Here is a 288,358-nt window from a genome sequence, read left to right as displayed (position 1 = left end):
CTCTTAAATTTACAAAATTACAATTTGATTTTAATGAATAATTTAAGGTTGTGTTTCACAAAAAAGATTCCGATTGTGGGCAAACCGATTATTATTTGAAACTAGAATATTTAAGTGATTTTAATAAAATTTAAATGTCGTCATAGTCGTAGAATACTGACGGATCTATATATGTAATCTTTGTCAGATCCGTCAGTATTCTACGACTATGACGATGTGATCAATTATAAAGTATATCCTTTCAGATAATAAGAGAATTTCTAAATCGGTTTCTTGCTGACAGAACTATGAGGTAATAAACAAACAAATACAATTGCGAATCTTCTCTTTTTCTGAAGTCATGCAAAGGTGGGGTAATGTATTAAATTATTAGAACACCAAGGTCGTCTTAATATAATACATATAAATCTCCACAATTCCATAGTCTAATACGTAATATCGCAACTAAAATAGTTATTGAATATAATTGATTAAGAAAATATATCTCAATTACTTCTTATTGCCTGAATAATATTTTTGTATTTTCATACGTAATCAACTTTTTTCCTCATCATTTGATGTCTACAAATAAGATTATTAACGATCACAACGATCAATCGTATGCTAGAACCGAAGATTGCCGAAGTCGTTTCGGTTACTTTTTCACTTCTATTGTAAAAGATAAATGTAATCACATCTCTAAAGGGATAGCTTGAGGTATTTTTTTTTATGCAACTTAGAATGGCAAACAAGCTGACGGCCCACTTGATGGAAAGTGGTAACCGTCGCCTATAGACATGAGCAGTACCATGGACATAACAGACTGTTTCGCTCATGATACCGCCCATACGTTGCCAATCCTGAGGACTCAGGTGTTATTCCTCTGTACCCAGTAAATTTACGCCATATCCCACTCTTCAAACCGAAACACAGCCATGCAAACACAGCTGCTTCACGGTTGAAACACGAGTGGGACAGAGGTACCCAAGCAATCGACTTTTGTACAAAGTATCCCTCTGGTAAAGGTATTTGTCTACTTATTATAGTGAACGTGACACTCTATGTACCCACATTTTGATGATCATATTCATGATTCAAGATAAATTCAAGACATGTGAGTCGCTTGCCAAGCTATAAGTATTCCAAGCGTCCATAAGCTACAGTGACCGTTTACGATCAGACAGGCTGTATATTTGTTTACCACCTTGGTGGTTTAAAAATATTAGTTCCCTGAAAATATAAAAAGATATTGTGAAAGACCTCGTATGCGACGGAGAGATGATCTTAGTCAGTTCCATAAGAAATGATACGGCTTAATCAGCGATCATGCGATATGGAAGTAGGATGAGGCTTAGGCGCTGTAAAGGGACACTATAGGCTACGATTTTGTACAGATTTGACTTAACAGAGATTGAGTCTACTATTTACTTGATTTAGTTTGTAAACAGTGTCCATCACCAGTCATCAGTATCAACATTTAAACACATATAAATATTTTTAATATCTGCTAGATTCGAGCTTATGGCTATTGCTGTCTATAAAACGAGGTTACTATCACAACTAAGATGGTCTCCCATATTGTAAATTTCAAATAAATTCTATTACTTGTTTCGATACAAATCAAAGAAAAGATAACCATGTTTTGTTGTTATTATGACAAAAACGCTCTCTAAATGAAATTGGTAAAAAAATATAAATATTAAATTAATAGATTTTTTATTTATATCAGATACTATTGGACATAAGCCGATTTTCTTATGTTCGGATTAATTATATTATTTGTTCTTTTTTTTATTTTCATCAAATTCGATTAAAACAGACTATAGCCCTCATTACCCTGAGTTCCCCTTTTAACCAGCTATTGCGTACATTTTATTCTCGGATATTCGGATTATTCTAAAGACATATTTTCAAGAGATGCCAAGCTACAATTCAACACTATTCTGGTTTCCGACGATACGGCAATATAGTGTCATTGTATACCACCTACTTCCTTTTCACGTCTTCTTGGCAATATAAAGCAGTGTACAGTCCAATAAAGTAACTTTTAAAGAATGTGCAAGTTGAAAAATGGATAGAAAATTGTATATTATATTTATATATTTGAAATTATATGGTCGATAAAAAGCCATGGACGATTAATTAACACCATGCACTTTTGTCATTAAAGTAATCGTTTTATAGTTTTAAAAGGAAGATCCAAAATATTCTTTGGTATGCTAACATTTAATGCCCATTCCCATAAAAGATCTATTAACTTTTTCTAAACGATACTTGGGAACAGCAAGTTTGTATTTGTATCTAGTGTTAAGATTGTTGAGATCGCTGTTTTTAAGAAACAATTGAAGGTTCCTACGTATGCATAAAATGTTTGCGCATATGTAGGTACTGTGAAGTTACGGCGAGAATATTAGCTTCTTTACAATTTTCTCTTAATTATTCACGACTTCCCGTAGAATAAATTGCGTGAACAGTACGTTTTTGTAATACAAATATGCTTTGGATGTTGGCTGCTCTACCCCATAATAACTAGACGGTATACTATAAAAGTAACTAACTAAATAAACTAAACTAGCAGTTTCAATATTAGTATACTATTTAACCCTGCATACAGCAGGGGAAAGGGATTGTTAGTAATGGAGACTGAGAATCCCATTGCTAGCAATATACCCAACCAGGTCGACCTAATCGCGGTTACCCCTGGAAACTACCATGGTTAATTCCTGATGAATTCATCATGATGGGCTAACTGGCCTGTTTTCATTCCTATCTGTCACCCTTCACTGGCTCCGCCGGCGTATCCCGTTGGCGTAAGCGGGGTTGCCATTCCATTTTCACCCATAAAAAAAAAACTCTGCGTACAGTATACGCTGCAAAACTTAGTTTAGCTGCAAAGTTTCGAATGTGAGGATCCCACTGAGTTTTATTATCAAGAGTGATTCCAAGAAAGGCAGTGGAATCCATAAAATCAAGAGGCTCGTAATTTAATTGTTGAGCAGCAGCGTCCCTATTAAAACATCTCTAAAGCTTAACTGGGATTGCCAATCCGTCTGCCAAACGTGGCAACTCATGACAATACTCAGTGAATGCTAAACAAACTGACGGCCCACCTGATGGAAAGTGTTAACCGTCGGCTATAGACCTGAGCAGTATCATGGATATAACAGAGTATACTGTTTCACCCATGATACTCCCCATACGTTGCCATTCATGACTAAGGTGTTATGCCTCTGTATTCTGTAAATTCACACTGAGACACAGCTATGCAAACATACTGTTTCACGGTAGAAACACGAATGAGACAGAGGTACCCAAGCAAACGACTTTTATACAAAGCTTCCCTATGGTAATTCCATTTTTCACCAGCATAAAATATGTTTCTTGCAATGTACAAAAGTGATAATTATAAATCGTCTTAAACATTGTTTTCATAAAATTTTATGATCTCAGAGAGTCAACAAATTTTGTGATAAAAAAAAAAAACCTGTCAACATTTCATGCGCTCGCGAAATATATTGCAATTTATTATCATTTCAAACATTGCTTTTACGATCTAGTCGTAAGGCTTCCTGCAGTCGATGGTGTTGATGCTTAAAATTGAATTTTTATCTCTGTTTCTGTGTGTAAAGATTGAAAATTGTATGATGGCCCTCCTTGAAAATGATCCAAGGAAATTTAGATTCAATTCGCATATGTTATAGGGTGCATATTTCGATGCAGTTTACGTGAGGATTTTGTCACACGTATGGTCAGTAAATTTCGATCGGACACTTCCGTAGAACATGTTCACTATTTCAATGATATACGGATGTGACGATATTGATAACAGGATTTGGGAACTAATAATAATATTGCAACTTATTTATGTATATTTACCAGTCATTTATGAAGTAGGCGTGAAGAATAGAGAACACACAAGATGCCCTCACATACGAGTACATCTTCTGTTTCAACTATTTTTAAACAACTTCTTAAGCCACGAGGATTTAAATTGGTAATTTTTTTTATTATTTACTATGATAAACCTGTATGAGTTTATGGGATCCAACAGTCGGGTTCTGCTAGTAATCCCAATATAGAGATTTTGCAGAGATTTCAGAACATTTATTTGTATACAAGTACTTATGTAGGTGTTTATATGCATGCGTGTAAGTATATGTACACACTACTACTATTATATATATATATATATATATATATATATATATATATATATATATATATATATCTCCATATTTAGAAATAACAGGATCTTCATCGTGTCTCTAATCAAACTGTTTATATGGTAATTACTCCTCTCCATCCAAAGGTTGTCTGGAAGAGATCGCTTTTAGCGATAAGTTCGCCCATTGTTTTCTCATTGTGATTATTTCTTGTAATTGTTTATATCTATAATAAGTTTACTATTGTAATCTTTTGGAGGAAACAATAAAGAGTATCTATCTATCTATAAATCCCCATGGTTTGTTAGAAATGAGAAGGTGCATAACTATATGCAAATCAATACTGTTAAAGAACAAATAAGGGTGAACAGCATAACATATAAACAGCGCCTTATACAAATGACTTGGACCAAGAACTATTCACAGCACGACAATCTACAAGGTTGAGACGATGGCTTGTATCGAACCTTGACACTAGAGCCTGAAGAGCTTTACAAAATCATTCTAAGAGAGCTGTCAGTGGGCTGCTCCTCAAACGCTAATTTTCACACAAGACACTGATCCGATTATGGCTGTTATGGAAGAGCCGATTGCAGATAACAAGAGAGAAAACAAAAAAAATAATTTACTATGATACGCGATTATATTTTAACTATAATATTAATTGGTTTGACTTATATGTATTTATATATGTATGAATATACTACTATACAGGGTGGTAGAAACAGGTTGACCAAAATGAAAACAGCTGATTCAGATGAATGGTCTGAATCTGGGGGTCTACCATGAAACGAAATTCCTAAGTTTCGGACTCAATTTCGTGTTTTTGTTCACACCTAAATCAGGCCAGTAAATGGAGCTTAACATTTCGTTCGTCATAAATCCTACTACAAAAGTCCCAAGGAATAATATTTTCATATTTTTAATATTTTTAAACGGTAAGTTTTATGTAATTTTAACATTAAATTTATGTTTCGTTCGGCTTCGAAATTTCGGAAAACATTTCATGGTAGGCTCTCAGATGGCAGATTATTTTACACGTCGGTTACGAAGTTTCGTGAGTTTTTAGTCAGACAATTCGTAATCTATTTGAACGTGATAAATCAGTCTAGGTCTCCCCTTTACATGTATCCATTTACTTTCATTTTATAAATCCCATCCTTTTATCCGACATTATTTCCGCATGCCCGAACCGATGTAGCATTCCTTTTTCCATTTCTCACATATATAACATTGAAAAATCTTACATTGCGAGTGGATTTGAATTGAACCCATGTACAGGTTAAGTGTACCTCCATCTACAAATAGAAATAATTTGAGATTGTATTCCAGAAAAAAATAACCCTTTTGAATAGTAGCAAAAGCGTTTATTTCGATTTAAAAGTTTAACTATTGGACCGATTTTGATAAAACTTCTACAAGACAAATCGGAAAGTGTATTCTTTTAAATAAAAAAAAGAAAATTCGTTTGTAACTGATCGAGTTATGAGGTAATAAACACAAAAAAAGTACAACCAAATTGAGAAGTTTCTCCTTTTTAGAAGTCGGATAAAGACTACTGGATAAAACATAATGGTTTTTTAGATACTTAGTTGGTTTTTTAAATACATTCTTTCTTTATGTTATAATGACAAACAAACTGACTGCCAATAAACACAAAGTACTCGTAGTAACTCTCATGGTGACATGAAAATTGAGACATGAAAAGCACCATAAACCTCACTGAATACACTGCGATGCACGTGATACCTCTCATTAGTTGCCATTCTTAAGGACTATGGTGTTTTGCTTCCGTACTTTGTAATTCCGCTGCTATATCCCACTCTTCGAATCAATGCAAGCACAGCTAGTTTACAGACCAGTATACAGAACAATAAAAGAAACGAGTCAGCTAATTTGACACTTAGCTGATTCGTTTCTTTTATGAATATTTTATATACTTTTTTATGCAACTTAGAATGGCAAACAAGCTGACGGTCCACCTGATGGAAAGTGGTAACCGTCGCCTATAGACATGAGCAGTATCATGGACATAACAGAGCATCGAACCTTAAAAACGGGTCAACTTTTTGTCAGCTAATTGTCAAATTAGCTGACGCGATTCTTTTATTAATGTTTTATACACTTTTTTATGCAACTTAGAATGGCAAACAAGCTGACGGCCCACCTGATGGAAAGTGGTAACCGTCGCCTATAAACATGAGCAGTATCATGGACATAACAGAGTATACTGTTTCGCCCATGATACCCCATGTATTGCCATTCCTAAGGACTCAAGTGTTATTCCTCTGTGCCCTGTAAATTCACCACTATATCCTACCCTTCAAACCGAAACACAGCCATGCAAACAAAACTGCTTCACGGTAAAAACACGAATGGGACAGAGGTATCCGAGCAAATTACTTTTGTACAAAGTCTCCCTTTGTGTATCTGTTCTGTCGATCTGTAAATATAGACTTTTAAATAAAAAAAGAATTTTCCAAATTGCTTTACAGTTTATAGGGTTTTGAGGTAACAGAAAAGAAAAATGTAACCAAATTAAAAACTTTTTGAAGTGAGCTAAAAATAGTTTTTAAAATAAAAATCACACACTTTTTGGTCAGCTGAAAACATTTATTATGAGGCCCTAAAATATAGAATATATTTTTTATAATATTTCAAAACTAATACTAAATGTATTTTAAATATATCAATCAGGGGAGGGATCCCCTGGTTTATTTACTTACGCACACGATGTATCTTGACGTATCTATATTTAATTATTTAATAAATAATATGATTTTTTGCGCATTAAAAAGATGCAGAATTTATGACAAAATAAATATAGAAGTTATACAGGAATCAATCATAACTTTTTATAACGTAAAATGGTATAAAAATTTAATCCGCTTTTCTCGAAGCATTTGTATGGAGACACTCTCTCTATATGATCTAAGTATACAGACTACCTCTGGCTTGTATAATATCTGATTGAATTGAAATATCAATTATTACTCAAGGATTAAGAAATTACCACTATCATCAGTGACTATGTATTTTATTATTATATCAGCTGTTTATCGTCCACTGCTGGACTTAGCCTCCCTTATAGTCATCATGCTTAGCAGGCGGGATTTTTTTATAGGTGATAATGAAATAGTGACCCCACCCGCGCTATCGGTATACACCGGCGGGGCACCAGTGAAGTAGGAATAGGTGAGGATGAAGCAGGTCAGTTAGCCCATCGTGACGAATTTAACAAGAATTACTCACGATGGTTTCCAGGGGGAACCACGTGGAGGTCGACCTGATAGGGCATATTGCTAGCAATGGAGCTGTCAAACTCCATTGCTAACAATCCCTTTTCCCCCTAGCAGGCGGGTTAGTAACTTAGTTATGCTTAGCTGTTAGGCTATGGTGATATTAAAAGAGGGACAGTACTGCCCACATCTCTCAGCCGATAAATTCCCTTAGTCGCCTCTTACGACACCCACGGATCGTTACTATATATATTTACTTGAATATTTTGCGGCTCTTCAAATATACAAAATGTCCTATTAATAGACAAAAGGCGTAATACTAAATGACAATGCCCGTAGGTAATAGCTGAAGCGAAATCGCTAGCGACCACACGTAATGGCATGTAATCCATCACTCGTTCCAACTATCCACATTATCACTAATTCGCGAACGATGTAGAAACATACGATTCGTCGCCGGCAGATAGCGGCAAATTTGTCTCTCTAATAGCCGCATTAGTTTCATGGTACAGAGGCGGAATAGTGTTGCTAGGTCTCAATTCGCGTGGGACGTCCCGATTTTAACGAAAAGAAGGGTGGAATATCTTAATGTTATGACATGACGGGGCTATTTTTACATGACGCATATTGGAGTAACGCTTTTATTAGTGTAAATATATATAGATATCAATAAAGGTATGGTATAACAAGATTTTCTTGCGAAAACTGGTAATACAGTACCGTCCACTTTGGTAGTATTCTCGTTTTGCAGCAGAGTAGTTAAGTTACTTTGTAATGTTATGTTTCTACGTTGAGACAGACTGAAGTTTCTCGAAGGAAGTTTCTTAGTTTAAAAAATGAAATTCAACTTAACGACATTGAAATAGGTGTTAAATTTTTACAGCAATAAAATTTTCTAGACCTCTAAAATCTTGTACCCTAAAATTCTACTATAAAATAGTAGAATTTTAGTGTAAAAGTTTAGATGTTTGTTACTAAATCAGTTATAAACGGCTGAACGAATATGAACGGAATTTGGTACGTAGATATGTTATATCTAACTTAATACATATATAGGATAGTATACATACTGATTCACGCGGTTACTGCCGCGGAATATAGCTATAATACATATAAATGCTTTTGTTGTTTGAAGCGTCACAATTTTAACTTGTATGGCCTATATCTATATAATGGGTTCCTCGGAACTTTGATAACAGAAAAAAGGAGTTGCCCTATCGGTATCGCTTATACTATTTAGACATTTATATTCATTTTGATCGGTTTCTTCATTTCGATATTAAATATTGAATAACCGATATTTATTTCGTTCGTTATTGGGCTAATGTATAGATATTTTAACAGCCATATATATTTGCATATATTATCCATCCCATATGAGTATTACCCATATTATGATATGAAAAAGAGTATGCTTATGTTGTATTATTTGAATTTTTATCCTAAAATTTACTTTGTACATGGCAACACTAGCCAACTGATGACTGGAATCAATTCTCCCGCCCATTGTCTCAATGTTTATTGGTCTGGTTATGTTTTATACGCTGGCTACACAGTTCGGATAAAGGATTCCTCTCTTTTTAGTAAATGAAGATTCGAGATCTGGCTCATTAATCATTAAAGTGATTTGCGGTTTTTAACTATTGCGGGGGTATTTGTAATGCGATTCCTTCGGTCCTTTGTTATGGCAACGTAATGGTTTCGCTATTGTTTTGTTTTCTTGGAAAAAAGTCCTCCATTTCTCAAAGTCTATATTGTACGTTGTTTTTGTAACAAACCGTTGTGTTTCAGCACGAAGTGAAATTATCTTATTTACAATATATCATTACTGTCATCGTGACATTTACAGTTGTCATTGTTTGGCACAGTCATCGTTTGCGTTTTACTCTTAGATTATACGGATAGAATGTCTTTATACAAATGCTTCATTGAAAGTAGGTCAACATTTTTATCCATGTGTGCGTGAATAGTGTTACCATAATGTATATTTATTATTCAGTGTATGGGAGAAATTAAATTGCAATGTTAAATCGAAAAATTAAAACGATACAAAATTTATGTGTTTATTTAATTGTTATTCGTCGTATTAGTCGTCTACTGTCCACTGCTAAACATAGACCTAATTTAAAAAGTTTTTTAGTAGTTACCACGTTTGCCAGGTGGATTATTAACCGCAGTTAGGCTTTGGTGATATTTTAAGAGGGACGCTGCTATCTATAAAAAAAAACCTATTTTTAAAATAACAAGGAAATGATTCATTGATTTATATTATATAGATAGAATATCTCTATACAAATACTTCGTCAAAAATAGGTCAACTTTTATCTACATGCGAGAAATTATATCATAAAGTTGTTAAAGATAATGAAACAATATTCTTACAAATATAATTAAAAGAAAAAGGTGAACAGTGCATAATTATATATTTATTTTGCAAAATTAATGAAAATGGCAGCCATTTTTATTGATAAATGGACGTCAATTTGTAACCAATATGTATATTTAAAGACGAGAATTATCAGAAGAAATAGTTCTCAATTGAAACATAAAACATCGATGTATTCTCTGAAATTTTTAATTAAATTGCTGGCAACACTGAAAAAAAGGAGCATTTTGTTTTGATATAAAAAAATAGTTTGAAATTTAGTTTTAGTTTAATTTAACTGATGTTGTCCTGTTTTTGGCTCAGGCAGTGCCGACAGAAGTGGAATCTTGAACAATTACATGGGTACTTTTTGAATCGTCAGAAATGTCGGTTACGGTATGGGTAACAGTGTCGCGAGTTCAATAGTTTTTTCTCATCTCAAAAAATTCCAACATGCATGTGTATCTATGTAAGTACATACACAATATATGTAGATACTTACATATATACACAGATGTCGGTATCTCAACTATGTACCTAAAGAAGTTTTCACTTCAAAAACACAATCGAATTAAGATTATTCTGTTTGAAGTCGATTAAAAAACAAACTGTTAATACAATCGAATTAAGAACCCTCTTCTGTTTGAAGTCTGTTTAAAAAATTGTAGCGGAAAATATTCTTAAATATATAATAATAATATATTATACCGCTCCGTCTATGAACATTGCGGCAGCACTCTAAATGAAGTTGCATGAAGATAGCGGCCGACTGCGGCCGCAGCGCTCTGGCAGCGCGGCTAACTTCGTGGTGACATCTCATGCGATTATCACGTACGCACCGTACTTACTCATTGAAAAATCTCATTTGTATATTTTGGTTTATATTATCTCATATTAAATAATAGTGTTTGTACCTGTAAACATCGTGAATAAATTAATCTTCCATTACGAAACATCATCCATTCCAAGAACATCGCATTTACTCATTTTTCTACCGAAACCTACCCTCAGTGAATAGGGGGAAAGGGATTGTTAGTAATGGAGACTGAGAATTCCATTGCTAGCAATATACCCAACCAGGTCGACCTCCTCGCGCTTCCCCCTGGAAACTATCATGGTTAATTCCTAATGAATTCATCATGATGAGCTAACTGGCCTGTTTTCATTCTCATCTATCACCCTTCACTGGTGCTCCGCCAGCGTATCCCGTTAGCGCAGGCGGGGTTACCATACCATTTTCACCCATAAAAAAAACCCTCAGTATAAGTGTGTGCCTTTGATAAATACTGTGTTGGTGAGGGCCTAGGAGTCATCAAAGGACCCTACACCACATATTTTTTTTTTTTTTATTTGAAAATGCGACAAAGACTGTAACAATGATATGTCACTCCACATTCGAATGTCGAGGAACATAACGTTATTCGTTCCGCGCCACCTTATAATAGTTTGTGTAACTTTATACCATCCTCTTATATCTTGTTACGGGGACACAATAAAATTTCGCACCATATCGCCTGACCGTATATCCAGAAAAGGGATCTGAAATAAAGCAGTATCCTATTTTCTACGATGATATTAGGGTCCTAGCGCACCGTCGACATGCGTGCGGAATTTCTATTAGGCATCTAACATCGCGTTTTGCTTTATGTTTCTAACTGTGTGTACACACGGGCGGAGAGTTCATAAGACGAGATAATATTATATTGGCATTTAATTTTTATTTTTTTTTATTTTTAGTAAGAAATATGTGTTCGACTTTTAAAATTCTTATTAATATTATAACTGTATAAAATTGTATTATTATACTATATTCTATAATTCATTATAGATTATGTTCCACAAAAAAAAAATGACTTCAAAAACATTTATTTTAATTTGAAAACTAAACTACTGAACCGGTTTTGATAAAATTTCTATGGTAATTATATTGGCTTGGTAATAAATGACAAAGACTTATTTAATACTTATTGGTTTAATTATAGAGAGCGACGTTAGTACAATGATGACGACATATTTATTGAGAGAGGACGCGACAATACCGATGTGCCGTTCCATTAGTGATGTGACTTTATCTACTTAAATCGATATTCATAACAGTAATCTGTACGTTTTCTTTTAGATAAATAAAATCCAAATATGAAAGTTGTGAACTGACGGAGTTATGAAGAAACAATAATGGAAGTATTGTTTAGAATTTGAAACACTGTTTTCCATAAATGAGGTCCTAGCATCGATTCCCAGTCGGGCAAATTTAGGAAACGAAATTTTCTTAATTGACGTGGGTATGGGTGTTTTAAGTTATAGATATTCATATATGCTTATTGCCTAGTTCTTCATCATACAGGGATTCCTAGCTCGAAGACCAATTAATTGGTATAACTGTCTGAAATTTATTTTTAGAATGAAGAAATATACTTTACAAGATATATCCCGCGGTTTTGTCAGTGTTTATAAAGTATCTTCTGTGTTAAGGGGTTTATCTACCTTAGTACTACTAGTGTATCAAATTTCATTTAAATCGGTTTAGTAGATTTTGCATAAAATACTCACAAAAATCCTTCTACCGTTTCAAAATGTCACATTAACTATATTAATAGCATTAACGTGGAACATGTTCAATGTTATATCACCACGTGTATTTACATTGGGGCTCTCATCCTAGATCATAGCGCGGTTCCGTCGACGCAATATGAGATGATGTGGATTGTTCGACGCGACGAGGGTAACACAAATAACAGGTCTCCATTACGTATTTATAGAAAAAATATTATTGGACATTTATTTACTTGGTGCCTTTTTCGGGAAGTACGCCGCGCCCAATTAGTTGGTCCGTTGTTGTTTTAGGTCAAACGGTAGATTGTCTTTTTTTTAGACAAGTAATACAAGTGTTTGGTAGTCGACTTCAAAATGTACTATATTTTCAATCGACTTCGACTTTACTACTTTGGTAGAAAATAAATGTCATCACCGTATTAGCTATTACCTGTCCACTGATGAACATAAATCTCCAATATAAGGGGGGTACAGAGGAATAACATCTGAGTCCTCAAGAATGGCAACGCATGGGGGGTATCATGGGCGTAACAGTATACTCTGTTATGTCCATCATACTGCTCATGTCTATAGGCGACGATTACCACTTTTTATCAGGTGGGCCGTCAGCTTGTTTGCCATTCTAAGTTGTATAAAAAAAAATTATGTTTGGCAGGCGGGTTGGCAACCATACTTAGGATTTGCTGATAAAATAAGAGGGACGCTGTTGCCCATCCCTAGACCATTAAGTTCCCTTAGTCGCTTCTTACAACACTAACGGGAAAGGAAGGAGTGGCCTATTCTATATCGGGACCTACACAGCTTAAATAAAACTATGTAATATAAAAAAATAATATAAAAAAAAAACTTTGTACAAGTGGCGAACTTAATGACATACGGCATTATATACCAGCTAACCAATAAGTAAAAAACAGAAAGCGTATGAAGGGTAGATGTGGTGAAAAATATATGATTATATTTATAGTAACATACTGAAATAATTATACATAAGACATAAGAAATACACATTTAATTTAAAATAACATCATATATATATATATATATATATATATATATATATATATATATATATATATATATATATATATATACGATAAGCATTATCAGATATAGTAACTACATATACATTGTATTCTATCTGTATTGTATTCTACACTGTATTCTATTTATATTGCAGATCAACTGGAAGATATTCGTTTGAACAAAAGAAAGAGAATTTAAATAGCGCACAGCTATATTTTATTGAGCGATACAAACTTATCGTGATGAAGTTTCACCATCTCAATTCAGTTTCCAGCTAAGAGCAACACAATTTCTTGTTATAATGGTTTGATTGAATTTCGCGTCGAAGTGGTCTTTGTAATAGCTACCTACTTGTGGGACATACGGAATTTCATTCAATTAGTTAGGATACGTAGGGCTTTGTTGGGAAATTAAATTATCACTTTACATTATGTGCCCCTCGCCACTTTGTTTACCTGGTGAATGTTGCGTGAGGTGGTGAATTCTCGGTATCACATTAGTTTACGTGTTTCTTCGTTTTTATTGGCTAGCAGTATTCTATCGCTTTGCTCCTCATGAGATAATTATCTGTGTCTTGGTTTAGGATAATATAGGTTACAAATATGTTTTTAGTTTTACCAGAGGGAGACTTTGTACAAAAGTCGATTGCTTGGGTACCTCTGCCCCGTTCGTGTTTTAACCGTAAAGCAGTTGTGTTTGCATGACTGTGTTTCAGTTTGAAGGATGGGATATAGCGTGAATTTACCAAGTGACCAGCTTAGTTTTTAATCCAAAATGACTGGTTTTGTCATAATTGAAGTTCGTTTTCTATGACGTAATCCTTAATTATTAAATTACTTACTAACACGAATTGTTCCTTTGTTTAATTAAATAGCTAACAAGTAGATCTTCTAAAATTCAGAGAATACAAATGGGATACAATATAGAATACATACTAGATATTAACAAATAAGACTTGTGTTTGTTTAGTCTTTTTATTATTATTTTCGGATAATACCGACATTTTTTTTTAAGCAAAAAATATTTTCCACTGCAGAACTAATTCCTTTTAATGTATCTGAAAAGGACTTCTCAGAATTTTTTATGAAAATTTCATAACCTCTCCGACAAGATGGCTTCTCGTTCTATTGGGTATCTGCTCCGTATAAATTGTTTCAAATTAACTTATAAAAATGTATGAGATTTCTTTATTGTCATAGGATATTGGTGACAAGGAATCTCTTTTAAGGCCTCTCAGATTCAGTACATGCTCAGAATCAAAATTAGATGATTTTAACCTTTACAACACCCGCTGTTGTTATTTTTTTTTAGGAGACGAAAATAGAATGCCAAACAGTAAGGGATGGTAGGTGAGGATGAAGTACGATCAATTGGTCCAACGTGATAAAGACAACAGGAGTTAACTACCAAGGTTTTTAGTGGATACATGTTTGAGTATTGATTTAATAGGATATATTGGAAAGAATTTAACAGCAAGAGGACTGCTATGTTCTGTTACTAAGACATTTTGTTTAATACAATATCAGCTGTTCTAAGCATCATAAAAAGTATCGGTGGTTATTCAGACAAATCCAGTTTCAGTTAGTGGATTGCCAGATGAAGACGCTGCTCCCTTCAGTTCTGTTGTGACGACGATGTGGTGCAATCCACGTCGAGTTATTGGCAATAAAAACCAGATGTGTAGATACTATTTTTTATCACGTTAAGTCCAGATAGTGTATTTAAAATAAATCCATATTTTTTGTGGTCTCCAATTTCCTTCGGTTTTCAATTCAATTCAATTTATTCATAACAATATTACATTGTGTCGAATATGATAGGAGTTTTACATATAAACAATGTCAGATACAAGTAATGAATTGCTAATAATAACAATTTCAGTAAAAAAAAAAAACACACAAGTAACATACAACTCACAATTAATATATCTCTAAAATTCATTTATTTTATAAATACATTTTTCCAACAGAAAGGCATGGAGTTTGATTTTTAATATTCTCCAATTTTGGATAGTTTTCAGATCAATTGGTAATTTGTTCTCTCCTCTGTGCATTATATCTAAATAAAAAGAGTAATCAAAAGACATTAAATTAAAGGATAAGATAAAAATTTTAATAAACATATTACCTTGGATGGAAAATATTTTGATTTAGAAAATGCAGTCGTGTGTTTACAAGTACATTTTTCTTTCTCAGAGGTTTTCTCTGTAGAAAGACAGCGGCTTCAGTTATAACTAAATTAATATGGAAGCAAAATAAGAGCTGACTCTATCGATTACAAAAGGAAATATTAAAATCGACTCATAAAAAAAATTACTAATATTACAAATGTGAAAGTTAATTTGTTTGTTATTTGTTAGCGCTTTAATGGCTTAATTAATCACTATGAAGTTTGATCATCGTCATCATCATCGTTTCAGCCGCTGTCTGCTGCTGAACACACACTTCCCCCGTAGATTATAACTAATGGTCCCGATCGATCTGCATCCACTGATTCCCTGCAATGAATTTGAGATCGTCACTCTGTCTAGTGGGTAACGCGAAGTAGTAATGACCCATCCTACTTTGCGTTTGCCCATATGGTGTCGCCACTCACGAACTTTTCTTCCACATTGGTTATCGATTCTTCGTGCTATGTGACCAGCTTACTGTCACTGTAGCTTGCTTACTTTTCGGGTTAAGTTGGTCACTATGGTTCTTCTGCGGAAATCCACATTTTGGATTCAATCACGCAAAGAACTTTTTAGCGTAGCCTCTTTTTAGCTAACTGAGTAATTTGAAGCGTTTGCATAGATACTACCAACCGTGTAGGAAATTTAGTATACGCGTATATGGGATGTAGAAGAGCATATCGTCATAGTCGTAGAATACCGACGGATCTGACAAATATTACATATAAAGATCCGTCAGTATTCTACGACTATAACGATATGTTACTTTTTATTTCAATCAATGAACAGAACCTCGGTCACAAGGACGAAGTCGTGTACAAAAACTTTGCCTCTCTCTTTTTATTTAAGAGATTCCCCTTGTTACACCGTAACTAATTCATGTATTTTCTTCCAGCTAGCTCTATTCTAGGTCATATCTTTAACCTCCTTATACGACATGACACCTAGTGTTTCCCATATCTGTCTCATGCAGTTATTCGCCTTCCTCTTTTGCCCTCTATTTTTCCTTCTACTATACTTTTTTTAAAATCATCATGTCGTATAAGGTAGGCCAGTATTTTGTTATTGTTTTTATTAATGTTCTTATCCATTCATCCTTTTCAATACTTCCTCATTCTTTACTTTTTTTATTCCTTTCCATTCTCTTCCAAATCCACATTTTGAATGCCTCAAGCATCTTTCTTTCCTTTTGCGTCATTGTCCATGTTTCACGTTCGTATAATGCTATGCTCCAAATGTAAGCTTTTATAATGTTTTTATTGATTATTTTTTATATTTTTGATGTAAATATATTTTTATTACGATTGTTATAAAAAGCAAAAATAAATAAAATAAAGTATAAACAATAGGACAAAGGCCAGTATAAACTACCTTTCTTAGGCAGTCACTTAAAAAATATAAAAATATTATTCCATTGCAGATAGGTATCTACATTGTAACATTAGATTAAACTTTTTCGAATATTCTTGAATAAACATAAAGAATTGGATGTGTGACAAGTCCGAATATAAGTTGTATGGGTTAAAAAAGGTTCGATTGGAGGTTACACGGGGTATTGACTTAGGTCCGGAATAAATATTATGTTGGCACGTGAAAATGATATGCGGTGCTTGGGAGCGCACTCAGCGAAACCTTATTTTCGGAAAGGATTGTGTGTATTCAATACATTTGGTAAATCTTAGAAAATTTGACATTACTTATATAATAACTATTCCTGTTTCTGTCTAGAAGTAGTTTTGTTGATCATGATTTGAAGAGTGGGAGATGGCATTGAAATTACAGGGTACAGAGCCTAGATACTTTAGTCCTTAGGAATAGAAACATATGAAGGGTATCATGGACGAAACAGTATACTATGTTATGTCCATGTCTATAGGCGACAATTATTACTTTCCATCAGGTTTCCCTTAATTTGTTTGTCAGTTACAAAAAAAAAAAATATTAAAGGTTTTGAAATCCATAATATTCAAATTTATATGTGATATAATAAAATGCATATTAACAGTGATAATAATCTCCAGGATCCAGAAAAAGTGACAGTTAATTTTAACGGGGCTTTATCTGCAACATTATCTGCGTACCCGAGATATATTCATTAAATGGAAAAAAAGTAACTTATGCCCTTTTTGAAGCTATATACTACGTGTATCAAAAATTTCATAGTGATTGGTTAAGCTGTTGAAATGGCATGAAGCAACAAACAAAAAATTCACTTTCACATTTATAATATAAATAAGGATATTTCAAACTTGATTTTGATCAATTCTTAGGTTCAATTCAGGACTCGATGTGGGATCACAAGAGCTTAGACTCTAGAAACTTTACAATTATAAAAAAAATCTGTAGTGGAATCAAAAAGCTGATTTTAACTTCCAGCAGCAGTATTTCTAAACCGATACGACATTATAACCTTACGATTACTCATAACTATACGAAATCATAACCTTAAGAAAAGAGCATATTTCTTTTTAAAAGGCCGGCTGCACACCTGCAACGCCGTTGGTGTTGTGGGTGATCATGGGCGGCGGTAGTCACTTAGCATCCGGTGAGCTGCGTGCTCGTTTACCCCCAGTGTTGTAAAAAAAAAGCTGCAATTAGTGTAGAAAATATAATAATGGAACCAATAAAAATACGAAAAGGGGTACCACAAGGCTGCATATTATAGCCACTGCTTTTTCATATCTATTCAGAAGAGATTTTTCAGAATGTATCAGTTTGTAACACTGGGACTATTGTAAAATACCTTTATTAATATTAGGTGTACCGATAATTCGATTTCTGACGATTTAGAATTTCTAAAGGAACTAGTTTAAGTCTGAACCTTGATGGCCTTAAGAGGCCAGGCTCCTATTCTAAGCTCTTCATAGGGACATAATTAGTAGAACAGGTTATAGGTTGAGTTCAAGTATTTGGAAAGTTGGATTTTTTTTATACAACTAAGAGACCTTGCTGAAGAAATCAAAGTTCGCATTGAAATAACACGCTTGATTTTTTCAAAAATAAGTAAAGTTCTAAATATTAATGTAACTATACATACTCGTATCTTATACTGCTATATATTTTCTGCAGAGACAGGGTTTACCACATTAAACCCTGTCGAATGATAACAATTTTATCAAAGTATTTTAATCCCTGATGGGGTAGTCAGAGAAATTGGTCAAAGTCGTTTCCAAATTGGTTGCGTAATTAATTAACACACACAATTTTCAGATAAATCGAGAATATTTTTTTGAAGGAAAGATCTAAAACAATATTATAAGGTATAAAGATTTTTTTTTATTGTAGGTAGATAGTTAATTTATTTGTATTCTTACGGCATTCAAATAACAACAAACATATGCACAAAAATAGAAAAAAATAAAATTTTTGTAATGGATAAACTCAAAAAATGGGGGGAAGGGATTGTTAGTAATAGGGTCTAATAGCCCAATTGCTAATATACCTTATCAGGTTGACCTCCACCCGTTTACCCCTGGAAACCATCCTGGTTAATTCTTGTGGATTCGTCACGGTGGGCTAACAGATCTGCTTTCTTCCTCACCTATCGTCTATCACTATCTCCCCGCCGGTGTATACCGATAGCGCAGGCGAGGTCACTATTTCACTATTGTATTGTCACAAAAAAAAAAAAAAAAAAAAAACTCAAAAAATATATACCGCTTCCAATAATTCTTTCACTTATAAATAGTTACGGTCGGTATTTTATTTTAGAAAATCGTGCAAACCCGGGACGGGTCACTAGTCACAAACATGTTTCCCGTAACACAGACAAGACTGTATTAATATTCAGTTAGATATAATAATTGAATTATATAGGTCAGGTAACGTAAATGATGAATAATCCCAAAACCATATACCGCATTGCGCGAGGCCGCCTTACTTACTTACACAAGATAAATATTGAACAAATTTCAAATAGGAAAGGTGTCGAGAATGCAAATTGTGTTTACACGGGAACGCCGTAAAGCGACTGTCAACATCAGCAAGGAATTTGTAGACGAACCTCCGATTATATACCGAGACGAAGAAATCAATAACTGGCACATTATTTAATCATATTATATTGTCCTGGCTGAGAAGTGAATAAGCGAATATTTTCCTAACTTACGTAACCCGCCACGTGAATCATGGATTCTTGTGTTATTCCTCAAATTATATAGATACAGTGTCTCCATATAAATTCTTCACAAAAGTAGGTCAACTTTATTTTTCTATGTGTGCATGAATAGGTTTACCATAATGTGCATTACTACTCAGTGTATGTGAGAAACGATAATGCAATGTTAAATTTCAAAATTAAAACGTTACAAAATATTTAAAAGATTTTTCTGCATTTTTTATCAAAAAAATAATAAAAATGCATATTTTTAATAATTACTTTAAATAGCCAAGAATGGGACAGAGGGAGACTTACAAAAATTTACAACCTTTGTACAATTGACTTTTGTACAGTCTCCCTCTGGTAAACCCCTTTCTTGGCTACAAATTAATTATTAAAAAAATTACATCACGTGAGAAACGATAATGCAATGTTAAATTTCAAAATTAAAACGTTACATAATATTTAAAAGATCACTCTGCACTTTTTATCAAAAAATATAATAATAACAATGCATTTTTTTAATAATTAATTTGTAGCCAAGAAAGGGGTTGGTAGAGAAATGAGGCAGCATCCCTCTTAAAACATCATCAACAAACTGCGTTGTAAACCCACCTAAAAAGCGTGGCAACTACTGACAAACCCCTCCATATCGTCGTTGTGCAGCTAAAAATCACTAACATTTTTGGCAAAACCAACTTTTTTTGCCCCGTTTGGTTTGAAATACAATAATCTACCCTATTTTAAACATTATAAGCATTTTTTTATATTTTTGAAATAACATTTCTGAGTCCTCAGGAATGGCAACGACATGGGGGGTACAATGGGCGAAACAGTAAACTCTGTTATGTACTGCTCATGTCTATAGGCGACGGTTACCACTCCATCTTGTCCATCAGGTGGGCTGTCAGCTTGTTTGCCATTCTAAGTCGTTTAAAAAAAAAGGGGAGACCGCTGCACAACGACGATATGGAGTCTTATTAATCTCCGACCACCATTACATCCACGCACATTTTGTGACACGTGATTAGCCTCTAAATGAAGCATCTTTATGCAAATTAATAGGTCAGTGCTGGGAGCAGTTCACTCTTGCAGTTTGGGTTTAGAACAATTAAAGAGTTGGATGGTAGCGAAATAAAACATTATAATTTATTTTTTTAGATTCTTTATTTGCATTAAACATGGTTATATTCGATATTCAGTTATGTACACTTCGAGCTACATATTTCACCAAAATATAGGTATGCGAAATTTATTAAAATACTATTAACTTAAATAAGTTAGTCATTTTAATCAGTTAACTCTAATAAACTAACCAGTAATATCCATTCCATTCATAAATTATTTGTATATTACATTCTCTAAGCAAAAGAAACACATCTATCATATCAATTAGGTGCAGTCTCCATTCGCTATAACCTTATTTCCTGTTTCAGCAACAGTGTTCGCTGAAATAAAAGATTCCCTTACAAGAGAGTAATCCAAGAGCATGTGCCTCGAATGGCCAGTGAGATAAGGCCGTTAATTTATAGCGTTTCAATACCATCTCGCAAGAAACAAAAACGGTAGAAGCGGCTATCTACGAAGGCATTACGGGTTAAAGGGAATTAGTAACATATGAACATACATTGTTAGTTATAGTTGCTTATATACGGAAGATATTGTTGTATTATAAAGTATTATGTATTTTATTATAGACGTAAGAAATATATTTTTCTCAAACATGCTTGGAAATATAAGCATTATTTTGACAATCTTCTTCGAGATAAATCAAAATTGCCGTACTAGTCAGATACATGCGGGCAGCGGCCGGCAAAAGTTCTATGAAAATCCATATCTGTCGTGTTTTGCGGCCAGATACATTACTATGTAAACTCATATCTGTCCTGTAATTTAAAAATGGACTGACCTTTTACTTCGAAACATGGCTACAAAGGTTTTATTTAAATTTCGAACTGGCTTGCAAATAGAAAGTTGTTTATTGAAAAAAAACAAAGGAACATTATGGTGTGTGAAAAATTATTATTGTTCGTTATTCGTCATTGAACTTAAAAAGTAAAATTGTGTTTTTGATTTCCGCGCATTGTTTGAGAATAGTACTCACGTACTCATATGTGTGCCTCCGCGACGCCTCGGCCCACATTTGCACGTTCGTCCATCAATGCCTCAGTTGCCGGCCGCTGCAGTAATGTACTATATACCTACATATAATCTGTTATAATAGAAACAAAGGAATAATTTTATAATAATAATGTAATTCTTATGTGTCCATGGCATAGACATCCATCATAAGAGGCGACTAAGGGTACTTAATGGTCGAGGGGTGGGCAGTAGTGTCTCTCTTAAAACATCACCAAGATTTGACTGCGGTTGCCAATTCACCTGCCAAGCATGAGCAATGCCACATTTTGCCAGTATGTACTGGCAAAATGTGGCATTTAATTGAATCATTTCATTATATTATAATAGACTTTCGTATATTGTTAATTTTAAAACGTTTAATATTTTTTTTATTTAATTTTTTTAATTAACTGGCAAATAAGCAAAGGCCCACCTGATGGAAATTGGTGACTGTTGGTTGCCAACCCGTTTGCCAAACATGGCAACTATTGGCAAACAAATTATGACAATTAACGGCTGATATGTATGACTGAATGAATTAATGCCGACTTTACTCGCGTTTTAAATTACAATACAGTATAACTCACCATAGTTATTATTCTTTTCAAACGAATCATTGTTTCGACCTTTCGACCAAAGACAGTATGCTAATGCGCAGTAAATACGAGTAGTAATTATTACAAAATAAATAAATAAAACTATTTTTTTTTTACAACTTAGAATAGCAAACAAGCTGACGGCCCACCTGATGGAAAGTGGTTACCGTCGCCTATAGACATGAGCAGTACCATAGACATAACAGAGTATACTGTTTCGCCCATGATACCCCCCATGCGTTGCCATTCCTGAGGACTTAGGTGTTATTCCTCTGTACCCAGTAAATTCACGCTATATCCCACCCTTTAAAATGAAACACAGCCATGCAAACACAACTGCTTCACGGTTGAAACACGAATGGGACAGAGGTACTCAAGCAGATAGGTAACATCGTATTGTCGCGCTTTGGTAGGCAATCTTTGTATGATATCTGAATCATTTTAAAAGTAGATACGCGTAATGCTTCAATACAATTAAATGAAAAGGTTCATTGAAAGACCATGCCAAAGGCCCAGCTAAAAGGGTATAAATGTGGCAACATGGTTGAAAATTTGTCATGGACTCGCATCGCAGCCAAGTGGTAGCAGTCTTTTGAATAAGCCGCCCGGACTTCAAGCATTCGTCGCATTTACGTGGTGGGCCGTCAGCTTGTTTGCCATTCTAAGATGTATCAAAAAAAAAGTTGACTAACAATCAGCTTCAAGCGCTCAATTTTAAGCATCAGCGATCTTTAGTCTCATCTAGTTTTTATACCTCAGTAGCTTCTGAGCTTTGCTCTAGTCCAGCAGATGTTGAGAATTTAGTTTCGCTCACGTGTTATTCTTTCAGAAGTTATTTGTTTTTTGAACTGGACACACGGAAATTGATATTTTATGTCTACACCCATTTTGTATCTGTATCGAATTGAAACTGATATTACAGATAAAATATCTAGATTGGATCGGTTTTAATTACATCCTTTGTATTGGCAGAAGACTTTGTATAGAAATTGTTGATTATTTCTATTCCATTCGTATCTCGGCCGTCATACGATTGTATTTAGATTGTACAGTGGGATATGCCAGTGATCGTATGATTTACTAGGATATGATAGTGATTACAGGATCCCAAGGTATTAAATTGCCTTGTGGTCTCGGTATAGAATGGGCCAACCCTTCCTTTCCCGTGGGTATCGTAAGAGGCGACTAAAGGAGAGTGTGGGATGAGCAGCAGTGTTTCTCTAAAAACATCTTGAAAGTCTGTCAACTTGCCTGCCAAGCATGACAACTGCTAGCAAGACCCCTCTTGTAGAGGAGGCCTATGTTCAACACTGAACCGTTAATAGCTGATGATGACGATGATAATGTTTTTTAAATATACAGGGTACAGAGGAATAACACCTGAGTCCTCAGAAATGACAACGCATGGGGGGTATCATGGGCGAAACAGTATACTCTGTTATGCCCATGATACTGCTCATGTCTATAGGCGACTGTTACCTCTTTTCATCAGGTGGACTGTCTGTTTGTTTGCCATTCTAAGTTGTATAAAAAAACAAGAAAACATATATGTAATATGTTAATTGGTGTTTTCTATATTTTGCTTTATGTTTTTTATTTTGTTAGTTTTTTTTTGTTTACATTCTTTTATCTCTTTTTACTGTATTATGTGTATGTATTGTTATTTGTGTGCTGTAAATAATACAAATAAATGATCTATCTATTTATATACATAGATCTTACACGTACCTAGAGCAGTACAAACAGACTTACATTTCCTTCATAAGAGTATTACATACTCATCCATAGAAAGGCAAACCACAATATAACGACAAACCCATATTCTCATTACGCGTTACCCATATTAATAAATACACTTTATCTATATATAACAGAGGACCGTCTACGTATTAATCCTGAAAGGATATTGCAAACTACATTACACCTCCACTATCGTAGTTGGTTAATTAACTTACTATCCTCAGATATCCATTCTCGTTTCTCACCGTTGAAATTGTGACTTTATTACCTAAAGCAAAAGGTCGAGAATGAATGATTTTTTTGCACTGTTACACTAGAATACTACCAATTATAGAAGCTTTGATATGGCGAATTCTCGCTAAAGCGCAGCCACCTTAGTAGACATTTTAGTAATGGTTGTTGGATCATTGTAAATTGTGCTTAGTCAAGATTTGGATTACCTCGAAATTGTGCGGATCTGAGTAAAGAATGACATAACATGAATTTATTTATTTAACATAATATATTTAATGTTTAAGTATTCATTAATTGTTTGATTGTTGCTTTGGTATACAATAACATTTATCTGTAAGAGCTGTATACGCCTCTAATTGATATGCTCATCTAGCTCTAAGCTTAGAAAGAAGAAAGAAATATTAAAATATAAATAATTCGAGTAAACTTAGATTTAAGCAATTTTAAATAGCCATTTTTTCATAACTTACTTTATCATAACATTGTACATAGTCTGTTTAATTATTGTGAACACATTGTTGGTATATCTTTTATAAATAAGTAAATTTTATTTCATTCTTTATAGTACAGTATTCCAAAAGGTCTTAATAGTAGTAATGTGGTCCCGGTATAGAATAGACCACTCCTTTCTATTTCGTGGGTGTCGTAAAACTTGACTAAGGAAGGGCAAGGCATGGGCAGCAGCGTCCCTCTAAAGCCTGACTGTGGTTGTCAATCCGCCTGCCAAGCGTGGCCGCTATTGGCAATACTCCCTAAGGGGGAGGCTTGCGTTCAGCAGTGAACACTTAAAGGCTGATATGGTGATCATTCAGCCTGTATACAGTCATGCAAATTTATACATTTTAACTGTCAAATTGAATGCAGTTATTAATAAAATTGTCTTAAATAAAACTTGATAATGTTTTATAGATATTAAGTGATAATTAAAAAAAAAACTAAATAAAAGAAAATACATGTCATTATATGTATAATTCAACTATATAACATGTTTATATTACTTTTTAAATTTAATGTATTCTTTTACACTGTAGAAACAGTACTTTAAGAATCTTGTCATCAAATGCGATTTGAAAGAGTTTAAATGGAATTTAAAACTTTACACAGAACTGGAAAAAGAGAAGTGAGGGGTATTAAAGGCAACTAGAGCAAATCTCGTGAATAAGTCTTACCAGTCTTAATCTCACGAAGGTATTATATATACAAGAAAATATATTTAATATGTGTGTCTTTATAATAGCTTTTTTTTTTGCAACTTAGAATACAAACAAGCTGACGGCCCACCTGTTGGAAAGTGGTAACCGTCGCCTATAGACATGACTAGTACCATGGACATAACAATACACACACATACTGTTTCGCCCATGATACTCCCCATGCATTGCCATTCCTGAGAACACAGGTGTTATTCCTCTGCACCCTGTAAATTCAATACTATATCCCACTCTTTAAACAGAAACACACTCATGCAAGCACAACTGCTTCACGGTAGAAACACGAATGGTACAAAGGTTCATTACAATAAATTATTTAAACTCGTGTTCGCATCTCTACATGTATAATTTTGAAAATTCTTCGAAAACCTTTAATTGTAAAAAAAGAAATATAAAAATCAGCTTAGAATTCGAGGCAACGTCATCACGTAATATAGTCATAGTAAAAAAAAAGGCTAGATGGGAACTTATTTCTTTAGGGAGTTGCTTAAAAGCAAACATTTATCAACTAACTTCGAAGAAAGGAGTAGGTTACCAGAGGGAGACTTTGTACAAAAGTCGATTGCTTGGGTACGTCTGTCCCATTCGTGTTTCTACCGTGAAGTTTCGGTTTGAAGGGTGGGATATGGTGTGAATTTACAGGGTACAGAGAAATAACACCTGAGTCCTCAGGAATGGCAACGCATTGGGGGTATCATGGGCGAAACACTACACTCTGTTATGTCCATGGTACTGTTCATGTCTATAGGCGACGGTTATCATTTTTCATCAGGTGGGCCATCAGCTTGTTTGCCACTCTAAGTTTTACAAATAAAAGGTTCTCAATTATGTAATATTTTTTTAAGTTCGTTACTTAACAACACCGTCATTTATATACCTATTTGGAAAATTCTTCTTTTATAGTATACACTTTCAGATTGGTCTCATAGCCATTTCATCAAAATCGGTTTAGTAATTTAGTTTCTAAATCTAAATAACACGATTGAAGTCGGTGATCAAAATCTTAAAAGACAATCTCCTATGTAAACATTCTATGCACTCCATATAAATTTAATATGAGGGTATTCTGGCAATAATAGACTAATATGGCAAAAGACATGTTTTATCAAGTCGCAAACTTATTTGTTGACAAGCATTATTCAGACCATAATCCGAAGCTTCCATTAAGCCTAGCGCAGAAGCGGATCCAGCTGCTATAAATTACCAGCTAATCCTAGACAGTAACGTTTAGGTAATAAAGATTACCCCTCAACTGTTTTGCGGTATGATGAATGGGGTAGGATACAATAAATATCTCAGTATTCGAGCAGTGATTTTATTTAAACACGTTAATTTTTTAGCCTAGATTTAATAATAATAATAAAATTATTTCATCGTCATTATTATATCAGCTGTTACCTGTCCACTGCTGAACTAAGGCCTCCCCCAAAAGGATGGATTTTACGACTAGTTGCTACGCTTGCAGGTGTTTTAGCAACCGCAGTTAGTCTTTGGGGATGTTTTAAGAGGGACGCTGCTGACCATTCCTCGACTATAAGTTCTCTTAGTTTCCTCTTACGACACCCACGGGAATGGAAGGGGTGGGCCATTCTATACCGGGACCGACACGGCGGTTTGTAATAATAGTAAACGTAAATTTTATTTTCTAATATCTAGATAACTCTATCGTTTTGTGGGAATACTGATGCAATTTGTCCGAAATGATGCTCACAGCCACGTTTTATCAGCGCCCTGCTCGCCGTCGAAACGGAATTTATCCTCACACGCTTGAACCTAAATGATCACGTATATTGCGGTTTCAAAGGAATTTTCTCCCGCGAACGCTCAGGCTGTGGAATGAGCACTGTACCGAGATTTCTTCTAGAGACTACAGTATGGGACTCTTGTCTGATACCCCTAGTGTTGCAGGCATCTACAGGGTACAGTAATTATTTTCTGGCTGTATGCTTATTTGCCACCTTCGTGATATAAAAAAGAATGTCAATAACAAGTTTTTATTTGAAGTCGATTAAAAATTGATTCGGAATCCAACTTAAATTCACAGGTTTATCTTTCGATGTTTTACAACTCTGTACAGTTAAGGAGTAGACTTTCAATATTTCAGACAAGATTCCTAAATCTTCATTACTGTTAATAATCCTCTGTGCTGCCTAACAGTTATTATCTGGAGGAAAAGGGATTGTCAGCAATAGAGTTTGATTGCTAGTAATATGCCTTATTAGGTCGACCTCCACGTGCTTCCCTTTGAAACCATCGGGCCAACTGACCTGCTTCATCCTCACCTATCATCCTTCACTAGTGCTCCGCCGGTGTATACCGATAGCGCGGATGGTGTTACCATTCCATTATCACCCATTAAAAGAATAGTTATTATCTAAACTAACATGATAATTTGCTACCAATACCATGAACCTCACATGATTGTTGATCAAAGAGCCCGAAATTCAAGTGTGCTGAAGCTGGAGCTGTATCCGAGTCAACTTGACTTACGTGCGCCTTGTAATTAATGGCTATTGAGGTAATTGACTTGCCTCCAACAAAGGGACTGCGTTGGTTTATTAGGAAAATGCTAATTGGGCAGGTATGTCAACCATTGAACTGATCTCGATACAGGCAATGCTTACATAATGTCCCATAAAACAACTCGGCTTCAATTGTGACAAAACTGTTTTTTTTTTATTTTAAAGTAAACTACCAAAGTGATCTTGATAAAATTTCTATTGGATCAATCTTACATCCTTTCTGTTAGAAAAATAATTTTCCATATTGATTTATAACTGACGCAGCTATGAGGTAACAAATGTAAAAGAAATCGAAATCAGATTCAAATGGGGACTACCCAGAAAAGCTGAAGTCCCCAGTGGGGACATGAAGATAAAAGGATAATTAATTAGTTTACAGGAGTCGGAAATTTGGTGAACATCACCCCTATTTGTATATACGCAGGTGGCTCAGGACCGTTCTTTATAGACAGTCTATGGGGACCTATGTTCACCAGTGGACGGTTAATGGCTGAAATGAATGGCGTAGAGCAATAATACCTTAGTCCTCAGAAATGGCAACGCATGGGAGGCATCATGTATCAGTATACTTTATTATGTCCATGGTGCTGCTCATATCTATAGGCGACGGTTACCACTTTACATCAGGTGGGCCGTCAGCTTGTTTGCCATTGTAAGTTGTATTAAAAAAAATACTAGAAAGGCTAATATCTGTCTAGACCGTTCTTTAAAATTGACGACATTAGCGGTTGAAATATTCGACTGAGAAAATTTATCGTTCTTCGAAGTAATAACTCACCCGACTGACTTTCCATTTCTGCTATGTGAAGAGTAATAAAAAAATATCTATTTAACATTGAACTTAACGATTTCCGTACCGAAGTGGTGGCCTATTCTATGCCAGGAACGTAAGGGAAATGGGGAATGCCGTTGCCTGTCTTGAAATAAACAATTACTAGCTATTTCTATCGAATTCAAGACCTCTTTTCGTTGGAAATTGCTTTCATATAATTTTTTTGTACATTGATACTGATGTTCTTCAGGCCAATGCCTGTTCGACATCTATTAGCCAATTACTCATTCAGTTAAATTTAATTCTGGACCACAACTTTGAATTGGAAAGACAAACAGAAGGATATACAGGCGAAGCAAGTTAAATAAATAAAAGCTTTTAATAATGAATAAATATAGACAGAATGCCCGAAGAATAAGCAAGTTGAAGTAGCAATGGACTGGTCATATAATTCACACGAAATAATGCAGAAAATTACTGCAAAATCAGTTATTATAATAATATTATCTATTATCAAATAATAATAGCGTTAGTGTGTTAAAGTTAACCGTCAACCGACGGGGAACGAAGGTTCTTTAGTGGTGACCCTGTACGGGTAAATGCAGTGATGAGTGATGATCCACTAGATAGGGTGATTATTTCAAATGCATTGCACGTGGCTTAGGATTGTTTCTTATAGCTATCGGGGAGGCCTATGTTCAGTGGACAGATAATGGCTGAAATTATAACGATGATGTTCCATAGATTGAAATGAGAACGAGAATAAGTGTTTAAAAGTCTCCGAAATCGATGTTTATTCATGAGACAAGAGTCATATTTTATGCAACCTAAAATAATAAACAAACTGACAGCCTATCTGATGGAAAGTGGTAACATGACATGAACAGTACCATGGACATAATAGATTACATCGTGTAGCGCATGATACCCCTCATGCGTTGTCATTATTAAGGACTGCTTTTGCATCTGTATCCTGTAATTTCACAGCCACATCTCAGTCTTCAAACTGAAACAAAGTCATGTATATACAACTGCTTCGCAGCAGAAACACGAATAAATAAATAAATAAATTTTTATGCAGCAAACATTCTTTCTTACACTCATAAAAAAAATTCATACAGAGTAAAATAACATGTATATGAAGGGGTTACGAAATGTTTGCCGAAATGGTCCTCGCTCAGTGATAAGCTGCAGCCGAGTAGCTAAAGCGCTCAAAATCAGCGGCGAATAGGTAACAGGTACCCAAGCAAACGTATACATGAAATAAGAGGTGTATGTGATACAGATAATTTGATAAGCAACTTTTTTTTTATACCACTTAGAATGGCAAACAAGCTAACGGCCCACCTGATGGAAAGTAGTAACCGTCGCCAATAGCCTGAGAACTCAGGTGTTATTCCTCTGTACCTTGTAAATTCACTGCCATATCCCACCTTTCAACCCGAAACACAGCCATGCAAATATAACTGCTTTACGGTTGAAACACGAATGGGACAAAGGTATTATATTAGTATTAGACTAAGCAAACGACTTTTGTACAAAGTCTCCCTTTGGTGAGATATCTATTTCTTTCACCATTCAGGCTATCAAGCACTAAAATGCTTTACCCTTTGACATTAGATCTGTCTCAAACAAAATGGCATTCAAGCATTAATTACGGTCTTTTAAAATTTAAAATCCTTAAAATCGTAATATGTTTTAGACGTTTTTCTTTGTCTGATGCTTGTATTTTCATTGTCTGAGTGGTTTTTTGTCTAATATTATTTATTATATATATATATATATATATATATATATATATATATATATATATATATATATATATATATATATATATATATATATATATATATATATATATATATGAGTATTATACGTACGTTTATTATTTAATTACTGTTTTAAGTTTTTTTTTATTTATTTGCTAATAACGTTAATACTAGTACATAATAATTATATTTTCTCTGATTTCTGACTGCCATTTTGTTCACGCTGGTTTTGCGACACATATTTAAAATGGCAGATGAAGATTGATAACTAATATGGAAAGAAGCTAAAATGAATGTAGAATTTTTGGTAGCAATAGTGGTGGTCATACTTCAAGTGTTGCCAGTCACACACACACTAATGTTAGCGGAATTAAACAAAATAATTCTTATCAAATAACCAGTGGAAATAAGGACATCCGCGATATAACACTTAGTTCAGTTAAATATTCAGATTACTCCGTCAATTTCGTTTGAATCAGCAATTATATTCTCTAAGGTATCACGGATATCGATGACGAGGTAGCTTCGAAATACCATTTTCAAATAACTCCGCTAATTAAGTGCCGAGCGATATTGGGAGACGTCACAGTGTAACTATTCGTTCATTAGTTGAGACGTTGAGTAGCTTAACATTCAAGATACTTACTCTAGCAAATAATTCGATATAACTATCCACTTTCGTGTAACTTGTTATCAATTACTCGTAAATAAGCTTTATATTTGAGAGTCGTTTCGTATGTAAGCCTCTTAAAGATGCGATGTTTTACATAAACATATACGTGTACATAAATAAATCCTTATTAGTAAATGTGAACGTGTGTTTGCTACCTTTGCTTTTGCTCTTTTGAGGGCGAAGCAATAAACTGAGTTGTGACCATTTTGTATTGTTATGGCACACGCACAAAAGGAAAACAAAATGTACTTGGCTTTATTATAATTTTTTTTAATAATTTATGTTATCTCGCTTTTTATGTATATCTATATATGTTGTAATTTGTGTGCTGTAAGTAATGCAAATAAACTATCTATCTATCTACCTTTTAGCGCCTTAACTGGTGAAACAATTATTATCAAATTTGATATATACGTAGTACATAGGACGGTGAAGACTGTCATCATTATCCTATGAGTTGTTAACAGTCCACTGCTAAAGATAGGCCCCCTTAGATTCTAAATCTCCTCAAGGGGGGAGCTTGGGGAGATTTAGAATAGAATAGAATGGAATGGAACGGAATGGAACGGAATGGAACGGAACGGAATGGAACGGAATGGAACGGAATGGAACGGAATGGAAAGGAATGGAACGGAATGGAACTGAATAGAATGGAAATTGAATAGAAAATATTTATTGCCAGAAAAACAATTACAAAAGAAAATACAGTAAATACATATATAAGAAGTGTTTCATATTAGGCAAAAGGAACTGGTTCCACTGACGCTGTGAGTGTCCCAGTGCAATCTGTACAGCTGCACAGCGCTGGTTTTCAGCCACTTCCAGATTTGCCATTAGCTAATTGTAAACAGTTCCTAATTGTAAACAGTTTGTCCGAAGGCACGAAACTTTGTTACTTTTTTTTTTTTATTCCTATAGAAATATAATACGTACAATAATGTGAATATATAAATTTACATTTTAACTTACTGATACATACTTAAATAAATCTATCATCATCAACATCCCAGCCATTATTTGTCCACTGCTGAACATAGGTATCTCACATAGACTACCATAAAGAACGATCCTGAGCCACCTGCATCCACTGACTCGCTGCAATGCATTTGAGGTCGTCACTCCATCTAGTGGGGGATCGCCTACACTACGTTAATTAATTCATTAAAAAATTTATATGTATACATAAATATATAAATAGGTTTACATACAAATTCATATGCATACATATGAAGTTATAAAAATAAAATAATGTTATATATCTACATACATATATTAGATGTTTTTTATCACGATTTTGTGACTAACGATCGCTTGTAAGCATCAACAAAAAGTGTAAAGTAAAAACAACCATAAAATGTAGGGAGATAAATGTAAAATTGCAACAAAAAGCATATTTTTATAAATATTTCGATGACGCAAGCAAATTTATAGAGCTATAACATTGTAAGTACCTTGAAGCCTCCCATATAATCTCTTAGGAAGTTACCTAACACTCCAATACAGAAGGAATCGATAATGCAAATTTTATGTAAAGAGACCGCGAGGGGGCAAATTTTGGGAGGAAGTTCCCAGCCGATCCAATCAGTGGATCTTAATAATGTGTATCGAATGTTTAGTTTGCACAGGTTTAATTTTCCCCTACCATTGTATTGTGAATGGAATCAATAATTTCTCATTACCAAATCAAAGCAGGCAAGTCACTTTAGATAAACTATGGTAAATCGGTATATGAAGGAGGGGCGGGGAAGGGGGAGGGGGAAGAATTATCAGTAATATGGACTACCAATTTTTATTAGTTTAGTTTTTAAATCAAAGCTAGTTTTTCTGCGATTGAAGTTGGTTTTTTTTTGTGAAACAAATTCTACTCGTAAACTAGCAATCAAGGTAATGGTTATAGTATAAATAAAGCCTTTTAATATTATAAATACGAAACATTTTAAGGAAGGTCGGATGAATGTTACTCTTTTACGCAAAAACTTTTGAACAGATTTGAATGGAATTTGGTATTTATTTATTTATACTTGTGCACACATTCAAATATGTCTACAGGGCGGACTTTTTTTTTAATGGGTGATAATGGAATGGTAACCCCGCCTGCGCTAATGGGATACGCTGGCAGAGCACCAGTGAAGGGTGATCGATGAGAATGAAAACAGGCCGGCTAGCCCATCATGATGAATTCATCAGGAATTAGCCATGATAGTTTCTAGGGAGAACCGCGAGGAGGTCGACCTGGTTAAGTATATTGCTAGCAATGGGTTCATTAGACCTCATTACTAACAATTCCTTCCCCCCACAGGGCGGACTTAATGCCTGATGCCATTCTCTACCAGTCAACCGTTACGATAAACAGAGAGAGTAAATGTCGGTGCATAGAATTAAAAAGAAAATATAAATTAAATAAATATTTCGAGAAAAAACAGCTATTTATAATAAATAAACATACAAACATATAAAACAATATAATTACAAAAATATACGTACATAAATCACATACAATATATATATATATATATATATATATATATATATATATATATATAAATAACTATACATATTATATATTAAATTAATAAATATATAAATCATAACTGTGTAACTATGTATGACGTATGAGTATGTATAGGTTATTTCCTAATTTAACACAGTATTAATTCATGTGGGAAAAGCCGCAATAAAAAGCTATTAAATAATATATTAATTTACCTTTTATTGGCATAAAGTAATTTCTAATTAAATATTTAATATTAAAACCGTTAATTTAAGTTCAAATTTAGCTGTGTTTAAAATACCACATCGTAAACCACGTCATTATGCTTACTTTATTATGGTTAAAATTAATTATTTTTATTGGCACTCACAAAACTAATTATGGCTCTAGTCGGAATTTGTTTTCGCAATGGCGGTTTATTTTGTTTCAAAACAATTTTCACTATATTATATAGTGAGCTAGTCACTATTTTTTTTATGGGTGAAAATGGAATGTTAACCCCGCCTGCGCTAATGGGATACGCTGGCGGAGCACCAGTGAAGGGTGATCGATGAGAATGAAAATAGGCCAGTTAGCCCATCATGATGAATTCATCAGGAATTAACCATGATAGTTTCCAGGGAGAACCGCGAGGAGGTCGACCTGGTTGGGTATATTGCTAGCAATGGGATTCTCAGTCTCTATTACTAACAATCAAAGAAATTATAAAAAATAATATTTATAATATTAATATATTATAAACATATAATTAGACTAATATAACAATACATATAATATGTTAAATAAATAAATATTACTTTAACAAACAATTAACTGTATTAGAAGAGCAAATGAAACAATCTATGACTCAAACAGAGTAACTAGCAAATTAAAGTTTAAAGGGAAAGGTGACAAAAAATAAAATAAAAAGGAATGAAGTTTATAAATTGGCCTTTTTTAAAAAAAATATATTTAAAAGCTAGTTTGCTTAGATGTCTAATTTTATTTAAATTTAAATTTAACTTTATTTATATCCATATGGATATAAATATAGTATATTATAAAAATTATGGCTCCATCGTGTTCTCATGGTATAAACAATTTTAATATGTGAAAACTTTGTCCTAATGTTAAGTACTTATATTTGGAACTGTTTGTTAAAAAAGTATTTCTATAGAACCTTGTCTGTTTAGAAATATATATATATATATATATATATATATATATATATATATATATATATATATATATATATATATATATATATATATATATATATATATATATTTAAAGTTTCCTTATTTATCGAATACTAGCTATGTATATATATGTTTACTGACCGGGATAAAAAGTTGCCTATATCTTCTCCAATCCATATAGTACGTGTGTACTAAATTTTATAGTGATTGGTTAAGCCGTTCAGGTGCTATAAGGTAACAAACAAACAATCTCACTTTCACGTTTATAATATTAGTAAGGATATTGAATAAATAAGAGACAATTAGAACAATAATCAGAATTTATATAAAATTAAAAAGTCTATGGTTTCGTGAACTCCATCTCAGAGAGTCTACCAAAAAATGTTTTCCGAAATTTTGAGGTTGATCAAAACACGAAATTGATTCCAAAAATTCGAAATTTCATTTCATGGTAGACCCGTGATTAGGTCGTCATTTCCCGTCAGGTGAAATATTGGCGAATCGCATAACTCTTCAATAGTGAAAAAACATCTATTAAGTTTAACTACTTATCAATCAAATTCAAAACGAAGAAGATTCTCAATTGGTTTGTATTTTTTTAGGTTTGTTATCTCACAAACCCGTCAATTATAAATCAATTGCGTTTTATTTTATCTGAAAGGTCACAGATTAGTCCAGTAGATTTTTTAACAAAATCAATTTAGTTGTTTAGTTGTTAAATTAAAAAACTGGTTTTGCTATAGTTTTTTTGTGGAATACATTTATATATTATACTACTAAGATAGAATACTTATTCAGAATGTTTATTGAAATAAAGGGTAACTTTGATTATTGCAAAATTATAATAAAAGACGGTATGAAAGTAAACCCTGTATATTGTAAAAATAATAAATAACAATCTTTTTATTGAACTACATACAATAAAATTACATATAGTCCTGATTCCCAAACTAGCGTTAACCGTATGTTTGGAGCCAGTGCCTTCCAAAGTTACAATTTAGTTATAGTTCTATATACATATACAAATTTACATCACTGATTGTGAAAATAGATATAGAAACGTCGAAGCAATCGCGTTACACAATCGCAAAACAAAAATAAAAACATTTATCTTTTGGATGTCGCTCCAAAAGTCTATGTCCAAACAAATAAACTCTGAAACATAGTTGCTAACAAAAAAATACTTCGACCGACTGCTCTCATGTAAATAGAATTTTATTACCGCTCTCCGCACAAAGTCTGGCGAACTGTCTGTTACAAATATAGCTGAAACTTATTGCATTAGGACGTGTCAAATTGAGTCACAACTCGCCAACTCGACTGTGGTACTGGCGGCCAACTGAATTTGTAAGAACTAGCCCCCTCGACGCCAAGTTGTGAATATGACTTGATTGTGCATAACTTGATAGTGATGGCCGCCGGTTCCGAGATACTATTTGTGTTTCTCTACAGTTTGCCTCAATAGAAGTTAATGGAAACGTAAACAAACGAAAAATTTAGCCAACTAGAAGATAGTTTGCCGATATCCAATAGAAAGTTGATGGACTGAATGTATGTTCCGATTTGTTGCTGATTTCATTCAATGAGTGTTTCTGTGACAATTACAATAAAACTTTGGTTAATCTTTCATTATCTCTATTTCATTATCATTTTGAAATAACGTAACTTTGGCACATGAGTCATTTGCTTTTTTTTTCTTTATTTTAATTTTTTTTTCCTGGATAATCAGGTTCCTTTCCTTGTTACAGGTTTAAACTGTCAGAGTTTATTTTTAATTTTTCCTGTATATTTGCATTTTGTTGTAGGCAATGGTTTATTATTTTTGAATAAAAAGGTTCATTTTTATACAAAAACGTTGTTTTAATAAAGCTAAATTATGATATTTAAAAAAAAAACTATCAAAATCCAATTTAAAATTTAAAAAGGTGCCAAAGAAGACTTATAGAGCAGTCTACTTTTGCATTTTAAGCGAAAAGCATATCCTGCCAAAGTTACCCCAAACGTTTTCATACTTTGGTAGCCACTAAACAGTTTTTTTCTAAGTTACTTCTCAATATTTTTCGTTAAAATTTGCAGTATTTACAGCCTTATTGGTGTTCGTTACAATGAGATTTTTTCTTGTGGATTATTGGCGAAGGTTTTAGATTTATTGTCAAAAATGTCCCAAAATCTGCCAAAGTAACCCCGTTTTACCATAGACTATGGAACCGAAACATGGTAGGATCATGTTTCGGTTTGCCCATATGCAAAAGCTTCAAATTACTTATGTATTCTAAATATGGATAGTTGTAGCACTTCAGCTGCCCGCTAACAATATGTTTTCTAACTGTATTGGGTTGACTGGAAGAGATCTCTGTCAGAGATAAGTCCACCCTTGCTCACAACATTTATAAATACATTATTTTACATGTAACTTACAAGTGCAATAAAGAATATATATTACTTAGTGGGCTTAGGGACGGCTAAGTTCGGAGTCTCTTTGCGTGATAGAATCCGAAACCAGGATATTTGCAAAAGAACCAAAGTAACCGACATAGCCCGAATGATAAGCAAATTGAAGTAGCAACAGACTGGTCGGTAGCTCGAAGAACCGACAACCGATGGGGAAAAAAGGTTCTTGAGTACCGACCGTACGAGCAAATGCAGTATAGGACGACCTCCCACTAGATGGAGTGACGACCCGAAATGTGTTTTTTTTTGATAGGTGAAAATAGTACGGTAACCCCGCCTGCGCTAACGGGATACGATGACGGAGCACCAGTGAAGGGTGATCGATGAGAATGAAAACAGGCCAGTTAGCCCATCATGATGAATTCATCAGGAATTAACCATGATAGTTTCCAGGGAGAACCGCGAGGAGGTCGACCTGGTTGGGTATATTGCTAGAAATGGGATTCTCAGTCTCCATTACTAACAATCCCTTTCACTCGACCCGAAATGAGTTGTAGGGAGTCAGTGAATGCCGGTGGCTCAGGACCGTTCTTTATGGCAGTCTATGGGGGAGGCTTATGTCCAGTAGTGGACAGTAAACGACCGATATGATGATGTTGATGAAACATTTCAGCAAAACATTTAATTATTGTTACGATTGATATAGTTCGAAGAAAGCGAGAAGGGGTCTGTATGAATCGAATGATTTGGTATTTTAATGCTTCTGCTTACCCCAATGGTAGATAGACGTGACAGATATGTATGTATGTGTTTATGACATGGCTGTTTTTTGCCTGGAAAAATAATAATTGTAAATGTCATAAAATTTTAAAACTTTAACCCTTTACCTTTCAAAAACTTCTGTAGGTTAATATTAATTCGGGGTTTTTTCACCTAAATGAGATTCTAAGTTGATTTAGGTAACTTTTTACTGTTTGATTAAAGTTTATTCAATCATCTTTTTTTAGAATTTTCAATATTCGTTGAGATTTAATAAAATATTAGCTCTTACTTACGACATAGTATGCATACACTTTAGGGGTTGAAAACCCAATGAAATATATTAATTTTAGATGTCCTATCGAAATAAAACATGTACCGTTTTAAATGTTACCTTTGGAAGGCAAAAATGATAATTCTAAAAATGATATTTTTAGAATTCTTTTGACCTTATTATAAGACGCTTCATGTGATTTTTTATTGAGTTTTATCTGTGTAGGGAAGTCATATTATTAACTATTTTATTACATGTATTTATACGAGTATAAATTTTACTGAAAATTTAATTGCTTAAATGCCTTAAGACCTATTTTAATTTATGGGTTTTTAGAACTGGAGATAAGGCATGTTCAATTTGTATTCTTATTTTACTAACAGAGGTAATGCTTTGAAGAAAGAAAGGATGGAATGTATGAAAGATGATATGCATAAAAGAGGTATGGGCCCAGGTATAACGACTGATAGAGATCAATGGAAGAGGAAGACATACGGCGCCGGCCCCACGTAATGGGATGAAGGTTGGGAAATGATGATGAATTCACGACTAAGTTTGCAGGGATGTGATTTATTGAAATACCTACATACCCACCTATTTCATACTATTCAATGTATCTAGGTATAATGTTAGTATAGTAAAAACAAGTATTTTTCACGTTTTTTTTTTATATGTATTCTTTTTTTGAGTGTGTACCAATATCTGTCGTTAATTGTGTGCTGCTGCAAGTGATGTAAATAAATTATATACCAATATCTATCTATTTAAACCCCGCATATTTGTCCTCGTGATACAGGATAAGTCAATCGACGATAAGTGTCTATATATATATATAAAATTATATTAATTAACTAATTCATTTATATCATATATCAACGCACAATTAAAATAGTAAAAACTAGAATTTTAAATTTTGCAAATAGTTTTTTTTTATTTAGCAAAGGTGAACATTATAAAAAAAGATTTTGAAAACTCAACCCCTAAAGGGGTAAAATAAGGGTTGACATTTTGTACGAAATTGTCAGTTTAGAAGTTACGACACGTGAAGTTTTATAGAACAAGAATTCGAATACCACACGCACAAATATTTAGCATAGCTAAAGAATCAGTAGCAAGCTTTTTAATTACTTTTATACATTAGCAAATTAGATAGCTTTCCGCACCTTCCAATGTTTTTAATTTAATTATTTTATTACCTTAATATGTTTATTTTAATGTTACAACTGAATAAATTAATGTTGTTTTCCACGATACGAATGGCGTAACGCGGGGCGCTCGGTGACAAATTATACTGAATATACATAATTGGACATTTTACACAAACCGCACGTTAACTTAGACAATTTAATATGATAACATTTTTTTTTATATTTTGACCCATTTCTTTGGGGACAATTATATCAGATTTTGTTTTTTTTTTAAATCTTCCATATTTAAAGAAAGAATGGAAAGTAAGGAAATACAAATATGATAAAGCAGAAAAGTTCATTTGTCTGAACCCAGCAATCTCTGAAATTGCCGGATTAGTTAATTTAAAAAAAAGATGATTTTAAATTCACTGCCATATACCTTTCAAACCGAAACACAACCAAGCAAACACAACTGCTTCACGGTAGAAACACGAATAGGACACGATAGAGGTGCCCATGCAAACGATTATTGTACAGTCTCCCTCTTTCTTGAGGAGTTCATGAATATTATGGCATGATCTCGAGCTGTGGAATACAGTTAGTAAATTATATAATAACATACATATGTTGTCTGCAAAGTTTATTAATTTAACTTCATATATATGTATATATTGTATATATATTATAATAACTTCGATCATTCAGCTGTATATCTATTTATTAAGTTCCTAGTAATTTCATAATACAAGTGTGAAAGTATCTAAAGATGTTTATTATTTACTCATGCTTAAATGGCTGAACCGATTTTGCTGTACGAAAAAACCATGTTATAAATCAATAGGTTTTTTTAATGCAACTTAGAATGGCAAACAAGCTGACGGCCCACCTGATGGAAAGTAACCGTCGCCTATAGACATGAGCAGTACCATGGACATAACAGAGTATACTGTTTCGCTCATAATACCTCCCATGCGCTATTCCTGAGGACTAACTAACTGTACCCTGTAAATTCACTACCATAAACCCACCATCGAAACACAGTCATGCAAACACAACTGCTTCACGGTAGAAACACGAATGGGACAGCGGTGCCCAGGCAAATGACTTTTGTACAAAGTCTCCTACTAGTACATAGATATATACTCTTTTTAGTTTCCTCTAAAATATCACAGCAGTAATCTTATTATAAATACAAACAATTACGAAAAATTTTCACACTGAGAAAACAATGGGCGGCTTTATTGTTAGAAGCGATCTCTTCTAGGCAATCTCTATATGGAGAGAAATAGTAGTACATAGTGTATTGCTTATCTCAATCTTCGTAAATACATATTATAATATAATATAGAATCACACAAAAATGTTTAAATTTTACTCTACTTGAAAAAAAAATATATTTTTTTTTCTATAGGATATTTGTCAATAAAACTTACTGTAATCAAATAACAATTAGTTGATAATAAAAAGTTGAATGGACTGCTACTTGCCTCTATTCAAAAGTTCGTGGCGATAATGAGTTCAAATACAGCCGACACCAAAACTTTGCGCATCTATTTACTAAAGAAGTTGCAGTGGTCTTGTCCCTTGCAAGATAAAATGTACTAGATAGATAGATAGATAATTTATTTACATTACTTACAGCACACTAATTACAATACAAACATACACATAATACACAGTAAAAGAGAGATAAAAGAATAAAAAACAAAAAAAAAAAACAAATAATAAAATATATAAAACAAGAATTTCCTTTATTTTTTCATGCATGTGCCATAGTAACACAAAATGGTCACAACATAGTTTATTGCTTTGCTCTAAAAAGAGCAAAACACTAAGTTAGTAAACGTTAAATAAGTAGGCAAACTCTTTGTCGGATCTTAAATGTCAAACACTTTATTCACCATAGGATTAACACATTTCACCACTTGTAGTCCAAGTGGTGAAATACCCCTGATTATCCCACCTGGGATGTGGCGAGCATATTTTTTATTCAAACCCGTATTCATTTATCCATTCGTCCTCCGGATTTGCATACATTATCTGTCTATTCTTATGTAAATCGTAAGAATCTTATGTCTTTTCAAGGGTCTGTGAATCGTTTCATGATATACTATCTATGTTTTATCGAACACAAACGGAGTCTGATTCTGTACCGAGGAAAGTTCTCGATTTAATTTGTAAACTTGTTTGGTTTTACTCTTATCGGCCGGGGACCAAGTTCCTAAGAGTCATACGAAATTATCAACGCCATTGTAAGCCACTGAGATAAGTGGTGCTGGAAATGTTTCATTTTTTTATTATTCTTTATACTACTTAGAATGGCAAACAAGCTGACGGCCCACCTAATGGAAATTGGTAACCGTTGCCTATACACATGAGCAGTACCATGGACATAACAGAGTATACTGTTTCGCCCATGATACCTCCCATGCGTTGCCATTCCTGAGGACTCAGGTGTTATTCCTTTGTACCCAGTAAATATACGTTATATCCTACCCTTCAAACCGAAACACAGCCATGCGAACACAACTGCTTCACGGTTGAAACACGTATGGGACAGAGGTACCCAAGCAATCGACTTTTGTACAAATTCTCCATCTAGATACACATATATATATATATATATATATATATATATATATATATATATATAGATGTATTCATTTATGTATATACTTATTTATGCATGTACATATTTATTGATTTATTATATTATAAATTTTTATATTAGTCTATTTATATGTTTATAATATATGAATATATTAAATATTCCTTTTAACATTTCCTCAATTCAATAACGCACCGCCTACTTATTTCTCAGTTTGCCCAATGATTGACTGGTAGAGAACGCTGTTAAGTACATAGGTTCACTGTGTATTAAAGTTTAAATAAATAAATAAATATACAGCTGACAAGTACTTTCCAATATCACCCTTCACTGGTGCTCCGCCAGCGTATCCCGTTAGCGCGGGCTGAGTTACCATACCATTTTCACCCATCAAAAAAAAAGTCATGTAATGTACGCATATATAGTAACATTTGCTTGTCAAATATTCTTTAGCTTTTTTCTTAAAGACATTTAAATTCTCTGTTTCCTTAAATGTCTTTAAAAATTTATTATATATTTTAGAAACCAAACCAAAAAAAAAAAAAACTTTTATCAAACAATGCCACAGCATCAGGTCACAACCTGAGGCTGAACCAAGTCAAAACTATATTTAAATAAGCATTAGTACTTACGTATACAGCATTTAGATGCCTTTTCTACCCTTTATTTCTACACTCATGGCACGCGTCCACATATAAAAGTTTCCTCGACTCGAATGATCAACTTCTGTATGCCTTTGCGTTGTGGATTTGTGAATATTTTCAACATTTCCTACAGTATTTGGTAACAATAAACTGGAATCTTCGTAAGTTTGCTTCTATTTTATAGGGTGTGATATATATTTATTGATAGACTTGTTGTTTTCCTTGGCATATACTTGGATTGAAAATCGCCAATGCAAAATAAGTACTATAAACTGGTGAAGGTACATAGTTCTCTTGTTTTTACTGTGCACGTAACATTTGAATTGCCCTTATTTCACGGAGCATAATTGGAACTAATGTGGCAGGGGATGACCTTGTCGACCTATCCTTTGTTTGCCGCTTATCGTCTGGAGAATCATAAGTTTCATTACCACCTTGAATATACTTATAAGGAACTTAAGCACATTTCTTCTTCTTAATGTTTATTTATATTAGAATAAATGAGAACTCTTTATTGTTTCATTGAAAGAGTAATTTGGATTATAAGGATTATAAATTTATACTGGCGTTGTATGTAAAATTGGCGTGAATTTACTGGGTACAGAGGAATAACACCTGAGTCCTCAGGAATGGCAACGCATGGGGGGTATCATGGGCGAAACAGTATACGAGTACTCTATTATGTCCACGGTACTGCTCATGTCTATAGGCGACGGTTACCACTTTCCATCAGGTGGGCCGTCAGCTTGTTTGCCATTCTAAGTTGTATAAAAAAAAATTATACAAAATAAAATGAATAATTAATTGCATAAATACAAGATAAATAGGCAACAATAGGCGATTTTATCACTAAACAGTGATCTTTTCCAGGGAACCTTAGGAGAGAGAGAAATAATTAAAATTGTGTCTGGTCAAGGTGTAACAGGTTTAATAATAAAAAGAGGGAGAAAAAAGGGGCTTAAGATAAAATTAAATAATATATTTACTTTAAATATTTATATTTCACAGTTGATAAATTGTGAAATATAAATACTGATAAGTAAAATAAATATTTCACAGTTAAATTAAAAATTTACATGCAAAATATAAAGCAAGAATATCGAAATAAAGCCAACCATGTAAACATGAAAACTTATTTGTTGTAAATACATGGTTGAAAGCGTAATTAATATATTTCCTTTATATTTGCAAAATCGAATAACTAATCGATGGCCACTGTCCAAAATTATTCGGACAGTCCGAAACTGTAAATGCAGAACTATTCATTAAATAGTTTCTAGAACTTTCCTTTGGTCAAACTCAAAACGCCTCTGTTTAACATCAAAGTGAAAATCCGAAATCCCTTAAGCCGAGTTAGAATTTACAACCTAATTTCTATCAATCGAAAAGGCAGAATCTCGTTCGTATATCGCACACCTTAAGAGTTACACAAAATACAAGCCGGCCCGTCGTAAATGTGAGAGAATCCAACAGGCAACTTTATTTTGAAAGCGACAATTGCTAACTATGTTCTGGCAACTAATTGTACAGATTAAAGTTTGGGTCGCTTACTAACTTCACGTTTAGATATTCGAATTTAATCTGGTTTAGGCTTTCTCAAATTGCATGGTTGGAAATTAGCGGTAAGCCAGATAAGTGTTTAAGATTATTAAGGCGTAACTATTGTTCAATTAATATATTTAATTGATTTAAAAAAAAAAATAGAATGTTATAGTAAACCTATAACATTTTCTATGAAATATTAAAGACTGGATATTATTAGAGATAATTATAAATATAGGTATGTATACATATACATCTGGCTATTATCTCTGCAAGTATTATGGATACCTTTGGTATTTTATATATTTCGGGTACAGATCGATTATTATTTTGACTAATTGTTGTAATTGTTAATTTAATATATATATATCAATAAAATCAGTATGGATATTGTTTATAAATATCATCATTAGCCACCTGCATCTACCGACTCCCTGCAAAGCAATTGGGGTCGTTACTCCTTCTAGTGACGGGTCGTTCTATACTGCGTATTCCCATACGGGTTTGCCACTCAAGAACTTTTCTTCTCCATATAAAAATATGTACGACGGGAAACCTTATGAACTTTAAATTTTGTATAAGAAATTGCAAATATAATAAATTTATAAAGTCGTTACCAAAAGAATATAAATTTTTAAAATTAATATGGATTCGTTGTTTAATTGGAACACATAAAATATTCCAGAAAATTATTGAGTAAATACTGCATAATTAGTATTTTAATTTATATTTAATTTTAATGTGATGTGAAAATTTAATAATTGAATTATTAATTTTTCAATTTATATTTGGAAACATAAACATTTCAATTCAAATTCAAGTCCCAATTGTTGGTGAATGAAAAAAAATGAAGTAGAAAACCATTGAAATGTTAATCCACTGATGGGTCGTCAGCTTATGACTGTACTAGACTGTTTATACTGTTAGTAACGAATATTTGGAGAGTATTTAGAAAACAATTTCAATTTAACTTTTTGTTATTAATTGAGGATAAAGTACGAGCTTCGGACTTTATAAATAACCAAATATTGTTAGTTTTGTTATTTATATATATTTATTCGTTTATATATGTAATTTTAGTATGTATGTATATCGATAATTAGTAGTACCGCATTCGAGTATTCTGACACTTCCCTATGATTGACTGGGAGAGAATGCTTTTAGCATTAACTCCGCCATGTACACATATATATACTAATTAATAAATAAATAAAAAAAATATTATTGTTTAAAACCAAAATTTGCAAAGATTAATATTTTTTAACTGTGTTTATATTGATGAGAAGAAATTTAGATCACATAATTAAAGGAAACAAATTTGTTGATTTAAAGCTTTATTTCAGAAACAATAGCGTCTATAATTCTGTCAATGCAATATTTATGTATTGACAAGAACCCCCACTGGATACTGCAAAGTAAATAAGCACTTGGTAAAACTGCTGGAAGCCCTTGCAGATTCTGTCGTGATGAGGAAGTAATGACACAACATATCATTTGCCTTTTTTATCCCAGGTGTACATGGGTGACGGTAGTCGCTTTCTATCAGGTGACCCGTCTGTACGTTTGCCTATCTAACAATAAAAAAATACATGCATAAACTCCTTCAAAATATACCTTATGTTCTGAGAGGATAAATAATATTATTGTTAAGGACATGATCAAATTTCTGTCACTGATAATAATTAACAGCAAATTATAAGAAAGGTCAGAGGTCTTAGTGGTCTTAATGTTACGACATTATTCGCCTTACAAGACCCACTCTTCAATAATAATAATGAATAATGATACCGAAATGTAGGGAGTTACATCCGACAAGTCTTATACCAACCAATCTGGAACAACACCTCAGACGGTTAGGATTCTGAGATGGCTCAAACCCGGGTAAGATGCAGAAAGATGTACTCTTAGATATTGCTTGCATAGTACGCTAGTTTCTCTCCCTGGGGATCTGAAACCCGGCCGAATGTGGTTTTTTAATGGACGATAATGGAATGGTAACCCCGCCTGCGCTGTGGGTATACGCTGTCGGGGCATCAGTCTCTCACTGATAGGAGAGAATGAAAAGGTCGGTCAGTTAGCCCATCGTGATGAATACACCTAGAATTCAGCACGATGGTTTGCAAGAAAGACTACGTGGAGGTCAATACGACATAGTATGTAGGCATGGTAGTTCGCATTACTAACAATCCTTCCTCTCCACTCCGCTGGGAGTAAGTCTTCCATCTCCACTCCTTAAGAGGGAAGATGTGAATTTTGTTTTAAAAATAATAATAATCCTGTAAGGTTTTGCTATCAGTAGTAGGACCGTTGGTAGCAAACTGGTAACTGTAGAAATAGTTATAGAAATATATTTTAAAATTAGCAAGGATATTATGAGAAAACATAAGCATCAGATACTCAAAAGAATTTAAGTTTTTTTTTTATACAACTTAGAATGGCAAACAAGCTGACGATGGAAAGTGGTAACCGTCGCCTATAGACATAGATATAGAGTAAACTGTTTCGCCCATGGTACCCCCCATGCGTTGCCATTCCTGAGGATTCAGGTGTTATTTCTTTGTACCCAGTAAATTCACGCCATATCCCACCCTTCAAACCGAAACACAGCCATGCAAACACAACTGCTTCACGATTGAAACACGAATGGGACGGAGGTATCCAAGCAATCGATTTTTGTACAAAGTCTCCCTCTGGTAAATCGATCTTGTAGATCGTATTTAACATAAAAAAAAGAGTTCGATTGTGACAAAACTAGTTATTTGATAGAATTGATAGGGAATTAACACAAAAATAAACCCCCATAACCAGTAAAACATTTACTACAATAGGTATAATATAATACAGAGACCATCTCGTATAACGTACAAAAAAATAACATTGGTGAATTGATAAACTTGTTTTTGCAGTCACTTACAAAACAGTGCGAGATTAAAATAAAACATTTAAACCAACTGAGTGTAATCATTTTATTCAATTGCTTTTTACTAAAACGAACGTTTTTCATGCAGGTGTTATCTAAATCATGTGAAGTGAAGTTTAAAACGCGGTATATCAGAAAAAAAGGAATGGTTGAGTGCAATATTTTTTATTAAAGCATAGTAAACACATATATAGCATTCGTGCGACGTGGGCGCCAGACATTAATAATCTTGATAGTGTAAAACAAATTAAAATGCATCCTTACTGCAGTAATAAATAATGTTACGGGCCATTGGACTATGTAGTAAACGTGTTATATGCGAACTCGTATGTGTAAATTTAAATGTTCCATTATGATTGAACGCCATTTTTTATGTAGCGCATTGGTATAATACTTTTTTGATTTTTTGTTTTTGATACAACTTAGAATGGCAAGTGGTAACCGTCGCCTATAGACATGAGCAGTACCATGAACATAATAGAGTATACTGTTTCGCCCATGATACACCCCATGCGTTACCATTCCTGAGGACTCAGGTGTTATTCCTCCGTACCCAGTAAACTCACGCCATATCCCACCCTTCAAACCGAAACACAACCATGCAAACTAAACTGCTTCACGATTTATATACCATAATGATCTTACTACAAAAAGAATTTTAAACATCTATTTAAACGAAATTTAATAAAACTCTATCTTAGTTTTTTTTAATGGATAATAATGGATTGGTAACTCCGCCTGCGCTAGGGTATATGCTGGTGGAGCACCAGTGAGAGATGATAGGTGAGATGAAAAGGCAGGTCAGTTAGTCCATCGTGATGAATACGCCAGGAATTCACTATAATGGTTTGCAAGGTGGACTACGTAGGGTCGACCTGACAGATATACTACTAGCAATGGGACTAGTTATTACTAATATTTTACTAATAATCCCTTCCCCCTCTATCTAAGTTTAGTCGGTGTAATATTTACCTAATTCTAATTTTATGTGTTGAAATCTATAACTGTTATAATAAAATTTATTAGTAGTTGGTTTGCGCGGATTCTGGCTCACACGGCGGCGGCCTCCCAAAAAAAGCTCATTCGACAAGATTCGTTCCAATTGAAGACGGATTGAGTATATAGTGTCCGAGTGTCCGAGTGTCCGAGTGTCCGAGTGTCCGAGTGTTCGAGTGTCTAGTGTCTAGTGTCCGAGTGTCCGAGTGTCCGAGTGTCCGAGTGTCCGAGTGTCCGAGTGTCCGAGTGTCCGAGTGTCCGAGTGTCCGAGTGTCCGAGTGTCCGAGTGTCCGAGTGTCCGAGTGTCCGAGTGTCCGAGTGTCCGAGTGTCCGAGTGTCCGAGTGTCCGAGTGTCTGAGAGTCCGAGTGTCCGAGTGTCCGAGTGTCCGAGTGCCCGAGTGTCCGAGTGTCTAGTGTCTAGTGTCTAGTGACTAGACACTAGACACTAGACACTAGACACTAGACACTAGACACTAGACACTAGACACTAGACACTAGACACTAGACACTAGACACTAGACACTAGACACTAGACACTAGACACTAGACACTAGACACTAGACACTAGACACTAGACACTAGACACTAGACACTAGACACTAGACACTAGACACTAGACACTAGACACTAGACACTAGACACTAGACACTAGACACTAGACACTAGACACTAGACACTAGACTCCTACACTAGACACTAGACACTAGACACTAGACACTAGACACTAGACACTAGACACTAGACACTAGACACTAGACACTAGACACTAGACACTAGACACTAGACACTAGACACTAGACACTAGACACTAGACACTAGACACTAGACACTAGACACTAGACACTAGACACTAGACACTAGACACTAGACACTAGACACTAGACACTAGACACTAGACACTAGACACTAGACACTAGACACTAGACACTAGACACTAGACACTAGACACTAGACACTAGACACTAGACACTAGACACTAGACACTAGACACTAGACACTAGACACTAGCAACTAGACACTAGACACTAGACACTAGACACTAGACACTAGACACTAGACACTAGATACTCAGACACTTGACACTAGACACTAGACACTAGGCACTCGGACACTAGACACTCGGACACTCGGACACTCGTACACTAGAGACTAGACACTAGATACTAGACACTAGACACTAGACACTCGGACACTAGAAGATCCGCTATCTTGTATCTGGCAGACATTTTTAAACACGTAATTTATTTTAAGAACCATATTAATAGGGTTAATAAAATACACATAATACGTTATCTCTTGTCGGCGGCCATTTTGAAAATATCATTTTACAATGTTAAATATAATATAAGCATATTGTAAGAAATGTCAACATAACTAAAGATTAAGGAAAAATTACAGCAAAATCGGTTGAGATGAATAGGTCTTAATTTAAATTGCAGGATTTTATCTAAAAAAATAATTAATATGTATGTAAATTAAATGAATAAATAATAATAAAAAAAAACGGCGTCGACACTCCACGATATCATAGACGTCCACGGTGAAGTATAAAAGCGTTCATTTGCATGATATATCGTGGAACTGCACGATAATAATGTGGAAGTTCATGATAAATCGTGCACGGTAAAGAAAATATTTATTTCCACGATATATCGTAAAACTCCACGATAATAACGTGGAAGTTTACGTTAAATCGTGAACGGGAAGAAATAAAAGCGCCCAATTATTATCTCTCATGTTTATATTTTCAAAATAAGAATTTCATATCGTCCGTGTTATAATTGCAGATTATCTATTTTTTTTTTTTTTTGTTTAAAGCAGCTTTGACGTTGTTGTTTACTTGAACAGTTTTGTTTTGATGTAAAAGGTAAACAGGAAATTTACAGGAAGATTTATAAATGACTAGCGACCCACCCTGGCTTTGCACGAGTGTGTATTACGTTACATCACATTAGAAACCTCTAAAATTATCAGTGTTTCTCTACTATATTATGCATATATTATGCATATATTATACATATAAACCTTTCTCTTAAATCACTTTATTTATTAAAAAAAACTGTATCAAAATCCGTTGCGTAATTTTAAAAATCTAAGCATACATACTACTATATGGACATATACTATATGCATACTATATGGACAGACAGACAGGAAGCGAATTTGTCTTATTCTATGTAGTGATATGTATAATCTACCCATACACTAAATTCCATTAATATCCGTTTAATAGTTTTTACGTGAAAGAGTAACATACATCCATCCAACCTCGGCGTGACCGGGATATGTTCTCTGACTGCGATAAAAAGTAATCTATCCTTTTCCATCGTATATAGTACTCGGATAATAAATTTTACAATGATTTCTTGACACGTTGAGGTGCCAAGAGGTAATAAATAAACACAATTTCAAATTTGAAATATTAGTACGATTACGTATCGTATATATCGATAATCTATGCGTATAAAACCACGAAAATAATATACTATTAATTAAAGTGCAATGCCAAAATTCAGAAGCGGTATAAAGTAGCGTCCACAGAGGAGCCTTTAAAGAGCTTACATTAGCCACGCGAGCGGATATCATCCTGTACTCAGCATAAAGCGCTCGAGATAGCATCAACACTTTCACGACATGCAGCTCTATCTACAACAGGGATGTATAAACTGGGATGGGTAATAATGTCGATATCCTCGCTAATATAATTTATTTTATTTTAGCCGTTAACTGTCCATTGCTGAACATTAGCTTTCCTCATAAGAAGAGTTTTGCCAGTTATTACCGCGCTTGGCAGGCGAGTTGCCAACCGCAGTTAAACTTTTACATATGTTTTAAGAGGGACGCTGCTGCCCGTTCCTGTACCATATGCTCCCTTAATCGCTTCTTACGACACCCACAGGAAAGGAAGGGGTGGTCCATTCTATGCCGGGACCTACACGGCGGCCTTACTAATATAATAAAAGTGAAAGGGAATTTATTTATTCGGTATTTAGGTACAGTGCAAGACGAAGAAGGACATAAGTGTGCAATATATGCACAGTATGCGCTTCAAGGTTTGCTGGAAGTAAACTCTTACAGTATTAAGCTCGCCTGTTGTACATCCTTATTTTATTTTAATTATAACAATGTAATTTTTGTGTACAATAAAGTATAAAATAAATAAATATAATATTGTACATAACTCTATCCGCTGACATTGATGCTCCTTTTTATTTTGGGTTTGTTAGAAGAGAACAATTTTAGAGGTAAGCTCACCTTTGTACAATTTCTTACCTCTGTCATATTTTTTATGTATTATTAGTTTATACAAAAAGTATATAAATAAATAAATAAAAATAGGTCACTTTTTATCCCATTAAATGAAGATATACTGACCGGCGCGGATGAAGTCTCAGCTAAATGCGTATTGCAAGTATACACATAAAAATGTTTTTTTTTCAGTGGTATATATATATATATATATATATATACTATATATGATCATTAAGATTTGTCTTAGAATATAAAAGCTTATTATTTAAAAATGAATATTTAATGTCTTTCTTATTCAATGTCTATATTACAGTAAGAATGGAATAAAGGATTATAAATTTTATATATTTAATACTATTATGTAGTCTGTGAATGACTAATCACATGTATGATCACACGAATGGCTATGACTAACTGGCCGATTCGGGGGGAAAGGGGTTGTTAGAAATGGAATTTGACAGTCCTATTGCTAGCAATATGCCCTATCAGGTCGACCTCCACGTGGTTCCTCCTGGAAACCATCGTACACAATTCTTGTTGAATTCGTCACGATGGGCTAACTGACCTGCTTCATCCTCACCTATCATCCTTCACTGGTGCCCTGCCAGCGTGTCCCATTGCGCAGGCGGGGTTACCATTACATTTTCACCTATCAAAAAAAAAAAAAACTGGCTGATTCATCAAAAAATTTTATGTCCATAGTTTTCCTTAAATATATGAGTGTAGGAACTGAGATATTATAATATTACATCCCTTATACAGTGATACATCACTGTATAAGGGATGTAAAACTCTAAATAAAACCCTATACCAATTTGCTTCAATAGGGGCATATGAATAATTTTTTCATGACAATGATGTTAAATATTTTGACAATTTTGGTAGTATAGAGGTTTAATAATCTGTTTTACTTTCCGATAGCTGCAAATTCATTTTCTGCACAATTCATATCAGTATGTCTTTTTGTATTGATCTGATTCTTTTTGTATTTCAATCTTTAACTTTGTCTAGTACGCACCTATAAAAATAAGTATAAGAAATCTCTCATTAGAGATAAGCTCGCATTTGTAGATTAAGTTTAAAATTAAATATTTTTATCACTATGTTCGTGTAGATTAAAAAATCTCTGTTCTACAATTTGGGACTAGATGGCACTGTTTCGTAAATGTTCAGTAGTCTTAATTATCGTAAGATATTTAAACATCGATAATACGCTTCGCATCACTAGCAAAACGAGCGAACAGAAGGTAAGTGGCGACGGCTATCGCGCGATGCATCACTCGCTAAGCTGTTCCGAGAACAACATTCACCGTCCTTAGAGCCGATCTGATTACAATAAGGGAAAACTAACGCTTGAAGGTTTTGTGAACGCTTCACTTAATCTGCTTGAATTATTTAAAGTGTAAAAAGAAAAAAAATGCTGTATAATGGAACATAGTTCTTATATTAAAAAAATTACTGTCTCTGTGTTTTGGTTGCGAATATATTCCGTGTGGTCCCGGCATAGAATAGACCATTCTTTCCTTTCCCGTAAGTGTCGTAAGAGACGACTAAGGGAGAACGAGGGATTGGCAGCAATCTCTCTTAAAACATCTCTAAAACCCAACTGCGGTCGCCAATCCTCCTGTCAAACGTGACAACTACTGGCAAAATCGCCCAAGGACAAGGGGAAGCAGTGGACCGTTAAAGGCTGATATGATGATGACGATATATATAAATATATATATGCGATATATGCGAAGATTTTACATGACTATACATTGTTACAATTGTTTTGTAAGTTACTAATTGAAACTCCCACACTTTTTAATTAGTATACTAAAGACTACAGTATGGAGTTTTTCAATAAAGGTATACTAAGATTTCTTCAGAGTCAACAACGCGAACGTGACACCCCTAGTGTAGCAGGTGTCCATTTACCATCAGATGGGCTCTATACTTGTTTACCTTCGTAGCATAAAAAAATGGAGTTTGTTTTCAATTTACTTATATTCCATATATTTAAAATTGTCTGTTGTACATCATAAAAAGAGGTACGTAGATGGATTTATTCCAAATGGAGTGTTCCAATCATCTTTGCGGGCATTTGAACGTTTAAGTTGTATATAAACGTCGATAAAGAGAAATAGTGTTTTGGTAAATTTTTTATATACAAGTTTGCTACGTTTCACAGCGTTGCTTTTCTATCTATTTCAGGTCGCACGTAGTATAAATATGTGATTTGTTCTAAATTAATTACCAATTAATAATTGAGAAAAAAAAATGACTTTAATTGAGACATAATTAATATGGAATTATTAGGAAAATGATCTCTATTGACTGAAACAAAAAAACTAAAATCAGTTCAAAATTTGCAGTGACATCGCGTCTATGTTATATAAAAAATCTTCAATAATATATATATATATATATATTTTGATGGGTGAAAATGAAATGGTAACCCCGCCTGCGCTAACGGGATACGCTGGCAGAGCACCAGTGAATGGTGATAGATGAAAATGAAAACAGGCCAGTTAGCCCATCATGATGAATTCATCAGGAATTAACCATGATAGTTTCCAGGGGGAACCGCGAGGAGGTCGACCTCGTTGGGTATATTGCTAGCAATGAGATTCTCAGTCTCCATTACTAACAATCCCTTTTCCCCCCTGTTTGTATATATTAGTATCTATATAATAGTGCGCCACCTACCCTTTGTCTTTTTTCTCAATGCCCTCTACCCAAAGATTATCTGGAAGAGATTGCTAAGCGATGAGACTGCCTTTAGTATCACTTCTCATTAAAATTAACTGTATTTATTATTTTTATAAATAGTTCAATAAAGTGTAAATAAATAAATAAATAAATAAAGATCGCTCATTAAAAATCTTTTAATGTTTTTTTATTGACACAATAGCAATTTTTATTTTTAATTTTTATATCAAATCCAATATCCACTTAACGTCTAGTAACTTGACACTAAAGCAAATAATATACGGGATCAGACTAAAATGCAAATAAAACAAGCATTGAACCGCCATTTTTGGTTTGTTAACCTCTCGTTGCCGGTTTATTTATGATAATAGCCGTAATTTCTAAGGGAGAATTGTTAAATCAAAATAATATATTAAAAGAGCCATAGAGTTAACAAGTTTGCAGGTTCACCGAGGATTATTTGATCTTTAACTGACTTCTAAAATAAGGAGGTAATTGAGAATCTCGGTTGTAACTTTTTTTTGAAGTGAAAATTTCATTAGGCTGGAATTTTTTGAGATTTAAAAAAAAACATTGAACTCTCGACACTGGTGCCATTACTGTAACCGATACCTCAAAAATCAAATTCTCTCCATCACATTAGTTAAGAAAAACAGAAAGAAAGAAAGGAGACTTTACTAGAGGGAGGCTTTGTACAAAAGTCGATTGCTTGGGTACCTCTGTTCCATTCGTGTTTCTACCGTGAAGCAGTTGTGTTTGCATGGCTGTGTTTCGCTTTGAAGGGTGGGATATGGCGTGAATTTACAGGGTACAAAGGAATAACATCTGAGTCGTCAGGAATGGCAACGCATGGGGGGTATCATGGGCGAAACGGTATACTCTGTTATGTCCATGGTACTGCTCATGTCTATAGGCAACGGTTACCACTTTCCATCAGGTGGGCCTTCAGCTTGTTTGCCATTCTAAGTCGTATAAAAAAAGGAGGGAGGAAAGAAGTATAAAAAGAAATTTTTGTATTATAAACTGTAAGTATTTTTAAATAGTGTTTTTTTTCTGACTGTATAGTGGCTAACTCTGAATTCAATTTCAGCCAAGAAGAATGGGCAAGAAACTCAGCTGCTCCTCTTTTCAGAAATTTCAATTATATAAATTATTAATTTTTATGAATACAAACTATTACACAGTATAAGATCATAAAATTTAAGATAAAATTAGAACAAATTAATAAAATAAATCAGTTGTAGTAACCAGAGGAGACCCGTCCCTACACACGTTCACGAGTATGACGAATGAGCATCATCTGTGGTTGAGTGCATCATTGCACTCACCCACAGATCTTTAGAGATTACAATAATCCGGCCCACCGCACTGCCCCCTATCTGGGTTATTTAGCAAGCATACCAGTAAATCAACCATGGTACCCAATTTTATTAAGCAAGACTTACTCAAGGCAAAGAAAGTATATTATTTCCTTTATGTACTTTTTTTTTTGCATAAATGTCCTTTCACCTTTTTTTTGTGTATATCTTTGTTATTTGTGTGCTGTAAGTAATGAAAACATTATACATCTATCTATAAAACTACCCAATCACGTCATAACTAAATTGAAATAGTTTCAAACTACATAACAGTCACCGTGTCGGGCCCGGCATAGAATGGACCACCCCTTCCTTGCTCACGGGTGTCGTAAAAGGCGACTAAGACAGCTTATGGTGGAGGAATGGGCAGCAGCGTCCTTCTTAAAACATTTGTAAGAGCCTAACTGCGGTTGCCAATCCGCCTGCTAAGCGTGGCAACTACTGGCAAAACTCCCTTTTATGAGGAAGGCTTATGTTCAACAGTGGACAGTTATGGGCTGAAATAATAATCTATACTTATAATAAATCTATAGAGAGGTCAATTCTATACATGAAATATATTACCAAAATAACTATCAGGGGGTGATTAGTGATCGATACTGATGCCAAAAATGCAATCAGTAAAATTTTTGTCTGTCTGCCTGTATGTTCGTTATAGAAACAAAAACTACTCGACAGATTTTAACGAAACTTGGTACAATTATTCTTCATACTCCTGGGCAGGTTATAGTATACTTTTCATCACGCTACTATCAATAGGAGCAGAGCAGTGAAGGGAAATGTTGGGAAAACGGGAGAAGTTACACCATTTTTAAGCTTGCGTCGCGTGTGCGACCTTAATGGCCACTTTTTAAAATGTTAAAAATGTCCAACCGTGCGACGCCGGGACGGACCACTAGTAATAAATGTAACAGTCATAGTATTCATACATTAACAGCAAAGAGACATGCAGTTTTTTTTACTAATACTGTAATTGTAAAAATGAGTTCCTGCCTTTGTCACCTCATAGTGTCTTAACTGCTTAATCAATTACTATGAAATTTGGTATACAGGTAATAAGCCAGATGGAGAAAGGTACAGACTGTTTATTTCGGTCAGTGAACATATCCTGTTTACGCGGTCGAAATCGCAGGTAAAAACTAGTTACGTAACGTAAATAAAACTGGTACGTAATAGTAATTTGACAGAAGTAATTAGTTGTCGCTGTGCTTTATAATTTCTAGTTAGAGGCAATAATGACAGGATAATCCAAAGGCTTTGCAAAGGACCCGTTGTCACGTGCTCCCGTGGGTTTGCCCAAAAACATTTCGTGCCGAATTGCTACTTACACAAGGAAGCTTTGTCCAAAATATCAACTCCCCATGCACAACGGTTTACTCTCTATATTGATTTGTCAGTAAGTTTGTTCATCCTTTGTAAATGTCATTACTTCGAATGTGACATCAAGCAGGTATGAGTGTATGGCTGTGTTACTGTTTCAAAAGGCGGAATATGTAATATTATTAGGTACAGAGGTAGAATTACTCTGTCGAAATAGCAATGCATTTTTTTATAATGGGTGAAAATGGAATGGTAACCCCACCTGCGCTATGGGTATACGCTGGCGAGGCACCAGTGATGGATGATAAGTGAAGATAAAGGCAGGTTAGTTAGCCCATCGTGAAGAATTTAATAGGAATTAACCACGATGGTTTCCAGGAGGAACCGTATGGTGGTCGACCCGATATTGCTAGCAATGGAGCTGTAAGATTCCCATACTAACAATCCCTTTCCCCCCAATAGTAATAGCTATAATAAAAAAGAGTTACTGAAAAATTAAAACATTTCATTTAAACAGTGACTAACAATCCTGGCGAGAGAAAACAAAGGGGTCTACCAGAGGGAGACTTTGTACAAAAGTCGATTGCTTGGGTACCTCTGTCCCATTCGTGTTTCAACCGTGAAGCAGCTGTGTTTGCATGGCTGTGTTTCGATTTGAAGGGTGGGATATGGCGTGAATTTATTGGGTACAGAGGAATAACACCTGAGTCCTCAGGAATGGCAACGCATGGGGGGTATCATGGGCGAAATAGTATACTCTGTTATGTCCTTGATAGTGCACATGTTTATAAGCGACGGTTACCACTTTCCATCAGGTGGGCCGTCAGCTTGTTTGCCATTTTAAGTTGTTTAAAAAAAAAAAACTAATAGACAGATAAACGGACAACATAGTGATCCTATAAGGATTCCGTGTTACCTTTTATAGTACAGTACACAAAAAAAAAATTCACAAACAGTCCTTAATGTCCAAGACAAAGCAAAGGAATTCTTCGCGTAAATAATAAAATTAGGCTTAGATACTACTAATAAAACGATAAAACTTTAGGCTTAGATAGGGGAAAAGCTAGATTGAAATATATAATAGTATTAGACTAAGTTAGTAGACAGTTACTTTTGGGGCCGTCTCGATTGCAGTAGTCATAAAATAGATTCTTCTTTTATGTGCTTATACTAACAAAATTCAAAGTTTCAGTACATGTAAGGTTAAAAGAGGATAGATTTGTTATATTTGCTTTTGTTACGAGCCTGTTTTATAGGGGAATGTGGCTTTTGGTGCAATAATGTGGGTCGGATTTAGATTTTAGGTTATACCCCAATACTTACGTCTTTTACATTTATGTAAACATTAGTGGCTGTTAATTTATTGTTTAAATTTGCATTTTTTATATGTATTGTTGCAGCTGTCTTTTTGCTTTAAATGAATAAAATAAAAAAATAAAATAGACGATTCAGCATGACTTAAAATTGTTAAGCGTAGATTTTTTGTTATAACATAAAAAATATTTTTATTAAAAAAAAATAACTAAATGTAAGTATATTGTATATATTATAAGTATGAGGTACCAACTTAATAACAATAACAATTAATTATTTAATGGAACAAAACCCATTTTTTTTGTTACACAAAAAAATAGACTTTTTTTTATATATATATTATATATATATATATATATATATATTTTATAATACTTTAAAAGGGAAACATACAATACCTGAGATGTATAAAGTAGTATACACAACCATAACATAAATCAGTAAAGTTTCCACAATAAACCAAACCAAATAATCGAGAGCAGATGATTATAATAGCAGAATCAGTTGTTTTAATTTAAAAACAATACTACTTAACGGATTTTGTTAAAATTTCTATGTGAATTGTCTGTAAATATATATATTTTTATAAATAAAGAATACTCCAAATCATTTACAATTGATCGAAAGGAGTGCCTCCTTCTTTTTAAAATCGATTGATGAAGAGGAAAGATTTGATTTTTTATATCTTTGTTTGTATAACTCAAAAACTCCTCAACCGATTTTGAAAATTCTTTCATCTGTAGAAAACTACATTATCAGGGAGTATTGTCATTATTTACAAAAAAAAATTAGGGATCCCTACGAAAATTACAGTAATGTAATTCAAAATATCAAAATTTTGCCTGCTAAAGCTACATGAACTACTAGTTTATTTTTTTGTCTACTTACTCGTGCGAAGTCAGGGCGAATCGCTTGTATAAAATACAGAGAAAATGAGAATTTATCCCTCATTGAATTTTAGAATTGTATTTATTTATAGATAACAATTATCTATGTAGTTAGTAACAAATAGCCTAATATTAATAGAAATAACTGCAAGTTTATTAAGTTCCTTGAAAATAAAATAGAAAAATAATAGTACAAAAAATATGCTAAAAGCACCCCTTACTCTAATCTTTCACTATTCCGAACTAGAAAAAAAAATATTATAAAGACATAAATACGTCCACCTTTCACTAAAATAGAAATGGTCACAAAATACTCAAGATAACAGCCCACCAATCCTATTCGTTATACAGCGAGATTAATGGGAGCGAAAATAATCAAAGAGATATGTCAGAATCATATCAAGCGGAGACCCCGGCGGAAATGTACAAAATAACTTTTGTTATTAGTGGACTTGCAGACTTCTTTGGAAACGCTGCGGTGCAGCTGCGATTTTTCTTTTTTTCTTTTCTGGTATGAGTATTATTGTAAAGCTCTCATTGCACACATGACACCATTAAAGGGTTCAGAGGCGTAACATTTTAATCCTCAGAAATGGCAGAGCATGAAGGGTATTGGCGACACATCTATGTTACGCCCATGACAGTGTTAATGTCTATAGGCGATGGATGCTACTTTCCATCAGGCTATCAGCTTGTGTTTAATTCTGAATTGCATAAAAAATGTCAACTAGCAACCTACGGACATGAACAGTTCTGTGACTGCGACGTTCCCAGCTTCTGTGATGCTGTTCCTGATGACAATGGTGTTATGATATTTTATACTCGCATATTATTTATTTACATAGTCACCGCAAAAAAGACGTCGTTTATCATATCTCTTTATTTTCAGGACACTTCCTTGATAATAAGTCGGGTCTAGGGGTCCTTGGTGTTGATATATTCAGCGACGTCCAGTTTTTCGGTTATCTGGAGGAAAAGGCTAAGATGGCCTTTAAAAAGTTAGGAGTGCTCAATAGAATGATACGGTGTTTCATGCCGGAACATCGCTTGAAATTTTATAAAGCTCAAGTTAGGCCACATACGGGAATACTGTTCTCACCTATGGGCAGGAGCGCTGTATCAGCTTCTCCCGTTAGACCGCATTCAAAGTCGGGCGGCTCGAATTATTGATGATCAGTGCCTTACTGTCCAGTTAGACACACTGAAACTGCGTAGAGATGTTGTATCTCTGTGCATTTTCTACCAAAATTATCATGGGGAGTGTTCTAAAGAATTGTTCGGACCTGCAATGCCGTTGGTGTTGTAAGTGATCATGGGCGGCGGTAGTCTCTTACCATTAGGTGAACCGCATGTTTGTTTGCCTCCTGTGTTATAAAAACAAAATTCCATACACAAACGCAAGTGCGACAGAGATTCTCAGAGGAATTTTCTAAAAAGTCTTTTCAAACTATTTCCTGTGGCATTACTGACGTAAATCAGTGCATAAAGTATTCAATGTACTCGTATTTAGGATGTAACTCATCAGTGCACGAAATTTCATTCAAATCACTTTGGTAGTTTTCGCGTGATAGAATGACAAACATTCATCCATTCTTCCATCTTATCTATCCATCCATCTTTAAAAACTTTTCCGTTTATAATATCCCGTTTATTGTATTACCACGAGTATGTTTTAAAATATTACGTAAACAAATAAGATTTGAAATATGTTTAATTTCAAATGCAGAGTTTTACTTAGCAATAATCAGTTATAATTGTCATAAATCAATATGGGAGTAAACTACACTGACTGCAAAAAAAAAAAAAAAACAAATCGGTTCAGAATTTCTGAAGACATCGCATAACATACTCATGTATGCACACTTACATGTACGCACGCACGCATACATATACACTCACACAAATACAGACAAATTGATAACCATTTTTATCGCTTAAAAAAATCAACGCAGCGATTTCACATCTTATGTGAAATCACTTAATACCAAAGCCCACTACATGTCCGCCCTCTTGAAAGCTTTGTAATAAGGTATTAGCCAGCAAACGTGTACAAAAAGGCGTTTAGGTTGTAACGCCATCTAAAAAGGGCGATATTTAATTTTGTGCAGTGGTCCTGTGGACCCGGGGGCTTTATGTAGCATTTCCTTTCGCACGACACCACGGAATGTGAATCAGAGTGTGAGTGGAATAGAAACAGGCTACTGTGACATGGATTTAGGAAGGTAGGACTTTATTTTTAAAACTTAAGATGTATTTTTTTTATATTTTACAGCTTGCATCAGCGATTTAGTCTGCAGACCGGTACAAGTTCATTAATCGTTATAAAAAAGTAGTCTATGCCCTTCTATATCCCATATAGTTCCTTATAGTCAAAGGTTAATCTGGTAAGACGCAACAAACAAGCCATTAAATTATAAGGTAGTGTATTGTTAAATTTGTCATTACACTCATCTGACTTATGACTGTCCTAAAGTCATAAATATTTTTTTTATCATAAATTAACTCCTTAACAATATTTTTTACTGTTTGGATATATCTTTCAGCAAGATCATTCCCCTGATGATGTTTTGGGCTTTTTAATAATACCTGACGCTTTTCTATAAATTTCGAATTTTTCTTCCATATTATAAAATCTTCAGCTTCAAGTCTTGTAAGAGGTTCTGGTGGTTTTAGCCCATGACACATTCCTCCATACTGAATTATTTTGGTTACTTACTTGTTGCTTTATAAACAACAATCCGTACAAGACGTACGGATTCACAGCACTAAACAAATTATTTTTCTTTGTCTTCACGCAGCGCCATGTTATATTTTTATAGTCTTTTAATAATAGACGGTTTATTTAATTATTGCAAATCCTTTATTCATTACTCAGATCCTTTATTAATTACAGGAATCGAGTCGAATCATATCCATGTACTTGCAATTGATTGCAATTTAAAGAAACACCAATCCTTGATTAAAATTTGCAATTTTCATTATTACAAAATTTACTAAACAAATTTGTTATTGTCAGATTTTTTAAGATACTTAGAATGTTAGACATATCATGGTCTACCTGATAGAATGTGGTAACCGTCACTTTTAGACATGAACCGCACTGTGGACATAGCTAAATAAATATTTATAAGTCATATTCAAAATTCGTACATCCCTGTCGGACAATTTGGCTGAAATATGTTTCATAAGCGCAGCTTCCTGCCTTGTGGTGAGAGAAACAAAACTGATAGTCCGCAAAGTTTTTATTGCTGCCCGTGACTCGAATGTTACTTACTGAATATGCATAACATAAATGTTTTCAAATGTTCTCAACGTTTACACTCTATGATTTATTTGATAGTTTTAGTTGATTATAAATTTATAATTAATCCTGTTGATCTTGATGATGTACTGGCATCTACAAATTGTACATCTTTTTTTCTATTACAATTAAATGTATTAGATTTCATTAGAATTATTTTATTTTATGAAATAAAAGAAAAAACTAAATTTATTCGTAAAAAAATATAAATGATCTTTTATGTTTATTTAAGCTTTACACTGTCAATGTAATAAATCTATCCTTCACTGGTTTCACGATTTTTGTGTAGTTAGCTCTAACACCACTAATAATCGGTTTGAATTTCAAATGAATTTGTCTCATACTTGAAATTGGAATTTTGTTTGTTGTTGGCGTATTATCTTCAGATTTTCGTGAATTTAAATCATTCTCTTCTGCTAGTTTTCTTAGTAAAACTTCAAAATTGGATAATTTCATACTCTGCTTCTTCAATGGAATGTTGTATTTCTTGGACTTGTTCTTTTTTATTATTCTATTCATGATGTTCCTCTTTTTATTAGGTTTCTGTACATCAACCTTGACTTTGTAAATAATTGTTAAATTATCTTGAGTAGCTAACTCTTCTATATCGTTAATATATTTCTTAAATATCTCTGCAGCATTATCACTTTTAACTTCAAACCTTTTGGGTATTTCCTTGAGGTGTCCTATGGCGTGATGGAAATGTGATGTTTGTCGTTCTATAAGAAAAATATTAATTTTAACAAGTGCTGTACTGTTTATCAAGCGACTTCAAAAATAATGTGGTCATATTTTTTTTATATTTGTTACCTCATAACTCCATCAGTTATAAATTAATTTTTGAGTTTTTATTATCTGAACGGTTATACTCACAAATTGGTCCTATAGAATTGTTATCGAAATCAGTTTAGTAATTTAGTTGTTAATCAAAATAACTATCTCCGTTTATTTTGATTTATCGATTCCGTCAATTAGAATATTTTCTTATTACATGTATTTGATTTAATGCTTTTATAATTAAAATAATAATTTATTATTAATTTAATGCTTAGTTCAGAAGTTCCTGAGACTGACCGTGATAAAATGTAGCCTTCGGGGTCCTTCCTATAGAGTACTTTTATATTAAATTTCATACCATACCATTAGTTTGTAAGTCGTTAAGGTTCCTAGAGGAAAACAAAAAAATCTATATAAAAAGCGACTTTATACAAAAGTCGTCTGCTTGGTTAACACTATCCCATTCGTGTTTCTGCCGTAAAGTAGTTATATTTGCATGGTTGTGTTTCAGTTTGAAAGGTAGGATATGGCAATAAAATCACAATACAAAGGTATAATACATTAGTCCTCAGGAATGGCAAAGCATGAAGGGTATCATTGACGATACAGTATTATTCTGTTATGTGCATGATACAGTTCATATCTTTAGCCGACGGTTATCACTTTCCATCAGGTTAACCGTCAGTTTGTTTGACTAAGTTGCATGAAAAAAAAACAAAAAAAAACACATCTCATTTATAACATAAGTAAAAATTACTGTAAAATAGGACAAACTAACCTCCAATTTTCTGCGTCGAAACAATCCCCAAAATGAGCATCAAAGAACTGAATTTGAACATGTTGCAAAAGACAATGTCACTCTGTATTAAGTTCGCATTTGTAAGACCATTCAGTACAGGTGCTATATATCGTGGAATTGAGAAACGAAAAAGTAAAAGTCGCAAACAATAGTCACCATTTGTTTCATTGAACTAATATGATTAAGACTGCAGCTGCGGATGGTGACATAAAACAACCCAGTTCTTGTTTTGCACTGAATAACGTCAGCTAACTATCAAAGACATTTTGCTGTATTGACTCGAATGTAGCCTTCTATTGTATAGATAAAAAGCTTAGATTCTATACATAGAGTGTCTCCATACAAATTCTTCGAGAAAAACGTGTAAAATTTTTAATACGATTTTGCGTGATAAATAGTTATGAGTGATTCCTTTATAATGTCTATATTTATTTACCAGAGGGAGACTTTGTACAAAAGTCGATTGCTTGGGTACCTCTGTCCTATTCGTGTTTCAACCGTGAAGGAGTTGTGTTTGCATGGCTGTGTTTCGGTTTGAAGGGTGGGATATGGCGTGAATTTACAGGGTACAGAGGAATAACACCTGAGTCCTCAGGAATGGCAACGCATGGGGGGTATCATGGGCGAAACAGTATACTATGTTATGTCCATGGTACTGTTCATGTCTATAGGCGACGGTTACCACTTTCCATCAGGTGGGCCGTCAGCTTGTTTGCCATTCTAAGTTGTATAAAAAAAATATTTTGTCTTATAATTTCTGCATCTTTTCAATGCGCGAAAACTTATTTTATTTATTAAATAATATATCAAGATACAATGTACACGTATGCGTAAGTAAGTAAGTTTAACACTGGTAAAAAAAAGAGTCAGCTTATTTGACAATTAGCTGACAAAAAGTTGACCTATTTTTGAGACTCGATGCTCTATTTATACAATCTAAGATAAAGAGACACGATGTATTATTTTCTACAAAATATTTAATAAGATTAACAAATAATTGATTGTGTTCTGAGGAACTATTAGGTATGGTGCCTATAGCCATCTTTCACCATCGCACCACTCGCCATCGGTAGAGAATCTATCGTCACACTATAGAACCAGAATGGTCACGTACAGTGCGGTTTCAAAGAAGCTTCCTCCAGCGAGCTCTCAGTTTGTGAAATGATCTTCCTTCTGAGGCTTTCCCTAGAGACTACAGCATGGGACTCTTCAGTAAGGGCGTATTAAGATTTCTTATTATTTGGTCAGGAACGCGCACGTGTTGTCTCTGGTGTTATAGGCATACAGAAGCTACGGTATCCCCGTTTTACATCAGACTGGCCGTATGCTTGTTTGCTACAATAGTAATATAAAAAGATTAATAAGTACATTGCATTGATGCTCCTCATTGAACTTATACTAGTTGTACGTATATATATATATATATATATATATAGCATACTGTTATTATTATTTAAATATAAAATGTGTAATGCATATAAAACATATTTTATCTATCTCTCTCTTTACATTTTGCTATGTAAAAAAAAAATGTCTTCAATGAGATAAAAATACATAGATAAACGAAATGTTTCATAAATACACAATATTATTAATGTTTAAAATTAGAACGTAAAGTTGCGTAATTACAAGTACTAAATAGATTTTGCTGCGTAACATGCAGTTTTTTATTCCGCAAAGAAATACAGCTATTTCAATCGACACAAGCATTAATATACGGGCTTAATACGAAAATAAATTCTTGCAAAAAGAACTGTGAAATTCTTTTTGGAATTCATGACATAATCGGCGTAAAATAGTAGCAAAAAATTTAGATGAATCGAGAACCGAATTGAATCGAATGAGAATTGTAGACAGAGTTGATTTTATTCCTCTTTTATCTTTTGTATGCTGCTTAAAAACTATATTAACTATTTTACTGAACTAGGCGTTATTTTGTTCTCTTTTGAGTTGCTTTTTTACTAACCATTTCTTCTATAGACTAATTTTTATTCATACTCGACTTAAGTCATTTTTCAGAAGAGCCTCTTTGAAAATATTTTTAAATTATATACAAATATGTACTTTTTTATTATATACCTAGTATTTTGCTTTAGATCATCATCATCATCATTTCAGCCATTATCCGTCCACTGCTGGACATAAGCCTCCCTCATAGACTGCCATAAAGAACGGTCCTGAGCTACCTGCATCCACTGACTCACTGCAATGCATTTCAGATCGTCACTCCATCTAGTGGGGAGTCGTCCTACACTGCGTTTACCCGTACGTGGTCGCCACTCATGAATCTTTCTACCCCATCGGTTGTCGGTTCTTCGAGCTATGTGACCAGCCCATTGCCACTTCAGCTTGTTTATCCTTAATCTGCTTTAGATAGATATTTAATATTATTATTACTATAACCTATATTGTTTTTATATATATATAACGGAAATTTTATGAACATACTACATTTTTTATTGTTTTGTTGGTGTCAGTTTTTGTTAATATGTAATCGATGACTTAAGAAAATGTTGTGTACATCTATAATCGGTGTAAATGCAAGATGCAAGCCCTGTAGGTATATCAATTAAAATGAATGTCTGTATTTACACTGTTGACGTACCTTTTAAAAATAAATAAATAAATAAATACTATGTTTGTCGTTTTTGACAATTGATTCAGTGACTACATCATTAACGACAAACACATTAACATGGAGAGTGCTTTGAAGAATTGTTCGGATTGATACCTGCTGCTGATTTCCACCACCGTACGACTCGCCACAAACTAAAGTTTCATCCCAACCGTCTGGAAGAGTGGCGGTCTTCCACCGTGCGTTTTTCAAGGCACTTTCTTTCACGTATATCCACTCTTTGGGACCAACTACCAGCAGCAGTATCTGGAAATTGATACGACGTCATAACCTTCAATAAAAGAGCATATTCCTTTTTAAAAGGTCGGCAGCACACTTGCAATGCTTCTGGTGTTGTGAGTGATCATTGGCAGTGGTAGTCACTTGCCATCATGCTTGTCCCCTGCGTTATATATTCTTTTAAAATTTGCACGTCCTATAAAATGAGCATGAGTTTTACAAAATAGTATATAATCTATATTACTGCATTTATTCTTATAAAATTTCTTTTTAACTACGACCACATTTTTTCACAACCAATTTTTGTTTTATATTCTGACCGATTTATCTGTCAGATTGCAAAACAAAAAAAATTAGAAGCTTTTATTACGGCAGCTGATCAATATAAAACGAACTGTAATTCGTTCGTTTAAACTCAGACCCCTTTACTGCGTTAAAATTATGTATAAATTCAAAAACGTATCATGAAAAGCAGTTTAACTCCGTGCTGAAGCAGTGTGAGTACATTTGAAAATAGAATCATTACAGAACAAGAATAATACAGCTATGAGCGACATGGCTAAAATATTTTAAACGAATTCGAAATTAAGCAATGTAATTCTAAGAACAAGGAATTACATAGAAGGAATGATAAAATAAAAATTGTAAATCATATGGTTGCCTCCTTTCTTCTTATGCAAATATAATTAGTAAAAGGAGGACGAAAGATACACTATAAGTTGCTACTTTCTCAATTCATAAGTAGCTAGTATACACTACATTTTCTATACGTTCCCTGGCTCTGCATTATTTTAATTAAACATTGTTTATCTTTTTATCGTCCATATTTGAGTTTATTCACGAACCACAAATATAATACTAGCCAGTTCGGAATGCAATTTCATTTGAGAACAGCGGGTAAAAAACTGAGTTCTTACTGTAGCAACTATGTGTATAATATGTATGTATATATGTAGAAATACACATGAGGATTTATATATATATATATATATGTATATTGCTATTTAATTTTAAATTAATAACTTTTTTTAAATTATCTTTCAAAGAGCATATTTATCGCCAACAATCTATCATGCAGAGAGGCTGCTCGATCCCGACCCATCCCTCGAACATTTAGTTTCCTTAGTCGCCTCTTGCAATATTCACGGGAGAGAAAGAGGTGATCCATTCTATGCCGGGACCACAGATGTTTATGTAATAGTATTTAATGTTATAAAACGAAGCGTTTTAAAATATATAGATACAATATCGAAATATGTAAAACATTACCATACAAAATAGGGTTTCATGTAAGAATCTGTAATAGAATAAAATACCGAGCCGTCTGGCCGACATGGTTTTCCTTTTTGATAGGGATTGTTAGTAATATGGTCTAATAGCCCCATTAGGTCCAATATGCCTTATCAAGTCCACCTCCACAAGGTTCCCCCTGGTCCATCGTGTTTAACTGTTAAGCAGTTCGTTACAATGGGTCAACTGAACTGAGGGTCTACCATGGAATAAAATTCCAAATTTTCGTACTCAATTTCGTATTTTCGTTCATACTGAAAACGATCCTGTAAATGGAACTTAACATTTCGTTCATCATGAATCCTACCATAAAAGTCCAAAAGGACGATATTTTAACATTTTTAATATTTTTAAACAGCGTGCTGTAATTTTTACATAAAATTTGTGTTTTGTTTCGTTCGAGCCCGAAATTTGGAAAAACATTTCATAGTACGCCCTCTGCTTTCGTTTTCATGTATCATCTCTTACTAGAGCCCCGTCAATGTATACCGATAGCGCAGGCGGATTCACCATTCTGATTTCACCTATAAAAGAAAAAATCTTCTTGATAAAAGACAAATACTTATCAAGTAGTGAGTGTAGGCGATAGTTATGATTTTCAGTGAAAACCGCACCGCTTTGCCATTACGTAGGTGAACTGAATGGCCTACAGCTACAATACGATTGGATTATTTATTAAATTTGACATTTCCAGTTGTTTCTTGGAAAATCAATCATAACGTATTAATCTATACTGACTCTGTATTACAACATCTGTTTACCAGTTTGTCATGATTATTTTTCTCGGAACTCTATAATATAACAAAGTTTATTTATGTTTAAGCATTTAGAATTATAATTCTTTCTTTTTACTCATAAAAATTTCATGTTCCGAAATACCTGAAGCACGTGTACTCTTAATTATGAAAGTAGCAAAAAAAGAAAATGCAGCAAGTCTCCTAGGTACCCTACCAGTTAGGAGAACCTCAATGAAAATTTTTATCTTAATGTAATGTACTTAGATGTAAAAGTGTGTATATTATATATGTATAAAAATGAGCTTGGAATAATTTATATAAATATTATATTGAAATATTTTAAAACATAATAAATTAATTCATAAGCATAAAGAATCATAATTCTTTTTTTACTCATAAGAAATTAATGTATTCAGATATATCTGAAGCACATGTATTCTTAATTATGACAGTGATTTAAAACATAGGTATTTATAATCATAAAATCTATTAATTTATTATTTTTTAAATATACCGACTACGTCTAGATTTGATGATACTATTGTTCTGGTGAAGTATTTAGTGGAAGGCGACATGTTGTTACATGCTTCAGGTTTATTATTTGATTGAAATTATATCCGGATTTTTTATTTCAATTTTAGGTTCATAATACTTTAATTTACAAAGTACGGGCCACGGATAGATCTAAAAAATTTCAAAATTCTGCGGGTTCGGCTGTGCGTTGATACATGGGTCAATCAGTCAATAAGTATGCAATACGTAATATCCAGTACGTATAAAATATATATATACATACACATATATATACATACATATACATTTATATATAATTTTGTTTAGTTCCACTACCATTGGTATGCACATACTATCTAATTAAACAAAATAATTCAAATCAACTAACAAATTATTAAATTTAAACTAAATCCCTATAATGTATAATTAATAATTTTGGGTGTTTTGTACAGAAAATCTCTGTTGAATGTCAACAACGTGAAGATAGCCCGGATCTCGGGAGCGACCTTCGAAAGTTATCGAGTACTCGATAAGTATCGGCGGAACGTCCCAAATTCAGAAGCAATAGGCACTTATTACACCACTCTCGCTCGATCGCCTCCAAACTTCACCACCTTAGGGTTGTCGATTGACAAAAATAAATTATTTGAAAACTAACTGTATACTGAGGTTCTGCTGGCGTAATTCAATACATAAAAAATACTATGTGCTAAGTTAGAATATTACTTAATTATGTATTAAATTTAATTCGATCTGTTTAGTAGTTTTTGCGTAAAAGAGCAACAAACATCCATTTATCCACAGTGATAAACTTTCACATTTATTATATTCGTAGGATATTTTAGATACGTAATCCTGCATTTAGAAATCCTAAACTATTAACAGGTTGTAAAATTACAACAATGATATATATATATATATATATATATATATATATATATATATATATATATATATATAAAGAAACGATGAATATTTATATATATATATATATATATATATATATATATATATATATATATATATATATATATATATAAATATTCATCGTTTCAATCCTCCCCCATCAAATGAATTCTAATAATTTTGATCTAACCTCGCAATTTATGTCTATCTTTGTCTTAACCTTAATTACTAACTTTGACTTAGTCTAGTCTTTAGTCAATTTATTTATTTGCTACCAGATTCTCCTTTCCAAATCACTTTAACAAAACTGTGAAATCGTAGCAAATAGAGTCAATTTCCTATAAATACCTTTGATACAGGTTAGCAATTTATGTAAAGTGGCAACCCTAGAGCTGCGTATAGAATTCGCTCGCCTATCGAAACGTTTTCAAACAAGAGAATGCTTCTGTAGTACCTACTGTACAATCGACTGAGTTTAATCTGTTTAATCTATCTCAAGGTACTTCATGTCACCTAGCTTAAACGCACGTGTCACTATAGGTAATATGAATATAGAATCTAAATTGGGGGGAAAGGGATTGTTAGTAACGGGGTTTTATAACTCCATTGCAAACAATTTATTATTTTATTTTATTTAACTCTTTATTATTATTATTTTTTATACAATTTAGAATGGCAAACAAGCTGACGGCCCTCCTGATGGAAAGTGGTAACCGTCGCCTATAGACAGGAGCAGTACCATGGACATAACAGAGTATACTGTTTCGCCCATGATACTCCCCATGCGTTGCCATTCCTGAGGACTCAAGTGTTATTCCTCTGTACCCAGTAAATTCACGCCATATCCCACCCTTCAAACCGAATCACATCCATGCAAACACAACTGTTTCACGGTTGAAACACGAATGGGATAGAGATACACAAGCAAAGGGAGAGAACATACTCAGAGAAGCATCAGTACATGTGTATAATTAAATGCATAATAACATTTAAATCACATAACAATGATATTAAGATATAAATATATTAAATCTCAAAACACAGACACTTTGTGGTCATCAGACAAAACTCCAGCAATTTGGAGGCAAACACGTCCCATTGTTGACACCGGCTGAAAACATCATTAAGCTGTTTCAATGCAAGAGACAAGGCTTGCTTAGCCAACTTTGTTCTTCTTAATGGAACATCAAATAAATTATATGTACTCTTTCTTCCTCATAGGTGTCGTAAGAGGTGACTAAGGAACTTAATAGTTGAGTGACGGCCAGCAGCGTCTCTCTAAATCATTACCAAAGCCTAACTGCTTGCTAATCCATCTGCCAAACGTAGCAACTACTGTAACTGTATGGAGAAGGTTAATTTTTAGCAGTGGTCAGTTAATGGCTGATAGAAAATAGTTTATATTAAATTAGCAATTTTTATGACGAGAATAAATGATGAATGAGAGTGAGAGAGATGAGAGAATGAGAATAATGTATGTATTTATATGTGTATGTTTATGTATTTTGTATGTATGTTATATATATATATATATATATACAAAATATACATAATATATATATATATATATATATATATATATATATATATATATATATATATATATATATATTGTTATAGTAAGTAGTTTAATAAATTATACATATTTTTGTATTTTATGCACGAAAAATTATTAATTCACTCTTGCGCCACCTGCCTTTTTCTATCTATTCTCCTTTAACCAAAGGTTGTCTGTAAGAGATTGCCCTAGCGATAAGACCGCCTTTTGTACCTTTATGTGTATATTTCAATCTGTATTTATGTTACTGTATTACACTTAAATTATTCACTTGTCATTGTATATTTTTATTTATGGTGCAATAAAGAGTTAAATAAATAAATAATGTATGTCTTATAAAACAAAAATTTACTAACTTTATTAAACACGTTTATACGACTGGTTTAAACAACTCTATAAAAGAGCATGTTACGATTTTAGGTAAATATTGAATTTTCGTTTGCACTGCGATCGTCGAATTTTGAATTAATTGAATATGAAAACATAACTCGAGAGTGTAGATGAGTGGCCTAGAAGTTAACTGATGCGTAAGATTCAAATTTTGAATTTGTTTCTATATTTTCCTTACAATGGTGGCAAATTTTGACACCCCTAGAACTGAGGACCGGTAGACGACAGAGGTCGCCAGTTCGGAGGCCGCCTACATACTGATTTGTTGCAGTATCCGGTCGTTCATTTACCTCCTACTTATGCTCCTCAAATATTGCGTCTAAATTATTAGTGAATCCACCTTTACCCTCTTGAATAGGCATTCCGTCACCCGTATCCAATAGCGAGGACAGAATGCCTTAAATACTGTACCGCAAACTATAAAAAAAAGACTCCTAGTGTCGCAGTTGTCCATTGACTACAGTGAGCGTTTAACATCAGACGAGCTGTATGATTGTTTGTCACTAGAGGGAGACTTTGTACAAAAGTCGATTGCTTGGATACCTCTGTTCCATTCGTGTTTCAACCGTAAAGCAGTTGTGTTTGCATGGCTGTGTTTCGGTTTGAAGGATGGGATATGGCGTGAATTTACTGGGTACAGAGGAACACCTGAGCCCTTAGGAATGGCAACGCATTGGGGGTATCATGGGTGAAACAGTATACTCTGTTACGTCCACGGTACTGCTCATGTCTATAGGCGACGGTTACCACTTTCTATCAGGTGGGCCGTCAGCTTGTTTGCTATTCTAAGTTGTATAAAAAAAAAAACCTTCGTTGGTTAAAAAAATCGTGCTGTTTGTCTGATCTTAATGGTGACAGAGAATGATGGTAAACGGTAACGGTAGGTCATACATATCTGCAATATTAACATAACTAGCGAGACTATTTAGAATCATCTGCTTGAGCACTTCTGTTCTACTTGTCTTTCTATTACAATATAGCTTGTACATGGTTGTGTTTCAATTTCAAGGATAAGATATCGTAATATCTTAGTTCCTGAGAATAGCAATGTATAGGAAATATCATGGGAATTATAGAAAGGTTCTCGAGTGCCGATTCCTTATGGACAAACCCAGTGAAGAGTGACCCTATAGTGCTGCCAAGAGATGATGCCAATAGCTCAGGAGCCCCTATGGTCTACAATAATAGACTGTGTATAGCTGAATCAAGGAAATAGATTTTTTTATGGTCAAAAAATACTTGTCAACTTTGATACCAAGGAGATTCCCTGCTCAAAGTCTAAAGAAATATGGTTCTGAAATGAAATGAAATGAAATGAAATTTATTTGTTATAAAAGTAGTACATAATAGATGGTATGGTTATTTATGTTATATAGATCTCACTTTTAGTCTTTACAGACATGCAAATACATATTTGAATTAATCTATTATTATTCTTTATATAATTCAATTAAAGTTACATATTATACATTTATTATTATTATAAAAGTATGAAATTATTGTTATAAAACTGTCAATATATTCATGACGAATGTTAAAATTATATCAAGTATGTATTGTCAAAATATTATGTTTTCTAATAATTATAGTTCAACATCGTTTATATAATCACTTATTGAATAGTAGCATTTGTCAATTAATAAATTAAATAATTGTATTTTAAATTGTGTCGATGGCAATTCCTTTAAAGAGGTCGGAAGTTTGTTGTATATCCGGATAGCCATTGGATAACAACTTCTTTTATATAGGTCCGTTAACATTATAGGCAATATTAGCTTATTTGGATATCTTCCACGATAATTGTCGACATTATTACAATACTTTTCAAATAAATAAGTATGTGTTTTAACAAAGTTACATGTTTCATAAATATATAAACAAGGTAAAGTTAGCAGTTTCAGCTTTTTAAAATATGGTACACAGCTAGTTCTGGGTGTGAGTTTGTTTATAGCACGAATACATTGCTTCTGTGCTATAAATGCTCTTTCCAATTCTGTTGAATTTCCCCATACCAAAATGCCGTATCTAAGATTGGAAGCAACATATCCATGATACGCCAATAAAGCAGTTCTTTCATCAGCTATATTTACAAGACGCCACAAGACATAGGAAAAACTATTAATTTTACTGTTTAGGTTTTTTATGTGTGGTTTCCATGTACAGTGATTATCCAACATGATTCCTAGAAACTTCACAATGTCACATTCATTAATTAATTGATCTTTGTGTTTAATCATTAAGTCAAATGTTTTGTTAGTTCGTTGATTATGAAATTGAATATATTTAGTTTTGTCTATATTAACTTTTAGATTATTTTCTTCTAGCCAATTAATAACATCAGATACGGTTTTATTAATTTCTTTATTATATACATTCTCAGAGTCATAAGTATTTGGTATCGCAATGGCTATATCGTCCGCAAATAGAGTGCAAAAATGTCTAGTTATAGTCGGTAGGTCATTTATGAATAAAATAAATAATAAAGGACCCAAAATACTTCCTTGTGGCATCCCAATGTCTTTTACTTTATCGTCAGATTTATACAATACTTCGTTTAACTGTGCATCAAGATTTGCTACTTCAACTCGTTGAATTCTATGACTTAAGTAAGTTCTTAACCAGTTATAAGCATTACCCCTAAGTCCATATCTATCACATTTAGACAGTAATAGCTCATGTGGAACGAAATCAAACGCCTTACTCATATCAAAGAATACAGCTGTAACTTCAATAGATTTATCAACATTACTCAAAATGGTACTGACGAGTCTAAAAGCTGCTAGAGAAGTAGATTTTCCCTTTTGGAAACCGTTTTGATTTTCATTTAATATATTATGTTTATTTATAAATTTTGTCATTCTATTATGCATTGCTCTTTCAAAGATTTTAGATAATACTGATAGGAGTGCAATTGGTCTATAGTTATCGACGTGCTCAGTATTATGCTTCTTATGTATAGGTTTTACAATTGTAATTTTTAATCTGTCTGGGAATATACCGTGAAGAAATGACAGATTTATTAAGTAACTTAAAACGGGTGCTATAATAGTTTTGGTAGCTTTAAGTATACTTATAGGTAGTTCATCATTTCCTACTGATTTTGTGTTTTTTTGATTTTGTATTATACTACATATCTCATTTTGATCTGTTGGATATAAAAATATGCTGTCATTTATATGTTGAACATTTCGTACATTATTATTTTTTAAACAATTATTCTTTGCTACATTTATGAAGTGCTCATTAAAAACATTAGCTATATCTTCTGGCTTGTCAATTACTTTGCAATTGTGTACTATCTGTTTTATGTATTGTTTTTTTATGTTATTATTAGTCTTTATGAGCTTCCAAGATGTTTTACATATATTACTAGATTTACTGATGATTTTTTTATTCTGAAGTTTTTGCGCTATATGTATACACTTTTTTAATACAGCTGAATAGTTCTTGTACTTTATCTTATTTCTTAAATTTTGTTTTTTATAATATTTAAATCTAAGGTAACGTTTTGTTTTACATGCCAAACGTATACCTTTTGTAATCCAAGAATTACTTTTCTGCTTTGAAACTATTTTTATTCTTTTGATTGGGATGCATAAATTATAAAACAATATTATCAAGTCTAAGAATATGTTAAAAGCTTCATTTACATCCTTTTTATTATAAACTTCAGTCCAAGATAGACTATTTAAACAGTTAATCAATCTTGTAATATTTTCGCTACAAAAATCTCTTTTTGTAATAAAATAATGTTTTAATTTGTTAACAGTCTTGTTTATTGGAACCTCTAGAGATTGTGCCGTATTATGATCTGATAAACCTAAGTGGTGTATCTTACTCATAGCGTCCGGAACATTGCTAATTATGAGGTCAATGCATGAATTTTGTCTCGTAGGTTCAGTTATATGAGATTTGAAACCATAGTTTTGAAGTAATCTGACAAAGTCCTTACATACATTATTTTCTTTCAACATATTAATATTAAAATCTCCCGTTATTATAATTTTCTTATTTATTTTTGATTTAGTTTTATGTAATAATTCTTCCAGTTTCTGTATAAATGTAAAGAGATTAGATTTATTGCAATCAGGAATTCTATATAAGCAGATTACTAAACAATTAAGTTTGGGTATTTCTATTCCACAACATTCGAAATATTTCTCACAAGCCATATCTTTTAAATATTGTATTTTTTGGTAATCCAAGTTATCCCTACATAGAATACATACTCCACCCCGTTTTTGATTTCTAGAATACGAATCAGCAAGCTCAAAGTTATTCAAGTAAAGATTTCGTTCATTACCAGATTTTATAAATGTTTCCGATAAGCAAATGACATCTATATCTCTATAGTCTTTTGATAATTCATCTAGAGTTATTGAAAATAACTCTTGTTTACTGAGAATGCCTGCAATATTTTGGTGTAATATTACTAAACTATTCGTATTGTTTGAGGTCTCGAAATAAATGAAACTTTTCTATGTCATCCAGAGAAGTATGTTTTCTTTCGACCGATTTACTATTATCTTGTCGTAAAATCTTCGATGCCTCGTGAAACTTGGTCTCTAGGTCGAATAGCTGCTATGTTATCAGGTAGAAGTGAAACTATAAGAACAGCGGAAGTAACTGCTTTATGAAGTCCGACGAAGATCGCCAAGTTATCAGCAGACTGTCAGTGGAGCGTGATGTCTTCGTCACAGCAGTGTGGAATATTGCTGTGTCCAACCGACTTTTTAAGGGGGGAAGGGATTGTTAGTAAAGTGGACTACCAGTCCCATTACTAGTAATATACCTTGCCAGGTCGACCTCCAAGTGGTTTTCCTTGGAAATCATCATGCTGAATTCCAGATGTATTCATTAGGTGGGGCTACCACTCCGTTATCATCTGTTAAAAAAACTGACCTTTTATTATATATGTATTTAATTTTATATTATTATTATTATTTCAGCCGTTAACTGTCCACTGCTGGATATAAGCCTTTCATCATAAAGGCAGTTTTGCCAGTAGTTGCCACGCTTAGCAGGCAGGTTTACCAGAGGGAGACTTTGTACAAAAGTCGATTGCTTGGGTACCTCTGTCCCATTCGTGTTTCAACCGTGAAACAGTTGTGTTTGCATGGCTGTGTTTCGGTTTGAAGGGTGGGATATGGCGTGAATTTACTGGGTACAGAGGAATAACACCTGAGTCCTCAGGAATGGCAACGCATGGGGGGTATCATGGCCGAAACAGTATACTCTGTTATGTCCATGGTACTGCTCATGTCTATAGGCGACGGTTACCACTTTCCATCAGGTGGGCCGTCAGCTTGTTTGCCATTCTAAGTTTTATAAAAAAAAAAAAAAAAAAAAAAAGGTTGACAATCGCAGTTAGGCTATTAGAAATGTTTTAAGAGGAACAGTGCTGCCCATTCATCGCCCTTACTTAGTCGCCTCTTACTACACCCATGGGAAAGAAAGGAAAGGCCCATTCTATGCTAGTGTACATACAACGATTATTTTTATATATTTTTGTCTATATTCTATGGCTAGTTCAATGTTTACAGAAGCTCTGACTTGAGCAAACAACTTCTACAGCTGATTCCTTAGAGGAAAGTATTGCACGAGATAGGAACTTTTCAATACGTATCGATTGAGTACTATAAGTCAGGGAAACTTTAACGGACGCTAACACTAAGAATTGCTGAACTAGTAATTCTTTTGTTTTTGTTGTCGCACTCTCATGAGCGACCATAGAAAATCTGCAAAAATTCATCAGTCCAGCCGTTTGTTTGTTTTGTAACTCTTAGCGCCTTAACAGCTGGACCAGTCGTGATGAAATTTGTCGTAAGTATATGTTGTATTTGTGATAACCAAGGCTATATATAGGAGGAGAGAGAATATTCCCAAATTACTTTAAAAAATAAACTTAAAAAAGTCTTATTGGAGAAACAAATTCAAAACAACTGACGCTTCACGTTTCTTTTTTTTTTATTTTATTTTTTTATGACGCTGTCATTGTAAAGTGTGATAATTTATTCAGAGTTTGTTCTTTTCAGTTTTAGTTGTAAGGTTTTATGTATTTGTTGTTAAGCGTGTTGGGTCTCCCATCCGAGAAATAGGTATTGGCGACCCGCACGCGTACTAAAGGTAAAGGAGTTAAGGGGCCGCCTGAAAATCAGCGCTATATAAGTACTTCTCGCTGGAGCTGTACATATATAGCAACAGCTGAGGCGGCTCCTATTACCAGTCAAATTGTTTTTTTTTTCTTTTTAATGTTTTAATTTCTTAATACTGGTAATAAAGGTTTTTTTTTGATGGGTGAAAATGGTATGGTAACCCCGCCTGCGCTAACGGGATACGCTGGCGGAGCACCAGTGAAGGGTGATAGATGAGAATGAAAACAGGCCAGTTAGCCCATCATGATGAATTCATCAGGAATTAACCATGATAGTTTCCAGGGGGAACCGCGAGGAGGTCGACCTGGTTGGGTATATTGCTAGCAATGGGATTCTCAGTCTCTATTACTAACAATCCCTTTCCCCCCGGTAATAAAGTTTATCTATCTATCTATATATCTAACTAGTAATACTTCGAATACGAATAACAGTTAACACTAATTAATACATATACAAATAAACAATTAAATTTAATATATATATCAATATTTCATCATCATCACCATCATCATACCTACCCGTGCGAAGTCGGGGCGGATCGCTAGTATTTAATATTATCACGTGTACGCAGAAATAGATACTTCCTTATTACGTATTTACTTTAGAACTTACTTTTATTTTTATAACAAGATTTTTCTCTATCTCACTAAGTGTTTGTGTACACGGTAATAAAACTAGACAGATCTATGAGCTTTCTTGTCGCTTCTATGGCAGAACAATAGTTATTTTTGTTTTTTATTATTTTACTTGTGTCGTGTGGTACCTATTTTGTACCGGAAATACAAGACGTCTAGTTTTTTTTTAAATTATACCATAAAGGTAGCACACAAGCATACAGCTCGTTTCATGATAATGAAATAATATGATGTCCGTTTTTTCATGGTGTCTGAGAGGGTTTTGCCCGTAATTGCAACGTTTGGCAGGTGAGTTGGCAACCGCAATTAGGCTTTTAAAGATGTTTTAAGAGGGACGCTGCTGCCCTCCTTAGTCGACTCATACGACACCCATGGGAAAGGAAGGGGTGGCCTATTCTATGCCCCTAATCATATTCCAATCTAAATAATCACTTCCATCGACCTGATAGTGACAGACATTACTAACAATACCATCCGGGGGGAAGGGAGGGGAGTAATGGGGATCTAATAGGATCAATACTGTCTGTATACTAATACTCGTAGAATACACTCTTACTTCTACTATTCCGTAATCAATACTTTTAGATTACCACTTCTCATATATTTGCAGAGAATTTATTTAATCACATTAACCAACTATCTACCAGGGGGCGCGTCACACTATCAATCGTCGTCAGTGGTTGCTACAGCCATCGTATTAATCAGAATGACCTATTTTAGTTAAGTAAGTTATTTTACTTAATGAATCAAAACTAAAAACAAAACATAATACACAGTCAGTTTGAAATAATAAAACCTTGAGTAAATAATTATTTCCTTAAAATTATTTTATTTCTTTAATAGACATGTTTTTTATACCATTGAGGTGGCAAACAAGTATACGGTTCGCCTATTGCTAAGCCCCTCCATAGCCTATGGACGCCTACCACACCAGGGTAACTACTAGCAAACCCTCCTTATGGGGAAAGCTAAAATTTATTGGAATTTACAGGGTACAGAGGAATAACACCTGAGTTCTCAGGAATGGCAACGCATGGGGGTATTATGGGCGAAACAGTATACTCTGTTATGTCCATGGTACTGCTCATGTGTATAGGCGACGGTTACCACTTTCCATCAGGTGGGCCGTCAGCTTGTTTGCCATTCTAAGTTGTATAAAAAAAGCTTATGTTCAGCAGTGGACAGTTAACAGCTGAGATGATAATAATAATAATTAAGAGCAAATTTATACATATATACAAACATACCTATACAAAATAAATAAGTAAATACCTATATATTTACGTACACATCATCTTTCTATATTGATATCTAAATTATAACTTTTGTACTTAGATTACATAGATAGAGTACCTCCATAGGAATGCTTCGAGAGAAACGGGTCAACTTTTTCATACAATTTTTCGTGATAAATACGTATGAGTGGTTCTTTTATAACTTCTATATTTATTTTGTCTTGTAATTTCTGCATCTATTTTAATGCGTAAACATTCATCTCATTTATTAAATAATATATTAAGATACATTTTATGAGTATATATAGAATAGTGATAAAAGAAATGAGTCAGCTAATTTGACAATTAGCAGACAAAAAGTTGACACGTTTTGAAGGCTCGATGCTCTATTTATATAATCTAAGCTTCTAAATAATTAAAGAATGCCGTGATTAATTGTTAAGCTAACGCTATATGCCTGAAGTATTTGTATGAGATAAAAATTGTGATCATAGTGGCTGCACTGATAAATAAATAAATAAATAGACGAATAAGATGGTAACGGGGTCACAGACGAAGTCGGTGGAGCCAACTAATGCTACACCACAAACAAAGTCGTTTGCATAGAAAATACACTAAATGAAGGCGAAAAAAAAAAAAAACTAATCCTCTAAAACGATATAGGTAAGCGTAGAAAATCGTAAATGTTAAACCAAACGTAACGTAAATAAGCGGCGCAAACGACACTAAATCACTTGCGGGAGAAATTTGTCTCGTCAATTTATACGCGAAGAATAAATCTAAAGGGATAGCTCGGGGTGTCTTTATAGTCACAGGTTAGATTTTAACGGTAGTACAAATATTATTTTATTAGGTGATTTCTCAGAGATTTTTTTATTTTTAATACTCTAGAATTATTTTTGTAACTATGTTTTTAGTACTTATTTGCATCTATTTATGTAAGTATTTTATTATTATTATTATTATTATGCAAATATTATCATTACTTTTAGCCCCATTTTATTACTTTTGTTGCCTATTTATATACTTTTTAATTTTTTTTTTCTGTATATATTATTAACTTATGTAATCTATATCATTCTTTGAGGGGAATAATGGAGTTTTTTATTTATTCAATTACGTAATTAAGTCGCCAATTCTGAACTTATATTTATATTAAATTTACTCTCGAATTAGTTATTTATATATATATTAGATTTTAAAACGTAAAAAGCGGGAAAACAATTGAAATTTCTGTAAATAATTTCCACTATTTTTCAGTTTAAAATAATGGCCTAAATTCATTGTTTAGATTTTTATCAACCAGTATCTTATACCCTATTGTGTGTGTGTCCTATCAAGTTGGATTCTAATATGCTCGGCGAAATATGAGCATGTCTAGGATTTACAGCATCTTGTGGCATCATTATATCAGCCTTCAACTGTTCACGGCTGAACGTAAGCTTCCTCTTTGGGGGGGTTTTACCAGTAGTTTCCACGTTTGGCAAGCAGATTGGCAACTGTAGTTAGGCTGTAAAAACTATTTAACCCTACAGTGCATTCTGTACCATATCTGGTCAAATAAAATAATTAAGTCTACTGTTCGTTTAAAGACACCTAGCATCATTTGTCGACCGACGGAATAATCTTTATACATTTAGCAACGGTTTAGTAATGGCAATTGTCACCAGTACGTGTTAGCTATCGATTGATATTGTATTTCGTACACAATTTCAAAGATCGACGCGAACTCGTGGTTTACGTAAATAGAAAATTCTTAAAAAAATAGCTTTTTGAATATTTGGAAGCGGAAAAAATATATTTACATTGGAAATAGTGTATATTAAATGAAGGTAAGTTATTTTTGGAAATATTACTATTTTATGTTCTAACATATCAACTTATTTAAGAGTACCAGATATGGCACATCATGCATTAGTTCACTTCTAACATTTTGTTTCGATTGGATTTTATTACAGATTATGGTGAAGAAGGTATTATCTAACGAGTTGATTGAGCAGTATTTGGGTATATCGTCAGGGAATGAAGACGGTCAAGGCTTTTTGGATGCGGAAAATGATGATAACATGGCGAGAATCAGAGAAGACTTGCAACAAATGAATAAAGATAGTGACTCTTAAAATTATATTGAGCCTACCAGGTATGCATCATTTTCTTCTACTAATTGTGGTGCTACCCTCGCTGAAAATGAGAATAAAAAATCAACAAATTCTCAAGCCAGCATTTCAGGGCCAAGCACGTCATGACACCAAAGTAGAAGTTTTTTCACTATGCCAGTTTTGGAGTTCTTTCTTGGAAAGTAAAAAATAAAAATGCATACTATAAGATGGTATCTGCGTTTATTTTAACATTTTCTAGACATTGTCACTATAAATTGCTGGCTACTGCACAAAAGGGTAGGAGAATAGAAGAATGAGCTAACTCAGATTAAATTAAAAAAATTTAAACTGGAAATCGCTAAAAGAATTTGTATGAGTGGTCCATCATTACAAAGAAAAAGAGTAAGATCGCCTTCTACCACAGATGACATGATCGAGAAAAAGAAAGAAAGAGTAATCCTTCCCCCTCGAGATGTAAGATTTGATAAATTTGATCATCTTCCTATATGGAATGAGAAGAGACAATGCTATAAGTATCCACAATGTAAAGGAAATACATATATATTTTGCGAAAAGTGCTGTGTTGAGTTGTGTTTGAACAAAGTCAATAATTATTTTATGAACACACAATTATTATGGGAGACTTCAATACTTGTCTCCTTAAAAATGACTATCGATCAAATTGCCTCATGAAAGTAGTTGACGCCTGCAATCTCGATATTTTACCGCTTCAAGCTACCCATTTTTTCCCTAATTGCTTACCTTCTTTACTTGATCTTATCATAGTTTCCTCTCCTCTTCTCGTCGCAAAGCATGGCCAATGTACTGCTGATGCATTCTCTTGTCACGATCTCATTTTTCTTTCTTTCAAAACCCGTCCCCCAAAACATAAACACAAAATCCTTATGCAGCGTAACTTCGGAGCCATAGATATTGATCTTCTGCGAAGGGAAGTACTGGATCTGGACTGGGCATTAGTTCATAGTGCCAATACTGTTGATGATCAGATCGTAATATTTAATAATCTCATCACTGAGGTTTACGACCGTCATGCGCCTGTCCGTCCAGTGCGTGTTAGACATCTACCTGCACCTTGGTTGACAGATGAAATTAAAACCATTCAGGCGAAAAAGAACAGAGCCAAGTCTAAATTTAAATCTGATCCCACAAAATATCGTGAACAGTATATACGTGTTAGAAATCACTGTAATAAGGTGTGTAGAGAAGCTCAACGACGCCACTTTCATAAATCTGTCGAAAATGGCAACCCAACCAAAGTTTGGAAATTTCTGAAGTCGGTGGGGATTGGTAAGAACCAAAGTTATGGCTCCCAAAATATTGATATTAACAGCCTTAATAGGCATTTCTGCTCTTCCGCTGTTATTGATAACACCACTAAAACAAACACGATTAATTACCTTTTTTCTATTCCAATCCCTGACTATTCGCCTTTTTTCTTTACTCCAGTTGCGGACTGTGATGTTGAGAAGAGCCTGCTAGCTATTACTTCTAATGCTGTGGGGTCAGATGACATAAGTCGTACTATGATCCTTCCCATTCTTGACATTGTCCTTCCCATTATTACATTGGTTTTCAATAATTCCTTGTCCTCGGGAGTTTTCCCTTCTGTCTGGAAAAACGCACATATACTTCCTCTCCCTAAAAAACCCAATCCAACATCTTTTTCAGACTTCCGTCCAATTTCCATTCTTCCATTTCTTTCTAAAGCTCTCGAGCGACTTGTCCATCAACAACTAAATGAATTCCTATCCAAGAATGATCTTTTTAATCCCTTCCAATCAGGTTTCCGTGCCGGTCATAGTACGACTACTGCTCTTGTCAAAATCACCGACGATATCCGTCATGGTATGGAAAACTCACAGCTTACGGTTTTAACATTGTTAGACCTAAGTAATGCTTTTAATACTGTCGATTTTGATATATTATTAGGAAGATTGCGTTCTCTCAACATATCTCCAGCCGTAATTGAGTGGTTTCAAAGTTACCTGAATGGGCGCCAGCAACGCATTCATACTGAAGATAGCTCTTCATCATGGTGTCGCACGCTAGCTGGTGTACCTCAGGGTGGCGTCTTATCTCCTTTACTTTTTTCGTTATTTATTAACACCATCACTATTCAACTTCGCTCTTCCTACCACCTTTATGCAGATGATCTTCAAATTTACTCACACGCTCCATTTCATGAGTTAGACTCTGCAATATATTCAATAAACAAAGATCTGGCACACATTTCGAGCTGGTGTAAGTCATTTGGATTAACTGTAAACCCTAATAAAACGCAGGCTATTATTATCGGGAGCCCCAACTATATTTCAAGAATTTGCTGGGAAAATCTGCCTAATATAATGTTCGACGGGATATCTGTGGACTATAAAGATTTTGTAAAGGATCTCGGAATATATCTTGACAGAACGCTATCCTGGAGCATCCAAATAACAGAGATTAGTAGGAGGGTCTTTGCGATTGTGGGCTCACTCAGAAGATTACGTAATTTTTTACCTATGGCCACTAGAGTTGCGCTTGCTCACTCCCTTGTCCTTCCTGTCCTTGACTATGCTGATACCTGCTACATTGATCTCACCGAAGACCAACTTAATAAACTTGAGCGTCTCCAAAACCTGTGTATTAGATTTATATTTGGACTTCGTAAATACGAGTACATCTCTAATTTTCGCACTCAGCTCAAGTGGCTCCCAATACGTCGACGCCGAGATTGGCATATATTATCTCTTCTTTATTCCATTCTATTCAATCCTCTTACACCTCACTATCTTAAAGAGCGATTTATATTTCTCGGTGAAGTTCAGAGTCACGCTTCGCGTACCTCAAATAGTCTCCGTTTAAAAACCCCAGCACATACCTCCGTGTACTACACCAAATCCTTTTCCGTTCAGGCAGTGCGCCTATGGAACTCACTGCCACCGTCTATACAGAGTGCGCAATCCTTGGCTTCGTTTAAAGGACAAGTCAAATCACATTTTCTTTCACTGTAGTTACTCTTTTCCACTCCTTTGTAATTTTTGGACTAGATTTGTCATATTTCCTTGTGTGTGCTATGTATGTATTTATATGTGTATGTTTATGTATTTTGTATGTATGTTATATGTGTATATGTATGTATATATATATATGTATGTGTATGTGTATGTATGTATGTATATATATTGTTATAGTAAGTAGTTTAATAAATTATATGTATTTGATATTTTTGTGCATTACATGTTTTTGTATTTTATGCACGAAAATTGTTGATTCACTCTTGCGCCACCTGCCCTTTTCTATCTGTTCTCCCTTAACTAAAGGTTGTCTGTAAGAGATTGCCCTAGCGATAAGACCGCCTTTTGTACCTTTATGTGTATATTTCAATCTGTATTTATGTTACTGTATTTCATTTGAATTATTCACTTGTCATTGTATATTTTTATTTATGGTGCAATAAAGAGTTAAATAAATAAATAAATAAATAAATATTTTAATAAATTTCATTTATAAATAAAGCTATTCTTAATGTAAAACGAAATATATGATTATGTTCATTGTTCCTAATTAAAAGCCAAATATTTGTGTTAATGCATACTGTACCACATATGGAACAGAATTGAAAAAATAAATATCTACAAAATCAATTAATTTTAATTGTTATTATTATCATTTATTATGTCTAGACACTATATAGAACCACATATATTTTTTTGACACGATTTAAAAAAATCATGCATTGTAGGGTTAAGAGGAACTGCTATCCATCCTTCGCCCTCCCTTAGTCGCCTTTTACGACACCCACGGGACAAGAAGGCGTGGCCCATTCTATGCCGGGACCACACGGATATACTTAATATCAGTAGTTAATTTATATACTGTGGCCCTAGGTGTGGCAGGATTTTATCGTTTCATTAGAAAAGCGAGAAAATCTTTCGCGGGAATGGTTCGTGTGAATTTGGATTTGATTTTGCGGTTGGTTATGTCTAGTAGCGTATATAAATAAATTCTATTGATGTAATACATAAAGAAATACAGTCTATTTTCAAGTATATCAAAATTTCACGTTCTTTTAATTGATTTTCTTTTAATTTTTATTTATAAGTAATATCTTTCAGGTAGTAATAGACTTCAAAAAGAAAGGGATTCTCAATTCGATTGTATTTTCTTTTATGTTTGTTACCTCATAACTGCGTCAGTTATAAACCAATTTGGAAAATTATTTTTTTTATCTAAAAATATATATTTATAGATTTATTTATGTATTTTATTTTATGCTATTTAACATTCTAAGTTAGAATGGCAAACAAGCCAATCGTAACCGTAACAGAGGGAGACTTTGTACAAAAGTCGATTGCTTAGGTACCTCTGTCCTATTCGTGTTTCTGCCGTGAAGCAGTTGTGTTTGCATGGCTGTGTTTCGGTTTGAAGGGTGGGATATGGCGTGAATTTCCTGGGTACAGAGGAATAACACCTGAGTCCTCAGGAATGGCAACGCATGGGGGGTATCACGGGCGGAACAGTAGTTCTTCGTTTCTATTTAGTTATCATTTTAACTTGTTAAGTATATTGACCGTGATTCTGAGTCGTTTATAAACGGGTTGGTATTCGCCATTGCGTCTGGAGATACGTCGTGATGTTTTGGTAGGTAAAACTCCCGCATACGTCTTCTACTTTTTCTTCAACAATTGAGATGGTCTTTCGGAAGATTTCCTTACTTTAATAATAGAAAAAGGTATATTGACCGTAACTCTAATATTACTAATGCGAATGTTGCATAGTGATGTTTGCTTCATTCCTAATCAATCATCAATGATTGATCATGTCCTAGATTTATTTTTATCCTAATTTATGTGAATGAAACCACGGTAAAGCAGCCAGTATATTTCATACGGTGGTTTATGTCAACAAAGAGCTACCTATTTCTTAATTAATAATTACCATAAATTGGAGAGCAAACATCTTTAGTCTCAAGCCACGTAATTTAATTTACGAACCAACGAAAGAAACCGTTCGTTACAGACGAACATAGAAAAACAACTCGAACAGAAACTGGCGAAATCACTTGAGCGGTAAGTTTCGAAACAACGATGTTTTCAAAGAAGTCCCCTGAAGTAATAAATGGCGTATCTATGAATACGGGACACTAAACACAGTTTTATTTTGTGGCAACTTTTCGACTATACGGAACGGCAATAGATTATGTGTTGACGTATGTCTTGATTGTATGATACCTGATTAGGTAATAATCATTTAGGTAATGAAATTCCTTAGGGAGAGTCCTACAAATATTTTATTGAATCAAGGCAAAGCAATAAACTGAGTTGTGACCATTTTGTGTTAATATGACACACGCGTGAAAGAAGGAAATTGTTGTTTTATATATTCTGCTTTTTTGTTGCTTTTTTTGTTTTTCATTCTGTATAAGTATAGCATAGGGAGTAGCAACAGTATCCTGAACATGTTTGTTAATAAATTGGATAGTCCTCTCATGAAAATGCTCTCCGAGAGGACTAGATCATTATTAGTAATTAAGTATTAACATAGTTTTTAAGTACACTTACTAACAAGAATGGATCCCAGTTATCTAAAAATAAATAAATAAATAAAAAATAAGCAATGAAAATTCGTAACATTAACAAATCAAGGCACGAAGCCTCAGCTGCGGCCCATACGATATTTATATTTTGACCTATTCATAAAACTATAGGATATCCTATTGATCAAAATATCTGTAAATAATAATAAAACTGGAAGAGAATTCAGAACTTTTGCACGAATAGAACCCAATATTTTCCCTTCAAGTGGAGTTTTACAAAATAATTTTTCTTAGTAAACCAAATATCACTAAACACTGACAACTTAGAAGGGTGGACACAATTTTTAATCGTCTTTAACTAGAAGTAGGTTCTCAATTCGTTTGAAATTTTATCACTATTTCATCTGATTACATTGCTAACGTTGAACCGATTCCCATTATTCTTTTTACGATTCATAGGATTTATATTCGTGTTAGTCTCATATTAATTTTATGACGATTGAAGATTATATTTGTTTATAGTGTAAAAAATGTTGTGAAGCAAATTGTACCTATAGACACAGGATCTAATGTCTCAAATTCGAATATCTTTTGACGTTTATCTGTAGGTATGTACACAAATAAGTCGATTTTTTACAGGGCCAAGTCTATTTGTTTTATAAGAATTCAAGTAGCACATTATACATTTTCGTGGGCATTGACACATTACTCTGCTCGTCTTCATCATATCGACACATCAGCCTCTAACTATCTACTTCTGAACATAAGCCGTTTGAGGGTGTTTGCTAGTAGTTGCCACGCTTGGCAGGCGAATTGGCAACCGGAGTCAGATTTTAGAGATTTAAGAGGAACGCTACTGCCTATCCCTCGCCCTTTCTTAGTCGCCTCATATGACACCCACGAGAAAGGAAGCAGTGGCCCATTCTATACCGGGTCATACACGACTCGTCGAATTACTATTTATAAAAAAATCGACTATAAGTTTAAACAACAAAAAAAGCATGATATATACTTGAGTACTTTACTTGAGAACACTTAAGTACATTATATGTATAGTAAATTACATATATTTCTATGTAGTAGCGCCCTCATAATTTCGACCAGCGGCCCATTGTAATAATTTCCGAGAAAATTGCCATACCACGAGATACCGAAGCAGCGATGCGTGCTTCACATAACCTGGTGGGAATTATGCTATTCTTAGCACATTTTAATTATAGTGATGAATATATTTCACTTATACTTTTACTAATTATTATAATACAGTCTGTTTCATATGGCTTTGTCTCCGTGAGTCAATATTTACATTATTCTATGATACACACACACGCACACAGGCACGCACGAACGCACGCATGCATGCACGCACGCACGCACGCACGCACGCACGCACGCACATATAAATGATACAGTTTAGTTATCTATACTAATACGATACACCTAAAATTATTTAACCGACTTTGAAGACTATATTATCAGCGACTGACACAGGCTATATATTGTTTTCAAAAATTCTATCTACGCATGCAAAGCCGGGCTGAATTACTAGTTACAGTATACAACATGTAAGTGCATGATATAAAACGCCCTATAAGCGTACTGTAATTTCCAAAAATAGAACCACCCACTTTTATAACGGTTTTAATAATATTTTACAATTTTTCCTTATTTGTTTGTAAACATAATAAACTGTAACTCCACTTTTCTAAAAATAAATAGCCAATTTAAAATAAATAATATCAAAAAGTGGTCAAAGGCCAGAAATATACTATAAATCAGTTGTAACTATCCCAACTTTCCTATCTCGACCATTGCGTACGTACATAAGATGAACTTAATTGGCCAAACTTGAGCAATAACTGAGCATCAATCGAGTGCTAATAATAATCTACATTTATTTGTTTGCCATCGGTTAATGGACTTGGGACTACCGAATATCACAATTGCGTAGCTTTGAATGGAAACAAATCGATATTAGGTATGCGTATAATATATTAACTGAGTGGAAGCGATACTCTGTTTTACTCATAATGAAACTTATTGAAAAGCAAGCCAAGTTGTGTGTTTTTTTTTATACAACTTAGAATGGCAAACAAGCTGACGGCCCACCTGATGGAAAGTGGTGACCGTCGCCTATAGACATGAGTAGTACCATGGACATGACAGAGTATACTGTTTCGCCCATGATACACCCCATTCGTTGCTATTCCTGAGGACTCAGGTGTTATTCCTCTGTACCCAGTAAATTCACGCCATATCCCACTCTTCAAACCGAAACACAGCCATGCAAACACAACTGCTTCACGGTTGAAACACGAATGGGACAGAGGTACCCAAGCAATCGACTTTTGTACAAAGTCTTCCTCTGGTATGTGTTGAAACAATCACAAAAATCACTCTCCAAATCAAATTAGTAACGAATTTAAATATTTTTTTTTTATTTATTTAAACTTCACACAGCACAGTGAAAATATGTACATATGGCGTACTTAATACACATTTAATTATTTTTTTATGCAACTCAGAATGGCAAACAAGCTGACGGACCACCTGATGTAAAATGGTAACCGTCGCCTATAGACATGAGCAGCACCAGGGACATAACAGAGTATACTGTTTCGCTCATAATCCCCCCATGCGTTGTCATTTTTGAGGACTTAGGTGTTAGCCTCTGTACCCTGTAAATTCACATGGCAAATATCCATCTGTACATTTAATTTCACAAACTTTTGTATTTTTTTTTATATTACGAAGGTGGCAAACAAGCATACAGCCCGTCTGATGGTAAACAGTCACTGTAGCCTATGGACGCCTGCAACACTAGAGGTGTCACGTGCACATTACTGACCCTGAAGAAACGTATGCATGCGTATGTGTAACTGCATGTATTTAGTAGGTAGAGTATGAGAATGAATTCCCAGTAACTTACAATAGTATTATTATATATTTAGAACTAACAAAATTTTTCATCGTGCCTCCCACCAAATTGTTTATAATTACTCCTCTCTATCCAAAGGTTGCCTGGAAGAGATCGCTCTTAGCGATAAGGTCGCCCATTGTTTTCTCATTGTGATTATTTCTTGTAATTATTCATATTAATAATAAGTTTACTATTGTAATCTTTTGTAGGAAACAATAAAGAGTATCTACCTATCTAGTATTAGGTTTTATGGGAGTCTGTTCTACCTAGATATTATTATGGTATACGTATAGGTTATACATTATTTGGGTTGTCGAGGGACTTCAAGAATGTAACTTTGGCTAAGATACACTTGATTTGTTGTTAAGTGGCTTTCGTTTTGTATTAAGTGCCTTCCAAGAAGGAGGTACTCATTTTTTTCTATAATTTTTTTTATACAACTTAGAATGGCAAACAAGCTGACGGCCCACCTGATGGAAAGTCGTGACCGTCGCCTATAGACATGAGCAGTACCATGGACATAACAGAGTATACTATTTCGCCCATGATACCCCCTATGCGTTGCCATTCCTGAGGACTCAGGTGTTATTCCTCTGTACCCAATAAATTCACACCATATCCCACTCTTCAAACCGAAACATAGCCATGCAAACACAACTGCTTTACAGTGGAAACACGAATGGGACAGAGGTACCCAAGCAAACGACTTTTGTACAGTCTCCCTCTGCTGCAGGTGCTTTGGTAACCGCAGTTAGGCTTTGGAAATGTTTTAAGAGAGACGCTGCTATCCATCCCTTGCCTTCTCTTAGTCGCTTTTTATGACACCCACGGGAAAAGAAAGAGTGGCATATTCTATGCCAGGACTACAAGAGTTTAATATATGTATATTGGGGGGAAAGGGATTGTTAGTAATGGAGACTAAGAATCCCATTGCTAGCAATATATCCAACCAGATCGACCTCCTGACGGTTCCCCCTGGAAACTATCATGGGTAATTCCTGATGAATTTATCATGATTGGCTAACTGGCCTGTTTTCATTCTCGTCTATCACCCTTCACTGGTGCCTCGCCAGCGTATCCCGTTAGCGCAGGCGGGGTTACCATACCATTTTGACCCATCAAATATATTTTTCACAGATTTTTTAAATAAAGAGTTATCATATCCACTTGTTTTTGTTGTAAAACTACATTTGATATCTATATCTTAACCTGCAGGTGTACTCCTGAAACTAATATCGATATAAAGCCAATTTGATGTCGTTGACATTTTGTACTGCATTCATGAAATAATTATTAAGGATTAAGTGAAAATTGGGATCAGTTTGCAATAGTTTGCATTGGCAAGTTGCAGTAATATGCAATTATCAAAACAGTCGTCATCTTCCTACCCTTATTCCAATTACTATTTGGGGTCAGCATAATATTTTTTATCCATATTATAAAAAGATTTGGCTTATAGTTTTACGACCGGCCGCTTGCCTGACATCAACCCTCTTTGGGAACAAAAATAAAATCTATCAAAACAGTATGGAATCATTATTTCGCCAGTATTGCAATTCGAAAGTGCTAAACGTTTCAATTCCAATATCGATCTATTGAAATTTATTTCAAGAGTAACTCCACTGAATTTAGTTTATTATCAGAAGATCCATTTGGGTGTTAATAAAAAATCAAATCCCAGTAAACCCTGTTCTGCTTCGAGTAAGCTGTTAGCGAATTATTTTAGGCTACTTCAAATATCTCTAGTTCGTAATTCTCGATTATTTGTAAACCTCTTTAGAAGACATTAGAAAATCTATCCGATCGTTTGATGTCGTTGCCCTCCGCGAAATTCTCATCACCATTATAAAAGTGAAACTAAAATGTTTAACAAACGGGTCACGTTATTGGAATGTGACGTTCGCCGACTTCCCCGGATTCCGTGCGATTTCATTCCATTAGAAAAATGGAAATTTATCCGCTCCCAGCTCCAGAAAGTAATTTTCGATAAAACAATTTGTCGCCGGGACCGTTCCACACATCTGTGCCGTAATCGAGACTTCGATTTTTCTATTCGTTACATTTGTGTGTGTTCTCATTTGTGTTGTTGTTGCCGCTTTCGTGGTTGGTGATTTCTTTTTATTTACGAAAAACGGCCGAAGTTTAATTTCACATTGGTTGTAACTTCACCGCAGTACAGGAAAACGAGATGAAACAGTTTTTTTTTGTTTATCACTGAAAAGGAATGGAAATAAATGTTGATATAGGTATGAATACCATGATGCCAGAGAATATACTCTGAAATTGGTAGCTTTGTGTATTGCTACATAGAAATAAGTTGTTGTAACTCAAGAGTTATACAAGGTATCAGAGAATATTTCGATTATCATTGAAATCAAAATATACAACATGTTTATTATTGCTTCACAGTAGAAATAGTTAAAGTTCTCAGGCATAAATATCGTAGAAAACTCGACTCTATTGCTATTTAAAAAAAATGTATAATTAATATATCTATTTTTCATAATAAAACTGACTTCAATTTTAATAATAATAATATTAATTTATTCCGACAACATAAGCTGCATTATACCTATTGGTTTGTACTTTACTTAACCTATGTTAGTAAATGAGTTGTCAAGACACTGTTATATTAAAACCTGTCCCACCCAATATTTTAATTATAAAAAACTAAAAATAAAATTAAAATGTATTTTAAATAATAAAGACTGTTCCACAAAAAACCGACTTCAATAGTAACAAAAATTACAAAACCAATTTTGATAAAATTCCTATGGGTCTAATCTATAGATTATCTTCTAATTTATAGATTACTTATCCTTACAGATAAAAAACAATTTCCCAAATCGGATCACAATTGACGAAGTTTGATGTAAAAAAATAAAAAAAAAATAACCAAATTTAGAATCTCCTTCTTTTAGAATTCGACTGAAAATATATTATGGTAGCAGAGCGTGGTTTTTATTCACAGAACTCCGAGTAGAAGCATATTGGACCCAGAAATACTTCCGCTGTTCAATCAGAAGCCTAATTCTCCAGTAACTTTTGTATAATTATGTTTCGTAGCAGCAATACTTACACAAAAGAAATACGAGTAAAAGAAAAACTCAAACAGAACATTTATAAAGTCAAACAAGCATTTTGGATCTAGCGCATCGATCTCGTCGAAAACAAAAGAGAAAGTGAAAAAAAAAGGAGCCAAGTTAATCGGCAAACTTAAACGAGTACTTGTCAACGACTCGGGCTGCTTGAGTGATTTAGCAAAGTTCGGTTCGGTTCAGTTAAATTCAGTTTGTGACTGTGCGATTAATGACACGAGTCGAAAGTCATAAAGTTGACGAGATCCGAGGGGCTTTTAATAGGCTGGAGAAAAGAGCGGCAGCCGAAATTTTTCTATATTCAGTACTTATAATCTTCTGGCCCTTCAGCGGTGGATGACGACTTTATTCGACGCTTCCTGGAACTTTTAGGGAGTGTTCGATAATTTTCAGAAATAAATTTACTTTATAGAAATGTGTTATATATGATTTTAGGATACGTATTACGTATGTGTAAGTAACATTTGTGTAATGTATTGATGTTATATGTGTCGTAGTTCCCCATTGTAGTTTGTGAGTTAATATTTGTATATACATCATATATTCGCCGTGTGGTCCCGGCATAGAATGAGCCACCCCTTCCTTTCCCGTGGGTGTCGTGAGAAGCGACTAAGGGAACTTAATTGTGGAAAGATGGAGCGGAACGTCACTCTTAAAACATCTTTAAAAAGTTAGACGACAACAAATCCACCTTTAAAGCATGGGAACTACTGGAAAAACCTCCCAATAGGAGAGGTCTATGCTCAGCAGTAGACAATTAATCGTTTCATGTAGTGGGGGAGGGGGTTATCCTACACTATATTTGGCCGTACAGGGTCGCCATACAGGAACCTTTTTTGCCCATCGGTTTTTGGCTCTTTGAGCTATGTGATCAGCCCATTGCTAGTTCAGCAATATTTATGTAAAATTATTCGTAATTCTTCGTTAAAAATATCAGAAGGTATAAAAAATAATGCGGAAATATTCGTAACTAGCGGACGGGCGCCAAGAGAGGTATCGTTTAAAAATTCAGGCGGTTCATCAAAACTGCATCGCGATTTCACTCCCAATTAAGCGCGTTATTTATGCATTCGGTTAAATTTCCCGACCCCGTATCCTTATTCTGTATCGTTAGCTATTTACATGATGCGGCCGCCAAAGTGTAATGTATTTTTGATGTATTGCATACTAAATTTTACCCTCAACTTTGTCTACGTTACCGTGATAATAAAAGTCTATGTATTTTACCATTCTAAGCAGTATAGGAAATAAGCAAGACAATTTACAAACACAACAATACAATTCAAAATCTTTCAAGACAACCTTAAGGTAATGGACTAATTGTTGTACAAGTAGGTATAATAGTACTGTATAATTAAGAAAGTATCTTTTGCAAATATATATATATATATATATATATATATATATATATATATATATATATATATATATATATATATATATATATATATATATATATATATATATATATATATTAAATACATAAATGAATAATGCCAATATTTGAAATGAAATAGGCCTCCTTCATAGACTACTATAAGGAATGGTCCTGAGTCACCTGCATCCACTAACTTCCTGCAATGTTAGCATGCTTATCCTTATTATACAGACTAATAGACAGACAAAAGTACTATAAAATAATGTTTTGGCTTTTATTGCTCTAATTAAGACTTCTTGTTAGTTTTTTTTTTTTTTATTGTTAGGGAGGCAAACGAGCAGATGGTCCAGCTGAAGCAGTTGTGTTTGCATGGCTGTGTTTCAGTTTGAAGGGTGGGATATGGCGTGAATTTACGGGGTACAGAGGAATAACACCTGAGTCCTCAGGAATGGCAACGCATGGGGGTATCATGGGCGAAACAGTATACTCTGTTATGTCCATGGTTACAGTTCATGTCTATAGGCGACGGTTACCATTTTCCATCAGGTGGGCCGTCAGCTTGTTTGCCATTCTAAGTTGTAGAAAAAAAAAAAAAAAGCTGATGGAAAGTGACTACCGTCACCCATGAACATCTGCAATACAAGAGGAGTAGATTGTGTAATGCTGACTTTTTAAAATTTTCAATTATTCCCTATTTACACGTTTTTGTATTCAAAATATTATAATACCATATAAAATTTCATACAGAATATGGTCTCTGAAATTCGGCGTAGGAAACATGAGTATTTGGCAAGCTTGGCAAGTGCCTTGCATCATTTTAAATGGGTCGGTTAATCGGGACGATGTTGGGTTTTAATGTCTTTTTGTGGGTTTTGATTAACATGGTACGAGTTTTATGTTACTAATCTGTGATAAATTTCTGCAAAAAGAAATTTAGGAGTTGATTTAATATTTTAATTGTTATTGGATGTGATGGTATAAAAAGATTGGATTTAATTTGATTTGGGTATATAAATTTGTTTATTACTAGTTTTTACCTCTAAAGTAATTTGTAAAAATTTAATTTTCATAATTTGTCATCTATGCTATTTGTCACATACATAGTTTGTCATAATTTCAGTTCATCATATACATAATCTGTCATCTACGCTGTTTGTCATATACGTAGATTGTCATAATTTTAATTCATCATATACATAATCTGTCATATACGCTATTTGTGACTTACATAATTTGTCATAAAAGAAGTTTATTATTAGGCAATTTTGTCGTATAGTACATAGTTCAACATAATTGCAATAAATCAGCAAATCCTAAGATTTACTTATAATTAATAAAGTGAAAATATTTACCAATTTAATAAGATTGAATAAAAAAAATTCGACTTTGATTGTAATAAAATCAGTAATTTTTATTTAAAAACCACTAAATTGGTTTTGATAGATTATCTACAAGACCTATCAATAAGTATAATATAAAAAAAATCCAAATCGGTTTATATATAAGAAATAAAACCGAATTAAATTGAATTGCCTTCTTTTTCTTGAAGTTGGTCGAAAATGTGCGTCATTAGACCTTTTCAACACATAAGAAGTATTTACATGGTCTACTTATCAGAACTCTACTGAGATCGCTTCGTTGATATCGACCTTTCATTTTAGGTTTTCTTAGGGTCAGCTCGGTTTTTCTTCAGCGACAAAGGGTTCGAGAGACGAAGTAAATGAACACATATAATTTATTGATGACGCCCAATTAATCACGACAAATATCAGAGGTTAAGGCGGATTCTGATGTCAGCAAAATGTGGGCATATCGAATGATATTATTCACCACAGCGGTAACAATCGACAAATGCCTTCAACTACCCCAATCTGAATTATAATCTATTTATAAAGGTACTAAATTTATAAAGGAATATATATAATTCATACATGATTGGAGCTTACAAAAGAACGTTTGTTATTATTATTTACTATTTATATATTTTTTTCCCTTATTTTATAGGCAAGTAAAGTGTAGGATGACCCTCCACTACCTGGAGTTACGACCTGAAATGTATTGTAGGAATGCATGCTTTCTCCCACGCACAACCACTGTTTGGAATCAACTTCTAGCAGCAGTATTTCCGAACCGATACGACAACATAATCTTCAAGAAAAGAGCATATTCCTTTTTAAAAGGCCGAGAGCACACCTTCAATGCCGTAGGTGTTGTGGGTGACCATGAGCGGCGGTAGTCACTTACCATCAGGTGAGCCGCATGCTCGTTTGCCCCTTGTGTTATAAAAAAAAGGAAGTCAGTGGATGCAGGTGGTTCAAGACCTTTCTTTATGGCAGTCTATGGGGAGGCTTATATCCAACACTGGACGGATAATGGCTGAAATGATGATAGCGGTTCCAATCCGCCTGCCAAGCATCTTAACTACTGGCAAAACCCTCGAGAGGGAGGCTTATGTCCAGCAGTGGACAGTTAAAGGCTAATATGATGATGATACGTTTGAGGATCTTAAAAGATCCATTCCGGCTCTCTTTAAAAATATACTTCTGATTTTAACGGTGTTAGAATATGCAAGTATTATCACAACGACGCGATTACATGTAAACAGTACCTACATACCTACATATATCCCTTCTGGATTGCTAGTAATGGATAGGTTAGACCACATTGCTATCAATATACCCTATCAGGTCGACCTCCACACGGTTCCCCCTGGAGACCATCGTGACTAATTTATCGTTGAATTTGTCACGAAGAGCTAACTGATACATATTATTATCGTCACAGTGTATACTGATAGCGCAGGCATATAGATATCATTCCGTTATCGTTCATTAAAAAAGTACCTACATACCTGATTCATATTGCCGACGTTTCGACGTGGATTGCACCACGTCGTGATCACGACAGGACTAAAGTTAGCGGCTTTTTCTTCTGGCAGTCCGCGCAGTTTCTTCTGCTACCCTCACATTGTTATTATTGCGTATTACAATTGCATTTATCTCCGATTGTGTCACGTAAAGCCGGGATATTGTATTAAAAATTTGTGTCAACAACGCAAAAGTTGCAAAAAGCAAATTTGTTTGCACCGTTCAATTCTATTTTCTGTTATTATTCTTTTCTACGGTCGACTGATAAGTAACGCACTCTAGTGTAATTTTTTTTCTTTTACAATGTACACTTTATAGGTGTATAAATGTTTAATAAATAAATAAATTTATTTATATTTATTTTTTACTTTCAGCGTATGTTTACATTTGGCTCCCTTAGTATTAGCAGATAAATGAGTATCTAATATAAACCTATATATAATATATGTAGTAATAATAAAATTATGTGTTTGTCATATTCTTGTAATTCTATTACCATAGTAACATTTACACAATCTATATTGATATTAATAAATTATTGATTTGTTTTAAAATAAATAATGCTCATTTACACTGACAGGGCGAAATGAAATCACTGGAATTAAATCTGTTAAAACCATATATGAAATATGTATAATTGCAAGTATTTAAAAAAGTATAATACAAATATTATGTAATAGAATCAATGAAGTTTTATTAGTTATTTGTGGGAAAAAGAATTTCATATGCATTGCAGTGCTCGTAATATAAAGTTTCGATAAGTCTCCATTGAAAACTCACGCTCTAGCACTGCTGTGAATGTGACTGCGAAGTAACACTACAGCACTATGTCTCAAGAAGATCTTAAGATTGTCAGGCCATTAACAACTTAACAGGACTTTACTAACGGCTTCATTTGCTTCAAGAGATTATGACTTCTATCATAAATAAAAAAAAATATTCGTTTGTTAGTTTGTACGCGCTTGACGTTCTAGTTATTTAACTAATCATAAAATTTGGTACAGAGAAAATATATGAGATAGAAAAAAATATAAGCTACTTTTGTCTTAGTCCGTGAGCATATTCCGATCACGTAGACGAAGTCGGTGGTAAAAGCTATATTTTTTTTATACCACTGAGGTGGCAAACAAGCATACGGTCCACCTGATAGTAAGCGGTTACCGCATACATTTGTATACAAAAAACATTATTTTGTAATACGAGTACTACATAATAGTATTTTGCAATTTTTCAACATTTTTTTTTTTTGTGTTTCGACTTTATGTAACGGTAATAAATACGTGAAGATAATATGAAAATAATATTGGTTTCGCGTTGTATTCGCGCCATTCTTTCAGTGTAATACATCTTATTGGATGTTGAATGAATACCAATTGATTCGTTTTATCATTTTTTCGACTAATAATCTCATTTATATTCAGAACAGATTATATTTCATTAGTTAGCAAATAAAATCCTTCAATATTAACCAAAAAATATATTCAAATATTCAAGGTTCTAGATGGAAAATCAATATTTTCTTACCGGCACGTATTCAATATTATTGAATAGATTAAAAAGCATTTTAAATCGAATAAAGCTAGAAAAAAGAACACTCTATTGAATAAAGTGGAGTCAGTAATAAAATTTTTTTCGTTTCTCACAAATCAACATTTATTAAAGTCGTTTTTACACGTGTAAAGTTTATTGTTAGGTGAAGAGAACTCAATTATACTATTATTGGGCGTACTTATACACTTGAGATATATGAGGTGATGTATTCATCGTCACCATCTCGACTATTATCTGTCTACTGGTATCTGTTGTATCCCTCATCTAATAGTATCTGTTGTTTATTTAGTTAGAATATAATATCAAATGGAGGCGAATGTAATGGACACATACAATGCATTTTATTTATATTTCTTTTTATTGTTATTTTTAATGAGGAGTTTCGCCAATGACTCTTGGCCACAGCAGAATATCAGTGTTTTGCTCTTTTAAGGGCAAAGCAATAAACTGAGTTGTGACCATTTTATGTTACTATGGCACACGCATGAAGGAAGGGAAAGAAAGGAGATTGTTAGTTTATATATTTTGTTTTTTTTTTGTTTTGTGCTTTTTTATTTTCATTCTTTTATCTCTTTTACTGTGTATTATGTGTATGTTTTTTTTTTATTGTAATTTGTGTACTGTAACTTATGTAAATAAATTATCTATCTATCTACTGCTGATCATAGATCTCCCCCATAGACTGTTTTTAAGGAACGGTCCTGAGCCTCCTGCTTCCACTATCTCCCTGCAATGCATTTCAGTTCGTCACTCCATCTAGTGAGGGCGTCGTCCTATACGGCATTTGCTCTTACGGCGTCGCGACTAAGGAACCTTTTTTCCTCATCGGTAGTTGATTCTTCAAGCTATGTGACCAGTCTATTGCCACTTCAGCTTTTTTTTTATACAACTTAGAATGGCAAACAAGCTGACGGCCCACCTGATGGAAAGTGGTAACCGTCGCCTATAGACATGAGCAGTTTTTATGCACATAACAGAGTATACTGTTTCGCCCATGATACCCCCATGCGTTACCATTCCTGAGGACTTAGGTGTTATTCCTCTGTACCCAGTAAATTCGCGCCATATCCCACCCTACAAACCGAAACACAACCATGCAAACACAACTGCTTCACGGTTGAAACACGAATGGGACAGAGGTACCCAAGCAATCGACTTTTGTACAAAGTCTCACTCTGGTAGACCTCTATTTGTCCTATTATATGCGTCATGTATATTTTTCCTAAATATCTCCCATGTACAGACATTACCTAATTACAATTTTATTATATTAGTAGATATGTTAAGTCTAATATATCTACAAAGTATATATAGTTGTTTATTGATATGTGGGTATATGTGTGTATGTCCAATAGAATAGAATAGAAATATTTTTTTTTGTTTTTAATTTTGAGTTGTTTACAAGCTCATTTAAATTTTCATTTTTTATGTATCAATTATTAGGTCCGGAATGTTGTTACCTACTGAGAACATTTCTCAAAAATCTCAACCATTACCATTTTTTAAATTATTGTGTTCATGAGTAAAATTGATTTTTTTTTTTGGAGCGACATGTAATTAACTTGGCATTTTCTTTTTTTTCGACAATATCTTCACTAGTTGGTATTAATTAGAGCGTAGATTCGACGCGCTGAATAGTGTTGGCTATTGCAAACTGGGTTCGGGTTGTACTGAGCATACATAACAGTATTTTTTATTATGAAATTTGAGTTTGTATTTACGTCATTCGAACCATTAATATCAGCCATTATCTGTCCACTGCTGAACACATTGTGAATCAACTTCCAGCAGCAGTATTTCTGAACCGATACGACATAATAACCTTCAAGAAAAAAGCATATTCCTTTTTAAAAGACCGGCAGCACACCTGCAATGTCATTGGTGTTGTGGGTGATCATGGACAGTGCTAGTGCCAGAGGGAGACTTTGTACAAAATTCGATTGTTTGGGTACCTCTACCCCATTCGTGTTTCAACCGTGAAGCAGTATATATATATATATATCGAATTCGATGGAACCGGTTCTATTTCTTTCCTTACATGTTATTCGAATTTTTGTTGACGCTTAAAAATATATATATATATATAAGAAGGATGCGAATATAGAAAGTACATATTTTCTCTAAATTGTCGTATAAAGGTGACCATTAAGAAATTCGTTCCGCTCGGTGTGCAACAAGATTCTCTGCTGTTGGGTTGCACAGCTCGGATAGTACTTCTGACTCATTTGAACGATTCCTGAATAGGAATCCAACGATTTTTACACTGGGCACCTATTCGTAACTGCGCCGAGAAGGGAAAGGTTAATGTGGATATTTTTCGCCTTATCCTGACGATTTAATGTTTTATATTTCCATTTTACCATGAACGTATGCAAGTACTAATTATAACTTATACAAACTGAGAATGAACTTAATAGAATAAACAAATTTACTTAAGAAGATTGTTTATTATATTTGTGCTAATATATTATTTATACTAATTAAGTTAAAGAAACGCTTTTATACTTTCATAAACATAGCTCTCCTTCTCTACTATTAATAAAATTATAAGATTTTTAAAATAATCTACCAGATAAATAATTCCTTTTTAAAAAATTTCCTTAAAAAGTAAAATATTATGTAACATTTTTCGCAACTTAGAATGTCAAACAAGCTGACAGCTCAACTGATGGTACTATTTTAACAAATACATAAAATATGGTCCATTATATTTCAGATTTCATAGTTTCAATAGAAAATATAAAAATTATACATTCTTTGTAATTTATTTTTCACCATTGTAATATAAATAACGTAATGCATTTTAACATAAGAATAAGACAACTTACGCCATCTCTTATCGAAGAGCCTTAAGCAGCTCTTGGCAGTCTTTGGAAGTACAGACTGCCAAAGATGGATCCAACCTACGCGTATCCACCATGCACATCATTATAACTTAATAATTAACTTATTTTTGTTATGTATATAATTTAATTTATTACTCTCGTAAATTTATGTAAATTTCCTGTAATATATTCCTAATATTATAAATGCAAAAGTTTGTAAAAATATTTGTATGTTTCTTACTCAATTATTTTTAAACGAATGAATGAATTTAAATGGAAATTTTAAGGTTGTTTCGTAACTTAACACACAGGATATTTTATATAGTGATTTACATGGATAGTGGCGCGGGACTATTGGTCTTTTCAATTGTAAAGACGTTTTATTTATTTATTTTAACTATAACATTTAAGTCGATTGGTACACATGTATGACTGTAACTGCTAATGAACTGTCAGTTTTCTCATATTGGATTTGCTGGAAGAAATCTCTATTGGAGATAAGCTCGCCTCTGTGCACTATTATGTTTGTTTTTACAAGTCAATAACGTTTTGTGTACAATAAAGAATAAATATCTAATCATTCATAATTGCCTTGATTTTTCCCTTTTATTTGGAGTCGGCGTACTATATCTTCTTCTTCCACAAATCTCTGTCAACTGTCATTTCCCGTCTCACTCCTCTTTTATACATATCGTATTTCACACAGTTCATCGACCTTTTCTTCGGTCGTCCCTTTCCTTTACATCCATTCACTTTTTTAAAACATGAAACATCTAGTCGTTAAATAAATAAAATAATATTTTGATGTCCATACAATTCTTTCATTCATAGACAATGCACGAGAGACAAGTGGATCGTTAACGTTGAAAATCATCGATATTATTGTCTGAACAGTGAATGCAGATCTGTCTACGACGCCATTATAACGCGACAGGGCGGGAACGAGGCTATTTTTGTAAAATCTTTTTTTTTAATTTTTTTTTATTTATACTTTTTCTGTAGGGTAACTAGAGGAAATGGTAAACAAACTAACATCTTACTTTATAATTCTTCATCATATCAGCCGTTATCTGTCCACTGGTGAACATAGGACCCTGCTATTGGGGGGGGGGGGGTTCCAGTAGTTGCCACGCTTGGTAGACGGGTTGGCAATCGCAGTTAGGCTTTGGTGATGTTTTAAAAGGGACGCTGCTACCTATCTCTCAATCATTAAGTTCCCTTAATTGTCTCTTACAACACCTACGGGAAAGAATGGGGTGGTTCATTCTATGCCGTGACCACATGGCAACCAAATATATTCTTGATATTAATATAATAAATGCGAAATATTATAACGAAAAGATACTATTTCACGCAAAGCTATTGTATTGACTCGAATAAAGGGCACAAAAGTAGATTATACTCCACTGAAACACACGGACAAACCCACGAGATATTGTTAATCACTACATAGTATAAAACAAATCTATAATTTAAAACTACATAACGGATTTTGAAGCTGGATTTTTTTAATAGATAGAGTGATTCAAGGGGAAGGTCTGTATGTTAATACATGAATAATATTGTAGAGGAACACTAAAAAATATAGAGGTTTTTAATGTGATGTCTTAAACACACTTTTTTGCGCTTACAATGCAAACGCTGGCTGAACCCACGAGATAAATCAAAATAATGTACTACAGTATTGTATACCTTAAAAAGGTCAACAAAAAAGTCCGCGATGGTATATGTCTATCTCTTAAGGATAACCTACAATAACCATTTTTTATCCATTACATTTTACGGGAAAAAATGGATTATTTATGAAGTGATTTTAAGCAATACACCATTAATGTTTATCCAATTGTGCACCTTAAATACATTGTCCATTTAATATAAATCAATATGACTCTTTACAGCATGTAATTTTAATATATATTTTAATAGATATTACAGGGGGAAAGGGATTGTGTAATTTGTGGAATGTCATTGCGGTTATAACCATTTGTTAACTGTTTCCGAAAAGTAACTTGAGAGTGTTTAGCGAGTGTGACGTAAACGTTTTTTTTTTTCACCCATAAAAAAAAATAGATATTACAGAAAAATACACGAAAATTATAAAGGCGCGATGGAAAATTTAGATGCAAGGCTATATTCGCTGGGTGCATATAAAGTATTTATTTATAATAATGAATATACAAAATTCATATATAATATATGACTAGACCACTATATTATGCGCGGTGATTTTACAATTTCCACACGGCGCCCTCGCTAAGTGACTTTCGATAGAACATATTGTGGCTCGACCTTCCAGAAAGGTTCTGAGGGTGGTATTTACATTTTTTCTCACAAATTCAGTTTGCCAACCGTAACACGAGGGTAGTGTGAATTTGTGGAATGTCTGCGGTTATAACCATTTGTTAACTGTTTCCGAAAAGTAACTTGAGAGTGTTTAGCGAGTGTGACGTAGACGTTTTTTTTTTTCTTTTGAAACAAAATCACGAAAAATATAAAAAGTAGATTGAATTGAAAAAGAATATATTTACATATAAATTATTTATTTATTGAACTTTGTATTAATTATGTATATATATAAATGGCAGGAATAACACGTAAATGCGTTCTCTACAAGTTAACTATGGAGTAAACTGAGATGGTTAAAGGGAAACTATATAAAAAAAAACATGTACTATATAAAATAATATTATGCTAGTGCAGGTGTATATATATAGTGTATATATATATATATTCAAATAAATAAAGCAAATGATAAAAAATATTAATGGTTTAAAAGTGGAGGAATGTGCAGCAGCGTCTCTCTTAAAACATCTCTAAAGCCTCACTGCGGTTGCCAATCCGCCTGTTAAGCGTCGCTACTACTGGCAAAACCCCCCCACGTAAATGCTTATGTTTGGCAATAGACAGTTAAGGGCTGATATGATGAATTAAATCTTTTCAGTTCCAAAATGACTTCAAAATTTGATGGGATATCGCATGAAATGTGATCTTGTCTGATACGGTTACTGGAAAATCCCATGGAAGAATAGCAATGAATGACATCTATAAATTTAGTTAGCATTTATTCAAGGAAGGATTGACACTGATAACACTGTGGCATACCAACATATTTTATTCTCGTAATACCCACATAATATACGCTTATACATTACAAAATAAGAACAAAAATCGAATTATTACTATACTTTTTCGAAATGTAAAATAGTCAATCAAGGAAAATAAAAAAAAACCGTTAAAAAAATTTTTACATTCATTTCTGTAATGATCACGACACGAATCGTTAAAGTCACCCAATTTAACGATTAAATAGATAATCATAAAAGAGAAAAATAACGGTTTGGGAGCAATAAAAATTTAACTGTCTCAACAGACGGTTGCTACCTTGATTGCATTCGAAAAGTATAATTTTTATTGATAGGTAGATTCCATTTTACGGCCGAGCAATTTGTTCGGTTATGGATTTACGTCCAAAACTTCTGTAATCTAATTTGAGGCCGAGGGGGATGGAGGGATTCGTTTCTCTTTTCGCCGTATCGATACCTTCGATAGGTACTTTTTTTTTTAATGGATGATAATGGTATGGTAACTCCGCCTGCGCTATCGGCATACACTGGCGGGACACAAGTGATAGATGACTGATGAGGATGAAAGCAGGTCAGTTAGCCCATCTTGACGAATTCAACTAGAATTGGCCACGATAGTTTCCAGGAGGAACCACGTGGAGGTAGACCTGACAGCGTATATTGCTTACTATAATGTCAACGTTAGGCCTATTATGCCCGAAGTCATCATGATTAACTACGACGGTTCTCAGAGGGAACCGCGTGAAGGTCGACCTGAAAGGTTATATTACTTACAACGGAGCTGCTAGTTTCCATTACTAACAATCCCTTCTCCCCCTTCCCCGGGTTAAAGCTAGTACTCATACACTGGAGGGGGGATTGTAACAATGGAGTTTAACAGTTCCATTGCTAGCAATATGCCCTATTAGGTCAACCTCCACGTGGTTCCCCCTGGAAACCATCGTGAACAATTCTCGTTGAATTCGTCACGATGGGCTAACTGACCCGCTTCATCCTCACCTGTCATCCTTCACTGGTGCCCCGCCGGTGTACACCGATAGCGCGGGTGGGGTTACTATTTCATTATCACCTATAAAAAAAATACTTATACACTAAACTCAAAAAATATACCTCTATTGTTTTTAATACTTCTTTTTTCAAATGCCACATTGAGCAACATTCTCTTTATTTTTTTAATTGAATTATAAAACCTACTATAATAAATACTATTTCATACGTATTTAGGGTATAATTGGGGTCTAAATATTAACTGAGAGTTATATAAAAGAAATTAACCCATTGTCGTACAGTCAGCATTAAAAGTCAATTAAGTCCAGACATTAAAAATCCTTTTAATGACACTGTCGCATAATATAGAGCTAATTGAAAAGGTATTTTTTTTTATTTTGTTCATTTGATGAAGAAAATAAAAAACAAAGTACTAAAGATTTGAATTCTGAACCAAATCTTATTGAGCGACTTATTTATGTAATTTTGTACAGGCGTTAAAAAAATTATAAATGTTTAGGTATCTCTATCAGAAGTCTAGAACACATAGTACAAGGTCTCCTTAATTCGAGTCCAGATGGCGTTATAATATTATATATATACCTATTTAGGCTTGGTGTGATATATTTCTTTTATCATCCAATTGTCTCTATTTATAGCCATTGGACTGTTTACTCTCTTCTTAGTACTTTTTGATGGGTGAAAATGGTATGGTAACCCCGCCTGCGCTGACGGGATATGCTGGCGGAGCACCAATGAATAATAATAATAATAACTCTCGAGGGTGTTTTTAGTGGATGTCACCATACCGTATGACGAGAACCACGTGAAAGCCGAAACCGAGAAAAAGAGAAAATATCTCGACCTGGCTCAAGAGGTGACCGAAATGTGAGGGGTGACATCCACCGAAATCGTTCCAATCGTTATGTCGGTGAACGGTTTTATCCCAACCAGTCTGGAACAACATCTCAGACGGTTGGGATTCCGAGACGGATCACTCGCGGGAAAGATGCAGAAAGCGGTGCTCTTAGATTCTGCCCGCATTATACGTCGGTTTCTCTCTCTGGGGCCCTGAACCCGGGCCGACTGTGCTTCTGCCGGGGGTTTGTTGCCATTTCCTCTCCTTAAGAGGGAAGATGTAAATTTTGTAAAAATTTAACAAATAGTAATATTTCTTTATTTATAGATAACAAAGATCCATTTTTGTTAGTAACAATTGACTTAAACTATGTTAGTAGAAAAAAAAGTACAAAAATCATATTATGGCCCATATAATAATTTTGACCCACAATGAGAGGATCGGGCTATCGTATTTATAACACAATACCCACAGAATGCTGTTACTGCTGCCACGCAGTCGGTATAAAAGAGATGCGATCCGTTTACGTCTGATGGCATAGAAGTCATCTGTCCATGCCGCTGCAAACATTGCGCATGCACTACAAAAACGTGGCAACCGTAACTGCTGACTGTACTATAAAAATATATATTTTTAGGCCATAAATTCGAGGTATATTTTTTATAGTACACACCTTTATGAGCAACGTTTAATTACTACCCCGTACTTAGCTAGAGTTAGCTTACATACTCGTATATTAAGAGGGGCTCGTATATTTACTATGAATGCATCGTAAACAACGAATTTACGGGTATGTGAAAAGATTTAGTGTTTTTGCAGGCAGGTTTATTATGCTCGTTGCGATGTGAGTTTACTGAAGGCCTTAATGGTGGCGAATATACACTTAAAGTGATTTAGCTTGAAGTTTACTTATCAAGATGCCGAGTTAAGTTGACGGCAAATGGCGTATAAACTGTATAAAGTTCATATTATTCAATTAAAAGAGTTAACTGCATATTGTTATAACATAGTTGTGTTATATGGTAGAGTGGTTTATGTTTTTTCTTTAATGGATGAAAATGGAATGGCAACCCCGCCCGCGCTAATTGTCTACGCTAGCGGGGCACTCGTGAAGGATGATAGATGAGAAAGAAAAGACAGGTTAGTTAGCCCATCGTCATGAATACACCTGAAATTCAGCACGATGGTTGCCAGGAGCGACCATGAGGAGGTCGATCTGACAGGATATATTGCTAGCAATGAGAATGGCAGTCCGCATTACTAATAATCCCTTTCCCCTGAAAAGGTAAGTCAGTTATCTTTTTGATGGGTGAAAATGGTATGGTAACCCGCCTGCACTAACGGGATACGCTGGCAGGAGCACCAGTGAAGGGTGATAGATGAGAATGAAAACAGGCCAGTTAGCCCATCATGATGAATTCATCAGGAATTAATCATGATAGTTTCCAGGGAGAACCGCGAGGAGGTCGACCTGGTTGAGTATATTGCTAGCAATGGGAATCTCAGTCTTTTTTATTTTCATACAACTTAGAATGGCAAACAAGCTGACGGCCCACCTGATGGAAAGTGGTAACCGTCGCCTATAAACATGAGCAGTATCATGGACATAACAGAGTATATTGTTTCGCCCATGATACCTCCCATGCGTTGCCATTTCATGCCAGTCTCCATTACTAACAATCCCTTTCCCCCCAGGTTAGTCAGTTAACCCATCGTAATGAGTACACTTGGAATTTAGCACGATAGTTTCCGGGGGTGACCACGAGGAGGCCGACTTAACAGGGTATATTGCTAGCAATGGGACTGATAGTCTGCATAACTAACAAACCTATTCCCACCTACCAAAGTCGTCATTATCATAATCCATCCATTTTTTAAAGTAGGCTAATAAAATAAACATTACGCATCACAAACCTAAGCTCAGGATTAGAGAGAGCATCACTCCAACATAATTACGAGTTTCCTTAAATATAACTCTAGCAGACTTAATTTATAACTGTGTACCCACATCAAATCCAGCAAGCATGTGACACAGAGTGCTGACGTTGCAAAGAGCTAAAGCTTTTTAGTTAATGAGTTATACTAACGAATGTGTATCCTATTAAATTCTGCTCCCCAGTGGTATGATTACGGTTTTCATGTCCTACAAGTACTGTATAAAAATATGGAGTACTCGAGGTTCGAGAGAGAGAAAATATATTTTATTAACACGGTACTTAAGTGTGATATTTTTGATATTGACAAAAATGTAAATTAATTTGATAAAAACATTTATATTAAAAAGGAAAAAATAACTTTCACTAGCTTCAAAATCTCTGTTAAATCCTATTTCCTACTACAACTCTTTACTTTTTTTACCTCTTTACTAATAATATTCTTTTAATAACATAACACTGTCAGTTTTAAACCTATTTGGAGAGGGGGAAAGGGATTGTTAGCAATGGAGTTTGACTGCCTCATTGCTAGCAACGTGTGGTTCCTCCTGGAAGCCATCGTGAACAATTCTTGTTGAATTCGTCACGATGGACTAACTGGCCTGCTTCATCCTTACCTATTATCATCTTTCACTGGTGGCCCATCGGTGTATACCAATAGCGCGAGTGGGGTTGCCATTCCATTATCACCCATAAAAAAACCTATTTGGATTTTTTTTTTATCTGAAAGGATATAAACATCGTTCCCATAGAAATTTTATCGAAATCGGTTTAACACGTTGACTGCCAACTACGAAATAACTTGTAGATTGCGTCCTTATCTAGAACGTCAGTTACGAGTTGTTTCGTCTTATGTTTACATGCCATTTTTGTGTAGCTACAATTATATTTAGAATTTATCAGTGGCTTGAATAAATCAACGCTGGCTTGCATGAACAGAAGATTGATTAAAAATAAAAAAAAATATATAAATTAATAATAATAAAAATGATTAAAGAAATAATATAATAAAAGAAATAATAATAATAATTCAAGAAATATAATATAATATAATAAATTATTTCTTTCTTTCTTTCTTTCTTTCTTTCGTTCTTTCTTTGTTTCAGAAATAAAGTAATATTGTAATGTTTGTTTGCTTTTTTATGCTTTTCGACGATAACTATTGCACTGCAATTAGAGTTTTTAATAATATAATGTGATTAAATCAAATTGTTAAATTTAGGGCAGATTTCTAAAAATTGCCGTGACATTCAACGTGTTAATAGTTTAGTTTTTAGATCAAAAATAACTACTTTTCTCGTAATTGAAGTCAGTTTTTTTGTGAGACACAATCTTTAGTTATATTTTACCAAGTAACAATATAACTGCTTCAGAATGTACTCGTTTACTGATTAACATAACACTTTTTATAAGACCACAGTCGTGCTCACGCGCTGGAACCGTTACGCTTACTTGAATTCAAACTATTGTATTGCAGGTGACGTTCTGAAACGCGCTATCGAAATTTTTTAACACTTAAGTATATATAGACGTAGACAGATAAGCAAGTGGGGAGTCCGTTGCTGCTGAGAAGACCGGCATTAGCGAGGGCCGGACTCAAGTCTCGCTAACTAATTCTAAGATTGGTTGTGTGAACTGTTTCTTGACAGAGCGTATGCAAAGTTGGGTAACTTGGGGTTCTTGAGACCTCCTCTTCAGCAAGTAGCAAGTTTGACTTCCTTTTATATCTTGCAATACCACTGTGTCTCTAAAATTTTTTTTATTATTTATATATTAGATTTACTGTGTGTAACTTAGAATAGGCCATCCCTTCCTTATCTGTGGGTGTCGTAAGAGGCAACTAAGGAAATTTAACCGTTGAGGTATGGTCAACAGTGTCCCTCTTAAATTTCAAATTTTAGAACAATTGCTCCAACAGTATTCTGAAAGTAATAGGTGAGATGTACAACTCGCCTATAATTAAGCATTTCTCATTCATATGCTGATTTAGTTGGTTGAGTCACATCTAAGTGAATTGAATTCTTTAGTTGTATGCTCACTTTTTACTTATATAGTTTGTAAAGAATTTGGTATTAACAAAATTGTAGTCTAAAATAATTATTAAAATATTACCAAATCCTTACTGCCGTTGCCACCCGGCCTGCTAAGCACGGCAAACCCTCCTTATAGGGGGGGAAGGGATCGTTAGTAATGCGGGCTACCAGTCTCATTGCTAGCAATATACCCTGTCAGGTCGACCTCCACGCGGTTCCCCCTGGAAACCATCGTGCTGAGTTCCAGGTGTATTCATCACGATTGGCTGACTGACCTGCCTTTTTTCGTTATTCACCTATCACCCCTCACTGGTGCCCCACCAGCGTATACTGTTAGCGCAGGCGGGGTTACCATTCCATTAATCATGTATTAAAAAAACCCTCCTTATAGAAGAGGCTTATATGCGGCAGTGAACAATTAACGACTGATATGTTAATATAAGTATTACATTACATTTTATTTCCATTCTTTTTAACTAGAGAGATATTTTACTTTAAAGTAGCCCTTTTTCTGTCTGCGTATATGCTACTAGCAATTTCTCAGTACCTTTGTAATTTATTTAAATATATTAAGTAGTGACCAAATACAGTGACTGTATCTTTAACGCAGATCATTCCCTGTAAGTCATACGAAGTATAAAACGTCAAATATTTTGCTGGTCCTTCAAGCCGGATATGAATCAGCGACCTATGGTTACAATATTGCAACAGAAATAACTATTAATAAATAAGGTAAATAATATTTTTAGAAATATCGAGATTTGATGAAACTAGCATTTTGTTATAGGAAACAATACACCGGCTGTAGTAAACTGAACAAGTTCACAGACGAGTATTCGCCTAAACAAACGCGACATGCCGTGCCGTGGCACTAGTAAAAGTTATACGAATTAGTCACAAAACTTTTATAGAAAACTGTTCTTTATGACATAGTATGAAACACTACATTTCTATAATGTAACTGAAACTATAAATAATGATATATCATTTAATTACCATATTAGCCGTTTTTTTTAATGGGTGATGATGGAATTTGCGCTAACGGTATACAGTGGCGGGGTACCAGTGAGTGATGATAGGTGAGGATGAAAAGGCAGGTCAGTTAGCTCATCGTAATGAATACACTTGGAATTCAGCACGATGGTTTTCAGGAGGTCAACCTGGTTGTGTATATTGTTAGCAATGGGGCCCTTAGTTTCCATCATTAAGAATCCCTCCCCCAATATTAGTCATTATCTGTCCACTGCTGAACATAGGCCTCCCCCATAGACCGCCATAAGAAACGGTCTTGAGCTATCTGCATTCACTAACTCCCTGCAATGTATTTGAGGTCGTCGCTGCATTCAGTAAGGGGTTATCCCACACTGTGTGTGCCTATATGGGGTCGCCACACAAGAAGCTTTCTTCTCCGTCGGTTGTCGTTTCTTCAACTATTTCTATTTAGTTCTATGAGGTGTATTAATTATTCTCTTCGCTCGTTCTAATTTGCCAGCAGTATTCCTTCTAAATATCACTAAAAGCCTAACTGCGGTTGCCAACCCGCCTGCTAAGCGTGGCAATACACCAACAAGTAGGGGGAGGCCTATGTTCATCAGTGGACGGTTAACGGCTGATATGATGATGATGATGATGATGAAATATTTAATTAATGAATATTGTAAACAAATAATACATTTTATTCATTAATAATAAGTCGTTTCAAAATGTTCCATGAATTACTTTGAATATAAACAATATATAAGACCTAGTTGTAAAAAATAGACAGGTTCTTTTTAGACAGTGCAATTGCTCGCTAGAAATTTCTAGAATGTTTTACTATACACCGTAGAGTATTGTTATCTATTTTTAAATATATGAGGTATTGTTAAGTGAAGATTCGAATAAAATAATAATAATAAATAAAACGAATCACAAAGTAATAATGAGTTATAGAGATGTTTTTTTTAATGGCTAAATTGGAATGACTCCGCCTGTGATATCAATATATATATATACTGGCGTGTCATCAGTTCTGATTGTGATTATTTCTTGTAATCGTTTATATTTATAATAAGTTTACTATTGTAATCTTTTGGAAGAAACGATAAAGAGTATTTATCTATCTATCTATCTATCTGTCAAATTCATAAACATTTTTTCTCTCATTACACTGGGTTGGTTAGAAAAGATCTCTTACAGAGATAAGCCCACCCTTGCTAAAAAGTTGTTAAACTAATCACTGTATCTTTTTTTTACAAGTGCAATAAAGAATGTATATATGTATATATACATTTATGCTATGCATTAAAATTTAAGTAAATACTGCTAATTAAAATGAAAAGTAGATGTCAGACTAAGCTGTACAGCTTCGTTCCTTTAGCCTATAATTAAAAAAAAAATAGGAAAAGAACAGAATTCAACGAACTAATGACTGGATTTAAGAAGAATGAATAAATTTTAATTTATTTATTAATGAACATGTTTTTTTTTATTACAAATGTATTATATTATCTTTTTTTTGTCCCTTCTTTTTTACTTTAATTTTTCTTATGTGATGCACATTTATTAGCTGTTTGCTTTTTTTGTTTGTCTTAATTATTGTTAGTAGTTAAAGTGCGTCAGTTAAATTCTGAATGTTGTGGTCGCCGTTTATAGGTACTTGTATCAGATCTAATTATGTATATGTGTTTTTATGAATGTATTATACATGTACTGTTAGTGTAGCTTAATAAATGAATAAATAAAATTATAAATACAGCTCGGTGTAAATGTCGTTTAGTTATCTCAACGTTGGAGACGTGGAACTTAAACAAACCAAGTTTTACTTCAGTGAACTATTGCTTTAAAACTCATACCAGTAAATGTTTATTTAAAAACATCATACTTTTGTTCTTGTTTCTGTATTCAAAATATGAAACTTTATTATTATTTTAATTAACATTACAAAACTTCAATGCGAAAATTTTTAGAGTAGGCGTAATAATTAGAAATGTTAATTTAATAATTTACCAGAGGGAGATTTTTTACAAAAGTTGTTTGCTTGGGCACCTCTGTCCCATTCGTGTTTCAACCGTAAAGCAGTTGTGTTTGCGTGGCTGTGTTTCGGTTCAAACCGAAACACGGCCATGCAAACACAACTGCGGGTGAGATATGGCAGTGAATTTACAGGATACAGAAGAATAACACCTGAGTCCTCAGGAATGGCAACGCATGGGGAGTAACATGGGCGAAACAGTATACGCTGTTATGTCCATGATACTGCCCATGTCTATAGGCGATACTTACCACTTTCCATCAGGTGCACAGTCAACTTGTTTGTCATTCTAAGTTGCATAAAAAAAAGAAATGTGATTTACTTTGAGTTTACATTTAAATAGGTTTACAGTGTTCATTAAATAAAAAAATATATGTTTTTTCAAAAAAATATGCTACGTTTAATAAACTACTACTATTTACCTTCAATTCAAGTCTTGCAGATGTCCTTAGATCACAACAGTTTACCATCACCATTAAACGCCAAACATCAAAATCCAAGATGTCAAATATGTCCATCTAAAAAGGATAAAAAAAATCCTATGTTTGTAATGCGTGTTGAATACACATCATGTCCTCAATATAACCTATCAGGTCGACCTCCATGCGGTTTCCCTTGGAAACTATCGTGACTAATTTATCGTTAAATTAGTTACGATGGGCTAACTGACCTGTCTTTTCATCCTCACCAATCATCCCTCACTGGTGCCTCGCCAGTGTACACCGATGGCGTAGGCAGGGTTACTATTTCATTATCATCCATTAAAAAAAATACACATGTCCAGAAGATTTGATTCCATACTGCATTAACTGAAGTAGGTAGTTCCATCTCTCTCTCTCTCTCTTTGCGAAATTGACCGTGTGATCCCGGCATAGAACAGGCCACTTCTTCCTTTCTTGTGAGTGTTATAAGAGGCAACTAAAAGAGGGCGAGGGATGGGTAGCAGCATCCCTCTTAAAACATCTTTAAAGCCTAACTACAGTCGCCAATCCGCTTATCAAGCGTGACAACTATTGGCAAAAACCTTCAAGGGGAAAACTTATGTTCAGTAATGGATGATTGAGACAGCTAATAAAAGCTTAATTTGTAGTATTTTCTTTATTTTATCATATAACCAAAGAACCTTTATTAATAAATATTTACTAAAAAAACATAACTACTTTAGTTTTATTTAAAATTTGTCAATAAAATCCGCGTGATCATGACTCGGTGTCATTGTTCGCGAAATTGTTTCCACGTAGTTTTCACCGGGTTATTAGTAGCTAAAATATATACGAAGTGTTAAAAAATACCCTTTAATTGTATAATTTATATAATAGTTTGCATACACACGCAAATCAACCGTCTGTCAGCTAATAACAATAACGCTGTCACAGACCAAGGGACGTTTCTGGGGATTTACGACCCTCGTTTATTTTAGCGCAGGTGGCTCCAATAGGATTACTTGCGGTCAAGCCTTGCGCCCAAACAAAGGACCCCGTGTTCAGAGTAATAAGTGAAATTGAGAAGGTAGTTTTTGCTAAGGAAAATGTTTCATTTTTTAAGTGTTGACATAACGTATTATTTTGTCACCACGCGGAATGATTACAGCTCAGTCGAACTGCATTTGACGCGGATTTGCATGAACTATGCTACAGTTAAGCCAATATTACTTTAAATGTTATGATGTCAACGATTCCTTACCTCTTTGATGTGTTTATGTCTATATCTCTTTTAACACTTGTTAACTACATAATCTACAGAATTTAATTTAGAAAAATATGTTATTGGCTATGTTATAGGCTATTCTATTATAAAATGTTTTTTTGTTAGTTTTATTTGTTAAGCGCTGTTGATTTTTTTTTTAAATAAATAAAATGTTATCATTCGTTTGTTGCCATATACATACTTGTTGATCCCGATCAATATCTCGATCATTTAAACCAAGTCGCGGATCAAAACAAGTTAATTGTATATCCTGGATTAAGGTGTATCATTTAAATATGGATATACATTTATTACATCGTATCAGTCATCAATTATCCAGCTGAACATAGGTCTTCCCCATAAGGGTGGGTTTGCCAATAGTTGCCATGCTTGGCCTGCATTGACAAGTTGACAACCGCAGTTATATAATATATATATGTATTACTAGCTGACTCGGCAAACATTGTTTTGCCATATACATTATTTCTAAAAAAATAAACAGGAGTTGATCGTAAAAGCGTGAAAATTTGAATTTGTATGTATTTTTCAATGCTAAATCATAATAAAATAAAAATACAAAAAAATTGTCAAAAAAATAAATAAATTACGTGTAATATAATGCATTTATAAATGTTGTGAGCAAGGGTGGACTTATCTCTGACAGAGATCTCTTCCAGTCAACCCAGTACAGTGAGAAAGCATGTTGTTAGCGGGCAGCTGAAGTGCTACAACTATTAATATTTAGTTAGGCATTGCGGAAATTTTAAAAGTGACGCTGCTTGCCCATCCTTCGAGCATTCAGTTCCCTTAATCGCCTCTTACGACATCCACGGAAAAGGTAGGGGTAGTCCATTCTATGCCGGAGCCACATGGTAACACAGAAATAAATAAAATTAAATACCTTCTCCGAATATTTCTGCTTTAATCAAGTATTATAAGTACCTGTGAACCGTCATACAAAACCATTGTTAGGCGATACCTACTTACTAACAATAGAAGGAAAATACCCAGAACAATATGAAATAAACAGTGGCAGGTCGTAATGTAATTGAGGTCGTAAACCCATTATTAAGCACAGGATATTTGCAGTTGACGGTGTAGTTTCAGGGCGTAAGTGGAAATAATTAAACACCTTATAATATGGCTGAACGCAACGACGGCTGGCTTAACCGTCATACTCGTGAACGAGTGCTGCTTGTTGTGAAAGATCTCTTATCTATTCTGGAATACTGCCATTGGTCGTAAAGTCTTCCATAACATGTTGTTTCTGATGTTTCAAATTCATTGATTAAAATATCCCGTCCCAACCATCTCGACGAGTGGTGGTCCTCCACCGTGCATTTTTTAAGGCACTTTCTCACACGCACAACGACTCTTTGGAATCAACTTCCAGCAGCATAGATATAGGCAGTATTTCCGAACCGATATGACAACATAACCTTCAAGAAAAGAAGCATATTTCTTTTTAAAAGGCGGGCAGCACACCTGCAATGTCGTTTTTGTTGTAGGTGATCATGGGCGGCGGTAGTCACTTACCATCAGGTGAGCCGCATGCTCGTTTGCCCCCTGTGTTGTAAAAAAAATGTTGCATCCAATTTGATGACCTCAGCGTAGGAATGGCCATGTACTTTGGTCCTGGGTTCAATTTCTGATCAGGTCAATGTAGGAAACGAACATTTCTAAGTTGTATCTGGATGTTCTAAGTTCATTCTGAGTCTCAAACAATATTATGTTTATTTTTGGAGGGTAGATAATTGGCAAAAAAGAATTCTATGGAAATACTTATTTGAAACGTCACATCACTTAGGGAGACTTTGTACAAAAGTCGATTGCTTGGGTACCCCTATCCCATTCATGTTTCTACCGTAAGCAGTTGTATTTGCATGCCTGTGTTTCGGTTTGAAGGGTGGGATATGTGTGTTGCCATTCCTGAGCACTCAGGTGTTATTCCTCTGTACCCTGTAAATTCACGCCATATCCCACCCTTCAAATCGAAACACAGCCATGCAAACACAACTGCTTCACGGTAGAAACATGAATGGGATGTATAATATTAATGTATGATATTGCAAAAAAAATAAGAAAAAACGTTTAAAACAAGTTCTTATTTTAAAATAACGTCAATTTGACAAAACTTTGAAAAAGGAATCACGCTCAATTTCACCGTGACGTAAATTATTAAGCACTATAAAGTACAGATGGTAAAAAAGTTTATGGGCCCTAAAATAAATCGGTTTACGGCGGCCGATTGATAGACCCGGCCGATAGGACAGAGGGAATAAAATTGAGTAGCCCTTGATTCTGATCATCAAAATTTATTTCTACAAATCTACTACAAATTGATTTTGTTGCACGAACAGTACATATTTATAGCTTAAGATCTCGCTGCTGAGTTCTGCATGTATTTTATAAAACATTTGAATGAAGATTGGTTTAAAAAAATTGGCGAAAATACAATAAAATGCACCTAGTTTGCCTACTGTCAATCAGCTGCAAGAAGGTTACCAGGTGGTAATTTTCAACCGACTTCAAAAACAAGGAGGTTTTCAATTCTGTTGTATTTTTTTATGTTAATTTCCTTATAACTCTATTATTTGTAAACCGATTTGGAAATTTTTTCTTTCAAGTAAAAGGATACACTTACAGATTAGTCTCATAGAAATTTGATCAGAATTGGTCTAGTAAATGAATATAAAAACTGGTTTTATCACAATTGAAATAGGTTTTTTTTATGGAGCAGTTTTTAAATATTTTCTAATCCTATGTTATCGTATAGATAAAAGAATAAACTTCTATTTTATATACGTTTTATAAAAAAAAAAACTTCCTGTAACAACAGCAATAGCGTCTAGAACAAAACTTTAGTTGCTGGCAACTCTTGAACCCGTTGGGGGGAAATCCCATTGCTAGCAATATACTCAACCAGGTCAACCTCCTCGCAGTTCCCCCTGGAAACTATCATGGTTAATTCCTGATTAATTCATCATGATGAGCTAATTGACCTGTTTTCATTCTCATATATAACCTTCACTGGTGATCTACCAGCGTATCCCGTTTACCATACCATTTATCAAAAAGTATGAGGAATTTATCAAAATTATTAAAGAAAGAAAGAAAGAAAAAAACCATAAAAAAAAAAAAAATCCATATATTAAGTTAAAGAACAACACAAAAAAATATTTATAAAAAAAAAAAGAACCAATTATAACAATTTCATCAAAAATGAGTGTGTGTGTGCGTGCGTCGCAAAAAAATGAGGCGCGTGCTCAGATTGTGCTGTAGTGTCAGGGACACTGCAGCGCTGATTTTCAGCACGAGCTTCGCCAACGCACGGGGTCCTAATAATAACAATAATGTTTGAAAACGACCAACACAGTGGTGTGCTTAATGTATTGTGTAAAAAATAAAAATAAAATAAATATAATAAATTTGTATTGGGTATATATTGAATGATAAATTGTGACGTTGTCAATGTTGAATAATAATAATCACACGAAAAACATAAAATAGGTATAGAACAAGTATTTTCCTTTTACGTAGTAATACTACAGACGCTAAAGAAACTAAATTACCTTTTTATATTTTGCAATTTTAGGTTACGGCCAACTAAGAACAGATAATCCGTATGCATTTTATTATATTTTCATTCATCTTTCATTTAAAACAAGTTTCATTTTCAAAGTTTTATATATGCAGAAATCAGCATTGGGTTCTTAGGCTATTAGGAACATTTTATATCAGTGGAAACGCACAAAAGAAAGATAATTTTGTTCCATAAAAAATAGTTAGTACAGCAATTCTTAATTAAAATTTACAAATTATGAAATTAATTTTTGTTCATTCATTTCAATTTTTAATTATTTATTTACTTTATTGTTAATGTTATATAAACCTATTTTTAGCCGACATCAAAAAAGGAGGTTCTTAATTAGTCAAATTTTTATAAGTTTATAATTATAGTTTACAGGCAGGAAGGGATTGTTAGTAATGGGGAAGTTAGTCCCCATTGCTATTAATATACCCTATCAAGTCGATTTCCGCACGGTTTTCCCTGAAAACCATCGTGACTAATTTCTCGTTGAATTCATCACGGCTTGCGAGGTGATGGACAAGTGAAGACTTGCTTTATCATTCTCACTTATCATCCCTCACTGGTGCCCAGTCAGTGTATACCATTTACGCAGGTGGGGTTACCATTTCATTATTATCCATAAAAAAAATACTGTAGTAAATTCGCCAATTATAACTAAGTGACTTTATTAAGAAATCTATTATTATTTATCTGAAGGGGTTATACTTTCAAATTAGTGTCATCAACTTTTTTTCAAAATCGATACAATTTATTTTTTAAATAAAAATTACTAGTTATAGTGGAACAATAACGCTTATCTATATAGATAGATAGACAGCCCTATTAGTAGCATTATTAGATAACAATGCTACTTACAGGGCTGTTATCCTATTGCTCTCAGGTCAACCTCCAAGCCGTTTCTCCTGGAAACTGTTTTAATATTGATATCTAGAACGCGCCCCATACAATGTGTCGTACGATGGTGGCGCCACTGTCGCTTTTGTACACACACATTGATACATATATTCATAATTGGCTCAATGAAACAGGAGTTTTAAAATAAAATTTTATGATACCTGCTTTATAGAATTTTAATGTTCGTGCCATATTCAAGTTATTAGGAGGTGAGTTTCGGAGACGTTTTATTAATATTTTGAACGTCAATATTTTTAACCGACTTGAAAAACAGAAGGTTCTCAATTAGACTCTTAATTTTTTATTTCTAACTTTGATTTTTATTTTTTATTTATTTATTCATTAGTATAAATATGTGTACATGGCGCACTTAATGCTGAAACCATTCTCTCCCAGTCAACCATAGGAAAGTGTCCGAATACTCGAATGCGGTACTACTAATTATTGATATACATACATACTAAAATTACATATATAAACGAATAAATATATATGAATAACAAATATATTTACACATATATGATATATACTATATTATACACGAAATTGAGAATAATATAAAGCACTTTAATATTGTCAACTGTGAAGTGGCTTGAAAAGAATTAACCTTTATAATAAAAAAATATTTGCTTTTATTTGTGCAATGTTTATGTACACATTCGACTTTATCATCATATCAATCATTGACTCTCCACTGCTGAACATAGGCCTCCACCTTGGGAAGTTTTGGCAGCAGTTGTCATGTTTGACGAGCGGATTGGCAAAAATAGTAAGACTTTGGTGACGTTTTATGAGGGATGCTACTGCCCATGCCTCGACCATTAAATTCGCTTAGTCGCCTCTTACGCCACCCACGGGAAAGGAAGGAATGGATCATTATTTGCCGAGATCACACAGTTTTGTCGATGTCCCGAATAAGGTGACATACAAAATTTAGTCAAAAATTAAGTCAGTTATTGCAGAAGGAAAAAATATTTACGAATCCATTCCATTTCTTTTACGAGTGCAATCAATTTGTTTACAGAAAACGATCCAAAAAGAGAAATCTCGCACGAACTGTCAACGCCTGGCCTTGTTTCATCGTTGGAACTGAATTAAAATGTATCCCCCGTTTTTTATTCGGCGGCAATTTTGACCTAGCGATAATATAAGTATCTCCCGGTGTATTTTAATATTCAACTCACGACTTTGGTCTATCCTTCAAAGAACAAAATGCTTGTTCAGAAACGTGGGTTTTCGATGAGGTTACACACTGTGATATTGGTTTTGTAAAATATGTATGTATATCGCAACATTTCTCCAAGGCTTTGAGTATCGTTGCGACGTAAGGATTTGAAAAGATGATTTACATAAAGGAGGTCTTGATTCCAATACTCAGTCGGACTAGATTTGGATTTTTTATTTGGCTCATGTCTTTATTCTGGGTTACATCGTTGTTGAAGTCCATCATAGAATGGAGATTGGAAACTAACGTATCCAATACACTGGAAAAGATAAATATATACTATTGAACTCTGATGAAACTGAGTTTATACACTCTAATTCTTCCACGGTTTCTTCTAGAAACCATTTTTGTTAATTCTTGTTAATGATTCAAGTGGTCTGCATTAATCTTCATCTATCATAATTCTCTGATACCTAATTAGTATATACCGATAGCCGCCAGAGTTACCATTCCATTATCAACGATAATCATCGTTATTCATATTACTAAAAGTTTTGGCTTATGGTTTAATGATCAACCGCCTATCTGACGTTGACCTTCTTTGGGAATATATTTGTTGATGGTTTCCTTCACTTACAGTACGGAGGAAAGGATTGGAGAAAAAGAAAATAACATTCCATTATCACTCATTAAAAAACTCCTTTCCTGCAAAGAATTATTCTCAATTCTTTTTTATCCGTACATCAAATGGTACACTAGACTACATGGATTTAGTTACTGTTATGGCAGTGTTTAATGGTTCTTGAATGGCTATCCCATATGAGTAAACGCAGTGTAGGACGATTTCCCTCCACCCGATGGAGTGACTTCCATAAATGTATATATATATATATATATTACGCGTACACAAAAAAGTACAGATAAACTAAAAACCTCCTTTCCGCTTAAAAACTAACTGTAATTAAAACTTCACTTTAATAATATAACCTGTTAACCTATATTAATGGTACTGAATATCGACATTTTCCATTATGAACAGCCTCAGCCCAATTATTTTGGTCAAATTTCAAAGTAATAAATTGTTTATTGAAGTCAAAGGGATAAGCAGATTGCTTTTACCTTTAATGGAACATTCACTGCGTCGGTTGATAACAGAGTAATAATCTTCAGAGGAATTTAATATTGTCTTCGGTAATGAATGGAAACCATTTCTCTGGTCATTTACGAGTCTGTTGTATAAAATTGTAACAGATCGGTATCTGTTCGTAGGAAATATTTAAACAAAATTATGCGAGAGCTTAATTATAATTCTTACTTAGTATTAGCTGAACATAGGCATCCCCCATAGACTGCCATAAGGAACGGCACTGCAATGAAGCCACCTGCATTAATATGTAATATAAAAAAAATCACGTAATATATTTATCAACCTTTATCGATTTCGAGAATTCTTTTGTAACTGACTGATAGGGATTAAGTATTACTCCTTTATTGGTCGCAAACGTAACAAATCTGCCTGTGATGTTTGTGGGTACATCATTAATGTGTGACAATTGTAAATGTGTACCTACCTCTCAACCAGGATTTGCCAGTCTGTTGCCGGCATTAACACGTATAGCTTATTAACTGTGTATATATTTGAAACTATATCCCTAAACACTATACTGCCACTATTACTATTACTGGTAAAATCCCCTAATGATAAACTGCTATAAAGAACAACCCTGTTCCTGTTGTCAGTCTATGGGAGAGGACTATGTTTAATAGTAGGCAGTTAACGGCTGATACAATGATGATGATGATGATGAGCAATTTTTGTCACGATTGAAGGTAGTGCGAAGCAAAATCTACTTATGCAGAATAATTTTCATTAGGAGCAAAACTTTAAAAACATTATAGGGCGTTTTAATAATAAAAAAAAAATAGTACATATAATATTCGTATAGCATTTTGTTAATTATTAAATAGATATATATTCTTTATTGCACTAGTAAGTTACATATAAAATAATGTATTTATAAATGTTGTGAGCAAGGGTGGACTTATCTCTGATAGAGATCTCTTCCAGTCAACCCAGTACAGTAAGAAAGCATTTCGTTAGCGGGAAGCTGAAGTGCTACAACTATTAATACATTAACAAATATACAGTTATATAAAATATTAAAATATATAATAAAATATTACATAAATACATGCACTATAAATACATATAATACCTACCTACTTATATAATAAATGTTAAGGTGGGCCGTCAGCTTGTTAGCCATTCTAAGTTGTATAAAAAAAAAATTACATTACAAGATACTCTATTTATAAATACCTAAAAACTATTTATAAATAGAGTAAGCATATTTAATGATGAAAAGTTGGTTTTCTACCACAAGGGATTTGATCTGAAGATAAACATTTAATCTAACTACCTATTCTAAACTGTCAATAATTACAATCTGGGAAGCAATTTGGATATGTTTTATGGATGTGTGAGAGAATTCCCAAAAGGTTAAAACCTTGTACACAGAAATAATTAGATACAACGCAACGCAACTTTCCTGTACCGCTACCAGTGTTGCTAGATTAGATATTTTATTAGAATTTAAAAAAAAGTTTATGTTGGCAACCCCAACATTTTATTAAAAAAACAATTTCTTTTATATTTTCCTTCTGTTTGTGGCAGCATTGTGCCACGATCTTTTTTTACTGTCTTGTTATAAGCAGTAAACAACAAATATACTCTTTTTGACATTATTTGATATTTTTATTATTATACAGCGCCGAATATATAATCCACTGTCTGCAACATTTTCTACATTACTAAAATTTTAAAGAAACTTGAGTATTTTTTAATAGTTTTGTTATTTGTATGGCTTGCATAGCTTATAAGTATATAGAACTGTATATAAGTCCATAAATGCAAATGCAATTGAGAGAAGCATAGTGTATCGCAGTCTACAGCATAGAGAATATATTTTCGTCTTTCGAGTAATGGTTACATGGTAAGTCGAAGTTAAAATTGACACATATTTAGTAACTGCTATTATTTTTTCAAAATTATACAAAAATTAAGGAAAATGTATCAGTTTTAATAAAAATATTCGAAATGTGGGTAGATTTAAAATATCGCATCTGGCAACACTGGTCGTGACAAACAATTCTATAAATAAACAACACCGTTATGGAACTCATTCAAATTCAAATCGGAATATTAAGTTTGCCTTACAAAAGGATCATGGTATTAAGCACCAATAAAGGTTTAATAATAAAAGTTTTATTCCGTCCCAATATTTACGTAAGATTCAAGCTCCCTGAAGGCCAAAGCAAAGTTAACTACCGACAGGTTTAATTAGGGAACGGAGCTAATTCCCAAGTTTTGATGAATGCGATTTCACGGATACAACGTTCTCAACTCTCCGCAGCATAATTTGAAATTTTGATTTAAATCCCTGTTTGTATAATTACCATTGATACAATCTATAAACAGAGCTCAGCCGTTGATTGAGACAGAAGTCGGTCAAGTGTGGACGAGTAAAAAGTTGTTAATGGCTTAATTTTCACATTAAGCCAATGAAAGTTAGTTGGAATAACCAAAATTATTACAGATTACTGTGTGATCCGGGCATAAAACAGGCCACCCGTTCTTTTTCCGTGGCTGTCGTAAGAGGGGATTAAGGGAGGGCGAAGGATGGGCAGTAGCGTCCCTCTTAAAACATCTTTAAAGCCTAACTGCGGCTGCCAATCTGCCTGCCAAGCGTGGCAGATACTGGCAAAATCCCCCTAGTGGGAGGCTTATATTCATCAGTGGACAGTTAAAGGCTGATTTTATGATAATGATTATAGATTATCCATTTTATTGATTATCACGCTAATATTATAAATGCAAAAGTTTGTGCCGGTTGACGAATGTTTGTTACTCTTTCACGCAAAAACTACTGAACGGATTTGAATGAAATCTCATACAAAATATTTTATGTACTAATTCACGTAAAAGAAAATAATATTGTTGTATTTTTAATGAGATAATTTTTAAACAGAGTTCAGCCGTTGATTGGACAGGAGTCCGTCAAGTGTAGTTGAATAAAAAGTTGTTAATGAGTTAATTTTGATATTAAAACAATGAAAGTTATTTGAAATATCCAAAATTAGTATAGAATAAATATATTAAATAACCATTAATACCAACAATAAACATAGTTCAGGTGTTGACTGAAATGGAAACTTCCATTTTAGTCAACTCTATAACTATACAGTCAAGTGCAGTCGAGTAAAAAGTTGTTAATGGGTTCGTTTCATAATTTTACGTTAAGTCAATAAAATTTTTGAAATTATGAAGCTGTTTATGAATAACCCACCTTGCTATTTAGATGAATATGTATTGCTAAATCCTTGCTTATATTATAATTATTGTCATTAGGCAAAATTTCTAAAGAAAGTTTAGACCTTAAAATAGAATTTGGCCAAGCAAGTGTGTACAAAAAGTCGTTAAAGTGTTAATAACTTAATAAAAGTTAATCTCAGTTAAAATAACTAAAATGATTATATATTATATAATTTAAATAGCTTTGGCCATTTGGAAAGAATGGATGAAAGAAGAATTACGAAAAAGATTTATCGAGCAAGAATGAATGGAGATGTCGGTAGGGGCCGCCCTAGACGGACGTATGTTGACCAAATAGGCGACGTGCTGAAGAAGGGCCAAATTAAAAGTACCCGTAACCGGCGAGCATGTATTAAAAGATTGATGAATATGGAAGAAGCGAAAGAGGTTTGTTTGAATCGAAGCATTTGGCGTTCCATTGTTTCTGTCTACCCTAATGGGAGACAGGCGTGACAGATATGTATGTATGTATGTAAATAGGCATCTTAGTTTAATTTTTAGATTACTGTTGTCTATATTAAAAATCTCACGTAATTTATATATTCATATATAACATAGTATATATTCATGTACTCGTATGCAATGGAAATTTTAAAAGTGGTATAAGAAATCAGCTTCAAAATCATTTAATTTATTAGTAAAGAAATATTTGTATTTTCCAAAATACTATAAAATATATTCTTAAAAATCTATAAAATAAATTTAATTTTTATTTACTATTTCATCCTATTATTGTAAAAGAAAGCTGAGGCCGTGACCGAAATAGGCGTTGATAAAGTTTAGTATTGCAAAAAGTTATTTTTAACGAGTTAAATTCGCATGGAGTTAACGTCAGAAGGTATTTATAATACTGAAGCTCTTGTCTGTAACTTTGTTATTATGAAAATAACTTCCTTTCGCTCTCACAGGAATTTTCAAAAAATCCTTCTTTTCAGAAGACAGAGTTCACAATTCAAAGAAAACCACCGCATATCAAAGATGTTTCCACGGATTTGGTAATTTTCAACATTTCTTAATGGTAATAATTATCTGTGCCGTATGGTCCTGGAATAGAATAGGCCACCCCCTCCTTTCCCGTGCTTATTATAAAGCCAACTAAGGAAACTTAACTCGTCAAGTTGATCGTGTCTGGATACCTTTTTAATGTCCATTGCAGAAAAAAAAAACATAGCTGTCAAATATATTTTTTAACCATTTCTCCTTTAATTTTGAACATGAATTATATCACCTTCATTTATTTCACCAATAAAAAAAATCATGCAAAGTAGGGGTAATTATAGAGGGATAGGCAGTAGCATTCCTTTTAAAACCTACCTACTAATCACTAAAAGCCTAACTGCGGTTGCCAACCCGCCTGCCAAGCAAAGTAACTGGCAAAACTCCCCTGCTGAGGATGGCTTATATTCAGCAGCTAAAAGGCTGATATGATGGTAATGAAAAAATATCAAAATTTCAGAAAATGTACTAATCGTTACCTATGGACATAAATAGCATCATGAAGTTCAAAGAATATATTATGATGTCCACGATATCTGTCCTGTGTTGCTATTTCTAAGATCTATTGATAATACCATAGTTCTTAGGCTCCATACTATGTAATTTCACTGGCAACTCCCATCATTTAAATCGAAACACAGTTGTATTCATCGCGACAGAAACACGACTGTGACAGATTTGCCTAAGTAGATGACTTATAAAAAGCTATCTAGAGGGTATAAGTAATATTATTCATTGAAGCTTTTCCATGTGATCCCGGCATAGAATAGGCTTCCTTTTTTTCCTATAGGTGTTGCAAGATGCTACTAAGGGAACTTAAAAGTCGAGGAGTGGTTAGCAGCGTTCCTTTTAAAATATCACCAGAAGGCTAACTGCGGTTGCCAAGCGTGTCGACTACTGGCAAACTTCCCCAAGGGAGAGGCCTATGTTTAACAGTGGATATTTAACGGTTTAGGTAAAGTATGATATTGTTAACAATAATAATAATATAATAATTATTATATTAACTATTATTAATTAATTTTTTTGTAAAAAAATATGAAATAATTGAATCTCTATTCAATGCTCTACAAAGTATTGATTTACGATATACGAATTAGATAAAAACGTTAAAATCAATAGTATACTATCAATTACGGATATGAATTCAAATTGATGACGCATACCAGATAAGAGGAATCATGCCTGTCAGAATAAAGTGATAAATTCAACATAGTTTTATTATTTTGTTTGTTCACGCTCCCATTGCAGTCGCTTGATATTTTTTGTGATGAAATAAAAAATGTTTTCGCATCATCTGAAAATTTTATTTTATTTGGACCAGTGTTAAAAATATTTTATTGTTTACACATACAAATAATTTTTAATGTTAACAATTGAAATCGTGTTTTTTTAAGATTTCATTTCAATCATGACGATCTGAATAAGAATGAATAAAAAAAATTAACAAAGAAAGAAAAAAATTATCACGAATAAATTTATACATTAAGAAAAAAAGAAGACAGAAGCGATGGCTCCTAAGAATATGGGATCTGAAAAAATAAGAGGGAAATAAATACAATAAAATAATAATAAAGATATGACTGAAGATAATTTTTATATACGACTTAGAATGGCAAACAAGCTGACGGCCCACCTAATGGAAAGTGGTAACCGTCGCTTATAGGCATAGGTAGTACCATGGACATTACAGAGTATACTGTTTCGCCCATGATACCCCCCATGAGTTGCCATTCCTGAGGACTCAGGTGTTATTCCTCTGTACCCTGTAAATTCACGCCATATCCCACCCTTCAAACCGAAACACAGCCATGTAAACACAACTGCTTCACAGTAGAAACACGAATGGGGCAGAGGTACCCAAGCAATCGACTTTTGTACAAAGTCTCCCTCTGGTGACTTACTTTTGTACAATGTAAAATAAATGGTAAATATAATTAGATATTAATATAATTAGAGCCATCTCTCGACAAGATAGACTAGTAACATATTTTAATGATTTCAAAGTGATAGTAAATAAATAGAATAATTTATATAAGATACATTTAGTGACAAGTATAACAAGTTCAAGTAGTTACCATAAACAAAAGAGGCGTAAGAAAACAAAGCAAAAACCGAATGAGTTACCACTAAATCGTGTATCAGCGATCCGGAGGCCCCCATCAAGCTGTTGGGTAAATCCGAATGTAATGAACGGTACCCTAATTACAGCGGCATTACTCCAAATGAGATCAAGGCACGCGAGGTTCGCACGCGAGCTTTTTACAAGATCTCGTGAGACGAGCGAAATTACTGTTATCACTAAGAAAATGCATTTGTTATTGTTGCTAGCAACAAATTGTATTTTTAAAAATATATATTTTATTCTAAGAATAAGGAATTACATAGAAGGCGTGATAAAATTATCAGTTCATAGCAGGTTAGTGTATAAATATAATAAAAAAGGGAAACTTCGTGTTTCAACCGTGAAGCGTGTAGCTATAACGTGTTGCCATGTAAATTCATGGATTGTTATATTCAACAAGGTATTGTCTAAGGAGACTTTGTACAAAACTCGATTGCTTGGGTACCTCTGTCCCATTCGTGTTTCAACCGTGAAGCAGTTGTGTTTGCATGGCTGTGTTTTGGTTTGAAGGGTGGGATATGGCATGAATTTACAGGGTACAGATGAATAACACCTGAGTCCTCAGGAATGGCAACGCATGGGGACTATCATGGGCGAAACAGTATATTCTGTTATGTTCATGGTACTGCTCATGTCTATAGGCGACGGTTACTACTTTCCATCAGGTGGACCGTCAGCTTGTTTGCCATTCTAAGTTGCATAAAAAAAAATATATTTTTAATCTATATTAAATCCCCCTTGATAATGTATTGCCATTATTTTGATTATAAAATAATTATTGCAGTTTTTGTGTCAAGATTACCTGTCTTTTTTTTTTTATAAAATAGAAAACTTAGACCTGTCTTCAAAGTTTTATTAAATTCAGCTGCGATTCTCTAGGAAGAATAAAACAAAATTTTGTGTTGTTTTTTTTACATGTATTTTGGTATATCAATTAAGGAAAATAAAAAATGACAGCATTTTATCATTTAATGCAATTACCCAATTAGTTCTTAACTCTCAACTTCTTATTTGTAACAATCTATTAATCTTACTGCTTCAGTTATTTCTTACCAAAGCCTTAAATTAGTTGTCAATAACAAACAGTGCATAGAAAAAGATGTAAAACAATATTTAGACATCACGCTACCTTGTCAAGATGTAATACTTATTCCCACACGGCTGGGGCAAGCTCCGAACGAAAATGCGAGCAAAATTTGTTAAAAGTAAAACACATCAAAGAAACGTTTGGAAAGGTAGTAGCCATCTTGAAGTATGAAAATGAAAATTTAAAATTTCTCAAGCACATTTGGCCACGGCTCACTGATCAAATACATCGGAAATTTCTCTTCTGATGTCGAAAGTGCTTTTATCTTATCTTTTATGTACCAGGGCATCGTTAGAAGGAACTATTAAGGGGAAATCATCAGTCAGTAATGGGCGATTTAAATGAGAGTCTGAAAAGTTTATTAGATAAGATATTTTTATTAATCCCAGAGACAGTTTTACAAGTTGGAGTTCATGAATTAGGTGATATACAATCTAATAGAAATATTATCTAATTTTACGACAACCAAATATGAGTATATTTTTATAATATTTAGAATTAAATTGTACTGCAAAAAAAAAACTTTATACATTCATAAATATAATCTAATTTCCTTTGATAGAATTAAAAATACCTTATAATGTGATTGAAATATAAATTTATATTCTAAGCTTTATTAAAAAAAAAAAAAAAAAAAAATTAAAAAAAAAAAAAAAAACTTCGATATAGACTGAGTTTGAATCCTAAAATATCTAGCTATTATATTAATATTTTGCAAGAAGCTAGAGGAGCAAGAAGCTTCTGCAGCTGACTATGATGTAAGGATTTCATTTGATATTATTTAACCAATAACTCCAATGGATGAATAGTCGATAGATATAAATGAAAAAAAGTAATGCCTAATAAAAAAAAATCCCTTTAAAAATCTCCATAATAAAATAAACTTCAATAAAGCGTGAAAGAAGAAAAATGGGACGCACGCACAAAAGAAAACCACTTCCGCATATTGAGAAATGGATGAATCTGTGTAAGATTCTCGATGTGTTAATAAGACCCCAGAGGCATTCAGTTTCCACGCGTTTTTCTGCTCCGAGGTACATTGTTATGCAAAAGCAAACCAGCATCTATTTTTTTTTTCGCAAAATAAAAGTTTGTATTTATTTTATGATATTTAAAATAGCAAATAAGTTAATGACCCAACTGATAGAAAGTGACAACTGTTACTTGAATAAATTGTTGCTTATGGTATCGATCATGTGTTGTCATCTCAGAGGATTACGGCATTATGCCCTCGACCCTGTAAATTTATTGTCATATACCACCATTCAATTAGTGCAGAAACACGAATGTGATAGAGGTACTTATGCAAACCAATTTTATATAGTCTTCTTCTAGTAAAATAATACCTGTTTTATAAGAGACGGGACAAAAGTCGATTGCTTGGGTACCTCTGTCCCATTCGTGTTTCAACCGTGAAGCAGTTGTGTTTGCATGGCTGTGTTTCGGTTTGAAGGGTGGGATATGGCGTGAATTTACTGGGTACAGAGGGATAACACCTGAGTCCTCAGGAGTGGCAACGCATGGGGGGTATCATGGGCGAAACAGTATACTCTGTTATGTCCATGGTACTGCTCATGTCTATAGGCGACGGTTACCACTTTCTATCAGATGGGCTGTCAGTTTGTTTGCCATTCTAAGTTGTACAAAAAAAAAACATTTAGGTAAAATATAGTAATTATTTACCTGAATAATCTCGACGTTTCGACTAGATTACGCCGACTGAAGTCACGAGTAGATTGATATAGCGCTGTCATGTTTCTGCTTTCGTGGCAAAAGTATTTTCTTCTACCCACTTATTGTCCCACATTACACTTAGCACATCACAGATGTCTTGTCCACTCTTGTTGTAATGTTATACATAACACTCGGCATATCCACATTCTGCTCATTATATTAGAATCAAACGTGGCAGTGGGTGAGTCTATCGCTGTTCTTCCGATTTTTTTAGTTTGTTATCGGAGTTCTCTATCATTAGAGAATTTATTGAGATAAATATGCTGATACTTAAAGTTTGATGTTAGCCATATTTAAATTTTCAACCTCTGTAGTCCATCATCAGAATCATCATATCAGCCTTTAACTGTCCACTGCTGAACATAAGCCTCCCCTTGGGAGAATTGTGCTAGTGGTTGACTTTGGAGAAGCTTTAAGGGGGACGCTGCTACCCATCTCTTGAAGGAAAGGCCTCAGTCGCCTATTACGACTGGAAAAGATCGCTATTTAATGATAAGGCTGCAAATTTTTGTCTCTTTATTTTGATTTTATATAATGAAGTTTATGTAATTAATTATTTTGTTTGTGTACAAATTATAATGTACTTTATAAACTGTATCATTTTTTGAAAGAAATAATAAACAGTTTTTATTAATTCATTCATTTATACTAAAAATATTTCGTTGGCTCACTTCTGCATATACACATCCCACACTGAGTTATTACTGGCTGAGGTTTTCGCATTTTTATAATGAATCACACATGCTCAAGTTAAAGGAGCAACCGTGAAAGGATTTTTCATGTCGTGACAATACGGGAGATGTTATTAGGTTTATAACGTAAAAGGAAAATTTATTTCTCCTTTAAAAGGCACTGAATCCTCAGCCATGTGTATTAATAATATTAATGCTGTTGAAAAATCTTTCTTTCACAATTCTTTTTTTTTTTTATTGAGTATATCTTTCATTTTGATATTGTATTGTGGAATTGTTACAGTGGATTATTGAATTAATTAGAATTATTTTACGTAATTGACGTGGAGAATTTGATATATTAAGAATTTGCATGTGTTTGTAATCATTTTGCGTTACTATGGCACACGTATAAAGGGAATTCTTGTTATTTCTTTTATGCATTTTGGTTTTTTTTTTGTACATATAATCTTTTGTCTCTTTTTATTGTGTAGGTCTGTTAATGTCTGTTGTTGTTTGTGTGCTGTATGTAATGCAAATAAATGATCTATCTTCCTGATGTAGTATTTAGTACAATCAAGTAGCGTCCAGACTATGTTATTTAATAAGCCTGTTTTTTACTTGTTTGCCAAAAAAACTATGTATTGTATAATTATAGTAATAGTCACTTTTGGTCTGGGCATAAAATGATGTACCCCTTCCTTTCCCGTAGTTGTCGTAAAAAGAGACGTAAGTGGCGACTAAGGGAATTTAATAGTCTAAGAACAGCCAGCAGCAGAATTCCTGTTAAAATTGCAGATACGAGATTAGCTTCTAAATAACAGAAAGACGAGCGGGACAGCAGTGCCCATGCGGATCACTTTATATAACAATATGTAACAGTCAGCAATAATGGAGTCAGTTTTAGAAATAATTAGTATTTTCTTCAGTTCTTAGCGTAAATTTTGGAAGTAGCTTTATCATCATCATCTTTATCATATCAGCCGTTAACTGTCCACTGCTGAATATAAGTGGGGATTTGCCAATAGTTGCCACGCTTGGCAGGCAGATTGGCATTAATAGTCAGGCGTTCAGAGTGGTTGTTTGTGGAAGGAAGTGCCTCCTAACGCCAACAGTTTCAACAGACATCGATTTTTTTGGAAATTTTTTGAAAAAAAATATTTTGTTTTAAAAAATAAACTATATAACCGATTTTAGAAAAGAAATCTATGGGATCAGTCTATAAGTATATTTTTCTGCTTTCATATAAAAAAAACCGAAATTTTCCAAATTGGTTTATAACTGATGGAGTTATGAGGTAACAAACAATAAAAGACATATAACAGAACTAAAAAACTTTACTTAAGATAAAACTTGCATCAGATTTCATGTTTGCTCTTCAAGAACATAACTATGAAAATCAATTTACTGCAGTTCTTGTATTAAGACAAACTTTGTAGTTTGTCATGCAACAAGCAACAAAGTTTATCATTGATTTTTTTTATGTTATTTATAGCAAATAAGCTGACAGCCCACCTGGTGGAAAATAGTAACCGTCGCCTGTCGACGTCAGCAGTACCGTGGACATAACAGAGTATACTATTTTGTAGCCATCACTGAGGACTCAGATGTTATTCCTCTGTAATCTATAAATTCACTGCCATATCCTATTTTTCAAACCGACACACAGCCATGAAAACACAACTGTTTCATGATAGAAACGTGAATGGGACAGAGGTGCTCAAGCAAATTACTTTTGTACAAAGTCTCCCTCTCGTGAGGCTTTTGATTTTTAAGGCTCGATGCTCTTTCTATATAATCCAAGGATTGAATATAATGTAATTAGTTATGTTTAAATTTAAATACGTCATATTATTTTGTTTGAAATTTTTCACCATTGTACACCGCTCTACTCGCTGACATTGATGCGCATTTCCACTTTGGGTTTGCTGGATGAGAACTCTATTAGAGTTAAGCTCGCCTTTGTACATTTGATTACTCATCTGTCATATTTAATAAATAAATAAGTAAATAAATCTACGTCCGAACATCGGTCTTGTTCAAATTTCATTATATGTGTATTTTTAGATTAAGTCCATTTTCCCACTTTGAAGAAGAAATACGAAAAAAAGTTCTATTGTCTGTTCCAAATGATTGGAAAATCTGTCGAAGTTGTTGAGCTGTCTGTCAAACTGGCAGCTTACTTAAAGCTCCACTTGATTGAAATTGTGGCCAAAGAGAAGATTTTTCATTATAATATCTAATTCGAAAAGTTTAACTTTATGTTAGCGAAATGATTGTGAAGAAATCATTTTGTATTTGTAAATGAGCAAATGCTATTCTGTTTGCAGTAGGGGTAGGTAATACAATGCAATAGCTATATATTTTATTACAATATCTGGTCCAATAACGAATATGTTAGAAGTCTGTTATCCAAACAAATAATATTGGATAACACATTTTTAAGATATTCGAAAATAGATATCCGACCGATATGGGCGCCATCAAAATAGGTACCAGGGGGAGACTTTGTACAAAAGTCGATTGCTTGGGCACCTCTGTCCCATTCGTGTTTCTGCCGTGATGCAGTTGTGTTTGCATGCCTGTGTTTCGGTTTGAAGGGTGGGATATGGCGTAAATTTACAGGGTATATATGCCAAAAAATGCAATCCGTAAAATTTTTGTCTGACTGTCTATATATTTCTATAACAAAAACTACTTGACAGATTTTAACGAAACTTGATGCAATTATTCTTCATACTCATGGGCAGGTTATAGTATACTTTTCATCACGCTACGGTCAATAGGAACAGAGCAGTGAAGGGGAATGTTAGGAAAACGGGAGAAGTTACTCAATTTTTAAGCTTCCGTCGCGTGTGCAGCCTTAATGGCCACTTTTTAAAATGTAAAAATGTCCACCCGTGCGACGCCGGGACGGGCCGCTAGTTAAGAATAAAGTCAGTGAACCTAAATTGAAGTGTTTTGTTTGTTTCTTTTGCAATAATTTCTTAAATTAAATTTAAATTTCTGGCAATGTTGTATTAGCAGTTAGCTGTCCACTGCTGAACATATTCTCCTTCATAAGGGGGGTTTTGCCAGTAGTTGCTACGCTTGACAGGCGGGTTGGCAACAGCAGTTTGTCCTTTATTGATATTTTAAGAAGGACATTGCTGCCTATCCTATCACCATAAGCTTTTTTTATACTAAGAATGGCAAAGAAGCTTGCGACCCACCTGAAGGAAAGTGGTAACCGTCGCCTATAACGTCGGACATAACAGAGTATATAATAGACTGTTTCGCCCATGATACTCCTCATGCGTTGCCATTCCTGAGGACTCAGGTGTTATTCCTCTGTACCCTGTAAATTCACGCCATATCCCACCCTTCAAACCGAAACACAGCCATGCAAACACAACTGCTTCACGGTAGAAACACGAATGGGACAGAGGTACCCAAGCAATCGACTTTTGTATAAAGTCTACCTCTGGTAAAAGCTCTATTAGTCGCCTCTTACGACACCCACGTGAAAGGAAGGGATGGCCCATTCTATATCAGGACCTGCATAGCTATATTTGTGGCGTGTAATTTGTCTCTCCTGCGTAACTTTATTTGATTTATATAATTAAAATAGGTTTATAGAAAGTTTACATTATTATGTTTATATCACACGAATTCATAACGTAGTTAAATCTTTTTTCACCTTTATCTATGTCACGCTCGCGTGATGTTTAATTTCGGCGGAAAATTTAATTGAAACACGCTCGGCATACGCCGCTTGCATTCGTAATGTTATAAATGGTCAAACACAACTTCAGGCGTATAATAAAATGGTTGTAATGTAAAAAGTTCACCGGAATATTGTTTTGAATAATACTTTTTGTGGAAAAAAAACTTTGCGACGAGACGCGTTTATGTGGAAAGCCACAAACATAAGAGCTCTCGGTTTTATGATATCTTGATGGTGTTCGAAACTTTGAATCGATTTAAAAAAGAAAGACCTTTTTTGATACTGTTTATTTTGAACAAATCAAATTAAAAGGAATTTTTAATTAATGACGGTTAAGGAAAAGAGACAAAATATAAAAACTATTGAGTACAGAAGGGAAAAAAATGTTGGGACACTTGATACGACACGACAAACTTATGAACATTATAATAGAAGTTAAAATAGAAGGAAGGAGGGAAAGAGGGAGACCGAGATATAGTTACATCAAGCAGATCAAGAAAGGAGTTGGTGTCGTGTCGTATCAAGAGGTGAAGAGACTCGTTGAAAATCGTAGTGAGTGGCAAGAACTTCACCGACAAGAGCGCAGCTCTCAAATAGGATAGATAGATAGACGGTTTTTATTTCGAAATTTAACAATAATTAAAGAGATCACACTAGGGTTGTTAATGTTAAATTTAACAAAAATTTATAAGTGAGTTTTGTTGTCTGTTTAATCTCATCCAATTGGAATTATTTTTAATCTTGAATTTATCGAAGATATTAAAAAAAGAGTTGGTATTATCATCAGTCAGTTCTAATTTTGTTCGTTTCGTAGCAGCTTTTTGTCATAAATATAAAGAGATACAGTAGATTACGTTTTAAGGATTCCGTACCACCAAAAGAAAAAACGAAACTCTTATAGGATTACTTTGTTGTCCGTCCATCCGTCCGTCCGTCACTCAAGACCCTTTGAGGAACGCGTGGAGGTATCAAGTTGAAATTAATATCATATACTCAGGTGTGCAATCTCTTAAAGCCGTTAAAAAAATATGGCTGTTTATGTTCCATTTATATCGCATATTTTGACATTCATAAGGACCTTTCGCCCAGAATTGTAGTTTTTTTTTTATACAACTTGGAATAGCAAACAAGCTGATGGCCCACCTGATGGAAAGTGGTAGTCGTCGCCTATAGACATGAGCAGTACTATGGACATAAAAGACTATACTGTTTCGCCTCAGGAATGGCAACGCATGGGGGGGATCCCCCATGCGTTGCCACTCCTGAGGACTCAGATGTTATTCCTCTGTACCCAGTAAATTCACGCCTTATCCCACCCTTTAAACCGAAACACAGTCATGCAAACACAACTGCTTCACGGTTGAAACACGAATGGGACAGAGGTACCCAAGCAATCGACTTTTGTACAAAGTCTCCCTCTGGTAGTTCCTTTTGATTTAAAATTTAACCAATATTAGTGTTTTTTATACTTTAGAGTACATTTCTATTGTCTCTATTATCGTTCATCACCGATATAACCACAGCACTAAAGCTATCTAGATGCAGTAAATCCTTCAAGTTAAATTAAAAACTTTAGGTCCTGTTTCGCCGGACCAGCCATTCAAAGTGCGGAACTTCCGAGTCCGTATCGGAAAGCCGTCAAACATCGGCGAAGCTGTTTTTCTTGTTCTTACCTACGTACCGCCCGGGAAGTTCAGAAACCCACTCTCAGATGGCGTACGTGAGTTAATAAAGGATCGATGGATACTCCAACCGGATTTTGAAGTCTGGCGTCTTGAAAAATAACTTCTTTTCTCGAATTGTAACGTAAAGGGAGAAGGGAGAATTGTCTTTTAGATGACATTGTTTTAAATCGACGTTGTTTCTTAATGATAAGCAATAGATTAAGAATGAATTAAAAAAATAAAATAAAGTTTGATTGTGTTGATTTAGAAGCTTTTTTTCACTAATTAAAGAAATTTCAGACCTGAGTATGTGATATTAATTTGAAATTGATATCTCCATGCGTTCCTGAAAGAAAGGTGGACGGATGGACAACGAAATGTTCCTATAAGGATTCCGTTTTTTTTTCGCAGGTACGGGACCCTAATAAAGACAAAATTGTCACCGAGCTACACAGAGTTTCAATTTATTAATGTAACAAAATAAATATTTACATATTCCGTTATTAAACTATGTACATTAACTTTTTATGCCGGCGTATATTTTCTGATGAAAGTGAAATATGATTTAATTCTATCCACAGAGGCCGGTCGCTTATTTGCATAATTAAAGTTATAACAGTATTCTGTAAAAAAAAAGTGCGATTAGGTCTCACGTACTTGAACCTTGAACTCGGAAAAAATAAGTTTACGAACAGACTTCTAATTATTATTAATTTGCCGACTTTGCTGGGATAACTTAATGACTCGGGGACTTAATGTACCGTCTTATTATTCATTAAATGCAGGTTCGATTCTCGTATGTTCGTATGTCTGCCTGTACTGATCCTAAGGTTTACTATATATTATATGTTATTATTATTAATTATTAATATATCAGTCGTTTACTGTCCACTGCTGCATATCGGCCTCCCTTATGAGGAGACTTTTACCAATAGTTGCCACATTTGGCAGGCAGTTAGGTTTTGTGAGCTTCGCTCGCGCTCCTTAGTCGCCTCTTACGATATCCACGAAAAATAAAGAAATAGTAATATATATATATATAATTTTACACGCACCATAATGTACCTTTTTTTTTTTTTCAATAAACAGCTTTCTATTTGCAAGCTAGTTCGAAATTTAAATAAAACTTTTTATTAGTTACCTCCTTGGTAGCCATGTCTCGAAGTAAAAGGTCATTCCATTTTTAAATTACAGGACAGATATGAGTTTACATAGTGATTTATCTGGCCGCTAAACACGACAGATATGGATCTTCATACAACTTTAGCCGGCCGCTGCCCGCATGTATCTGGTCAGTACGGCAATTTTGATTTATCTCTAAGAAGATTGTCAAAATAATGCTCACATTTTCAAGCATGTTTGAGAAATAATATTTTATCAGAATGAGATCGAACCGAGAATGTTCCGAGGCCGGAATTGCAGTGTGTATCCAGCCTTATAAAACCTATTCCTATTGGTCCACAAAATAACACCTAATTCGATAAAATGTTAAACACATTATGAATCTATAAAACCCCTACTATTCAGATAAGAACATGACCGTTTATCCGAGTGTCGATTAATTTAATACCCGTACGTAAATTGCCAAATAATGGACGGCGAAGCACGGAACCTGTCCACTCATAAAGGCCATTTTATGAGCCATTTTCGGCCACAAACGGTCGTTTACTGCTAACAGCGTGTTGCCAGAATCACGCTCGACTCTCGTTGGTTGATATTAAAAATAAATATTGTGTGTACCTTCTGTTTTTTACAAGTTATTGGCACCGGTGTTGTATTGTAGTTGCTTGTTTTAGCTTGTGTTGTGAACAATTTCATTTTTTTTAACACTTTAATTGTTTTAAACAGTCTGTCTGATGATACATGTTTAAAATAACCTAAAGACACCTGAAATATTATTTTTAATATTTTATATATATATATATATATATATATATATATATATATATATATATATATATATATATATATATATATGTGTGTGGTACATAAATGAATAATGCCAATATTTGTAATGATATATTCCTTCATAGACTATATAAAGAATGGTCCTGAGTAACCTGCATCCACTAACTTTTACAATGTATATCATGCTTTATCATATATTATACAGACTAATAGTACAGACATATAATATTACGTAATACTAACTTTACATGTATATGATATATTCTTTAGCAATATAAATATTGTAAGCCTCTTGATAATAAATAGAAATAAAGAGCAAGTTTTACTATCTATATCATACTATTAAATCATATATTTACTTATTTTACTTTGTATATGAAATATAATAAATAATATAACATAAATACCCAACTTCTGTTAATCCATTAACACTTATTTAACTATAACTTCTTTAGGACTTCCATCAACAATAACTGTGATATATTTTATATAATGACCACGTGGTTTACTATACTTGTTCACTTTTGCGCGCATACGTCAAACAAGCTGCGTGCGCGACCGACCTGTTCATATATATATAAAATATTTACGGTCTGGACAACAAAATAAATAAAATATATAATTTTATAAGTATGCTACAGTGTCTCCTCACACAAATAACAATCTTATATCTATCTACAGGGCCGAATTCGAATGAACAAGTCGGCGAGACCACGTGTTCTTACAATTTCATTACTTTTTATTCAAGTATCATGACAATAAATAATTATAAAATTAATTAAAAATATAAATTAGTGTTCTATATACATTAGAAGAATAATTTATTACCAAATTTGATATAATAACAATTTTAAGGTTTTATTATATTTAAAGTAGTTAGTCTGATTTTTATTAATAAATGTAGGTACACATTTTAACACAAGATGTTTAAGAAAATTCATATAATTTAAAATAAATATCTAACACGCGCATTACCGATTATATTAAAATCATTTTGAAGAACCTCAGAAGGAGATTTCCAAAGAGAGATATTGTATACAAATAATCTGCTTGGAAAACTCTATCGCGTTTAAGTTTCTACCATGAAACAGTTCTGCTTGCGTGGCTGTGTTTGCATTTGAAATGTGGAATGACACAAATTATAGGCTAACAGAAGCATAAAATGTTAGTCCTTAGGAAAGACGGTGGAAGTGGTATGAAATTATAGGCATAACAGTAGACTATACACGTTACAGTTACCACTTTTCATCCGATGGACTATCAGCTTGTTTGCCATTCTAAATTGCATAAAAACCTCTATGCTGTAGTCTCTAAAAACGTATGTCCTTAAAAAATAATTAGATATCGCATACACACAAATAAAATTAAAGAATTGAGAAACCCACCAATTTGGAAATCATCGAAAAACAAATTCTTATTTCAAAACCAGTCGTGAAATAGACTGTGAAAATGAAACAAAGGATGTTTTTAATCTAGCCAGCCATTGCAGCGTCCGTGTTCCTTTTAGAATGAATTTTGAATTTATGAGTGTGCACTGACTAGCTTCTGTGTTGCTTTGGTATGTTTGTGACACGTAATATTGAGTATTTCTTATTGGCTATAAAATATTAACTGTATAAAATGCTTTTTAATATGTCTCTATCAGGATAACCTCCACGCTGTCCCCCCTAGAAAATATTGTGGTTATTTCTTTATGTATATATTTTACACTTTATTGCAGCAAGTAAAAAAAAGTAGTAAATACAGTAAATATTAATGGGAAGTGATACAAAATGCGGCCTTATATATATATATATATATATATATATATATATATATATATATATACATAAACCTATACATTGAATTGCACACATACAACAGGAGAGAACACAGGAAAATAGTACTAAAAGGAGAAGTAGTAACATTTAACAGAGGTTTTGAAGCTAGTGAAAGTTTGAGCGCACCGAATTGAGACCGGTGGTGAGTTCCTAGATAGTGATTGATTTAGAATAAAACGAAGAAGAAAAAGTAGGAAATTTGGTTAATCTCTGGTAAATAAATCATAATAAGCCAACGTGACTCATGATTAGATAAAGTAAGCGTCATTCTCATTTCTAATCCTTATCTAAAACTGTGGCTGGAGATTAATAAAACCGACGTAGGTCACGTAAATTGCATATTTGAACTTGCAAAGGAAATGGTGTAAAAAAAAAAAACGTATATTAAAAAGAATATGTAAAAAAAGATTACAAAAATACAAATATGTAAGATTCACTTGCTAAGTCGTCAATAGCAATCACTCTTTGGTATACAGATGATAGTACTAAACGTTTCTACTAAATGCGTGAAAGGACATCTTCATTATTTTTGAAAAGCTTGAGAAGTGGTTTACTGGATGATGAAATCACGTGTTCTCCAAAGTACAAAACAAGTGATAATCATTTTTAAACGATCCAAACATAATTTTGTAAAATTCAAAATTTTACGCTGATATTCGATCCTAAAGCTTCTGGATTGCAGTCAAGCATTTTTTTAGAGCTGATATTGCTGTATACACTGATGGCGAACCAGTGAAGGAATCAATGTGCTTCGTCTTCATCTATCAAGTTGATGATGAAGCAGGTCGGTTGGCCGATCGTGACGAATTTAACATCAATCATGATGATGTCCAGGGGAAACCACGCGGAGGATAATCTAATATTGTATGTTACTAGCAATGGGGCAATTAGACTTCATTATTAACAATCCTTACCTGGATCACTATTATGATATTTCTTAGATATCTTATTATTTTTATATCAGCCACTGCTGAACTGTAGGTTTTCTCTACAAGAGGAGTTTTGTCAGTAGTTGCCACACTTGGCAGGTGGATTGACAACTGCAATCAAATCTTTGGTAATGTTTTGTAACCTGGGCTGCTGCTCATTCCTCGACCGTTAAGCTCCCTAGTCGCCTCTTTGGCTACAAAAACTACTTTAATTAGAACTCATACAGAAGTCTGTAAGCATAACATTAATTATGTATAAACTAAGTACATTAAAACTCAAGAAATTTCTTATTACATCTGTGAACTATAAATTATTTATGAAAATACCTTTTGCTTTTAATTCAAGACTTTTAAAGAAATCATAAAATGGGACGATTTAAAAGATCTTGTTGATAATAGGCATGGGTAATATGGTTACCGAGGGGGGAAAGAGATTGTTAGTAATGGAGACTGAGAATCCTATTGCTAGCAATATACCCAACCAGGTCAACTTCCTCGCGGTTCTCCCTGGAAACTATCATGGTTAATTCCTGATGAATTCATCATGATGGACTAACTGACCTGTTTTCTTTCTCATCTATCACCCTCCACTGTTGCTCCGCCAGCGTATCCCATTAGCGCAGGCGGGGTTACCATACCATTTTCACCCAGCAAAAAAAAAAAAAAATATGGACACGTATCCGATATCTATATATCGGATTCCTCTGGACATTGATAGCGGTAAAAAGTTTATGACCCATATCGGTCGAATATCTACATTCGAATATGTAAAACACAAAAATCTGTTATCTAAAAAATCTATTATCCAATATTACTTTTTGGATAACAGACTTTTAACGTATTCATTATTGGACCAGTATATATATATTGTAACTAAAATATATAGATATTGCTATATATTATTCATCTCTAGTAAATAAGTCGATTTGAATAAAAAAATATGTGTACATTATATCAACACTTTATAGTAGGCTTACTATGAAAGTTTTCAACAAAATATAAATAACTTGACCTATGTAAATATATAAGGTTGACAACTCGAGCGATATCAGATAAAGGTAAATCTTCAATAGGTGAATTTAATGACCTATTATTATACCAAATACGGGGTAAATATCAACAAAATGCTTATTAACGATCACTTAATTAAATGGGATATTTTGAAGACAATTTAATTCTCTAATGTATTGAAATTTTCGTGAACAACAAACACGTCACAAATTGTTGTGGCTTATATAACGAGCAATAATTAGTTTAATAAATGTATTCAAAATCAATTGTTTTAATGGGAACGTGTTATGTATGTTTATAATAATAAGGTTCAATTTTGTTTGCATTCCCGTTGTAAGGGAATATGTTGTCTCTCTTTCTTACTGTGTTTATGGAATCGATAATGAGTGTTTTATTCAATTAAAATTCAGTTATTGATGTGTTTATAACTGGTTTTTATCCTCGATGGTGTTACTAGTTTTTTTTTAATGGATGGTAATGGAATGGTAACCCCGTCTGCGTGAACGGTATACGCTGGTTGGGCACCAGTGAGGGATGATAGGTGAGAATGCAAAGGCAGGCCAATTAGCCCATCGTGATGAATATACCTGGAATTCAGTAAAGAAGGTTTCCAGGGTGGTTTCCACGTGGTAGTCGACCTGATAGGGTATATTGCTAGCAATAGAACTGGTAGTCTGCATTATTAACAATCTTTTTCCCCCTAAGCTACAGCGACTACCATTAGACGGGCTGTATGCTTATTTGCGACATTTGTATAAAAAAGCCAGTCAAGTGCGAGTCGAACTCGCGCAACGAGGGTTTCGTATAAAATCATCAAGTTTAATTTTTGTTTTTGTGAAATAACTACAAATTTACAAGTTTTTATTTTTTTCCTTTACTTGTGCTATATGACATTGCTTCTTGTCAAATTTCATGATTATAGGTCAACGGGAAGTACCCTATAGATTTTGATTCCCTTTGCGAATGTCAAAATATGCGTTATAAATGGAACATAAACGGCCGTATCTTTTGACTGCGTCGATTTAAAAGCTTGATTTTTTCACTGCTTCAAGAGATTACAGACCTGAGTATATTATATTAACCCTTTTGGTGCCATTGATTTTTACTCATATCTACTTAAAAATGCCAAAGAAATCTTTGTCGTGTTGATGTCATTTACCCTTGTCTCTAAAAAAACTGTATCTCCTCCAAAAATTATCCAATTTTAATATTTTTTTTACAGCAAGCTAAACAGCGACTGATTCGACTCACGAGCGCCATAACGCTCGTAACACTTTTAGTTGCAATGCGCACGAGCGTGATGGCGCTCGTCGGCACTCAAAGGGTTAATTTTAACTCGATACCTCTTAAAAAGTGTAGTTTATTTATTTGCTTTGAATAGGTCATGACAAAGTTTTTATAGAATATATAAACATTTCTATATTCAGAATAAAAGGGTCTTGGCAGACGGACGGAGAACGTATAAGGGGTCCGTCTTTCCCTTTGGAACTACGGAACCCTAAAAATGATCATATTACGTACCGTCGTCGTCATAAACGGTGAGCTGCGATTATGACAGATTGCGTAAATATTCTAGCTAGTAACTTGATGCGTACATATTTGACCAAAACTATATTTGTTTATACGTGTATATATTCATCATATCAGCCTTTAAGTGTCCACTGCTGAACAAAAGCCTTCCCCTTGTGGAGTTTTGCCAGTAGTTGCCACGCTTGGCAGGCGGATTGGCAACCGCAATCAGCCTTTAGAGATGTTTTAAGAGGGATTATATATATTTTGCTGGGTGAAAATGGTATGGTAATCAGCGTAAGCAGCGCAGGTGCCTGTGCGTTAGCGCAGGTGGGGTTACCATATCATTTTCACCCATAAAAAGAGACTCCTTGCTTGTGCCTTCTTCTATAGGTATTCCGTCACCCGTATCCAATAGCGAGGACGGGATGCCTTAAATACTGTACCGCAAACCATAAAAAAGACTCTTTGCTTATTAATTTGTTAAGGCCTAAAGATTACCGCACATTAAAGAAGGGAGAGATGTGCAAATGTTGCTTAGTATTTGATCCTCCACTAGATGGAGTGACTTGAGATCGTCACTCCATCTAGTAGAGGATCGGAATAGGGGATAAAAAGGTGATAATTCTATAAAATAAAACAAAACATCCGACATATATAATTTGTATTAAATCAACAATATTCTTAGTCTTTACATTCTTTGGTATAAGTTAGCAGCTCATTTAGGTACAATTAATCGTAATTAAATTCACAATTTCTCCCACGGACTGTATCGAATACATCTACTTATTTATAATTTACCTAAATTATTATTTATACAGTACATACAATGTCTATGTATTGTTCGCCCATAAAATTATATATAGGAGAAGTAGTGGTTGGCACGCTTGCAGCTTGGCGGCGGACCCTGGTGACGTCACTGGAAAAGAAAAAAGTCAATTACAGGGTTGTCAAAAATGAAATAATTATTATTTCTATTATACAGGGCAAATTTTAAATTATTAGTTTTTTTTAATGAACAGTCCGCTAGTACTAGTGAAATTTTTCACCAAAGACATTTTTTTTTCATCATTATTTTTATATTTTTCAATTCATAAAAAAAATTTAGAGCGTTCCATAATAGCACTGTGCGTATAACTGTTAAATTAATAAAGTCTCGAAATTTTTTATTCGTTTCTGAATTTTCAACTAACTTAAAAAAGAAGAAGATTTTCAGTTCGGTTGTATTTTTTTTTATGTTTGTTACCTCATAACCCTATCAGTAATATACTTTTTTTATCTGAAAGGATATACTTATAGATTAGTTTTATCAAAGTCGATTCAGTAGTTAAGTTTTTAAACTGGTCAATATTTACACATAGAACGAAGAAAAAAAGAAAGAAAGAAAACATTTATTGCCAACAACAAAAAGAGTTAGGTACATCAATTATCAATAGATTAAAAAAATTACATTTGTTATTGCCAACATAGGACAGATTTATCCTAATTCATACGAACAGAGCAATAGAGCACAGCTAGTATACGATAAATTATACGCACATTATATATATAATTACAAAAGATTTCCCAACTTTTTTAAAAACCATTGTTTACTCATATTTCCTCTGTAAATTAATTCATCCAAACACAAGCGCTCTCATGAACTACATAATTAATAATAGAGGGCTCCGAGCATATTCTATAGTTACTGAGCGTCACTATTTCGCTTCAGAAAGGCCTTTGTAACTTAATTTGTTAAGGCCTAAAGACCACCGCTCATTGGAGATGGGAGAGATAGAAATGTCGCTTAGTATTATGTAAATATCAAGTAATTAGGAGTTAATCTGCTAACTTGATTATATTGTAGCGTTATAATTACTATAAGTGTGTTTGTTCGTGATTTTAACTAATTTAATTTGATATTTCTAACATCAACCATCGACCCAGAATTGATGAATTGGTTAATCAAAACTCATCTTTAAATGTCATAGACGACCTTCATAGTATGATGATTAGCACGTTGTTTTATGTAAATGAGGACCAAGGTTCGGTTACTGACTGGGCCAATTTAAGAATTGTGCCTTTCTGAATTGGCTAGTGTCTGAGTGCTCTAGGTTATGGCTCCAGGTGCTCATTGCTTATTTTCACACAACATAAAGAATTTTAACTTGAAGATTATAGGCGACGGTTACCACTTTCCATCAGGTGGATCATCAGCTTGTTTGCCATTCTAAGTTGTATAAAAAAAAAGAGTTTATGGTGACTGTATGGCATATATCGTAATATAATAAAAAAAATACATTAGCATAGTATCCGCGCTTAGAAGCTGGCGAAAGAAGCCTCTCCTCGAAGCACAATCTTTCGCTTTATGTTACTTACTCAAAATGTACACGCTTCAATATATTTTTTTGTTAAACTTTGTATTTCGACTTGAAAACAAATTCAAAGGGAAATCTTTATATTTCAATAAATTCTAATCCTTCCGTTTCTAAATACATAGATTATACAAACACCATTAACTATAAGTTATTATCAAATGACTCTATTGTATTACACAAAGGTCTTTGTAATTTAATTTGTTCAGATCTAAAGACCCCTTTTCAGTGTGCGGTGCGTATACTGGAGGAGGGAGAGCTGGAAATGTCATTTAGCATTATGCAAATATCAAGTAATTAGGAGTCTATCTGGTAACTTTATTAAATTCAAACCATATTAATGACTAGCTGAATCCTGTGGCTTCGCACGTGGATGTTTAATGATACTCTTTCGTGTTATTATATTAATATAGATATGATCTCGCATTTCATCATCATCATATCAGCCATAACTGTTCACTGCTGAACATAGGCTTTCCCTATAAAAAGAGTTGCGTCAGTGGTTTCCACGCTTGGCAGAAGAATTGGTAACTGCAGTTAAGAATCGGTTAGGTTCAAAGAGGGACGCTACTGCCCATCCCTTGACCATTTAGCTTCCTTAGTCGCCTCTTACGACACCCACAGGAAGAAAAGGGGTAGTCCATTCAATGCCAAATTTACATGAGATGATCAAACATTTGTATTGTATATTATTCATTTATAAGCGAAAACTAGAAGTTAGGACCAGGCACGGTAATATCGATATCACGCCAATATCTGTATATTGGGTGTTTCTGCACATTGATGACGGTAAAAAAGATTATCACTAAATTTACCGTCTTTAACTAAACCGTCTTTCAAAAAAAGCGTTCACGCTCACTTTTTATCTTTATCCGAGCAGTAAGTGCTTTATATTATTCTCAATTTCGTGTATAATATAGTATATATCATATATGTGTAGGTATATTTGTTATTCATATATATTTATATGTTTATATATGTAATTTTAGTATGTATGTGTATCAATAATTAGTAGTACCGCATTCGAGTATTCTGACACTGCCCTATGGTTGACTGGGAGAGAATGCTTTTAGTATTAAGTCCGCCATGTACACATATTTGTACTAATGAATAAATAAATAAATAAATAAATATCGCCCATACCGGTTAGATATATAGATATATATTAATTTCTATATTGTATATCCTATATTTAATATATTCGTTATTGGATCAATATATACATATTGTGATTGCAATATATAGATATTGCTAGATGTTACCCAACCCTAGTCGAAACTACGAGCCCTCACATAAAACAATAGTTTTTGGAGTGTTTACAAATCATTACACGACACAATACACAATAACTGCATAAGGAAACATAGTACAAAGGGAAGCTTTGACGCAGAATTTATGCAATTGACTTCTATGTTAAAAAAAGAACTGTAAAAAATGTGATTTGTAAAAAATACTATGTTAATTTTTTTTTATTTTTTTTATACAACTTAGAATGGCAAACAAGCTGACGGCCCACCTGATGGATTTAGGTGTTATTCCTTTGTACCCAGGAGTCCTCAGGAACGGCAACGCATGGGGGGTATACTGCTCATGTCTATAGGCGACGGTTACCACTGTCCATCAGGTACTGCTCATGTCTATAGGCTTGTTTGCCATTCTAAGTTGTATAAAAAAAAAAAACAGTAAATTCACGCCATATCCCACCCTTCAAACCGAAATACAGCCATGCAAACACCTGCTTCACGGTTGAAACACGAATGAGACAGAGGTACCCAAGCAATCGACTTTTGTACAAAAAATTATACATAAATTTACAGGTATTTTAATTTTTTTTTATTTCATACTCCTTTTATATTCGCGTAGATTTAGTGTTAGTTTTTGTATTATTATTTTTAATAATATAAAAGATATTATTTTAATAATATTAAATACTAGGCGTCATGTAACCATATTTATTTATTTATTTATTATTATTTGACAATAAATACAAAGTTACAAGCACAAGATACAGTCAGTCATGTCGTACAGGGAGGTTAAAGATATAGCCTGATATAGACCTGGCTGGAAGAAAATGCATGAATTACATAGTTGCACAGACAAGAGAACATTCTAAAAATGAAAAACTCTTTGGCTATAAAATCGCATTCCTTCGTCTCGCCAAAAAGACTTTAATAAAAATTAAGTCGACGTATTGCTGTGGTGGGTTTCAAATGTAAACATTCGAAACACGAAGGATCTCAGACAGCGACACTGTGGGCGGCCCACGTCACCCACGCCGTATGAATCATCCGTTATCAATCTGTAATTCGATATGATAATCGAATCTAATGTCGAATGTGTAATTCAATTTTCGCTAATAAAGGCGAACGAATTGACAAGCAACTATTTTACGAATAATTTTCAGTTTTATTTATTTAATTATTCATTTACATTTATAAAAGTAATAAGATAGATAGTATTATAGATACAAACAATTACCTACAAGAAATAATCAAAGTGCAGTGCAAAATAAATAGGTATAGTTAATTGGAGTGAGAAATGGTGCAAAAGGCGGCCTAATTGCTTGGGTACCTGTGTCCCATTCGTGTTTCTATCGTGAAGCAGTTGTGCACAGCCACGCAATGTTTCGGTTCGAAGGGTGGGATATGGCGTGAATTTACTGGGAACACTCATATACTATAGGAGTACTCAATAGGGTGAGACGATATTTCATGCCAGAACACCGCCTGAAATTATATAAAGCCCAAGTCAGGCCGCATATGGAATACTGTTCTCACCTGTGGGCAGGAGCGCCACAGTACCAACTCCTTCCGTTAGACCGCATTCAAAGTCGGGCGGCTCGAATTATCGATAGTCAACGCCTTACTGTCCGACTCGACCCACTGAAACTGCGCAGAGATGTTGCGTCTCTGTGCATCTTCTACTGAATTTATCATGGGGAGTGTTCTGAGGAATTGTTCGGATTGATACCTGCTGCTGATTTTCACCACCGTACAACCCGCCACAAACTAAAGTTTCATCCCAATCATCTGGACGAGTGGCGGTCTTCCACCGTGCGTTTTTCAAGGCACTTTCTTCCACGCACAACCATTCTTTGGAATCAACTTCCAGCAGCAGTATTTCCGAACCGATACGACAACATAACCTTCAAGAAAAGAGTATATTCCTTTTTAAAAGGCCGGCAGCACACCTGCAATGCCGCTGGTGTTATGGGTGATCATGGGCGGCGGTAGTCACTTACCATCAGGTGAGCCGCATGCTCGTCTGCCCCCTGTGTTGTAAAAAAAAAAAAAAAAAAAAACAGAGGAATAAAACCTGAGTCCTCAGGAATGGCAACGCATGGGGGGTATCATGGGCGAAACTGTATACTCTGTTATGTCCATGGTACTGCTCATGTCTATAGGCGACGGTTACCACTTTCCATTAGGTGGGCCGTCAGTATGTTTGCCATTCTAAGTTGTATAAAAAAAAATCGCTAAGCAATCTCTTCCAGACAGCATTTGGGTTTATTTATTTTCACTATAAAACCACAATAAGAATCAAGTATACCAAAAACCATAGAGGCATGTCTGAAATATCACTAATTCTGTAAATATATATATATATATATATATATATATATATATATATATATATATATATATATATTGTTAGATATTAAGACTACTACAAACAAGGAGTGGGGCAAGGAGTGGGGAGCCAAGCCTATAAAAACCGGGTAGTTCATAGCATTGGTCTTTTTCGTTCGCCAACTCTCGAGGAGCGCAGACGGTGTGTGTGACGTGTTTTGCTGTAATCGGTTTATTATTATTTTAATTACTTAAGATTGGTGATTTGTTCGATTTATTATTTAAATATCTTTATAAAATTGTTATAATTTTGTAATAATAAGTATTAAATCATTTGTGTTGCTACCGTCTTCTTTTTTTTAATTATTTTCCACTTCTGATGCTAAAATCAGAAGTGGGATAAAGAACTTAAATGCCCACTATAACTTTCGATCTGTTTAACATAAGATCAACAAAGCACCAATCTTCTTTTGTTTTTATATTTCTTGTATGTGCATGAACAATTGTTGTTTAACATTGTGTGATAAGCAGAGTCAGTCGCGCAGCAAGACGCGTCGACACGACCGTGATAGTAGATCGCGTGATAGGCCGCATAGTAGATCGCATGTTAGATCACGCCATAGGTCGACTTATAGATCACCTACTAGATCGCGAGATAGGATGCAAACATCACAGCCTAGGTTACGGAATAAACGTACTAACACGCCTCCTCGCCAACCCATAGTATCCCATAATTCGATGCAAGAAACATTACAAGCGATATTGACGCGATTAAATACATTAGAAAAAAACTATTCCACAAATAATCATAGTGATAATACTTGTCAACATAATCTCGAATTACCCACCATTTCCGATGTAACATTTAACTGTTCTACGCCAAGTAGGAATGTCACCGTAACTAAAGTACAGCAAAATAACGTATCGAATATTCCCATTCGTGTGACTACCCCACCTGGGGATCGCCAACTGGACACATCTCGGTCCGATATTATTATTAACAATGTTGATCAAGATTTCCGCGAAGATAGGGTAGTAGATAGCACGCAAGCATTAGCAGACGCGATTAAATCTATTAGTTCACAACGGTCGCAACGCAATCATACGCGGTATTAGTGACCCTCAAATCCGAGCCGCCGCAGCGAATGCTAATTTGACTTGCGACAACATAATGTCGTTTCTTAATATTTACGTTAAACCTACCAATAGTACGGCAACAAGAAATAATTTAGGAAAGCGCCCCTTACCTTTAAATCATATGAAAGGTCCCCTTAGGTGTTTTAACTGTGGTCAGTCTGGACATAAAAGGTTGAATTGCACGAAAAAGCCAAAGGACACTGTTGTTTCTACCCACGCTATTGTTGATTCTTCTGAATCTACGCAGCGATCTGTCACTTCGGAATACAAAACCACAAAATGTGACTTTTGTAAGAAACCGGGCCATCGCAAGGAAAATTGTTTCGCGAAAGAAAGATCGAACATGCGTAATAAATGAAACGTAAATTTATGCACTACCCTTTTATTAACGGATCCCTCTCGAAGCAAAGACGTAGTAACAGCGATAATACAGGGTATTCCCGTTGACGCACTCATTGATAGTGGCGCCTTGAATATTTCGCTTATATCATCCGGGGTAGTAAAATATTTTTCATGTGAATTAAAACCTATTAATTGTGCGTTAAAGGGAATCAGTGCAACAGTAATTCATGCCAATTCTTATGTAACGTTGACTATCGAATTTGATGAAATTACTCTTGAAGCGGATTTTGTAGTCGTTCCAGAGTCATGCATCGCATTTCCTTTGATAATAGGTACGTATATACTTAATCGCGATGGTGTCACTTATGTTAGGTCTAAAGATAAACAATATTTAACGCATTTACCTATGACACAACAGCAAGTAAATACGGTAGTCCCCAATACAAAAGACCAAATCAATACACCTCTTTAAGGTGATGATCGCAATTTGCTCATGTTAGTGATTAATGACTTTTCAAATTATTTGATATCTGGTACAGCTTCAACAACTGTTACTACAGGCAAAATGAGTATTGTCGTTAAGGATGATACTCCTATAGCTTATAGACCGTATAGATTACCACATCAAGAGAAACTCAAAGTTCGTGAAATAGTACATGATTTAAAAGAAAAAAGGTATCATTCGCGATTCAAATTCAGAATATGCTAGCCCCATTCTTCTTGTGAAAAAGAAAGATGGCAGCGATCGAATGTGCGTTGACTTCCGAGCATTAAATCGAGTAACTGTTAGAGACCGTTATCCTATGCCTCTCATTGACGACCATATAGATCGATTAGGTAACTTTAAATATTTTTCGAGTTTAGATATGGCTACTGGCTTTCATCAAATCCAAATAGATGAGGAGTCTGTACACCGAACGGCATTTGTCACTCCAGAGGGTCATTTTGAATATTTAAAGATGCCCTACGGATTGACTAACTCTCCGATTGTATACCAACGTATCATTAACGAAACCCTTCGCAAACATATTGAGGCTGGTAATGTGTTAGTTTACATAGATGACGTCTTACTGATGAGTCACAAAGTCGAAGAAGGTATTAACCTGTTGAGAGACGTGTTAACGACTCTGACAAATGCGGGCTTTTCTATTAACTTACGGAAATGTACCTTTCTCTCGATGCAAGTAGAATACCTAGGGCGTATGGTGAGCCAAGGTCAGGTTAGGCCGAGCCCCAGTAAGGTGGAAGCACTGGTGAACGCACCGGCTCCCGCAAATGTTAAACAGGTTAGGCAGTTCTTAGGCTTGTCAGGTTATTTTAGACGTTACATAAAAAATTATGCAACCAAAACCGCTTGCATATCATGCCTAACTAAGAAAAATATTGACTTTTGTTGGACACCGGAGCAAGAACGTGCGCGTCAGGAAATCATAACTTGTCTAACCAGTGAACCCATATTAGCTATTTTTAATCCCTTAATTATCGCTATTCTCCAGTAGGCGATGAACCGAGACTACTTTGTTTTATACCAAAGGGGCATCGGTTAAGTTTGTTGAGAATATTTCATGACGAACACGAACATATAGGCGCGGACAAAACTCTAGATTTAATACTTAAACATTTTTGGTTCCCTGGATTACGACAATTTGTTAACAAATACGTTATGCATTGTTTAGTATGTTTATCCAAAAAACGCGTACCCAGAGCTCCACACCAGCTAATAACTTCATGGAAAAAGCCAGACACCCCTTTTGATACTTTGCACTTAGACGCTTTAGGACCATTGCCCGAGTCCAGCGGTTATAGATTTGTGTTGCTAATAGTAGATGCTTTTACAAAGTTTTGTATGTTATATGCAATACATAGGCAAGACGCAGGCGAACTTGTACGTATACTCACTAATGCTATATCATTATTCGGTGTACCAAGATTATTAGTAACAGACCGTGGGCGAATGTTTGAATCGTCCATTTTTACTAAGTTCATCTCCGAACTCGGTTGTTCAATACATTATATAACACCTGAAATGCACCACTCTAACGGTCAGATAGAACGGTACGTGCGGGGACCGTACTTAACATGATTAGAATCGAAGCCAACCATAAGATGGCGTCATGGTCAGATCAGCTATGGCGGCTTCAACTCATCTTGAATATTACCAAACAAATGACGACCCAGACGTCAGCTCTGAACCTGCTTGTTGGCACCGAAGCAACGACGCCACTTATCCGTTTACTGGTACGAGACGTAGCAGTGGAAGGATCTTTATGTAATAGGGAAAGTTGGCGCGAAATTCGAAGGGCGAGGGCCAACGAATTATTGGAGAAAAATCGGGAATGTCAAAATAATTACGTTAATCGAAATCGGTGTGCACCTCGTATTTTTAAAGTCAATGACTTAGTGTTTGTCATTAAATACTCGCAATCAACGGGTAAGTTGGACCCAGGAATGCGAGGACCGTACAAAGTCACCAGGATTTTGCCTAGTGGCCGCTATGAGTTGAAATTGTTGAGTGAGTCATACGGGAAGACTACACAAGCGGCAGCAGAATACATGGTTCAGTGGCACGGGGAATGGTGTCCCGAAACGTGCGCCTCATTTTTTGCAAGTAAGTTGACGGTTACTATTTTGTATGTACATGTTTGTATCTTAGGCAGTCACAAAATTACATCATACACACATATCAAGCTCGCCCTCCACTGACTAATACTAACCCATTAAAATAACCTCCCTGTTTCACTACACACATACACAGTGGCTGACTAAGTTATAAACATTGTGCTGGTTGGTAACCTGTTAGACTCATATGGTGTGTCTTCTAAGTCAAATGTACACGGTACATTGGGATGTGCGATTCAGTGATGCCTCCATCCCGGACCGGTCAGAGCAAGCGATTCAGTGATGCCTCTGTCTGACTGGTGACGTAAAGCTTTACAATGGTGTGTAAAGATTTTACGGGTATCAGCAAGCGATTCAGTGATGCCTCTGCTGATGCAGGCACTGGGGACGCCCTTTGCCTGATTTGTTCACAGATGTAGCAACTCTGCCAGTTTGGACTTCGAACAGCCCAGAGAAGAGAAGAACCTACCACTATGTCCCCAAGTTGAGCTCTTTATAACCCAGACCTTTTATGATTGAAATATGAAAGTGAATTAATTTTCCTACCTTAAATAACGAGTGAAAGATAGACGAATGAATGTGATAAAGACGCGAGCTTTTGTGTGTATGATTCATATATGTTTTAGATAACTCTGATGATAGTGATCCTATAGCAGGACCATCGGGATCACAAGGAAGCACCTGCACGCCACAGAACGTCTTAGACGAAGACCTGTGTCTATCATCAAGCACTGACGAAGATGCTAGAGTCGAGGACGACTCTACGTCAGGATAGGCCGTGTTAGATATTAAGACTACTACAAACAAGGAGTGGGGCAAGGAGTGGGGAGCCAAGCCTATAAAAACCGGGTAGTTCATAGCATTGGTCTTTTTCGTTCGCCAACTCTCGAGGAGCGCAGACGGTGTGTGTGACGTGTTTTGCTGTAATCGGTTTATTATTATTTTAATTACTTAAGATTGGTGATTTGTTCGATTTATTATTTAAATATCTTTATAAAATTGTTATAATTTTGTAATAATAAGTATTAAATCATTTGTGTTGCTACCGTCTTCTTTTTTTTAATTATTTTCCACTTCTGATGCTAAAAATATATATATATACTAGACAACACGGGAGTGACAGTTTACGAGACTCGCTCCATTATTTTTGCTTGTTATTTGTTTATTGTGTTTGCGTGTTATTTTTTTTTTTGTCTTTGGTCGAACTGCCATCATCTTTTTTTGCATTGCCCTGTCTACATACGTCCTGCTTTTTTATTGCAAAAACAAAAAAGTAGGTATCTATCTATTTAAGAGCTGCGCTCTTGTCGGTGGAGCTCTTGCCACTCACTACGATTTTCAGCGAGTCTCTTCACCTCCTGATACGACACGACACCAACTCCTTCCTTGATCTGCCTGATGTAACTATGTCTCGGTTGGGGGGAAAGGGATTGTTAGTAATGGAGGCTAAAAATCTCATTACTAGCAATATACCCAACCAGGTCGACCTCCTCGTGGTTCCCCCTGGAAACTATCATGGTTAATTCCTGATGAATTCATCATGATGGGCTAACTGGCCTGTTTTCATTCTCATCTATCACCCTTCACTGGTGCTCCGCCAGCGTATCCTGTTAGCACAGGCGGGGTTACCATACCATTTTCACCTATCAAAAAAAAAAACTATGTCTCGGTCTCCCTCTCCCCCTCCTTCCTTCTATATTACCTTCAATTATAATGTTCATAAGTTCGTCGTGTCGTATCAAGTGTCCCAACATTTTTCCCCTTCTGTCCTCAATAGTTCTAATAATTTGTCTTTTTTCCTTAACCCTAAGCAGAACCTCCTCATTTCTAATTCGTACCATTTACCTGCTTTCATTTCGTTAAGTTCCCATAGTGTAATTAAAACATGTGTCAACAATGCAAAAGTTTAATATTAACTATATATACCTTTAAACTTTTATTTATGTAAATGTAATGATTTATTATAGTCTAAATAAAACACTCATACATATTACGTTCCGAAGTAATTTACGTGTGCGTATGAAACTCAATGTCCGCCGACGCCGCCGGCGCGCGCCACGCGTCGAAGATAAATTTATTATCTCGCAACAACGGTCCTCTGTTGCCTCAGAGGAAATTGTCTTCGCAAATGAGTCGGGAAGTAATAATTCATGCCCTCAACGCTCTCTTTGGCGCCCATAATCTTATTAGCCCGGTTCCCCTTCAATATATCGCATTTTACAAGGGTTAACGTACTAGGATGTTTTGTACCCGTTCTAATGTAGATTTCCGATTTTGTTACCGATTATACGTAGATTTACAGAAGGGTTTGTTAGTAATGGGAACTAATGGAATTATAGCTAGCAATATATCCTGTCAGGTCGACCTCCACGCGGTCCATTATCATAATCATATGAGCCTTTAACTGTCCAGTGTTGAACATAAGCCTCCCTCTTGAGGAGTTTTGCTAGTAGTTGTTACGCTTGTTAGGTAGATTAGCAACCGCAGTTAGGTTTTGGAGATGTTTTAAGAGGGATGCCGCTGCATATCCCTTGCCCTCCCTTAGTTGCCTCTTAAGACACCCACGGGAAAAGAAGGGGTGGCCTATTCTATGCCCTTCCCGTAGGTGTCATAAAAGGTGACTAAGGCTTCACGGTAATAACAAGAATGGGACAGAGGTGTCCAAGCAAAAGCCTTTTTTACAGGGGGAAGGGATTGTTAGCAGTGGAATTTGATAGCCCTATTGCTAGCATTATACCCTATCAGGTCGACCTCCACGCGGTTCCCCCTGGAAGCCATCGTGAACAATTCTTGTTGAATCCTCACCTATCTCTCATTCGTGCCCCGCCAGTGTATACCAGTATATAAGGCGGTATACCAGTATATTTAAAAAAAAAAACGCTTTTAATACAAAGTCTCCCTTTGGTAAGCTCATGTGAAAATATCTACTTAAAAACCATTTAAAATTTCAATTATTTTATCATCCCTGATTAAACTGTAATCAATGTAAAATGACAGCCAGTGTCAAATGGAACGAGGACAAACCCAGTTGGGTTACATTCAATCAGATTAGCTTCATTGTAATAAATTATACATTATGCGAACGAAGTTTTGGCTTAATTGAACGCCAGTAAGCGCTTAAAAAATGATACGGTCGGACGGGAAGACTTAACGGCTTTCAGTAAAAAGTCGATTTCACTTTTTCAGCATGCCCGTTTATGTATAAAAATTATTTATTTATTTATACTTTTTTTTTATTTTTTTTTTTATTTTATAAAGAGAAAAACTACTATTTCTAAATGCTTAAATCTAAGTTTGAACAAAAACATCTTACTCCTCACTACCAAGCTTAAGGCTGTATGAACATATCAATTAAAGGCGTATACAGCTCTCACAGATAAGCGTCAATGTATACTAACTAACAATTATACAATTAGAAAAGACCTAACTACCAATCCATATTATTAATAAGCCTAGTATACTGCACTAAAGAATTACCAAAGATGTCGATATCATGGTCAACGTTTACGGCTTTATTATACGATGATAACATTCTGTTGAGGGGAGAGTTGGATCCTAACTTAATACGACAAGCGTATGTTGAAAATGTGTTAACTATTTTAGCAGATCTAATATTGAAATTACGTGGTTTTATACATACACTATTAATATTGATATTAAGTTATAACAGAAATGTATTCAGACGGAGTTATAACATTAAAGACATTTCTTCAATTAATTAATGGAATAAAGTTACAAAACAATTAATAATAAAACAAATAATGGAATAGAACTGAATAAGTTTTTTTTATTTTTTATACAACTTAGAATGGCAAACAAGCTGACGGCCCACCTGATGGAAAGTGATAACCGTCGCCTATAGACATGAGCAGTACCATGGACATAACAGAGTATACTGTTTCGCCCATGATACCCCCCATGCGTTGCCATTCCTGAGGATTCAGGTGTTATTCCTCTGTACCCTGTAAATTCACGCCATATCCCACCCTTCAAATCGAAACACAGCCATGCAAACACAACTGCTTCAAGGTTGAAACATGAATGGAACAGAGGTACCCAAGGCTAATAAGGGAACATACTGGTCTAGGGCTGGGCAGCAGCGCCCCTTAAACCATCACTAAAGCCTAACTGTTGCCAACTCGCCTGCCAACCGTATCAAGATAGGGGGAGGTCTATTTTCAGCAGTGGACAGTTAACGGTTGATAATGATGGTGACGATACGTTTAATGATAGGGACTCAATTAGACAAGTCACCTGATAAAATAAGGCATCAACTACCTCTAAACATGAACAATACCTTAGACTATAATTATATTATGATATATTGTACATTATAATAATAAGTAAATATATAAATAAATATAAATTTATTTTTAATATTCATTAGTACATATATGTGTACATGGCGGACTTAATGCTAAAAGCATTCTCTCCCAGTCAACCATAGGGAAGTTGAGGGAAAGGGATTGTTAGTAATGGAGACTAAAAATCCCATTGCTAGCAATATACCCAACCAGGTCGACCTGCACGTGGTTCCCTCTGGAAACTATCATGATTAATTCCTGATGAATTCATCATGATAGGCTGACTGGCCTGTTTTCATTCTCATCGATCACCCTTCACTGGTGCTCCGCCAGCGTATCACGTTAGCGCAAGCGCAGTTACCAATCCATTTTTATCCAACAAAAAAAAAAACCATAGGGAACTGTCAATTAATAATTGTCAATGAATTAAGTATATTATATTATAATATATAATAATTTAACAAATCGATTTGAATTTAATTTAAAAGAAAGTAACTCCAAAGTTCTAGAATGGAATAGGGTTGTGCTCCATCAATTATCATGAAATTTGTACAAAACTTCGAAGTGAACAAAACACAAGCTTCATATTAAACTCACACATGAAAGAGATGTTTTCAAAATAGCATATCTTTGTTTTTAATTGTTAGAATTCGTTATTAGGGATTTAAATTATGATTTTTTTAAAATACAAGAATATAAGAAGGAAAATATATAATTCCATATTTAATAGAGCATTGACTAAAAATATTATTATTAATTATATAAATTAATAGCAATCCAGCATCCCGCGGCTTTGCCCACATTAATCAGTAAACACGTAAAGTAGCCTACGTCCTAAGTTAGGATATTACCTATTCATGTAACAAATTTCATTAAAATCTATTTAGTAGTTTTTCGTGAAGTATCATCCACCCATTTATTCATCCATTCACCTATCGTTACAAACGTTTACATTTATTTTATTAATAGGACTCTAAACTCAAATATTTTAAATAACAAACACCGAAAAAATATCTAATAAAAAGCAGCTATATAGTTACTATATTTTTTTAATTACTGATATTAAAATGTCATAATAAAAAATAAAAAAATTGTGGCAACCCTAAATAAGGACATCGGATTATCCGATCAAAAGCCGGATCAAAAGTATATGAGCATTTACGTATAATGACGTGGATTATGATAATTTTATGAACGAAATGACGTCGCGGACGAACTTTGCATTGCTTACAACCGGAATCAATTTCCATCCAAAACGAGACTGTGGCCGGTTATAAGATTGCAATATCCGGTTTTAAATTGACATTATTATACCCGGCTTATTGCACATTACCGGGAGTCTTTCGTCTATTTTATACTCAGCCATGATAAAAGGGACTTGATTACTTAATAAATTTATATAATAAATGTGAAAGACTGTTTGCTTATTCATTTACTCTGTATTGTTATTTATTAGATTACAGCCAAGAATGGCTAATATCTGTATCACTTCAATATCTGTATTTTTTTATACAACTTAGAATGGCAAACAAGCTGACGGCCCACCTGATGGAAAGTGGTAACCATCGCCTATAAACATGAGTAGTACCATGGACATCACAGAGTATACTGTTTCGCCCATGATACCCCATGTATTGCCATTCCTAAGAACTCAAGTGTTATTCCTCTGTACCCTGTAAATTCACCACTATATCCTACCTTTCAAAACAAAACACAGCCATGCAAACAAAACTGCTTCACGGTAAAAACACGAATGGGACAGAGGTATTCAAGCAAATGACTTTTGTACAAAGTCTCCCACCTCCTTCTCCTGGTTTATTTACTTACGCACACAATACCAACAAACAGTACCATACACATAACAGAGTATACTGTTTCGCCCATGATACCCCCCATGCGTTGCCACTCCTGAGGACTCAGGTGTTATTCCTCTGTACCCAGTAGATTCACGCCATATCCCACCCTTCAAACCGAAACACAGCCATGCAAACACAACTGCTTCACGGTTGAAACACGAATGGGACAGAGGTACCCAAGCAATCGACTTTTGTACAAAGTCTCCCTCTGATATATATGGTTATTGGATATTCCACTGGAAATTGAAAGTAGAAAAAGAGTCATCATTCATCTCGATATCGTTCGTATCAGTCGAATATCTATGTTCATTTCAACCGAGTGCCTCATTTCAATTTTATATATTTCATAACCGCTATTTAATATATCCGTTATTGGATCCGTAAATAGATACTGTAACTACAATATATATATATATATATATATATATATATATATATATATATATATTATTACCCAGCCCTAATTAACAACATAAATAATCACTGTGTTTTATATACACGTACTATATGGAATGAAGAATGCTACTTAGCAAGCCTGTCAGTAATCTTGATCACGTAGACGAAGTCGCGGGTATAAGCTAGTAAATTATGTAAAGAATCTAACTGTCTGATCAATGCATAGCCGTTGTGTCAAAAACATGAAAAATTGCACAGTAATTCTATATTCTGGGTACAATCTTAATCTTTAGCCATCTTATAATGAGCATATCTTATATTACTGTAAATTCAGTCTTATATAGATATTATTATACACAAAACATTTAATAGTTATATTTCAATTCACAATATTGGGGTTTAATGCTGGATGTTTGATTACAATTATTTTGTTTAATTCCACTATTATTAGTATGTGTGCGACTGCCAACACTCGAAGTTTGACCATCACTATTACTACTTAAGTTCCACAACCGTTTTAGTGTTGGTCAATCTTCTAGTGTTGGCAGTCACACATATACTAATGGTAGCGGAATTAAACAAAATAATACTAATCAAATATCCAGTGGTATGGACTTCTGCAAGATAACACTTAGTACAGTAAAATATTTATAAATTGGGGTTATAATATAATAATCTTATTATGATTATAAATATGAAATTTGTAACGATAGATGGATGTTTGTTATCCTACAATGCAAAATTTACTAAACGGATTTGAATGAAACTTGGTAAACAGATAGATTGTATTGTAACTTATCACATATGATACTTTATACACTGTTTTACGTGTGTGAAGTGGTGGGATAGCTAGTTAAAAATATTACTGCGTGTAGCATGTAGCTGTGATGCAATTGATTTTGATACATACCTCTCTCAATTTTAGGATCACTATTCGCTGAGTACAGCGCGACAGCAGAGTCTTCTTTATACAGTTCCCCCACTTTGACCTCACATCGGAGGATCGGCGCCCCCCTCTCGTAGTGGGCTGGCCACAGCTGGATCTGGACGTACAGTTCTGATCTGAAGAGACCTTCGGGCGCTGGATGCACTTGGTATAACCCTGGTGACACCTGTGTAACATATGAGAAATGCTACTAATAATTTTTATATCTACCTTCACTTATAAATCCCTAAAAAAATTACGAGATTTCAATCATCCAGACAAGCCCTCAAGGATGATCTTCCCATCAGCAGAGGATCATTAATCTGGATGGTCGAAATTTAGTTTTATTATTTTTTCGTTAGTCTAAGATCTCGCCGCTGATTTTTGCAAGTGATTTTTAAGAAACGTATTCATGAATGTTTATTGTTTTCTGTATAAATAAATAATAAAAAAAATACGACTTCGATTGTGACAAAATCAGTTATTTTGATTTAAAACTAAACTACAAAACTGATTTTGATAAAATTTCTTTGGAACTAATCGATAAGTATATCCTTTTGGATAAAGAAAGAATTTTCCAAATCAGTTTACTACAAACAAAATTATGAGGTAACAAACATAAAAAATAAACAATCTTTTTTAAAGTCAGTTGCAAAAAAAAACAGCATTAAGAACCTTATTCTTTTTTACAAACGGTTAATAATAATACAAGTACATATAGGTACCCAGTCTTAGAATTTACAAAGTTTATATTTTATTTAAAAGCCTTTACAGAACGTACGAATAAAATTTGCAATATTCGAACTGAAAATAAAAACGAATAAGCGTACCTAATACTCTTACAGAGAAACGCGAACTATAAAATTTAATAACCACGCGAAATCTGCAAGTTTTGTTGTTTAAGGTCATTTTATGTGTAGAAATGCATATAAATTTTTGAGAAGTATATAAAATCGACTAAGGTAAACTATGTATAAGTATACTTAGTGAACAACTGTTCACAAACAGTGAAGTTTCATAAACACTGATATATATTTATATATATACATATACGACTTTCACCTCATTGCGAGATAAATACAATAAAAATATTACATCTTTTTTAAAATGTCACTTCATTCGTCTAAACTAATTTTAATAAGCTAATAATCGCCGTGTAGTCCCGGCATAGAATGGGCCACCCCTTCTTTTCCCGTGGGTGTCGTAATAACGACTTAGGGAACTTATGTATTGGTAGAAAGATGGGCAGCAGCGTCCCTCTTAAAACATTATTAAAAGTCTAACTGCGGTTGCCAACCCGCCCGCCCTTTTGCCAGCGTAGCAATAGCTGGCAAAACTCCCCTTCTGGGGAAGGCTTATGTTCAGCAGTGGACAGTTAACGGCTAATATGATATTGATTATAAAAAAGAGATCTCTAGTTATTTGATTACAGCCTAGTGTGTTATTCCGAACAGCAATCAAATAATTTGTCTAAAGATGCCTCGTTTAGAGATGAAACACGTGTCGCAAAACATACGTAAACAAAATGGCAGTCGGAGATTGATGACTAATATAGAAGGTTGTGGAACTTCTGTTAGTAATAGTGGTGATCAATCTTCGAGTGTTGGCAGTCACACACATACTAACGGTAGCGGAATTAAACAAAATAATTCTAATCAAACAACCAGTGATATGGACTTCCGCAAGATAACACCTAGTTCTATAAAATATTTATAAAGAAATCTACTTTAATATCCGATTTTTATTCACAAACAAGTTGTACAGTTAACATTGACTTTAGATTTCAATATTTTATTAGACAAAGTCCGCAACCAAAGCGTACTATAAGTACAACTCAGAATAATCTGGCCACTTTAGTATTTCAATAGTAATAACTTTTAATACTGCGCATTCGGTAGACCTTCTGCTAATACTTGGATATTTTAGTAGGTATAAAGGATTTTGTTATTTCCCATACTAGGTAGGTAAAATACAAGTTATTCAAATACATAAAGCCTTAAAGTAATGAGAATTCCTGAATTAATAACATGAATACTGTTGTTCTGGTTTCTATTCTGAATTTATTTGAATAGAAATAGAATATTTATTTGTTAGAAAATTTCTTTGGTGTATAAAAAATATTTTAAACATAATTAGTTTACTGTGTAGCCCCAGCATAGAATGGGCTACCCCTTCCTTTCCCGTGGATGTCGTAAGAGGCGACTAAGAGAACTTAATTTCTAGGAATGAGCAGTAGCGTATCTCTTAAAACATCACCTAAAGCCTAAATACAGTTACCAACCCACTTGTCAAGCATGGCAACTACTGGCAAAACTCCCTTTATGGGAGAGGCTATGTTCAGCAATAGACTGTTAACGGCTGGTATGATGATGATAAAATTAATAGTGTAATATTTAGGGTTCACAATTGCAACATAATATTCAAGGAACTACTATTTAATTGAAAGATATTTCAATGAATTTACATTACATTAAGTTGCTATTGCAATATATTTTACAGGGCGACCTCTACGCGGTCCCACCTGGATATCACCGCGGCTAATTTGTGAGCAATTTATCACGATTTCCTAACTGACCCACTTTCATTCTCATATATCATGCCTCACGGGTGTCCCGCCAGCATATATCGATAGCGAAGACGAGGTTACCATACCATTATCATCCACTATACATGTAGATTTTGTACCACGAAAAAGAACACCAATTTCAGCTGTTTCAAAAGTAGTCATTTTGATTCTAAAATCAAATTACTGAACCGATTTTAATGAAATATCTATGCGATCAATCTGAAAGTATATCCGTTCAAATAAGAACTAAGTTCAAATTTATTTATAAATGACGGAGTTATGAGGTAACATAAAAAATATAATCAAATTAATCTCTTTACAAATATCGATATTACTAATGAAGCATTTTAATTTACAGGGTACAGAGGAATAACACCTAAGTCTTCAGGAATAGCAATGCATTGGGGGGGGATTATGTGCGAAACAGTTTACTCTATTATGCCCATGGTACTGCTCATGTTTATAGGCGACGGTTATCATTTTCCATAAGGTGGGCCGTTAGCTTGTTTATCATTCTGAGTAAGTAAAAAAACACAAATTTGTTATTTTAATCTATCTCGCTGTTTAAAAGCAAATTAATTAATTTAATTAGTTTTAATTTCTTAAATAGGGGCGATGTTTAAGAAATTAAAATAAATTAAATGTACAGACATCGTCTAGTCACAACATTATTATAATCGTATTAGTATGATTAGTAACAGTATCCATAATATTCTGTACCAAGACAAGCATATTGTATATTACATTGATACTACATTGTAAACTGCCTCCAGCAGGACCAGAATAGATATTGTGTTGTCAAACTGTCTGATGTCGAGATAAACGTTGTTTTGTCTGATATAATAATATTAGTCTGAAATAACAATTTATTGTGTTCAACTCCTATCACTGTTTGAATAGGATAAGAAATGTTTTATGTGTAAATTGTATTGTCAATATATATTATAAAATAAAATCCTCCGCCACGTTTGTCTGTTTATTCGCGATATACTCAAAAACTACTGCACTGATTTTCATGTTGTTCTCACCAATGGATAGAGCGGTTTTCCAGGAAGGTTTTAGTATATAATTTGTTACGCTTTTTGTACATTGGTTAAAATATAACAGCATTTGGTGGTGTCGAAAGAAAATAAGCCATATGGGAGCTTTTAACAAAAATGCTGCATGAACTCTTTGAAATATAACAAAAAAATGTTTGGTGGAATTGTGTATCTTATAGAGGTCTACAGAAAAGTCTGCAATGGCATATGTTTATTTCTAAAGATTAACATACTATATTCATTTTAATACTTCAAAAAATGGGCAATTATAAAGTAGTAATTGTAGACTAGATTAGAAACCGAATGAAAGGCGAGTTGTACGTCTCGCTTATTATTTTCAGAATGCTATTGATGCTTGTTCTAACTTTGTGTAGCATTGATGCAGTTCTTTCTTTCCTTATAGTATATTTCCTCATAGTAATCATTTACGCAAAATTGATCATACATGTAAGAGGCGTTACAAAAGCGAAAAAGTACAAGAAAACTGTCTGATTTAAAACTGATATTATGTATAGAAAAAACTACCTTTAAACTTGGCGTATATTTTTCCTTAACTATTTTCGAATTTGAAGAATATTATGGTTCAGATACAATAGCATGACGTGGCATGACACGATGAAAAGTGAAAACCGTCGCTCATAGGATACGAACAGAATCATGTATTAACTTTTAGACTTTCACGCTGTAAATTTTATGTTTTATATACTCCGTATCAATAACTCAATTAGTGTGATGTAGGATATTGAGTGGGTAGGATAAAATGTCAGCATCAGTTTACACGTGATCACGGATAGTGTAACCCAGCCATTACCTTTCCACTGCTGGACATAGGCCTTCCTTATAGAATGCCATAACGATCCCGTGTCACTTGAATCCACTGACTTCCTTTAATGCATCTTAGGTCGGCGCATCATTTAGTAAGGTTGTCAATCAAGGATTTTTTCTCCATCGGTTGCTGGTTTTATGAGCAATGTGACAATCCTATTGCCTCTTCACCTTGCTTGTTTTTCAGGCTATGTCGACCACTTTGATTTTTTTGTGAATATCCTCATTTCGGATTCTATCACGCAAAGGAGCTCCGAGCATAGCCCGTTCCATAGCTTGCTAAACAACTTAAAGATTATGTATAAAGCCAAAACGAAATAAAACCATGCAAGTTGCAAACAGCTGCGTCACGGCAGAAACACGACTGGGATTTAAATATCCACACACAAAAGTCGTCTATACACAGTTCCTGGTTTAGTTCATACTCACAAGCATATCGTTGATGAAGAACGAGAGGACGGACGGAGGTCGGCTCGGACCTGATGTGCAGTTCGCCTTCATCACATCCCCTGGTGTGTAGTAATGCTGACTTGTATGTATTGACGGCGAGGTAGGTGGCAGCACTGTTGAATAACAAAATAACATGCTATAAGCAAAGGTGTTGTTACTACTCTTGTTGTTGCATTCTGATGATAACAGTTTCTGCGTTTCTTTCGTTATTCTTACAAATATTATAAATGTTAAAGTGAATTTATTTATTTGTTACCATATAAATTTGTTTGTTTATTTATTTACAAGAAACATGATAAGTGTATCTTAACAATAGGTACAAGATGTTGCACACATTTACTACATATAAATTTTTAGTTTTGAATAAAATAATATGTACGTGTTAATTAATTAAGTATATTATAGTAAGAATTGGTATTATAAATTCGGTTTCACAAAAGAGAGCACTGATGCTTATAGCACAGGTGTAAAACCTAATTTAGGTATTGGGTCCTCACTTTTCAAGGTTGCCTGGAAGAGATTGCTGTTTAGCGATAAGGCTAGACACCGATACCTTTTTATCTTGTTTTTGTGTAATTAAGTTTATTACACAAAAGCAACAGCAATATAAAAATAATTAATTATACATTTTATTTGTGTATATTTTCTTAATCTTTATAAACTGTATTATTTGTAATAAACTCAACAAACTCAATTATATCATGTTAAAAAAATAAGTACTGAGTAAATTTTGATATAATTTCTATGAGACTAATCAGTAAGTATACGCTTTCAGATAAAAAATAATTTTCAGAATTGATTCAGAACTGACAGAGTTATGGGGTAATAAATATTTAAAAAAAAAACACAATACATTGACAGCTTCCTTCTATTTGAAGTCGGTTGAAAACAAATGAAACCACAGACAGGTTACAAATCACAATAAAATTACTGCGAGCCAATACAAATCTAATTTAGTATTGAAATACCGTTTTCACATGAGAATCTGTATAAAATACATATTTAATATGCCTTTGAGAATAAAAAATAAAAGGATAACAGTGAAGAGAGCTCTTCAAAGGTTCTTTTCACGAGTATTATATTTAGAAAAGATAAAAAGATATCCAGTTGTAGGCATTTTCGGGCGCGCCCGTTAAAACAGGCGTACTCGTCTCACTATTTTGAGATAAGAGCGACACTTAACCCACTTATTTTGGCTTGTGTGAGTGTACCGAGCGCCAATTGTGATATGTGGGTGAATGTAATAATTTGTGAATCAACCATTACACACAATGGGTTTTCCTAAACAAAACACTCTTATATGATTTTAAATTTAGAATTTAAACCGTAGTAGGTATTTATGTAATTTATTAGCTTTTACTTGTAAATTCGTACGCATGGTCTGGATAAAAAGTAGCCTATAATATTCTCCATCTTACATAGTGTACACCAAATTTCATAGCAATTGGCTAAGTTGTTAAGGCGCTAACAAGTAATAAAGACACAAACAAACAAACTCACTTTCACATTAATGTTATTAGTAAGGATTATAGACTTTAGTTGTAAAATATTGAGTTTTAAATCAATAAATCCTAGAAAATGTAATAAAATACGATTAACAATATCTCATTGTTTATTGCATAAAATTAACGGCTGATATGATTGAAAACATTTTTATGGTAGGGATATAGTTTTTTGTTAGTGTGAGCAACTAAAATAATAATTGATAGTACACAAAGATACTTACCGACTACCTCCATGTTATTAGACACAATGGACGTGGCGAACGAGGGCGCGTCCGCGGTGACCTCGCAGCTGAAGTTTCCAGAAAGTCCGAAGCTTACCCGCGTCAGCACTACTTGACTTTGGTTCGATCTCGCCAACTGTCAACAAACATACTTATTATTACTTTGTTATTGATCACGTTGCTTTGCATAAATGAATGCCTAGTTTCGATTCCCGGTCGGACCAATTTGGAAAACGAACTTTTCTTAATTGATTCAGATCTGGGTATTCTAAGTAGCCATTTTACCCATAGATTATCGTCGTATCTTTCCTCATAACACATAGCTAACATCGTATTCTTCCTCATAATCCTAGCTTTACGACCTAGTGAATGTGTGGCACTTGTTTATACTGTTTATTTAACATAAATTAGTCCGCCATTGTACTTATTGTTTTTTTAAGAACCTGTATACTATAAGAGTTTATAATAAAGTGTGCCGTGTAGGTCCCGGCATAGAATAGACCATTCCTTTTCTAAGGGCTTTCCTTCTTGACTAAGGGAGCTTATGGTCGAGGGATGAGCAGCAGCGTCCCTCCTAAAACATCACCAAAAATTTAAACTGCGGTTGCCAATCCACCTACTAAGCATGGCAATTACTGGAAAAACCCTCCTTAGGGGTGAAACTATGTTCAGCAGTGCATAGGATAACGGCTGATACAATAAAAAAAAATATTACAAACAAACAAAACAAACTAGTTTTGCCAGCGACACCTTACAGGTAAATTGTGAAAGTGGGAAAATCATTTAAATAAACCACTTCTCTAAGTCATATGAAGGTAAAGTATGCATCAATTTTTAAATCCGACCTTTCTTTTAATAAATCTGTACATTAAAAAAACAGTTGTACCTATTAATAAATATTCAAACGTGAAAATGTACTCCGCTCGCCCGAAAATAAACACGGGTAAAAGAGATACAAAATGGCCCATCAGGTTATTATCGCGGGCTGAAATAAGAAGCGTGTGATAAAGGGTTGAATTTATGAACATCTGCCGCCAGCTTGACGGGGAAAGATAACCTTGTTCTAAAGAAAAAGTGCGGTAACGTTCCCCACTCTAGTGCCGGCTGAAAATAACAGAAAAGGTATAAAAATTTGATATGTGATCTGACTTTCTCAGTGAGCACGTTCAAAGTGTAGAGAGGTAAATAAAAAAATGTTTTGTTTATTTGATTAGAATTATTTTGTTTAATTCCGCTAACATTAGTATGTGTACAACTGCCAACGTTTAATTGACGACGACATTTAATTTATTTATCGAATGTTCGCAGTCACACTCTATAAATAAATTACATACACACAAATTAATGGTAGCGAAATTAAACAAAATAATTCTAATTATCTAACCAATTATATGGATATATAAAATATTTAAATTATACACTTTTGTTCATATTATTATATACCGTATAGAAATTTTTCTAAACTATATTTTTAGGTCTAAATTCAATTTTTTTAAGAAGGAATAAAAATTATATTATAATATCTCTAACCTTAATTAATTTGTAAATTGATATATCTAAATTTGTAAATTATTTGTACATGCAGAGTGTTAAAATAAACTCTAACATTTTGATTAAGTAGATGTAGTAGGTAATGAAATTCAATTCAATTCAATTTATACGCATGAATACTACATAGTGTTGAATAAAAGTGAAGTAATATGAAAGAAAATAGTTCATATGAAATATAAATTGACAATAAATAAATAATTTATTTACTCGAAATGTGGTTTCTACAAATGGTCTTAAATGATAGCAGAACTACACATTTCGCTTTATCTAAAGGCAAGCAAATTTTGTCTTAGCACATGTTAGTAGTTTTTAGTGGCTCTTTTAAATTTTTAAAGCAAATGTACCATATATAATAATTATAATAATAATTCACTATTCGATAAATTAAAACAGAAGCATAAAAAATATAGTACTTGACTTAAATATTTGTAGACACTAGATAGCAGTTCTTTATTAAATGCAATCAAATAAGTAACAGGCCTGTGTTACACGTGATTACCTCGTAGGTGTTATATAAAGCATTATGTACCTATCGCCCGAAGGAAAGTACAGTTCTCAACTCAACGCCCTTTCTTTTCGGGTCCCGGCATTAATCGTCACATCATTCTTTAGTAATCGGCCATTTTCTTTCCGCAGTGAACAACATACAATTTTTAGAGGGAAAAACCTTGCACGTTTCTGTGCTTTTTATGTTCTTTGCTGACTTCAAACGGAAAAACATCGGGACTTATAAATTACATTTAAAAGCGACCTAATCATAAACCAAAACACACACACACACATGTATGCACGCACGCACGCAAGCACGCACGTACGCACGCACGCACATACACACACACACATACACACACGAGGAGAGAGTGAGAGAGAGATACACTGGCACGCACACAAATTCGCACACACACACGTTCGATCTCACACATGTACGACAACATTAATCGTAACAAAATTAATATGGAACCAACACGGGAGTGAATTTTATAATTACTTTTACTGCTTCCCATCAAGTGGCCTAACAACTGCTTGTTTACATACATCGTATCATAAAAAGATTATATAAATGAATTTTGAAAATCGATTTAGAATAAATTGTCGATAAATCGTTTAACGCAACTAATAATTTTTTTTTTCTATCGTAAGTTATTTAAAATGTACTACTTTTTATAAGACAATAAATTTCGTCTAATCATTGGACTATTCACAGCTCCAAGTATCGTGTTGCCATTACTTATTCAAATGGGTTCTCTCACAAAATAAGGATGCATTGTACATTTGTAATGTAAATTGCGTACTGTATCCTTTCAGCACAAAGTAGACGATTTTATAGTGTTGCTATATTATTTAAGACACCACGGCTGTAGCAGCGTAGTATTTTATTACAGACTCTTAGAAAATATTGAATAAATCAAATACATGTTTTAACTAAATACAGATTTAACACAGATTAATAAATATTTTTTTTAATACGTTTGTTAGGCTAATGTCGGAGACCATGCTGCCTAGTTTTCAGTGTGATAATTTGTCTGGAATTTAATAAATATACATATTGTGCTAAAATTCTATCCTATTAGATCATAGATTAAAAATAGTGTGCATTGGTAGTGTAACAGGGAAATAAATATAATAACATACATGTTAGAGTGAGATACACAGTAGGTTATTCACCTACACAATATAAGCTCGAAGCAGATTTGGTGGGAATATAAATAAAACAAGTTTCAATTATTTTCACGTTTTAAGGAGATTTGGTTTCGATTGAATGTAATTGCTTTAAATTTATTTTAACCTTTAGATATTATAATTTAGGTAAAAAAGACTATGTAGTCTTTAGTACTGCATTTTTTCTTCTCTGTACCTCATTCAATGTAAAATTATAGAAGAATCTAAAATATTTTATATATGAATTGGTAGAAACAAAGCAAATAAATATTCACGAATATTAGAATTAAAACAAAAACGTGATTGGTTGCTTTTATTGTTTAACAATTATTTTTTCAATTTAAAATAAATTATATACCAGAGGGAGACTTTGTACAAAAGTCGTTTGCTTGGATACCTCTGTCTCGTTCGTGTTTCAACCGTAAAGCAGTTGTGTTTGTATGGCTTTGTTTCGGTTTGAAGGGTGGGATATAGCGTGAATTTACAGGATACAGAGGTATAACACCTAAGTCCTCAGGAATGGCCACGCATGGGGTTATCATCGGCGAAACAGTATACTCTGTTATGCCCATGGTACTGCTCATGTCTATAGGCGACGGTTACCACTTTCCATCAGGTGGGCCGTCAGCTTGTTTGCCATTCTAAGTTGCATAAAAAAAGACATTACCACACGAAAGTTGATCAGTAATTATTGCGTGAAAGAGCAACAAACATCCATATTATTATTTATCCTTAGTATTTTTCGCTTTTATAGTATTAATACAATTTATGTGAAATATCTCGAATTGAATGAAATCTTAGGTTAGGCTATATCTTATTTAGAATCTAGACGTCGCTAATTAAATATATTAAGGATTTTAGGATGGCTGATTCTTAACAATCTTAATTAAATTTCTCATAGTATAATAATATGAAAATGTATTCGTGCATAATAACTTTATAGATTACATTACTAGTCCGTATAATAAACTTAATTAGGATCGTTCATTTATTTATTTATTAAACTGTAATACACCAAGAAAGTGTAAATGGCGGCTGACACTTTGGTCTCTGGCCGTCCACGGGGTTGGTTCTAAAGGTTGAAATTTTCGGAACAAAAATACTCGTAAATATACCGTTATTTCATGTTTTCCATTGTGCGGTAATAAGCGACGCCAAGGAAAAAATAATGAGGAAAGAACAAATTAATGACCGTTTTCAAAACTCAAATGTACCAGATAAAAGAATTTATAAATTTGAATTTGGAATTCCTAACCAAAGAATTCCAAATTCAAAAGGAGATATTTCAGATCAAAGTGGTCAGTACGACAAAACGCTAATATCATATGTAAGAACCTAATATATATTTGTAATACAAAATATTCAATTTAATGAAAAAACACAAGCCGCGTTTCATAAAAGACTGATACAGAATAATATTTAAAAATAATACATGTTCTAAAACAACCTCAGTGTCTACAGCCAGTATTAAAACTCCAACACTATCTGATGCCGTTGACGACGTATGTTAAAATATACTCGTATGCTGTCCGCTACGATCTTATACTTTAAAATCGTCGTGATACGACACAAATTTATTCGCTTCAATGCCTCTAAATAATATCCTCGAAGTAATATTATACTATTAACGTTATCATATTGTTCTATTATATGCTGGATTTACCAATATTTGGATTTGATCATTGAACCTACTAGACCATACTGTTTTGCTTCATCTATTCCCTGATTGCTTCTTATTAAACATCTCATGTGATATTCTGAGTGTACCCTGTAAATGCACTGCCATATCTTCACTCTTCAAACTGAAACACTATGCAAACACAACTGCTTCACGGGTAAAACGTCTATAGACATGAGCAGTAGGTACTACGGGTATAACAGAGTATACTGCTTCGCTCATGATACCCCCATGCGATTCCAGTTCTGAGGACTGAGGTGTTTTTGAATAAGTAATAATTGTATGGTAACCCCGTCTGCGTTGTTGGTATACACTGGCGGGGCACCAGTGATAGATGACTCATGAGGACAAAAGCATGACAGTTACCCATCCTGACGAATTCAACTAGAATTAGCCACAGTGGTTTCTAGGGAGAACCACGTGGAGGTCAACCTGACAGGGTATAATAACAATGAGGACTAACCTCCCTTTACTGACAATCCCAATCCCAATTCACCAGAGGGAGACTTTGTACAAAAGTCGATTGCTTGGGTACCTCTGTCTCATTCGTGTTTCTACCGTGAAGCAGTTGTGTTTGCATGACTGTGTTTCGATTTGAAGGGGGGGATATGGCGTGAATTTACAGGATACAGAGGAATAACATCTGAGTCCTCAGGATTGGCAACGTATAAGGGGTATCATGGGCGAAACAGTATACTCTGTTATGTCCATAGTACTGCTCATGTTTATAGGCAACGGTTACCACTTTCCATCAGGTGGGTCATTAGCTTGCTTGCTATTCTAAGTTTTATAAAAAAAAATCCCTCGCCCGAACTCACTAGCTTTGTACATATATTATACAGACTTACAGAAAGTCTGTATCTATAATGGCATTTAGGATGAATAGCGTATTTTGTAAATCTCTAAGTGTCAACGGACGGTCCCCAGGTGAGAGAACTTTTTTTAGACACCAAAAGCGGATTACTTGAAATTCGCATTATTCAATTTGTAGCCAACAAAAGACAAAACCTGTATAATCCGCTGTGTCTGTACGGCCATCAATTACCTATTTTGCGTCTGTGGAATTAGTGAAATATTTTTTTTTTATTCAGTCGTCAATAGAGGTATTTATTTTATTTGCAAGTTCTTTTGTGTTTTTAGTCCTCAAATTATATTGAGTGACTTTTTTTGTAATATCCACAGATAATCTAATGAAGTAGCTATTATTACAAATACCAAATATTTTTAATTATAGTCATGTTTTTGAAATTACATTTATTTATATGGTGAATAAAAATTTATTACTCTTTTGAAGGTAACTGCTAAATTTTCAAATTATTGTTGGGATCATATAATTATTTAAGATTTTGTTTCATACTTGGAACATTGCCTTCAATCCTAGTAGAACTAGTTATTTTGGATTAAAAACTAAACTACTAAACCGATATTGATGAAAAATTTCTGTGGGACCAATCTGAAAGTATATATTTTCAGATAAAAAAAAAACTTTTCAAATCTGTTTGTAAATGACAAAGTTTTGAGGTAATGAACATAAAAAAATTGAATGAAATTAAATTATTAAATGGACGATAAGAAAATGGTAACCCCGCTATAAACTAGCTGTGCACTAGTGAGGGTTGTTAGGTGAGAATGAAAAGGCAGGTCAGTTAGCACGTAAAGTCATTGTCCAAAAAGCCATTTTAGTGACCTTTATATAAAATTTATGTAAATCATCTTTTTGTTTACAACACAGGGGGCAAACGAGCATGCGGCTCACCTGATGGTAAGTGACTACCGCCGCTCATAATCACCCACAACACCAACGGCATTGCAGGTGTGCTGCCGGCCTTTTAAAAAGGAATATGCTCTTTTCTTGAAGGCTACGATATCATATTGATTCGAAAATACTGCTGCTGGAATTTGAATCCAAAGAGCATTTTTTCCTAACCCTTCCTTCAGGAGATTTCAGATAGGGTCTTCAAGACGAACTGCTTTGCTCCGGAATCATGACTACCTCAGGGTCTTTGCCATTAATGCCTTTGGATGGCTGGTATCATAGGCCTCCCTTATAACGGGAGATTTTACCAATAACCATGCTTGGAAGGCGTATTGACAATCGTAGACTTTTGGTGAGGCGTTTTAAGAGGGACGCTGCTGCCCATCCCTCGACTATTAAGTAATGTATAAAACCACAATCAATTATTATTAAATCACCGAATGAATAATTTCAGATCTAATGTTCGTTGTCACCTCTAAATTACTATTTGCTTGGACCAAATCTGAAGGAGCGAACACAATACGAGAAATTTAATTAATCCAAAAGGGAGACAGGTAAATATTGTTTATAATAATTCGAATGATTAATCGAATAGAGGAATCCGTTACCCGTCGCAGATTGTTTCAATTTCACAAAGATGAAGCTCGTTAATTTAATTTAGTATGTATTAATTGTTTTCCACGACTTTGCCCATGTGAATCTATGTTCCGAATTTGAAAATTTAAAAAAGTCTATGAATAGTTATCGCCGTTTAGGTATCAGTACTTTAATTTTAAAATAAGAATATTGAAATAGTTATAAATCACGATTTACGAATCGCGTATTTTTTCTCACTTCAGTAATCAATATTAAATTTTTCATGTTCTTTTTTGGTGGAGTAAAATCTTAGAGTAAAATATTAAATGCAGATTTAAATCTTGATAATTTGCTTTCAATTGTGTATGGGTTGAAAAATAAAAAAAAAATATCAGCGTTCCATAATAATTCGATGATAAAAGTTCATAAAAATTTTAAAAGTAGAAAAAAGATTCCGTACGCAGTATCAATAAAATAAAAGAAAAAAAAACAATATAATTCTTTTAAAAGCACTAGAACAAGTATGTAACAAATACCGGGAAACTGAATTCCTTGATTCACAAAACTTCCTACATCACTTCTCGTCTCGAAGTCATACGAGAAAATTTCTGCTCGTTACCCCACTTTGTAATATTTTGTATTATACCACTCTGCGTTGTTTAAAAGCGCGGGTAGGCTATTATTAGATTCCACCATGTTAATGTGTGAGATTTGAGCAAAGAATGCATACAATTCACCAGCACTGGCAACAAACACTTTTTGTTATTACCTAGTGGTTATCTAGTATCTAGGTTAACTACCAGAGAGACTTTGTACAAAAGTCGATTGCTTGGGTACCTCTGTCCCATTCGTGTTTCAACCGTGTAGCAGTTGTCTCCCTTTGATAAAAAGAGGAAACTACCTGATACAAAGTCTCCCTCTGGTAAAAAGAGAAGAGGAACTACCTACTATTGTCGTAAATAAATCATGTGGATGGTAAACGATTATCGTAGCTTATTTCTTTAATAATTGCATGTCTCTATTTAAAGCATATTTATATATTTACTAGCGATCTAGCTTTAATAAGCAAATTTTTGACACCTTTAATCTTTTTTTTTTTAAATAACATATATCGTCACTTTATATAGGTGAGAGAATTTTCAAAATCAATTGAGTAGTTTTTGAGTTTATTCATTACGAACAAACAAAAAAAAAATCATCTCTTTTTAATATTAATGTACATTTAACGTATATAAAATGCTTGATAATTGATCAGATACATTGATTAAATTTATAAATTCCGTTAGAGGTCGGCGTAGAATTTCATTATGTTTGACAACGAGTTTTTTGTTACGAACTGTCCTGAACACAATAATATGGCTGAACCCTGAACAAAAACTCTCAAATATGTTTGCCCAAATGGATAGATAACATCCGACGTTCTCTTGCACGGGAGGAGAATGGAATAATTTGGTAAAGGGTAATATCGCGAAATTCTTTGAATTACTCGAGTCAAGCCAAAATTCATATATTCTCTCATAGCATACAAAAATGTATATCAAACAGGAAATTAAAATCTGAGTTATGTTCGAATATATTTAAATAAAAAATTCACTCGCATAAAAATAAATCACTTTTACATAATTATTATTACTTGAAAATAATTTTATGTTTCTAAATAAGCGTAGGTAGACGTAGTTTTTTTTTTAATTTAATTTCGAAAATTAAATTTTAAAGTTGTCTATTACAGACAGATTTGTTCGCCCTACTCTCTTTAATATAGTTTTTTTCTTTCTAACAATTTATACATAATATATATGTAACGCCAAAAATAATCAATTGAGGATCATTTATTATTATAAAATCGCCGTGTGGTCCCGGCATAGAATGGGTTGTACATTTTTTTTCCAAGTGTTATAAAAAGCGACTGAGGCAAATTAAGGGTTGAGCAGCGTCCCTATTTAAATATTACCAAAGCCTAACTGCGGTTGCTTCCCCGTCTGCCAAATGTGACAATTATTGGCAAAACTCCCCAATGGAAGGAGGTCTTTGTTCAGCAATGAGCAATAAACGGTTAATATGATGATGTCGATGATAAAAAACAATTTATTATTATAGACAATGTACAAAAAAATATGGCAGTTTGACGAAAGACAAGAAAAAATAAATAAAACAATTGACAAGCAACAATGGCGTGAGAGCCTCGTAAACTGTCACTCCCTTATAGTCCATTGTATATAATGATGACATAGATAATAAAGCATAGTATAGATTAAATATTTTTTTTCTATGTAATAGTAAACAAATAAATACAGTTAGACATTATTTTGAATTAAGAACAATGTGGTTATTCCCTCAAAGCGACTGTCAATACCAAGCAACAAAAACAAAAGACCCTTTTGGGTTTTTGGTCGTATACAATTGTTTCAAATTCTGTGTGAATAAATTTCTATTCCCTTAATAAATTATTTGTTAGCTATTTATTATTTATTATTCAATTGTAGTGTAACAAAGGGATGTAGATTAAACAAAACGGACAGATAAAAGAAATTGAGTAATTTTACACTATAATATATATATAAATAGTTTATAAATAACTATTTATAGCTTTGAAGAACCAACAACTGATAGGGAAGAAAAGTTCTGTGTGTCAAACAAGAGTGGCGACCCTGCATGGGCAAATGCAGTGCAGGACGATATTATTATATCATGTACAGACATCGTCTAGTTACAATTTTATTATATTACTAAAATGAATGATTATACGATTTTATACAAATAAACTATAACTAAAGATTGTGTTTCATAAAAAAAATGTCAATTGTGGTAAAACCAGTTAATTTAATTTACTTTTTATTTTAAAAGTACTAAATTTAAAAGTTTCAAATTTAAATATTTTTTTTTATACAATTAGAATGGCAAACAGGCTGACGGCCCACCTGATAGAAAGTGGTAACCGTCGCCTATAGAGATGAGCAGTATCGTGGACATAACAGAGTATAATGTTTTGTCCATGAAACCCCCCCATGCGTTGCCATTCCTGTGGACTCAGGTGTTATTCCTCTGTACCTAGTAAATTCACGCTAAAATCATTTTTATTCTATTTGACTTGTTTACAAGCACTTTTATATCGTCATTTTTTAAATCTACTGCAGGGTTCGGAAGGTTATTATCTGTTGAGAAGAGCTCGTAAGAAACTAAACAGTTACTCTTTTATATCTCTGTTAACATATACATTTATTATAAGTACATGTATATTTATATAAAATATTATATAAATTTATATAAAATATTTATGACTGTGTCTAAAATTACATGGTCGTTAAAAAGTCCATGCATGATCGACTAACACCATTCACATTTGTCATTCAATCGTTTAGTGTGTAATAGGCTTTGTTCAATAAATGTTTTTTAATAACAGTTTTAAATTTATTAAAAGGTATATCTAAAATATTCTTCGGTATTCTTATTATGACATTTAATGCCTATTTCCATAAAATACTGAACCGATATTGATAAAATTTCTATGGGACCAATCTGAAACAAACCGGGATCCTTATCCATCCCATATACTACATGTATATCAAATTAATTAATTCAAAAGTAGTTAAGGTGCTATAAGGAAGCAAAAATTTTCTTTCCCACTTACAAAATAAGCAAAGATGTTTGTTTGTTTTCATGGAAATTAAAAATTTACATAGTGACTGGCTCTTGGCCACAACAGAACATCAGTATTTTGCTCTTTTGAGGGCAAAGCAATAAACTGAGTTGTTACCATTTTGTGTTACTGTGGCACACGTATGAAAGAAGGAAATTGTTGTTTTATATATTTTGCTTTGTTTTTGTTGTTTTTTTGTTTTTATGTCTGTATTATGTGTATGTTTGTATTGTTATTTGTGTGCTGTAAGTCGCTATCACTACATAGTATAAAACGTAATATAACGCTGTCGCTGTCTGTCCGTCCCTATGCTTAAATTTTTAACATAATGGCTTAAATCTTTAAAACTACACAACGAATTATGAAGCAGTTTTTTTTTTAATAGATAGAGTGAATTAAAACGAAGGTTTATAGGTATAATACATGCATAATACAGTAGAGAAACATTGATAATTTTAGAGGTTTCTAATGTGATGTGGTATAATGTGCACTCGTGCGAAGCCAGGGCAGGTCGCTAGTAATCCAAATAAATTATCTATCTGTTAGCTGTCCACTGCTAAACACAATCTCCCCCATAAGGGGAGTTAGGCCAGTAATTGCCACATTAGCCGGCTGGTTTTTTTTTTTTGGTGGGTGAAAATGGTATGGTAACCCCACCTGCGCTAACGGGATTCGTTGGCGGAGCACCAGTGAAAGGTGATCGATGAGAATGAAAACAGACCAGTTAGCCCATCATGATGAATTTATCAGGAATTATCCATGATAGTTTCCAAGGAGAACCGCGAGCAGGTCGACCTGGTTGGGTATATTGCTAGCAATGGGATTCTCAGTCTCCATTACTAACAATCCCTTTCCCCCCTAGCTGGCTGATTGACATCTACAGTTTAGCTTTTAGTAATGTTTTAAAAGAGACGCTGCTGCCCATTCCTCCACTTTAAGCTCCCTTAGTCGCCTCCTACGACACCCACGGGAAAGAAAGGGTGGTCCATTCTATGCCGCGACCTACATGGCTTTACATATATATATATATATATATATAGATACAGTATAACAGACTAACAAGAGATGTCATTATATTTTGTTCGTATTTTCTTAATAATAAAACTTTCCTTTTGAATGTTTCCTTTGTTCTGTTGCTCGAAGTTTCCAGAAAGCATTCAAATACACATGAACGAAGTATTTTATGTTACTTTTCAAATCAGAGCTATTAGTGATTACCGTTTATGTGTATTATAAAAATATGAGTAGGTATATTTGCCATTTTCAATCGACTTCAAAATGAAGTGAGATTCTCGTATTGTATTTTTCTTTATGTTTATTACTTTATAAGTCCGTCAGTTTTAAACCGATTTAAATTTTTTTTTTATATCAAAAAAGCATAGTATTAGTCTTATATATATATATATATATATATATATATATATATATATATATATATATATATATATATATATATATATATATATATATATATATATATATATATATAATAAAATTAGAGTGCCACAATACTACAGTCCTCAGAAATCGCAACACATGAGATCATGGGCGTCACAGTATATTTTGTGACCTACATATTACTGTTCACGTCTATAGGCGACAGTTGCTACTTTCTATAAGGTGGGCCATCAACTTATTTGTTAGTTCAAATCATACGAAAAAAGCGAAAATCACATTCCTCGCAAATTCTCAAGAGTTATTGTCAACATTTCACTTGTCAGTGAAGATTTTTCTAAGTCATATTCGAGCCTACATAATATTATTCAGTGAGGAAAATTTTACACGAGTGTATGAAAATCAAGTGTTGGGATCGTGGATCAGTTAAATGCGAACGCTATAACATACTGTGATGTAGTAAACCATACAGTCTTGGATTATATAGATAGAGCATCGGGTATCAAAAACGGGTCGACTTTTTGCCAGGTAATTGTTAAATTAGCTTTATCTAATCTATTTATCTAATGTAATTTATCTAATTATTTTTATCTAATGTTTTATATATTTACGCACACAATGTATCTTAACGTGTTGTTTAAAAAAAAATATTTACATGCATTAAAAAGATACAGAATTGGTAAGACTCATAACTAAATTAATCTTTAACTGACTTCAAAAAGGAGGTTTTCAATTCGGCCTTATTTTTTTCAGTACCTTGTCACGTGTTCAGTTGCAAACCGACTTAAAAAGTTTTTTTTTTATTTGAGAGGATATATTTACGAGTATAGATAAGTCTTGTAAATTTTTTATCAAAATCTGTTCAGTAAATTAGTTTTTAGATCAAAATGACTAATTTTGATATATAAACTAAACTATTGATTTGAAATGTCTGCCGAGATTTAAAATGAAAGTTAAGGATTTTTATTCGAGCAAGTTGCCATCTTCTTAATTTGTTCGTTTGTCTGATTAGCATACTTATTTCTTCAGATATCTAAAAAAATTACAACTTAGTGTTTTATGTAAGCAATATTTATATATTTTTATGTATCTGTGTAGATGTTTATATGCATGTATGTATGTACATGTGTATATGTATATATGTATGTATGTTTATGTATATAATGAGTAGGGATATATATTTTACATTATTACATGTATCATATCTGTATATTAAGAAATAATTTAATTTCATCGTGCCTCCGATCAAACTGTTTATAATTACTCCTCTCCATCCAATGGTTGCCTGGAAGAGATCGCTTTTAGCGATAAGGACGTCCATTGTTTTCTCATTGTGATTATTTCTTGTAATTGTTTATATTTATAATAAGTTTACTATTGTAATATTTTGGAGGAAACAATAAAGAGTATCTATCTATCTATATAATAACTAAACTATTGGCTTGAACTATTGAATTGAGATAGTACTTCTGGGGGACCTTCCCACATGTCTGACTTTTAGATGAAAATGACATTTTCAGAATATCCTACCGGATGAGATGGCGCCGGAGGAAAATTTTTCATTAAATGCCACTTTCGCAAGATATTACGTTCCCAAAGTTCCGCAAAGTTTGTCACTGTCTAACTCATAACTGAGTATTTTACCTATCCGCATCCACCGTGCGGATGATATGGATATTGTCTTTTGTCTCAATGTCCTCCACCCATAGATTGTTTGTAATAGACTACTTAGCGGTAAGACCATCTTTTGTATTTATTTTTATTATTTATTTATTTATATTTACATAATTGTGTACACTAATAATACTTAAAAATATGACAAACATGAGCAAATGTACAAAGGCGAGCTTAATTCTACAAAAAAATTCTTACAGCAAATCCAAAGTGGAAAAGAACATTAATGTTAATGGGTAGAGTGGTGTACAATACTGTGACTAAAAGATAGTTTTGTCATAGTCTAATGTCTAATGACAAATTGAAATTTATATATAATTAATTACATCATATTTAATTTTATACACACATACACACACACACGTTCGCTCGCACGCAAGCATGCTCGCACGCATGCACATACGCATGCACGTACGCATGCACACTCGCACGCACGCACGCAGTCACGCACGCACGCACGCACGCTGGCACTCTCGTACTCACGCACGCACGCATGCACGCACACACACACACACACAAGCGCGCGAACGTTCGCGTACACGCGCGCACTCTCACAATATACACACATATACACATACATTTACATAAATTGACATAATTATATACCTACATATACTAATAAATAAAATATGTTCTTATGGATAGAAGATGCTGTTAAATCTTATTAAAATTTACTACATTTATTATTTTTATAAATTGTACAAAAAAACAGTAAATAAATAAATAAATAGCATAAACGATTTTCAGAGAATACTAAAATGCAATAATAATTTATAGAAATATAAGCAAAGGAGGTCAATTTATGAAATACCAACGTAATTCTTACAGTGTAGAATGGAAATCGTTAGCAACTGAAAAGAGTGTTTCATCGGGGATATTGAACATTTTCACTAAAGAAATATGAGTTGAAAAATTATATTTTTGAAATCTATATTCTGTAACATAGATAGAGCCTTAATTTTACGAGTACATATTGGTATTTCTGCTTTATCCTGTATACTAATACTTGTTGGTTACGGATTTTATCATACCGGCTATTTGAACGACTTTATAAAACATATATTTTTTCAAATCAACTGTATTTTTTACTCTTTATTTAAAATCTTTTTATCATGATTGAAGTAGTTTTTTTTTTTATTTGCGTTGCTAATATTAATATATAAAATTCTTATACCAACATGTTAGTTCAAGCTAATCTCTGAAACTGTACAATTTAAGTAAATTTTATAAAAAAATATTGTTTAAACCATCTTAACAGTTTTTTTTTTCAATTACTCGACAATTATTAGAAAATAATTTCCATATTTTAATGATAATTTTGATTATTTAATGTAATATTTGAATTTAAAATTACTAATATTTAGTTATTATACACCCCACTAAGCACAGCTAACATGCGTACTTAAACACATTCATCAGCTTCGCAGTAAAGAAGTGAGCGGACATGAATATTAAAAAAAAATCAATCAAACAATTATTGTAAGCTAATTTCATATTTTAATATAAATCAAATCTTATGCAAGTTAATTAGTAACTTGCATAGGATTTGAACACAAGATTGGCAATTTAGCTATTAATGCTATTATACGCCCCACTGATATATGTATGTACTATATGTATACATAGCTAATATATGTGTGTATAAACTGAAACAGTCATCAGCTTCGTCGAACATAACTGAGCGGATTTGGACGTTAAGAATTTATTTTAATCAATCAATTATTGCAAAATAATATTCAAATTTTAATTAACTTGCTTAAAATTTGAACTCAGGATTGCCAATTCAGCTATTAACATGCCCCACTAAGCATTGCTAATATACATACAAAAATATATTCTTTAGCTCCGTCAAACATAATTAAGCGGATATGAACATTAAACTTTTTAATCACTCAATTGTTGTAAAATAATTTACATATTTTAATATAAATTCTAATTAACTTGCATAATATTTGAACTTAAGATTGGCAATTTAGCTATTAATGCTATTATACACCCCACTAATCATAGCTAACATAAATACTGAAACACATTCATCAACTCCGTCGAACATAAGTCAGCGGTCATGAATATTAAGCAAGCCGCAATTGCCTATTAATTATATATTTATAGGAGCAAGCAGAAAATTAATTACAATGTTCTTATCATGTTAATATTAGATTCATAGAAGGGAGATACAGCACTTCATCAGTTATTTAGCGGGACGATATTCATGAATAAGCAATTAAGCAACAAGGGTAATTGATATATTAGGTTTAATTGACCTTTTAGTGATAAACTGTACATATATATATAGTTAGATTGCTATAGTTAAAGTTTATAATTAAAATTTAACAATTATGTTTTTTAATCGACTTGAACAAGGTAGAGGTTTTATCAAAACATATATTTCGAAACAAAATTAAGGATTTTTATCTGAGCAAGTTGTCATCTTCATTTTAATTTCTTTATTTGTCTAGTAAACATACATATTTCTTCAGATATGTAAAAAAATTATAACTTTGTGTTTTATGTATATGTAAGTAGGTATGTATTCATAAGTTGTCATGTATTTGTGTTGGTGTTTATAAACACGTATGTACGTGTGTGCTTGCTTATGAGTGCGTGCGTGCCTGCGTATGTGTGTGAATGTGTGTGTATGTGTGTGTATGTATATATGTATCATTTCTTGTAATTGTTCGTATCTATAATAAGTTTACTATTGTAATCTTTTGAAAGAAACAATAAAGAGTATCTATCTATCTATCTATATTTGAGATATATACATACAGCACAGACGTTCAATAAAGTCAAATTGAGAACTTCCATTCTATTTGAAAAGTCTGTTAAAATGTTAAATCATTCGTCAGCTAGCGTTATCAGTGGATGTCAGCCTTACGTGTATTTATATGACGCGGGCCCTGACAGTCCCTTGGAGACAAATCACAGTCAGCTTGCTAAACTTTGCCCCATTTGTATTTCGTATGCGGAAAATTCATTGGGGCCCACTGAGTTATGTACAAATGTATGCGCCACGTGTTCCCTCGTAACTTTTATACATGGAGTGTTTTAGTTACATGCAGTGCTTCTTGACTGCTTTTAGATTATTATATAAGTGGCCTAGTATAAGAAGTTTCTATATATGAGTATAATTTGTATATGTATAATATGGTATGTCATTTGATGGAAAGCGGTACACGGCGCTTTTAGACACGAGCAGTACCATAAACATCACAAAGTATACTGTGACGTCCGTAATATCTTACACGGGTTGCAATTCCTGAGTACTATGGTATTATGCCTATAATTTCACTGGTGATATCCCACCTATTAAACTAAAACACAACCACGTAAGCACAGTTGTTTCAAGGCTGCGGGAAGGGATTCTTAGTAATGCGGACTACCAGTCCCATTGCTAGCAATATATCTTGTTAGGTCAACCTCCACATGCCACCCCTGGAAACCATCATGCTGAATCCCAGGTGTATTCATCACGATGGACTAACTGACTTGCCTTTTCATTCTCACTTGTCATCCCTCGCTGGTGCCCAGCCAGTGTATACCGTTAGTACGGGCAGGGTTGCCAGTCCATTAAAAAAGATGTTTTACAGCAGAAACATGAGTGGGACAGAGGTACCCAAACAAACGACTTTTATATAAAGTCTCCCTTTGGAGAACTATTCATAATTAACCATAACTATTTATAGTTTATATACTACTTACTCAGGACTCTGTTCCCAAAGGGTTAGTTTAAAATGGTTTTGAAATCAAACGTGTTTCATGTAACAAATTACGGCAAGACAGAAGGGGGAAAATATTGGGACACTTGATACGACACAACGAATATGAACTAATGAATATTATAATAGAAGGTACGGTAGAAGGAAAGAGGGGAAGAGGGATACCAAGGCATAATTACATCAGGCAGATCAAGGAAGGAGTTAGTGTCGTGTCGTATCAAGAGGTGAAAAGACTCGCTGAAATGATATTGTATAATAGATAATATATTACATAATTATTTAACTAACTGGATCGTTAGAAAGTTTGAAATTGACTCACAAGTTTACAGTTAACTTACAGTAAGCAATCGTAATCCCTGTTGTCATTCTCGTCATACTACAATGTGCAGACTATAGTTTCAGTAAAAAATTAAAATCACAGTATAATTTACTTACGTCCACATTGATTCCGGCGAACGGGAAGATCTTGGTAGCTGGCGTTTCGGTTGGCGAGTACCGGTAGAACTCGTGGCGCCCTCTATACCACTTGACAGAGTATAAAGGCGCGTCTGTGAGCTGGTACAAACACGCCAACGTCGCGTCTGAGCCCCGCTGGACCACTGGTGGTGATATCCGCAGTTCTATAGCTCGGAGGCCTCCAATTCCTGGTAAAAAGATAAATTAAGGCTATAAAACAATCCCTTAACTACTATAAACCTTTGCAGTAATCGTGTAGGCCCCGGATAGAATATGCCACCCCTTCCTTTCCCGTGGGTGTCGTAAGAGGCGACTAAGAAAGCTTGTGGTGGAAGGATGGGCACCAGCGTCCCTTTTAAAACATCACCAAAATAGAAAATGCAGTTGCCAATCTAGATAATTTTGTTTACCATTCTAAGTTACATAAAAAAATATCCTACCAGGTTGACATTCACGCGGTTTCCCCTGGAAACCTTTATGATTGATTCTTGTTGAATTCCTGACGATGAGCCAACTGGTTTCATTCTCACTTATCATCCGTTAGTGCAGGCGGGGTTACCATTCCGTTATCATCCATTAAAAGATTTAAGTTTAAGTACTCAAACATGTTAATTTATAAATGACAATATCGATACTGTTATTGTAGACGTCTACAGATGCCAACATTTGATACGGAACCACGCATGAAATGAGTGAATGAAGGCAAACAACAAGAGCCATATTATATTACGCGGTATATCTGGCTTCGTGAAGCCATTCAACACACAACAATTGAGGGGAACATATGACGCGTGATATACTTACTAAATAATTATAATAATAATCGATTTATTTTCGATACCTAATCGAAGTGAAGAAAAACTCGAGTAAATAAGTCTATTATCTCTAATAGTAATAATTATCGATTTATTTACTACATCTAATCTGAGTAAAGAAAAAAATATCGAGTAAATAAATGAATTATCTCTAATAATAAGAATAATCGATTTATTTACTATTATCTGAGTAAAGAAAAAAATCGAGAAAATAAATCGGTAATCTCTAATAGTAATAATCGATTTATTTACTATTATCTGAGTAAAGAAAAAAATCGAGAAAATAAATCGGTAATCTCTAATAGTAATAATCGATTTATTTACTATATCTAATCGAAGTAATAGAGTAATTAAGTCGATTAATTCTAATAATAAGAATAATCGTTTTATTTACCATATCTAATACTTAGATTATATAGATAGTGTCTCGAGAAAAACGGACCAACTTGTTCATACAAGGGGAAAAGGAATTGTTAATAATGAGGTCTAACTGATCCATTACTAGGAATACACCCTATCAGGTAGTGTTTGACTGTTTCAAGTAAGAAAATATTGGCCGTAGAATGTATAAAGTACGATTATAAATTGAAGAAGCAAGTAGTTGAAGAGCGAGAAATCACTCTTTTAATATAACTCTACAGTTACGGGGGGTGAAGGGGTTTTGGGTAATGGGGATTAGCAATCCTATTGCTATTAATATACACTATCAGGTCGACCTACTACTAGTTCCTCCTGAAGCTATCGTCATTAATTTATTGTTGAATTAGTCACGACCAATGGACCTGCTTTCATCTTCATCTATCTCTCATCTAATGGTATTTGTTATTTATTTATTTATTAAAGTATTAATATCAAATGGAAGCAAATGTAATGGACACACACAATGCGTTTTATTAATATTTCTGTTTATTATTATTTTTAATAAGGAATTTCGCGACTGACTCTTGGCCACAGCAGAATATCAGTGTTTTGCTCTTTTGAGGGCGAAGCAATAAACTGAGTTGTGACCATTTTGTGTTACTAGAGCACACGCATGAAGGGAAAAAAAGGAAATTGTTATTTTATATATTTTTCTTTATATATTTTTTTATTGCTTTTTTGTTTTAGTTCTTTTATCTCTTTAACTGTGTATTATATGTATGTTTTTATTGTAATTTGTGTGCTGTAATGTAAATAAATTATCTATCTCCCTGCCAGTGCATACCGATAGCGCAGGTAGGGTTACTATTTCATTATCATCCATTAAAAACAACAACTCTTATTTGCATAATGTTGTATAAAAGAATTTGAATTTTTCAAGTGAGTTTAATTCTTCAAGTGAGATGCTATCCAAAACTGATCATAAAAGGACAGACATCGTTGTGATCACAGTTGAAAAACTTTTTCACCAGACATCTAACGAACATGTCTGGACAGAATTTGAAGCCACTGGTTTTAATATACCGACTGTGTGGTCCCGGCATACAATGAGCCATCCCGTCCTATCCCGTGGGTGGCGTAAGAGGCGGCTAAGGAAGGGAGAGGGATAGACAGCAATATCTCTCTTAAAAAATTTAGCTTAACTGCGGTTGCTAATCCGCCTGTCAACAATGGCAACTATTGGCCAAACCCCCCAATGGGGAGACTTATGTCCAGCAGTGATGATATCTCAGATAGATCAGATGATACTATCTGAGATATCATCGATGATCGTATCACCGCTATCGCTATCAAAGGTGTTAAAACCTGTTAGACTATTATGGTGATGGTAGTGGTTTTTATATAATAGCAACCAAATTAACTTATATTCATATATTTCAGTCGACAAAACTCGACTAGTTTTGGTACCCTCCAGGACCTTTAGTCATGAGTAGCCGTGACACGAGCATAAACCTGATTGGTGTGTAGTTTCGTAAAACTTTCAACAATAAAAAATAACCATTGTATATTGTTAACACTGTGGTTATTAGATAAAACGCGTACAGTGTAAACGTGGCTTCAACTCGAATATAAAGTTTACGAATTATTCATATTTTAGATTCCTATGAATACTTCGTTCGTAGAAAAATATAATTTGTAATAACAAAACCAACAGAATATATTAAAATCCACCATTAATTATTATTCTCAGAATTACAAATAACTTTTTGATAATCAAATATTCAATATTTAATTTACATATTAAAACATATGCATTTTAGTTGCTTTTAATTTAATTTGCATTAAATATAATTTTAATTAAAGTTGCATTTAAATTGTTTATTCTGTATAAACAAAAATTACTAAGTCCTCAGGAATGGCAACGCATGGGGGGCGTCATGGGCGAAACAGTATACTACTCTGTTATGTCCATGGTACTGCTCATGTCTATAGGCGAAGGTTACCACTTTCCATCAGGTGAGCCGTCAGCTTGTTTGCCATTCTAAGTTGTATAAAAAAAAATAACACTTAAACTTCTACATGGGTACCTCTGTCCCAATTGTATTTCTGCCGTGTAGCAGTTGTGTTTGCATGTGTATTGGTTTGAAGGGTGGGATTAAAATTATAAAGTCTAGAGGCAAAACAAGCACCGAGAAAATGAAAATAAATAAATAAATAATAAAAATAAATAAATTACAAAAAGTGACACTTTGGTTCTTTTGCGTATATAAATGAAACAGCAATTAATATTAAGGTGAGTATGTTTGTTTGTTGCTTTATAGTGCTTTAAACGTCTTTATCAATCACTATGAAATTTGCGACGAAGCCGCAGGTAAAAGCTAGTAATCTAACAATTAAAAGACTGTATGACAGTTGATATGGCTAGAATGAAAGTAAATTAAAAAATGTCTATAAGTAGCAATGAATGGAAAAGAAAAACATATTACGCCGACGTCGAGTAAATAATTCGGATAGGTAGGTAGCATGATGATAACGATGATGATGTGGTGATGATGATGAATAAACTAGTGATTTAAAGACGGCATACTGTGACGTCATAATCGAACCGTGTCGTGCCACGATAGAATATAAAAACGCCCATTCAAAAAGACAGTGGAATGAATCCTGAAAATAAATCCCCTCTCAAATTTTCCAATTGACAAGGCCGGACAGTAAAATCGTTTGAGTGAATTAATTTATTGAAATTCAATATGACAACGTCACAAGTCAACGAAAAGTTTGGAACGTATTAATTCTTTGTGAATTATACAAATCCAATGTTACTGGACGTGTCAGTTTTTTATTAATGAGGATTTTTTTTATACAACTTAGAAAGGCAATTGTTTGCCATTCTAAGTTGTATAAAAAAAGTGGCAAACAAGCTGACGGTCCACCTGATGGAAAGTGGTAACCGTCGCCTATAGACATGAGCAGTACCATGGACATAACAGAGTATACTGTTTCACCCATGATACCCCCCATGCGTTGCCATTCCTGAGGACTCAGGTGTTATTCCTCTGTACTCTGGAAATTCATGTCATATCCCATCCTTTAAACCGAAACACAGTCATGTTAACACAACTGCTTCACGGTAGAAACACGAATGGGACAGAGGTACCCAAGCAATTGACTTTTGTAGAAAATCTCCCTCTGGTTTCTATTCGTATTATAAAAGTACGTTAATAAGTACGTATTCCGTGTTCTACATTTAAATATTTTAGTTGACTACAAAAAAGGAGGCATTCAATTTAATTGTCGTATTCCGCGTTCTAAATTCAAATATTTAACTGGATTTAAAAAAGAGCCTTCTCAATTTGGTCGTATTTATTTTGTTTATGTTTGTTTTAATGTAATAACTACCGGTTTGGTTTACGTGTAATTAGGCCGAGAAAGCTCGACTAGTTTGTTTATGTTTGTTTTGTTACCTCTGAATTCTGAACCGACTTGAAAAATTTGCTTTTTTATCTGTAGTAAAGATTTAATTTCAAATTAGTCCCATAGGAGTTTTATCAAAATGGTACAATAGTTTAGTTTCTAATTAAAAATAATTTGTTTTGCCACAATTTTATTGACGATGCTGTTTATTATATCATTATATTTTCGTTTTCTTTTTGTAAAATATTGTAACTTATTTCAAATACTATTGTAAGATTGTTATTAAATAAATAAATATGAATATATATGAAGTCTTTTTTGTGGAGTTAGATGTACCTAATTGTCTTATTCCATCTATTTATACACTGAGATATATCTAGTAAATTGCTGGGTTAGTTTATAATATTACGACTTACTATATACTTATGAATATTTATATATTTATGTATTACAAATATATAAATATTCATGTATATGTATGTATTTCTATGTATATGTATTTATATATTTGTATATTTATATGCATATATGGATTTATTTAAGTATGTATTAGTAAATATTCATTATTGTACGTATGCATATCTTTATATGTATTTAAAAAACAAAAACAATTTCGTGCCTTCAGTCAAACTGTTTAAATTACTATTTTCTTGTAATTGTTTATATTTATAATAATTTTACTACTGTAATCTTATGGAGGAGACCAGTTATTTTGCATACGTGACACCCCTAGAATTGCAGGCGTCCATAGGCTACAGTAACCGTTTACTATCAGAGGGACTTTATGATTGTTTACTAGCTTATTGGTATAAAAAATCAATCAAGCCGACTAAACCGTCTTTCAAAAAAAGGGTTCACGCTCACTTTTTATTTTTATCCGAGCAGTAAGTGCTTTATATATGCTTTATTATTCTCAATTTCGTGTACAATATAGTATATATCATATATGTGTAAGTATATTTGTTATTCATATATATTTATTCGTTTATATATGTAATTTTAGTATGTATGTATATCAATAATTAGTAGTACCGCATTCGAGTATCCTGACACTTCCCTATGGTTGACTGGAAGAGAATGCTTTTAGCATTAAGTCCGCCATGTACACATATTTGTACTAATGAATAAATAAATAAATATGTTAGTTTAAGCACATTTTTCATTTTTTATTGCGAAGGAAACTCTCGTTTGTAATAATGAAAGTCCAGTGTGATATTTATAAACTATATCTTTCTTTTAATTTAACACAAGATGTCTTTGTTCGAATTCATTTTGTTAGCGCCTTTGTTCATGAAATCGAAAGGACAAAGCTTGTCGAAACTCACAAAGCGAATGCAATATTTCTACAACTATTCATATACGAGTAAGCTTAACTTCGCTTTTTGTAGGGAAAAACAAGTTACGTCCTACAGACTATGAGTCCCGCCTTTCCTGGCAATCTATAATGCTGTTAATGGACTTAATGCCTTGTATCTCAGGATTACAGTTCATTTTATAAAAATCTATAAGCGTTAGAATACATATTTACAGACAAATAGGCAAATAGAACACGGCTTTCGGCATTTTGTCGTTTTTCTTATCAGATAAAAAACTACTCCTATAGCCTATTTTTCAAATCGAAACTACGAATAGACATTTAAAAAATATCATTAATATCGGTTGATCGGTTTAGCGTGAATCGAATATCGTGATGCTGGATTTTTATATATTAAAATTATGGCAATACAGAGAATATGTTTATTTTTTAATATTCATCTTTATTCGATAGTATAAAAAAGTTGCTATCCACTTCTGTTTCTTCAGTTATTCTTCTCTCTTTTATTTTTTTTTATGCAACTTAAAATGACACACAAGCTGACGGCCCACCTGATGGAAAGTGGTAACCGTCGCCTATAGACATGAGCAGCACCATGGACATAACAGAGTATACTGTTTCGCCCATTATACCCCCCATGCGTTGCCATTCCTGAGGACTCAAGTGTTATTCCTCCGTACCCAGTAAATTCACGCCGTATTCCACTCTTCAAACCGAAACATAACCAAGCAAAGATAACTGTTTCACGTTAGAAACACGAATGGGACAGAGGTACCCAAGCAATCGACTTTTGTACAAAGTCTCCCTCTAGACATAAAAAGTATGTAATTCCGTTTCAATTTGGTAATTTCAATAAAATGGTTGTAGTCGATAATCAACGTTGATGCACCATGACTTTAAAGTAACATATGATACTTCATAATTCTGAATAGTATTTGTGCCAACTCCACGTCTTTTGGGTATAATCCTTAGGATAAGAATCTAATATAATAAGTGTACTCTATTTCAATAAAACTTTATGAAAATATAAACAAACGATAAATTAACCAGAGAGAGACTTTGTACAAAAGTCGATTGCTTGGGTACCTCTGTCCCATTCGTGTTACAACCGTGAAGCAGTTGTGTTTGCATGGCTGTGTTTCGGCTTGAAGGGTGGGATATGGCGTGAACTTACTGGGTACAGAGGAATAACACCTGAGTCCTCAGGAATGGCAACGCATGGGGGGTATCATGGGCGAAACAGTATACTCTGTTATGTCCATGGTACTGCTCATGTCTATAGGCGACGGTTACCACTTTCCATCAGGGGGGCCGTCAGCTTGTTTGCCATTCTAAGTTGCATAACCTTTCCCTAAATTAAAATTCAAATAGATATGTTTAGAAGCACTTTTAAATCATCATTTCTTTTTAATCTACTGAATTTTAAGAAACTCAATAGTTATTCTTTTAAATCTCTGTTAAAATATATACATTATAATTCACATATATTTATCTATATGTTGAGGGATAAAACTCAGTGATAACATCATTCCGTGTGTATATGTATACTAAACATACATAGATAGATAGATAGATACTCTTTATTGTTTCCTCTAAAAGATTACAATAGTAAACTTATTATAAATATAAACAATTACAAGAAATAATCACAATGAGAAAACAATGGGCGACCTTATCGCTAAGAGTGATCTCTTCCAGTCAACCTTTGGCTGCCTTTGGAGGACATAGTAACTGGTTAAGCCATTAAGGCACTATGAGGCAATAAACCAACAAAACCACTTTCACATTTATATATGAATATTATGCAGTAAGGACGCTAATCTCATTTTATTCTCGTGGACTTTATTTTGATTTCCTGTTACGGTGAAATAGCTTTTTAGTACGTCGTAGGAGGAAATTAAAAGGCGATTCCCGGTAGTTACCGACTGTCGACTGTTATTATAAAAAGACAATGGAAGCAGATCTAGAATAAAAGGCCAACTCTATATTTAGAATTAATTATTAAATTCATATATTATAATTAATTGATAATTATTTCATTGAATGAAGTATAATTATATTTATTCTACTCTTTCTTTCCCGTGGGTGTCGTAAGAGGTGACTAAGGTAATTTAACGGTTGAATGATGAGCAGCAGCGTCCTCTTAAAATATCACCAAAACCTAACTGCGATTGAAAACCTGCCAAGCGTGGCTACCACTAACAAAAACCCCCAAGGAATGGGCATATGTATAGCAGTGGACAGTTAACAATTGGTATGACGATGATGATGACGATAATATAGATATAACGATATTATAGATGTGTGTATGTATGCATTAATGTATGTATGTGTGTGTGTGTATGTATATATGTGTATATGTATATGTATATATATATATATATATATATATATATATATATATATATATATATATATATGTGTGTGTGTGTGTATGTGTGTGTATGTATGTATTTTGCATATATAAAAACCGATCAATCGTGTCATTACGCAAATGTGAAAACGATTCATGGCTTAACATAGATATAAATTAGATTATGTATTGACTGTAATTCAGCTGTACGTTTTCCAAAAAATAAATAAATAAATAATAATGACGACGAAGTCATTGTCAAAAAAATCCTATTAATAAATATAATTATATCTATTAACAGGATTTTTTTATTCAGCTTAGAATGACTAAAAAAGTTAACGACCCAGCTGATGGAAAGTACTAAACATAACCTTTGGACATGGACAGCATCGCAGGAATCGTAGTGACGTCGTTTACGCCTTTGATACTGTTACTGCGTTGCCGTTTTGGAGGCTTAATACGTTATTCATCCGTACGCTGTAGGATCAAGACTTCTGTATCCTTCAGGTGTAGGTATTTTGCCTAATATATTCATTCTTGTATTTATTTCTGACGTCTTTACTCAAGTTTTAAATTCGGGAATACCCAACTCGATAGGAGCTCTTATTAATAAGCGCATTCCACAGTTGTGTCGCGAGTGTTATTACATTTATTATATTTATTATTATTCAACAATCTCAATTTTTCGTCAGCTTCGATGATTCTTTTTGTAATCTAAATACTTATATATAATCTTCTATTACCCTTATACATTCTACAGTTTTCTTTCAGCTTCTCAAAGATTGACTGTAAGAGATCCCTTTATGGGATAAGTCCGCCATTGTATATTAAATCATTTACCAGTTTTAATCTGAGTTATGTACAATAAAGATTTTACATTACATTACATTACATTCTAAATTATATCATCATCATCATCATCATCATCATGTCAGTCATTATCCGTCCACTGCTGGACATGAGCCTCTCCCATAGACTGCCATAAAGAACGGTCCGGCCACTTGCATCCACTGACTACCTGCAATGCATTTCAGGTCGTCACTCCATCTAGTGGGGGGTCATCCTACACTGCATTTGCCCGTACGCGGTCGTCTAAATTATATAAAATAAATATTTACAATGTAGACTATCTACTAAATATTTCATAGTTTGTCGGTGTGTGTTTTATTGCTCTCTGGACAGTAAAATATTATATTAGTTATTTAATAGCTTACCTGTAATACAGGTTTAACACCTAGTACAGTCACCAGCTTCAACAAATAATATTGTTAAAATGCTCTTCAAGTTATAGTAGGTAGTAACTTCTTAAATGTTTGTGGTGAGAAATAAATAAATATAAATTTAACCACGTAACCGGGATATATTAACTGATCGGTGTAAAAAATAACCTCTATCTTTTTCCATTCTATGTAGTGCGTATATATTAAATTTCATAGAGTTTAGTTGAGATGTTATGATGTTGTAAGGTAACTAATAAATAAACTCACATTTATAATATTAATAGATAGATAGATACTCTTTATTATGTCCCCCAAAAGATTACAATAGTAAACTTATTATAAACACAATACACATAAATAGATACAAACAATGACGAGAAATGTTTCATTTTTCACATTAAAAAAACTTATTGCTGAACGATCTCTTCCAAGCAACCTTTAAGTGAAGAGAAGTAGTTATAAACAGTAGGTACTGTGTTATGTCGTGCTCATGTCTATAGGCGACGGTTACCACTTTCTATCAGGTGGGCCGTCAGCCTGTTTGCCATTCTAAGTTGCATAAAAAATAACTTATGTACTGTTTTACCCATGATCTCCCCCATGCGTTGCCATTCCTGAGGACTCAGGTGTTATTCCTCTGTACCCTGTAAATTCACGCCATATCCCATCCATCAAACCGAAACACAGCCATGCAAACACAACTGCTTCACGGTTGAAACACGAATGGGACAGAGGTACCCAAGCAATCGAGTTTTGTACAAAGTCTCCTTAGACAATACCTTGTTGAATATAACAATCCATGAATTTACATGGCAACACGTTATAGCTACAATATATTGGTTTTCTGCGTGTTTTCCTATGGGATTTTAAGCGTCGTCGATTTTGTTTTCAGTTCATACATTCTCCTTTGTTTAGTAAGATTTATAATAGTTCAGATTGATGTGACATATAATATTAACTTTTAGTAAATTGTAAAGTAAACGAAGACTCCCAAGGGACTGGGTATTTCACCTTCGTAATGAATTTATAAGTGACAGCGCTGATCAATGGGGAAGGGACAGTGCTGGGCCGTAAAACGGTTTAGGCAATATATCTTTATTTGGTAGCCTTTTAAAAGGTCAATTTTAAGTACTTGACTTGTGAACAGCGGGAACTGGAGTTTATTTGAGGAAATGTACCGTTTTGTTTTATACTAATGGCCCGACCCGGCTTCGTACGCTGCTAATGTACTTTTCTGTACAGGACTTTTTGTTTACATGTTTCTTAACTTTTAGCACTTTAAAAGACCAATAAATATCCTAAAACTCAAAACAAATGTATTATATTGAAAGAAAATGGAAGTGCCGTGAGATCCCGACACAGAATGGGCCACCCTTTCTTTTCCTGTGGGTATCGTTAAAAGCAACTAAGGGGATTTAATAACGCATGAGCGTCCAATCTAAAATGTCACTAAATCCTAACTGTGGTTGCTAATTCCCTAACAAATATGGCAACTACTAGCAAAACCTCCCGAGGGAGAGGTCTGGTCTGTCAGCAGTGGACAGTTAACGGCTGTTATGGTGATGATGGTATTAATAAGAGGATTCCAAAGGAGTTGATTCCAACGAGTGGTTGTGCGTGGGAGAAAGTGGATGTCAGTTACTTTAACACAGACAAAACTACAAAATAGAATTTGTAGTAACCAACTAATGAAATATGAAAAGGGCATTTAGTGAAACGTTAAGGGCCTACTAATACCGTAAATGGATAGTAAAAATCCAATTGAAAAAATACAACATGCGGACGCAATAAATTTCAAAGAACGTCCTTTACTCTATCGAGACATAAAACTTATGGGCTGAAACACCGTCTACAAAGTACGAACAGTGTCACCTGGGTTCTCACTCGGCGCCCAACAGTTAATGGAATTCATTAAGGCACGTTTTCTTCAACATTTCACTTTGAGTAAGGCCTTTAGTATTACGCTCACTTCACACGAGTTTAGTTACTTATATTTTGTTGGTGCTAAAACAGAAATCATCAGAGAAGAACCTGTATGAAACTTAACAGTGATTCATGTAAATTTTCTAACGTATCAAATAATTTTACATTTGTACAATTACTGTGACTATAATGAGAATGTATATATATATATATATATATATATATATATAGCAAAAAAGATTTTTTTTTTATTGTTAATGGGTCTTGTAATTGATCACGACTTCACCTGATGTAAAGTGACGATGTGGTCTAAGATGGAGCTCGAGAACCTATAGCCGAACGAATAAATAATTCGCATTTGACTTAAATTAATTTAGAAATGACGATTAACATCTTCTGTCCAGTTTTTAGCTTTAGTGTGGTCACCGAAACCATTATAATAATAATTTTTTTAAACAACATTCACATCTCCCCTCAAGGAGGGGAGAAGGGAGTTAGGGACTCGGGGAGAGAAATGGGCGTACTATGCGGGCAGTATCCAAAAGCACCGCTTTCTGCATCTTTCTCCAAAATGAGCTGCCCTGAAATCCCAACCGTCTGAGTTGCTGTTCCAGACTGACTGGTTGGGATAAGACCATTCATGGACAAAATGATTGGGATATTATTATTACTAGTGGACGCCAAGTTGTCGAAATTCAATCAATACATATACTGGAATAAATTTTTTATAGTTATGTTTGACATCCAGTAAGATTATAGACAAATAATATTAAAGATAAAAAATATTAACCTATTCTCAATTTGACCATAGACTTTAACAATAAACTAAGGAATGTATATGCATGTGTATGTGTCAAGTACATGGTAGTGTGTGTAATCTTTTTTTTTATTGATTATGTATAAAGTATATTTTATGCATAATTAAAAAAACAGTATTAGCATTCTGTACACCTTCTCTATATAAGTTATAAGTGTGCGAATTTTTATACTACACCGTAATTTTCGTAAAAAGGGATACAAAGTTATTGCTTTACATATTAATATATTAGTACATTACTGCAGCGGCTAGCAACTGAGGCATTGATGGACGACCGTGCAAATGTGGGCCGAGGTGTAGCCGAGGCACACATACGTAACTCCATCAATGTCTAGTTGTGGTCAAGGCTTGTATAGTACTTTTCTCAAACAATGCGCGGAAATCAAAAACACAATTTTACTTTTTAAGTTCAATGACGAATAACGAACAATAATAATTTTTCAGGTGCCATAATGTTCCTTTGTTTTTTTCCTCAATAAACAACTTTCTATTTGCAAGCCAGTTCGAAATTTAAACAAAACCTTTTATTAGTTTCAAGGCTTCGTAGCCATTTTCTCAAACAATGCGCGGAAATCAAAAACACAATTTTACTTTTTAAGTTCAATGACGAATAACGAACGAACGAATAAAAGGTTATTCTATTTTTAAATTACAGGACAGATATGAGTTTACATAGTAATTTATAATAAATAATTGTGCAGTTGGGTCGCCAGCTTTCTTAAGGAACGTAGCATTAAGGTCGTAGTCGACGGAGCATGCTCTGACTTAAAACCTGTGAATGCTGGTGTCCCGCAAGGCTGTGTACTATCTCCAACACTGTTTCTTCTGCATATCAATGATATGTTACAGATCAGTGATATTCATTGTTATGCGGACGACAGTACAGGAGATGCATTATACACCGGTCATGCAAAGATCTCGCGGGCACATACCGATGAGCTCCGGAACAGACTTGTGTCTGAAATCGAAACTTCACTCGATAAAGTTTCGATCTGGGGTGAACGCAATCTTGTTCACTTTAACCCTAAGAAGACACAAGTCTGCGCGTTCACCGCAAAAAAGACACCGTTTGTCGTATCACCTCACTTTCAGGGCACTTCCCTTGATAATAAGTCGAGTCTGGGGATTCTTGGCGTCGATATATCTAGCGACGTCCAGTTTTGCGGTCATCTGGAGGAAAAAGCTAAGATAGCTTCCAAAAAGTTGGGGGTGCTCAATAGGGTGAGACGGTATTTCACGCCAGAAAACCGCCTGAAACTGTATAAAGCTCAAGTGAGGCCACACATGGAATACTGTTCTCACCTGTGGGTAGGAGCGCCACAGTACCAACTCCTTCCGTTAGACCGCATTCAAAGTCGGGCAGCTCGAATTGTTGACGATCGGCGTCTTACTGTCCGGCTCGACCCACTGAAACTGCGTAGAGATGTTGCATCTCTGTGCATCTTCTACCGAATTTATCATGGGGAGTGCTCTGAAGAATTGTTCGGATTGATACCTGCTGCAAATTTTCACCATCGTACAACCCGCCATAAACTAAAATTTCATCCCAACCATCTGGACGAGTGGCGGTCCTCCACCGTGCGTTTTTCAAGGCACTTTCTTCCTCGCACAACCACTCTTTGGAATCAACTTCCAGCAGCAGTATTTCCGAACCGATACGACAACATAACCTTCAAGAAAAGAGCATATTCCTTTTTAAAAGGCCGGCAGCACACCTGCAATGCCGTAGGTGTTGTGGGTGACCATGGGCGGCGGTAGTCACTTACCATCAGGTGAGCCGCATGCTCGTTTGCCCCCTGTGTTGTAAAAAAAAAAAAAAAAAAAAAAAAAAATTTATCTGGCCGCAAAAAACGACAGATATGGATTTTCATACAATTTTGCCGGCCGCTGCCCGCATGTTTTTGGCCAGTACGGCAAGTTTGATTTATCTTTAAGAAGATTGTCAAAATAATGCTCACATTTCCAAGCAAAATTGAAAAAAGGTTATTATTTGTTTATAATTACTCCTCTCCATCCAAAGGTTGCCTGGAAGAGACCGCTCTTAGCGATAAGGTCGCCCGTTGTTTTCTCATTGTGATTATTTCTTGTAATTGTTTGTATTTATAATAAGTTTACTATTGTAATCTTTTGGAGGAAACAATAAAGAGTATCTATCTATCTATCTATTATATGATAAAGGTATCTTGAATATGTCATATCGAAGAGAACTCCATTTGGCCAGTTTCATTCATAAAATTGCACATAATAAAAAACCTAAGTATCTATATGAAAAATTTTTTTGGACGAAAGATATACATAGTCGAAATACTAGAAGTAAATTTACAGACAGAATTAAGCTTCCTGCACATAAAACTGTTTTCTTTAGAGGAAGTTTCAGGTTGTCTGCAGCAAAAATCTGGAATGATCTACCACCTCCTTTGCATGTTAATATGTCCCAAATTACTTTAAAAAATAAACTTAAAAAAGTCTTATTGGAGAAACAAATTCTAAACAGTTGAGAAACTGACGCTTCACGTTCTTTTTTTTATTTTTTTTATGATGCTGTCATTGTGAAGTGCGATAATTTATTCAGAGTTTAATTTTTTCGGTTTTGGTTGTAATTTTTTGTGTATTTGTTGTAATGTTTTATGTATTTATTGTAATGTTTTATGTATGTGTTGTAATGTATTATGTATTTGTTGGTAAGCGTGTTGAGTCTCCCATCCGAGAAATAGGTATTAGCGACCCGCACGCATGCTAAAGGTAAAGAAGTTAAGGGGCCGCCTGAAAATCAGCGCTATATAGGTACATCTCGCTGGAGCTGTACATACGAGTATATAGCAATAGCTGAGGCGGCTCCTATTACCAGCAACATTAATTGTTTTTTTTTTCTTTTTGTTGTTTTAATTTCTTAGTAATGGTAATAAATGTCTTCTATCTATCTATCTATCTATCTATATGCAGGACAAAATATATGTACGGCGCCAACAATTCATATAAATTCAATATTATTTACTTGCGGCAATAATTCTAATACAACACCGGCCAATGAATATCGAACGTGTTAAATGAACCGTAAACTTGATATATTACCACGTAACCGATAGTTTTGTTGCTCGTTATTGCTTCTTATACGGGAATGAATTGAATGTACGGATTCTATTAATTCATATTTAAGAAATTGGCGAAAAAAAAATAACTTCTATAATTGATTATAGTAATATATTCAAAATAAAGAATTTGTTTGTTGAACACAACTATACCCGCGTGAATCATTGCATAAAGTATCCTATTGTGTGCTAAATTAGGATATAGCTTTTTTTTATGCAACTTAAAATGGCAAACAAGCTGACGGCCCACCTGATGGAAAGTGGAAACTATCGCCTATAGACATGAGCAGTGTCATGGACATAACAGAGTATACTGTTTCGCCCATTATACCACCCATGCGTTGCAATTCCTGTTTACTGATGGTAGTATACTATTATGAGAGTGTTCTAGTGGTGTAAACTTGTCTCGAAAGCGATTGTTTATATTTTTCTTTTAATGGATGATAATGGAATAGTAATTCTGCCTGAGTGAACGGTATACAGTGGCCGGAAGATATGGTTGATTATTTATCACACATGAAACTCTATGTTTAGTAGTGTACTCTATTTACTTTAATTTTGCAAAAGTTTGTTAAAAAAACCAGAGGGAGACTGTACAAAAGTCGATTGCTTGGGTACCTCTGTCCCATTCGTGTTTCTACCGTGAAGCAGTTGTGTTTGCATGGCTGTGTTTCAGTTTGAAAGGTGGGATATGGCGTGAATTTACAGGGTACAGAGGAATAACACCTGAGTCCTCAGGAATGGCAACGCATAGGGGGTATCATGGGCGAAACAGTATACTCTGTTATGTTCATGGTACTGCTTATGTCTATAGGCGACGGTTACCACTTTCCATCAGGTGGGCCATCAGCTTATTTGCCATTTTGTTGTATAAAAAAAGCACGTTTCACTATAATCAACACTGGATAGGTAAAAAAAGAATGCATGAGATTGTATGCGCTCTATTTTCAATGCCACTTTTGAACTCTCCTATTGTGTATCTTGGGTTTTTAGTATATCAATGGTCTATTTGCTTATATACAATATAATCTGTCAGTCTGTCTGCCAATGTGTGTAACCTTTAATATTTCCGATAATACACACACATCTATCAGAAAATAACACAATGTACGCATTTCTCATACCAAGCGCGGAAAAAAACACGGAAAAGAAACGGCAGATTCATTAGTAATTTATCCCTAATTGGATTTCTCGAGACCTCTCCTATTTTGCCAGAAATTTCCAAGGAAAGACAATGGTCGTTTTAGTACGGCAGTTTTAGTGGAATCATGGCTCGGTGTGTTTTTAGACAATCTCCATGAATGTAATAAACTTAGGTACTGCCAATTGTTTACAATAGTAATATTTAAACTTCTAAAAATTTTATTTAAAAGTAAAAAAAAGTCCAAGAAAGAAAGAACTGATTATAACAAAACTAGTTATTTTAATTTTTTAATTTAAAAGTTTAGATATTAAAATTTTTAAAATAATCTGATTTTGATAAAATTTCTGTGGGATCAATGTGTAAGTATATTTTTCAGATAAAAAAAAACATATTTCAAATCGGTTTTGAGCTGGCAGCGTTATGAGGCAACAAACATAAAAAAATCCTTCTTTTTCTTGAAGTCGGTTTAAAATATGATATATTCAGATGATTATCACCAAGTCTGATTCTTGTCTAATTTCGTAGAAGCTATTTAGATTCGAATCTTTGAAAAAGTTATTGTCCCCAGAAAGTCCTAATTGTGTAAAAGGCTTCCTTTTACACTTCTATAGATATTAGACCTTCCAAGAACTCGAAGTTGAAAACACAGTTGAAGAGATCACCAAATTTGGACAGGACATGAAAAGCAAATAAGACAACGGTCTTTCAAATGCAAATTAATAATAACACTTATAGATATTAACAGCAATATAGACTCAACATAAGATATATATATAGAACTATTTATTGTTTTTTGGTAGAAAATGGAATAGTAACCCCGCCTGCGCTAACGGGATACGCTGGCGGGGCACCAATGAAGAGTGATCGATGAGGATGAAAACAGGCCAGTTAGCCCATCATGATGAATTCATCAGGAATTAACCATGATAGTTTCCAGAGGGAACCGCGAGGAAGTCGACCTGGTTGGGTATTTTGCTAGCAATGAGATTCTCAATCTTCATTACTAACAATCCCTTTCCCCCCCGGAGAGGATATATAGCGCTATAGCGCCTCCTATTACTACATATGTGTTGCTATTTCTAAACAATTTTTTTATGTATGAAAATGGAATGGCTATCGGTTTACGTTAGTGAGATACTAGTATGAGATGCCAGGTTTTTTTTACAACACTGGAGGCGTATGGGTCACGTGATAGTAAGTGACTACCGCCGCCCATAATCATACACAACACCAACAGTATTGCAGGTGTGCTGTCGACCTTTTAAAAAGGAATATGTATGCTCTTTTCTTAAAGGTAAAAACGAAGCATGTCAGTAGATCTATTTTTTTTATACAACTTAGATTGGCAAACAAGCTGTCGGCCTACCTGATGGAAAGTGGTAACCGTCGCCTATAGATATGAGCAGTACCATGGCCATAACAGAGTATACTGTTTCGACCATGATACACCCCATGCATTGCCATTCCTGAGGACTCAGGTGTTATTCCTCTGTACCCAGTAAATTCACGCCATATCCCACCCTTCAAACCGAAACACAGCCATGCAAACACAACTGCTTCACGGTTGTAACACGAATGAGACAGAGGTACCCAAGCAATCGATTTTTGTACAAAGTCTCCCTCTGTTGTGATGAAATCTTCAAAAATTGTACATGACAATTTCCAGAGAGAACTGCATGAAGGTCGACCTGTTAGGCTTAACTTACTAGTAATGAGCTTGATAGAGAAACATCCATACAAACATCTTCGTAATCTTGTGCATGTATAATAAGTAGTGGTATTTTCGCGGGGAAACCCACGGTACGTTACTAAATTTAGTATACGTGATATTTTATAATACCCTACTGTAGTCATAGTTCATATTCCAAATTTATACTTATACTAAACTTATATTTAATTTAAATTCTCCTTTGAATATAATATTAAGGACTATCCTCCATTCATAACTAACCAGAGTTGGAGCTTGGAAATTTTGCAATTCAAAGCATTTTATACAACAATATTCGAATAGAGTTATTGCTAGATCTTAAAATAAAACGTCTTAATAATATTAAAGAATTAAAATCATTTACTTGTTCAAACATTTGTAATGTCGTAGTTATGTTTTCGTTATGTCGTTCTACGGAATCCACAGTTTTGCCAGCGAGGAAGAGATTTCATTTCTGTATAGTAAACTAGCAACCTATTTTGGCTCGCACGATTTTTATGAAAATAAAATACAACCCATGTTATTTGCTGATAATATAGCTTTCCACAGGTGAAAGAACTTTTCGATTTAATATTTTTGTGTTTTTTTTTTTTATATTTATTTATTATTAATTTACAACGCAGTTATTTAGTCATTAAAATACTAGAAACCGGCTGCTTTTTGCACCTACCGACATATCACCTTTTTGAGCTACCTGCTGAAGTTTTCCGAGGACTACAGCATGGGGTTCTTCAAAAGATGGGTAAAGAGGTTTCTTCAGGGTCGGCAACGCGCGCGTAATACCTCTGATATTGCAGGCATTCATAGGCTACGGTTACTGCTTACCATCAGGTGGGCCATATGTTTGTTTGCCACCTCAGTAGTATAAAAAAAACCCTACTGGTTCGCCTTTCACATACATAATTTATTTCCAGAACACAATGTGCGATTTTTTATTAAAGATTAAGGTCAAGTACAATAATAATAACTATGAAAAGGTAACACGACGTTTAAAAATACTTAGATAATTCATTACTAAAATTACGGTATTAGTAAAATAAGTGACGCAACCCATCGAGCCCACTGTCCACGTGTACAATACGCGTACATACGCGAACGCGTGTTCCGTTTGTAAGAAGAAAGACTCTGTTTTCCGCACTTAGCCTCTCATTTGGGCCGTTGTGCGTGCGTGTTCCGTTTATACAAATAAGATTTTTTTTATATTTATTTATTTTTATATCAATTGTATATATAGGTTTATCCATTATTAGCAGCTTGCAAAAAGAAGAAGCCAGCTGTCAAAGACAATGATGGCTAAGACCAGGGGTTAGTCGCTCTAGGCAGACGAATCCGGTGGAAAAGTGTTTGGCCCCGAGTTCCCCTGACCTGAGCTCTTTCAGGGGGTTAAAAAGACTTACATAGGCAGTTGCACACAAAGGTAACTTACTGGAACACTGCTTTACGCGCCTGATGAAGCACGAAGCAAATGACAGTAATTTTTTTTAATAAACAACTGCACTATATTCGCTACTTCTAAGAATTGCAATTAATTGATATAAAGCGTGAACCCAATAATGAAATATTGAAGAAATATTTTACTATAACATGCACAGTTCCAAGAAATCCCTAATTGAAATCAGGGATTCGCGGAAACCTTAATCTAATGACGCGCTTGTTGCATATTTGTGTACGCTTCCTTCGAGTTGAGTTGACAGCAATTTGACGCAGCGGTTTCTTTTGGCGTTTGTCGTACACGAAGGTGTTTTTATAATTAATTTACCATTTTCGTGTTTGTGACCTGTTGATGTAACTTCAGTATGTTGATTTATAATTATTTTAAAAACTTTTGCTTTGTTACAATGCGTTTATTAAAAATAAATTATCAAAGTACGAGTTTTTAAATCTAAAATAATATTTTAAAAAATGGAATGATTAGATGTTTTGATGACTTTTAGCAAGATTCAAATTATTTGTTATGAAATATTTTATTTCTCTAATCATGCAAAATGAATTGAAAATATGTCACTTATGTTTCAATTGAAAATAATAATAAAAAAAAATGTGAAAGTTTAGTAACAATTTGAATTCTTCTAAAACTGATATCGTATGCTTAATTTATTTAGTTTAAATTATTTTTTACCAGTTCAAAATCTATTAAAGAATTTAAATAAAAAGAAAATAAACTGCACGTAAATAATTATTAAGATGGTGTTCAACGAAATAAACTACAACTTTAAATGTGGCAAAACCTAGTATTTTCGTTTTAAATGATTCTGATAAAATTTCTATGGGACCCAATGGGATGTAAGCATATCTTTCAGATAAAGAAATAATTTTCCAAATCGGTTTACAACTAACGGAGTTATTACGTGACAAACGAAAAGAGGCACAAGCAAATTTAGAACCTCCTTCTTTTTGAAGTCGGTTAAAAATAACGATGACGTCATCAACTCACCAACAACGTCAAGCCTCGCTGTGGCGGTCTGGTGAGGGTACGAGTGAGCATTCAGTATCACCTCACAGCTGTAGTTCCCGCTCAGTGGCGGCGTCACTCGTAACAATACCACGTGTGTTTCATTGGATCTTAACCTCTGTGAAAAAAAAAAACAATTTTTAACCTTCACTATACCTAAGGCTAGTACTATTACTAGCCCTACAGTTATTATAGCTCAGTTGGATATATATGTATAATTACAGACCGGAATTTTAAGATCAAATGAAATCGTAGGATTCAAGATCGAATCTCTGCCTATATCTCTGATTATTCGAAATTCATATCTAGGATTATTAAAAAGAATGAAGCTTCATACGACAAAGAATATGAGAGCGAGTAGTCTTAGTTTAAGATAGATTAAGGTCTACGACAAAGAGGCCTGGAAACTCTTGACGTCAGAAGGCATCACCATCTCACGAAAGAAATGTGTACGAAGAGGCGTACTCTCAGATTTTTGTGAAGTTTTGCTTGGATCCTGGAGTGGGCATCAAATAATTATAGGATGCCTACACACATGGTCGGGTCAATCTTTATGTACAGTGCCTCATGAAAATCAACGTAACTATGTCCTCTAAAATTCCTTAAAACTTGACCAATAGGGGTCTATCATGAAATTTTCGAATTTAAGATTCAATTTTGTGTTTTTGTTCATATTGGAATCGGCCCAGTAAATGAAACTTGTTGTGAGCTATGTCGTTCGTCATAAATTCTACCTTACCAAAGATATTTAAATGATATTTTAACATTTTTAATATTTCTTAACATATTAGTTAGTAGTATTATGTGATATTGACATCAAATTTGTGTTAGATTCGGCTCCGAAATTTTGGAAAATATTTCACTGTAGACCTCTGATGTTATGAGATATTGTCGGTCGGAGTTTTCAGGGAACCAACATTAAAAACAATTAAATTATGGGCTTCCTTTTTGAAGTCTGCCAAAAATACAAGCAAATTCATATCTTTCTCCTTTTCGAAGTTGCTTATAATTATAATAAATAGGTCTATAATTTTAACTGATACCATATATGTATCTATATTACAACAGTACTATTGTTGACTTTACTTATTACTGTTAGATATACTTACATCAACTTTAATTCCATTGACCGGCATTACCCTAGTGGTGGGAGTTTCCAAAGGAGAGTACCTGTAGAACTCCTGAACTCCCCTGTACCACTTGACCGAGTAAATACTATAGTCGTGTGTCTGGTATACACACTCCATAGTGACATTTCTCCCTCTCTGGACGACACGCGGCGTTATACGGAGTTCAGTGGTGCGGAGTCCGCCGGCTTCTGCGAACAAACGAATGATTTCATTAGCCTCAGAGCTCTCGGTATCTATCCGCAGTGGCAAGCCATGCGAAACTTAGTGCTGGAGACAGTCTTTGTCTTACATATTACGTTTGGTCGCGAGTGAAAGAGACAACTTATTATGTCTACTAACTTTATTACAGAATAGCTGTCAGTAATAGAAGTAATCTATGTGCTCATTTATTGTTTTAAAAGGTCTTCAATGTACTATAGTTTTATTTTTGTTAGAGGCAAACACTCGCATAAAAATAATTCTGTACCGTTGTAATAGAAATTTAAAGAATAAACAAATAAAACTCTTTTTTGTCTGAAATATGGAATGATTATAAACAACATGCAATGAAGCAATATAGTCTAAACTAATCGAAATATTTTAAACCAGAGTAATATAATTTATCAATGGAAGTATATACAAGTATGTACACAGCTTAGATTATATAAATAGTTTTTTTTTTTATACAACTTAGAATGGCAAGCAAGCTGACAGTCCACCTGATGGAAAGTGGTAACCGTCGCCTATAGACATGAGCAGTAACATGGACATACTGTTTCGCCCATGATACCCCCCATACGTTGCCATTCCTGAGGACTCAGGTGTTATTCCTCTGTACCCTATAAATTCACGCCATATCCCACCCTTAAAACCGAAACACAGCCATGCAAACACAACTGCTTCACGGTTGAAACACGAATGTAACAGAGGTACCCAAGCAATCGACGTTTGTACAAAGTCTCCCTCTGGTAATGTAACATAATTTCTGTAACTCTTGTTTTTTTTTTGTGATAATAAATAAAAAAAAAGTATATATCATACAATGAGATAGAATCATTTCAGTGCTATTCGTATTAGGTGAATTGACCTTGAGTGTCTACATTGCGGGTATGCGTACTGTCGAAGCTTATTTGTTGGACCGTATGATATATCTTGATATGACATGGCATTGTGATATTTCGTTGATAAAATAGCAAAACATGGAGTTGTAATATTACTAGACATATCAAATTTACTAGACATATCTTAGTGTATAAACAAGTAGGTCTAATTTCATTAAAAAAAAATGCCAATTTAAACCGTGGCACTATTTTGATACGACAATTGAATTACTAAACCAGTTTTGATAAAAAAATTATAAGACCAAATAAAAAGTACATTCATTTAGATAAAAAAAAAGAATTTTGCTAAAAGATTTACAACTGACAGAGTTTTGAGGTAATAAATGTAAAGAAAATGCGACAGAATTTAACATCACATTCTTTTTGAAGTTGGTTGATAAATTACAATATGGACAATTTGAATTTGAAAATGACGGAGATTTGAGGTTGTTTTGATGGGTGAAAATGGTATGGTAACCCCGCCTGCGCTAATGGGATACGCTGGCGGAGCACCAGTGAAGGGTGATAGATGAGAATGAAAACAGGCCAGTTAGCCCATCATGATGAATTCTTCAGGAATTAACCATGATAGTTTCCAGGGGGAACCGCGAGGAGGTCGACCTGGTTGGGTATATTGCTAGCAATGGAATTCTCAGTCTCCATTACTAACAATCCCTTTCCCCCCGGAGATTTGAGGTTATATAGATAAAAAAAAAACAAAATCAATTGAGAATCTTCTTCTTTTTTTTTGAAGACAATTGAAAACAAATTAGTTACCAAATTGTTTCAACCCTAGGATATCTTAAGAGGAGAATAGGGAAATAAAGACAACGTGTCAATTTAAAGAAACATATTCCAAAAAATTACATTCCATCCAATATTAATATATTATTTTCTTTCCACATTTTATGCCATATATTATCGTCTAGAACTAGATGACGCTGGGGTATTCATAATTTTTAACAAATTTATAATTTGAAAGAGACTTCTTGAAGAAAGAGATTTTTCATTTATCAGATTTTTTCTTCGACTAAATGATGGCGATTACGTCGCCAATTTAAACCAATTTTCATAATTCCTTTTGTATTCAATAGGATTTAACCCCGTGTTGGTTTCATATTAATTTTGTTGTAATTAAAGTGGCCGTTGTTCTTTTCGGAACAAACAAACTGCTCGTTCCAAAAACAAATCTATATGTAAATACACAATCCCACGATCTAAATTCAAATGTTTACTACGTAACGTATATTTCTTTTTTTTTTTATTTATGAAACATCCCGTACTTTGTTGGTGCGTTCACAATTTAAATCTTTTTTTAGGAAGCTACTATACTATTATACTTGTAGAGAAAATTTTCGATGGCCGTGCGTTCGATATGACTGCAATATTAACATTTGTAAATATAAGTATGCCTGTATTGTTTGATTATTATTAATATATTAATAAATAAAATAAATTTTTAATGGCTGAAATAATGATACTCACGTATAGATGCATATAAGGAGATATAATCATTTCAGCCATTAACTGGCCAATACTGAACATAAGACATCTCTTTGAGGGGAGTTTTGCCAGTTGTTGTCACGCTTGGTGGGCAGGTTAGCAAGCGCAGTAAGTCTTTTAGAGATATTTTAAGAGGGACGCTGCTAATTATTCCTCTACCATTATGTCTCCTTAGTCGCCTCTTACGACACTCACAGTAAAGAAAGTGGTGGCCTATTTTCAATCAATCAAGGGCTTCTCTTTGCCCGCCAGATGATGTGTGGGCGGTCGAGGTAGGGGCCTCGAGGCGTACCCCATTACCCCGGCTTCTACTCCGGAGACGACAACCTCCGGGTCGCTGTATTTGCAGCCGGCATACACTGTTAGTCTGTATATGCCGGTATGGTGTCTTGGCCTATTCTTATTTTGATGGTGCTATCTCTAAAGCCAAATAGTAATTATATAACAAACATCCAAACATCATCATATCTCAATACATTAATCAAATACTGCTTTATGTGTCCATTAATAATAATATTCAGCGATCAACGAAAATAAAACTTATATAAATCCAAAATCTTCTCTTAAAACGTTTCTTTGCCAGAATTGAACAATACGCTTTGGCAAGCAACAGTCTGTTGCCATAAAAACGTTCTGGCTCTCTAATAAATAACGTCACGGCCAAAAAGCCAACAAACAAAGCCACTTAGATCCAAAGCTATCATTAGCACAATTTCCCCCATCCCACCCACTTCTGGCTTCGTCTCAACTTGGTAAATTTCATTTGGTGACATTAATCTTGCTTTATCGGTTGAGTAATATTTTACTAGTTTAATAAAGATATTAATCAAATCGTATTGTGAAGTGAACTATGACTTTTACATTAACTACTAATAATTCTTATTTAACGATAAAAATATACGCCATTCAAATACAGTGTTACGTATTTTAAACTTTATAATATAATTCAAAGAATTTTGAGATAAAAATTTATGTTATATATATGTATGTATATATGTTTATGTATATGATAGAATAGGCCACCCCTTATTTTTCCGTGGGTGTCGTAAGAATCGACTAAGGGAGGGTGAGCGATGAGCAGCAGCGTCCCTCTTAAAACATCTCCATAGCCTAACTACGGTTGCCAATCCGCCTGAGTAGTATATATGTGTATATATATATATATATATATATATATATATATATATATATATATATATATATATATATATATATATATATATATATATATATTGGTGGCCGATCGTACGAGTAAAACTAAGCCAAATCTAAAAGTAATATAGATAAAAAACATATTACGCCAACCCTATATAATAATTGGGATAAGAGTAGGAAGAAGAATTTACTCAAAAACAAGAGAATTACCAGCAACAAACAAACCAAAGTGTCTATATATTCTGATGGATTTTAAATAAAAAGAAGGTAGTTTGTGCTATTATATATTATATGCCATCATTTTTCAATAATATTGTATATATATATATATATATATATATATATATATACAATATTATTATATATATACATATACATATATATATATATATACCTAATAAAACCTCAAAGGTTCATTTGTTATATTTGTTTAGGAAGATTCCCGAAATCATATTCAGTTCAATTAAACAAGTGACTTCATGAAACAGAAGGAACAAGTAAATATTAACTCAGCGTTATGTATTTTTCGTATAATGCTCATATTAAATGTACAATGTAATTGTATTTATTTATTTATATGATTTTGTACATTTACTTTTTAACTTAAATATTAGGTTATAGCAAAAATGTACACAGCCGGACTTAACTTTTAAAGGGATATCTTCCAGTCAACCTTGAGAACCTAAGAAGAAAAGTATCTATAAAGTTTGTATACGAGTATAAAGCATAACATATGTTTAAAGACGAACGCTGCTGCCCATCCCTCGCCTTCCCTTAGTCGATCCTTACGACACCCACGGGAAAGGAAAGGGTGGCCTATGCCGGGACCATACGGTACGGGTGTATAATAGTCGATAAATTATGTGGACTCGATGGAGTCAATACATGGTCTTATTTATAAGTTCTATTAATGTGTTATTAATACAAGTAAATAATTGAAATTGCGATTGTTATGAAATATCGCATATTTGGTAATAAATGTGGACTTTACTTACAAATAATATTGTGATTTAGTGATAATATTGTAAAGGTGATTTATTTACAAATTACTCCAGAACTGACGATTGCTTGGGTACCTCTGTCCCATTCGTGTTTCTACCGTGAAGCAGTTGTGTTTTCATGGCTGTGTTTCGGTTTGAAGGGTGGGATATGGCGTGAATTTACTGGGTACAGAGGAATAACATCTGAGTCCTCAGGGATGGCAACGCATGGGGGGTATCATGGGCGAAACAGTATACTCTGTTATGTGCATGGTACTGCTCATGTCTATAGGCGACGGTTACCACTTTCCATCAGGTGAGCCGTTAGCTTGTTTGCCATTCTAAGTTGTATAAAAAAAAATCTTAGTTTAATTCTTGATCAAAATTTGTCGTGGAAGGAACATATTCATTTATTGACAGAATAAGTACAAAAACAAATATATATTTTCAAAAACATTAGAAATGTTTGTGACTTATACTTATTATGTGTACACAATTCTAACACATGAATTATCTTAAAGTTGCGCATTTACTATGCTTTAAAAAATGCAGCTCGCTTTGTTTACAGTGTATACGACATTGTACCTTATTGCAATCAGGCATTAACTCATTTTTGGACTTTTACGAATGAAATTGTCTTTAGTTGTTTACATTTCTTGTCACAAACATGGATTCATAATTGGCCGTGATACAGTATTTCTACTAATACGACAGGTAGAAAAAAATCCTCAGCACTTTTTTTTTCTTTAATATACAGTCAGAAGTCTTAATTTTTCCTAATTTTTTTTTGTTCTAAATTATTATCAATTTTTTTTTAATGATTAATCAGGTATTATTTTCATATAATGTATTACTCTGAAAAAATGTTTTATTAACTTCTGAGCGTTATTATTGACAATGTTGCTGTAGTTTTCAATAGTATTTGTTTGTTTAATTTTGTTTAATTTAGTATTGTCTAATTTTGTGTTTCGTTTACTTGTATTTTATTTTGTGCAAATTCTAGTGGCTACCAAATAACTATTTAAGTACATAATTATGTATTATTTTAGCTGTTTGTTTGCCTTAAATAAATAAATAAAAAATAAATAAATAAATTTATATAAACTTGAAATTAGTTAGGTTAGTGTGGATGAAATTAAATTTATATTTCATATCAACAATACTCTTGTTTCTGTTTGCTGCTTATATATATATTAAATCAATAATAAGAGATCTTATATAAACACCCTTAGTATCCAAAATTAATTTGAATTTAGTATTACCCTGTTTCTTGTGTAAATGTGTTGGTACTATAAATTGTTTTAACTAGTGTATTAATTATAAGTGCTACACCTTTGTACAAGTATAAATAAATTAATAAATAAATATTAAAGCAATGTACACACGTTTATAAAATATATCTCCGATTTCATGATGCGAACAAATCTTGCGTGTAGCATTTGCTGTACGTTGGTACGTAAGCTGTCGAATGCTGTACATTTGATGCTATTATTCAATACGAATGGCGTTATAGACTTACGTATGGTAACAACCGATCGTTGAATCAATAAATTTATTTACACAGTAAAAGATTACTGCAGATCCGCGAAGCAAATATTAAAAAAAAAAAATATGAATAATAAGATGTTATATAATAAAATATGTACCTTAAAAAGTATTTAGAAATAGATATAAAATAGCTACATTACGTCAGAAACTTAAAAGAGATAGAAGTACCCAAGAAAATTACTTTTTTTTTTATGCAATTTAGAATGGCAAACAAACTGACGGCTCACCTAATGGAAAGTGGTAGCCGTCGTCTATAGACATGAGCAGCACCATGGACATAACAGAGTATACAGTTTTGCCCATAATATCCCTATTCCATTCCTGATGCCATTCCTGAGGACTTAGGTGTTATTCCACTGTACCCTGTAAATTCACTGCCACATCCCACCCTTCAAACCGAAACACAGCCATGTAAACACAACTGCTTCACGGTAGAAACATGAATGGGTCAGAGGTGTCAAAGCAAACAAGTTTTGTACAAAGTCTCCTTCTTGTAAAAGCGAGTAGTAGAGTAAGTCTGGTAGAGTCTTTCTCTAATGCATAGTAAAATATTAATATAATATAAATTTTCCATTTTTATACAATTGCAACTTTATAATATCTATAAAGTAAGTTCTCATTTACTTACAACAGCAGTATTTCTATTTCGAAAAAGAAATTTTTCCCGTCTAGAAATATCAATTTTCATTTATTTAGTCATGCATCTCAATGAGATTTTCCTATTTTTTCCTTCAACCTAGAACACACGAGGGAAATATACTGAAGAAACAATGAATATGAAACTAGTGTGCCTGTAACGTTTATATAAAGATTATAAATAACATTTCTTGGATCGAGTTTTACATATAGATTTATTTTGCGATTAGCATAATATATATGTTTCTATTTTGTGTGGTCCCGGCATAGAATGGGTCCTGGCTTCCTTGCCCGTGGTTGTGGTAAGTGGTATCCACTGCTAAACCTTTCCTATCATGGAGGTTTTTCATTAGTTAGCACGTTTGAGAGGCTGGTTGGACTGCAGTTTTTTTTATGGGTAATAATAGAATAGTACCTAACCCCTCCCGCACTATCAGTATACACCGGCGGGGAACCAGTGAAGGATGATAGGTGAGGATGAAGCAGGTCAGTTAGCCCATCGTGATGAATTCAACAAGAATTGTTCACGATGGTTTACAGGGGTAATCACGTGGAGGTCGACCTAATAGGGCACATTGCTAGCAATGAGGCTGTCAAACTCCATTGCTAACAATCCCTTTCCCCCCCGGCAACTGCAATTTGGCTTTTGGTGATGTTTTAAGAGGGACGCTACTGTCCATCCTTCCACGATAACCTCCCTTAGTCGCCTCTTTCGACACCCACGAGAAAGGAAGGGGTGGCCTATTCTATACCGGAACCTACCAGACCAGAGGGAGACTTTGTACAAAAGTCGATTGCTTTGGTACCTCTGTCCCATTCGTGTTTCAACCGTGAAGCAGAAGTGTTTGCATGGCTGTGTTTCAAGGGTGGGATATGGCGTGAATTTACTGGGTACAGAGGAATAACACCTGAGTCCTCAGGAATGACAACGCATGGGAGGTATCATGGGCGAAACTGTATACTCTTTTATGTCCATGGTACTGCTCATGTCTATAGGCGACGGTTACCACTTTTCATCAGGTGGGCCGTCAGCTTGTTTGCCATTCTACGTTGTATAAAATAAAATAAAAACCTACACGGCTTTCGTGGATTAATGTTTGTTTAACATAAGCAATTTAATTCAATTATAAATAAATTCTAAAATGTGATGTTCTTATTTCAATAAGTAACGTCATAGATATGAAACGCAACAGCAGAGATTGTTAAGAAATAATACACAAAGGGTTTAATTATGTGTATAATTATGTCTTTTGTTTATCCTGTTTAGCTGTGAAACATACCCTTTATGAAAATCCATTCATGTTCCTCAATAAATACCTGTAACTTATGTTAGAAGGTAGTTATTTGATAGGTACTTAATGTAACAGTATTCCGTAATTCAAAAGATTCAATGCAAACTCAACTATAACCAATGAACGTACAGACAGAGCAAGCAGTTTGTATTTTACTATTTATAAGTGAAGAAACAATTTTACTACTCGACTGTAAATTTTTTGTATTGTAAAACGTATATTTAGGAATTCTAAAGCAATTTTAATAATTGATTTTTTGTAAATAATAGAACGTATTATCATTTTAGTTTCTTGTTACGATCGTAAACTTTTTTGCGAAGTAAATTATTTATTATTTTCTTTTCCTCTAACTTCATTTCATTAAAATTGAAAGCACTAAAATTTGTAAGAAATACTTTTAAAATACCTTAATTATTATGAAGACATTTTAAAAAATGCTTTTTTTGCCTGAAGATGCCTCGTTTAAAAGAGAACACGTGTCGCATAACGTGCACGATCAAAATGGCAGTCGAAGATTGATGTCTAATATGAAAGTTTGTGGAACTTCTGGTAGTAAAAGTGGTGGCCAATCTTCGAGTGTTCTCAGTCATGTACATACTGATGGTAGCGGAATTAAACAAAATAATTCTAAACATATAACCAGAATTTTTTTTCTTAAATGTTTCTGAAACATATGGAGACTGGATCGTGTCATTGTATATCATAAAAAATATATATACATTTTTTAACTAATTTATCTTACACATATGTTCTTAGGGCAAGTACCTCAGGACCGTTCCTTATGGTAGTTTATGGGGGAGACCTATGTCCAGCAGTAGACGGATAATGGCTGAAATTATGATGATGAGAATATGTTCTTAAGATTTTGTTTTGTTTTCTGGCACACAATTTAAAATTTAACATTTGCATTACAAAGTGGGATATCAATGTCATTTTTATTGACAGTAATTGTAAAAATGACATTTGAAAATTGCTAAAAAGCATCAGCGGATCTACTATGAAATGAAATTCCGAAATTTCGGACTCAATTTCGTGTTTTTGTTTATACCAAAATCGGATCAATAAATGGAGTTTAACATTTCGTTCGTCATACATCCTATCATAAAAGTCAAAAGGAACAATGTTTCAATATTTTTAATATTTGCAAACGGCATGTATTATATAATTTTAACATCAAATTTTTGTTTCATTTGGCTTAGAAATTTCAGAAAACATTTCATGGTAGGCCCTCAGATACGTGAGATTTCTTGATATTTTTTTTTTATATTTATAAATTCATATCTGTGTCTTACGCTCTTTATTGATTTTATTGATCAACGTTTCAACAATACTCTCGATTGATAAAATTTCATTTCATAATTTAAGTAGTGTTGTTTTTTTGTCCAATTTTACACCTAGATGGGACGCAGCGTAAAAGAAAAAATAGAAAATATTTGTATCCAAAAAAACTACTTATTAAATAAATTTTATCTTATTCTTACAATAATCCTTATGTCTTTCTTCATTTTTTCGAAATCTGTACAATTACTGGGCCCATAATAAAACATCTTCTTGTATCTTGAATTTAAACACTTAAATCCTAACGGCATCAAACAAAATACAACTTAATTCACTTACAAATTAGGTACTAATTACAAAGTAAAAGAAGACGTTTGAAAAACAATAATTTACGACAGTATTTCTAAATACCCAGTCCAAGTCGTTACTTTTATATTTTACTTGTCCACTAGCTTTTAGAGTATTAACATTAATACTGTATTAAACATAATTCTATTTCGATACACACAGTTAATCGTTATTTTCTTACTGGCACAAAGCGCACCTGCTTCAGTACAAGTGGCAATATTTTCTCGCTGTCACGTTTTGTTTTTCAATCCAATGGCAGGGGTTCAGTTTGTGTGATAGCGATTTGTTATATTATAATTATTTGTAATTTTACTCATAAATGTATACACAGACTATATAAATGTGGATGGTTATAAGTGTTGAGAGACTCAAAAAGAGATAGGTAGACTGTGTGAAAGATGGCATGGCCCGAAAATGGGTGTATATCGAGATAATTGCAAATAGAGATCAAGAAGAAAATATATTACGCCGACCCCAAATAGATATGAGGGACCAGAGGGAGACTTTGTTTAAAAGTCATTTGCTTGGGCACCTCTGTTCCATTCGTGTTTTTACCGTGAAACTGTCTTTGCATGGCTATGTTTCGGTTTGAAAGGTAAAGGAAGATATGGCAGTAAATTTACAGGGCACAGAGAAATAACACCTTAGACCTCAGGAATGGCAACGCATGGGAGGTATCATGGGCGAAACAGAATACTCTGTTATGTCCACGGTATTGCTTATGTCTATAGGCGACGATTACCACTTTCCATCACGTGAGCCGTTAGCTGGTTTGCCATTCTGAATTGCATAAAAAAAAAGAAAAGATATGGGGATATATATCGTATTTATTATCTTTAGGGTATTATTATTATTAGTATTTACCTACCTATTGTGCTTATTATTATCTGCTCTTAAAGTATTCAAGCAAATAAAACCTAATTCCCAGCAGTGAAGCTTAAAAAAGTTCATAAAAAGAAGGAGAAGAATTAGAAGCGCTTCACGAATATTGTTAATGATTACATAGATATAACATTTAGATATATATCTAGTATATTTATCGATCATTATTGGCCCTGTAGTTTCGGTCTAGAATAGGCCATTCTATTCTAGGGTGGCCTATTCCACCCTTTCTTTCCCTTGGGTGTCGTAAGAGGCGACTAAGGGAAGGCAAAGGATGAGTAGCAGGGTCCCTCTTAAAACATCTCTAAAGCCTAACTGCAGTAGCCAGTCCGTTTACTAGTTAACTAAGTTAGTTAAGTCCTAGGGAGAGGTTTATGTTCAGCAGTGGACAGTTAAAGGCTGATATGATGATCAACCATTATTTCACTATGAAATAAGTATGAGTTCGTAATGGCAATAATAAAAAAAATGCTTGACTGCTTAAACGTTTGAAAGTTTGTTACCTACTTAATTACGCTTGAACGACTGAATGGTTTAAGTGAAAAGTAAATAGATTATATACTTTTTACCTAATTTACATAGCAAACTCCAGGAAAAGGTTTGCCTTTACGCTCCTTTATTTTATATACATTTACAAGGATGTAATATTGAATTTGAATATTAAATATTACAAAGTGCTTAAAGTAAATTAAGTACAAAGGCTCGAAAGTGTCTATAAAATAAATTGAAAAGAAAAAGGAAATTATTATTAGATTAAAATACAAAATATCCGCTCGTGGCTCGCAGTGAAACCACACCATATTTATTGGACGAGAGTACAGATTGTTATATCTGCTTCTGAAAATAAGTCCGTATGTTGGATTATTTCTTTTATCTTTACAAATATACATTTCTGTTATGTTTGAAGTAGTAGAAGCGAATATTATACTGCAAATAAAATGCAAAAGAACTTTAGTAATTCCAATTACTGAACCATATTGAATGATACACTGTTTTTCTAATATGATATTTCTATATTATCAACTTAAACATAAAACTATTAAATTCCTTTAAAGCGTGTGTTTGTGTGTGTGTGTGTGTGTGTGTGTGTGTGTGTGTGTGTGTGTGTGTGTGCGCGCGCGCGTGCGCGTGTGCGTGTTTGTGTGTGTGTGTGTAGGTTTATTGATATTATTGTTTACATATGTAGGTGTATACAGTTAATTTTATTATATTATATATTCAATTCTATTATTATTGTATTTATATTTAGCTGTACGGTTATTACCCTTAAACATACTATAGCTTTAGACATCCCTCTATGGGATAAGTCCGCCATTGTATAGTAAATCTTTTAATTACAATCAGTCTTTTTTTTTTGTAAACATGATCTTTAATTATTCTGCCATCAATATCTAGAGAATATATAGATATCCAAGCGGTTTCGATATTACCCATGCCTAGTAACCAGTTTACGTACAGAAAAACATTTTTTTCTTAATTCCATTTCTCCAACAATTCTAAGATATTTCTTCGATATAAAATTTTTAAACAGAGAATTTCGACAGAAACAATCTGGCAACACTGGTAGGAAAATCGATGCAAAGGGAGAGAGTACAATAACGACTTTTCCGTCAAGAATGAACTCCCAAGTCAATATATTATATAGGGAGGTACATTGAGTGTTTACCAACGATGTCAGGACATATAATACGTTTACTTATTTTTTTTCTACATTCTCATATTCGGGGTTGAATGTTAGGATTCTAATTACATCTTGAAATAGAAATATACTATACCAGAGGGAGACTTTGTACAAAAGTCGATTGCTTGGGTACCTCTGTCTCATTCGTGTTTCAACCGTGAACCGTGTTTGCATGGCTGTGTTTCGGTTTGAAGGGTGGGATATGGCGTGAATTTACTGGGTACAGAGGAATAACACCTGAGTCCTTAGGAATGGCAACGCATGGGGTATCATGGGCGAAACAGTATACTCTGTTATGTCCATGTCTATAGGCGACGGTTACCATTTTCCATCAGCTGGGCTGTCAGCTTGTTTGCCATTCTAAGTTGTATAAAAAAAATACTGATTTTTACTTGAATATGAAAGAAAGATTTGTATTTAGCTATATATGTATGTATGTCTTCATATTTCTATATGTATTTTGGTCACAATATGCAATTTGTTTGTTACCTCTTATCGCTTTAATGACTTGACCGATTTTTATGATATTTTGTATATTTTAGCATTAGTCGATTAATAATTTAAGATTGCGGTTCTTAAAAAAAAACTGCTGAGTTATGGCAAAATCAGATTTTCTATTTTTTATGAAATTTTGAATAGCAAACAAGCTGACGGCTCACCTGATGGAAAGTGGTGACAGTTGCCTACAGACATGAACAGTACCATGGACATAAAAGAGTATACTGTTTCACCCATGATACTCACCATGCGTTGCCATTCTTGAGGACTCAAGTATTATTCTTCTATACCCTGTAAATTCACTGCCATATACTCTACAAACCGAAACACAGCCATGCAAATACAACTGCTTCACGATAGAAACACGAATGAGATAAAGGTGCCTAAGCAAACGACTTTTGTACAAAGTATCCCTCCCTCCCTACCTCTATTTACGTTTTAAAACTAAACTACTGTATCGATTTTGATAAAATTTCTATGGGATCAATGTATAAGTACATCTCTTCAAACAAAAAAAAAATCCAAATCGGTTTAAAACTGATGAAGTTATGAGGTTATACACATAAAAAAAAAATAATCGAATTGAGAGAACTTCCTTCGTTTAAAATCGACTAAAAAACTGTTGCTACGTATTCTTGTGGCATTGGATTTTTTCAAATTTCTTCATTTTATTTATTTATTTAACACTTTATTGCACCAACATTACAGGATTTGTTGAACAATTTTCGATAAGTACAGTGTAGTACAAAAGGCGGTCTTATTGCTAAACAATCCCTTCCAGACAACTTTTGGGTAGAAAGAATAAATAGGTAGGTGGCACGTTAAAAAAAAAAGTAGATCTATAAAAATAATATAAAATAATAACTTAATATTTACCCATTTATATTGTCGCAATAAATTTTATATTACGTCAATAATTACGCTTATATTATTTATCTTCAGTTTCTTCAAAGCCAGAAGATTAACTCCGAACCAAATTGTCTAAATTTCTGTAGTTTATTTATACGTGAACAAACTAAATAGAGGCCGTATTGTTTATTGGCATTCTGTTTTCTTTGTTAGTGATTTTCATTAAATAACAACTTTATAATCTCTCAAACTTGTTTTGCTTTTATTTCGAAACTAAGCAAAGTATTAATTATAGAAGTTTATATAATAAATTTTAAATCTGATATTATATATTTTCATGATTAACTACTAAGTTAACCATAGATTAGTATGTACCTAATATTCTTAATATTTATTTTTTATACAAATTAGAATGGCAAACAAGCTGACGGCCCACCTGATGGAAAGTGGTAACCGTCGCCTATAGACATGAGCAGTGCCAGCAGAGCCCATGGACATAACAAAGTATACTGTTTCGCCCATGATACCCCCCCATGCGTTGCCATTCCTGAAGACTCGGATGTCCTCTGTACCCAATAAAATTCACACCATATTCCACCCTTCAAACCGAAACACAGCCATGCAAACACAACTGCTTTACGGTTGAAACACGAATAGGACAAAGGTACCCAAGCAATCGACTTTTGTACAAAGTCTCTCTGTGGTATTTTATTTTATTATAAGAGGTATATAAGAATTCAGTACTTAGTCGATTTTTTTATACTACGAATGTGGCAAACAAACATACAGCCCGTCTGATGGTAAAGGGTCACTGTAGTCTACGAACGCTACACTAAAGATGCTCCTTGCGGACTCTGAAGAAACCTTAATTTTTTTAAATATTTTACTTCTATTTATGCTTTTGTAAATAAAAAAAGTTCAATTAAACTTAATTAAGTACTTTATATTATTCTCAATTTTCTGTATAATATAGTATATGTTATATATGTGTTAATATATTTGTTATTTATATATATTTATTCATTTATATATGTAATTTTAGTATGTATTTTTAGTGTGTATCAATAATTACTAGTACCGCATTCGAGTATTCTGACACTTCCCTATGGTTGACTGGGAGAGAATGCTTTTAGCATTAAGTCAGCGATGTACACATATATGTACTAATGAATAAATAAAAAATAATTATAAACATTTTTGAATATTTTTTTTTTTTATATTACTACCGTCCATTCGGAATGTAATTCCAGCGAAGAAGAGCAACCAAGAAACTCGGCTATTACTTTTTTCAAATAAAAGTTAAGTTTACAACAACATATATATATATATATATATATATATATATATATATATATATATATATGCTTGAGCGAGGGCAACACTGGGGAGAGACGGCCATGTTTGATACAATTAAAGCAGCTGTGAAAAGTACGACCCGGCCTTTTACTTATATTTACATAGTAATAGTGAACTCGAATACATATCTAAAAATTATGAACGGATAAAATGACTATCACAAACTTCAAAAAGTAGAAAAAAAAGCACCATTTTGTGTATTGCATTTTCACAAATCGTAAACTTGTTAAGTTCTACCTTTGTCATGAAAGAATAACTGAGTTTCTTGCCCTTTCATCTCGGATGGATTTCCTTTTTGAATTGAATTTATTGAAACGATAATTTGTTATAAAGTTATTAAGGTAATGACTGCAGGAAGCTCGAGATTACGTTCGTGTTCTGATGGAAAATGGATTTGCTATTTCTTTTGTACCTACTTATTTCATTTCAAGTACGCTTAACGTATTCGAGTGCTATTCATTTAGCAATATACGTTAGCGTTAATTAATGACCTTCTTGAAACTAAATAAATGAACATTGATGATTAGTGAAACAATGTGGCTGTATATACAGTGCTGCCAAGTTATTTACAGCATATTTTTTAAGATATTAACTTTTATGAATGACTTCGTAAGACATATTGATTATCGAAATAAAATTTATTTCGGTCAATCAATATAAGGTATTTACTCATCTCAAATACTATCATATTACCAATTAATTATATACTGGTGAACATAGGTCATCCTCTTTTGGGGATATTTTGCCAGTAGTTGCCACGCCTGGTTTGGCAATTGCAGTTAGGTTTTGATGTTTCAAACGGGACGCTGCTGCCCATTCCCTCTATTATTAAAGTCCCTTAGTCGCCACTTACGACACCCATGGGAAAAAAGGAGGTCCGTTCTATACCACCACCCACTACAGGGTGAATGCTATGTGTTTACAAAATTTCATGACGATTGGTTGAGCCGTTAAGGCATTAAGGGCCAATATTTAACAAACCTAAGAAATAAATTCATTTTCATATTTATAATATTACTAGTTTCTATTTGTGACTTTGTCTACGTATCTGAAAGTAATAGTAGATTGCATTTGTCCGTCATATAATTAGTACGCGAATACCAAATTTCATAATAATTGGTTCAACTTTTAAAGTACCAGAGGTAACAAACGCACTTTAATACTTATATTATTAGTAAGGATTATTCCCAGCAGTGGGAAATTGAAAAGTTATAAAAATTATAACATTAAAATAGTTTTAAATAAATATAATGATATTCCAAATTGGACAAAATAATTTGAAATATTTACATATTGATTTTCACCACAACTTCTTCGCACAAACTATACATATTTGGTACTGAAAGGTTTTTACCTAGTGCACTAATATTTAGCTAGTTATTTCTTTCGTTGAAAGAATAATATTTGCCTTCAAGGAAGACGGTGAACTGTCAATAACAGAAGCCTTTAATACCTGTGAGCCTCTCAGTGGCCAGTTCTGTAGGAAATATTAAACATAGAAACATAATAATCCTTATTTTAGTATTTTATTCTTTATGGTTTTGAACACAGGATTTCAATTAGTTTAATACAGTATCAAACATAGTATTTAGTCGTGAATGGGTATCCACAAGCTTTAGATTAAGAATATACATATAGGATAGGATATATATTACTTGTATAACTTAGACTTTATATATATATATATATATATATATATATATATATATATATATATATATATATATAATTTGCCGTGTAGTCCCTGCACAGAATGGACTACACCTTCCTTTCTCATGGATGTCGTAAGAAGCGACTAAGGAAACTGAATAGTCGAGGGATGGGCAGCAGCGTACCTATTAAAACATTATCAAAGTATAACTGCGACTGCATGATAAGGCTGCCAAGCATGGCAACTACCGTAACCCTCGTCTACCTTCTTACAGAAAGGTCTATGTTCTACAGTGGACAGCTAACGACTGATGTAATATTGTGATCTTACAAATCAAAATAATCTTTGACCTATACGTAGAGAGCTAAATTGTCAGCAAATAGTTTGCATTTTATTTAAAAAAAAAACAGGTAAAACCGGACGGCTTGCTAGTATATAATAGAAAATACATTCAACTTTTATCCTGCTTAATTAAAATGTCATCTTTGCAAAAAGAATTTTAAATTGCGAATGGAATTAACGGTAAGGCATATTCACTGAATTTAATTACTTTTTATTTATAAATAAAACATGAAAATATTATGAATATTTATTTTATATAAAACGAAACGGATTCAATTAATTGTTTCATTTAATTGATATTTTCATGTCAAGCTAAGTTTTAAATTTAATGTAACAAAAATAAGTATCAATATTAATTCATTTGAGTACTTTGATATTAAGTATATTAATTTTTATATCTTATACAATAAATACATATATATTATACAAGAATCGAACCTCGAGTACCTAACTCACTCGAGAATTCAGAATCTGTTTTTGAATACCCACAAGCATTATTCTAACATTTGTATATTGTAACATAGACACTCGTATTTTCAATTTTTAATGAAAATACCAGAGGAAGACTTTGTACAAAATTCACCTGCTTTGGTACGTGTGTTCGATAGGTGAGTCAGTTGGCCCATCGTGAATAGTTCAACAAGAATTAATCACGAAGATTTCCAGTGGAAACCGCGTGGAGGTCGACCTGATAGAGTATACTGCTGGCAATAGACAGTTAAATTCCAATATTAACAATCCCTTTCAACTGTGGTTCTACTGTGAAACAGCTGTACATGGCTGTGTTTTGATTTAAAGTTGGAATGTGACAGTAAAATTACAAAATATATTTTTATTTACAACACAGGGGACTAACGAGCATACGGCTCACCTGATGGTAAGTAACTACCACCCCCCATGAGTACCCACAACACCAAAGACATTGCAGATGTGCTGCCGGCCTTTTAAAAAAGGATATGCTCTTTTCTTGAAGGTTGTGTTGTCGTATCGGTTCGGAAATAATGCTGCTGGAAGTTGATTCCAAAGAGTGGTTGTGCGTGGAAGAAAGTGCCTTGAAAAACGCACGGTGAAAGACTTCCACTCATCTAGATGATCGAGATAGATCTTTATTTTATGGCGGGCTGTACGATGGTCAAAATTAGCAGCAGGTATCAATCCCAATAATTTCTCAGAACATTCCCCATAATATATTCGAAAAAGTTGCATAGAGAAATATAGGTTATATACAACTCATGAGAAATATTATGGGCATCACATGAGCTTCCTATTATGTCTATGGTGCTGTTCATGTCTATAGGCAACTGTTGTCACATTCCATCAGATGAGCAGTTAGTTCGTTTGCTATTCTAGATTTCATAAAAAATACCATAGACTAGAAATATTAGAACGAAGTTACTCTGCACCAAACAAAAAAATCTAATTAGTCTGTACCACGTCCAAATAGCTCGACTACTACCCGGCTCGCTTAAAAATACATCTTGAGCTTTTTTTAAATCCATCTATAAGAAAAAGCAAAGTCATACAACACTGAGTAAAGTTAAACAGTTTTTTGTCCGGGTCTCGACGGCTACACTTAAATTGAAAGACTTAAGCTGGTCTTCTCAACTTTATGATAAATGCGCTGTTCACCGCTGGGCGAGGATATTTTTACAATGTTATCCGTCTTGCTTATGAATGAGCGATGCGGTTTCAAAATTGATTATTTGCTAGACTAACTTTTGTCCTCGACTTGGTACGCGTGTACTTTAGAGGATAAGTACGGGGTAAACCTTATAGATTGCAAAAATAATTATTCACAGTCCTTTCAGCATTTGTAATTTGAGATTTGAGAATACGCACACACACACTCACACACACACAGAGAGAGAGAGAGAGAGAGAGAGAGACGCACACATGAGCACGCAAGCACGCACGCTTACACACACACACACACACACACACACACACACATACACAAACACACACACACACACACATACACACACACACACACATACACAAACACACACACACACAGAGAGAGAGAGAGAGAAGAAAAGAGAGACACACATATGAGTACGCACGCACGCACGCGCGCGTACACACACACACACACACACACACGCACATTTATACACACACATTCACGCACACATACTTAAGCACAGACGTGCACGCGCACTCGAGCACTCACGTACAATTACACCACACAATAAGCAATAATATTACATTTACAATATTGCAGGATGTACGCACAAATATTGTCATATTCTATATCTCCCGCGTACTCCATCACTCACATGTAAAGTCGAGTATAAATAATCAAACTTCAGTTTCAAGCACAAAGCCACTGAACATTGCGCTGTATTTATTTATATGATGCTTGAAAAGACCCATCCTTCCCATTAGGGCCGCGTCTAATGTGTTTACGTTTACTCAGCTCGGCATATCGCTTATTATGGAATGATAAGGGTAATGTCAGTGATTTTTATGAGCTGTAAATGTTAAATCATGCAAGCTTACAATATTCAAGTATGTTTTTAACCTACTTCACAAAAAGGAGTAGGTTCTCCGTTTAGTTATATTTTTTGTTATGTCTGTAACCTCAGAACTCGGTCATTTATAAATCGATTTGGATTTATGTATCTCTTTTTTAATTTTAAGGATATACTTTCAGATTGATTCCATAGATTGAAGTTGCTATTTTTTTAAACATTACCTACTTGTAAAATTATTTCACAATAAGTCTGTTTAAAAAAAAACATATTAAAAAACAAGCGTTTATAACCTAGCCCGACATCTTGTGGTTGCGGCCATTTTAAAATATGTAATTTATTTTATCGTTGCCTCCTATTCAAGTTTTCATTTTATACCCATATTAACAAAGTTGACAAAATACACCATCCGCCATCTTGGGCGGCAGCCATTTTATTCAATACTATATTAAATATTGCATAATTGTCAACGGTTTATGAAAAATGTTTGCAACATCAGACTAAACTAGTTTTAATCAGCTTGCTTTATGTGACTTCAACTATTTTGCAAGTTTGTACAAGATTTTCATAGATACATTAGATTAAAAATGTTTAAATTTAGAACGCAGAGTTATGGTATAAAAGTAAAGCTTAGCAACAACGACTTATTGGAAGTAACGAAAGCTTCAACTGTCATATAATTTATCGATACTAAGACCCATTAATCTTATCAATTTCAAAAGATTTATTAAAATCGGTTCAAAATCTGTGACGTGACCATGTAACCCGCCTTATTTTGGAAACTGTTGAGAAGCAAATTTTTTAACGAATTACCGAAAAATCTAGAATTTTGCATTTATGTAAACAAACATACATACATATACCTAAAAAAGTTACTCTTTTTATTGGCAGTAAAATAAAAAATGTACGTGCTCATAACCAGGTACGTACATATATTCATATAAAATTTTCATACATTCCTCATTTATCACATATTTCAACAAACGAAATCCAAACATGCTTAAAATAGCATTTTTGAAGGCGGATGTTGCTATACTAAATCATATTTTGTATTCGAAATATTTGCAGCTACAAATCATATGGCATCTTCCCTAACAACAAAGGCATTCCCGAAAACAAGAACTGAAAAACCGGTACCGACAGGGCTATTAAAAGTAAGCATATACAATTGATAAGCGGCAGCGATTTAATTAAATTAAACTTTCTACTAACTCAGTACTATCTTAAGCGTATCTACCTAATGTTGTTTATTGGATGTATGTATATGTAATATATAAAAATTCATAGAAATCAATACAAACAAATAATTTATCCGCCAATAAGACAGTTAATATCCAATTTCAGTACAAATAAAAATCAATTTAATTAATTGATTCTTTAGATTCGTTGCTAATTACATTAAGAGAGAGTTTCTGTACAATGATTGATAATAATGAGTTTTTTTCTTATTTGAAATTTTCTAATACCCATTATATTGAGTACTAGAACATTTCAAAGCTCTCTACTTAATACTCAGCTGTCTTAAATGAACATATTGTTGACGAAAAAAATAAAATAAAATCATATGTTGATAATAAATTTTATTATAAATATGAAGTCTAATATATTGAGTTATATATTATATAATGTATTAATGAGTTTAAGAATTATATTACAGTAGGTTTTTTATACAACTTAGAATGGCGAATAAGTTGATTACTCACATAACGGACTGTAGGAATTATCGCCAGTGTATAGATGTATCGCCAGTACAGTGTTTAAACGTAAACTTAAAAATTGGCTGTTATGTAACGGGTTGTACACCATTAATGAATATTTCGCTAAAAAAACAAATGCACTTCACAACCTACACTAGAGATACAGTTGTTAAAATATTTTATTAATTTGGACAACTATTGTATAGGCTTTTATTTTTTCTGTTTACTGTAATTAATAATAATAATATATTGTATGACTAAGGAAAGGAAATATAATGTAGAATATATATATATATATATATATATATATATATATATATATATATATATAATTTATTATATTGTTAAAAATTTGCACGCCGACATAGAGGCAGAATGTACACGGGAAATATAAATCTCTATCATCTAAAATTACCTGCATTCTAGCAAAATAAATTCATTTCATTTCATTTCATTCATTTAGGAATTATCGCCTTAATAAGTGCATTACATAAATTTAAGTAAATATCGAGTTTTTTTCAAGAGACTACAGCATGTGGTTCTTCAGAAAAGGGGTAAAGAAGTTTCTCCAGAACCGACAAGGCGCGCTTAATGCCTCTGGTACTGCTAGCGTTTATAGATTACAGTAATTGCTTACCATCAGGTGGGCCATATGCTTATCTACATTTATATATATATATATATATATATATATATATATATATATATATATATATATATATATATATATATATAAGCAATCCAGCTTTAATTAGAACGGATAAATGGAATTATCGAAGAAAGAATTATTAATAAATAGCTTATGTTACCCACTGGTAATGTAACCTTCTATAAGTGAAAGAATTTTTGAAATCAGTTGATTGTTTTTTGAGTTTGTTCATAACAAACGAACAATAAAATCTTTCCTTTTTATAATATCAGTATAGATGAATGTGGCACATAATATAAATATCATAATATATATTGTAATTTAACTGCAATATGTGACTCTTCAATCCGAAGCAAAACCAGGAAAGCATAGCCAGTTTAAAATAGAAGCAACAAATAATTTAAAACTGATAATACTAAATTAATTCAAATTACCAGTATTTAAATTTGATATCTTTCAATCATTAGAAGTATATTCAATGACCTATGTTGTCAGACCTGCGTACTTTTCCGCTTAAATTTTTTAACAAAGTTATTTAAACCACGTAACTTTTTTAAAAATAAATTATTCCCGCTAGCAGTTCAAACCTTATCCCACAACATATAAAAGGACGTTTGAAATACGCCAGTGAATCACAGCTAAGAGCAGGGAATGCGTTAATAAGTCTCACTGGAATCCTCGGATTCCGTTTTCCATGTGAGTTCAGTAAAACTTGGAGGCGAACTCGTGCATAATCCGAGAAATAGTTCGGGAGTTGTTCAATCTATATGGTTGATAGATTAATTAAGAGCAATACTGTACGTCCCTCAGTCGAAATATTATTGATGGAGAATGGAGAATAATAAATTATTTTAGTAATAAATAAAAAATTTAAATAATCAGGACTTAACGCAGTGAAAAATCTTTCACGGGTAAATACCTCGGGTATCCTCACATTGTCCTCACATCGGGTACCCAAGGAGACTGCGCGAGCTGCCGGACGAAAACGACTTCAGTCCTGTCGTGACCATGACGAGATGCAATTCACTTCGAAACGTCGGCAATAAAGAAGCAGGTATGTAGGTACTATTTACCTGTAAAAGCTTTTACATTGCGTTAAGTTCCGATTGTGTATTTAAAAATAAACAAAAATAATATTGTAATAAAAGGTTGTCTGTAAGAGATTGCCCTACCGATAAAACAGCCTGCACTTTATGCTACTTTTGATTCATTTTAATAAATTATTATAATGATAAAATCATTTATTGCAATTCATTATGGCAATTAAATTCTCGCCGTGCGATCCCAGTGTAGAATAGATCACCTCTTCTTTTCCTGTGGGTGTCGTAAAAGGCAACTTAGGGAACTTAATGCTAGAGGAATGGGCAACAGTGTCCGTTTTAAATATGTGTAAAAGCCTAACCGCAGTTGCTAACCCGTCTATCAAGCGTGGCAACTATTGGCAAAACTCACCTTATGGGGAAGGACAAATGTTCACTAACACATAATTTTGACAAATATTTACTAGTTACTTTTATATATTTTATATATATAATTATATTAGCATAAACATACACGTAATATATTAAATAAATAAATTAATGGTCCCGGCCTACATTTGGCCATCCCTTTCTCTCGCGTGGGTGTCGTAAGAGGCGACTAAGCGAGAACGAAGGATGGGCAGCAACAACCCTCTTAAAACATCTGATCATGGGTGGCGGTAGTCGCTTAAAATCAGGTGAGCCGCTCATTTGCCCCGTGTTGTAAAAAAAATATCGAAAAATTCTTCAGAACACAACCGGTTATATGCCAATTAAATTACATTATATATATATATATATATATAATTTAGTATTCTCATTTCTATAATGAAAGTAGAAGCGTATGTCTGTCTATTAGTTGAACGCAGTAATATCTGGTACTACGTATTGGATTTGAAAAGATTATTTTTACACTGCTTTAGCTCATTTCTTGAGGAAGATTATTCAAAATCACGACCACGGGCGTAGCGGCGGGACGTAGCTAGTATCGGATAAATGAAAACAAAACGAACGGAATGTAAGAAACGCGATACAAATAACCACTTATTAAGCCTAAAATAGAAGCATGTAAGTCAATAAACATATCAGAAGTATTGTTTTGCTTTATAATATATGAAAGATTTTCAGCAGACATAATTTGTTGGACTATATCAGCTTTATTATGATTTAATATACTCATAATATCTACATTGTTTCCAAAATGTATGTACCAAACATATAAATCAGTCTTATAAATGTATTAAAATTTTTACATTGATAATTTTGTATTCTAAAATATATAATATACTGTTCATATACTCACATATATATATATATATATATATATATATATGCAAAATGTAGATGTTTGTAAATATATTCATCTCTTTCTGAATCATCTCTGAATCCTTAGCCTTAGTAATATTAGTGAGTTTGTGTTTGTTACTTAGCGTCTTAACAACTTCATCGTCATCATATCAGTCTTTATTTACTGCTGAATATAAGCGTTGGAAGATTCTGCCAATAGTTAGATATAATTAGATGTAATTAAATATAACATCACAGTCTTCAGGAACAGTAACGGATAAGGGGTACCATGGACAACACCATGTATTCTGAAATATTTATTCAATTCACGTCAATAGACGACAGATACCACAGTCTAGATATGCCATCAGATTGCCTATCATTTCAAGTTCTAAAAAATAAAAATAAAATACTTTTGACAGGCATTTATACGGACGAAGCTATAGATTGGCTATTGCGTATAGCAACACTGGCTATTGAGCCAATGTTGCTATATGCAAATAATTCCTGTGTGTAACGATGTACAAAATTCATGCTTGCATGCAAATAGCTTTTGAGTGCCTAACTAAAGAGATTTTACGTACTATAATAACACTTGGGACCAAATCGCAAACAAACAAGTGCTGGGAGTATAGTGCATGAATACTGTAAATTCTATTCATTATTCCAATCATATTAATACAATGTCTAGCTGTGTGTTCCCCGCCATAGAATGGGCCACCCCTTCCTTTCTCGTGGGGTTCGTAAGAGACGACTAAGGAGGACGAGGGCTGGCCAGTAGCGTCCCTCTTAAAACATCTCTAAAACCCTGACTGCGGTTGCCAACCCGCCTCCCAAACGTGGCAACTACTGGCAAAACTCCCCTTATGGGGAAGGATTATGTCCAACAATGGACAGTTAATGACTTAAATAATAATATTATTATTATTATTTCAGCCGTTAACTATCCACCGTATTTTTTTTTATACCACTGAGGTGGCAAACCAGCATACGGTCCACCTGATGGTAAGTGGTTACTGTAGCCTATGAACACCTGCAATACCAGAGGTATTACGCGTGCATTGCCGACCGAGTTTGTAACAATGGATGTATGGATGTATCTAACAGTAGATGTTTGTTACTTTTTCGTGTAAAAATTACTGACAGGACTTGAATAAAATTTGATAGACAGGTAAAGTATCAGAGGGAGATTTCGTACAAAAGTCGTTTGCTTGGGTACCTCTGCCGCATTCGTGTTTTTACCGTGAAGCTGTTGTGTTTGCATGGCTGTGTTTCGGTTTTAAGTGAGTGGGATATGGCCTGTATATAAATATATATATAGATGTATGTGGATTAAAATATTTTGATTAATTGATTGAATCTCTCTAAAATATTTATTTCAAAATTTATTAGTAAAATCCGAACGTGTAGTACGTCCACACTTCAAAATCGTATTAGGATAACAATATCTTATATAAAACTAGCGACCTGCCCCGGCTTCGCACGGGTGCAATACTGATACTAAATAGTGCCGCAGTATTTGCCCCCCGACATTATTTCAACCTATCTCACAGGATTCAGCCCGCGTTTGCAATGAAAGCGCAAAAAAAAATGTTTATGTACGACATCACATTAGAAACCTCTAAATTTATCAGTGTTTCTCTACAAAATTATGCATGTATTATACATGTAAACCTTCCTCTTGAATCACTCTATCTATTAAAAAAACCGCTTCAAAATATATTGCGTAGTTTTAAAGATTTAAGCATACATAGGGATGGACAGACAGCGACAGCGAGTTTGTCTTATACTATGTAATGATACGTATTATTTATGTCTTTGTTAAGGTAAGGCAAAGGTTTTGAGTTTAATACATGCAACGATTTATATAAAGCGACACCATTTTATATAAAGTGTGAAACTCACCGCATTAGGCGCGTGCCCCGGGCGTTTGTCATAACTAGTCCCTAAAGGGTATGTTACACTATCGTAAATACATTTTTAAGGTACACTGTATGTTTTCATGCCAGTAAATGTAGCGCACGCATTTTTATTTGTTTACTCAAAATTACTAAAGCAACTTATTACATTTATTTAAAAAAAAATTAAAACAGTGTATTAAAGTTATTAAAAAAAAAATGTATATAAAAGAAAATAGTATTTGTTGGTCAATAAAATGTAATAAGTAAGATTTTTTTATTCATGTTTTTATTCACGTAAACTTAAATTTAGATATGTTTGAATAGTAATTTTTGACGAATTCAGAATTCAATATACAATTTCAAGCTAAGAATGGGCAAGAAACTCAGATATTGCTTTTGTCATCCTATACTTCATCATCATCCTATACTTTCATCCTGTACTGAGACTACACAGCTATCTAATCGTAATAGTAAGTATTAATACAAAAAAAACTGAACATTTTTTACTAATATTTCGTTGAGAAATTCTTTAATTTGACTGGTGTTTGTTGATTCATGGGTAAAAATGGAATGGTAACCCCGCCCGCGCTATCAGTATACACCGACTAGGCACCAGTGGAAGATGATAGGTGAGAATGAATGCAGGTCAGTTGGCCCACCGTGATGAATTCGACAAGAATTAACCATGACGGTTTCTTAAGGGAACCGCGTGGAGATCGACCTGATAGGCTATATTGCTAGCAATGGGGCAATTTGACCTCATTACTAACAATCCCTTTCCCCCCTCAGTTCGACTGGTACAATGCTCTTATAAGGATACTTTTCAATTCCAAATATATTTTTTAGTGTAATCAGGCCCTAACAGATAAACAATCGAGGGACTACCAAAATCTATTTTTGGCGGTCAGAGACAGATTCAATTTCGATCTCCCATGTTGCGGTAATACTCACTGTCATGTACGGATATTTCCAGTTGATCCCACTCTGTTGTTCAAACAGTACCTTGTTTATAACGTTATAGTGAAGTGATGTTTGTTGTCAGCTCACACGCTTAGATTTGTCCTCGAGAATTTCTCAGGATATAATTGCTTGGATTAATTAAAAGTTATTTGTTTGTAATTAATTAGTTTTCTCAATTCTAAAGCCCATGTTTATGAAGTAATGGGCAAAAAAGAGGTACCCAAGCAATCGACTTTTGTACAAAGTCTCCCTCTGGTCAAATGTCAAGAATAATCGAATATTTTATTAATAATGTTAATAAATGTTGCCGTGTAGTCCAGATATAGAATAGGCCACCCCTTTCATACCCATGGGTATCGTAAGAAGCGACTAAAGAAGGGCGAGGGATGGGTGGCAGCGTCCCTCTTAAAACAGCACTAAAGTCTAACTATCGTTACCAATTCGCCTGCCAAGCATAGAAAATACTAGCAAAATCCCTCAAGGAAGGCCCATGTTCACAATGCACAGTTAAAAGTTGAGATGATGATGATGATTTGTTAATAAGTATGTAAGTTAAGTAAGTATGTATGTAAGTTGCTGTAGCACATACTGAGTGGTGGCCACGTTGGCAATAACAAATGTAAAGTTTTTTTTTTTTCTTTTGATAATTTATGTAACTTTTTTGTTGTTGGCAATAAATGTTTTCTTTCTTCTTTCTAATTAAAACTGATTAAGTTTTCTATTTATTTTAAATGATTTTCTCAATGTGTATAAATATATTATTTGTCCGTCAAAGTACAAAGAAGGGTATCCCCTCGTTCGAGCCTAATCGGTTAGTAGAATACAGTTCAAGCGTTCTCAGCATTTTCTACAACTTATTTCCTTGCTCTTGGACAGACTACGGGAAAAAGTAGTTTTTCTACGATAATCATTATTGCTTCCCCATTTTTCTTTTTCGTTAAATAAGGTATACCTACCGTGAGTATAGACAAACTAGCTTTTGCCTGCGACTTCATCTGTGTGATCGCGATAAACAGTAGATTATGCTCTACATCTCATATAGTACGTTTATATTAAATATTATAGTGATCGATTAAGTTTCTTCTAGTAATATATAGTATATATTTACAATAAGGTTAGGTTTTTTTGCAATGTGTGGGTTTTTATTTTATAAAATTGTACAATACAAGAGAATAAAAACAAAAATGACAATAAATTATTACTATATTGGTAAAAAATAAATAAAACAACTAGCCAATTAAGAAATTTTACTTTAAATTATCTGTAATTTCAAAATAATGAACATAGACCACAAGTCTCGATTCCAGCGCCATCTAGTATTTCTTGTCTAATTTTGTTTAGTGACCAACTGTAGTGTAGTAAATTGATATTATGATTGTGTCGTTAAATATTGAATATCTTAAATAAATAAATAAAGTATAGTTAAATATCTTAATTGATAGTAATATGTCTTCGTAAGACATTGCTAAGGACATCCGAAAGGAGATTTATTGACTGTAAAAAAAAAAATTAAATCAATTTAGATTCCAGGAAAATATCGCATAGTATGTGTATACTAATATTATAGAAATTATATAATATATTATTATATTTATTATTGATTTATTTGTTTGTGTTTGTTTAATTAGTTTTTAAAAATTCTCTCACTTATAGAAAGCTACATAATCAATGTGGAATATAAGTATAAGCTATATATTATCTCCAGAAGTTTAATCTACCCATGCGAAGCCAGATCTGATTTTTATTATTTCAGCTATTAACTGTCCATTGCTGGACATAAACCTTCCCCATAAAGGGAGTTTTGCCAATAATTGCCACACTTGGCAGGCAGATTGGCAACCATAGTTAGGCTTTTAGAGATATTTTAGGAGGGACGCTGCTGCCCATCCCTCTTACGACACCCACAGGAAAGGAAAGGGTGGCCCATTCTATGCCGGGGCTCACACAACACGGGTCTGATTGCTAGTACAAAAAGAAAAGCGAATTGGCATATTCCTCTATATTTATGTCGCCTAAAATTCACAAGTCACTAGTTCACAAGTGGTTTTAATAAAAATCGCACGTACAGAAATTAGCACAAACAAGCGTGGACTTGTCCCAGAAATTCGCACCGCATGGTCCCAAGAGCACTTGGCTCGAACAAGCAATAAATGAATGCCGCTCATAAATTATTGGGGGCACGGATTTTCACGGATTTTTAAATGGAGGTTTTTTTTTCCAGAAAGGATCCCGGAGATTGTGTAAATCTCTAATTACCTATATAAGGGTAAAAATAGTAGGTCAAGATGAATGGACGTCTCGTTTCGTCCAATTTATACGAATTATCGACAGAGCTTGATTTAATGGTTAATATGAATGAATTACGAATCGTTTTTATAAAGATAAAGTCTTTTTATAGAACGAAAATGAAATTTATGAATGAATTCTTTGATATACGTACAACGAGCATGCTATTGAAACGTGAAAATTAATATAGTATAGGTTATTCCTAGAGACTGCTAACTTTCGAATTTCGTTTTTTTTTAACTCCTAAACATAAGCCTTCTCCATAGACTACCACAAGAAATGAAGTCACTCTTATGGCAATTCACCATCGAGAAATCTCTCAATAAAAAGTATACATAACTATTAAATGAACAACACCTGAGTCCTCAGGAATGGCAACGCATGGGTTGTATCATGGGCGAAACAGTATACTCTTTTATGTCCATGGAACTGCTCATGTCTGTAGACGACGGTTTTACCACTTTCCATCAGGTAGGCCGTCAGCTTGTTTACCATTCTATGTTGCATAAAAAAAACAAATGTGTTTTTGAAGTACAATGATTAACTGTAATAACTCACAGTGTAAAGTGTTTAAATCATCGAATTTGTTACCAAATATGTTAAAAACAGTGTAACAATATAAAATTAATCTGAAATCACTTGGCAACGGAATCGAGATGGACGTGATAGGATACCGAATGTCGACGCCTATAATCCGAGAGATTTGTACATCTCCCTTTGTGAGCTTCTGTCTGGAGCCGTATCAGCTAACGGTACAGTTTCGGCTCTTTAATATAGTTTTTTCTATTTATTATATTTGGTTAAATAATAAAAAAAGTGAAAAACGTGCATGCCCTTTTTACTGTTGAAGGTTCCTGCAATTGATCACGATCTCTCCTGATGATAAATAATATGATCTAAGGTGTAGCAAGTGTTACTGTGAGAATTTTACTTCTTCTCATTTAAGAGTTTCCTCTTATCGGGGCAACTAATTCATGCATTCTCTTCCAGCTAGCTCGATTCCAGACCATATCTTTGACGTTCTTATGACACGATACCTAGTTTTTCCTTTATCTGTCCTATGTAGTTATTTCTCAATCTTCCTCTTTATTTTACCGTATAATTAATCTGTACTAGGGAGGAAAGGGATTGTTAGTAATGGTGACTGAGAATCCTATTGCTAGCAATATACCCAACCAGGTCGACCTACTTGCGGTTCTCCCTGGAAACTATAATGGTTAATTCCTGATGAATTCATCATGATGGGCTAACTGGCCTGTTTTCATTCTCATCTATCACCCTTCACTGGTGCCTCGCCAGCGTATCCCGTTAGCGCAGGCGGGGGTTCCATACTATTTTGACTCATAAAAAAAAATTTGTCTGTACTAATAATAATTATACTAATCGTTGTAACTTTATGCACACATTTACATAATCTTACTTTACTAATATAATATTTTTTTAACTGGACATTAGAGATATTTAAGAAAAAATATGAGAGGCCTTAATTCGCGCGTAGTTTGCTTTTATGCCACAATGCATAAAAGATGTGCATTACTAGTGCGTAAGGTGCGAGGCAGCACCAACAGCATCCTGAATATGATTGCAAGCAGGTTGGACTGACCTTACATTGGTCTCTATTGTAGTATCTCAAATGGGACGCTTCACCGGTGACCAAATTTGTTTATTGTTTATTTTTCTTTTGTTTATTTATTTTATTGTAAGATCTACTAATATAAGGCTAAGATTATGTTACTAACAAAATAGGCCATTGTAGGCTGTAATAATAAAGATTATTATTTTTTAATTTATACAAAAATTCACATTTCCCCTCTTAAGGAGAGGAGATGGCAAACTAACCCCCTGGCAGAAACACAGTCGGTCGGAGTTCAGGACCCCAGGGAAAGAAACCGGCGTATAATGCGGGTAGTATCTGAGAACCGCTTTCTGCATCTTTCCCAGGAGTGAGCCGCCTCAGAATCCCAACCGTCTGAGATGTTGTTCCAGACTAGTTGGGATAAGACCGTTCACCGATAATTGTTATTATTATTAATAAGATCAATAGATGTTAAAATAATATTTTTTTTAGCAATTTTGTCTCATTATATTTATTTATATAAAAATCGTTATACCTGTAGATAAAAAAGAATTTCCAATCCAAATCGGTTTCCAGTTGGCGGAGTTCAACAGAATTGAGAACCTTCTTATTGGAAGTCAGTTGGAAACGCACGATTGCGGCTTTGGAATCACAGGATCAAAACTCAGCGCAAATCTCTGAACTTGCAAATTCATGTTTGGATCATTTAAAAAAGTTACTATATCCATTGCTATAAGCAGACGGAGATGATTAATTGTTCAGTTGCTTATGATCCGTATGCGATGAAGAGACGATCACGACCAGTTCCATAAAGATTGGTACAGCTTGCTTATTTACTTACTCTGTCTAAGTACCTCTGCCCCATTTAAGTTTGATGTTTGCATGGTTAAGTTTTAGTTTAAAGGATTGGATATGGCAATGAAATTACAGGGTTCAGAGGCATAGTACCTTTGTTCTTCAGGAGTGGCAATGCCTGAAAGGTATCGTGGGCGACACATTATACTCTTTTATGTCCATTGTACTGTTCATGTGTATAAATGAGGGCTATAACTTTCTATCATATGGGCCGTCAGTTTGTTTGCCATTCTAAGTTGCTTAAAAAAAACTTGATCAGCAATCATGTAAGTTGGAAACTGTCGAGGGAGACCTTTGCTCAGTAGCAGGACACCATGAGTTATGATTGACAGGTTGATCAATTGCTTTGTGCTTCCAAAAACACGTAAATCCGACTTCCAAAAAGGCATGTCAGAGACCTTAGTACTGTAGTATAAAGACGGGCTAAAAACTGTTGGCACTATAGGGTATAACTCTTATATGAGTAATAATATAAAATTATATATATCATTAATACTTTACAAGTTATCTTCATCATATCAGCCGTATCTCTCCACTGCTGAACACAGGCTTCCTTCATAGACTGTCATGAGGAACAGCTCTGACCCACCTGTATCCACTAACTCCCTGTAATGCATTGGAGATCGTCACTCCATCTACTGGGAAGTTATTCTACACTGCGTTTACCAGTACAGGATCGTCCCTCAACAAGTTATCTTGCCTTCGTCTAAATCCTCCAATGAGTACTCCAAGGTACTGAATCTGTGACTATTGTTAGTTGATGCCGCATGTTAAACCACTACACTACTTAGGTCGTTAAGTTATTACGAAAATAAATATATGTTTAAAAAATAACAACTCAAATATAACATTACATAATTATAAATTGTTAATTGATTAGAATTATTTTGTTTAATTCCGCTACCATTAGTATGCGTACAACTGCCACCACTCGATGATTGACTGACTATTGGCGCTCGCACGCATACTAATGGTAGCGGAATTAAACAAAATAATTCTAGTCAACTAACCAGTAATATGAACTTTCGCTAAATAAATTGTTCAGTAGAATGCATAATTATAACTTTGAAAAAAGAATTCGACAAACATTAAAATAAACACGCACTCTATCCAGTCACACTCAATATAATATTTCCATTAAAACATCGACCCCCAAAAAGACAATTGAAACATTCGTTTCCACGAATGACAGACAAATGTTCTGTCAGTTGTCACACGAGAAATTATTATACCAAAAACCTTTGTGCGATCAAAACGGGCACCGAGCTGTTACATTTTTGTGTTCGCATTCAAGGTTGCCGCTCGTGTACGCTAAGTTAATTTTCACTGTTGACTTAATGCGACTTGTCAAGTGACAGCTGTCAATTATGCGGAACTGCTTTCTTTTTGAAATATTTAATCTACGCCCCTCTGGTTATTTGTCTTTTAATAACAAAGTACTTGTGCACGCTGAAATTAATTTATATTTTGTCTAAATAAATTTATTAATAATATCCTAGGGAATATACGCGACTTCTTAATTCAAATATTTCTTGCTGTTTGAAAAATCTTGTATTCCATTTAGGAATTTAATTTGTATTATTTTTAAAATTTATATATATTATTAATGTTTATATAAATAGGGAAAATCAATGAACTCAATGTGTTTTTATCGTTTTCGTTAATTGTTTCGACTTCATCCGGAATTCTTCTTAAAGGGGCCTTTAGTGCTTTGCGTCATAGCGTTTCGTCTCGTATGCTAGCCACACCTCGCAAAGCCCGTGATGACGTCGGTGCGGGCGAGGGTGAGGGGTATACAGTGAGTTTATTAATTTTCCTTATTTATATAGAGATTATTTAGTTTGAATAAAATATGAATTTAATTAAAGATAGTGATTTTTATTTCAAAATTTATTAGATATATAATTACTGATGCTTCTTTTTATTAGAACGAAAGCTATTTAGAATTCTTTGTTTTATCACCAACTACAGTATGTATCTATCTAGATTTCGGAAATAAATACTCCTATTTGTACAACTCAGAATGGCAAATAACCTGACGGGCCACCTAACGAAAAGTAACAAACAAATCAATAGTTTGAATTCTGCACGCCTGTCATTGACGAAAGTTCCCGTAACTTGCATATGGCTACCTGAAAGGGACGGAAAATGTTCAGACTGAAGGAAGATATTTTTTGTTCTATACTATTATCTATAGATATAGTATCATATACCCATAATGGGGTCGGGTTTGGAAGAAAGCCAGTAGATAAGAATGATATATGGAATAGTCGATCCATCTTCAGATTCGCATTTGCACCACTGTTAGTCTTTAGAATAAAAATAAAAAAATTACTACGTTATATATTACTATGAGAATGTCAAAAAAGTTAGGTATTTATTAGGTCCTTATTGATATTATAAACTAACGAATTTCTGTGACTGCTCGACTGAATCTTTACTAATTTTATAAATATGAAAGTGAGTTTGTTTATTACCTCTAGGGGTCATCTGGTGACTTAAGAGTGCTCATACTTTAACTTACTAAGGTCGCCGCAGTTATCTGTCATTTTACTGAACTAGTAATTATCGTGAAAAAGCGAAGATTCATAATATGGAAGGCTGTGGAACTTCTGGTAGTAATAGTGGTAGTCAATCTTCGAGTGTTGGCAGTCGCACACATACTAATGGTAGCGGAATTAAACAAAATAAATCTAATAAAATAAACAGTATCTGTAATTTAGAAAAAAATCCATATTTCTTTATTTATTATTTAAAAAGTGTTTTTGATACTCAACTAAAATATTTTTCAGTGATTGTTTTATATAAATCTACAACTAAAACCTTTCCACTTACTTTATATTTTGCTTCAGGATTTTTCAAATACATTTTTGCTATCAAATTCCGTACTTTCAGTGACAGTGTAATAAGAATATTAATGCATGACTAAATTTTTAGTTCACTAGCAGATAATATTTTAAATAATTAGTTAGAAACATCCAAAAATTGTTAAATTATTTTTGAAAATTGACAGCCAACCCGACGTTGCCATATTTCGGAAAGCAAAGTTACAAACGGCCATAACGACACGATAATTGTAAATACATCATGTATACCAACTTCATCAGCTAGTATAAATGTTGTATTTGAAATGAAAAAGATAGGATTGCCAGATGCGAATTTTGATTTTTATCCTAATGTCAAATATTTTTTTAAGGAAGAAACCACGCTTCTATATGTTTAGATTTTAAACTTTCTTGTCTTATCCCATATTCTGTTTTACTACCTTTTTTCGTCTATATACAATTTCCAAAACAGCCAAAAAAATTCAGCCTAATTTCTCCAAGTTCATTTCACTTTTCTCCAAGAATTTCTTTTCTCCAAAATTCAGCGAACAGAAATTTTTTTACCCAAAATTGCAAAACAATACCCAATCTGGCAACACTGAGAGAACGTCATAAGCTACTTTTATTCCCGGCCAATCTATATATATCGGGCATAATGAGTAATCTCGTGAACCAGTATATTGCTATTAGGCAGTAAGAACTTAATAGACAATATGAAGGAGAGAAATAATTGTGATTGATAATGATGGAACTCTTGGGAGATCATCGATGGGCATAGTAAAATTATTTACTAATTAATAACAGCAAATTTACTTACATACAAATAACTTTATGATCTCTCCAATATATTATTTGCTTGGACAAACTAAATATAGCACATTTTTAGCCTATATCGCTTTCCATTCCAAATGGGTACTGCCTCAGTGAAAAATTTCAAGAGCATCAGTTGAGCTGTGAACACTATTACCTCTTTTTATTTTTTCTGTTATGTATTTTTTGCAGTGAACGGATAATGGCTGAAATGATGATAATATATATACTAGTAAAATGGCCATTTGGTCCCGGCATAGAACAGACCACCCTTTCCAATCCCGTGGGTGTTGTAAGAGGCGACTAAAGAAGAGCAAGGGATGGGCAGCAACGCCCCTCTTAAAACATCTCCAACGCCTAACTGCGGTTCTCAATCCGCCTGCCAAACATGTCATCTACTAGCAAAAGCTCCCTAAGGGGTGGCTTATCTTCAGTAGTGAACAGTTAAAGGTTGATATGATGATGATGATGATTATGAGGTATTTTTTAATTATTATTATTTTTCAGATGTATTGGAATGTGATGGAGTAAAATGTGAAAGTACCTATTTAAAATATTTTCTTATAAACAAATAATATAAATATAAATGAATGTACAACCCTGGAACTAGTACTTTTGGAATGATCACATTCCGAAAAACGTGGAATGAGAATATACTGATATCTGTTACAGATTACAATGACAAAGGGTTTTCACTATTCATTTTCTGCTTTCAACTATGACATTTCAATTAAAATAATGGAATAAAATATAAATAATTTAAATGACATTATTTAATCGAGATAATTAATTTTATTTCTACAAAAGGATTTTTTATTTATTTGGTGAAAATGGAATGGTGACCACGCTTGCACTATCGCTATACTCTAACGTGGCACCAGTGATATATGAGTGGTGAAGATAAAGGCAGGCCAGTTGGCCCATCGTGAAGAATTCAACAAGAATAAACTCGATAGGGATGCTTGCAACGGGGCTCTTAGAATTGCTAACAAACCCTCTCCTCTCTTCTTAAAAAAATAAATAAATACATACATACATATCTGTCACGCCTGTCTCCCATTAGGGTAGGCAGAAACAATGGAACGCCAAATGCTTCGATTCAAAACCTCTTTCGCTTCTTCCACATTCATCAATTTTTTCATACACGCTCGCCGGTTACGGGTACTTTTAATTTAGCCCTTCTCCAGCACGTCGCCTATTTGGTCGACATACGTCCGTCTGGGGCGGCCCCTACCGACATCTCCATTAATTCTTGCTCGATAAATCTCTTTCGTAATTCTTCTTTCATCCATCCTCTCCAAATGACCAAACTAACGCAACATTCTTTTTTCGATTTTTGTCACTACATCGTCTTTCAGTCCACACTTCTCTCTAATCACACTGTTTCTTAATCTATCTTTTAAAGTACACATACTAAAAAAAAAAATAATAAATATTAAAATTTTCTTCCCGTATAAAATACATTATATGGACTGGTCACATAGCTCGAAGAGCCGAAAACCGATACGGAAGTGACAGCTCCGTACGGACAATCGCAGTATAAGACGACTACCCACTAGATTGAGTGACGACCTCAACTGCATTGCAAGGAGTCAGTGGACACAGGTGGCTCAGGACCGTTCCTTCTGACTTTCTATGGGAAAGGCCTATGTTTACCTCTAAACATATAATGGCTGATATGGTAAAATAAAACTGAATACCCTAAGTACAACCCTGAAACTAGTGCTTTAAGCGTGATCGCATTCCGAAAATCGCGGGGCATAAATGTATTGACATTTGTTACAGATTTTTTTTTAATGAATGATAATGGAATGGTATCCCTGCCTGCGCTATCGGCATACACTGGCGGGGCACCAGTGAGGCATGATAGATAAAAATGAAAGCATGTCTGTTAGCCCATCGTAACGAAAGAAATGGTTTCAATCACGATGGTTTCCAGGGGGAACCGTCGACAGGTAGACTTGATAGGGCTTGTTAGCAATGGGGCCATTAGACCCCATTACTAACAATCCCTTTCCCCCCTCTGTTACAGATTACGACGATGAACGGCTTTCACTATTTGTCCTACCTAAAGCTTCATCTCAGTAAAAGATCCCTTTGATACGCAATTTTAGAACACCGAATATTTGGTTCAACTATTTGATCGTATACAAAATTAAACCGTGATATTTGTATTCAATTTAAACTGTTTGCGATAGGGTTTGTGTTGACAAATATCGATATCTTGTTTAGATAACAGAATTATTAATGTACCTATTCACCAGAATAATATAGTACTTCGAGGTATAGCAAATAAATCCACTGTAATAATGAAATCTCGTTGTGTAACTTAATATTATATGTGTGAAAGTGAGTTTGTTTGTGACCTCTTAACGCCTCGACAAATTACGATAAAATTCGGTATACATGTACTATATGGGATGGAGTAGGATATAGGCTGCTTCTTGTTCTAATAAACAAATATATCCCAGTGAAGAGGATAGGATTGTTAATAATGTAAATTACTAGTCCCATTGCTAGCAATTTACCTTGTCAGGTTAACCTCCACGTGGTCCCCTCTGGAAACCATCGTGTTGAATTCCAAGTTTATTCATCAAAATTGGCTAACTAACCTACCTTTTCATTCTCACCTATCATCCCTCACTGGTACCCCGCCAGCGTATACCGTTAGCGCAGGTGGCGTTACCATTGTATTATCATCCAGAAAAAGAAAAACATATCCCGGTCATGTGGGCAAAGTCATGGGTAAAAGCTAGTTGATATTATACCTTAGAGTTTAGAGCCTAGATTGACGCTTACAACGCAGTTTCGGAAATGTTTTCTCCCACGAGCGCTTAGGTTCTGGAATGAGTGGAATAAGTGGAATATCAAGGTTTTCCCAAGAGACTACAGCATGGGGTTCATCAGAAAAGGGGTAAAGAAGTGTCTTCAGGGTCGGCAATGCGCGCGTAATGCCTGTAGTCTTATAGGCGTCCATAGGTTACAGTAACTGCTTACCATCAGGTGGGCAGTATGCTTGTTTGTTTTTACCTTAGTTTATAAAAAAATGTGAAAGTTTAAATAATAACAAAAACTTACCATACCATATGGAACTCATATGTTTTCAATACTTAGTTAACATATAAAATAAAATATTTAATTAAATATTTATGGAAAAAAAATATCGAGATTCAGCTAGTATCTTACACTAAAAGATATTTAAAACATTTCAAAAACAATTAAATAAGGAAAAAATTTAATTCCCAATATAAGTACTTACTGAGAAATTCTTGGAAGATCTTTTTGCTAAAATTACCCGCGACGGTAGTACTCTCAACAAAAACGTGTTAGAGAAAGATTTTAAAAGCCAGCCGAAACAGGATTGAGTGAAAAAAGAGAAACAGAGAAAAATTCATATTTTATATAAAAAAAAATACCATTTTAAATTTGATCTAATCCTTTTGAGTTAAAAAATATACGTACATATATAATTTAAAATTATTTTCATGTGGCCTCTGCATAGAATAGGACCAACACTTCCTTTCCAGTGCGTGTCGTAAGAGGCGACTGAGGGAACTTAATAGTCGAGGAATGAGCAGCAAGTTAATGGTCAACCAAAAGCCAAACTGCGGTTGACGGCTCGCTTGCTAAACGTGGCACCTACTGGCAAAATCCTTCTTGTGAGAAAGATCTATGTTGAGCAGTGGATAAAAAACGTCTAATATACCACATAACTACATCAGTTATAAACGGATTTAGAAAATCCTTTTTTTATCTGAAAGGATATATTTACAAATTAGACCCATAGAAATTTTACCAAAATGGATTCAGTCGTTTAGTTTTTAAATCAAAATAACTGGTTTTAGGATAACTGAAGTCATTTTTAGTAGATACATTGCCTAAGTTGTTTAACTGTCTCGTACGTTTTTAAGGTTAATATTTCACCAAAATGTATTGAACCAATATTGTATTTGATCGATATTTCATTATAACATATGTCGAACCCAAAGTCGACTATTACCATCAAAATGGGACACTCACATCTCTCAATTTACGGGAAACAACGGAATTCAATTTATTGAAAAATGCTTTTTACAGGGAACCGCAGAGGTTATTTGAATGAAAATAATGGATATGAGCACACGAGTGGCTTGTTTCTGTGGATATGTTATAAAATTACACCGTTATCAATTGACTTAAAAATAAAATGGTTTTAAAAAAATCAAAATTATAGTATAAACGTTCATGCTCACTTTTTTACTTTATCCGAACAGTACTTTATATTATTCTCAATTTCGTGTATAATATAGTATATGTTATATATGTGTAAGTATATTTGTTATTCATATACATATATTTATTCGTGTATATATGTAATTTTAGTATGTATGTATATCAATAATAACTAGTACCGCATTCGAGTATTCTGACACTTCTCTATGGTTGACTGGGAGAGAATGCTTTTAGCATTAAGTCCGCCATGTACACATATATGTACTTTTTTTCTTTTTCTAGTCTGCTAATTGGCAATCTGTTTCTTATAGAACAATAATCTAATCTGCTGTTTGGACGTCAGGTTCAAATATATATGTACTAATGAATAAATAAATAAATAAATAAAAATAGTAAAATAAAAAAAAAAAAACTTAATTATCTTTCACTTATATTAGTTTACCTATGCAAAACCGGGATGAATCTCTAGTAAATTTTTTTTATACAACTCAGAATGGCAAACAAGCTGACGTCCCACCTGATGGACAGTGGCAACCGTCGCCTATAGACATGAGCAGTACCACGGACATAACAGAACATACTGTTTCGCCCATGATATCCCCCATGCGTTGGCATTCCTGAGGACTTAGGTGTTATTCCTCTGTACCCTGTAAATTCTCGCCAAACCACGATGGTTAAACTATTTCTTGATAAATTCGTCACAATGAATCAACTGACCTGTTTTCATCCTTACCTATCATCTCTCCATTGTATCTTGTCCGCACATACCATAGCGTAGGCAGAGTTACCATTCCATTATCACCCATTAAGAAACACAGGAGCAAACTATTGTTTAAAAAAAGAATAGTGAATAATCGCTTAATAAAATAGATTTATCTATAATAAAATAGATTTACGCAAAAGATGGATGGTGTACGATCCTCCCACGGTCTGCCAGTCACTGTCACTGCGAGATGGCTGCTTTAAACAGAGTGGAATGGTTTATTTTAGTGTTGTTTTGATTACAGTAAATATTCGAGTTATTCAGTTTACTACGTATAATTAGATTAACGCTTTCGGTCTCCTTAACAATAGAGAGTTTGTAATTAATTTTAAACTTTTTACCAGAGGGAGACTTTGTACAAAAGTCGATTGCTTTGGTACCTCTGTACCATTCGTGTTTCAACCGTAAAACAGCTGTGTTTGCATGGCTGTGTTTCGGTTTGAAGGGTGTGATATGGCGTAAATTTACTGGGTACATAGGAATAACACCTGAGTCCTCAGGAATGGCAACGCATGGGTGGTATCATGGGTGAAACAGTATACTCTGTTATGTCCATGGTACTGCTCATGTCAGTAGGTGACGATTACCACTTTCCATCAGACGGGCCGTCAGCTTGTTTGCCGTTGTAACTTGCATAAAAAAATGCGTGGCGAAATTCATGTCGGCATTTGAAATCAGGTATTATATATACCATTTAGATATTTGATAGTGTGTTTAAAACAGAGTTTCTATTGTTATTTGCTAAACGGGTGTAAAAAAAGGGTTTTTTCTCTTAATAAACAACGACACTAAGGAAGTTGTAAAAAATAACGTTTTTTTAGACAATTAATTGGCACGATTTTTTTGACTTTGTTTTGTTTTGAAGTACCCACAACTAAACCTTTTTGTAATTCACGATGTAACTAAAACATTGAGGAAAAAAATCATAAAAACCTATAAACGAATGGATGGATGTATGTTTATTTTTTTTTTGTATTTTTATAATCTAAGCTGTCTGTACACTAAGGCAACTGAAAAGCTAAGCTTACCTTTTAAAAACACGAAATAAGAAAAATTTTTTTAACAATACAAATGTGAATTTCAAAAATTCATTGCCATGTGCCAAGTTTCGATCTTAGGATCATTGGAGAACAGTAAAAAGTTGACTGAGCTGGTACTTACATTAAAATTTATACTTTGAGATGAAGATTTTTTTTAATGAAGATGTATTAATATAAAAAAATTTAGATCTTTATTTATTCATTGTGACAACGGCACAATATATATTATAATCATTATTTCAGCCGTTAACTGTCCAATGCTGAACATAGGTCTCCTCCATAAGGACTTTTTTGCCAGTAGTTACTACACTTGGCAAGCGGATTGACAACCACAGTATAAAGCATTGGTGATGTTTTAAGTGGGACGCGGCTGTCCCCTTTTTCAATAGATCGTAATGAAATGGCCGCTCCACCTATAGGTGAGAAAGAAAAGGCAGACTAGTTAGCCCATCGTGATGAATACACCTGGAATTCAGCGCGATAGTTTTCAGGGGGGACCACGTGGAGGTCGACCTGACAGAGTATATTGCTAGCAATATGACTGGTAGTCCACATTACTAACAATCCCTTCCCCCCTGGCTGTCCCCTTTGTCGCCTCTTACTACACCCACGGAAAAGGAAGGGGTGGCCCATTCTACGCCAGCTTCACGTCACATCACTACACTACACGGTAACAATATGCAACATGGCGTTTATAATGAACTTATCATTCTAACATATCACTGTTTATATCATATACTTTGAAACTGTTGAAAACTAAAGTTACCGTAGTGTAGTTTAACAAGTTAGAATCGCGTTTCCATCAAAAACCACAGCGTTAACTGCAGAGTGAAGTTGTAATAACTTGTATTACTAACTCAATTTCAAGCAATAATCTTTCAGGTGAGACTTATTAACTTAACAAACTATAACATTTAATTGACTCTGATATTTCGCTAAGTGACAGAAGACTTACCTGTTTCTTCAATGGATCAAGTTACCACTTCGCTGATGAAAATGGGATGACTTAGAAGGTAGACGTATAAAATAAAGTAAATAAACAATTGAAATATGATTGTTTTGTAACTTGTGTCCTTTTAAAGAAGTGCCAGTACAAAATTTTAAGTGACGTTCCATTTATAGTTGAAGCCTACAGATTTTGTGATTCTAAATATATATATACCAATTTTTGTCCACAACTTCGCATGCGTAAAATTTGGATATTTGGAACTAGGTAGGTATTTCTAATCTTCTTGTATCTCAATATAAAATGTACTCTTATTAAAATCCCTTATATCAATTTGCCTTAAATATATCGTATACACAGATATAGCCTGAATACTGTTTTTTTTAGAATAATCATCGTCACTACATAGTATAAAACCAAGTCGCTTTCCATCTGTCTGTCCCTATGTACGCTTAGATTTTTAAAACTACACAGCGGATTTTGAAACGGTTTTTTTAATAGATAAAGTGATTCAAGAGGAAAGTTTAAATGTATAATACATGCATAATATAGTAGAGAAACACTGATAAATTTAGAGGTTTCTAATGTGATGTGATGTAATGTGCCCTCGTGCGAATCCGGGATGGGTCGCTAGTATACTCTATGTTTTAAATATGTAAGATTTGAACTCAGGACCGTAGTGTAAGACGTTATACAACAGAGAGAATGGCTATAAGAGCGAGAAAAGATTTACAAAACATGGACTGTCTGTGTGAAAGATGAAATGCCCAAAATGACAGTGATTTCGGAAATAACTGCGAATAATTTGACTGAAATTGCATTCCGAATGGGCGTTAAAACAATGAAAAAAAAAAAATGACTATTCAAAAATACTCAAATCTAATTTTACTTGAATAAAAATATTTTTTTCTTTCGTAATAATAATAATAATACTTTTTATTTCCTATAGTTTTTGGTATAAAACATTAGATCTTATAAATTAAAAGTACCTTACAAAATCTACTTATATCAAGCGGGTAAATGTCGAATACAAAATTAAAGTAATTTAATTTAAAATTTTTAGTAGCATTAAAAAGAAAGCTAGCTTTCTAATAGATATTAATTGGAGAGGACAATATATTACTCCGACCTAGAATAGATAATTGAAATGAGGGTAGGATAATAGTGATACCACAGTGAGACTCTATCTGTAATTGCATTAAAATAATTTGATTCCTTTCTGTTGAATGACATTTAATCTACTTTAGAAATTTAGCTAATTCTATAATGTCCAACTAATGAGGATCAATTTGGTTGACCACAATGTAATGGTGAATAGGTAATCAGTTTGTTGTGGTTTCTAAAGAGGAGGTATGTAGGTTTATATGTACATGTATGTATATTTATATATTTGTTTCAACAACACATGAAAACTACTACATTAGATTAAATGAGCGTTTCCAAATTCGTGTTTTCAAACGCCTAACTTAAAATTTGGTATACTTTTTATCTTGACAGGTCGATTATTTGTTTTTTTCTCCTTCTGAAATCCGCGTATGTAGTAGCGGGTATAAAGCTAGTGTACAATATATATTTAAATTTTTTGAAAAAAGCAACAGCTAAATTTCTTGACTGTTCTTTTTAGCTAAAATTGCATTCTACTTAAAAAATAAATCTAAGTTTACTTCAATAAAAAAATATTTCTTTCCTTCTTTCTTTCTGAGTTTGAGTTTTAGCTTTCAAAATATCTTCTCTCTTTGAAAAATATTCGATGTATCTGTTAATTAGCCTGGTGTACATTTTCACACCAACTGAAGTGCTGCAACTGAAGTCCGACATTTGAAAGATAAATCAACCTACACATACGTTCGTTTCCAAACTTGACGTGCATCATATACACTAACCAGCAGTGATATGAATTTTAAACGCATTTCAGGAACTGCTGCAGTAAAATTAATGTTGGAAATTTCACTGACGCTGAAATTTAACAAACTCCTTCAATAATAGTGACTTCAATAATGTTAGCGAAATATAACTTTTATTTTTTTTTAAATAAGAAGTGTTACGACCCTGTATATAAAAACAAAATTTAAGCTGATTTAATTTCTCTCTCTCTTTTTCTATCACGCATATAATTTTGGGGTCTTCAAAAGACGCGTAAAAAATCAAGGAGTGAATTAGGTTCACCTGGCACCTTGCCGATTGATCATGTACACCAACTCTTGATTCTGCAGTCATTTGTTATATCAAATGTCGAATTATTATAAAAAGCTATTAAAAAACAGACACACACACAGTCTGTAGTTGTAAATGGTCACGTACAACGCGGTTTCAGAGATGTTTTCTCCCATGAACACTTAGGTTATGGAATGAGCTCCCTGCCGAGATTTTCCCAAGAGACTACTACAGCATGGGGTTCTTCAAAATGGGGGTCAAAAGGTTTCTTCAGTGTCGGCAACGCGCGCATAATGCCCCTGGTATTGTAGGCGTTTATAGGCTACGGTAACTTACTATCAGGTGGACCGTATGCTTGTTTACTATATCAGTGGTATAAAATAATAATAATTAATTATTATTATTAATAATAATAATAATTATTATTATTTTACCTTAATTATAATTTTAATAAGTTTTAATGTTAAATATACTCTAACAATTTAAGTTGCTTTATTAAGTCTGTTTATTGTAAGATTAATTAGTTTCTTTATATTATTTGTATTATATTATTAATATTTTTACTCGTTTAACAATTTAATTCTATGTATTTTAATGTTCCTCAAACATGCTGGGGTTTTGTGTGACTCTAATTGTAAAAATAGTTCGACCTAATCCACTAGTATATTGATATACTTCGCTGTATTTTATGTTGGTGATTCTATAATTAAACATTAATGTAGTCTGTGGCGATGGGGTACTGGCAACTTATAATATAGGTTCTATAGGTATCACTTTACATTTTACTTTAGAGAGACTTTGTACAAAAGTCGATTGCTTGGGTACCTCAGTCCCATTCGTGTTTCTACCGTTAAGGAGTTGTGTTTACATGGCTGTGTTCGGTTTGAAGGGATTTTTTTAATGGGTGATGAGGGATGGGCAGTAGCGTCCCTCTTAAAACATCATCAAAATTTTACCAAGCGTGGTAACTTACTGTTAAATGTTCCCTTATGGGAGATACCTATGTTCAGCAGTGGACAGTTAATGATTAATATGATGATGGTAATGATCAAAATGATCCGACCAATTTGACATTTCATGTTCACAACAATATAATTACGAGTAAAGCTAATAAATAAAGAAAAATAATTGAAATATATATATTTAGAACAAGATCAAAAGGTCAACAAACATCATGTGAAAGGGCACGGGAAAAGAATAAGGCAAAGGGCAAATGTATCAATAACTTACATAAGTTTGCACATAAACAATTTACCAAAATGTAATATGTTGTTATCTCCATATTTATTGAAACAAAGAGGGCAAAAGGTTACACAAGGAGAAAGTCGATATCGTGGATAAACAAACACTAATAATAAATACATTGTGCATTATCGGCAGGCAGGTAGAGAAAGTGTATCTAAAAGAATACATTACAAAGTGTTCTCTGTTTATTTTCCATTACAGATAAAATTACGTCTATTGTTTTAGGCGTGGTGATATAAGAAATTTCAATGTTACTCGCAAAGTCAATTTAGACGGTTGCTCTATTTAATCGTAGGTATTACTTGCTAGCTCCATCCATTTAATGTAATTCTTAATTGATTATATAGAATTCGTAATATTTTTTTTTACAACTTAGAATGGCAAATAGGCTGACGGCCCACCTGATGGAAAGTGGTAACCGTCGCCTATAGACATGAGCAGTACCATGGACATAACAGAGTATACTGTTTCGCCCATGATACCTCCCTTGCGTTGCCATTCCTGAGGACTCAGATGTTATTCCTCTGTACTCTGTAAATTCACGCCATATCCCACCCTTCAAACCGAAACACAGCCACGCAAACACAACTGCTTTACGGTTGAAACACGAATGGGACAGAGGTGCTCAAGCAAACAAACGACTTTTGTACAAAGTCTCCCTCTGGTAATTGGTTAATTGTAAAGATTAGTTTCATTCCTTTAGATTGGTTTCATAAAAATTTCATCATATATATTCTTTATTGCACTTATAAGTTACATATAAAATAATCTATTTATAAATGTTGTGAGCAAGGGTGGACTTATCTCTGACAGAGATCTCTTCCAGTTAACCCAGTACAGTAAGAAAGCATGTCGTTAGCGGGCAGCTGAAGTGCTAGAACTATTAATACATAAACAAATATACAGTTAAATAAAATATTAAAATATATAATAAAATATTACATAAATACATACACTATAAATACATATAATACCTACCTACTTATATAGTAAATGTTAAAATAAATGAATATACTACTTACATCAAAATCGATTCAGTACTTTAGTTTAACCAATTTAACTGGTTATGCCACAATTGTTTTTTTTTTGTGTAAAACATTATCTTAAATTATCATTTACAATATTCAATAACGAATAATACACAAAACAATTTTGTAGCGTCCAATTAATTTCGTGAAACTGTTAAATGTTTTTGATAGGAACAGTTGTCCCGTAGCCGAATGGAAATTTGAGTAGAATCAAGGTAAGAAGCGGGAAGTTTCGTGAAATATCATTAAAGAAACTTTTTCATCTCCGGCAACCTTTCAGTGGAGACAAAAAATCTAATTAAAAACTTTTAAATGCTCTTAAAGTAAAGCAAGAAACTCCACGTGAATAGTTACAAATAAGGGGTTCCGATTTGTTATTTTTTTTTTTAGTAATTGCAAATTTTATTTATAATTACAATATTAAATAGATATTTTTTTTATTTGCATTACATTACAGCACATAAATAACGATAGATATACGAAAGACAGAGATAAAAGAATACATATACCACATAAAAAACTCTGTCAAGTGCGAATCAGACTCGCACAACGAGGGTTCCGTACAAAATAATCAAGTTTATTTTTTTGTGAATTAACTACAAATTTACAGCTTTCAGATTTTTTTCTTTACTTCTGCTACATGGAATTGCTTCTTGTCAAATTTCATGATTATAGGTCAACGGAAAGTACCTGTTCTGATTCCCTTTGCGAATGTCAAAATATGCAACATAGATGGAACATAAACCGCCATATCTTTTGATTACGTCGATTTAGAAGTTTGATTTTTTTCATTGCTTTTAGAGATTACAGACCTAAGTATATAATATTATTAAAAAGATCTTGATAATCGGACGGACGGACAACGAAGTGATCCTATAAGGGTTCCATTTTTACCTTTGGAAGTACGGAACCCTAAAAATGAAAAATATAGGGAGACTTTGCACAAAAGTCGATTGCTTGGGTATCTCTGTCCCATTCGTATTTCAACCGTGAAGCAGCTATGTTTGCATGGCTGTGTTTCGGTTTGAAGGGTGGGATATGGCAAGAATTTACTGGGTACAGAGGAATAACATCTGAGTCCTCAGGAATGGCAACGCATGGGGGGTATCATGGGCGAAACAGTATACTCTGTTATGTCCATGGTACTGCTCATGTCTATAGGCGACGGTTACCACTTTCCATCAGGTGGATCGTCAGCTTGTTTGCCATTCTAAGTTGTATAAAAAAAAACATTATGAGTTAATAAAATGTAGTAATCATGTTTTAACGTATAAGCAGATTCAAATTAAATATGATAAAGTAAATTTGAAACATACACCATTTATATTTTCCTATTAAAATTTTTTTTTCGAACCACTTTAGCAAAGTCATAGTTACGTCTAGTTAATTAATGCAATTTAAATTGGTAATTTTTAAATATTATTATTAATTTAATTACTTTACTTTACTTTAATTTAAAAGTTACTACAATTTAATTATGAGAAATGCTCATTTCTTATGCATAAAGGTGATCTAACGAATTAATGCCAAAAAAAAAAAAACGTTAGCAAAAAACTCGTCTGTAATTAAGCTTTTGATATTCTACGCCGTTTCAGTTCTCTTAATTTGCTTTGCATTTCTCATTAGAGATTCGGCTTATGTTGATTTACTGCGTTTCCCGATTCACTGGCTCCGACACTTTGATTAATATTTAGGTGTCGAAGTGAAAGGTATAAAAATTGGCATGATTCAGCGAGATATTAAATCTGTAAGCATTTTTTTTTTCTTCGCAAAACAGCGACCTTTCTATTATTATTATTATTTATTATTATTATTACAGATTATTTCTAAAAGGTCACATAAAATTGTCATAAATATGCATGTTTATATACTTTCTTTCTTTATATAGCAATCTGTAGTTAACGTTATTAGTAGAACTATGAAATACATTTAAATGTAATCTTATTATAATTATATATTGTATTACTGTTTGTTAACTAAAAAAAAAATAAAAAAAAGTATTGAGAAGGAAAAGAAAGAAGTCATTGGGAGGTTGCGCTTGAAAGTAAATTATTTCCAAACTTTTCTTTCAGACACTTTTATCATTATCATCGTTGATCACCTGTTAATTGTTCTACTAAAAATAGAGCTTTCTTATCAGACAGTTTACAATCAATTAATAATACTCTTTAAATCTTATAGAGATATTGTTGTACTTCGTTTCGTGTTTGCATGAAATATATTTTCTTTTTATTCTTAGTATTTTAAGTTTAGAACTTCGCACAGGTAGACGCGGTGGATTATAAGATCCTTCATGCACTCTACAGCGTTTAACTTAACAATTTAAAAGAGATAAAATTAAAACAAATTTATTTTCTATGTCTCAAATTCAACAACGACAGTCATGGAAACTAGAACAAATTTACCAAGATAACAACTTAGAATGGCAAACAAGCTGATCGCCCACCTGATGGAAAGTGGTAACTGTCGCGTAGAGACATGAGCAGTACCATGGACATAACAGAGTATACTGTTTCGCCCATGATACCTCCTATGCGTTACCATTCCTGAGGTCTCGGGTGTTATTCCTCTGTACCCTGTAAATTCACGCCCTGTAAATCACATTACTAACATAGACCAAGTAATAGTATCTATGATCTCAGAAATATCTATCTATTACAGTATTAAAAGATTTTCTATTTTGTAATTTGCCTCTTGGTGTATTTGTTTTTTTTTTTTTATATATTTCTAATAACTCCTATTCATTTTGTATTAACTCTCGGAGTTTATAATTCGAGAAATTACAAACTCCGAGACTCAATGTCAATATTGTCTGCGTATTTGTAATGAGCCAATTCGAGCTTGGTTTTATTTGACTACCTTTTAACATACAAGATATAATTGCAAATGAATTCGACAATTCATTAAAAATTTAAAAGATTTTTGTTACAATTCTATTTGCCAGAGTTCTCGAAGGAATGATTAAACCTTTTCTCCTTAAAGTATTCCCACCGTATTTGTGTGTATTTAAACGACTCTCGGAAAAAGTTCTGAATATAACTGTATTAAAAAAAAAATTTGAATGTCTATCAGTTATTAACCAACTTCAAAAAAGCTGGTTCTATGTTCGACTGTATTTTTTTTATGTATTTAGTACCCATAGTAGAAGCTGTGCTCAGTTTGGGACAAGACAGCACTGTATAAATTATGCCCATTGGTATTATATATATGACGAATGATATCATTATATATGCTGAATCAAGAATGATAATACTGCAAATGATAAGATTTAGAGCTCGTTTTACAGAATATCCGCCAATTATTAGACAACAGATTAAAACGATACGAGTCGTTCAAAATGAACCTTTTTTACATACATTGATAGATTTAGTTTTTTTATAAAAAAAAAAATTGAAAATCAAATTAATTATAACAAAATATATATATTATATTACATCAAGTCAACAGACGACATTTTTACTTACAATTAATATAATTAATAAATAATAATTATATAACAACAAGAACCAGCATATTTTATAAACACAAGTTTAGTGTAATCTGTTATTTACCATGTGACACTATAGAAGGAGCCACACCTATCTTTCCTGTGTCGTAAGAGGCGACTAAGGGAACTTAATAGCCGAATGATGGGCAGCAGTGTATATTTTAAAACATCACCGAAGCTTAACTGCTATTACCAATCTACCACCACCCAACACCAAGGGTGGCAACTACTGGTAATATCCTTCTTATGGTATTTTTTTATACAACTTAGAATGGCAAACAAGCTAACGGCCCACTTGATGAAAAGTGGTGACTGTCACCTATAGACTTAAGCAGTGCCATGGACATAACAGAGTATACTGTTTCGCCCATGATACATGACCTCCTATGCATTGCCATTCCCGATGACTCAGGTATTATTTGTCTGTACCCTGTAATATCACGCCATATCACACCTTTCAAACCGAAACACAGTCACTACTTTACGGTTGAAATACGAATGGGACAAAGGTATCCAAGCAAACGACTTTTGTACAAAGTCTCCCTCTGGTATAATGAATATAATCAATAAAACTTAATAAAATGAATGCATAAGTGTAGCATGGTTGTTAAAGTATATTATGTGTGTGTGTATGTATGTTAGTACAGTATATTCATACGTCTATAAGTGATGCTTACCATTTTCCATCAGGTAGACCAGCTACTTTGTTGTTAAAAGTTGCATTAAAATAGCATAATATTTAATATTTTTTTAAGCATAACCAGTTTTTAGCATAACCAGTTATTTTGTTTTAAAAACTAAACTATTTAATCCATTTTAACAGAATTTCTATAGTACCAGTATATCCTTTCAGGCAAAAAAATCAATTTTCCATATCGGTATAAGGTAAAAAACATAACAAGAAAATTAAAACCGAACAGAGAACCTGCTTTTTTTAAATCGGTTGAAAATATCAACCGTAATTTAAAACTCATAACGATAAAAAAAAAAGAACATACAAGTACAAAAATAAAATTTAAGTATTTGCGTTATACCAATGTAGGTGCAGAAGTCGAGAAATATCACAAATATTGATGACGCTTTCAAATTAGCTATTTGCGTATCTCTTTATTGCCTTCCGTAATGGCGGTGTGTAACCACGATTTATGGGTAAAACATACGAGGCATATATACACATTTATTGTTGGTAAACGAAAGAGAAATATCCCATTTAAAAAACCCTTCGCGTTTATGTAAACAAAATAAATTGATGCCGATAGCGTTGGGGCATAGAGGGCTACGCCCACCCGTAAGACCCTGATGGTAATAACTTCAAATTGATAGACTTATGTAAATTTATATATAGTACATTATATAAATAGACAAATTAGATATACCTGACCTACGACTTTGTTTATATAAATAAGAATGAAATTTACTTTATGTATACCGTAATAAATACAATATTTTAATCTTAACTTACCAAATTGTCTTCAAAAAGGCAGATACTTTACTTTACTTTATTCTTTATTGTACACAAAAAGGTTACTGAAATGTAAAAACAAACATAATAGTGCACAAGGGCGAGCTTATCTCCAATAGAGATTTCTTCCAGCAAATCCAATATGAGAAAAGTGACAGTTCATTAGTAGTTACAGTCATACATGTGTACCAATCGACTTAAATGTTATAGTTAAAAATAAATAAATAAAATAGATATTTTCGATTTGTTTAATATAAGTGTATGTAGTAAGAGTAATATACGTCTTAGAAGAGATTTTGCATGTTCTATTGCTTGTACAAAGGACTATGATCACAGAAATTGTTTACCATAGTGACCATGGCTACTTCCTACCTTGTACAGCTTGCCATCGACTGGAAGTTCATCCATGTACCTTAAGGTCTAGATGGTAGTGTACAGCATGGATTTAAATATGTTTCCTCCTAACAATGCTTAAATTATGAAATAAGAGATTCGAGAATCGAGATTCTTCCAAGAGACGACAGCAAGGGATACTTCAAAAATCAAAAAAGTTGCCAATAGGCACGTAATGTCCCTGGTATTGTATTCGTTCATAAGCTACAATAATACCTTACTATCAGGTGGGCCGTATACTCAGTGGTATAAAAAAAAAGTTAGCTCAAAATAAAGTATAGTTGTAGTTGTTTTCAAAGCGATAAATGATCTTTGAAAGTTGAATAGAATAGAATAGAATAAATAGAATTTTGTTTTACATATACTCGAAGCATTAGACGTTGCCTTAGACTTGGCATTAGTATGAACAGTTACAACTTATTCGACGTGCAATAATTTTAATTGTAACCGCTACACCGCTAAAGTCATCGAGATAAGAGATTTCTTCGAAATCATTTTAATAATAAACAAGATTTCTTAACAATTCCGTAAAAAAAATACTCAACAACAACTTTATCTCAGGACACGCTGTTCTTAAAATAGCTGTTTTCTTTAAAACAGAATAGCCAGACTATCCCGTCCCGAATTCTATGCTCAAGTTTTATGAAAAATAAATCTTTTGTTCTATCCAGTTGTTAGTAGCTAGTTACTGCTTAATATAAATTTTCTTTCAACTAAAAATAGTTCCTCCGGCGCAGCTCATTTTCAATGGGTCTCTTTTAAAATATATGACCCAGCATTTAAACTAGCGACAACAATGTTTCAAGAAAAACTCCTTATTAATTATCTTCTGTAGTTGCATAGCTGTTCTTTGCTGCTTTCCTGTAAAAAATATGCTTTATATAATAATTTATAGATGATTTTCATATTGTTGTAAATCCTATGGATGGAATATTAATAATATGACAGTATTTTCATATTACTATTTGTTTGGGCTTGTTCAATAGTGATAATCCGATACCGGTTGCATCGCACTGCTTGAAGGTCGTTTTACCACACAAGAGAGTGCTGTCGCATCGCACCTGAGCGCAACTATGTTCAGATTGATAAAAAAAAAAGTAATATGGCGTTGGCGCGAAAAGTGATGACGGGTTGTTAGCAGCATACGCTCTGTTTTGTGTATTTATTTTATAATAAAGGACATATAAGTGAAATTTATAGTTTGCTACGAAGTGGTTTTGTGTGCAACTTGTTATATTTCATAATAAGATTTAGTTTCTATTAATAGAAAAACTGGTATGTGTACCATGGACATGTGAAGTACTCGACATTACGCCACCCTATTTAAATACAACATTTGTGCGTGCACCGGAGCCCGTGAGGATCTTTAGCTGCGCCGTGGAGAAAGACAGCAAACCCAGGAGACTAGTGAACCAGCACATCAAAGAGGTACGATTAATTTAAGTTGTTGCGAACGGCATACCGGTCTAGGAAAGTCATTGTTAACCGCCCTCTCTGCCGACCCTTGGACTTTTAGTTTTTCGTCCATACACTATTACAAAACTAGCTAATTTGATTTGAAAACTTTATTTTTTACCACTGAGGTGGCAAACAAATATGCGGCCTACCTAATGGTAAACAGTTACCGTAGCTTATGAACATTTGCAATATCATTTAGCACACGTTGCTGACCCTTTCTGGTCGGCTGAGTCTCTTGGATAAACTTCTTGAATAAACTACTGTATCGATTTTAATAAAGTTTCTATGAAACCAAACTAGGTATATAGGAAAAAATAATTAAAAAAATAATTTTCCTAATCAGCTTATAACTAACGGAGTTATGAGGTTATAAAAAATACAGTTGAAATGAGAAACTCCTTCTTTTTTAAATCGGTTAAGAATATGCAATTTACTAATATGGGTAATAAAGTACCATTGAGATGGAAATTTAAAGAAGCAAATATTTTCATCGTAGCTTTACAGTATATACATGCAAACATTCAAAATTCATCTAATTTGCTTGTTCTTAAAAAGAGCATTATTAATAAACTTAATCTATACTTATAATAAATCTGTAGAGAGGTCAATTCTGCACATGAAATATATTTCCAAAATAATTATCAGGGAGTTATTAGTGATCGATACTGATGCCAAAAATGCAATCAGTTAAATTTTTGTCTGTCTGTGTGTATATTCGTTATAGAAACAAAAACTACTAGATGGATTTTAACGAAACTTGGTACAATTATTCTTCATAGTCCTAGGCAGGTTATAGTATATTTCTCATCACGCTACGATCAATAGGAGCAGAGCAGTGAAGGGAAATGTTGGGAAAACGGGAGAATTTACTCTATTTTTAAGCTTCCGTCGCGTGTGCAGCCTTAATGGCCACTTTTTAAAATGTAAAAATGTCCACCCGTGCGACGCCGGGACGGGCCGCTAGTACTGAACATAAATCCGAGTATACACAATTTATTTACCCAATGTATCTTTTAGAGAAATAACTCTTTTACTGTACATCTCCGAGATGCCTTAGCCAATTTTATTTGCGAATGTAATATGTCTAGATTCATTACCAATTCAATCTTACAAATTACAGGTTCGACATAATCCCGCGAAAATCCTCCGAATGTATCCCCAGGTAATCGGATTAGGAAACTTAAGAAGACTTGCACGTTACCATAACGTAACCTGTATTGAGTTGTACAAAATACTTATGAATGTAACTGATATTTTGTACAAAGCTATCAACATGGAAATTAGAGGACGCGAAAGAGTAACACCATACTATTCAAGAATGGTAACGCATGAGATTTTTTTTTTATACAACTTAGAATGGCAAACAAGCTGACGGCCCACCTGATGGAAAGTGGTAACCATCGCCTATAGACATGAGCAGTGCCATGGACATAACAGAGTATATTGTTTCGCTCATAATACCCCCCCCCCCATGCGTTACCATTCCTGAGGACTCAGGTGTTATTCCTCTGTACCCAGTAAATTCACGCCATATCCCACCCTTCAAACCGAAACACAGCCATGCAAACACAGATGCTTCACGGTTGAAACACGAATGGGACAGAGGTACCCAAGCAATAGACTTTTGTACAAAGTCTCATGGGTATCATAGTAAGTTATGTATATGGTGCTGTTCATGTCAATAGGCAACGGTTACTACTTTCTATAAGGTGGACTAGAAACTTATTTGAGATTCTAAATATCATAAAAGAAATGAAATTTTGTCTGCTGTAAAAAAATAAAAATGAAATGTAGCCGAGCATTGTTTTTATTAGTAGAAATGTAAAGAAACAAATGGTCCTAACCAGGAAAAATGGCTACCGTTACCCATGAACATTTGCAAAAGAAGTTGCTAGTTCATTGCTAATATTTTAAAATTTTGCAGGCTCGTTTTTTGGAGTGCTCCATATTATATATGATATATCATATATATGGAATAAGGCTCAGTGGAGAGCTTATTTCAAAGCCTAAATATGCGAAGAAGAAATAAATGTGCTGTACTTACAGTGGTTGTACACCACGCATCCATAAAATAAGGATAAACTGCAATTCTTTAGCGACGCATATGCATGATGCTGGAATGAAGTTAGTATCATCATAATAACCAGATGGTACGTGCTGATGTCTTCAACAGATCGTTATAGGGTCAATTTCATATAAACAAGCTTTAATTATTTAATTTTATTTACGAATAGTTATAAAAAATACAATTTTAGATAAGAGCCGTTGCGTTGATCCACTTGAAATTTTGATAACCATGTAAATAGCTTACTTATACTTTGTTTTCCAACTTTTTTTTTATTATTATTATTTTAAGGGCTTTTACCTTCTTAAGGTATATCAGTACTATCGTACCCTGAACTAATTTCTCAAACAAAACTCTATCTACTTTCCCTAGACGTGGAAAGAGAAGAATTAATGGGCATCAATAATTTACAAAGATGTTAGAACATTTCTGGTTTAAATTCAGCTAACATAGATTGAATAAGACCAACATTAAATTGGTCTTATTTGTTTTCCAATTTAATGTTTCAATACATATTTTACTTAAATACGTGATATTTTGAAATACATTATTCACGGATTAATTGTTATTTTTTCAAACACTATTATTGGTTTGTGTGCGATTGCTTACATTTGAGGATTGACCACTATTTGTAGATACTCGACGACCTATCCTATCAATTATCAATTTCTGATGTTATTAAATCTGTACTCATGTTGTAAAGTGTCATTCACGTCTAAACGAGGTATTATCAGGCATTTAATGGATCGCTGCTCGAAGTCTAGTCTTGCCAATGCTCAAAGTTGGTAGTTGCATGCATAATATTCATAATGGTAGCGAAATTAAATAAAATAACTAAGGGTGTGAAATTATAGTAATACAGTAATCGTTATCATAATAATATCAGCCTTTAACTGTCCACTGCTAAACATAAGCCTCTCCCTTGGAGGGTTTTGCCATGCAGATGCCTTTGGCAGGTGGATTGGCCACCGCAGTCAGACTTTGGAGATGTTTTAAGAGGGACGCTGCCGCTTATCTCTTGTCCAACCTTACGCTTTGTCACCTTTTACGACCTGCACAGGAAAGAAAGGTGAGGCCTATTTTATGCCGGGACAACACAGGCCAATATAGTAATAGTCCGACTTAATATCTACATATCACATGGTTTTCCAATGTTTCACAGTTCCAGTTAGGAAAACCCTTCCGTCTTCCATTCAGGGTGACTCAATTTAAGATCCAATCCAAATCGTATGTACCCGTTTTTGCGTGAAGGGATTTATTTTAATTACTTCCTCTACCATTAGTATGCGTGAGACCCTTGGGTATATGACAAATTGCGTACTATTAGTGGCATAAATAGAGTAAATAACAGTAATCCTACAGCTAGCTATTGTAATTATGTTAACACTACACACGAACTTCAACCTTATTCTAAACTTTCAAAGTCTACTATTCACGACGAAAAGGCAAGTCTTAAGAACATACCTATTATAGTACTAGATACTTAAGAAAAGTAGATAAGGTAAATTTAGTCTCTTTAAGTTTATACAAGATGTTTCAAAAATCAGGTTCAAGTCGAACGATTTTTTTTTTTCCTACTTTCGTATTATCGAGAACGGTGAACGAGCTGACGATGTAATGGAAAATAACGTAAATATAAATACTTTCTTTTCTAAAAAATAAGATTAATTATTGTCAATTTACTATCTGATAGTTATTTACCGCCTTTAGGTCTTAATATGACAGAGAGAAATAAAACACAACTTAATCGAATCAAAAAATATAGTTATTACAAAAACTAGGTGTCTACATACATTACAAGAGAAACGTCTTACAACTGAGGACGCAGAAGTTATGTCACATGTTTTAAAATATTGTACTATATCATAGCATAGGAATAAGTATAAAATTTATTTTAAAGACTACTTAATTTAACAGATCTATATTGCAACCAATAAACGAATTAAGTTTTATATTAAATTCAGAAAACAATAACTGGAAACATGCTTACGGAATGGTTTGTTCGATTTATCCTTCAGTGCAGCTAGCGTCCGTGGAGCGAAGGAAATACGATAGATCAGAAACCAGGTCAATCAAATACGTGCAGTCGTGCACACTGACAAATATTTACTTTTGTAAAAAAAAAGTAACGTATAAATAATTCAAATAAAATAATAGAGGCAAATAAAAATGACAGCTAACAAACAAGTAAATAAAACACTTTGATGTATCGCATGTACTCGACACTCCAGCCGAATTGGTGTTGCCAAAAAAATTTGAATATAACATGAAATATTTATAAAGAACAGTGTATATCGTATGGTAATGTGTGGACTCGGTGTGTACGGAGCTCGGCGTGTATGCACGAAGATTACCTCGAATAGCAAACACTTTTGATATATCACGGACTGTGTTGCCAGTGAGTGCTCCGAGCATCAGTAATAGAGATTCATTTATTGAGAGCACGTATCTGCGGTGTAGATGAAATGATTTGTACATTTAACAATTAAAATTTAATTTATTAAATTGTCTATACCAGGAGTGGCCGACTTGACTAGATCCAGGATTTACTGTTTACCGACGAAACGCTGTGCGATCTACCAATTGCATACTTCTTGAAATATCAATTGAAATAACGTACTCTTAGTTCAGTACACAAGTATGTAGTATTGTAATATTTTTTTATTTTATTAAAAGGGATAACATAAAACTGAAAATTATTCTTAGTAACTACTTATTTATATTTTTTGTGAGCAGTCTATCTGAGCATCTTCCTTTAGATTAGCAAAATATTATATTTTTTTGACTTGCCTGTAAAGATATACTATACTTTAATGTAATATTTTATGTGTATATATATATATATATATATATATATATATATATATATATATATATATATATATATATATATATATATACCATTGGGAAAACCGACAAATAAGTAGGCGGTACATTCATGAATTGAGAAAACATAAAGTAATATATATATATATTACTTTATGTTTATATATTACTATTATATATATATATTACTTTATGTTTTCTCAATATAATATATACTCATGTATTATAAACATATAATTAAATTAATATAAACTTTTTTTTATACAACTTAGAATGGCAAACAAGCTGACGGCCCACCTGATGGAAAGTGGTAACCGTCGCCTACAGACATGAGCAGTACCATGGACATAACAGAGCATACTGTTTCGCCCATGATACCCCCCATGCGTTGCCATTCCTGAGGACTCAGGTGTTATTCCTCTGTACTCAGTAAATTCACGCCATATCCCACCCTTCAAACGGAAACACAGCCATGCAAACACAACTGCTTCACGGTTGAAACACGAATGGGACAGAGGTACCCAAGCAAGGGAGACTTTTGTACAAAGTCTCCCTCTGGTTGTTGCAATAAAGAGTTAAATAAATTAATAAATAAATTCACCATCTGAAATTCTATTGCTGATTAATAAACACTTTTAAATATAGCTTTTTCATAATAAAAAAATCTCAAGACTGGATATTTGTGGAGCTATAAATATCTTATTCAATAAAACCTTTATCGGTTCAGGTGGATAGATTGATTGATAAACTCCCGTTTCCTGAGCAATTTTTACAACTTTATTATTAAAACGACAATGACAAAATTTCGAATTCGTCACGATTCGACAAATATTAACGATAATTAATTTTATAAAATGTCACCCAAAAATTGGGTTGCCACCTACGAAAATAAAATGGTTTCGGCACAGAATGAACTAAACCATTCTTTCGCGCGCCATTTTTACCTCTTATTATAGGCCACTAAGGGAATTTAATAATCGAGGGATGGGCAACAACGTTCCTCTTAAAACAATACCAAAACCTATAGCAATACCCCCCCCCCCCCCCCTCCTACTCCTTATGGAAGAGGTCTATGTTCAGCAGCGGACAGTTTTTTTTTAATGGATGATAATGGAATGGTAACCCCACCTGCGCTATCGGTATACACCGGCGGGGCACCAGTGAAGGATGATAGGTGAGGATGAAGCAGGTCAGTTAGCCCATCGTGACGAATTCAACAAGAATTGTTCACGATGGTTTCCAAGGGGAACCACGTGGAGGTCGACCTAATAAAGCATATTGCTAGCAATCGGGCTGTAAAACTTCATTGCTAACAATCCCTTTCCACCCAGCAGCGGACAGTTAACGGCTTATACGATGCGATACGAATTATTATGTAAAAAGAAATATTATTTGGTTAGTTTTAAATGAAATTAAAATATAATTAAGAATACTTCTAGTTTTTTCTAATAATTTTTTATCTTCATTAAATATAAATTTTATTATCTGAAGGCTTTACTTCAAGAACAAAATTTCAACAACTTCAGATAAGACTAAAACAAAATCAAAGCCATCCAAAGTGCTTAAAGAGTTAATCGTAGTAATAAAAAATTAAGTAAAGCTCCGCCGATGTCTGCGAACCAGTGAACCGGTATCTGAAGTATTATTGGTTTCAGACTGATTTTACCTACCGCCAATATCCGAATTTTAATTACCTTTTTACAATACTTACTACAATAGCCTTTTTTTTTACAAAGTAAGGAGCAAACGAGCATTTGACTCATTTGATGTCAATTTATTACTATCACTCACAGACACCAGCAAAATCAGAGGAATTATAGGTATTGCTGGCCTTTAAGAAAGGACGAAGATGTTTTCTTGAATCTTTCAGAGTTGTATCTGTTTGTAAATACTACTGCTGGGAGTTGATTCTATAGTTTAATTGTGCGTGGAAGAACGTATCCGGCACGAAGGATCTCTACACCTTCATAGATTTCACCAAAAGGAGGATTAGCTTATTATCATGTGGAGTACACGTGTTTCCCATTCGTGTTTCAACCGTGAAGCAGTTGTGTTTATATGGTTGTGTTTCGGTTTGAAGGGTGGGATGTGGCAGTGAATTTACAGGGTACAGAGGAATATCTGAGTCCTCAGAATTGGTAACATATGGGGGTATCATGGGTAAAATGGTATACTCTGTTATGTCCATGGTACTGCTTATGTCTATAGGCGACGGTTACCACTTTTTAACAGGTAAGTTGTCAGCTTGTTTACCATTCTAAGTCGCATAAAGAAAGACGACTTGGCATAAGATCTGGGTTGGAACTTTTTTTCTGTTAATGGTGTATTTCTGCTGAAGTCTCTTAATAATCTTTTATTATATCTCGAGGATAAAAGAAAGTAGTGATAAGGATTTCTTTTGGTAACAACAAAGATATGATAAGCAGACAGATTTTCCGTGTCACAATTACAATATTAGAGTTATTAATACCATTCATATGTACAGCTTAAATAGCATACAGAAAGTCCCGACCTCTGCAACATCCATAACCCGAAGTAACTTCACGCTGCAAAGTTAACGTACAATTTCATTGTGCCAAATAAGGTCCCCCTAATCTTACTTCTTTGTGACACTTTACATATTAAGCCGGAATACAAGTTTGTAAGTAGGCAGCAGCGAAGTTTTACAGAAGACGCGCCTCACCATTGTCTCTGAAGTTTCCAATTTTCATTTATATTATAACAATGTACGTCTTTAATTAACATTTCGTTTTAAAAATTCACGTGGATACTGCAATAGGAACGCCATACTGTGCCACTCAATCATACCAAATCAGAGTCATCATCATCATCATATTAGAAAAATGAATATGAGGAGATTTTTTTATTTTTTTTTTGTTGGGTGAAAATGGTATGGTAACCCCGCCTGCGCTAACGGGATACGCAGGCGGAGCACCAGTGAAGTAAGTAATAGATGAGAATGAAAACAGGCCAGTTAGCCCATCATGATAAATTCATCAGAAATTAACCATGATAGTTTCCAAGGAGAACCGCAAGGAGGTCGACCTGGTTGGGTATATTGCTAGCAATGGGATTCTCAGTCTCCATTACTAACAATCCCTTTTCCCCTACGAAGAGTATAAATTAGTATTAACTTTATTAGTCTAATAAATGCAAACTGCTGTACAAATAAAAACTGTCCTAACATTTCATATACATTATGCATAAAACTATAACGTATTTTGTGATATGCAATAAATAATTTGAATGCTGAATATACTCGTTATTGTCAATCAAAATCATCGATAAGCCTCTCCCTATTGGGATCTTTTGCCAGTAGTTGCCACGCTTGGCAGGCGGATTGGCAACCGCAGCCAGGTTTTGGTGATATTCTAAAAGGAATGCTTTTGAACATCCCCCGACTGTTAAGTTTCTTTAGTCACCTCTTACGACACCTATAGGAACAAACAAAGACTAACAAGATCTAACTGAAGTTTATTTAATATTAACCATTCAGTTAAGCATAAAATCTAAATATGTACGTTATTATAACTAATATTTACTTATGTATCAGCAAAATACGGCAAAATTATTTGATTGATGATGAATCCAACATTTCACTTGCTCGTATTTTATCAGCCATATTGAAATTTAATGAAGCAGAAGACGTGTCTATTTGAGCTCACAGATTAATTGGATTTATAATTATTATTAATATATTAGGCGTTTCCTGTGACTTTGCCAGCGTGAATCCATTTATAAGGTTAGCTATGTGTTAATTTATAAGTTGTGCATAAGATGGGACGATGACATCGGGGAAGTGGCTGGAATAATGTGGGACAGAGTGGATCAGAATAGACGAGAGTGGAAACGGTTGGAGGGAGGCCTTTGCCAAATGGCAAATAGGTCTTTAAAAAATAAGCAAGAAGCAATTATTAGAATAAGTTACTTTGTTTTAATTTTTTTAAATTTTATGTTTGTTTTAATGGCAGTACTAAGTTGATCTGAATAAAGACTATATTATTATTATGTGTTAAGTTACAATCTTAGATTATATAGATAGAGAGAGAATCGAGTCTCAAAAACGGGTCAACTTTTTGTTAGCTAATTGTAAAATTATCTGACAATTACAAACACAATAAAAAAAAAATTGTACCACTATTCTGAAGTAATGCGCTTACACACCTACATTCGACAATTTATTTTTATTTATATATATAAATATATAAAACCTATATAAGTCTTTACATAGTTTCCTGTCCTGTAATGTACGTAATATATTACAATAAAAATAGTAAAAGATTTTTAAATACATTCACAAAGTTCAAATTCAAGTTTAAATTCAAATCATTTATTGCACGGATATGGGTACATACATTGGATGAAAATATTATTTACATGTCCATTATTCCATATTCTACCATATCAGCATGTACAATATGAAATTAAAGGGGGGAAAGGGATTGTTAGTAATAGAGACTAAGAATCATATTGCTAGCAATATACCCAACCAGGTCGACCTCCTTGCGGTTATCCCTGGAAACTATCATGGTTAATTCCTGATGAATTCATCATGATGGGCTAACTGGCCTGTTTTCATTCTCATCTATCACCCTTCACTGGTGCTCCGCCAGCGTATCCCGTTAGCACAGGAACCATTTCGTTCACCATTTTCACCCATCAAAAAAAAATTAAAGTAATAATAACTTATAACAATAAAAACAATGTCAATAATAATAATAAAATGTACAAAATGTCAATAAACATTGTATGTCTAATATTTATCAATGTAATAGTCATGTAACGTATACTAACATTTGGCTGTCAAAAATTTCTTTTGCTTTTTTCTTAAATACATTTCAAATTACAACTAACCATATCCATTCAGATCTTTTAGCTATATTCTCTCGGATTCACTCAAGGGCTCATGTCTATATACCTAGATATAATATTTACATGTCTAGATATTATTATATAAGTTGTATATCTACGTAAATATATTATATACATAGTCTTAAACAGTTGCCAGATAAACTTTAATTACAGATCATGTTCTATCGAGAACGTAATAAAAGAAGAATAACCAAACTCTAAGCAAACATAATTCAAAAGCTGGATTAAGTAAATATCTTGAAATACAACTTAAAATGTTTCTTTGTAAAGTTACTTGCGAGTGTATTTCGTAAGTAGCTTTGTAAAAGAAGGAAGAGGTGACCCGTTCTATGTCGGTCCCGGCATAGAATGGGTCACCCCTTCCTTTCGCGTGGTTGTCGTGAGAGGCGACTAAGGGAGGGCGAGGGATGGGCAGGAGCGTTCCTCTTAAAAAATCATTAAAAGCCTAACTGCGGTTGCAAACCCGCCTGCCAAGCGTGGCAACTATTGGCAAAACTCCTCTGCTGGAAAGGGATTATGTTCAGCAGTGGACAGTTAAGGGCTGATGTGATGATGATGAAGGTAACTTGCGAAATATATCTTACTATCATATTCCACGTGGTTGTACTTTTTATTAATAGAACGACAATGGAATGGCCCCCAACCTACGCTATATGCTGGAGAGAAACCAGTGAGAGATGATAGGTGAAGATGATAGGTCAGTGATAGATTTAAGAATTAACCACAACGGTTTTCAGGGGGAACCGTATGAAGATCGATTGATAGGGTATGTTGCTAGCAATGGGACTCGTAGTTCCTGTTACGAGCTATCCCGTTCTCCTACGTGATTGTATTTAAATTACGAGTTAACTATAGAAGTTACTTTGTTTATATAATTATTATTTATAATTATTTAATTTGTAAAATTTTAATATCCACCATATTGGAGTTCACCCTCCTACATCCGAGCTTGGATGATCGTGTACAGCGCGGCAGCATCTCTGAATGCTAATTATATATGTTTTTTTTTTTACTTAATTTATTCCTTATGAATGATATTATCATTTCAGCCATTATCTGTCCACTGCTGGACATAAGCCTCCCCCATAGACTGCCATAAGGAACGGTCCTGAGCCACCTGCAACCACTGTTTCTCTGCAATATATTTGAGATTGTCACTCCATCGTGAATAAAATTATACTTAATTTAAATTAATCGAATTACAAAAATAAATATTAAGTTTAAAATACAGATAAATTGTTTGAGCATTAATTAATATAGTAAGCAGATTACTGTTCTGGAAGATTTTCTCTATAAATACAGATGAATAATTGTAGTTTCGATTCTATAATTTGAAGATCGGTTGACTAATTTATTTATTAATTAATTTACATTTTAGATAAACTTCAACTAATTTTCAATTGAGATGTTTTATATTTTGTATATTTATATATCATCTATTTGTGAAATAATTAATTATATTATTATAGTTTGATATATTCGATTTTGAAATGAAGGACAATTTCTTATCCCTTACAAACAAAAATACAAATATATATACCTCCGTATATATATTTGTATTTTGCAGAGATAAAACCTGCGACCATCGAGAAACGAGGCTGTATATTAAACCGCTGCACCAACAATAAACTACCCCTGATACCCCATCAGGAATTATAGTCGGCAGAATATTTATTTATTTATTTTCTGTATGTATGTATGTATTATAGAAACATCAAATGGATTGACATAATAAAATGGAATACCACAGAGCGATCTAGCTGTTTGCAATGTAACATTGTAAACACGAGTACTGTAGATGCGTTGACCTGTATGGAAGTGTTGCAACGTTTAATGGGTTAATGGAATTGTTTGGCGCAGTTCCGCTGCACATGGAATTTTTATTATCAAAATAACTATTCTAATTAATAGACGAACGGTGATACGAAATTACTAAATTGTTTTAATTAATTCACATCAACCTTATTTATTTATTTATTTTACACTTTATTGCACCAAGTAAAAAATATAATAAATACAGTAAATATTAATGAGAAGTGATAAAAAAGGCGGCTTCATCGCTAAGCAATACCTTCTAGACAAACTTTGGGCAAAGGGCATTGAGAAAACCTTCCATATCCCAATTATCCTTCCATATCTTATTTGGCTTAATTACCATTTCAGCCATTATCTGTACACGATAATGGCTGAAATGATAATTAAGCCAAACATAGATCTTCCCCCTTGACTACCATAAGGAACGGTCCTGAACCACCTGTAATCTTCTAATTCTCTGCTATATATTTTAGATCGTCACCTCATCTAGTGGGGTTCGTCTTACACTGTGTTTGTCCATACTGGGTCGCCACTCAAGAACCTTTCTTCTTCATCAGTTGGCGGTTCTTTGAACTATGTGACCAGCTTATTGCCACTTCACTTCAGCTTGCTTATCCTTCGGGCAAACTTTCATATATTGAAATTATATTTATCTTCATCTAAGTCCCTTGGGTGGTATTGAGTAAGAATGGAACGATAAAGGCCTACTCGTATATTCTGCCAAGATCTGTTTCTGATTCTTATACTGCGATTTGTATTTTTGATTGATTTATTTATTTAAACTTTACACAGTAAAATTCTATGTACATTTTAATACCGGACGGTGTTCTCTACCAGTCAACCATTGGGCAAACTCACCAGAGGGATACTTTGTACAAAAGTCGATTGCTTGGGTATCTCTGTCCCATTCATGTTTCAACCGTAAAGCAATTATGTTTGCATGGCTGTGTTTCGGTTTGAAGGGTGGGATATGGCGTGAATTTACAGGATACAGAGGAATAACACCTGAGTCCTCAAGAATGGCAACGCATGCGGGGTATCATGGGCGAAACAGTATACTCTGTTATGTCCATGGCACTGCTCATGTCTATAGGCGACGGTTACCACTTTCCATCAGGTGGGCCGTTAACTTGTTTGCCATTCTAAGTAGTATAAAAAAGAAAAAACTGAAAAATACGTAGGCGGTGCATTTTTGAATAGAGAAAAAAATAAAGCAATATTTGATATATTCACATTATATAAACATATATATAATATATAAATAAATAAATATTTACATACAATAAATTAATACATAAATAAATACATAAAATATTACTATATAAAACAATTAAATAAAACAACTGCAATAGAAGAGCAAATAGTAATCTATGACTCAAACAGAGTAACCAGCAGGAGAAACATAAAGGGAAAGTGATTTTTCTAAAAAAATAGGTGCACATTCTTTTGATTTCTGATTTGTGCAATTTGATTATTTTTCTTATGAATCTAAACGTATTCCGCGGCTTTGCCTGCATAAATTAGTAAATATATAAAGTATTCTACTTGCTAACTTAGGATATAACCTACACGTGTACCAAAATTTTATTCAAATAAATTCAGTAGTTTTTCCTTAAAAGAATAACAAATATCCGTCCATCGTTACAAATTTTAGCATTTATTATATTAATAGGATTTGACGTGTCTAGCTGTAACTATATAAGAGATATTTAGCTCTTATTTTTATAGTATAATTCTTATTTCTTTATGAGTACTATAATTAATAATTCCTTATAAATATAATGAACGTGAGTTTGTTTGATTGCTACCGTATAACGTCTTAACAACTCAAACAGTTACTATGAAATTTGATATTTATTATTATTTATTTATTTATTATTTATAAATTACTCACCACACTTAAAGTATCTTAAAACGTGTAGTGAGCCATAGGTTTATTTTACAAACATAAAAATTTTAAACAACGTTTTAAAAATATATCTATTTTGTCATTAAATATATCAATATCTGGTTGCTGAGCAATCAGAGAGAATTGAGCAGAGAAATAGCCTGATAAGTGGGAGCAAACTGAGCAGTACAGGTGCGAACCGACGGTGCCGATAGTAATCGACAAACACGCAATCGCATGCAGCTTTGGGGTGCGTACAAAGAACAACGGCTGTAAGTTGCAGATTGTCTATTTCGCTTAATATATATTTACTATATGGAATAAAAAAGGACAGAAACTTTATATCCCGGTCAGTGAACACATCCCAATAATGGGGACAAAATCACGGTAAAGTTAGAAAAGAATAATTAAATTCGATGTTCCATTACGAAGAACATAGTTGGGTAAGCAAGTTCCCCTATCTTTTGCATTGAAACTACTCAATGATATTTTGAGCCAGTATCCACAATTGGATGTGTTTGCCTCCAACTTGCTGGAGTTTCGTCGAGTGACCACAGAGTATTTATGTTCAGACGTTTTTTTGTTTAAGTTAAATCTTTTTATATTATTATTATTTTTTGTTATTTTTGTGTAATATTCCTTTTTATATGTTATTATACTCATGCTTTCCTGGGTGAGTGTATTGGAAGACTTACAGTCTTCATCAAGTGGATTTAATAAATAAATAAATATTTTATTTATTTTATAGTGCACGTATGTGTACAAGACATACTACTAACTACTAACGTACAATGTATTGGAAGAGACCTATATTCATTAGTGGACAATTATCGGCTGATATGACGACGAGGATGATCCCGTGATTCCGGCAAAGAATAGGCCACCCCTTCCTTTCCCGTAGATGTCGTAAGAGGCGGCTAAGAGAGTTCGAGGGATGGACAGCAGCATCCTTCTTAAAACATCTCCAAAGTCTGAGGTTGGCAATCCGCATGCCAAGCATGTCAACTACTGGCAAAACCCCCTTATGGATTACGTTCGGCAGTGAACAGTTGGAGGCTCATATATGATGGTGATGTTGATTTATGATCTGTTTACATGCCTTCATTTCCATATAGTCAGGTAAAAACATGTATAAACATGTAATTGAATAGAAACAATACACATTACTTGTATTGCAAAAGATATGTCAGCGGTTTGGGACCAAAATGTTTGCAATTTGCGCTCGGATCAAGCCAACCGTGTAACCTACAAAGAGGGGAAGGAAAACCGACTGTTGGAATAAAAGACGGCGAAAAAAAAGGCTAGCCAAGTGCAAAAGAGACAATCGCGAATTCTGGATTTCATAATATTTACAATGTTTACAAACATTTCTTTCTTTACAGTTTTGGTGGCGAACAGTAGGCTTCGAGTAGTGATGCGCCTGAAGTTGTCTTGTTTAGAGGTAAAATATGTGTAGAAAAACGTAGGTGGACGAAATGGTAGGCGGAGATTATTGGTTAATACGGAGGATCGGTGAGGGGGGAGAAAGGGATTGTTAGTAATGGAGACTGAGAATCCTATTGCTAGCAATATACCGAACCAAGTCGACCTCCTCGCGGTTCCCATTGGAAACTATCATGGTTAATTCCTGATGAATTCATCATGATGGGCTAACTGGCCTGTTTTCATCCTCATCGATTACCCTTCACTGGTTCTCCGCCAGCGTATCCCGTTAGCGCAGGCGGGTACTACTACGGTACCATACCATTTTCACCCATCAAAAAAAAAATACGGAGGATCGTGGAACTTCTGATAATGATAGTGTTCAATCTTCGAGTGTTGGCAATCACACACATACAATAGTAGAGGAATTGAATTAAATAATCCTAATCAAATGACCAGCGATTTTTACTGTAAAGATGTTATAATATTTCAATAAATAAATAAATGTAAGTTTTTTTTTTTATACAACTTAGAATGGCAAACAAGCTGACGGCCCACCTGATAGAAAGTGGTAACCGTCGCCTATAGACATGAGCAGTATGGACATAACAGAGTATACTGTTCCGCCCATGATACCCCCATGCGTTGCCATTCGTGAGGACTCAGGTGTTATTCCTCTGTACCCAGTAACTTCACGCCATATCCCACCCTTCAAACCGAAACACAGCCATGCAAACACAACTGCTTCACGGTTGAAACACGAATGGGACAGAGGTACCCAAGCAATCGACTTTTGTACAAAGTCTTCCTCTGGTCAGGTCTGATCAGGTCTGCTCTGGTGAGTAATATTTGTATAATGTATTTATGTAAGTATATTTATATGACTATAAATAGTTGTAGTTCTCCATTGTATATAGTACATAATTTGCGAGTCTATATAAATATTTCTGTAACTATTTACCTACAATTGTTTTCAAAAATTTTCAGCACATAATTACATTTCTGTTTTTTTTTTTCCAATGGTTAAATTAACTGGAAGGAATGTTATAGATTATAGGTAGCATTGAGTCCGACTTTTGCATTAAACATTTTATTGTAATGTAGTCAATAAAAAATAAATAAATAATAATAAAATACTCTTTATCCAAAATTCATATACAGAATATGTAATAATGAATATACTCAGAAGTAGTAATTGTTCTATTGCCACATTTGCAACTATATATATATATATATATATGTATCATCATCATCATATCAGCCTCTAACTGCCCTCTGCTGAACATAAGCCTCCCCCTTAAAGGGGTTTACTAGAAGTTACAATGCTTGGCAGGTGGATTGGCAACCGCAGTTAAGCTTTGGAGACGTTTTAAGAGGAATGCTGTTGCCCATCCTTCGCCCTTCCGTAGTCGCCTCTAACAACACCCACGGGAAAGGAAGGGATGGCCTATTCTATGCCGGACCATACGGGACAATTTCGATAATTAAGTTTTAAATGTTGCAATAAAACAACTTCTCTCAAGTAATATTTTCGATATTTTACAGTTTTTATCTTTTACACACTGTGCTATCATATAATCAATTCAGCATGAAAAGTTTAAGAATTTGTTTTATAGAATTCCGATACGCTTCTTTTTAACTTTATACGAGTATACCGATTCACGCAGGAGAAGTCATGATATATAGCTAGTATAAATTATTTATAGATAAAGCAAATTTACACTTCATCGACCCCTCATTATAACGAAGATTTAAATGTCACGTTATACGAGCATTTTAAATGTCACATAATATTTCATCCATTTTGGTGCATAGTAACACAGTTCTGTATTTAACAATATATTTCTTTCAGTTTCTCAGAGGTTGACTGTAAGCGATCCCTTTATGGGATAAGTCCGCCATTGTACATTAAACCTTCTTAATATGTCCAATGAAAAGTAAGTACAATAAAGATATTACAATACGAAATAAAATATTTTTTAAATAAGTTTATTTTATACAATTTTATATTTTTTGCCTAAAATTTTTAGACTGATTCACAGATTCTTGTGAGACAGAGACAGAAATCTTTATTGCCCAAAACAGATGAGAGAGAGAGAGAAGAAAAAATTATACTGAACTAGTCGTTATCTTGCTAAAATCCATGTCACTGGTTATTTGGTTAGAATTATTTTGTTTAATTCCACTATCATTAGTATGCGTGTAACTGTCAACATTCGAAGTATGCCTGCCACTATTACTACCAGAAATTCTTCAACCTTTCATACTGGCCATTAATCTCTCATACGTACATTTAGACACGCGGCAGCGAGTCCAGTCAATTAAAAAAAAAAAACTGGCGTCTGCTGAGACGCCAGTTTTTTTTTTTTTAATGGACTGGACGCGTAAAATTACACTCAGCTGCTGAGCTGAGTGTAATTTTACGCGAACCATTGCTGACGGCCCCCCTGATAGAAAGTGGTAACCGTCGCCTATAGACATGAGCAGTACCATGGACATAACAGTGTATACTGTTTCGCCCATGACGCCCCCCATGCGTTGCCATTCCTGAGGACTCAGATGTTATTCCTCTGTACTCTATAAATTCACGCCATATCCCACCCTTCAAACCGAAAAACAGCCATGCAAACACAACTGCTTCACGGTAGAAACACGAATGGGACAGAGGTATCCAAGCAATTGACTTTTGTACAAAGTCTCCCTCTGGTAAGCTACTTTTGATTCCGTCACAACTCGAAATCTATCTAACCTACATACACGAAATTTGGCACAATTATTAAAAATCCTTAGCTTGTCTAAAATCCATAATATCATAAATGTTACACAAATAGTTGTTGATATATTAACACTCTTTACTACATCGTGAACAAATAGATAAACGTTTAAACTAATAGGTTTCATAATTACGAATAGAACATAAACATTACTGTAATCGAATAAAGTAAAAGTGAATCCGACATTCCTCAAGGGTACACTAGTCCCATTTTCATTTACAGGGCTAGTGTGCCTTGAATTATCCTAAAATACGTAACGGCAAGCCGTTAAGATAAACCGGCACATTAAAAGCTTATCTTCTAAAGAGATGTACGCGGAGGGTCTTGTATTATTCTACGCAATTGCGTATAATTATTTTAGATATTCTAAACTAGTTCAACGTTTTTGCGAAGACTTTTCAACTTTTTAATCAGTAAGTTACACTCTGGACGCACTATATCTTGTTTTATTTTTATACAACTTAAAATGGTAAACAAGCTGACGGCCCACTTGATGGAAAGTGGTAACCATCGCCTATAGACATGAGCAGTACCATGGACATAACAGAGTATACTGTCGCCTATGATACCCCCATGCGTTGCCATTCCTGAAGACTCAGGTGTTATTCCTCCGTACCCAGTAAATTCACGCCATATCCCACCTTTCAAACCGAAACACAGCTTTTGTACAAAGTCTCCCTCTATTAATATAATATTTTGTAGTGAAGCGTACATTTATAAAAATAAATTGGTGAATATAATAGTCAAATAATTGTCTACTTAGATTATATAGATAGAATGTCTCTATAGAAACGGTTCGAGAAAAGCGGGTCAATTTTTTCATACAATTTTGCGTGATAAATAGTTACGAGTGATTCCTTTATAACTCCTATATTTATTTTTCTTATAATTTTTACATCTTTTTAATGAGTAAACACTAAATTTATTCATTAAATAATACGTTAAAACACATTTTATGCGTAAGTATATGGAATGCAGATAAAAAATACCAGTCAGCTAATTTGACAGTTAGCTGACAAAAAGTTTTGATTTGATGCTCTATCTATTTAATGTAAGGTTTCTACCTCCTGAACAAATTAAAAAAAAGTACTGTGGATATAGGTATTTCAAGAAATTATGAGTGAAGCATAATCACAATGCGTTCTTTAACATTTTATCTAATAATGACAATAATGTATGTTAATTATAATATAATAATTTTGCACGCCATACAAAGTAAAATATAAATATGTTGCTATATGCAAACGTATTTAATTTGTCAACATTTATGTAATTTATCGTCCTGTATTAATACAAAATAATTAGATTTGATTTAATACGTATTTAAATACTGGTCAATTAATTATATATCATTTTATATTTATTCATGTATTAGTTGTCATTAAAATTCGTAAGACTTTAAAGAACTTATTCAAACTTCTTACAAGATAGTAAATTTAAAAAAAAAATTATATTATTATAAATTTCAGAAAATATATAGTATGGTAAAAAACTTGATTTATTCTAAAATCATAATTTAAAAGAAAAAGTTTATAAACTACTTTCATATCTCCTAGACTTACGTTACTAAATAATACTAAGACGAAAATAAATAAAATTGACTTACCATAAATCAGCGAGATGAACAGTAGAATTGCATTCAATATATACGAATGCCTCTTTAAGCTCTTCATGTTCTCCGCCATTATATTGGTTTCCTAATTTATCTTACACAATTATATTAATATTTAATTTGACACTAATTTCCTTTCCATGATTATAACTAACACCAGAATATCAATTAACGATTAGTCCAAATCAAACGCTTTTCTATCTCTTAATTACTGAATACTTCGGAGACATCGTGTCACAACTTACGAGCTGCGACAACTCTACCTGTTCCCACTAAATCTGTCAACATTTATTCTAGTTCGTAATTAACTCGTTGACAAATAGTTAAATGACACTCCCGGGCCATATAATGAATGGCGCGTCATATATTAAAAGTTACTACAAGATAACGATGGTTCTATTTTTATTTTACACTAACCGAGGGATCGTTACGCGTAAGTAGTCCGTGCGAGAGGCGACTTTAGCACGAACGATAATGTGGATTACATTGTACAACATAGTGAATAGGGAGCTTTTAAAATAAACCTTAATCCCCCTTGTTTTCCGAGATAAATCTCATCTAATCCCGGCGCGTAAGTTTAAAAGAAATTTTACTTTGGCACCCCATTTCCGTTTTTAATTTACAATCACCGTCAGCATCACTGAAGCACTTCAATTGTGTTCATATATAATTTTTTTTAACACAAAAATTGTCACTGTACAGTTCAGTTTTGATTCGAATATTTGATATCGGCATTGTCGACGAATCTCTCTTTAGCGACACACGCGTCCGCCACCAACGAGCGAATTGAAAGCACTGACTTACATAAGGGATTTGGCTCGTGCCAGCCGGGTGTCTGCTAGAGTAGGATGGTAGATAATTTTCGTAAGGGTTGCAGGTTGCGAGGGTTCTAAACCGAGAGGGACGGAGATTTCACAGTGGTCTACTGGAGCGTCAGAATCTTGTGTGAAGAAGCAATTAAAAGATACATAAATCTGAAAGAGAAACGTTTTCAGATAACTCAACCGTGTTAATAAGTATTTAATCGAGCAATTAATAGATTCACAACATCAACACAGGGAAATTATAAATTTAATGGGCCGGTAATTTGGATAAAATGAGCTAATGCGTAACACACACAACACACAATTTTAATACGGAGCTTTGATGAAATTGTGTTTTTCAATTTTCAAGTATTTTGTTTTCTTTTTTTGTGACTTAGATTTTTTTATTAGTCAACGGATTTTGCTCTTGATTTTGCTTCAACTTATGATTAGTGATTTTTTTTTGATGGGTGAAAATGGTTTGTTAACCCGCCTGCGTTAATGGGATACGCTGACGGAGTACCAGTGAAAGGTGATAGATGAGAATGAAAGCAGGTCAATTAGCCCATCATGATGAATTCATCAGGAATTAACCATGATAGTTTCCCGGGAGAACCGCGAGGAAGTCGACCTGGTTGGGTATGTTGCTAGCAATGGGATTCTCAGTCTCCATTACTAACAATCCCTTTCCCCTCTATGATAAATGATTATAAGATCTAATATGGAGTGTGCTTATCCAAAAATTACTTATACACCAATTTATTTCTATTTACTCCGTCATTAAAATAAAATCTTTAGAAACTGTTTTAAAATAAAGTAAATAAATATTTAAATTTATAATTCAAAATAAATAATAGAAAAATATCTAACAGCTTAGATAAAATATTATTAATTCAATAGAGTGAAAGCAATGCTAAAATGTCTACAATATTCATTGATTTAGTATTATCAAATTTTCATACATCCTAATTATGAGATTGAATATGAGAGATGTCAAGTTGGTATAATTCATGATCAAAATTAAAGGATAAATGGTTAAAAAAATAAATTTAACAGCTATATATATATGTTTATGTATTATATGTACATTTCTTATGTGTATATTATATTTATATTGTGTATTGTGTTACTATAATTGTCACATATTTTTCACCACATCTGCCCTTCATACGCTTTCTGTTTTTACCCAATGGTTAGCTGGTAGAGAATGCCATATGGCATTAAGCTCGCCATTTGTACAAAATTTTACTGTGCAATAAAGAATAAATAAATAATATATATATATATATATATATATATATATATATATATATATATTATCGTTTTAATATATAATGCAATAAATAAATTGATTCTTCTTTTCACTTTGGGTTTGTTGGAAGAAAATTATTATAGCATTAAGCCTTTCTTTCGTTCATTTGTTTAATGTTTTTATATACTTAACAACGTATGTAATTAAAGAAAGAAATTAATAATTATAAGATTATTTTATTATAAAAAATACGAAAAAAAATTATAAAGACGAATGTTTGTGAAGATACTTGTATGGATGTACAATTTATACGGTTATGTTATATTATATTTAAAAAGATAGGATTTATTTATTTAATTATTTATATGCTTTTGTATATTAATTTTTAATACAGATGTTAGGTTGTAACAAAAATATACATAGACGGACTTATCCCTTAAAGGGATTTCTTTCAGTCAACCTTGAGAACCCAAAATGAGAAATAATCTATAGAGATTGTATATAAAGCATAACATAACATATAACTCATTCGTGTTTCAACCGTGAAGCAGTTGTGTTTGCATGGCTGTGTTTCGGTTTGAAGGATGGGATATGACGTGAATTTACTGGGTATAGAGGAATAACATCTGAGTCCTCAGGAATGGCAACGCATGGGGGGTATCATGAGCGAAACAGTATACTCTGTTAAGTCCATGGTACTGGTCTTGTTATAGGCGACGGTTACCACTTTCCATCAGGTGGGCCATCAGCTTGTTTGCCATTCTAAGTTGTATAAAAAAAACATATATGGTGCAAAAATATTACGACAAATAACAAATTATATTATTAGTAGCTATATAGTTAGTAACAGAGTATAAATATGTAAAATTATAAACATAAATAAATACATATATATAAACATAGGATAATTATACATATATGTAACTCAACTGTCAAGTGTATTGTAAAATCTTTTTGTTTGAGCTTTGAATGTATGAAAGACATGAAACGTCATTCTGGTATTATTTGGGAGGCAATTCCAAAGTCTGGCAGCTAGCACTGCAAAGGATTTGGTGTAGAAGCGGTAGTCGTGGATAGATAATTCCAATGTATAATGTTTTAGACAACGCACACAGGGATTGGGGAGTCTAAAGGAAAATCTCTCTCGGCGGTAATCTAGGGCGGTAGTATCATACAAAATCTTATACAGCAAGGACCGGGTATAAGTGAAGCCACGGAAACAGCCAGTCTCTTAAGGATCTCAAAATTTCAAATCTCAATTCTAATATAGGTACTAAATGTGAAACTCCATTCAGCTAAAATGTTCCTAACCATAATTTCTGATCTGTAATATGATAGACAAAGGTTTTAATTTGTCTGAAAAGGAACTAAGTAATCAAAATACGAGACAGAACAATCTTTGTTGGCGCAAATATTTTATAATTTGATACTTATTGTTTCCGTTTCCCCAATTTATATGAGAGAATAACGCAATTTCTATTCATAATTACGATTTGTAATATTCGCAGGAAATTCAAGGAATAATAAATATTATATTTCATAATGATAGAATTTAAATTAAAACGGGGTACCTCTGTCCCATTCGTGTTTCAACCGTAAACCAGTTGAGTTTGCATGGCTGTGTTTCGATTTGAAGGGTGGGATATGGCGTGAATTTAATGGGTACAGAGGAATAACACCTGAGTCCTCAGGAATGGCAACGCATGGGGGGGTATCATGGGCGAAACAGTATACTCTGTTATGTCCATGGTACTGCTCATGTCTATAGGTGACGGTCACCACTTTCCATCAGGTGGACCGTCAGCTTGTTTGCCATTCTATGTTGTATAAAAAAATGTGTTAAAATAATGTGAAACGTGAAAATTTAACAGAGAACTAAAGAAATTAACTAGTTTTCAAAGTCTGGTAGCTAAAGTGATAGTGGACTGAACATATTTGTCGAATCAACGATAGTTGATGAAGATGGAAGGTCTTGGAGTGAGGGCTGCGTACAAGATAACGGAGCATAAGGGCGCCTTCATTCTATACGACATTAAAATGACGAGCAAAATCAATTGATATAAAAACCAGTTATGGTAGCAGATGTGGTGATTAGAAGTTGAAATTATCAAAAAAATACCAAGTTAAAAGAAAATAGTTTTCAAATATAATCAAGAAGAATATGGCTATGAAGAGAGAGGAGGGGCTATGTCCAGCAGTGGACGAATAATGGCTGAAATGATGATGGTGACTAAAAAATTTATGCACATATATGAAGAAGAATAGCATGGGTTTTTTTATTCCAATTAACATATCTTGGTTACGCGAGTGAAGTCGCCGGTAAAGAACAGTATGCCTATAATAATGATACTGATATTGTAATACGATATGGCATGGTGCCAGCCTACAGCAGTATGATTAATTAGGTCTCCTAACTTTGTTTGTCATAATAGAAAACTAAGTGGAACTATTAAATTACCAGCTATGACCTAAACTTTGTTCTCTTGATCGATACTTCAGATCGCTCGAGAAAAAAATTTACTTGTTTAAAATAAAGATTATGTTAAACAAAAAAAAACTTCGCAGCACTGAATGTGTGGCTGTAGCCCACTCATATATAAATAATGTATCTCCTTTGGAAACCACACTCTATATCCTGAGGAGATAAAAAATGTCGCTACAAAAAACATCTTAAAATTCCTATCACAGATAGGAATTAGCAGCGAAGTTTAAAAAAGGGCAAGCATAAAAGATCATGTTAAGGTCGCAGTGTCACAGGGTTTTCTGACTGAAAAAGCCCGTTTTTCATTAATAATAATAATAATAGTACACAAAAAAAAACTCAGTCAATTATGGAAAAATCAGTTATTATATTATAATTTAAAAACTAAACTCAGTAGTTTAGTGTAAATCCCATAGAATTTTTTTATCAAAATCGATTCAGCCCATTCATACCAGAGGGAGACTTTGTATAGTCTTTTGTGAAATAGTATGTATGTATCTCTGTTTGTATGTATGTATGTACTGTGTGTATGTATGGTTGTGTTTCAGTTTGAAGGGTGGGATAAGGCAGTAAATGTACAAGGTACAGAAACATAACACCTTAGTCTTCAGGAATGGCAACGCATGAGGCGTATCATGGGCGAAACAGTGTACTCTGTTATGTCCATGGTACTGTTCATGTCCATAGGCGACGGTTACCACTTTCTATCAGGAGGGCCGTCAGCTTGTTTGTCATAAAAATAAGCTAAGTTGCATAAAAAAAGATCGACTTAAGAAAATATATTCCTAAAAAACTTAAAAATCATACTAATTCTATTCATAGCGACAATTATCAATTTCCAACAGGTAGACCGTCAGCTTGTTTGCCATTCTAAGTTACATAAAAAACAATAAAAACTCCAATTCAGAACAAAGCTGTATATCCTTGTAGATAAAAAATAATTTTACAAATCGGTTTATAACTAACGAAGTAACGAAGTAACAAACATAAAAAACTTAACCGAATCAAGAAACTCGTTCTATTTTGAAAGCGGTTAATATCACACAGAGAGAAGTGTGATAAATAATGAAATACATAGTAGACATACACGTAGATTTATCCTCTTTATGTCATATTATTTCTTGTAATATATAATTGATTGAGACAGTAAGAAGCCAGTGAGTAAACAATAACGAATATACAGATTCGGTTTCACATTTGTACGTATTTGAATAAAGAGCAAGCAGATTTTTTTTATTATGAAACACAGCCACGCCAACACGACTCCTTCATGGCAGAAACACTAATGGGACAGAGGTGCTCAAGCAAACGACTTTTGTACAAAATCTCCATCTAGTAAATTGTGAGATTATTACAAAAAAAATATATATGTATAAATATATATTATATATTTTTTTCTCTCCTTATTCTGTTTTCAATAATTATTAATTAATTTAATTAATATTATTTTATATTAGTAATTAGAATAATTATTAAATAACGTATCATAAGAGTCTGTAACAAATGTATATGAATAACAATGTTTTGATTTTCAATCGATTGATTGATCGAATCATTGCCATAGCGATATCTATATAATTAGCTTCCTTTGGGTATTGATGGCGGAAAAGGGGTCTTTTTTATGGGTGAACATGGAATAGTTACAGCGCCTGCGCTATCGACATTTGCTGGCGGCGTACCAGTGAATAATGATAGCTAAGGCTATAGTCAGGACCGTTCGCCCATTGTGACGTTCATTGTGAATTTAATGCATTTCACATATATTTTAACATTTAAATATTTATTAATATAATAACTATT

General features: G+C 33.8%; 2 protein-coding genes and 1 long non-coding RNA gene across 3 annotated transcripts; 1 reads left to right on the top strand and 2 right to left on the bottom strand.

The window, feature by feature from the left end:
* Positions 1-62,522: 62,522 nt before the first annotated feature.
* On the bottom strand, positions 62,523-63,904 carry LOC113513866 (uncharacterized). Its single transcript, XM_052898491.1, has 2 exons — positions 63,844-63,904; positions 62,523-63,007 (listed from the first exon to the last, which is right to left on the bottom strand). The coding sequence occupies exons 1-2, from the start codon at positions 63,902-63,904 to the stop codon at positions 62,523-62,525; spliced, it is 546 nt and encodes a 181-aa protein (XP_052754451.1).
* Positions 63,905-145,845: 81,941 nt separating this feature from the next.
* LOC113510262 (uncharacterized) lies at positions 145,846-282,808 on the bottom strand. Its single transcript, XM_031907402.2, has 8 exons — positions 282,016-282,808; positions 209,122-209,330; positions 207,995-208,130; positions 187,382-187,590; positions 169,302-169,437; positions 167,555-167,688; positions 162,680-162,881; positions 145,846-146,111 (listed from the first exon to the last, which is right to left on the bottom strand). Exons 1-8 carry the CDS (start codon positions 282,092-282,094, stop codon positions 146,026-146,028), a joined length of 1,191 nt encoding a protein of 396 aa, XP_031763262.2. The 5' UTR covers positions 282,095-282,808; the 3' UTR covers positions 145,846-146,025.
* LOC116412735 (uncharacterized) lies at positions 262,431-264,762 on the top strand. Its single transcript, XR_004223871.2, has 3 exons — positions 262,431-262,717; positions 263,868-263,909; positions 264,672-264,762. It is a non-coding gene; the product is annotated as an uncharacterized LOC116412735 (long non-coding RNA).
* Positions 282,809-288,358: the final 5,550 nt, after the last annotated feature.

The sequence above is a fragment of the Galleria mellonella genome, unplaced genomic scaffold, assembly GCF_026898425.1.
Source record: "Galleria mellonella isolate WM207_F2 unplaced genomic scaffold, CSIRO_AGI_GalMel_v1 utg44, whole genome shotgun sequence".
In the NCBI taxonomy this organism is placed as follows: Eukaryota; Metazoa; Arthropoda; class Insecta; order Lepidoptera; family Pyralidae; genus Galleria; species Galleria mellonella.
Note: the sequence above shows the minus strand (reverse complement) of the source record. Positions and strands in the feature narration are given on the sequence as shown.

What these genes read in the sequence shown, in the direction of transcription:
- LOC113513866 (XM_052898491.1), bottom strand. Translation starts at nt 63,904, where the DNA reads ATGTTCAAATTCAGTTCTTTGATGCTCATTTTGGGGATTGTTTCGACG. An exon ending in TTCGACGCAGAAAATTGGAG is followed by an intron (nt 63,008 to 63,843) that starts GTTAGTTTGTCC and finishes TTTTTCTTATAG; the next exon opens with AACGACAAACATCACATTTC.
- LOC113510262 (XM_031907402.2), bottom strand. Translation starts at nt 282,094, where the DNA reads ATGGCGGAGAACATGAAGAGCTTAAAGAGGCATTCGTATATATTGAAT. An exon ending in AGCGAGGCTTGACGTTGTTG is followed by an intron (nt 187,591 to 207,994) that starts GTGAGTTGATGA and finishes TCTTTTTACCAG; the next exon opens with GAATTGGAGGCCTCCGAGCT. An exon ending in TGATCCTAAAATTGAGAGAG is followed by an intron (nt 146,112 to 162,679) that starts GTATGTATCAAA and finishes TTTCTTTTCCAG; the next exon opens with TGACGTCACCAGGGTCCGCC.